The sequence below is a fragment of the Carcharhinus amblyrhynchos genome, chromosome 3, assembly GCF_965287045.1.
Source record: "Carcharhinus amblyrhynchos chromosome 3, sCarAmb.v2.hapA, whole genome shotgun sequence".
NCBI lineage: Eukaryota > Metazoa > Chordata > Chondrichthyes > Carcharhiniformes > Carcharhinidae > Carcharhinus > Carcharhinus amblyrhynchos.
The window spans coordinates 11,912,413-12,200,770 of record NC_137326.1 but is presented as its reverse complement, the minus strand read 5'-3'; the positions used below and the strand labels follow the sequence as shown (position 1 = coordinate 12,200,770).

The 288,358-nt window shown below is 43.7% G+C and overlaps 2 protein-coding genes and 2 long non-coding RNA genes across 8 annotated transcripts; 1 reads left to right on the top strand and 3 right to left on the bottom strand.

The window, feature by feature from the left end:
* Positions 1 to 163,334: 163,334 nt before the first annotated feature.
* Positions 163,335 to 206,557, bottom strand: LOC145335636 (RNA-binding protein 5-like). Of its 3 annotated transcripts, none has more exons than XM_080181441.1 (25): positions 206,328 to 206,557; positions 202,917 to 202,990; positions 200,082 to 200,268; positions 196,540 to 196,692; positions 194,915 to 194,987; positions 194,056 to 194,129; positions 189,704 to 189,790; positions 189,178 to 189,238; positions 186,370 to 186,435; positions 183,856 to 184,016; positions 181,247 to 181,344; positions 180,314 to 180,401; positions 179,151 to 179,231; positions 175,975 to 176,065; positions 174,387 to 174,475; positions 173,438 to 173,516; positions 173,214 to 173,305; positions 172,288 to 172,452; positions 170,406 to 170,555; positions 170,220 to 170,306; positions 168,843 to 169,037; positions 168,650 to 168,724; positions 168,461 to 168,558; positions 164,481 to 164,610; positions 163,335 to 163,823 (listed from the first exon to the last, which is right to left on the bottom strand). In XM_080181441.1, exons 2-25 carry the CDS (start codon positions 202,931 to 202,933, stop codon positions 163,698 to 163,700), a joined length of 2,523 nt encoding a protein of 840 aa, XP_080037567.1. In that variant the 5' UTR covers positions 202,934 to 202,990; positions 206,328 to 206,557; the 3' UTR covers positions 163,335 to 163,697. The 3 variants fall into 3 exon arrangements, with proteins under 3 accessions (XP_080037567.1, XP_080037572.1, XP_080037573.1); XM_080181446.1 differs by having other exon boundaries at positions 206,437 to 206,557; XM_080181447.1 differs by lacking the exons at positions 194,056 to 194,129; positions 194,915 to 194,987; positions 196,540 to 196,692; ... (1 more) ...; positions 202,917 to 202,990; positions 206,328 to 206,557 and adding an exon at positions 194,450 to 194,905.
* Positions 206,558 to 218,834: 12,277 nt separating this feature from the next.
* Positions 218,835 to 256,721, bottom strand: LOC145335616 (RNA-binding protein 5-like). Of its 3 annotated transcripts, none has more exons than XM_080181422.1 (25): positions 256,622 to 256,721; positions 252,597 to 252,671; positions 251,190 to 251,403; positions 247,914 to 248,066; positions 246,535 to 246,607; positions 242,501 to 242,574; positions 240,940 to 241,020; positions 239,096 to 239,156; positions 238,476 to 238,538; positions 236,747 to 236,907; positions 235,950 to 236,047; positions 235,162 to 235,249; positions 234,590 to 234,670; positions 233,924 to 234,017; positions 232,765 to 232,838; positions 231,739 to 231,817; positions 231,557 to 231,648; positions 228,951 to 229,118; positions 228,488 to 228,634; positions 227,408 to 227,494; positions 225,973 to 226,164; positions 224,706 to 224,780; positions 222,425 to 222,522; positions 222,155 to 222,284; positions 218,835 to 219,165 (listed from the first exon to the last, which is right to left on the bottom strand). In XM_080181422.1, exons 2-25 carry the CDS (start codon positions 252,620 to 252,622, stop codon positions 219,040 to 219,042), a joined length of 2,535 nt encoding a protein of 844 aa, XP_080037548.1. In that variant the 5' UTR covers positions 252,623 to 252,671; positions 256,622 to 256,721; the 3' UTR covers positions 218,835 to 219,039. The 3 variants fall into 3 exon arrangements, with proteins under 3 accessions (XP_080037548.1, XP_080037560.1, XP_080037554.1); XM_080181434.1 differs by having other exon boundaries at positions 240,940 to 241,017; XM_080181428.1 differs by lacking the exon at positions 256,622 to 256,721 and adding an exon at positions 255,002 to 255,088.
* Positions 256,722 to 264,045: 7,324 nt separating this feature from the next.
* LOC145341336 (uncharacterized) lies at positions 264,046 to 266,614 on the top strand. The gene is made up of 3 exons (XR_013886361.1): positions 264,046 to 265,525; positions 265,786 to 265,855; positions 266,356 to 266,614. It is a non-coding gene; the product is annotated as an uncharacterized LOC145341336 (long non-coding RNA).
* Positions 266,615 to 267,970: 1,356 nt separating this feature from the next.
* On the bottom strand, positions 267,971 to 287,363 carry LOC145341335 (uncharacterized). The gene is made up of 4 exons (XR_013886360.1): positions 287,269 to 287,363; positions 281,000 to 281,328; positions 278,814 to 278,893; positions 267,971 to 268,010 (listed from the first exon to the last, which is right to left on the bottom strand). It is a non-coding gene; the product is annotated as an uncharacterized LOC145341335 (long non-coding RNA).
* Positions 287,364 to 288,358: the final 995 nt, after the last annotated feature.

Genomic DNA, 288,358 nt, shown 5'->3' with positions numbered 1-288,358 from the left:
GGCCTGTTCCTGTGCTGTAATTTTCTTTTGCTCTTTTGCACACCCGTACACATGAGGTTAAAGTTATTTTCCATGTGTATTAGGCTCGCAGTTCACCTTTGTCAGTGTGATTGGTGAAAACACAATCCCTCTTTCCCTCCCCTGTAGCCTCCTCTTATTTTAATTCTGATTCCAGTACCCTTTGCCAAAATGCCAAGTCAGCTGGAAGGAGCTCAAGTATTGTCTTTGAACATTTCACACACTTAAAGGAGAGCCAGATGATAAATGAACTCAGTGAAATCATTGTTAGATTGCAAAAATGATAAGTGGGATGCAGGGAACAAAGAACAACACAGCACAGGAACAGGCCATTCTGCCCTTCAAGCCTGCGCCAATCATGTTGTCCTATCTAGACCAACCACCTGTATCTGTCTATTCCTCGACTGTTCATGCATCTATCCAGATAAGTCTTAAATGTCTGACTCAACCATCTGACTTGGCAATGCATTCCAGGCCCCCACCAGCCTCTGCGTAAAAAATGTCCCCCACCTGAGCTGTGGGACATGCTCTGGCAGAATTTGCATTGGAACTGCAGATAGATTTTTGATAAAATCACACAATTAGGAGGGAGCATTAACTGTCGAGGGATTCTTGGCGTGAAGGAATGGATAAAATAAGAGGGCGGGGTGAAACCTTTCCCGTCAGTAATTTCACCCCCCCCAAAAAAAAGGTCACCATCAGTTCCACAAGAGGCACCAAAGATGGACTTCAATCTCAACGCTTATTAAACCTGAGGACACCACACTGATACAACTCAATGTTCATCTGACACAACTCAATGTCGATTACTTCAACACACTCTTCACTGTTTTAAATGTCCCTCTCGCCTGTTCAATTCCTTTAGCAGTCTATTTTCCAATGGTTAATATTTCCCCCCTAATGTGGGAGAGACTCCAGAAATAACACTTCCAACATGGAGTTAAGTGCCTTTAAATGTCTCTTGTAAAAGTTCTACTCAAGAGAGGAGGTGGGAAGCTTTATGTAAGCCAAAAAGGATTACATTTTTCTATTAAGTACAGTTGAATACTGGTAAACATGTGGTCCATTTGCCAAGGAATTTTTTAGTTGGACAAGAAGCTCTATAAATCCCAGGTTAAGAAAACAGGCCAGTTTCCTGATCTCCGTATGGCTAATTGATCAGACATTCTCATTCAATCCCAAGGAAACGAACCAGAGAAAATTGAGGCTGAGTAAAGACACACTCAACATAAAAGTGATTCAGCTTTTGAAATCTTTTTTATCATAGTGACAGTTAGAAATGGAGGGGACGGGTTTGGCACACTTAGCGTTGAAACGTGATAATTCTGGAATGTTTCTGGAACAATCACTGTGGCTTTTGAATGAATCGTATCAGCTAAAATAAACATGCCCCCCTTCTCACCCCACCATATAAACTCATCGTATTATCTACATCAAACACTTCACCCGACCCTGTGCGTGAACCAAACTTAACAGTCACATAAGATGGCCCTCAGTAAACAACAATAGCTCATAATAAAGTAAAAGCAAAATACTGCAGATGCTGGAATCTGAACCAAAAGCAGAAAATGCTGGAAAATCTCAGCAGGTCTGACAGCCTCTGTGGAGAGAGAATAGAGCCAACATTTCAAGCCTAGATGACCTTTCATCAGAGGTGAAGACAAGGCAATAGGAAGGGATTTGTACTGTAAAGGTCAGAGGAGGACAAAGTTGCCATAGGCAAAAAGACAGAAGAAATATAAATGGTGGTGATCATGGCTAAGAAGGGTGCTAATAGCGACTCAATAAGAAATCAAAAGCTAATATGTATTTATTAGTGTCACAAGCAGGCTTATATTAACACTGCAATGAAGTTACTGTGAAAACCCCCCAGTTGCAACACTACTGTTTGGGTACACTTTGAGAGAACTTAGCCTGGCCAGTGCACCGAGCCAACACGACTTTCGGACTGTGAGGGAAAACCCACGCAGACACAAGGAGAATGTGCAGACTCCGCACCGTCACTCAAGCCAGGAATTGGTCCCTGGCGCTGTGAGGCAGCAATGCTAACCACTGTGCCACCATGCTGCCATCAGAATGTGTATAGAACAAAGGTAAGCAGAGTGTTACAGTACAACCTGAGATATTTAACAGGCGGCCCTGGTTGTTTGTGGAGTGGGGTGGGGGAGTAAGTGGGTGGGGGGGAACAAGATGGAAAGTGAAATTTTTATTTTCTATATACAGAATATTCTATATAGTCTATAGCAGCTTATTACATTATACAGATGCTATAATCCATATCCCTATAATCCGCCAACTATGGCAAGGTCTGGAGGATTTAATAGGCTACAAAATGAAGGTAGGTAAAATCGCCAGTTCCAACGCACCCCTCCCTGATAAGCTCAATGCATTCTATGCCCGTTTTGAGAAAGACGTCAGCGAGAACTTGCCCTCCACCCCAGAAGCCTTGGACGCACCTGTATCTGGGGTCACCACTGCACATGTTAGAGCATCCTTCTCGAATGTTAACCCATGGAAAGCAACCGGTCCAGGTGGGGCGCCCGGACGAGCACTCAGACCCTGTGTGGATCAGCTGGTGGGGGGTATTCACAGACATCTTCAACCTCCCTTTACAACAATCTGCAGTCCCTATCTGCTTCAACAAGACAACCAGCATCCCGGTACCTAAGAAAAGACAGGCAGCGTGCCTTAATGACTATCATATGGTAGCTCTGAAATCCATCATTATGGAGTGCTTCGAATGGTTAATCATGGCACGAATCAGGTCAAGCTGAGCACCAAATTCTCCACTCTCACTGGCTGTGATGGTGGGGCATTAAACGGCCGGAGAATTCCGACCAATGTCTTCAGGATATAATCTTTGCTGAGTCTTCCCTCACAGTGCTGAGGGTGCGCTGCATTGTCAGCAGGTGCCAGCTTTCCAGTGTGACACCAAACTCTCTGTAAGTACAAGATCCCGGGGTATAACTGAAGACCAGTAAGGCAGCCTGGTCAACATTTATCCCCTAATCGTTGTTACCAAATGAAAAAGAACGCTGCAAAAAATAACATTTGATACAAAGCTGCCCAACAGGCCTGGAGGCAAAGTTACAGCTCATCGAACAACAAAATTGGCAAAGTGACAGGGAGCAGCAAGTACTGTTTAATGGATTTTTTTGGGCTGGAGAAAGGTTTATATTGGACCTCCCCAGGGATCAGTGTTGGGACCTTTGCCTTTCCCGACATATACTAATAACCTAGAGTTTGGTGAAGAGGAAACAACTACAAAAGTTACCAATGATACAAAACTGGGGAGAATTGTGAGGAGGATAATGGAGAACGTCAAAAGAACATGAACAAGTGGGTGACATGGGCAGATAGGCGGCAGTTGATGCTCAATGTGGAGAAAGGTGAAGTGATTCATTTTGGTAGGAGGAACACGGAGAGACAATATAAAATAAAGTGGGTGCAGGAGCAGAAACTTCTGGGTGTCTATGTGTCTAAGTCATTGAAGGTGAAAGGGCAGGCTGAGAGAGTGGTTGATAATGCATACGAAGATGTGTGGGTTATGTTGATTGTCCATGGTAAATTGCCCTTTAGTAGGATTACAGAGATAGGGCCCTGGGTGGGATTATTGTCAGTGCAGGCTCGATAGGCTGAATGGCTTTCTTCTGTAGGGATTCTATGATTCTATGAGTATCCTGAGCTTTATTAATAGGGGTGTAGAGTACAAGAGCAAGGAGGTTACACTGAATTTGTATAAGACTCTGATACAGCCTCAGCTGGAATGTTTCTGCCCAGTTCTGGGTGTTAGACATTAGGAAGGATGTGAAAATTGGAGAAAAGATTAACGAGGACGGTTTCAATGTTGAGAAACTTCAGGTGTGAAGTTAGATTGAAGATATTTAAACTGTTTCCCTGGAAGGCAAGGCTGAGAGATTTGGAATGGGTAAGATCAACAGAAGCATGGAGTAAAAACTACTGATTGTGAAAGGTTTGAGAACAAGATGATACACATTTAAAGTAATTGCAAAAGAAGCAAAAGCAGCATCAGATAAAAACTAGAAAGCATTGCCTGAGAATGTGGTGGAGGCAGACTCTGTCGAAGCTTTTAAAAGGGTTACACTGTTATACCAAAGGGATGACAGGGTTACAGAGACAAGGCAGGAGAATGGCATTAGATGTGCATTCAGAAAGCCAGTGTAGACTCAATGGGCCAAACAGCTTCCTTCTACACTGTAACAATGCTGTCAATCTGTGTTTATTTATCTTATTACTATCTGAGGGACCTTCCTGTGCACAACTTGACTATATAACAAACATTCTCTTTAGCAGCAGTCAATTGGCTGTGAAAGTCTATTTTTTATTCATTCATGGGACATGGGCTTTGCCCAACCCTAGTTGCCCTTAGAGGGCAGATGAGAGTCAACTACATTGCGGCGGAACTGGAGTCATACGTAGGCCCCATCGGGTAAAGTCAGCAGATTTCCTTCCCTAAAGGACATTAATGAACCAGACTGGATTTTCCGACAATGGTTTCATGGTCATCAGTAGATTCTTAATTCCAGATATGTTTTATTGAATTCAAATTCCACCAGCTGCGTGGTGGGATTCGAACCCAGGTCCCCAGAACATTAGCTGAGTTTCTGGATTAATAGCCTACTGATAATACCACTAGGGTATTATCAGTAGGGGCAATGAGGACGAGTCTAAAATGACTCTAAGGATGCAAGTTACTTTGTTCTCTGCAGCAGACAGCAATCATTTTAACTGTTCATAACTCTCCCACGATAATTACCAATTATGGTGAAGATACAAAAACAGATCTCCCGAACAGTTGCCAACTCATGGCCATCACTCCAGCTACACCTTAAAATAGCGTGCTTAAGATGAATGTGTTTTGTTTGGTGAGAATGATATATTCTAGTTCTTAGCTTTGGGGATATCTTTAGGTTTCGGTGCACTGAGGTAACACATGGAATGTGGCTGCCCGGTATACTATGGAAAGGGCTTGTCTCCGTGCTTGCAGTTAACCCTGTTTACATCTTTCAGCACAAGACGCTCTACCTGGGCACAAAACCCTGTTTAACATAAACTGCTGAAAGCCAGAGTTCACAAACACTGAGGAAAACGAACTCGGGTTGCTATTTCTAGTTTCCGACGTACTCGTTCGCCAAGAGTAACAAGCAACGTGACATCACTAGCTTCGACATAGGGCTGCTAATGATCTCCCGAGGGCTGGCAATGGTTCGTCTCAGCGAGGGGAAAGAAACATATACTTTCAAACTGGGCTTCCTGCATGGATGAAATGATCAAAAATCAAAGCACCGAGAATTAGACCTCGGGGGAATAATCTTTACATTAAAATAAAAGCAAGGGATAATCTGTAGGTTTCCTTTAAGGATTATGAGAGGATCAAGAACTCTCGATGTGTCCATTGGGTGTGACGGGAAACTGGTCAAATCCATTGGAATTGTGTGAAATGGGAATGGATGGGAAGTGATCCAATTCATTGGAATTCTGGGCTTAGATCTTGTGTTCATTTATCTGGGGTCAGCTATGTTTTAAATGTACGTGTGTTGACCATTGGAGTACCGCCCCACACCCCCCCCAGATGATTAGATGGTAACTATTGATAGCAGTCCGTGCACAATGTTAAAAATGTCAAAGGATAGGAACAGGAGTGAGCAATTCCACTCCTCTAGCTGTACAGCTACATCATAGAATCCCTACAGTGCAGAAAGAGGCCATTCAGCCCATCAAGTTTACACCAGCAACAATCCCACCCAGACCTTATCCCCGTAACCCCACATATTTACTCTGTTATTCTCCCTGACACTAAAGGGCAATTGAACATGGCCAATCCATCTAACCCTCACGTCTTTGGACACTAAGGGCAATTTAGCATGACCAATCCACCTAACCTGCACATTTTTGAAGTGTGGGGGGAAACTGGAGCAGCCAGAGGAAACCCACGCAGACACAGGGAGAACATGCAAACTCCACACAGACCGTGACTCAAAGCCGGAATTGAACCCAGGTCGCTGATGCTGTGAGGCAGCAATGAATATAGAATTGAAGCCATGATCATTTACATGTCAGATCAGATTTGTGATGATACTGTGCTATATATATATGTATATAATATATTTGATATATTTCATATGTAAAGTAAGGCTGCTTTAAGAAGCAGTGTTTGTTACAAGAATTGATTTGTCTTGGAAAGTATGCAGCACAAATGCTGAGAATGCCGGATACTAACTGATTTGAGCTAAGCATGCGTTACTGTGTAGAGTTAATGGACCTTTTGATAATTTAAGTTCTCCTGAGATTTTAAACTAGGTATGTAGAGTCAATGATTAGGTTGACTGACAGGATCAGAGTCAAGTGATTAAAGGAGGAGCTAAGCTTTCCGAACAGACCAGTTTCATTTTCATTTTAAGATACAAGCAGTTGCTGCCTGACCCTGCCAGAAGAAACGAGTGTCTCCTTCTGTCCCTCTCTCTCCACAAGGCCTTTCTGAAAGCTCCAAATCTAAGTCAAAGTAAGAATGCCTATGATTTGCTAACTGATTTTAAAGAGGAGTTTACATCTTTAAGGGAAATTATGCATCATTGGAACTCATTGCCAATGTTGTTCCTTTGTTTAAGGAGGGTAGAAAGAATAACCCAGGTAATTACAGCCCGCTGAGATTTACGTCACTGGTTGGGAAATTATTGGAGAGGATTCTTCAACACAGGGTTAACTCCCACTTGGAAATAAGTGGACGTATTAGTGAGAGGCAACATGGTTTTGTAAAGGGGAAGTCGTGTCTCACTAATGTGATCGAGTTTTTCGAGGAAGTGACGAAGATGATTGATGAGGATAGGGCAGTAGATGGTGTCCACATGGACTTCAATAAGGCCTTTGACAAAGTCCCTCATGGCAGGCTGGTGCAGAAGATAAAGTCGCATGGGATCAGAGATGAGCTGAATATGGAACTGGTTCAGTCATAGAAGACAGAGGGTAGGAGTGGAAAGGTGCGTCGAAGACTGTGACAAGTGGCATTCCTCAGGGATCAGTGCTGGGACCTTTGCGGTTTGCAATATATAAATGACTTGGAGGAAAATGTAACTCATTTGAATAGTAAGTTTGTGGATGACACAAAGATTGGTAGATTTACGAATCGCGATGAGGACCATCAAAGGTTACAGCAGGATATAAAGTGGCCAGTGCATTCTGCTAACGATTGAATAGGTTCAATAGCCTAGATTAGTTTGAAGCACATTTGGTGAATCTATATCCGTTTCTGTTAAACTTTATTTACTTGTGTTGAGGGATAGCGGATGGAGTTTAATCTGGATTATTATGAGGAAATATACAGTAAATGGCAGAACCCTTGAGTATTGATAGGCAGAGGGATCTGGTTGTACAGGTATACAGGTAATGCAGGTGGAGAAGGTAGTCAAGCAGGCATACGGCATGCTTGCCTTCATCGGCCAGGGCATTGAGTTTAAAAATTGGCAAGTCATGTTGCAGCTTCATAGAACCTTAGTTAAGTCGCACTTGGAATGTAGTGCTCAATTCTGGTCGCCACACTACCAGAAGGATGTGGAGGCTTTGGAGAGGGTACAGAAAAAATTTACCAGGATGTTGCTTGGTATGGAGGGCATTAGCTTTGAGGAGAGGTTGGAAAAACTTGATTTGTTCTCACTGGAACGATGGAGGTTGAGGAGTGACCTGATACCAGTCTGCAGGATTATGAGGGTATGGACAGAGTGGATAGTCAGAAGCTTTTTCTGAGGATGGAAGAGTCAATTACTAGGGGGCACAGGTTTAAGGTGCAAGGAGCAAAATTTAAAGGACATGTACGAGGCAAGTTTTTTACACAGAGGGTGGTGGGTGCCTGGAACGCACTGCCAAGGGAGTTAGTGGAAGCAGATTCAATGGTGACTTTTAAGGGATATCTTGACAAATACATGGATAGGATGGGAATAGAGGGATATGGCCCCCAGAAGGGTAGAGGGTTTTAGTTCAGTCAGGCAGCATGGTCGTGCAGGTTTGGAGAGCCAAAGGGCCTGTTCCTGTACTGTAATTTTCTTTGATCTTTGTTCTTTGCTCTTTGTTCTTGTTCTCTTTGTTCTTTATTCATAGTGATAGATTCACAGTTAAGAATTGTGTTATTCAATTGTTAAAAGTTAAGCTAATTCATTTGTTATAGTTAAACAGTGTTATTAAGTAAACTTTGTTTTGATAAAAGCTTCCTGGTTTTTCAGTACATTCATGGCTATACTGAAACATGTTACCCTCATATTGGTGCAAAACAGAAATATTGTTGGAGTCTAGCCTAGCTTCACAATATAATGTGGGGTTTCTGATCTGGTATCCTACAGTCCACATCTACTCCAATTTCTTTATTCCTGTGTTCTTGTGAGTGTGCGTGTGGCAGCACACTGTGGATCTCAGGATGTGGCAAGAGAAGTGATCTGAGAAGCATTGAATATCACACAGATATCCGTGGGTGGATCTGAAACACGATGGATGTATTATCATAAAATCCATGTGGAATAAGTCAGGGCCAGCGTCCAGTTGCTGAGGAACGGTGTCTGTCTGTGACAGCGACTTCCTTTAGTTACTGGACCAAACATGAGAATGCAATCACTGAGAAATGAAGATGAACCAGGTAGAAGAGACAAATGGAAATCAGGGAGTGAAGAAGAACAAATCTTCTCCAAAGTAGGCATTCCTGGAAGCGATGTATTGGTGGGGTAAACATCAATATGAAAGATCAGTAGGGTCATAAATCAGTTACAGTTTAACAAATTTGAGCCAATCACTGAAACACACATAAAGATTATCTTGATCTTGCACTAACTCGCAAGAAGTTTTCATTTACCAACAAAAACAAACATCTAAAAAACAGTTCCAAGTGTTTATCAAAAACAGAAAATGCTGAGAATGCAAGGAAAATCAGCAGAGATTTATACTGTGAGGGTGTCATAGAACATAGAACATAGAACACTACAGCACAAACAGGCCCTTCGGCCCACAAGTTGCGCCGATCACATCATCACCTACCAACCTACAGACCTATCTATAACCCTCAATCTCATTAAACCCCATATACTCATCCAGGAGTCTTTTAAAAGACCCCAGCAAGTTCGCCTCCACCACCACTGATGGCAGCCGATTCCATTCACTCACCACCCTCTGAGTGAAAAACTTACCCCTAACATCACTTCTGAACCTCCCTCCCCGCACCTTAAATCTGTGTCCTCTCGTAGCGACCATTTCAACCCGGGGAAATAGCCTTTGAGAGTCCACCCTATCTATTCCTCTCAACATTTTGTAAACTTCTATCAGGTCGCCTCTCAACCTTCGTCTCTCCAGGGAAAAGAGTCCCAGCTCCCTCAACCTAACTTCATAAGGCATGCCTCCCAGTCCAGGCAACATCCTTGTAAATCTCCTCTGTACCCTTTCAATAGCTTCTACATCTTTCCTATAGTGAGGCGACCAGAACTGCACACAGTACTCTAAATGAGGCCTGACAAGGGTCTTATAAAGTTCCAGCATTACCTCCCGACTCCTAAACTCAATCCCTCGATTAATGAAGGCCAGTACACCATACACCTTCTTGACCACCTCCTCCACCTGCGAGGCCGATTTAAGAGTCCTGTGGACCCGGACCCCAAGATCCTTCTGCTCCTCAACACTACTCAGACTTCTGCCCTTGATAGTGTACTCGTTCATCCCGTTGGTTCTGCCAAAATGGACGACTACACATTTATCCGCGTTGAAGTCCATCTGCCACTTCTCCGCCCAGTCCTGCATCCTATCTATGTCCTGCTGCATGTAAAAGATTTATCACTTCAGCTCTGATAAAGGGTCACCCAGACACAAAACGTTGGCACTATTCTCTCTCCACAGATGCTGTCAGGTCTGTTTTTGTTTCAGATTCCAGCATTATGCACCTATGACGTTTGCAATATGCTTTTATCTTAGGTTCCAAGTCTTTGGTTTCCAATCCAGATTTTCACAGTGACTTCATTGCCGTGTTGATGCAAGCCTGCTCGTGACACTAATAAATAAACTTTGAAACTTCCAACTTTAGCTCGTTGTATCCTATTTGAATTCCTTCTTTTTCTAAGTAACATTTATATAGCACCTTTAAGTTGATAAAATATTCCAAAGTTCTTCACAGGAGTGTCACCAGGTAAAATTCTACCTCCAGTAACATAAAGAGATGTTAGGCCAGGTGACAAAAGACAAAAGTGAAAGATTAAGAAGCATCTTAAAGAAGGAAAAAGAGATGGAGAGGTTTAGGGAGTAAACAGGGCTATGCTTGAAGGCAGAACTGGAAGAGGCCACAGATCATGGTGGGTTGTATGGATGGAGGAGGTAGGCAGAGATAAAGAGAGACAATATTAACCACTGTGCCACCATGTCAGCCATAATGATGACTATTCTCATAAAAACCCATGTGGTTCTTTACTGCCTTGGGGCTGCACGGTGGCACTGCTGCCTCACAGCGTCAAGGACACAGGTTCAATTCTGGCCTCGAGTGACTGTCTGTGTGGAGTTTGGATGGGTACATGTTTATGGAGGGTATATCAACAATCTTTTTTACTTTGCAAAAATGCACTTTAAACACAAAATATCTGAAGGAACACTGATCATGATGGGCTCACTAAATAAAGCTAGTTTCTTTTAGATTAATGCATCCTCTAGCAAGACTGAGATTGGCATAACACATTTCACTAAGAACACATGTAGGTGACAGAGAAAGATAGCTGAGTGGATGGATCTGAAGCCTGTCAGCATGGGTTTCCTCCCGGTGCTCCTGTTTCCACGCATATTCCAATAATGTGCGGGTTAGGTGGATTGGCCATGCTAACTTGCCCCTTAGTGACAGAAGGATGAGCTAGTTTAATTTGTGGGATTATGGGGATAGAGCTTGATCTTAATTTGATTTGATTTATTATTGTCATATAAGTACATAAGAACATAAGAATTGGGAGCAGGAGTAGGCCATCTGGCCCCTCAAGCCTGCTCCACCATTCAATAAGATCATGGCTGATCTTTTTGTGAACTCAGCTCCATTTACCCGCCCGCTTACCATAAACCTTAATTGCTTTACTTTTCAAAAATTTATCTATCCTTGTCTTAAAAACATTCAATGAGGTAGCCTCAACTGCTTCACAGGGCAGGGAATTCCACAGATGCATAACCCTTTGTGTAAAGAAATTCCTCCTCAACTCAGTCCTAAATCTGCTCGCCCTTATTTTGAGGCCATGTCCCCTAGTTCTAGTTTCACCTGCCAGTGGAAACAACTTCCCTGCTTTACCTTACCTATTCCCCTCACGATCTTATATTTTTCTATAAGATCTCCCCTCATTCTTCTGAATTCCAATGAATATAGCCCCAATCTACTCAATGTCTCCCCATAAGCCAATGTTCTCAACTCCGGAATCAACCTAGTGAATGTCCTCTGCACTCCCTCCAGTGCCAGTGTATCCTTTCTTAAGTAAGGAGATCAAAACTGTACACAGTACTCCAGGTGTGTGGCCTCACCCGCACCTTACATAGCTGCAAAATAACCTCGCTGTTTTTAAACTCCATCCCTCTAGCAATAAAGGACAAAATTCCATTTACCTTCTTAATTGCCTGCTGCAAACCAACTCCTTGAGATTCTTGCATGAGGTCCCTTTGCACACATTATATGCGTTAGTATACAGTGAAAAGTATTGTTCCTTATGCGCAAGGATGAGAATTGAAGTAGTATCAGACTGTGGACAGGCGTAGGTCGGTGAGCAGCGAGATGATCAACAAGGGATTTGGTGTAAGTCGGAGCATGCCAGAGTTTGGATGGGTACATGTTTATGGAGGGTAAATCAATAATCTTTTTTACTTTGCGAAAATACACTTTAAACATAAAATATCTGAAGGAACACTGATCATGCTGGGCTCGCTAAATAAAGCTAGTTTCTTTTAGATTAATGCATCCTCTAGCAAGACTCAGATTGGCATAACACATTTCACTAAGAACACATGTAGGTGACAGAGAAAGATAGCTGAGTGGATGGATCTGAAGCCTGTTCTTTTAAGCAACAAGTCAGCATTCTACTCCCATGGGACAGCACAGGTGGCACAGTGGTTAGCACTGCTGCCTCATAGCTCCAGGGACCCGGGTTCAATTCCGCAGAGTGTGCACCTTCTCCCCATGTTGGCGTGGGTTTCCTCCGGATGCTCTAGTTTCCTCTCACAGTCCAAAGATGTGCTGGTTAGGTAGATTGGCCATGGTAGATTGTCCCTTATTGTCAAAAAATATCTGCATGGATTAGTCATGGTAAATGAGTAGCATTATGGGAATGGTGGGGGGGGGGCGGGCCTGGGTAAGTAAGATACTCTTGTCAGAAGGTCAGTGCAGACTCGATGGGACGAATGGCCTCTTCTGCATTGTAGGGGGATCTCTGATTCTACAAGTTGCTCAGTATCGTAGCAGCCAAACAGGATGGAAAGTTGAAGACGTTGAACTGAATGTGTAATGATGAATAAAATGTAAGCAATGCATTTGAACATTTAAAATGAGATTCATTGAACAAGCTTCAGGTTTGTAGCTTATGATATTACGTGGCCCCAATACTGTATCACTAACCTCCACCCCCTGCTTGCAATTTATTTGAACTCTGGCAAGTTTCACAGTCTGTCTCTTATCATAAATATTGACACAATGTTTTCCTAAGACTTGCAATTTAAACCTCAATTTAAGACCACATCACTTGGAATGAGGAGCTTTTTCTCAACCTCTGAACATGGAGAGAAAATAGATCCCTTAAAAACAGTGCCAAAACATATACATTAATCATTCCTTAATCTAATCAGCTCATTGAACTGTCCTTTTGAAACTCCTTTAAGGATGGGATGAACCATTTCGCTTTCAGACAAAAGCAAACATCGTGGGTTGGATTAAAGCAAATTACTCCGGATGCTGGAATCTGAAACCAGATGAGAAAATGCTGGAAAATCTCAGCAGGTCTGGCAACGTCTGCAAGGAGAGAAAAGAGCTGACGTTTCAAGTTCAGATGACCCTTTGTCAAAGGATCAACTTTAACAAAAGATCATCTCGACTCGAAACATCAGCTTTTTACAGATGCTGCCAGACCTGCTGAGATTTTCCAGCAGTTTCTGTTTTGGTATCAGGGCTTGGATTTCTCACTCGATTCAACCAACCACTGTGCAATGGATCAGGAAATTTCAGGTGAAAGCTACATCCAGGGCATTGCCAGTTTCTGCAATGTCTTCTGCTGGTGAAAAAAAAATCCCATTGGAAAATAGCCCCATGTCCAAAAAACTGCCGCACCCCAGATGAAATTTACCACCATGGTGAGTTGAATTCAATTCAATTCAATTCAAATCAATTCAACTCAATTCAAATCAATTTAAATCAATTCAATTCAATTCAAATCAATTCAGTCCAATTCAACTCAAATCAATTCAATTCAAATCAATTCAGTCCAATTCAACTCAAATCAATTCAATTCAATTCAACTTTATTGTCATTGTATAGTGCACAAATACCAATAGAACAAAAAGTGAAATTGCAGGCAATTAAGATACAAAGAAAACAGCAAATGGTACAAGTAGTCATTGTAAAATAGAGCCAACACATGCATATTGCACAATGCCCATCGCCTGGGAATATGTTAAAGGATGAAATTCAGCTGGGTAACAGCTCTGGGGAAGAAGCTGTTCCTAAACCTGGGCGTACGGGCTCAAATGCATCTATAGCACCTCCCAGATGGCAAGGCGGCAAACAGTCTATGAACGAGATCTCTAGTAAAGCGGAGAGATCTCTGCAGACAGGGTTTTGTGTTTTCCCATCCTACACCCGTTTTCGATCGACCACCCACATTCTTTCTGATGTTATTTTGAAAATTAAGCTTTTCCTGAGGCAGAAGGGATCTAAGAGACACCCTTTGATATTGAAAAGTATTTAATTTCCCAAGGAACTGTGCACCAATGCAAATTGCCCCACCAAATTTTTATGGTCATTTTTAGCGATTGAAAATTGAAGTGAAAGTTTTAAAGTTTATTTATTAGTCACAAGTAGGTTTACGTAAACACTGCAATGAGGTTGTTGTGAAAATCCCCTAGTTGCCACACTCCGGCACCTGTTCGGGTGCACTGAGGGAGAATTTAGCATGGCCAATGCACCTAACCAGCGTGTCTTTCGGTCTGTGGGAGAAAACCAGAGAACCCAAGGGTAGCACGATGGCACAGTGGTTAGCACTGCTGTCACATAGCTCCAGAGACCTGGGGTTTGATTCCCGGCTAGGGTCACTGACCGTGTGGAGTTTGCACGTTCTCCCCGTGTCTGTGTGGGTTTCCTCCAGGCGCTCCGGTTCCAAAGAACAAAGAACAAAGAACAACCCAGCACGGGAAACAGGCCCTTCGGCCCAACAAGCCCGCGCCACCGCATCACCCTACACCTATTCTACCCTGCGTATCTACAAATAGAACCCCTGACTTAGCCAGATTCAGGGGAGAATAGTGTCAATTTGGTAAAACCAATCAGCCTAAGAGCACATCTTTGGGGTATGGGAGGAAACCGGAGCGCCCGGAGGAAACCCACGCAACCACAGGGAGAATGCACAAACTCCCACAGACACAGGCCCAAATCCATGTATCTGCACAGCTAGCAGTGCTAGTCACCGAGCTGTTGCAGCGCCCGTCTACCGGTCCAGGATCAAGCACACTCGCCGACACGAAGTACTAGGCCACTCCCGGAACCTCCAGGAGCAGCCCACGCACGACCCACCGTGTGCATGCCCCTCGTTTGACAACGAGGTGGACCTCCACCTGCGGAGTGAAAAGACAAAAACGTTAATCACAAGCCTGCCTTTCCGGTGTCTCCCGAGGTTCTAACCCTTATTCAATAACCCCTACCATAACCCTCCATCCTCGTTTCACTCATGTGCCTATCTAACTGAACCTTAAACGAGTCCAACGTTCCCGCCTCCACCACCCCACTCGGTAGCGCGTTCCATACCCCCACTACTCTCTGCGTAAAGAACCTTCCTCTCATATCCAAATTATACCTCTCCCCCTTCACCCTTAAATCATGTCCTCTTGTATTCGTAACCAATCTAGGGAGCAGTCTCTCACTATTGACCCTGTCTATTCCCTTCAGTATCTTATATACCTCTATCATGTCACCCCTCAATCTCCGTCTTTCCAAAGAGAACAGTCCCAATTTCTCCAACCTTTCCTCGTAACCCAACCCCTCCATGCCAGGCAACATCCTGGTAAACCTCCTCTGCACCCTTTCCAGAGCCTCCACGTCCTTCCGGTAGTAAGGTGACCAGAACTGGACGCAGTACTCCAAATGCGGTCTAACCAACGTTCTATACAACTGAAGCATTAGACGGCAGCTTTTAAACTCTATACCTCTTCCTATAAAGGCTAGCATTCCATAAGCCTTCCTGACAACATTCTCCACTTGTGTCACAACCTTCATGGATTTGTGAACCTGCACTCCCAGGTCCCTCTGTGTTTCTATACTCCTAATTTGTCTACCTTTAATCACATAGCTCCTCTCTACATTATTCCTTCCAAAATGCATCACCTCGCATTTGTCAGGATTAAATTCCATCTGCCACCTATCTGCCCAATGCACCAACCTATCTATATCCTGTTGTATCACCTGACAATCCACTTCAGTACCCGCCAACCCTGCCATCTTGGTGTCATCAGCAAACTTGCTGATCACACCACCTACGCTCTCTTCCAAGTCATTTATGTAGACTACAAAGAGGAGAGGTCCCAGTACCGAGCCCTGTGGCACACCACTGGTCACTGGCCTCCAGCTGGACAAAGTCCCCTCCATAACTACCCTCTGTCTCCTATTGCCCAGCCAGTTCTCAATCCACCTAGCTACCTGACCCCGTATCCCATGCGCCTTAACCTTCTCTACCAGCCTACCATGAGGGACTTTGTCAAACGCCTTACTGAAATCCATATAGATGACATCAACGGCTTGCCCATCGTCAACCGTTTTTGTCACCTCCTCAAAGAATTCCACCAGATTCGTAAGGCAAGACCTCCCTCTAACAAAGCCATGTTGCGTATCCCCAATCAGACCGCAACGCTCCAAATGCTCATACATCCTACCCCTAAGTACTTTTTCCCTCCCATAATCCAAAGATGTGTGGTTAGGTTGACTGGCCATGCTAAATTGACCTTTAGTGTTTTAAGGTCTAGGTTAGAGAGATTAGTGGGGTAAATGTGTGGGTTGGGTGGCTAGGGCCTGGGGTGGGATTGTTGTTGGTGCAGACTTGATGGGCTGAATGGCCTCCTTCTGCCCTGTAGGGTTTCTATGATTCTATGATTCACCTGGAGGAAACCCATGCAGGCATGGGGAGAACATGCAAACTCCGCACAGACAATGACCCATGCTGGGAATCAAACCCAGATGCCTGGTGCTGTGAGGCAGCAGTGCTAACCACTGTGCCATTGTGCCAAATATTGGAATATTCATGGAGATGTGGATGAGGCACTGCGATTTAAAATGCTTATTTTTTGCATTAGATCCATGGCCAGCTGTGTTAGTAAGAACATAAGAACATAAGAAATAGGAGCAGGAGTAGGCCATCTGGCCCTTCGAGCCTGCCCCGCCATTCAATAAGATCATGGCTGATCTGTCGTGGCTCAGTTCCACTTTCCCGCCCTCTCCCCATAACCCTTAATCCCCTCTCTTATCAAAAACCCATCAACCCGCTTCTTAAAAATATTTAGCGAGGCAGCCTCCACCACTTCAACGGGCAGAGAATTCCAGAGATTCACCACCCTTTGAGTGAAGAAGTTCCTCCTCAACTCCGTTCTGAACTGCCCCCCCTTTATCTTGAGGCTGTGCCCCCTAGTCCTACTGTCTTTTTTGAGCGGGAAGAGTCTTTCCACCTCTATCCTATCCATCCCATTCATCATCTTATACGTCTCAATGAGATCTCCCCTCATTCTTCTAAACTCTAACGAGTACAAGCCTAGTTTATTCAGCCTCTCCTCATAGCTCAACCCCCTCAACTCCGGTATCAGCCTAGTAAACCTCCTCTGCACTCCCTCCAAGGCCAAAATATCCTTGCGCAGGTGCGGCGCCCAAAACTGCACACAGTACTCCAGCTGCGGCCTCACCAATGCCCTATACAGCTGCAGCAAGACCTCCCTACTTTTATATTCAATCCCCCTCGCTATGAAGGCCAGCATCCCATTCGCCTTCCTGACCACCTGCTGCACCTGCAGGCTGGGTTTTTGCGACTCATGCACAAGGACCCCGAGGTCCCTCTGCACCGTCGCCTGCTGCAGTTTTTCGCCACGTAAGTAATAGTCCTTCCTACCATTCTTCCTACCAAAGTGGACCACCTCACACTTGCCAACATTAAATTCCATTTGCCATTTCCTGGCCCATTCGCCCAGCCTATCTAGATCCTTCTGCAGACTCTCCACACCCTCCGCACAATTTGCCTTTCCCCCAATCTTGGTGTACACTGGCATCAAGTTATCATACTTTTAATACAAAAAATTTGAAAATTCTGCCCAATTGTACTGGTTCGTGAAAGATTTTATATTTGTAATTGAGTAATAAAAACTTGAATGTTGTTGAAGAGAGAGTGGTGTTGCCAAGGCTTTTCATCAGGACAAATACAAGAATACCAAATTTCAAAGGATCACAACAAGTTATACCACATAGAATCCCTATAGTGTAGTAGGACACCAATCCGTTCATTGAGTCTGCACCGTCAACAACCTGTGCAGCCAAATTCCCTTCCAACTGGATTTTCAAGTTTGCTGATGACACCACTGTATTGGGTCGGATCTCAAACAATGATGAGACGAGTACAAGACAGAGGGAGAGAATGTGGTGAACTGGTGCAATGACAATAATCTCTCCCTCAATGTCAACAAAACAAAGGAGATAGTCATCAACTTCAGAAAGCTTGGAGGACGACATGCCCCCTGTTTACTTCAACAGGGATGTAATGGAAATGATTGTGAGCTTCAAGTTTTTAGGTGTCCAGATCACCAACAACCTGTCCTGGGCCCCCCATGCTGATGTTAAGAAAGCCCTCCAAAACCTCTACTTTCTCAGGAGTATAAGGAAATTTGGCATGTCCACTACAACTTTCACCAACTTTTACAGATGGACCATAGAAAGCATTCTTTCTGGTTGTATCACAGCTTGGTATGACTCCTGCTCTGCTCAAGACAGTCAGAAACTACAAAGAGTCGTGAACGTAGCCCAGTCCATAGTGCAAACCATTCATTGATTCTGGCTACACTTCCCACTGCCTCAGAAAAGCAGCCAGCATAATCAAGGACTTATGCACCCCGGGCATTCTCTCTTCCACCTTCTTCCAACAGGAAAAGGATATGGAAGTCTGAGGGCATGTGCCAAACGACTCAAGAACAGCTGCTGCCATCAGACTTTTGAATGGATCTACCTCGTAGTAAGTTGATCTTTCTCAGCACCCCCAGCTATGACTGGGACCTACATTCTGCACTCTCTCCCTTCCTTCTCTATGCTTTGTCTGTACAGCGCGCAAGAAACAAAACTTTTCACTGTATACTAATACATGTGACAATAATAAATCAAATTGCATCGAGACTGGGCCAAAAATATTGACACTGTAGCCTGATGTTGTGATAGCAATCAGGGAGGGAGGTGACCGAGGTTGCACCCTTCCCTTCCCATCCCCTCCCCTTCCCCTCCTCCTCCCCTCAAAACAGAAACTCGGAATCCTCATCTGAAAGCCATTGCCAGCCTGATGACTCACTTGTTTTCTTTGCACGGGGCTCTTTCACTGGGCAATGTCAAGGGTTGCACAGATAATGAATGACAGAGATTCAACTGATGATATCACCAGGGGACAGAGCTAATGAGACGTGGGGCAGCCACACAAAACCTGGAGAAGCGCTATTTGATGTACATTCAAGATCTGAAACTTTATACATCGTATTCCGCGATCCAGTATTTGTCAGGGTTATATGGAGAGTTCAATGCTGGTGATTTAAATTGGAGGATTAACTTTAAACATATGTTCAGTGCCTGCTCACTGAAGCTGGTCTCTGTTCTTACTTTCACTGTAAGTTCTTAGCAACTTTCCCTCAATCTTCCCCTTTGCCACCCCAAAATCAACAACTGTTCACTAAAGTTGGGAATATATAAAGAGGGTTTTGCACGGGGAGGGATTATTTTCGACTGCCTGCAAGTATTTGGTCTCCAGGATTCCAGTTACCCTGAAACAGCCTTTTGTATTTATGACTCACTGACAGGTTACTCTTGTAAATTGTTCCATAAGGTCTCCATCAAATTAAATTACCGAGCAGGAAGATATTAACTGTTTGCTCCCAGGGCACGGGAGGTGTTCTTCACAATTTCACTTCAATTAAAACCTTCTCTCTATTTTTCTGTTGTGGAAAAGGAAGTGTTGCCACGGTAACATGTTTTGGAAGACATCGTAGCACACTTATTAAGACAGGGAAGGGTTCGGGAATGCACAATACATCCTCCAGAGCTTATTTCAATCATACTTAAAACAGGCAAAGCAGGCTGGATTTCAGTTATTGGGCTCCAGGTTAATTTGAACCCGCTGCAAGTTGAACTTTTCCCACAGAGGCCCTTCGAACTGCGTTCTGAAAGGGGTCCTGATGTAAGTGTGGTACCCAGCTGCTCTGCAAATGTCAATTGTCCTCAAAAGTAGGACACGTACCTGCAGACAAGCATTGGACTTCTGAGGAGAAAGTGGGATTAGGTTATTGAGTTGGACAATCAGCCATGGTCGTGCGGAATGGTGGAACAGGTTCGAAGGGCCAAATGGCCTCCTCCTGCTCTGATCTTCTATGTTTCTATGTTCTCTTGGTACTCAAGGTCTCACACATTCTAAGCCCAGGGTCCCAGGGCATCAAAAAAAACTCACCGAATTATTTTCAGATGCTATTTTGAAAAAAAGGCTGACAGCAGCACACAGCAAACTCCCACATACAAGCAAATAATCTGCATTTGTGACGTCGATTGAGGGACAAATCCTGCCCAGGACACCAGGGAGAGATAACTCTCCTACACTTCTTGAAAATAGTGCCATGGGGATCTTTTCCCAAACAGGGAACCTCAGTTTAAAATTACACCCAAAAGACAGCACCTCTGCCACTGCAGCACTCCCTCAGTGGAGTGTCAGCCTTGACGGTTATGCTCAAACCCTAAGTTGAACCCAGGTCCTGACTCAGGTGCAAGTGCTGTCAACTAAACCACAGTTGAGACATCCATCATTATGAAGTGCTTTGAAAAGTTAGTCATGGCACGAATCAATTCCAGCCTCCTGGGCAATCTGGATCCACTAAAATTTGCGCACCGTCACAATAGGTCCGCAGCAGACGCCATCTCCCTGGCCCTGCACTCAACCCTGGAACACCCAGATAGCAAAGACACATATGTCAGACTCCTAGTTATTGACTACAGCTCAGCCTTCAACACCATTATTCCTACAAATCTCATCTCCAAACTCCGTGGCTCGACTTTGGCTTCTCTCTCTGCATCTGGATCCTGAACTTCCTAACTCACAGACCACAATCAGTAGGGAGAGACAACAACACCTCCCCCATGAACATCCTCATCACTGGTGTCCCACAAGGCTGTGTTCTCAGCCCCCTACTATACTCTTAATGCACCTATGACTGTGTGACCAAATTCCCCTCTAATTCAATTTTCAAGTTTGCTGACGACACCACCGTAATGGGTTGGATCTGAAACGAAGACAAGACAGAGTATAGAGAATGGGATAGAGAATCTGCTGCAGCAACAATAATCTCTCCCTCAATGTCAACAAAACAAAGGAGATTGTCATTGACTTAAGGAAGCGTAAAGTAGAACATGCCCCTGTCTACGTCAATGGAGATGAAGTGGAAAGGATCGAGAGCTTCAAGTTTCCAGGTGTCCAGATCACCAACAACCTATCCTGGTTATTTCCATGCCAACACTATAGTTAAGAAAGCCCATCAATGCCTCTACTTTCTCAGGAGTCTAAGGAAAGTTGGCATGTCGGCTACGACTCTTTTACAGAAGGACCATAGAAAGCATTCTTTCTGGTTGTATCACAGCTCGGTATAGCTCCTGCTCTGCCCTAGACTGCAAGAAACTACAAAAGATTGTGAATGTAGCCCAATCCATCACACAAACCAACCTCCCATCCACTGACTCTGTCTACGCTCCCCGCTGCGTCAGGAAAGTAGTCAGCATAATCAAGAACCCCAGGCACCCCAGACATTCTCTCTAAGTTACTGAAGAACAGGTGCTTAACCTAGATACTGGAGGAAGGTTGATACCCTTGGAATCTTAAGAGGAGGAACAGTGAAAAGTAAAGGACATGGAAAACATATATCTATAATATATAAAAATCTATAAGAACAATAATAGTTGCCCATCTGCAGTATTAGGTATTAAGCCAATAGAATGCTTGAGACACATCCTTCCATATCTCCTGACCTTCATAACACTTCTGTCATTGAATGGCTTCACTCAAAAGCAACAACAAGTTGGGTAAGAGCGGCAATGAATATTTAATGACATGGTGGCGCAGTGGTTAGCACTGCTGCCTCACAGCGCCAGGGACCTGCGTTCGATTCCCGGCTTGGGTCACTGTCTGTGCAGAGTTTGCATTTTATCCCTGTGTCTGTGTGAGTTTCCTCCAGGTGCTCTGGTTCCCTCCCAAAGCCTGAAAACTATGCTGGTTAGGCGGATTGACCCGAACAGGGGGTGGAATGTAGCGACTAGGTGATTTTCATAGTAACTTCATTGCAGTGTTAATGTAAGCCTTAAGACTAATAATAAATGAAGTTAAACTTGAATTGTTACCAAATTGTTCCACGTTATCATCTTCTAACATGCAGTACGTTCCCGTCCAGAGTAACAGAATGTGCTGGCATAGGAACACCTTGGTGTTGCACATTACACGCTGTACAGTGCCATGATGCAAAGTTATTTCAAAGGCATTTGAATTCCCAGAAAAATCCTTGCAGTAATTTGGCATAGTTTATTCCACTTCTCAGGGTCAGTTTAAAAGAGGGAGTTTAAAACTCCCTCCTCAAAGTGGGCCTCAGTGATGATATTTTACTCCTTAGAGAACATAAGAACATAAGAAATAGGAGCAGGAGTAGGCCACCTAGCCCTTCGAGCCTGCCCCGCCATTCAATAAGATCATGGCTGATCTGAAGTGGATCAGTTCCACTTTCCCGCTTTCTCCCCATAACCCTTAATTCCCCTGTCTGTCAAAAACCTATCTACCCGTGACTTAAATATATTTAGCGAGGTAGCCTCCACCACTTCAACGGGGAGAGAATTCCAGAGATTCACCACCCTTTGAGTGAAGAAGTTCCTCCTCAACTCCGTTCTAAACTGCCCCCCCCTTATCTTGATTCTGTGCCCTCTAGTCCTGCTATCCTTTCTAAGCGGGAAGAATCTCTCTACCTCTACCCTATCCATCCCCTTCATTATCTTATACGTCTCTATAAGATCCCCCCTCATCCTTCTAAACTCCAACGAGTACAGACCTAGTCAATTTAGTCTCTCTTCATAGTCCAATCTCCTCATCTCCGGTATCAGCCTAGTGAGCCTCCTCTGCACTCCCTCCAAGGCCAATATATCCTTCTGCAAGTGCGGCGACCAAAACTGCTTCAGAGGAGCTTCAGACCAAGAATTTCTGTTGGAATTTGGGCCAGACTGATGCCTTTTTCTCACTGATTGATGTTAAAATTCAAACAGGATGATTGGAGGCAGATTTTCTTGTTGCCCACTGTCAGTACAAGTTCGCCAATACCTTAGCGCTCAGTGGCAGTGTTATTCAAATAATTAATATGGATGGATGGTTCTAGAATATTGACTGGTTTTGCAGTAAGGTTGGTTATCCCTGATACTAGGTTTAGAGTATTCTTGCACAGTATAGAAAGAACTGTACTCTACATCAAACCTCTATGCTATGGTATAGCTCCTGCTCTGCCCAAGATCGCAAGAAACTACAAGGTCCTGAATGTAGCCCAATCCATCACGCAAACCAGCCTCCCATCCATTGACTCTGCCTACACTTCCCGCTGCCTCAGCAAAACAGCCGGCATAATTAAAGATCCCACACACCTCAAACATTCTCTTTTCTACCCTCTTCCGTCAGGAAAAAGATACAACTGTCTCAGGTCACTGACTCAAGAACAGCTTCTTCCCTGCTGCTGTCAGACTTTTGAATGGACCTATGTCACATTAAGTTGATCTTTCTCTACACCCTAGCTATGACTGCAAACCTATGTTCTGCACCCTCTCGTTTCCTTCTCTATGAATGGTATGATTTGTTTGTATAGCACGCAAGAAACAATACTTTTCACTGTATGCTAATACGTGTGACAATAATAAATCAAATCAAATTATACCACTGTTACCCAAATAGTTAGGTGTTGGTGATGACTAGAAAATGAGTCATTCTTACTTTCCTCACCATGGATACCTCACCTGAACACACGAGATACAAAAATACTATCATTTGTTAAAAGGAGATGTTTCACATGTAAAATTATCATTGAATCCATACAGTGCAGAAGGAGGCCATTCAAGTCCGCACCAACCACAATCCCACCCAGGCCCTATCCCCATAAACCCATACATTTAGCCTGCTAATCCCCCTGACACCAGGATCAATTTAGCATGGCCAATGCACCTAACCCGCATATCTTTACACTGTGGGAGGAAACCAGAGTGCCCAGAAGAAATCCACGCAGACATGGGGAGAATGTGCAAACTCCACACAGACAGCAACCTAAGCTGGGAATTGAACCCAGAGGCAGCAGTGCTAACCATTGTGCCATCATACTGCCCCCATTCTCACTTGTAAAGAACGAAATGTTACCATGAAAGTTGATACTCATCAAGGTAATCCACTGTTTCAACCTTTGCAGAATCATAGAATCCCTACAGTGTAGGAGAAGGCCATTCGGCCCATTAAGTCTACACTGACCACAATTCCATGCAGGCCCTTTCCCCATAGCCCTATGCATTTACGCTAAGTAATCCCTATGGCAGCAAGGGGCAATTTATCATGGCCAATACACATAACCATCACATCTTTCGGACTGTGGGAGGAAACCGGAGCACTCGGAGGAAACACATGCAGGTACGGGGAGAATGTACAAACACCACACAGACAGTGGCCCAAGAAAGACACAACACTTTCAAAGTCTTCTTCATAAGACAGCCTTGTTCTCAAAAGCTATCTCGATAAAGGCTTCCCCATTTTTGTAAAGGAAAGAAGCTCCCTGGCGCTGGGTAATAGTTTTCCACCAGGGACTTTTCACAGGAGCTGCACAGTGAATGCGGTCAAAACGTCCACAGGTTTTCCTGAAATGAGTCCTTAGTGGGTGGCACAGTGGCACAGTGGTTAGCACTGCTGTCTCACAAAGCCAGGGACCTGGGTTTGATTCCTGGCTTGGGTCACTGTCTATGCACAGTCTACACAGTCTCCCTGTGTCTGTGTGGGTTTCCCCTGAGTGCTCCAGTTTCCTCCCACAGTCTGGAAAGATGCATTGGCCTGGCCTGAACAGGTGTGTGGTGACTAGGGATTTTCACCGTAACTTTATTGCAGTGTTAATGTAAGCCTACTTGTGACTAATAAATAAACTTTAAAACTTTTAGAGGGCACAGGGATTGAAGGTTGTTCTAGTCCTTAACTGTCCCTGGGAAAAGGAGTCAGCGAAGGAAGCAGATAGGGGAGTACACAGTTGGTCATGAACTCTTTGGCCTTGCTCGTTCTATGGGTTTAACGTGCTTCTTACAAACTTTTAATTGTCCAGTCGGAATTTCACAGGGGCACATCAATGGGTTTTCCTTCAGCCCTGGAGAGTGTGACAGTCCACGATGTGCCCCACTCATATAAAAGCAAAATACTGCGGATGCTGGAATCTGAAACAAAAACAGAAAATGCTAGAAAATCTCATTAGGTCTGACAGCATCTGTGGGGAGAGAATCAAGTCAACTTTTCCTCAGATGTTGTCAGACCTGCTAAGATTTTCCAGCATTTTCTGCACTTATCCACAGGGGATGCTGTGGCCTAATGGTATTGTCACTGGACTAGTGTCCCAGAGACAAAAACAGAAAATGCTGGAAAATCTCAGCAGGTCTGACAGCATCTGTGGGAAGGGAATAGAATCAACTTTTCCTCAGATATTGTCAGACCAGCTGAGATTTTCCAGCATTTTCTGCACTTATCCACAGAGGAGGCTGTGGCCTATTGGTATTGTCACTGGACTAGTGTCCCAGAGACAAAAACAGAAAATGCTGGAAAATCTCAGCAGGTCTGACAGCATCTGTGGGAAGGGAATAGAATCAACTTTTCCTCAGATATTGTCAGACCAGCTGAGATTTTCCAGCATTTTCTGCACTTATCCACAGGGGAGGCTGTGGCCTATTGGTATTGTCACTGGACTAGTGTCCCAGAGACAAAAACAGAAAATGCTGGAAAATCTCAGCAGGTCTGATAGCATCTTTGGAGAGAGAATAGAGACAACATTTCAAATCTAGATGACCCTTTGACAGAGCAAGACCTCTCTGTCTTTCCAAAGAGTCCAGGTGAAGGCCTTCTCCAGATGGTTGGTGTCATTCCATAGCAGGACCATAGGAAGAATCTCCGGCTTGGTGCAGTTGTAATGGATCAGAGATGCGTACGTATCACTGATAGCACCTGATGTATCCTCCAGCTCACTACCAGGGACTAGGCCAAAGAGGAAGCTGATAGACAGTATAGTTGTCAGCTGGTGTAGTCAAGGCCAGCTCCACCTAGCTGTGGAAAAAAGCACTGCAAGAAGAAGCTGGCCTGGCAACACTTCCATGGTGTGAGATTCCCTGTTACGAAGTTGATGATAAATGGCGTGCAATGAGGAAGAGTTATGTAACACTGCAGCTCGCACAGGAGAACAGATGGCAGGGAGCATGTTACTTAAAATGTACTCCAGGGACTCCCGAGGACATCATAAACCACACCAGCGATGCCTGAACGATTTATGAACTTCAGGTGAACCTATCGAATGTGTCACATCCTCAACAAAATGAAATTTTCAATGCTCCAATGCCCCCCCGCCTGTCCTCATGTTCCCTGCTTTCCCCATGACCAGAGGTTTTGTTGTGTGATGGGGTGGGGGGGGGATTTCTTCAGTTTGAGTTTCTGCTTCCACTAACAGTGATAGTCTCAGATCTCTCGTCAACGCTAAAACTCGCAGATGGGAAAACTATTTCCTTTAGAAATTGGGAAACAAAATGCGTGGCCTTTTTTTGTGGGGCAGGAAGAGAGTGTTTTTACTGAAAAATAATACAATGTCTGACACTGATTTATACAACTCCTGTATATATTACACTGATTCAATGTATACACCGGACTAAATAAATCTGTATAAACACTCATGTGTGGTCTGGCAACTGAAAAGAGAAGTCCAATCTCTGTCACAATGCCATTGTTAAGCATTGGTCCCAATGCGCACCTCTGTGAAGTCTCAGAAGATGCCCTCACCTTTAGGTCCATACGCGCTGCCAAAGCCCTTATCCATTCTTTCCTTACCTCCTGGGTTAACAATCCCAATGCTCTTCTAGTCAGCCTCACCCCCATCACCCCCATAAACTTCAGTTCACCTACAATCCTGCTGCCCCATGTCCTAGCCCACACCAAGTCCCACTCACCCCGCACCCCCTGCTACAGCTCCAGGGGTTGATTTAGCGCAGTTGGATGGCCGGCTGGCTCAGGATGCAGAGTGACACTAACAATGCGGGTTCAATTCCTGTACTGGGTGAGACTGTTCATCAAAGTCCCGCCTTGAGGTGTAGTGATCCTCAGGTTAAATCATTAGTCCACCTCTCCTCTTTGAGGGGGGAGAGTAGCCTATGGTCCTCTGAGACTGTGGTGACATTTGCATTGCATTAGCTCAACCAGAGCATTGAATTTCAAATTCCCATCCTGCTCAAATCCCTCCATGTCCTCACCTCCTCCCCATCTCTATAATCTGCCCTCCAAAAACGTTTCTCTCCTCCAACTCTGACCTGCTACACATCCCCACATTCTCTCATTGGTGGCTATGTTTTCAATTGGCTAGGCCACCAAAGGCAGCAGAAGTTTCAGGCTGTCTTCTGGAAATGTTTGGTTTTTATAGATGCCCCATAGAAAGCATTCTCTCTGGTTGTATCACAGCTTGGTATGGTTCCTGTTCTGCCCAAGACTTCAACGCACTACAAAAGGTCGTGAATGTAGCCCAATCTATCATGCAAACCAGCCTCCCATCCATTAACGCTGTCTACACTTCCTGCTGCTTCAGCAAAGCAGCCAGCATTTTCAAGGACCCCACACACCCCAGACATTCTCTCTTCCACCTTCTTCCATCGGAAGAAAGATACAAAAGTCTGAGGTCACATACCAACTGACTCAAGAGCAGCTTCTTCCCTGCTGCTGTTTTGTATGGACCCACCTCGTATTAAGCTGATCTTTCTCTATACCCTAGGTATGACTGTAGCACTACATTCTGAACCTGCTCCTTACCTTCCCTATGAACAGTATGCTTGGTCTTATAGTGCGCAAGAAACAATAATTTTCACTGTATGCTAATAAATGTTACAATAATAAATCAAATCAAATCAAATCGACTGTTAATTTAAGTCTGAGATTGATAGCGTTTTGCCCATCAAAGATAATAAGGGATATGTGACAAAGGTGAGCTTCGATTTGATTTGATTTATTATTATCACACGTATTGGTCTACATGTATTGTTTCTTGCACATTTTACAGACAAAGCATACCGTTCATAGAGGGAGGAAAGGCGAGAGTGCAGAATATAGTGTTACAGCCATTACTAAAGTGTAGAAAAATATAAAAGATTGAATTAAAGGATCGTTAGAAAGTTTAAAAGAGTTAGAATAAAGTTTATAGAGTTAGGGTCCAGATCAATGGCAGAACAGTTTCGAGTGGGTGAATGGCCTCTTCATGTTGCTATGTTTCCTGACTCTGAAATTTTTTCTCTAAACTTCTCCATCTCTGACTCTCCTTTAAGAATATCAAGGGATATAAGTTCTCACACTCTGGAGGCAATATTACCAGAATTTGGTAATGTGCCATTTTAAGTAAGAACAATGGAGCGAATCCCACTGCTGGCTTTGGTGTAATTTCTGATTGGATCTGGAGCCAGATTAACCAATATTTTTACGGCCACGAGAATCACACCGCGCTCGCTCTGATTCACCTGCCACGGCTCGCCTGAATCGCTCCGGGGCTCCTGTCATAACGTGATGTTTATTTAAACCTATTTCTTTTGACCCCACTGTTGATCTGCTGTCCTAACATCGCCTTCCTGGGCACAGCGTCATTCGTTGTCTGGTTACAGCCCCGTGAAGCAGATAGAAATGCAAGTTGTGTGGTTGAGTCTGCGTCGCCTAGTCTCCCCCTACAGCACCCGGCGATAAATCTGAGAACACAGAGAAAACCTTTTGCTTTAAATGTTAATTAACTGAATGACGTGAGTTAAGAGTCCTCACCAAGTTGATTTACAGGCAAATGCTTGGGTCAGGACGGTCCCTCTGAATTCAGCTCCCTTTTATTGAGATAGATCTGCAGAAAGGTCAAGAGTTAGCTCAGACTGTGACGAGGACTAAGGCTCCCTCTGCGGATATGCCCAGTCTCATGCAAAACATAAATTAATAGTGAGATTATTTCATTGAAGCAACACATCATTGTTGTAAATATGCAGCGAAGTGAGGCGAAATGGGATGTTAATTTTCACTTTATTGAGTTCTAATGCCTCATTCGTGTGAATTAACTGCTATTTCATTACTCCCTCCAGCATTATAATTTTAATGTTCTGCGTGTAAGTAAGTCTGATTTCTGCTGTTTGACTTATGGAGCATTAAGCGCTTAGCATCTGGATTCAGACCCTTTCGAAGTCTGCAATAACAAAGAAATTGCAACATTAACACCAACAAAAGGCCATGACCCTGAAAGAGATTTGGTTTGACGCCTGGATCAAGCCCAGCGCTGGAAAGGGTAGGCCTGAAGCCTGGGACTTGGCTGAAATTAGGCCTCATGCCTCATTTTAGGCTGATTGATTGGGTACTAAATTGTCCCTAAATTGGACCTCCCTGATCCTCGCACGTTAGGCGTAGACTAAAATCATGAATAGGTCACTGAGATAGTAGGACGGCGACGCGGGCTCGTTGGGCCGAAGGGCCTGTTTCCCATGCTGTGTTGTTCTTCTTTGTATTTACGTTGGACCAGCAAGTATAGATCCCTGTTGAATACCTCCTGGCAGCTCACTGGCAAAGGCCATTTGAATTTCGGGAAGTTTCCCTGCTCAGGTTCAAATTAAAATCTTGGCCCGAGCTTATAATAACTCCAGGAGTTGTCTGTAAAGGAATGGTGCTTTATTGCACAATATAAAATAAAGCAGAAACTGCAAGCCTGTGGTGAAAACAAGTCCTAACCAGGACAATACAATAATGAACCCACTCAGGGGCCTGCTTTATACAGGGCTGGGTATATTAGCTCCACCTGGTGAATTAATTACCAATCCTCAGGGAGCTCGTACTCAATGACCCCTACAGAGAGGTCAATCAGTGATTCCCCATGCAAGTCCCGGGGGTTATCACACATGATTACGTCATTGGCGTAATCATGCATGGTTACTGGGGGTCTTGACATGTGCTCTGACAGCTGGGATGCCTTGCTGAAGTTGTACAAGACATTGGTAAGGCCACATTTGGAATACTGTGCGCCATTCTGGTCACCCTATTACAGAAAGGATATTATTAAACTAGAAAGAGTGAAGAAAAAATTTACTAGGATGCCACCAGGACTTGATGGTTTGAGTTATAAGGGGAGGCTGGATAGACTGGGACTTTTTTCCCTGGAGGCTGAGGGGTGATCTTACAGAGGTCTATAAAATAATGAGGGGCATAGATCAGCTAGTCAATATCTTTTCCCAAAAGTAGGGGAGTCTAAAACTAGAGGGCATAGGTTTAAAGTGAGAGGGGAGGGATACAAAAGGGTACAGGGGGGCAGTTTTTTCACTCAGAGGGTGGTGAGTGTGTGGAACAAGCTGCCAGAGGCAGTAGTAGAGGTGGGTACAATTTTGTCTTTTAAAAAGCATTTAGACAATTACATGGGTAAGGTGGGTATCGAGGGATATGGACCAAATGTGGGCAATTGGGACTGGCTTAGGGGTTTAAAAAAATATATAGCATGGACAAGTTGGGCCAAAGGGCCTGTTTCCATGCTGTAAATCTCTATGACTCTATGCCAACAGGTGTCTTTCCCAGCTGCTCAGAGGATTTAACCTGGAAACAGTGGGGTCCAGGCAGGTGAGGTAGCCAAACGATTAGGGTTAACTCTCAGGCACCTCCAGCAGAATTTTACCCACTCCACTGGGATGGGCTTTGGGGCCGGTAAGTGGGAGAAAGTGGACCCCCGACTCGATCCTGCCATGAGCCAAATTTCACTGGAGTGAGGGGAGAGTAGGATCAGGATTGAAGAGGTTGATGGAGGGCGTGCTATTAAACCTTTGAACAGACGAGGAATAGAGGGATACAGACGGTTGGTCTAGATAGGACAACATGATCGGCGCAGGCTTGGAAGGCTGAAGGGCCTGTTCCTGTGTGCTGTACTGTTCTTTGTTCCATGGGTCCCACAAGGCTTCAGTAACACATCTGCTTAAAGGAGTCAGTAACAGATGGCAGCTAAGAGTTGGCCGTAACTAGCAGTGATTGATTTCTGCTGTGTTTACACACCCGTAGGGTCAGGTGAATGACTTGGTGGCTAGGCCCTTCGAGAGGAATAACTGAGCAGAAGACTTATATGGAGGGCTGTTAATGGAAGCTTATCCCCCAGTCAATGAAAGGAGGAGGGTCGAGCCATTGCACTGTGAAGGCTTCAGAGGAAAATGTGTGCTTAATCTTTCAAGTTTATTTATTAGTATCCCAAGTAGGCTTACATTAACACTGCAATGAAATTATTGCAAAAACCTCCTAGTCGCTACACTCTGGCGCCTGTTCGGATGCACTGAGGGAGAATTTAGCACGGCCAAAGCACCTAACCAGTATGTCTTTCAGACTGTGGGAAGAAACCAGAATACCCGGAGGAAACCCACGCAGACAATGTGCAGACTCTGCACAGGTCAGGACCTAAGCCGGGAATCAAACCCAGGTCCCTGACACTGTGAGGCAGCAGTGTTAACCACTGTACCACCATGCTGCTGTGCACTCCAACTTTGGCTCCTACTATTGGGAGAAGAGTGGAGGAGAGAGCGAGACTGTGTCCACTGCAGTGGGGAAGAAGACAGCAGCCTACATAAGAACATAAGAAATAGGAGCAGGAGTAGGCCATCTAGCCCCTTGAGCCTGCCCAGCCATTCAATAAGATCATGGCTGATCTGAAGTGGATCAGTTCCACTTTCCCGCTTTCTCCCCATAACCCTTAATTCCCCTGTCTATCAAAAACCTATCTACCATGACTTAAATAAATTTAGCGAGATAGCCTCCACCACTTCAACGGGCAGAGAATTCCAGAGATTCACCACCCTTTGAGAGAAGAAGTTCCTCCTCAACTCCATTCTAAACTGCCTCCCCTCTTATCTTGAGGCTGTGCCCTCTAGTCCTTTAGCCTGAGGAGGAAAAATAGCAGGAGACTGTTTGAGAGAATCTGTCTTTAAAATTAATCTGCACATTCCTGAGGCAGACCCTAACTAAAACAGAAACTGAATTTAAAGAAAGGAAACAGAAAGAGAAACAGAACAGGTGATCAGGGAAAGATACCTACCCCTGTCAGATTCACACAAGCAAACTGAGGTTTGAAGTTAAAACTTTTGGCATTTAGGACAGAGATGTGGAGATTTTTTTTCTCAGAGGATCATGAGTCTTAGGAATTCTTCTTCAAAATTGGCAAAAATAGACCTTGAATATTCTTGATTAGCCAGGGGGTGAAAGGTTATCAAAGGGGTAGATGGGAATATGGAGCTGAGGTTACAGTCAGGTCAATCATGATCGCAGGGGGCTGAGTGGCCGATTCCTGTTCCTTATTTGTATATTCTTCTGTAAGTTGAACCTATTGAGAAGATACGGAAGGACACAAATCAGTCCAAGCTGTGCAGTAGCAGTTGATGAGCCCAAAGAAGACGAGGACTGAAGGTGTCAACGCAAAGCCAGAAGCTGAGAATAAAGTGCTGCAGCTCCTTCTGTTACTGGGTGATAACTTTGGTGGATCTCTCACAGCCAGACTGAGCTGGGCAGGTTCTGCAGATGTTTGCTATTTATTGTGAAGAACATGCTGGTTGAACTTGTGTTGGTTATGCACTGCAGTCGGCTGAAGATCAGACTAGCTCCTCGAAGGGTAGGAGTTGAAATTCTTAATGGGGTAGTCAAAGTTTGAGGAAATTTGCTATTGGGTGTGATCAGTAAGCCTGAGTGAACCGCTGAGGCAATTTGTAAGACTTATCTTAATTGTATTTGGCATTTAAAATGCAACTTTTCATTTCCATTCAACCACAATTAACCTGTTAAATCATTTATAACTCATATTAATTCCAGATATGAGAATATAGGATAGATGGTATTTAATGTTTGCTTTGTTAACTCTTGCATAGTAAAAGAACCTTTATTTCAATCCGTGGAATCTTGTGGCTTTATCCTTTCAGTTACTAACTTTTTTTGAATTTCATTTACATTTTTTAAAAAAGAGTTATTGGCCTCTACAGAGTTTGAAACAGATGGGACACAGATCTGGAAGACTGTATGCCAGTCAAATGTTCCGACTATGTCATGGGACAGTTGACTGTTCAAAGTAGATGATACCCAACTGAAAGAGTTTACTAACAGGGGCTAAGTTTCATGGAGACTTCAGAACATTGGTTTTTCCGATGACTCCATGAGGTGGTCGCTGGTTCATGTTGAGAAATGCTGAGAAAGGAGTTGGAATCACTGAGATGTGGCGAGCACCCATTGTCTGAACCAGTCAACAAAGAACAGTAGAGCACAGGAACAGGCCTTTTGGCCCTCCAAGCCTGAGCTGATCATGATGCCTACCTAAGCTAAAACCACTTACGGAGTCCGTATCCTTCCGTTCCCATTCTGTTCATATATTCCTCTAGGTGCCCCTTAAATGTTGCTATCATTACCTGCTCCCACCATCTCCCCGGGCAGCGCATTCCACACGTTTACCACCCTTTGTATAAAAACTTGCCTCGTACATCTCCTCTAAACACTTCCCCATGCACTTTAAACCTATGTCCCCTGGTACTTGACTTAAACGTTATCATGGCTCTCAAATGTTTTGCTGCTAAGTCCCACCAGGGATCGCTGGGAAACACGCGGTATCTCTCATTCAGTGGCTCATCGTTCGTTATTACACCAACACCTGGGCCTGGGGTTTCGTCCACAAAGCGGGGAGCAGAAGTCGGGAAGATTCCAGCCTCGAGCCACCTGCCTCGGGAGAAAGTTCCTGCAGGGACGTAGTTTTTATCGGGAAGAGCAGATACAGGTTGCGGCCTGGACAACCCGCTTAGGAAAACAACCAGGAGTCAGTCGCAGGAGATGTCGAGGGCCGAGGTGGGGCTGTTTAACGTCCCCCCGGAAGCTGGCTCCTCCAACAATGCAGCACTCCTTAGAGTGTCGTAGAATCCCTGCAGTGCAGAAGGAGGCCATTAGGCCCATTGAGCCTGCACTGACTCACTGACTCTTTATCCAGGTTCTCCACTATCTCCTATCCCTGCACCCCCTGTATTTACATTGCTAATTATTCTAACCTAGAAACCTAGAACAGTACAGCACAGTGCAGGTCCTTGACGTTATGCCGAGCTATGTCCGAACCCAAGATCAAGCTATCCCACTCCCTTGGGAAACTAAGGGGCAATTTAACAAAAGCAGATTACTGTGGATGCTGGAGTCTGAAACCAAAAGGGAAAATGCTGGAAAACCTCAGCAGGTCTGGCAGCATCTACAAGGAGAGAAAAAAGCTGACATTTCAAGTCCAGATGACCCTTTGTCAAAGCTCTCCAAGGGTCAATTTAGCATTAGTCCAACTAACCGGAGCATCTTTTAGATCCTGGGATGGAACCGGAGCACCCAACTGACACCCTTGCAGACACGGGGAGAACATGCAAATTCCACACCGTCACCCAAGGCCAGAATTGAACCCAGGTCCCTGGCGCTGTGAGGCAGCAATGCTAACCACTATGCCAGCCCCAAGTTCTCTGCTGGAATAGGACTCACCATCTTCCGACTTTGAAGTGAATAGGCCACCAACCAAGTCACAGGCTCCCTGAATGGGCCTGGACCCGTGGGTGCCAGCCAATGATTAAGACCCCCGGGGTGCCCATTCCCCCTCAGCGGGACATGATCCGCAGAAGGATTTTCCAAGCAAGACTCGGGAATGGGAACACTGGCTAAGAATTTTTCCTCCGTTCCCCCCAACCTCCACCCGCTAGTCTGGGGAAGCAAACCATCTGTAACACCCTTAATAAAAAGAAAATGTCTAAGCACAGTTTGATTCAGCACTGCTTAAATTCTCTGAGCTTTTATCGTGTTCTTCACCTTTCAATTAGGCTTTTATTGAAATCCAGATCCAAGTCGTAACAATTCTTGGCAAAGTGAACTTGCGTTTCTCAGCATTCAGCTGTAATAACATCAGTCAGTTTTGAAGAGGAATTTTTTTTTGTGTGTGTTTTGTCCAGAGGAAGCTTTGCGGATTATACAGCTGTGTCCTTTCAGTCTTAGAGCTCGAACTAAGATCATCCTCCCTGCCCTCCGCACACCCCAGACGTGCCGGAGCAGGTACTGTGAAATCCTCCGATTTAACAGGTTCCTGGGGGACTGCATCCTCCAGCGAGCACAGGTTGTAACCTCCTCCTAGCCCTTGGCTCATTATTTAGATTGGAGTCTGCTTCCATCTCTTGTGGGATTAGAATCGAGCCCGAGTGAAAGACCATGTAACAATCCGAGAGGGAGAGAGTACCCTTCACCTAGTCTGCCCCTCTCCCCGCAACTCACCAAAACAGAAACATGCTTCATTTCAACATACAGATTTAATCTTCATTCTTACTGTAGCATGTTTTACGCAGTAAATGGTGAGACGAGCTACAAAGAAATCATACACTGCAGAAGGAGGCCATTCGGCCCATCGAGCATTCACCAACAACAATTCCACTCAGGCCCCATCCCCACATGTTTACCCTGTTAATCCCCCTAGACACTACAGGGCAATTTAGCACGGCCAATCCACCTAACCTGCACCCAGTCCCATGGACTGTGGGAGGAAATCAAAGCACCCGGAGGAAACCCACACAGACATGGGGAGAACGTGCAAACGCCACACAGACCCAAGGCCGGAATTGAACCGGGGTTCCTGGTGCTGTGAGGTAGCAGTGATAACCACTGTGCCACCCTGGCACCAGCCCTACATTTCCACAAATAGTACATGGTCTGCAAGTTAGAGGGTATGAAGACCATAAGATATAGGAGCAGAACTGGGCCATTTGGCCCATTGAGTCTGCTCCACCATTCCATCATGGCTGATAAGTTTCTCAAACTCATTCTCCCGCCTTTTCCCCGTAATCTTTGACCTCCTTACCAATCAACAGCCTATCTATCTCTGTCTTAAATGCACTCAGTGACCTGGCCTTCACAGCCTTCTGTGGCAATGAATTCCATAGATTAACCACCTTCTGGTTGAAGAAATTCCTCCTCATCTTCATTCTCAAGGGTCGTCCCTTTCCTCTTGCCGTTTCCTTCAGGATTTACCATCCAAGATCGTAAGAGGATGAAAAAGCTCTGGAAAGCTCTGACTAAGTTATCCAAGATCGCAAGGGCTGTCCATACATCAAATTCTAATCACCTGTTTGACACAATTATATTCAAAAAGTCACCTCGGCAAGGAGGGCATGCGTTAACCTTGCACCTTTCGCCGCCACTGGATGTCTCAATGTGCCAATGAAGTATTGTGAAGTGTAGTCACTGTTGTAACGCTGGAAATGCCAACCTGTGCACAGCAAGATCCCACAGTGAGAATGACCGAATCACGTGTGATGTTGATCAAGGGATAAAAGCACACCGGGGACAACTCCTCTACCCTTCTTCAAAATGACGGCAGGGGATTGATCACGTCCAGCTGAGATGTTAGAAGGGGCCTCAATCTAACATCCCATCCAAAAGGCACACCTCTAATGATACTTCAGCGTTTCACTGTGTAGTCCTAATAGCCTGTATGAGCGTCTGTCTCATGGTCTGTCTCTGCAAAGAATCCAGCTCCCTCCTTTCTTAAACAGTGGTGCCACACAGGAGGAGGGAGGGTCAGCCAAGATCACCCAACACAGGGGACTGCTGGGGAAGAGTTACCTATGAAATCAGAGCCAAGTAATGAGTCTCTGGAATCAGCCACACGTGTAACACTGGAGATTTGACTTGATTTGATTTATTATTGTCACATGTATTTGCATACAATTGTTTCTTGCGCGCTATACGGACAAAGCATACCATCCATCGAGAAGGAAAGGAGAGAGAGCAGAACGTAGTGTTACATTCATAGCCGGGTGTAGAGAAAGATCAGCTTAGTGAAAGATAAGTCCATTCAAAAGTCTGATGGCAGCAGGGAAGAAGCTGTTCTTCAGCTGGTTAGTACGTGACCTCAGATTTTTGTATCTTTTTCTCAATGGAAGGAGGTGGAAGAGAGAATGTCTAGGGTGCATGGGATCCTTGATTATGCTGGCTGCTTTTTTGAGGCAGCGGGAAGTGTAGACAGAGTCAATGGATTGGAGGCTGGTTTGCGTGATGGATTAGGCTATGTTCATGATCATTTGTAGTTTATTTCGGACAACAAGAGATTCTAGAGAGAGGGAAACTCCTAATAAAGCACCAAGGGCAAAAAGAGACCCTAGAGGGAGGAAGCTAAAAGACCCCAGCATGAGGAAGACAGAAAACCCCAGAATGAGAGAGATCCTATTCAAGTAAACCGCAAGTTGGTTGCTGTCAATGCCAGTGCAATGAAATGCACAAGCTAAACAGTTCTGTGCAGAAGAAAGCAATGTCTGAGAAGTAGCCGAGAGGTTCAAAGATCTTGAAATTTATGATGTGGGACCCGAACTGCAACAGCAAACGGCAGTGCAGATGTGCCGATGGCTGGGAATGGAGGAAAGCTATCTGAGATCACTCAAAAACAACAAAACTTGCAAAAAGCAAATGAAGCTTCTTCCACAGAAAAATGTCCACATCAGAGCTGACCTGGAAAATGTGAAGAACAAGGTTCAAGCTGAGTGAACAGGACAATGCTCTGAAATCCAGAGTGAGTTGGCGAGAAGCCAACAAGAAAACAAACAGCTGAAGGAACAGCTGACTGCCCTTCACGATCCAATGCAAAAGGAATGCGTAACTGTTCAGCAACATGACGAAACGAAGACTGCCTCAAACAGCAACATGGAAGCACAGCAGAAAAAAACTGGAGGGGATTCCTTTGGATCGCAGGAAAACTTAAGATGAAGCGAGCAAGCTTCACAAAGTAAAGGAAAGCCTGTCTCTGTTGCGGGGCCATCAGATGTAAGAGGAATCCCTCCAGTCAAAGTTTTTCTTCTGGAAAATTGTGAAGAGAAACAAAATGAATTTAACGTCACTCCAAACAAACTGAAGAAACAGTTGGCAGGTAAGACTCAGCAATGTTCCAGCAGAAAGCCAAAAGCTACAAGGAACAGATTGAAAAGCAGAGGAATGGAAAAGAGGAGTCATTGATAGGAAAAGCCGTAAACTTTTCCAAGCTGAAACAGGTTAAGGTTTCACCAGTAACAGTCCTGGCCAATGGTACACCCAAAACAAAAGACAAAGGATGGGATTTTCCAGGCCACACTCACCTTAAAATCAGAAAATCTTGCCTGAAGACAACGGACCTTTGTATGGTCTGCCACCCGTCTGCTACGATTTTTGTGGCAGGATCGACAGGAAAGGTTCCCCCGAGGACAAAGTTCTGTTGTAGACAGAGACAGAAGAATCATAGAATCCCTACAATGCAGAAAGAGGCCATTCAGCCCATCGAGCCTGCACCAACAACAATCCCACCCAGGCCCCATCCCCATAACCCCACACATTTACCCTGTTAATCCCCCTGACACTAAGAGGCAATTTAGCAATCAACCTAACTTGGACATCTTTGGACTGTGGGAGGAAGCACCCGGAGAAAACCCACACAGACATGGGGGGGATGTGCAAACTCCACATAGGCTGTGACCGAAGCCGGAAATCAAACCCATGTTCCTGGAGCAGTGAGACAGCAATGCTAACCACTGTGCCACCATGCCACTCCCAGAAGGCCAGAGTTTTAAGCCCCGCCGCTGTATTGCTCCCCCTGGTGGATGCAGCGAGCCATTTAAATCTCTATTCGGGTCGGCAGGACCAGGTTAAGCTATGAATCGAATGTAATACTTACATTCCCCACTTCCACTCCCTGCACCAGTTTAAGCTACTGTGTTTAAAGGGTTAACATTTGAAGACATCACAAAGCAATCAGCCAAGCATTGGACACGTAATAGCTTTTGGACACTGTGTCTTACTTCAGGAGATATTTTGATTTGATTTATTATTGTCACGTGTATTGGGATACAATGAAAAGTATTGTTTCTTGCGAGCTATCCAGACATACCACACTGTCCATAGAATACATGGGGAGAAGGAAAGGCGAGGAAGCAGAATATAGTGTTACAATCATAGCCAGGGTGAGGAGAAACATCTACTTAATATTTGGCAGGGAAGAAGCTGTTCTGAGTTGGTTCGTACGTGAATTTAGACTTTTGTAGCTTTTTCCCGATGAAAGAAGCTGGAAGAGAGAATGTCTGGGGTGCGTGAGGTCCTTGATTATGCTGGTTGCTTTGTCAAGGCAGCGGGAAGTATGGACAGAGTCAATGGATAGGAGGCTGGTTTGCATGATGGACTGGGCTTTGTTCACATCCCTTTGTCATTTTTTTGTGATCTTGGTCAGAGCAGGAGACATACCAAGCTGTGATACAACCAGAAAGAGTGTTTTCTATGGTGCATCTGTAAAAGTTGGTGAAAGTTGTAACAGGCATGCTGAATTTCCTTAGTCTTCTCAGAAAGTAGAGGTGTTGGTGAACTTTCTTAACTATAGTGTCAGCATGGAGAATCCAGGACAGGTTGTTAGTGATCTGGACGCCTCGAAACTTGAAGCTCTCGACCATTTCCGCTTCATCCCTGTTGATGTAGACAGAGACATGTCCTCCACTAAACTACCTGGAATCAATGCCTACCTCCCTCATTTTGTTGACAAGGTGGAAGAGATTATTGCTGTTGCAGCATTTCACCAGATGCTCTAGCTCTTTCCTGTACTATGTCTTGTCATTGTTTGAGATCCGACCCACTACGGTAGGGTCATTCACAAATATGAAAATGGGATTGGAGTCGCAACCATGGCAGTGATGCAAGAAGGCACTCACTGGGATGAGACCAGGAACCAAAGGCTTTAGTTACGGGTGGGCAGATCATGAAGGAAAAACAGAGCACTTGTGTATTCAAAGTTACGAGAGGTTTTAATGAGATAAATTGGGGAAAATTGCATTCAATGAGCTCATAATTAAAGGGCATCAATTTAAAATAATCACTAAAACAATGAGGGAGAGGTTAGAAAAACTGGCTCCAGACCGAGAGGTTGACTTGACAGCCAGTTCCAAACGCAAAGCAACCTGAAGCGGGTACGAGGTAGATTGTCGACACAGAAAGAAACTGCAGACACGTGAAGTGGATGGGTACAGGGGATTTAACACCATTCCAGGCTAGCCAGATTGAAATAGTGGTTCTTCAGCTTCCTTTCCTTCCTCTATTCCGGCATCACGGAATCAGATGGGTCAGTCTGAAATTAAAATTTGATTTTGATTTATTATTGTCACATGTATTAGTGTACAGTGGAAAGTATTGTTTCTTGCACACTATACAGACAAGCATACTGTTCATAGAGCAGGAAACGAGGGAATGCAGAATGTAGTGTTAAATTTGATCTGTCCTCAGACCATAGTCACTCCTCAGATCGTGACCACCTCCAAGTGGGAGAGGCAGACCTGAGCATCAGAACGAGAACCCTCGGAAAGTATATAAAAACCAGCCAGTGTGACAGTTGCCCCCGTGCCCGCCCCCCCCCCCCCCCCCCCCCCCCGCCGACCCCCCAACAGTCTGCTCCTGCTTATTTATACAGTGATTTTAGCACAGATCTGCAAACAGAAATCTCACCCCTACCACCCCCCATCATCCTGGTACAGTGCAGGGCACCGAGGGGCTGACAGAAAGGATCACAGAGAGGAGAATAAATTATCCGACAAAAGAAAACATTTGTGTGAAGCGCTGACATTTGTTTGTTTAATTTGGGTTATTTTAAATTCAGTCTCTCGAGAGGGTTGGTCTTGTTCCAGCCTTCCTTTGTCAGATATGCTGGCCCCAGTAGTTACTGGGCCAGGTGCCATGAACTGAGGGGCTTGGAAAGTAACGGGTGGGTGGCAGTGTAGGGGGTGGGTGGCAGTGTAGGGGGTGGGTGACAGTGTAGGGGGTGGGTGACAGTGCAGGGGGTGGGTGGCAGTGTAGGGGGTGGGTGGCAGTGTAGGGGGTGGGTGGCAGTGTAGGGGGTGGGTAGCAGTGTAGATGGTGAATGGCAGTGTAGGGGGTGGGTAGCAGTGTAGATGGTGAATGGCAGTGTAGGGGGTGGGTGGCAGTGTGGATGGTGAATGGCAGTGTAGGGGGTGGGTGGCAGTGTAGATGGTGAATGGCAGTGTAGGGGGTGGGTGGCAGTGTAGATGGTGAATGGCAGTGTAGGGAGTGGGTGGCAGTGTAGGGGGTGGGTGGCAGTGTAGGGGGTGGGTGGCAGTGTAGGGGGTGGGTGGCAGTGTAGGGGGTGGGTGGCAGTGTAGGGGGTGGGTAGCAGTGTAGATGGTGAATGGCAGTGTAGGGGGTGGGTGGCAGTGTAGGGGGTGGGTGGCAGTGTAGGGGGTGGGTAGCAGTGTAGGGGGTGGGTAGCAGTGTAGATGGTGAGTGTCAGTGTAGGGGGTGGGTGGCAGTGTAGATGGTGAATGGCAGTGTAGGGGGTGGGTGGCAGTGTAGGGGGTGGGCAAAGTTCAGGTCACCCCACAGGCTGGAATTTTAACTCCTGCAGGCTTCTATTTTCTAACAGCTTCTCTGTCATGCAGCCAGTCTGATTGTGAGGATTAATTCCCTGTTGGGCAGGGAACACTCTGGAGGAAGCCACCAGCCCCAGGAACATGCCGGAAGGAAGCTTGCTGATTTGTTAGTGAGAGTATGAGAGGGAATCCGGAACCTGAGGGCACATTCCCTGTGGCAGGACCCGGATCCGATCGCTGAACATGTGGAAGTGTGATTGCCCACCCCGAATCCTGGGCAATGATGGCTGCGTACCTCAGTCTGGGCTGGGTGGGCGTACCCTCGATCCTGGGGGTCCTTGGATGACTTGAGCATCGCAGGGATGTTGCTGAGCTTGATGGAGCTGGAACAAAGCAGTTCTCTGTCTCCTGGCCCACACACAGTTGGCGGATTTCTCCTCCTCTGTTTTTTTTCCTGAAGGTGAGACAGGAAAACATAGCAATCTGTCCAAACCTCCACTGGCCCCTGCCAGATCGGAAAATCCCACAAGCAGGAAGGAGGACCACTAAATTCCACCTGTTCTCTTCCACAAAAAAATCCCAGCTCCCTTCTGATGCTGGATCAAACCTGGAAGACCATTTGATCTGAGGCAAGTTCCTAGAAGTTATGTTCAATTTAATATTTAAATAGCCAGTCTGGCTCTGTTAAATCTGGGTGGGACTGGACTGGATGTCAATTAGGGACAGGTTAGAGATTTTTGAAACTTATATTTATTCCATGGATCCCCGATCCACCTGTTGTTATGTGGTTAAAATTGCCTCTGTCATCCTGGGCCATCTTTACCTGGGGGTGCCTGGCCATTGGAAAGTGGCCAACTGTGAGCTCAAAGCTTCTGCTGTGCGAACAGCAGCTACTCCGAGCTTCCCCTAAACAGCAAAGTGACACCACATCTCCCCATTAAATATGTCCGTACATTTCCCGACTAGCTGGATAATCACCAAGGGTGGGAAAGGAAGTTAAAATAAGCCCCGCCTGAGATTTGCCAAAATCCCAGCAATTTCCAGACTGAGTCACCATCCACAGCAAGGCCCCAGTTAATGTGCCAGAGTTTCGCTTATAGCCTTGTCATCGTTCCCTGTTGTTCATTGTTGCCTTTGTAACTTTGGTTCTGTTATGTTCAAAGCAACACACACGCACATGCACACACACCAGTATACCACTGCACGTTGGCACAGTGGTTAACACTGGTGCCTCACAGTGCCAGGGACTCCAGGATCGATTCCCAGCTTGGATCACTGTCTGTGTGGAGTTTGCACACTCTCCCCATGTCTGCCTGGGTTTTCTCTGGGTGCTCCCGTTTCCTGCCACAGACCAAAAGACATGCTGCTTAGGTGCATTGATCATGCTAAATTCTCCCTCAGCGTACCCAAACAGGCACTGGTGTGTGGTGACTAAGGGATTTTCACTTTAACTTCATTGCAGTGTGAATGTAAGCCTACTTGTGACTAATAAATAAACTTTACTTTTACTTTAGTTCAATACCAAGACTCAAAAGGGCCTGGGTTGCAAGTTTTCATTGCATTCTATACCAATGGCTAATTCAATATGAGTACAGTGACCCTGACACAGCACCAAACCAGTCCAGATCCAGGACTGAGAACCTGCTATTACAGGTATTAACATACAAATAACTTATAATGACCACATTGTGCCCTATAATAAATGACGAAGTCACCAAAGTACTTTCCTGTTACTAATTGTAAAGTTATTTCAGAAGAAACTAAGATAAGATTAATGGCCAATCATTCCATCACAGACCACGTAGCATCTACCTTGTCATAAACTCTACTTTCCACAGTCAGACATTCAAGAGGATACTTCACATGTGTGATATTAGTGTACCTTTAAGAGGCTTTTTTTAAAATCATGATCTCTGCGGCTGTCACAGTCAGTTTGTTTTATGCTCACAGCCTTAAGTGATGTCATTGGTGGGAGGAGAAAATAAAACTGTGGGCAGGTCAGCTGACAAGAGTTTTTAGTTTCAGTTCTGAGCTGCAGTTGAGTTTTAGAAGGGGCAGCAAGCTGAAGTATTTCCTCTCTCTCCTTGTTGTTTTGAAAATTCTGTTGGTTAGCTGAAAACAAGATCTTGTTTTCCGGAAGAGAGAACTCTGCATTTGCTGGGAGCTGGACCAGAGTCTCTCTGATACTTTGGGAAGTTATTTGTCTTCATGCTGTTTGGAGTGAATCCAGAGAACTGCAGTCTTCAACCAGAGGACTCAAATTTCCATTACCACGTGAGCAGTAGCCCGTTTTATGTTAAACCTGTGAAAAGGGTTTTTGTTGTCGATGGGTTTTGGTTTTACTTGGAACACATTAGAGATATTCATTAAGAGTTGTACATTATTGTGGTTGTTTTGTTTCTTGTTTGTAATTGTTAAAAGTTCTTGCTAATTTTCTTACTATACATGTTAAGTATATTCTTAAATAAACTTTGCTCGATAAAAGCTCCCTAGTAGGTCACTTGAATCATAGAATCACAACAGTGTAGAAAGAGACCATTCGGCCCAACGAGTCTGCACCAATTCTCCGAAAGAGCATTCCAGTCAAACCTCCTCTCCACTGTATCCCCATTGCATACCCATTTACCATGTCTAATTCACCTAACCCATATACCTTTGGACACTACGGGGCAACTTAGCAAGGCCAATCCACCTAATGTGCACATCTTTCGGACTCTGGAAGGAAACAGGAGTACCTCTGGAGGAAACTCACACAGACACAAGGAGAACATGCAAACTCCGCACAGACAGTGACCCAAGCTGAGAATCAAGCCTAGGCCCCCGCTGCTGTGATGCAGCAACGCTAACCACCATGCCACACACTCTTCCTTCTGAGAAGCTGCTCCAGTTAAACCGAAACGTGAGACATCCCTGTTCTATTCTTGAGAAGGGTCTCCAGTTCATGCTACCATCAGTGAGTCTGCTTCTTTGAAAGATGCCCAGATGGTGAGATTTTAAAAGCATGAAACTTTAAAGAATGCATTCATCATAAAAGCCCTCTTCTTCTCTCACTGTCTCCAAAATAATAAGCCCGTGGTTAATAAACCCTTGCAGCAACAAGGGTGACAGCTTTCCAAACCTGTCTGTTCTTCCCCTTTCTTCTGTAACTCAATATGAAGTATCATGGATATAATCATCTGGAGCAAGTCCACAGATTACTACACAGTCTCAGTAAAAATACGGGTGGGAGTGGGGAGGGTGGGGGGGGGGGTGGTGCGGGTGGTTGGTGTGGGTGACTCTGAGCCAACACTGCGAGATGTGTGAGGTTAGAAAAGGATTAAAGATCTGCAAGCAGTTGTGAGAAATGTGCAGCTGGGAACAGAAAGGGCCAAGGAGTTCAAACACAAATTCACAGGCTGCGGTTGAACATGAAGCTTTGGCCAAGCCAGACCTGGAAAGAGTCGGGTAGAGTGCCCCAGGGCAATGACTGGCTCCTTCACAGATTTGAATTTGGCATGCCAGTCAAGACGGCAAAGGGGAAAGAAGTAAAAGTGCAAAGAAACATTGAAATATCTTAAAGTTTATTTTTCAGTGTCACAAGCAGGCTTACCTTAACACTGCAACGGAGTTGCTGTGAAAATCCCCTAGTCGCCACATTTCGGCATCTGTTTGGGTACACCGAGGAAGAATTTAATATGGCCAATGCACATAACTAGCACATCTTTCGGACTGTGGGAGGAAACTGGAGCACCCGGAGGAAACCCACGCAGACACGGGGAGAATGTGCACAAATAGTGACCCAAGCCAGGAATCGAACCCAGGTCCCTGGCACTGTGAGGCAGCAGTGCTGACCACTTTGCCACCCAATAAATAAAACTGGGTGTGGTCTATAACAGGTATCTGAGTGTTAAATGTGCAAACTCAGCACTGACCAGGGATCAAGACTAATTCCTTCCTGATCTGAGAGGCTTAGCTCATTACTAATGATCATCCGTGCCCCACTGGGTACAGCACACTGTGCCAGTCAGTATCATACAAGTGGCATATTCACCCACTCACATTGAAGAAAAAAAACAAACACTCTGGAAAATGTTCTCAAGTGCTCTGTAGATACTTAATGCAACAACATTCACTGCGGAACAAAGATGTCCCAGAACTGAGTCTATTGAAGGCGAACACCATCCCCCCCCCTTGCATCAATGAGGGGCACAGGCCCCTTTGGTAACGCCCAGTCACAGTGTGTCTTTCATCCCAGATTCACAATGCACAGTTCAAGGGGCTGTAGCACTGGGGACCTCCTGGCAAACACCACAAAACACATCATATTTTCATAACAATGAGATTGATCGGCTTTGTACAGTCTATCTGCAGCTGCTCCATCAATAAAGATGTCACGGGGCAAGTTCATTGACTTCGGGCCAAGATCCTTGGCAACAGCAGAGGACAAGCACATCGCGCCAGCCAAGGCAGTTTTAAATAATTGCTGTCATACCGTCGAAACTCAGGCCCTCCAGCGATAGAACGTCTTTATAAACCCGGGAGTGCTAATAAAGGGAGAGTGTGTGCTGTAACCTGTTGATGAACTATTCTGGGAGTAGATTATCAGACGGATCAATAATCAGTCTGTGAGAGGAGTCGACAGCGTGTCTGGAACAGGAAAGCATCAATCCAAATGCTTTGTCTTTTGTTTCATGACCCTGCTCTCTCAAGGTTTTGCTGTCCTTTCCCATTCTCTGTCCCACTTCCCCTCTCATTTTAATGGTTCAAACTCCCATGTTGTCACTATGCTTTCAGGACACAGACACATGATTCCTCTGAACTACCCTACACTCTGCCACATACTATGTACCCCAAGACAGGCACGGTGGCATAAGGCCAGCACGGTGGTATAGTGGTTAGCACTGCTGCCTCACAGCATCAGGGACCCGGTTCGATTCCCGGCTCGGGTTACCACCTGTGCGGAGCTTGCATGTTCTCCCCGTGTCTGCGTGGGTTTCCTCTGGGTGCACCAGTTTCCTCCCACAGTCCAAAGATGTGCAGGCTCGGTGGATTGGCCATGGTAAATTGCCCCTTAGAGTCACAGGAGCTAGCTAAGTTAAATAGGGCCTGGGTGGGATTGCAGTTGGTGCAGACGCGATGGGCCGAATGGACTCCTTCTGCATTGTAGGGATTCTATGATTAACATTCCTGGCAGAAGCAGATGCTGCAGTTCGCCCAGCTGCCCGCGCCCACCCACCCTGCGAGCTGGCTCTCTCTGGCGCCCAAACAAGGTTAAACCAGGTTGTCGGTTTTCGAAAGCAGCCACTGTATCTCAACCCCATTCCCACGCCCACATCAGACCTAAGATGGTGCCGGAGTGTGGCAACTTCTTGTGAGCTGTCCCCAGCGTACCCTTCAATACCATCTTTCACTCTCATTCCACGCTTTTAAAACTATACTCGGGGGCAATTCTCAAAAAAGGGCTGAATTGACGAGAAAACTGGTCTAAATCCCGACTGTTTTCTCAGTGCAGCTTCAGACTTGAATCTTCCCACTCTATGCACTGCAGAGGTCACAATCGTGAATCTCATTAAAAACCTGTAGGAGTGCAGGGTCTATTCATGCTGGAGTTTAACAGCTCGAAACACTGCGCATGCGCAATGGCTCTCATCTGTTAGACTCCCCTTTTCTGGCCAGCTCGATTACTGGCCAGCCCGGGATCCCTGCACTGCTACCCCTCCAATGCCCCCCCGCTTCCTCACGGCCTGATTCCTGGCTGCAAGCATTCCCAGCCTCGACCAACCCCCACCTCAGAGCTCCCCGATGTCCCGCCCATGCCCACCCAGCAGTGGCAATCTCCCCACCACCCCTCCTCACCACAGCAGACACCATCTGGGAGATGGATCCCTGATGGGAGGCAACTCCCCCCTCACCGCCCACTCCGATCCCTCTAACCCAGAATGGTCCCCATGATAGTGGCAGCGGGACCCCCCCCCCACCAATCATCGCCTAGGCCCCACCCCGAAGCCCAGTGGACAGTGCCAAGGTGCCCCCTGCGCATGGGCACTTTGCCCCTGGGGCACTGCCAAGGGGCACAGGCTAGCACTGCCAGGGTGCCCACACCCAGGGGGCACAACTCCCTCAGCCACCCAACCCCCCGAGGGTTCCTGATTGCCCCCTCTTCACTTTGGTGGGATCTCCCATAGTTCCCCGAACAAGGGAGATTACTCTAAACCTCACCGGAATTAAATACTCCTGGCAGGGTGGGAGATGTTATCAGGCCTGGTAAATTCCGTGCCAAGCCCAATAATGACATTTAAACTCCATTTGAAATAAATTTTTAAAAGGTTTAAATCACTTACCCCCTCCCCCCAATTTCCTGCCAGTTTCCAGTGCGATCCCAACTGTGCCTGTTCTGTGGCTGTAGGAGACGCGCATACATCGGGGACACATGCACGAATCCCAAGAAATGGCCGACACGCAATTCTCCCTTCCCGATGCGCAAAAAAACATGCACGTCGGGATGGGAAAATCACTCCTGTACTTACTTTTAAAATCTAATGATATCCTATTTCAGTATTAAGTTGATCTTTCTCTGCACCCCAGCTATGACAGTGACACTACATTCTGCACCTTCTCCTTTCCTTCTCCCCTGTGTGTTCTATGAATGGTATGCTTTGTCTGTATAGTGCACAAGAAACAATACCTTTCGCCATAGACTAATACATGTGGCAATAATAAAATCAAAAATCTGTCTTTGCTCCACTGCTCCTTGGATAACCTAAATCTAATCAATCTCATTTTTGAGAACTCCAGTTATCCCATGGGTTCCATTGAGGCAGGATACAACTGGATGTCAAAGACAAATTGCATTGCTCAACACAAGCACAAAATTGCCAAGACCAAGTTGAAGTGGGAATGATAAGGACCACCTACAATAAAAGTCATCCCACTCTAATGTCAGTGCCACCTACAGCAGGTTGAAGCCTTTTAACACAACCTTTTCAGCCATTGCCTGTCTAATGTTGAGCCTTAACAAATATTAGCAAACGGCTGTGTGAAGATCAACATCAGGCTCCTGACTCATAAGCTACAGCTCAGCCTTCAACACCATTACTCCTATGAGGCTCATCTCCAAACTTCATGGCTTGGGGCTCAGCTCCTCCCTCTGTAACTGGATCCTAGACTTCCTAACCCACAGATCGCAGTCAGCAAGGCAACAGCACTTCCTCCAAGATCATCCTCAACACCGGTGCTCCACAAGGCTGTGCCTTCAGCCCTTTGCTATATTCCTTGTACACCTATGACTGTGTGGCCAAATTCCCCTTCAACTCGATTTTCAAGTTTGCTGATGGTGCCACTGTCATGCGTTGAATATCAAAAAATGATGTGACAGAGTGCAGGAAAGAGATAGAGAATCTGGTGAACTGGTGCAGCAATAATAATCTCTTCTTCAATGTCAACAACACGAAAGAGATAGTCATTAACTTCAGGAAACATAGCGGAGAACATACCCCTGTCTACATCAATGGGGGCAAAGTAGAAATGATTGAGAACTTCAGGTTTTTGATTGTTCAGATCACCAACAACCTATCCTGGTCCCTCCATGCCAACACTATAGTTAAGATAGTCCACCAAAGCCTCTATTTTCTCAGGAGACTAAGGAAATTTGGCCTGTCTGCTACAACCCTCACTAACTTCTGCAGACACACCATAGAAAGCATTCTTTCAAACTGTATCACAGTTTGGTATGGCTCCTGCTCTGTTCAAGACCGCAAGAAACTACAAAGGTTTGTGAATGAAGGCCAGTCCATCACTCAAACTAGCCTCCCATCCACTGACACTGTCTACACTTCCTGCCGCCTTGAAAAAGCAGCCAGCGTACTCAAGGACCCCACGTAGCCCGGACATTCTCTCTTCCACCTTTTGCTGTTGGAAAAAGATACAAAAATCTAAGGTCACATACCAACCGTCTCAAGAACAGCTTCTTCCCTCCTGCCATCAGACCTTTGAATGGACCTACCTTGCATTAAGTTGATTTTGCTCTACACCTTAGCTATGACTGTAACACTACATTCTGCACTCTCTCATTTCCTTCTCTATGTATGGTATGCATAGTCTGTGTAGTGCGCAAGGAACAGTACTTTTCACTGTACATTAATACATCACAATAATAAATCAAATCAAATCAAAATATTCACTGGGACTTTATGGAATGGGGCTTGAACCCTTTGACATCTGAGTCAGGGGCCGGAATGCGATCCAAGGACCCACTCCCAACCCATAAGAGATGAGAAGGCTTCCCACCAGAGTTCCAACCACAACCAGATAATAAAGACAAGAAGCTGGAATTTAAAACAAAAAAACAGAAAGGGCTGGAAAATCTCAGCACGTCTGACAGCATCTTTGGAGAGAGAATAACTCCATCAGAACTCATTTGGTTGGAGGGGTTTTTATTAAGAGGAGGCAGACACTGGCCTTGGTTTGATCATCGTGGCTGCTTTTGTGTGAGAAACATTAGAATAAAGAAATGTATTTTAACTCATTGGCAATAATACTGAGGATAGTATACAGCAGCCCCATTCATTGCTATAAAAACCAAAGCTCCTACACAAGGTAGTTCAACTGGTGAAAGCAACTCCTCTTAATGACTGTTTTATTCTCTCCTTTCAATGCTTTAAATCTAATCTTTCTCTCCCTCACTTTCACTCTTTGAAAACTGGATTTGATAAATGAATGCTCAGGGCCTCAGAGACCATGGATCAACACAGAGAAGGCAAGATAGATGAACACAAGGGGAAATTACATGGATCACACTTGCCCTGAAACACAATGGCAACAGCACAGACACAGGGGAAGGAGGAAATTGCTCGATTTCCTTTTGAATGAGATTGTGTAGAATGGGAAATAAAGGAGAATGAAATGAGCAGGCTTTGAAGTGCAACATCTTTGAAAAATATGTTTTTTGACCGAAAGAGGTGATACAGTCCAATATTGACTGGCCCTTTTCTGCAAGGCAGCTAGTGACATAATGGTTAGCACTGCTGCCTCACAGCGCCAAGGACCTGGGTCCGATTCCTGGCTTCGGCCACTGTCTGTGCGAAGTCTGCATGTTCTCCTCGTGTCTGCGTGGGTTTCCTCAGGGTTCTCCAGTTTCCTCCCACACTCCAAAAGACGTGCTGGTTCGGTGCATTGGCCATGATAAATTCTCCCTCAGTGTACCCTGAACAGGCGCCGGAGTGTGGCAACTAGGGGATTTTCACAGTAACTTCACCGCAGTATTAATGTAAGCCTACTTGTGAGTAATAAATAAACTTTAACATTAACTTCGCAGTGGGAGCCTCATGGTGGGAGGGGGAGGATTTGTTTGTATGTGGTAGTGGATAGGAGTGGCTGTGGGAGATAAAGGCGCTGACATCTTGTGGCATGGGGGGTGCAGGGGGATGCTGCCGCCTGGAGGGGGAGAAGGTACCCTATGTACGGGAGGGCAAGTGGGTGGAGGTGGGGTGCTGGCACTGACTGCTATTGGGGGGTAGGGTGGAGGTGCGGGGAGAAATGCCAGCTCCAATTATGGGGGTGCGTGAATGCTGCCTCTGATCAGGGGGGCGGGGGGGCAGTAGTGAAAGCTAGCTCTGATCGGGGAAAGAGTTGGGAGGTCAATGCTGTCTTTGATCGGGGCATGGGGGGCAGGGTGAATGTCAGCTCCAATCAGTGGAGGAGGGATTGGGAGTGAGGTTAATGCCAGCTCTGATGAGGGGTGGAAAGAACGAACACTTTGCCATTTTATGGTAAGATTTTGCCCATTGCCCAGTTCTTACTGACATGAAGATGTTGGTATAAATTTATATTGACATAAAGACTTTGATTCTGTGTAATTACCACCAACTTCAGAAAAGTTAAAGAATTAAACACAAGAATAAATTAATTTAACAAAAGCATCAAGTTGTTCCATTAAGAGAATATCCGTAACTTTGCACAGTAGATTGTTAACCAACCCTCCTGCTGTTATTGGGTCCATGATGTGGAGATGCCAGCGTTGGACTGGGGTAAACACCTTAAGGAGTCTCTCAACACCAGGTTAAAGTCCAACAGGTTTATTTGAGAGTTCTCCACTCACCTGACGAAGGGGCAAACCCCAAAAGCTTGTGGGTTTACCATCAAATAAACCTGTTGGACTTTAACCTGGTGTGGTGAGACTTCTTGCTGTTATTGGGTCCTCCATGGCTTGCTCGCTGAATACTTAGCCAAGCCTCACTAAAGCATCATAATCAAATGTTGCCTCCTGCTTTGCTGAGTGCTCAGGTCACTGGTGCCATTAATGTCTACGCCATCAACACTCGAAGATCCCAGGGGAGCGTTTTTGTAGCCAGTAACTTGTAATCCTTGAGAAGTTACCAAGGGGAATATAGTTTTATAACTCAGGGAACATTTGTGCAGTTGGGCATGTGTGATGTACACAGTGGAGAAATCAAAACCTTGCCCAGGATCATTCTTCCATGCCATTACAGAGAGCTTGGATCTCACAAGCTGCTAAACAGGCCCTGTGTTTGATTAAGCTGCTTCGTCTCAAGAGTTCCATTCACACAAGGCCCCCCAGTGCTTGATGTTATCTTTGAAATACAAAAGTGATGATGCCCCAGACAGAGAATTGTTGCAATGTTCATTGAAACATTGGAAGATTATTTCTGGGAGCCTACACTGATGGTGTCTATATTGCCTCTAACTATTCGGTCTTCCTGCAGACAACTCAATGAAGACGCCGCTAATGCAGTTTCCATCCAGTTCAGGGTGAGTTCCCGAAGCGGGACGAACTATCAGAGTGAGGACCCAAGGATGCAGGGCAGGATTTCCATCCTGACATGGGGTAGATGAACACAAACACTGCCTGTGGATGGCTGGGAAGAGGTCGGTGCTGCTGAGGCAGGTAGCTGACGTGTCAGAGCATCTCAAAGTGGACGTGTTCTCTGAAGAGGTCTGAGAATTTTCAAATGATGAATGGCCACAATGGTCATGATGGAAGGGGAGAGGGTCCCTCCACAGAATTTCTATTGGCCATGCAGATATAGAGGAGGTGTGGATGGCCTCCTCCAGGGACCCGCTGGGCTTTCACCTCAGAGACAGGATAGGGAGGGGAGTGGGGAGTCCCATCTGACACTGGGGCAATGCTGGTGGCGGTAAAACTTTACCCTGCGGCATGGTGGCACAGTGGTTTGTCCTCTTACCACCCCCCCTCCCTCATTTTCTCTGTATTTGATGTTGTGTGTCCGTTTACTATTGGCGCTCACTGTGTTTGATTTCTCAAGGTGCAGACTCAGGAGAATAAACAGAGCTGTACAAGGAGCTGAAGGCCGTGCTGACGCATGGAGCAGACATTCTGAAGCACTGTAAAAATAACAGATGGAATTTTCTGACTGTTCCCACCAGCAGGGTTTTCCCATCCCGCTGCAACGAATGGAAACTTGGCTTGTTGCCAAATTCTGTAGCACAGACGGGTGGCACAATCGCGCCCACCTTGTTGCACGCATAGAAACCAGTATCATCCCCGCATTGACATGAGAGATAAAACATATGACATTATTTGGCAGATGCCAATCCCTTGGCCTACCTCCCATCTTGGCCAACCAGAACAAATATCAATGCAACCCTGTGAAATGAATTCATTCTAATTGTGTGTTAAATTTCTCTTGACTTTATTTCCAGCCCATTTCTTACTTTTATTGAATAAGAAACCATTTGCACAAGAGGTTCCTTTCTGATCAGAAAGCAGCAGCATTGCTGTAATGGGAGGTTTAGTGTTAGCCAGTGAGTGAGAAACCCATTATAATAGGAGCTGTAGTGTTACTGACCAAAAGTTAATTTAACAAGTAGGTTTACATTTACGCTGCAATGAAGTTTCTGTGAAAATCCCCTAGTTGTCACATTCCGATGCCTGTTCAGTTACACTGAGGGAGAATTTAGCATGGTCATTGCACCTAAACAAAGAACAGCACAGCACAGGAAACAGACCATTCGGCCCTACAAGCCCATTTTAACACTCAGTGAGTGCCTTATTCAAGTCTTACGTCGATCATCGACGTTTTGTCTACCTCTAGACAGTAAAGGGGGTGCAAATTTAGGGAATTATATGTGCGCCAGATTAAGGGAGATCCAAATCAGGGACAGCTAACCAGCATGTCTTTCGGATTGTGAGAGGAAACCGGAGCACCCGGAGAAAACTCGTGCAGACGTGGGAAGAATGTGCAGACTTTGCACAGACAGCGACCCAAGCCGGGAATCAAGCCCAGTGCCCCAGGCACTGCCCCCTGGCACATGTTGGCACAGTCAACACGGTGCCAACCTGGCAGTGCCAACCTGTGACAGGGGGGTATTGCCCAGACTATTGCCTCACCATGTCCCTTTCCCCAGGTGCTGTACTTACCTTTCTGTCTCCGTGACAGGTACACGTCTGGGTGAACCTGTTGTAAACTGCATCAAGGTGCCAAGTTTGAATATATGGTGGGGCTCAATATCTGGCTGAGGGGAAGTGGGGGGGGGGGTCTTTAATCTTATGTAAATGCAGTGTAACATATTTAAATTAGGCTCCTGCCTGCCCTTGGTGTGAGTCTGATGACATTGTCGGCGAGATTTGTGACTTCTGGGGTTCACTGGGTCTTGAGTCTGACTGCTGATTCTGCGGATAGAGAAAGCGGGCTCGAGATTACACACCCCCACCCCACCCCATAATCTTTAAATCAATAAAAATAGATATTAATAAAAACTGATATCAATATCTTCTTTCTATAGAAATTGAAATCATTGGGCGGAATTTTCTGGCCACGCTCACCCCAAAACCAGAAAGGCTCACCCAAGTTCAACAAACCTTTGCATGGTTCGCTTCCCCACCCACTACGATTCCCAGGGCGGGCGGGACAGAGAAAATCCCCCCAATGCCTTCTTTCAATGTAAATTTTTATCAGTATCTTTAGATCGATACAATTGATATCAATATCTTTACATTAATATAAATTAATATAATTTAGTTCTAGATTGAATTCGCCCAGGGCCGGCACGGTAGCACAGTGGTTAGCACTGCTGCTTCACAACTCCAGGGTCCTGGGTTCGAATCCTGGCTCAGGTCACTGTCTGTGTGGAGTTTGCACATTCTCCTCGTGTCTGCGTGGGTTTCCTCTGGGTACTCTGGTTTCCTCCCACAGTCCAAAGATGTGCGGGTTAGGTTGATTGACCATGCTAAGAAATTGCCCCTTAGTGTCTAGAGATGCATAGGTTGGAGGGATTAGTGGGTATAATATGTAGGGATATGGGGGTAGGGCCTGGGTGGGATTGTGTTCGGTGCAGACTCGATGGGCTGAAGGGCCTCTTACTGCACTGTAGGGTTCGATGATAAATTGATATCAGTATCTTTACATCAATATAAATTATGTAATTTGAATTTTAGAATCCCACAGTGCAGAAGGGGGCCATTTGTCCCATCAAGCCTGCACCTATCACAATCCTAACCAGGCCCTATCCCCAAAACCCCATGCATTTACCCTAGCTAGTCCCCCTGCCACTGAGGGACAATTTAGCATGGCCAATCCACCTAACCCACACATCTTTGAACTGTGTGAGGATACCAGAGAACCCAGAGGAAACCCACGTGGAGAACGTGCAAACAGACAGTGACCCAAAGCCGGGAATCGAACCTGGGTTCCTGGCGCTGTGAGGCAACGGTGCTAACCACTGTGCCACCGTGCCACCAGATTAATACCGATATCTTAAATTAATATAAAGTGCTTTGGGATCCTGAGGTTGTGCTATACAAATGTGAATCTTTCCATCTGTGGGAAAGGCTGGTAAATGCCACTGATTTAGTTTGTCGCGCCTGAGCAGAGGCATGGTAAAAAAGCAAGGGATGAGAAAGTCTGCCGTTGTTTTCTATCAGTCCTGTTCACCTGTTCACTCACAGGCTTGATCAGTTCATTCAATGCAAAAACTCTTTGAAAGTCCTAGCCAAAGTTTGCAAATCACACCCATAATTGCGTTCCTTCCTCCCCCCTAGAAAATTAATGCGAGCTGAATGACCACAGAAGTTGATAGGTGCCAACAGATCCCCAATTACAATGACTTGGCAAGAATTACGAGCGAGGTAACTGAATCCGCAGAACAAAGCAAAATGTCAAACGTTGACGTATGAAGGCCAGAGATGTTGTTTGGTCCAAATCAGGAATTTCACTTACCTCATTCCGCCTGGCATCGTGTGTGAAACGTATTTCACAAGACTTCCCCCAGCTCCAGGTTCAAGCTGAACTCCAGGACCTCAGCGTCAGGAATCAAGGCTGACGCTCCAGTACAATACTGAAAGGATGCAGCGCGTCAAAGGTGTTGTCTTTCCGACCCAACATTAAACATCTTTCTGCCGACCCCAGTGGAAGTGAGCTGTCGGAGAGTGCTGTATTTCAAAGAGAAGCTAGTGAGGCAGTCCAGAGGTTCAGGCCAAAAAATAAGACCACAGTTAACGTCACAAAAGCAGACTACTGGCAGAATCTGACAAGAAAATGGCAAACTGTCAGGGTCTGACTGAAAACCAGCATGTGGGCCAGGTTCCTCTCCAGATCTTCTAACGCTTTGTCAAAAAAAACTCAGCTCATCGTGCTTCATGCTATCATACTGAAGGACGGGGCCTAACCACACAGGCAAAACCCGGCTGTACCGAGATCGGGGCACCCTTTCAATAAGGCGCCCCAATCGGAGGGAAAGGTAACCTCCTCCCGCCGTGCCAGAGAGATCTCAGGGCTCCCTCTGCCCCCACTGCGATCAGAGCTGGCATCCCCACCCAAACACTCAATGCTGGCACCACACCCCCTCCCCCCTCACCCCTCGTCAGATATTGATTCCGCCCTCGCGATTTACAGCAGGCTCACACAGGTGTCGGCCCGTCATGAGGGTCTCCCGGGTGGGGAGAGGAGGGGTGGAGATGAGTGGCAGCTCTATTCGGGGAGGGGGGGCGCGATTGTGGGTGGGGAGAGGGCTGATGATTGGGGGCAGGAAGGGGCCAATGATTGGAGAGGTGGGGAAGAGAAGTGCTGACTTCAATTGAGGGTGAGGTGGGGGGCCCCGAGACCTCTGTGTGGGCTGGGGGGAGGGAAGGTTTACTCAGGTTATGATGGGGGTGCCCTTTACAGGTGATGTCTCGGTCTCCATGCGGCTGATTTTTGATGGCACTTTGAGGCCCCTCCCCACTCCCCCAGCATGACAGTATAAAACACGCCCCTTTGATTATTTTTTGGCAGAATGTGGTAAGATCTGGAGAGAAACATGTTGGTTTACTTGCTGGAAACAACACCCTGCCATTTTTGGTAAGATCTGGCCCAGTACATGTGTGTGGTTGTGCGAATGTGTGCGTTGTGGTATTTTTAGAAGATAGGCTTGCAGGCCATAAGGGTACAAACAAATGAGAGCTTTATTGGAAAGGTGTTTACTCTACGGGCTGTTAGGATAGACTGCCCTTTTGCCCATACAAACAGCCGAATACATCATGTGATCAGACTCTTAAAACCGATCTTGTTCCAACTCAGAGCAAAGATGGCCACAGAACACTTTTCTCCCTTTTTATGTTAGAGATTCCTGCAGTTAAATGCAATATAACATTAACAATCAAAATTTACAATATGAACAATCAATAAACAGACCAGTCAATACATGAGACGTTTTGGGGGACATTGATACCTGTGTTGTTGTCAGCAATCCCCATGCATCTACTTTCTCGTGTTGACTGCAATCTCTGGTGTTTTTGGTTGACATTATCTGCAATCTCAACACAAGTTGATCTACAATTTGGAGATTTACTCAGTGCTGAAGTCTCCTCAGCTGAGGTACTGTCTCCCACAGTTGTTTCTGGCATTGTCAGATCCTCAGCAATGTCTAGGATTTCACTTGGCACAGTTTGTTGCAGATTCTCAATTGATTCTGTCTCTGGCAAACTAGTCCTAGTTGCTAAAAGTTGATCTGCCTGTCTTCTGTACACTGTATCTTCCTGAGTTTGAATGGTGTAGGAGACCACTCCTGTCTGCGCTAATATGATAGCAGGTATCCACTCCCACTTGTGGTACAGTTCCTTGCCAATAATTCCAAACCTTTCTGAAAAACATGACATTTAGCCCTGTTCTCATGTCAAAGACCTTTGCTGTTTTCTCTTAACAACACCTCTTGTCTTAGGCAGCATCAGTTAATCAAGTTTTGTGCGTAGCTGACATGGGCAGTGCTGGAGAACTTTGGGTTGTTGAATGTGTTGTGTGTCGTCAGGAATTGGCTTAGTCATTTAGACGATGATTCTGGCTCTCGAGTTACCTGCAATGAATGCTTCATTGTCTGAACAAAGCTTTCTGCCAGCCCATCTGTGGCAGGAGCTAAGGAACGGATTGGATGTGTTAGATTCCATGCTCCATTAGATAATTGGTGAATTTGTGCAAACTGAACTGTGGCCCATTGTGGCTAACCAGTTCCTCAGGGTAACCTGATCTTGTGAAAATCTCAGCCAGTCTTTCTATTGCTCTCTCCGAGGATGTGATCTCCATGATGGAGGCTTCAGACCATATCAAGTGTGTGTCTACGACAGTGAATGATAGTCACCCTTCGAACAGTCCGGCATAATCCATATGGATTCTCTGCCATGGCCCTTCTGAACATTCTCGTTGTGTTAACAGTGCTATTGTCAGCAGATTTCCAATTTTTGCACAAGTCAAACACATACCCATCTTCCCCTCCATTTCTCCATTGGGCTTTATTTCGAGTGGTACTCGAAATAAAAATAGCCACTTTATTTCACAAGACAGTTAAAATATAGCTAAAACAATTAGCATAATTTTTATCAGTTCAGTTACTTCAACATAGAGGTGTGCATTGTCTCCAAGGCGGCCTTCACTACACACAACAGCGCAGAGTCGGTGAGCAGAGACTGATAGCCAAGTTCCGCACCCATGAGGACGGCCTCAACCGGGACCTTGGGTTCATGTCACACTATCAGTAACCCCCATGACTTGCCTGGACTTGCAACATCTCACTTACTGTCCTGTCTGGAGACAATACACATCTCTTTAACCTGTGCTTAATGCTCCTTCCACTCACATTGTCTGCACCTTTAAGACTTGAATACCAGATTAGCCGTAAGGACTCGTGTTCTAATCAGAATTCTGTAAACTGTGTGCCTTTATATGCCCTGTTTGTGAGCAGAACTCTCCACTCACCTGACGAAGGAACAGCGTTCCGAAAGCTTGTGGCATTTACTATCAAATAAACTTGTTGGACTTTAACCTGGTGTTGTGAGACTTCTTACTGCAGTAACAACAGGCATCACCTGTTGTTACTGCAACAGCATAATTGATTCTGACTGCTACAATGTTTGTTTTAACCCCTGGCATTTTTCAGAGTAGGGCTTGATTAGGCAGATTGACAGGAAAAATCATGTGGTTGGGTGCTACCTCTTTTGCATACCCAACAAGTAAACAAACTCAAATTAACTTAGGGTCAAATTAAAAGGGGCAGCCCCCCAAAAGGAAGGGGGGGACGGCCCGAACAGAAGCCAAAGTCCAAAGGAAACTTAAAACATTAAATCAAAATGTGATTATCAGGGTCTATAACACACCCCAGCCCCTGCGGTGCCCAGCGGGCGTGGAAGGCGTCAACTGCGCCCGTGGACACCCCATGCTCCCTTTCCAGGGACACCTGGCCGCAAACGTAGCCATGGTAGAGGGGCAGGCAGTCGGGATGTGGTTGGGTGGTAACTAGGTTACACAGAGATATAAGCTCAGTTTCTGCTTGTGATCCTTAGAGAGCGGTCACTGTCTATGTGTCTCCTTCTCTCTCTGGGTTTGGGGACCAGAGTCTGCCAGGAAATCAGTCTCTTTCTCTGGAGGCTGCTGTACAGGAGTCAGAATATAGATGTCCTTCTGCATCTGTCCAGAGGGGCTAAAAGAAGTGGAGCTCAGGGTTCAGACATGAGATTCACTTTGACCCAGTTTAGCTTGATTCTCTCCAGCCAGATTTTTCCCATTAGGTTTGGATAGTTAATGACGTGCAGAGGAAAGTCTGTACTCTGTCTATTAAGCTGCATACTTGCATCAATACTGCACCTTAATGGAACTGTGCTTCCCCAGAATATGTTTTTAACAATGTCTTTGAGAGTTTTAGGGGATTTGTCATTGTTTTTCTTGATAAACAGTTTCCGGTATCCATGAAACTGCTGTTCCAGATCCACTTTATTTTCACCGATTCATTAGGAGTGACCCAGTAACAGTCTGTTGCATTAGCCATGGCCAAAATGTTCAATAATAGTTCACCATTTGACTGTGAGTCTGGTCCTTTTTGCCTTCTATTCGATTTTCCATTTGATACACTCACTGCTTTCTTTTTATAATTCTTGTTTGGAACCTGTTGTTTCTTTCTCAAACACACAATTTTGATGTGCCCGTTTTACCACAATTTTTGTACTTTGCAACTTTGCACCAGCAGTCAGTTACTATGTGCCCAGTTTTTGCACGTTGGTGGCAATTTCAAATCTGCGCCTGCGTTCAGGTTTCAGCCGATAACTTACAGATTCAGTGCTCAAGCTTAATGTGGAGTTTACTTAGCTGCTAATTCCATAGAGATTGCAACTTCTAAAGCCTTCTTTAGCTTCAGGTTGCTTTCTGTTAACAGCCTTTGCTGGATAGCTTTGCTTCTTAACCCACTCATCAGTCTGAATCTAATTTAAGACATCTGCAAATTCACAGAATTGAGCTAATTTCTTTAAAGCAGCTACAAACTACATGATTGATTGTCCTTCTTGTTGGTTATATTTATAGAACCTGAACCTTTAGCCAATGACCCAAGGTTTAGGTGAGAATTGGCCTTGCAATATCTCCATTAAGTCACCATAGATTTTTGAGCCTAGGTTTTCTGGCAGATTTTACAGAAGGTTGCATGTTTTTGCTCCATTGTACTCAGGAAAGTTGAGGCCACAATCTTTGCTGCAATTTTGTTCACTTTCATCTATAAGACCATAAGACATAGGAGCAGAATTAGGCCACTCGGCCCATCGAGTCTGTTCTGCCATTCATTCATGGCTGATATTTTTCCCCATAACCCCTGATCCCCTTATTAATCAAGAACCGATCCATCTCTGTTTTAAAGACACTCAGTGACCTGGCCTCCACAGCCTTCTGCGGCAAAGAGGTCCACAGATTCACCTCTCTCTGGCTGAAAAAACTCCTCCTCATCTCTGTTTTAAAGAATTGCCCCTTTAGCCCGAGATTGGGCCCTCTGGTTCTGGTTTTTCCTACTAATGACAACATCCTCTCCGCACCCACTCCAGGCCTCACAGTTTCTTGTAAGTTGCAACAAGATCCCCCTCATCCTTCTAAACTCCAACGGGTACAGACCCAGAGTCCTCAACCGTTCCTCATACAACAAGCTCTTCATTCCAGGGATCATTTTTGTGAACCTCCCCTGAACCCTTTCCAGTACATCCTTCCTCAGGTATGGGGCCCAGAACTGCTCACAATACTCCAAATGGGGTCTGGCCAGAGTCGCTCAGAGCATGAGCTCCACCACTCGGTGTTGCTATCATATTGTCCCACAGCACCAAAATCTCCTGCCAGTTTTACAATGAGAAGGGTTTTTGTAAGCACATTGTTCCGTGAAAGTTTTTTTTAGCATTATCTCGCTTCTTTTTTTCAAACTAGGTAACTCTGCGTTCAGCCCATTTTCTTCCAAGCTTTGAAACACCTCCAGCTCTAAAGTGCAGGGTATTTTTTTTCCCACAATGCTTCCTGTACTGTTCCGGATCTTTCTGGACAGAGCATGTGGTGAGCTTCTCTTCGATGTTGTTTTCCCCAAAATCTTCCTCCAATGGTTGTGACTGATTTTTGGCACCCATCTGTCACCAGCTTTGGTGTAACAAGATTTTTATCTTCTTAATCGTTTTGTTTGCCTGCAGCACAGATTGACGGTTTTTCTATTTTCTCTATCTTTCCAGGAATCTGCCAGTGTGGTTCCGACTTCCTTGTCGCCAGTTTTCTTTGTGATATTTTTAAAGGATAGGCTTACAGGACACAAAGATATAAATAAACAAGAGCTTTATTAGAAAGGTATTTACTCCACGGGGGCTGGTAGGATAGGCTGCCCATTTACCCACAAAAATGGCCATTCATAGTATCAATATGTCATGTGACTGAACTCTTAACATGACCCCGTTCCAACCAGGAACAACCTTGAATATACAACATGCGTTCATGTGTGTGTTTGTGTGATGATATGTGTGGTATTTATGTGTTTTTGTGTCTGTATGTGTGTGTGTGTCTGTATGTGTGTGTGCATGAGTGTGTATGTATGTGAGTGTGTGCATATGTGTATTTGTGTGTGCATTTGCATGTCTTTGTGTATGTGTGTGTGTGTTTTTATGTGTGTGTTTATATGTGTGTGTGAATATGTATGTGTTTGTAAATGTGTGAGAGAGTGTGTGAGAGTGTGTGTGAGAGAGAGAGTGTGTGTGTATGTGAGAGTGTGTGTGTGTGTGTGTGTGTCTGTGTGTCTGTGTGTGTGTGTAAGAGAGTGTGTGAGTTTGTGTGTGTGAGAGTGTGTGTGTGTATGTGAGAGTGTGTGTGTGTACGTGAGAGTGTGCGTGTGTGTGTGTGAGAGAGAGTGTGTGTGTATATGAGAGTGTGTGTGTGAGAGAGAGTGTGTGTGTGTGTATGTGAGAGTGTGTGTGTGTGAGAGAGAGTGTGTGTGTGTGTATGTGGGAGTGTGTGTGTGTGAGAGAGAGTGTGTATGTGTGTGAGAGAGAGTGTGTGTGTGTGTGAGAGAGAGTGTGTGTGTGTGTATGTGAGAGTGTGTGTGTGTGTGAGAGAGAGTGTGTGTGTGTGTATGTGAGAGTGTGTGTGTGTGTGAGAGAGAGTGTGTGTGAGAGAGTGTGTGTGTGTGTGTGAGAGAGAGTGTGTGTGAGAGAGAGTGTGTGGAAAGGTATGTTTTCTCTCAGTTATTACCAGTGTAATTGAATAATCAATTAGACAGATTGTTAACCAATAGTTCTTGCAAAGCTTGCTACCCCCAATTAGGGTGTGTCAATCTTCATTAAATCCAATACCCTGCTCATTAACTACACAAGACACTGCTAATCAAGCAAGATACTTCCTATTGATTTCCAATCCCAGCTCTGTTGTCACAGTGAATGAGGAAGGAAGGAAGGAAAAACTTTTCCTCACAAGCTATTCGCCTTCGAACATGGATAAGCAAGTTCAAATCCAGGTAGGCTTGAGAAATGGAACTCTCTGCAAATCAAAGATCCTGTACGGCATGGGTTTGTATATTCGGCGGGGGGTTGGGGGGAGGGGAGCACTGCACTTGGTGAAAGTGTTGGCTTTCAGGTGACATTAAAGAAAGACTTCACGCATGTAAAAGATCCAATGCATTATTTTGAAAAGGGGAGGGTTTTGCCTGATGTCTTGTTCAGTATTTATCTCTCAACCAACACCTAAATACAAATGATCTAGAACATAAGAACATAAGAAATAGGAGCAGGAGTAGGCCATCTAGCCCTTCGAGCCTGCCCCGCCATTCAATAAGATCATGGCTGATCTGTCGTGGCTCAGTTCCGCATTCCCGCCCTCTCCCCATAACCCTTAATCCCCTCACTTATCAAAAACCCATCAACCCGCGTCTTAAAAATATTTAGCGAGGCAGCCTCCACCACTTCAATCGGCAGAGAATTCCAGAGATTCACCACCCTTTGAGTGAAGAAGTTCCTCCTCAACTCCATTCTAAACCGCCCCCCCTTTATCTTGAGGCTATGCCTCCTAGTCCTACTGCCCTTTATGAGCAGGAAGAGCCTCTCCAACTCTATCCTATCCATCCCATTCATCATCTTATATGTCTCAATGAGGTCTCCCCTCATTCTTCTAAACTCTAACGAGTACAAGCCTAGTTTATTCAGCCTCTCCTTATAGCTCAACCCCTTCAACTCCGGTATCAGCCTAGTAAACCTCCTCTGCACTCCCTCCAAGGCCAAAATATCCTTGCGTAAGTCATCATCTTCTGTTGGCTAGACCAAATTGGTTGCCCAGATATCTTTCTTTATAACAATGACTCAAAAATGTACATCACTGGCTGTAAAGTGAGAGAGCCAGAGGTTGCAGAAGGCACTACAGAAACGAAAGTCTTTCTTTTTCTTTCCCTCGGCTAACAACATTAAACACTTTTCAGCCTGGAGCCTCCTGGCCTGTAGCCAAGCTTCAGGAGCTGGACCCTCAACCCAGTGATCAGTGATGGATTTTTTTTATTATTATACGTTGGTAAGAAGTGGGTGCCACTGGCTAGGCCAGCATTCATTGCCCGTCTCTTACTGTCCTTACTGTTCTTTCAGGCCTGTACTCTCTGGAATTTAGAATGAGGGAAGATCAAATCGAGGTGACAAAAGGTATGGATAAAGTATACGTGGAGCGGATGCTTCCTCTTGTGGAGTATTCTAGAATGAGAGATCATAGTCTTAGGATAAGGGGTAGCAAATTTAAAACAAAGTTGAGGCGAACTCGCTGGGGCCTTTTAAAAGACTTCTGGATGAGTATATGGGATCTAATGGCATTGGAAGTTACAGATAGTTCTACGGCTTGGTAGGTATAGGTGTGATCGGCGCAACTTGTGGGCCGAAGGGCCTGTTTGTGCTGTAGTGTTCTATGTTCTATGTTCTAGAAACTACTTCTCCCAAAGGGTTGTGAATCTGTGGAATTCACTACCCCAAAGTGCGGTGGATGCTGGGACAGTGAGTAAATTTAAGGAGGAGTTAGACAGATTTTTAATTGGCAATGCATTGAAAGGTTATGGGGAGAGGGCAGGAAAATGGGGATGAGGAGCATATCAGCCATGATAGAATGGCAGAGCGGACTTGATGGGCCGAACGGCCTAATTGTACTTCTAAAACTTATGAGATGCGCCGCATTCTTGAACTGCTGCAGTCTACATGGTGTAGGTACACCCACAGTGCTGTCAGGGAGAGATTCTCATCCAGCAATGGTGAAGATCTTTTTATTCATTCATGGGATGTGGACGTCACTGGCTGGACCAGCATTTAATGCCCAATTTAAGAATCGACCACATTGCTGTGGATCTGGAGTCACATTTAGGCCAGAGCAGATAAGGATGGCAGATTTCCTTCCCTGAAGGACCTTAATGAACCAAATGGGTTTTTACAGCAATTGACAATTAGACTTATAATTCCAGATTTCTTTTGTTAAACTTCAAATTTCACCATCTGCTATGGTCGGATTCGAACCCAGGTCCTGAGAGCATTATACTGGGTCTCTGAATTACTTGTCCATTGTCAGTACCACTGCACCACTGTCTCCCCAGATGTAGGCTAGAATTCTCCAATCCCAACTGTGGACGAGATTCTCCAGTCCCGCTGCTCTGAATGGAGATTTGGCTGAGTGACAAATTCTCCATTCTCGCTGGCAGCAGTGGCGGGGCTTGCAAGACTGGAGAATTCTGACCATAGTTACAGCTCAGGAAGGTGTGGGGCATGGAGGCGAACTTGCAGATCCTAGAAGAAAAATATTGGATGCCTATATGCAGAAAGTGGCCTTTTGGTTCATCGAGACTGCATTGACAGCTAATCAGACCCTATCCCCACTACCCCACATACTTACCCTGTTAATCCCCTGACACTAAGGGTCAATGTATCATGGCCAGTCAACCTAACCCGCACATCTTTGGACTGTGGGAGAAAACCAGAGGATCCTGAGGAAACCCACACAGACATGGGGAGAATGTGCAAACTCCATGCAGACAGTGACATAAATCTGGAATTGAACTCGAGTCCCTGGTGCTGTGAGCAGCAGTGCTAACCACTGTGACACTGTGATGTCTTTGTTCCAATGTATTTATTGCCCTTGGCGTTAAGTTGTGGAGCTCACAGATTTGGAAGGTGCTGTCGAAGGAGCCGTGGTGAGCTGCTGCTGTGCCGCTTAACCTGAAATGTATTAAAAATGCAGAAGGCTTTTGCTTTGAGCACGAAACAAGTTCAAAGTCTTTGAAAATCTGTCAGTACTAACTCTGTAAATGTCGTATTTATATTGAAGTTGCCAGGGGCAGTTCAGCTCATATAAGTTTACCTTATTTGGCATCCCTCACTTTAATTTCCTGTCCAGGTTACAAGCTGAGGCACAGAGAACAAGCCCCATTCAATACTAACAAGAAGATGATTTGGTTACAGCAATGAGGAATGCCGGCTATACCAGCATCTGGACCCCAAATCCATTCATGCTGTGACTTATAATCTCATGCACGGGTTGTAGTCGTAAAACAATAAGACGCAGGTTGTTTGGGCTAACAAGTCTGTTCTTAATGCCAGCCATGGCAATGATTTTGTTTTGTAAATCTTGAGGCCATTCAGCCTCATCCTTGCCTCCAAAACCCACTGTGTAATTTAGGTCATGATGTGGAGATACCGGTGTTGGACTGGGGTAAACACAGTAAGAATATATGAATAATGTTATATGCTCTGCCTGAGGCCAGAACTCTCCATTCACCTGATGAAGGGGCAAACCCCGAAAGCTTGTGAGTTTACCATCAAATAAATTAGTTGGACTTTAACCTGGTGTTGTCAGACTTCTTACCGTAATTTAGGTCAGCCTTAGAAGATAGCCAGATCATTTCCAACCACTCCCTGTCCCAGTGTTAACTCTGCATTCCCCCGCTCCCTCTCTGCAAGGGGAACATAGTACTCAGGAGTAGGCCAGTAGGCCCCTCAAGCCTGCTCCACCATTCAGTAAGATCATGGCAGTTCAGCTGGTGTCTCAATTCCTCTTTGCCATCTGCTTCCCATAACCGTTAACTTCCTTGTCTATCAATAATCACAGCGCCAGGGGTTCAGTTCTGATCTCGGGCCACTGCCTATGTGGAGTTTGCACGTTCTCCCCCGTGTCTGTATGGGTTTCTTTTGGATGCTCCGGTTTCCTCCCACAGTCCAAAAGATGTGTAAATTAGGTTGATTGGCCACGCTAGATTGCCCCTTAGTGTCAGGGGGATTAAGAGGGTAAATATGTGGAGTTATAGGGCCTGAGTGAGAATGTGGTTGGTGTTGACTCGATGGGCTGAATGGCCACCTCCTGCACTGTAGGGATTCTATAATTTGATGAATAATCTGTCTGACTCTGCTTTGAATAAATTCAATGACCCAGCCTTTACTGCTTTCCGAAAAAGAGAATTTCACAGACTAACAACCCTTTGAGATGAACATTTCTCCTCATCTCCATCTTAAATTGTAGACCTCTTAATCTTAAACTTGTCCCTGGTTCTGGTTCTCCCACAAGTGGAAGCATCCTTTCAGCCTCCACCCTATCTAATCCCCTCAGGATCTTAAGTGTTTCAATAAGATGACCTCTCATTTTATTAAACTCCAATGTGTTGTGATGAAGATCACAACTGAAAAACTTCCATGTTTAAGGGGACAGTCTTAAAGATCAGTCTTTTTCCACAAGTATATCTGGGAGGAGTACTGCCCAGATACAGGGGAAAGCAGGCTAATTACCTGTTTTAGCCATATGGTATTTATTTAGGAGAGAGCTAATAGATTTTAGTTTATAGTTGAAAATGTCCCCTGGGGTATTTTGATTAACAAAATTGGAAGGTGGGTTTCGGTATGCAGAGTCATGTGATAATGTGGGTGCACTAGGAAAGGAACAAGGATTTGCACTGGTTTATTTTCAGTTTGGAATTCAGTTTCTTTTGATTTGATTTGATTTATTACGATCACGCATTAATATACAGTGAAAAGTATTGTTTCTTGTGCACCATACAGACAAAGCATACTGCTCATAGAGAAGGAAAGGAGAGAGTGCAGAATGTAGTGTTACAGTCGTAGCTAGGGGTGTAGAGAAAGATCAACTTAATGTGAGGTAGGTCCATTCAAAAGTCTGATTTCTGGCTGGAGTTGGTTTAAAGGCAGAGGTCTGCCAGCTGCTCTGAAAATCAAAACGTCTCTGAAGGCCTCAAGATTGTTAACACATAAGAACATAAGAAATAGGAGCAGGAGTAGGCCATCTAGCCCTTCGAGCCTGCCCCGCCATTCAATAAGATCTTGGCTGATCTGAAAGTGGATCAGTTCCACTTACCAGCCTGCTCCCTATAATCCTTAATTCCCTTATTGATCAGAAATCTATCCACCTGTGACTTAAACATATTCAACGAGGCAGCCTCCACCACTTCAATGGGCAGAGAATTCCAGAGATTCACTACCCTCTGAGAGAAGAAGTTCTCCTCAACTCTGTTCTAAACTGACCTCTCCTTATTGTGAGGCTGTGTCCTTTGGTTCCTGTTTCCTTTCTAAATGGAAAGACTCTCTCTGCCTCTACCCTATCTAGCCCCTTCATTACCTATGTCTCTATAAGATCACCTCTCAGCTTTCTAAACTCCAACGAGTACAGGCCCAATCCACTCAATCTCTCCTCATAAGCTAACCCCCTCATCTCCAGTATCAACCTGGTGAACCTTCTCTGTACTCCCTCCAAGGCCAACATATCCTTTTGCACATAACAGGACCAAAATTGCACACAGTACTCTAGTTACAACTTATAGCAACACAACTTAAAGCAAGTATGCCTGGGTTTGCTAACTGTATTTAAAGTGGCATTTGAGTTGAAGGGGTTTGTTGTTTATTTGGAACTGAAATAGAAATAAGTTAGAAATTAGAGTTGTTTCCTTTCACATTTGCAACTATTGTTCAAATATTAAAAGTTAACCTGCTTCATTTTGTTAGAGTTATATCTGAAATGCGTTATGAATAAAGCTTGCTTTGATAAAAACTCCCTAATTTGTCAGCGAAATTACTCCTGGAGTGAATCATCCTTTCCTCACATTTATGCCAAAATTGTTGGGGTCTAGTCTAGCTTCATAATACACCTTGGGGTTCAGGTCCAGGACCCTAACAGGGTATGGACTCAACCTGTTCAAGCTTTCTTTACAAAGTAAGCCACGCATTCCAGGAATGAGTCAAGTGAAGTTTCTCTGAACAACCTTTCACGCAATTACATCCTCTTCAAATAAGGAGACCAAAAATGCACAATATCCAAGATGTGGTCTCAGCAAGGCCCTTAGAACTGTACAGTTTCAGAAAAAAAAGGGTAGAATGGCTGAGAGATCTTGTGAGGAGAGAGCATTCAAACTTTAAGGGAAGAGTTTTTCCCGTGGATATGATCTCTGCCATCAGACACAGTCACCCAAGGACAGAATTGAACCTGTGTCCCTGGCGCCATGAGGCAGCAGTGTTAAGCACTGTGCCACCCATATCGACACAGCAATTGCAAGCAAGAGAGAGGTGACCTAAGCCCTCATGCAAATATTACATATTTTAAAGGCAGCACATACATGTATACAGGTTCCAGCCACAGTATTTCTCAGATACGGTTTTAGTTTGTTTATTAGTGTCACAAGTAGGCCTACATTAACACTGTAAAAATTCTCTAGTCACCACACTCCAGCGCCTGTTCAGGTACACCGAGAGAGAATTTGGCACGGCCAATGCACCTAACCAGCACGTCTTTGGACTGTGAGAGGAAACCCATGCAGACACGGGGAGAACATGTAAGCTCCGCACAGACATTGACCCAAGACGGGAATCGAACCTGCGTCCATTGTACTACGAGGCAGCAATGCTAACCACTGCACCACCGTCTCAATATCCCCTCTCAAGACATATGTTCAATGCGAAAGGATGTCAGGTTAGTAATAAGTCCACCGAGTAAGATTGTAGTTTTTCTCTATTTCAGTATGTCCTGTTCTGAATAAGGACAGCCTGTAATTGCTGGTGGGGGTTATTTGTTGAGTGAGTGGAGCTGGCTGCAACAGAGAGGAACAGGCTGCATGATTGATCTTAGCCAGTGTCAACTGTTTCCCGGTCCTGCAGTAAGGGAATGGGACTGTAATGATCCCACTGATCTGTGGAGGTCACACCGCAACCTGGAAGGCAGCACAGGATTTATTCTGCAATAAATACAGCACTCGCACTGCCTCACTCCAAAACAAAAACAAATTACAGGGACTGGACACTGAAAAAACTTGGCTTGCACAAGAACTAAATGGGTGGGCTGCTGGAGAAAGGAACAGCTTGGAGTTCTGCTCGTTCTTCAGAGTCCTCTTGCTGGATGTGCCTGAATACTGGGGGAGGATAGCACTGCTCTGAGGCTCTTGCGATGTTGCTCAAAAGACCCTGTCAAAGCTCAGATACAGAGAGAGGGTAAAAACTTTAGCATGGATTGGGACGGTGACCAGCACCGATACAAAAACAACAGTCAGCGGTGTACGGGGGTACATTGTTCTAATATCCATTGGATCAGTATTGTGGCCAAATGGTGGTTGGTATCTTTAAAAAGCTTTAAAAGTTTTTTTTAATAGTCACAAGTAAGGCTTACAATAACAGTGCAACGAAGTTACTGCGAAAATCCCCTAGTCGTCACACTCCTGCGCCTGTTCGGGTACACTGAGGGAGAATTTAGCACAGCCAATAGAGGAGGACATTCTGCCCATCGATACTGCACCAACCACAATCCCACCCAGGCCCTATCCCCGTAACCTGATGCATTTATCCTAGCTAGGGATCTTATTGAATGGCGGGACAGGCTCGAAGGGCTAGATGGCCTACTCCTGCTCCTATTTCCTATTTCCTATTTCCTGTAACAGTAAGGGGCAATTTAGCACGGCCAATGCGCCTAATCTGCACATTTTTGCACTGTGGGAGGAAACTGGAGAACCTGGAGGAAACCCACGCAAGACACAGGGAGAATGTACAGACTCCACACAGGCAGTGACCCAGTACATGAGCTTTTTCAAACCAGTAAGGGAGCTAAAACGTTATTCATATACAGAAAACAGGGAGGTTCCATCTGAACATTAGGAATGAAGATGTCACCTTCAAATCACTTCAGAGAACGTTCAGCAAATTGAATTAAACATTAGGTGGCATGAGTTCTGTGCTCTGTGTTCTTGAGAAAGTGGCACGATGCAAGTTATGAACAATTTATTGGGCATCTTCCTCCTTACGCGCAATGAGGTTTAATTGATGATCAGGGAGTTCCCCATTCACACTGACTTTTTGCAGTGTTGCTGACGTCTAGGCAATAAATCATTACACTGAATCCACAACATTAATCTGGGGTGTTTGCTGCACATTGCGTCTAACGCACTACACCTATCGGTGCGCATCTCATTTCATTCCTTCTATCGAAATAACTGATTTTTAAAATTTCATGTCTTCTGCTGAAGAAGAATAGAGTGGCCTGAGGTTCTGAGACTATAATGATTTCATACATTTCTGAGGGAAATACAAACTTAATCTGATAAACCTATGCCAGAGATTTTATATAGTTCAATCTCGTCGTTGCAATAACATCAGCGACACTTCTGGCCCTATTAAAATTACAACTGCAGTTTGTTGAAAAAATACATTTATATATATATAAAAGGCTGTGAGTGTGTACAGAATCAGAATAGTGCAGCTCCATATTTCTCCCTCAGAATCATTCACTCATATCACAGCTCCATCTCAGTTATTAAACCAAATCACTCTGAAATGATAGTTTTTTTACAGCTACACCTTTGCCAAGCAAATCAAATATTGCTCACAGATAACCTTCAGAGGAAACTTGTGCACTATTATGTTAGAATCGAGTCATAGAATCCCCACGGTGCAGAAGGAGGCCATTCAATCCATCAACTCTGCACCGACTCTCGGACAGAGTATTGCACCCAGGCCTATCCTCTTCCCTTTCCTCGTAACCCCACATTGTTACCCTGCTAATCCACCTAACCCGCACATCTTTGGACTGTGGGAGGAAACCGGAGCACCCAGCGGAAACCCATAGAATCCCCACTGTGCCGAAAGAGGCCATCCAGCCCATCGAATCTGCACCGACCATAATCCCACCCTATTTCCATAACCCCACACATTTCACTGCCAATCCTCCCAAAACCTGAGGCAATTTAGCACGGCCAACCCACCGAACCAGCACATCTTTGGACTGTGGGAGGAAACCGGAGCACCCAGAGGAAACCCACGCAGACACAGGGACAATGTGCAAGCTCCACGCAGACAGCTAGCCAAGAATAGAATTGAACCCCAGTACCTGAAGCTGTTCAGATCAGTTGGCTGGACGACTGGTTCATGATGCAAAATGACACCAACAGTGTGGGTTCAATCCCCGTACCAGCTGAAGTTATTCATGAATAAGGCCTTCTCAACCTTATCCCTCACCTGAGCTGTGGTGATCCTCAGGTTACATAACCACAAGTCAGCTCTCCCCGCTCAAAGGGGAGAGCAGCCTACGGTCATCTGGGACTGTGGCAACTTCATCATTTACTCCCTCAGTATGAGAGGGTCAGCCTGGCATTTGTTCACACACAAGCCCTGGAGTGGGACTCAAACCCAGAATCTTTGAGCTCATAGATGAAAGTGCTCTCAACTGAGCCACAGTGAGGAATGGGAAAACTGTGGACATTATTACTGACTCAGGTTTATATCTGCAATGTATGAGGGGCTGGTCTCCGTTAAGTGTTCTGAAGGTAGTTTGTTTTCCCAATTTTTTTTCTCCATAGACTTGGTGGAAAATGGAACAAAAAGATTTGAACTCAAAGGCCGGAATTTTACTGGCACGCCTGCCACAATTCCAGGAGTGGGTGAGGCTTGGAGAACGGCATTCTCCATTGGCCTTGAGTGGGATCATATGAACCTCAGATAAAATTCCACCCAGAACACAGGATTTATTTCACTGTAAGTTCCTACCCATCACCAGAGAGGCAGGCACTATACTCCTGCACATCGTACACAGCAGTTTACCAGGGCCTGATATTGGCACTCTCAAATCAGCAGGTCGCACCTAATCCCAGTCTCAGAAGTTGTGCTTGAAATAGTGAAGAAGGCATTTGCAATGCTTGGTTTCATTGGTCAGAACATTGAATACAGGAATTGGGACGCCTTGTTGAAGTTGTACAAGACATTGGTAAGGCTACACTTGGAATACTATGTACAGTTCTGGTCACGCTATTATAGAAAGGATATTATTAAACTAGAAAGACTATAGAAAAGATTTACTAGGATGCTACCGGGACTTGATGGTTTGAGTTGTAAGGGGAGGGTGGATAGACTAGGACTTTTTTCTCTGGAGTGTAGGAGGCTGAGGGTTGATCTTATAGAGGTCTATAAAATAATGAGGGGCATAGACAGCTAAATAGTCAATATCTTTTCCCAAACATAGGGGAGTCTAAAACTAGAGGGCATAGGTTTAAGGTAAGAGAAGAGAGATACAAAAAGGTCCAGAGAAGAATTTTTTCACTCAGACGGTGTCTGGAACAAGCTACCAGAGTTAGTAGTAGAGAAGGGTACAATTTTGTCTTTTAAAAAGCATTTGGATAGTTACATGGGTAATATGAGTACTTGATTTGATTTGATTTATTATTGTCACATGTATTAATATACAGTGAAAAGTATTGTTTCTTGCGTGCTGTACAGACAAAACATACCATTCATAGAGAAGGAAAGGAGAGAGTACAGAATGTAATGTCACAGTCATAGTAGGATGTAGAGAAAGATCAACTTAATGCAAGGTAAGTCCATTCAAAGTCTGACAGCAGCAGGGAACAAGCTGTTCTTGCATCAGTTAGTACGTGACCTCAGACTTCTGTATCTTTTTCCTGACAGATGAAGGGGAAAGAGAGAATGTCCTGGATAGAAGGATATGGGCACACGCGGGCAATTGGGACTAGCTTAATGGTAAAAACAGGGCAGCATGGAGAAGTTGGGCTGAAGGGCCTGTTTCCATGCTGTAAACCTCTATGGCTCTCGGTGCCGAGCTGCCAGCATTGCTGGAGTGTATTGGAGCTCGTGTATCATTCCATTAGGGAGCAGTTACTTTAATGACAATCAGAGTCAAATTACTGCTGTTGCAATAATCGTGTCCAATTGCGAGATAAATCTGCTGCAAATCTCCACTGCAGTGCTGTCTGGGGAATGTTCCACCCCTGAGTGCAGTGACAAATGGACATCATCTCTGATATACGATGTTCGTGTGACCCATTGACCGTACGGAGATTTTATGGGAAAGGAATAGCACAATTTAATAAAAGAGGAATATTGTTCTGTTCTCTGAAGACTGGGCTAATGTGGTCCTGATTAGACAGGATTCTATGAATGGAGGCTGCCTTTCGCTCTCCCAGGCTTATAAATGGGTTGTGAAAATTACTGGCAATAGTCATGAATCTTTGCCATCCGATATTAAAGGTTATTTATTAGTCGCAAGTAGGCTTACATTCACACTGCAATGTGGCACTGTAAAAATCCCCTAGCTGCCACACTCCAGTGCCTGTTCGGGTACACTGAGAATTTAGCACGGTCAATGCACCTAACCAGCCACCTTTCTGACTGTGGGAGGAAATCGGAGCACCCGGAGGAAACTCACACAGATACACGGAGAACATGCAAACTCCACACCAACACTGATCTGAACGCAAGGATATTTACGCAAGGATATTTTGGCCTTGGAGGGAGTGCAGAGGAGGTTTACTAGGCTGATACCGGAGTTGAGGGGGTTGAGCTATGAGGAGAGGCTGAATAAACTAGGCTTGTACTCGTTAAGAGTTTAGAAGAATGAGGGGAGATCTCATTGAGACGTATAAGATGACGAATGGGATGGATAGGATAGAGGTGGAGAGACTCATCCCGCTCAGAAAGGACAGTAGGACTAGAGGGCACAGCCTCAAGATAAAGGGGGGGGGGGGGCGCAGTTTAGAACGGAGTTGAGGAAGAACTTCTTCACTCAAAGGGTGGTGAATCTCTGGAATTCTCTGCCCGTTGAAGTGGTGGAGGCTGCCTCACTAAATATATTTAAGACGCGGGTAGATAGATTTTTGATAGGCAAGGGGATTAAGGGTTATGGGGAGAAGGCGGGAAAGTGGAACCGAGCCACGACAGATCAGCCATGATCTTACTGAATGGCGGGGCAGGCTCGAGGGGCTAGATGGCCTACTCCTGCTCCTATTTCTTATGTTCTTATGTTCTTATGAACCTGGGTCCCTGGCACTGTGAGGCAGCAGTGCTAACCACTGTGCCACCGTGCTGCCCCCAAACTCACTGCAACCAAACTTACCAGGGTGGCAGGGCAGAAATGCCACTCGTGGGTAGTGAGACTTTTTATTGAAGCCTGTCGATAAATTGCTAAAATATAACCTTGACGTCTAATTTTCAAAATCTAACTATCCCGGCGTGGCCGATGAATTCAAATAAAAATATCCGGAATTAAGAATCTGCTGATGACCATTAAACTGCTGTCGAATGTCAAAAAAAGACCCTACAGGGGAGGAAATCTGCTGCCCTTACCCGGTCTGGCCTACATGTGACTCCAAAGCCTCAGCAATGTGGTTGACTCTCAACTGCCCTCGGGCAACTAGGGATGGGCAATAAATGCTGGCCAGCCAGCGATGCCCATGGCCCACGAATGAATTAAGATAACTATTTGTTAGATAACAGAATCTTACAACACAGAAGGAGACCATTCAGCCCATCATGCCTACACCAGCTATCCAATTATTCCCACTCCCTGCTCTTTCCTCATGGTCCAGTGATTTTGTTCCCCCTTATTTTCAAGTATTTATCCAATTCCTTCTTGGAAGTTATTCAGTTGCCTCCATGCCTCTGGTGCTTTCCGGATTATAACAACTCACTCTACGAAATATTTCTCCTCAGTTCTCTCCCATTTCCATCTATTTTGTTCAGTGTCGATTGCAAAATATTTATTGCACAAAAACAGGCCATTCAGCACAAGAGTTCAACGTTCGCGCTTCTGCTGCACACAAGCTTCCTCTATCTAGCCCCATCTTTCTATCCCTTCCTCCCTCATATGTTTGCCCAGATTCCTCCTGAATCATAGGATCCCTACCAATGCAGAAGGAGGCCATTTGGCCCATCGAGTCTGCACCAACCACAATCCCACCCCGGTCCTATTCCCGTAACCCTATTTACCCCGCCCTGAAACTAAGGGGCAATTTAGTATGGCCAATAAACCTAACCTTTGGACGGTAAGAAGAAACCAGAGAAAACCCACACAGACATGGGGAGAATGTGCGGACTCCACACAGGCAGTGACCAGGAATTGAACCCTGGTCTCTGACGCTGTGAGAGAGCAGTGCTAACCATTGTGCCACCGTGCCGTGCTGAATGCCTCGTGCTGCGATTTATATTTTAAACACTCTGCTGAAGAATTTTACGCTGAAGTCTCTAATGGATTTATTAGTGACTATCTTATATTTATGCCCTCAGTTTTGGTCTCCCACGTGAGTGGGAATATCTTCTCCAAGCCAATTTCTGAATCTTCAAGGAAAGAGCTCCAGGCTGTCTAACCTTTTCAGTGCGGAATAACCTCCCGTTCATTGTTTATTCACTGCTTCAGTCGGTCCCAGGACAGAGAAACATCAGAACTGCAAATCTCGTCCAATCCTAACCACCAGCGTTGGCCCTGGCCTGCTCTGTATTCACAAGACATGCACACTCTCGATCATCAACTGGAAAGTTTAATATTAATTTATTTTATTTATTCATAGAGACATAGAAGACAGGAGCAGGAGGAGGCCATTTGGCCCTTCGAGCCTGCTCCCCCATTCATCACGATCATGGCTAATCATCCAGCTCAATAGCCTAATCCTGCTTTCTCCCCATAACCTTTGATCCCCTTCACCCTAAGTGCTATAACTAGCTGCCCCTTGAATACAGTCGATATTAGTAACACAAGCAGGCTTACATTAACACTGCAATGAAGTTATCGTGAAAATCACCTAATCGCCATATTCTGGCGCCTGTTCGGGTACACTGAGGGAGAATTTAGTGCGGCCTTTCCCCCCTAACCAGCACGTCTTTCCGACTGTGGGAGGAAACCAGAGCACTCGGAGGAAACCCACGCAGACACAGGGTGAACTTGCAGACTCCCTGCACAGACAGTGACCCAAGCCGGGGATCGAACCTGGGCCCGTGGTACTGTGAGGCAGTAGTGCGAACAGCTGTGTCACCGCCATTCTTTTACAAATGACTGCTGAGTTATTAATTACACTCAACTTGCACCCAAACCCTCCACGAACTCCCTATACTCGTCACATCCCAGGTTTCTGTGGGTTGTGATAGGGTGGGATTGGAGGGGGGGGTGGTGAGTTAGGGGAGGGAGCGCCGCTGCAGTGGGGAACTTTAACCGTGACCCCGCACTGTGAGACCATCCGGGGAGGCTTGGTGAGAACTCCTGCTTCGGTGACATTTTCGAACTGTCGACACGCAGTTTAAATCGTTACTTTGCCCATTTTTCACCACCACTGACTTTCATGCCTCACAGGGGCACAATAATAAGCACTAACGCAAAGTTATTGGCGCACACTCAACGTTTATGAGCCCCGAATGGAAATGTATTATTACCGTGGAAAGTTCAGCAGGTGCTGCTTCACATCACATTCGCACGGAGAAGGCAGTCTTTACTCCATTCACGGAGTCGGTTTGGAAGGGAGGGGGTCCTCATGGAGGTGGGGAGGGGGGGAGACGCTTTACAGGGGCCATTCATAACTGTCATCTCCTTTTACATAAGCGGCTTTTTTACTTTCCTCCTGCCTTCTCCCTAATGTGTACAGAGAAAACAGAACAAAGAAAAACACACACATGACGAAAATTGATGGATTTTGTACACTTGAAGAAAATTCGCCGCTCGCTCCCCTCCCCAGTGATTTTTTTTTATATATATATAGTCCTGTGAAAATGATGGATGGCCCCCTTGAGATCGGGCGCTTTACCTGGTTTCTCGATTACACACGGAGCTACGTTTAAAAAAGCAACTTAAGATTTGGCTCAGTTCTGCATTCGTTGATTTATTTTATTGTATCTTTGTTGTTTAGCTATTTACTGCGGTTCCTGTGTAAGTGGCCATTCACTCACCACACTCCTGGGAACAGGTGACGGGCAAAATGAACCTTCATCAAGATAGGCAACAAAAAACACTTCCTATCCCAATCATCTGCCCACACCCAAAAGCTAGCCTTGAATTCATATAGCGCTCAAAATAAATAGTTAATTTATTAGTCACAAGTAAGGCTTACATTAACACTGCAATGAAGTTACTGTGAAATTCCCCTAAGTCCGGCACCTGTTCGGGTACTCCGAGGGAGAATTTAGCATGGTCAATGCCCCTAATCCGCACATCTTTGGGCTGTGGGAGGAAACTGGAGGAAACCCACGCAGACACGGGGAGGACGTGCATATTCCACGCAGACAGTGACCCAAGCCGGGAATCGAACCCAGGTCCCTGGCACTGTGACTAACCACTGGGCCACGGTGCCACCCCTTTATGCATCCAAAGGACTCTGGGTGAGATTTTACAGGCGAGACTGTAAAATCTCGCCCAAGGCCAACAGAGATTTCCATTCTGGGAATCGATGCGGGCGAGGGGGTAGGGTTTCAGTTTCCTTGTTTTTTTGTGCTATTCATCCATGTGAGTCACTGACTGCCCAGCATTTATTGTCCATCCCTAGTTGCCCTTGAACTGAGTGAGTTACAAAGCAATTCAGAGGGCATTTGCGAGTTAACCACATTGCTGTAGCTCTGGACTCATATGTAGGCCAGACAGGTAAGGACGACAGATTTCTATCCCTAAAGGACATTAGTGAACCAGGCTTTTCCGACATTAGTTTCATGGTCATCAGTAGATTCTTCATTCCATTTTTTCTTTATTGAATTCAAATTCCACCACCTGCCATGGCAGGATTTGAACCCTGGTTCCCAGAGTATTAGCTGAGTTTCTGGGTTAATAGTCAAGCGAGGAGACATTTCTCCACCCAAAGAGTGGTGAGCCTGTGGAATTCATTAATACAGGAAGTAGTTGATGCCAAAACATTGAATGTATTCAAAAGGCAGCTAGATGTAGCACATGGGGGCAAATGGGATCAAAGTTTATAGAGAAAAAGCATGATTAGACTATTGAGTTGGACAATCAGCCATGATGAATGGCAGAGCAGGCTCGAAGGGCCGAATGGTCTCCTCCTCTCCTGTTTTCTCTGTTTCTATGTTTCTTTACATGTTTCTAGGCCATTGCCTCCCTCCTCTTTAAAGTCAATGAAATACATTTTGGAGTGAAGTTACTGGTCAAAATTTTCCAGCTGATCGTGGCAGCGGGATCTTCCAGTCCCACTGATGGTTCTTCCTGGCGGAGGAGTGTGCCAGCTTACAGCAGCGGGACTGGAAAATCCCACAAGCAGCCAATGGTGGGCTGCCGCAAAACACACTGCGAGTTGCGAGCGGGGTGGGGGAGGGGGAAGAAACCCTGCCCACTGTCTTAATTTGGGAAATGCCCATTTGTGCACGGTGGCTCAGTGGAAAAGCTCTCGGAAAGCTAGTGGGTTTTGCTACTAAATAAACCTGTTGGACTTTAACCTGGTGTTGTGAGACTTCTTACTGTGTTTACCCAAGTCCAACGCCGGCATCTCTACATCAGTGACCTTGGCCAGGATTCTCTGACCTGTATGCCCCGTCAGCAAGAACTGAGAACTTGGCGCTCAGCCAAAACTTCATTCGCTGCAGAGGGACTGGAGAATCCCGTCCAGGACCAAGGGCAGAGAATTGTGTTCTAAATTTGTCAGCCCAAGGACTACAGTGTAGATTCAGCAGAATTATACCCGTGTTTAGACGTTAAATTATGGAGACTGGTTCCCATTCTTTTGACCTGTTGAAGGTTTTAAAATGTTAAATAGATTTGGGAGGGCAGTATCGGTGGGAAGGATTTACCACCACCCCCCCCCCCCACTCCCACAACCCCATGGCAAGTTTCGCGGCGCTGTGGACAGTCTGCCATTGGCCAGCAGCGGAATCTACAGATGAGACTCCCTGATTGGGTAGGCAATCATTACCTCAATCAGGGAGCTCATACTCCAAGATGTCCACCTCATGGGCCTCACTGAGGTCATTGTAGAGGTATAGATGAGCCGCGAGTTAACTGAATGGCAGAGCAGGCCGAGGGGCTGAATGGGCTTCTCCTGTTCCTCAAACAGCGGAGGAATTTCACATAAATTCAGTAGCTTTTATCAACTTTCCTCCCAGACCCTTCAGCCCCAATAATAAGAAGAGTCGAGGCTTCCCCTTGAGTTGGACAAGCTGCCTCCCTCCCGACTGCGAAGCTCTCCCAAAGCCGCTATAGCCCATTTTTTGTCCCTGGTAGTGACCTCTTGCCATCCTTCATCGTACTCACACTCGCCAGCCGTCAGCTGCTTCAGGCCCAGTGAGCAGGCCTCTGTGGGGCTCAGTGGGTCTCGCTCCTGAGGACAGGGCAACCATCCCTCCTGCCTGGGCCCCTGCCTGAGTGTCTCCCACTCCCAGTTAATGCATTCCTCATTTCTTAACGATGAAGCCAACATAATGGCGTTTCGGCCATCATAGGGTGGCACGGTGGCACAGTGGTTAGCACTGCTGCCTCACAGTGCCAGGGACCCGGGTTCGATTCCCAGCTTGGGTCACTGTCTGTGTGGAGTTTGCACATTCTCCCCATGTCCGCGTGGGTTTCCTTCGGGTGCTCCAGTTTCCCTCCACAGTCCAAAGATATGCGGGTTAGGTTGGTCGACCATGCTAAATTGTCACTTAGAGTCAGGGGGACTAGAAGGGCAAATAGGCAGGGTTACGAGAATAGGGGCTGGGTGGGATTGTAGTTGGTGCAGATGTGACGGACTGAATGGCCTCCTTCTGCACTGTAGTGATTTTGTGATTCTGGAACGCAAAAAACTTCCCATGTTCAGTAAAGCTGAAGTAAGGAGTTAAATTCAAAACCAAAATGTCTGACAGAATCATTTATCATTTCTCTGGGAAAAGGTTATGGCACCTCAGGAAAACAACAATTAAATGGTATCTGCCCTACAACCTGCTTTGCCTCAATCAGAAGGCAATTGAATTGGTCAATTTTCAGAACCCAGTCAGTTTAAACAAAGTGCAGAAATGTCAGGATTTTCATTTACACTGAGTCCCAGCTGAGAAGCTTGGAATTAGACCCCTTTTCACATACATCACTCTGATTTTTGGCAGAAGGAAACAAAATCACTGGCAGCTTTACTGTGCACGGACGCATGTTAGATATAAACTCAGATTTTCTAATGTCCAAACTGTTCTACAATCATTCCATTAATAGTGGCAGCTTGATGCTGGTCGCTAACACTCACACCTTCCAGGAGTGTGAGCCCCACCCTGCCGTTTGAGAGAGTTGGTAAAAACGGGGGCCCTGTCTGCCTATTCACACTGACGTTAAAAATCCTGATAACATTGCGGCTGTTAGAATCGGAAACAAAAGATGCTGGAAAATCTCAGCAGGTCTGACAGCCACGGTGGAACTTTCAGAACTTTCCACACATCTGACGAAGGAACACTGTTTCCGAAAGCTTGTGAGATTACTGTCAAATAAACTGGTTGAACTCTAACCTGGTGTTGTGAGACTTCTTACTGAGCCACGGTGGAAGCCATGAGGTGGAGATGCCAGCATTGGATTGGTCTGGGTACAGTAAGAAGTCAACCAACCCAAACCAGAGGAACAGCATCTTCCAGCGAGGCACTTTACAGCCTTCCAATCTCAACATCGAATTCAACAACTTCAGATGATTTGCTCTACCCCAACTTGATCCCTTTGTTTTAATTTAATTTTATTTCTCTGCCTTTTCTCTTCCACCCCCACTCTTTCCCGTTACTTCATTCCCCCCTTCCCTTACCTTTTCTTCCCCCCACTTCCCCTTTTCTACATTCTACCTGTGTCCCATTTCCCCCCCCTCCCCCAACACCTCCATCTGTCACGCCTTACCTACCTGATTGGTCATTCATAGAAACCTCACAGTACAGAAAGAGGCCCTTTGGCCCATCGAGTCTGCACCGACCACAATCCCACCCAGGCCCAACCCCCATATCCCTATACATTTACCCGCTAATCCCTCTAACCTACGCATCTCAGGACACTAAAGGGCAATTTTAGCATGGCCAATCAACCTAACCCGCACATCTTTGGACTGTGGGAGGAACCTGGAGCACCCGGAGAAAACCCATGCAGACACGAGGAGAATGTGCAAACTCCACACAGACAGTGACCCAAACCAGGAATTGAACCCAGGTCCCTGGAGCTGTGAAGCAGCAGTGCTAAGCACTGTGCCACCATGCCACCCATTCACACCCTTTATTCTTTGTGGAAAGCTATTTGCAGTCTTTTCCCCTGGTTTCTGTGACTATGACTCATCTTTCATTCCCTCCCCTTGTAGTATAAATATTTCCCATTTTCTATGCCTTTTAGCTTTGACAAAAGGGTCAGCTGGACTCGAAACGTCAGCTCTTTTCTCTCCTTAGAGAAGCTGCCAGACCTGCTAAGATTTTCCAACATTTTCTCTTTTGGTTTCAGATTCCAGCATCAGCAGTAATTTGCTTTTATTAAGAACTCTCATAACATCAGGTTAAAGTCTAACAGGTTTATTTGGAAGCACAAAGTTTGGAGCGCTGCTCCTTCATCAGATGACTCATATTCTGTGATAAAAATTAACGGAGATGGATTTTTTTTGTCTGTCTACTAATAAGATGTAGTAAACATCCAGGCAGTATGATGGCACAGTGGTTAGCACTGCTGCCTCTCAGCTCCAGGGACCAAGGTTCGATTCCCAGCTCGGGTCACTGTCTGTGCAGAGACTGTATGTTCTCCCCATGTCTGCACGGGTTTCCTCCGGGTGCTCAAGTTTCGTTCCACATTCCAAAGGTGTACAGGTTAGGTGGGTTGTTTGTGCTAAATCACTCCTTAGTGACCTAAGATGTGTAGGTTAGGGGGATTTAGCCAAGCTAAATGGGGATAGGATGGTGGAAGTGGTCTGGGTAAGATACTGGGGGGAATTTTCCTGTAATACTCACCATGGGAATGGGAATAATAGCAGGTGGAGGGAAGCGGGGGTGCAGACCATGGAAATGTCCATTGACCTTGGGCAGAATTTTCCGGTTTTGGACAAATGTGGCCAGGAAATTCTACCCACGATGTCAGAGAGGGATGGCACAGATGGGCTGAATGGCCTCCACTGTACCGTTGGGATGCCGGGATTCCCAATTGTCCTCACTAACCCAGGAGATTAATGCCACCTTTTGCATTTTCCATACATTTCTTCCTTGTATCTTTGTTTGCAGCGAGCCTTGATATCTCCCTAGGCGTGAAATTCCATGTCCTCCCAGGAAGGCCTGTCAGTATAATCCACGTCAGAATTTTCCAGAAAGTGGTCATTTTGCAGTGTCCGCCATCATTGCCTTTATTTATTTCTTTCAAAAAAAAACCAGGTTTTCCTTAAAAAAATCCAAGCTGCCCGCAGTTCGTTGGGGAAGCTTTGGCCCACTTTCATGACACAATTCTCCAGAGATATTTCACAATGAGGACTGAAGCCTGGTTAACCTCCACAGCAAGTTCCTGCTACTCAGTAAAAGCGCGTATCCTGTTTGTTCTAGATACAGCATTACCAGGAGACTCCCAGAATCTGCAATGCTCCACGTGCGTCTGTGCAAGGACACCATCTGCTTCCCATCCCGTTGCCATTTTTATCAGCCGCTGGTGAGGTTTAGAATTCCGATCAGCCAAGAGATTGGAAAAAGAACGGCATCGACGTCAAACAAGAGAATGATCAGAAAAAAAGAAATTTGTTCCTTTAAGGCAATGTAGAGAAAGAGCAGTGAATTAGAAACTGGAGGACTGCCTCTGTGCTGTGCCCATTCCGTGACTCTAGGGTATCCGAGGCAATGGTGGTATTATCGCTAGACTTTTAAGTTTTTTCTTAAAGTTTATTTATTAGCGTCACAGGTAGGCTTACATTAACACTGCAATGAAGTTACTGTGAAATTCCCCTAGTCGTCACACTCCGGTGCCTGTTCGGGTCAATGCACCTAACCAGCACGTCTTTTGGACTGTGTGGAGGAAACCGGAGCACCCAGAGGAAACCCACACAGACATGGGGAGAATGTGCAAACTCCACCCAGGCAGTGACCCGACGCTGGAATTGAACCTGGGTCCCTGGCGCTGTGAAGCAGCAGTGCTAAACATTGTGCCACCGCGCCACTCCTTAGTCCAGACACTCAGCTCATGTTCTGGGGACCCAGGTTCGAATCCCGCCGCGGTAGGTGGTGCAATTTAAATATCTGGAATTAAAAATCTACTGACGAAACCATTATGGATTGTTGGAAAAACTCATCTGGTTCACTCATGTCCTTTAGGGAAGGAAATCTGCCACCCTTACCTGGTCTGGCCTACATGTGACTCCAGAGACACAGCAATGCTGTTGACTCTCAACTGCCCTCCAAGGGTAACTGGGATGGACAATAAATGTTGGCCAGCCAGTGACACCCATGTCCTGTCAATGAATAAAGATCTGTTTTGCAATTGAATAGGCAGAACTTTGCACTGAGGGTAGGAGAGGTTTGACTGAAAGGATACCTTGCCAAGCTTGATTCAAATGCCCCTCCTGATACTGAAATATCAGACGCCCGCTACATGCCCTGTCTCCTCACACTGTAGCCAAGATTGAGGCCTTGGGGGTGCGGCTTATGAGGCTTTATGAGAATATCAGTAATGCACTGTGTAGCTTCATTTAGACTTCCCAATGCAACCAGACCAAAAAAACTCTGCTTTTGAAGTGAAGTATCACTTCAGGTTTTCACCCTGTTGTGTATCGCACAGGAAGGACATCATTTGTGTGTTGGTGAAGGATTCAGAGTGGAATCTGGCCAGGGTCATTCTGACTCTCTCAGGAAAACAAGCCTGCAGAGTCGAGCTTGGGAGATGAAAAGATATGTGGGGTTACGGGAATCGGATGGGGAAGAGGGCCAGCGAAGATACCCTGTCAGAGACTCAGTGCAGACTTGATGGGCTGAATGGCCTCCTTCCACACTGTAGGGATTCTATGATGATTCAATGGAAAACACTCTCGGGGGCAGCTAAGTCATGATTGTGCTGAAGTTAGGGGAAGGAATTACAAGGATCACAATCAGCCCCATTCCTCACTGCTGCCTCATAGCGCCAGGTTCGATTCCCGGCGGGGGTAACTGTCTGTGTGGAGTCTGCATGTTCTCCCCGTGTCTGTGTGGGTTTCCTCTGGGTGCGGCAGTTTCCTCCCACAGTCTCAAAGACGTGCTGGTTAGGTGCATTGACCATGCTAAATTCTCCCTCAGTGTCCCCCAACAGGTGCTGGAGTGTGGCGACTGGGGGATTTTCACAGTAATTTCATTGCTGCATTAATGTAAACCTACTTGCGACACTGGTAAATAAACTTTAAACTTTAAAAATTCCTATTTTGTGCTGATGGAGAAATAGAATTCGTACAAACCACAATCTGCAAAGGGTTTGTGGCAGCAGCATCATCAATCCACAGCAGAGGACAAGAATGTAACAGTGAATGGATTAGAGTGGGTCGGTGTAACACAAGGCATGGAGAGGGGACAGAGGATGGGGCCAGATACGAAGAATGAATTTGTGTGTGCCAGTTCCTTAAGTTGAGATTGAAAAGGTTAATCTAAATTGTGTTTAGCCCCAGGCTGCGTTCTTCCATAATTACATCCCCAGGGATCTCAATCCGGCTCTCAGTTTCACAGACGTGCCACTAGTTGAGAGATCAGTTCCAAACCAAGTGCAAATTCTGACACCCCCACTGTGCTTAATCACAGCATAAGACATCTCATAGTATCCTTGCAGCAGCAGGCCTGCCATGTCCAGTGTCATTATGTTAGTTTCCAGCAAGCAGCAGATTGAATAGGGGTGACACAGTGGCACAGTGGTTAGCACTGCTGTCTCACAGCGCCAGGGACCCGGGTTCGATTCCCGGCTTGGGAAGTTTGGAATTTGCACATTCTCCCCATGTCTGCGTGGGTTTGCTCCGGTTTCCTCCCACATTCTGAAAGCCATGCTGGTTAGGTGCATTGACCCAAACAGGTGCCAGGGTGTGGCAACTAGGGGAATTTCACAGTACCTTTATGCCAGTGTTAATGTAACGATGTGGAGATGCCAGCGTTGGACTGGGGTAAACACAGTAAGAAGTCTGACAACACCAGATTTAAGTCCAACTGATTTCTTCATTCACCTGAAGAAGACGGGAACATCGAAAGCTTGTGAGTTTACTATCAATTAAATCGGTTGGACTTAAATCTGGTGTTGTCAGACTTCTTACACTGTTAATGTAAGCCTTACTTGTGACACAAGTAAATAAATAAAACTTTATAAAAATACAACATAAATATGAGGATATAAAGATAGGTTGAGAGAGCTCGGTCTTTTCTCCTTAGAGAGACGAAGGATGAGAGGGAACCTGATAGAGGTGTATAAGATGATGACAGGTATTGATCGGGTGGATTCTCAGAGGCTTTTTCCCAGGGCTGAAATGGCTGTCACAAGAGGACACAGGTTTAAGGTGCTGGGGAGTAGGTACAGAGGAGACATCAGGGGTAAGTTTTTCACTTAGAGGGTGGTGAGTGAGTGGAATCGGCTGCCGTCGGTGGTGGTGGAGGCAAATTCATTAGGGTCTTTTAAGAGACTTCTGGATGAGTACATGGGACTTCATAGGATTGAGGGTTATAGGCAAGCCTAGTAGGTAGAGGTATGATTGGCGCAACTTGTGGGCCAAGGGACCTGTTTATGCTATTTTTTTTTCTATGATTCTATAAACTGCCATTTCCAGAGGGTGGTATGGGCAATTTCCTTATCGTTCACAATTTACAAGTGTAGGGAAGAGGAATGCTCAAACTGGTGAGGAAATACGAGACGTCTTCGGGAAATGAATCCGGCAAAATAACATCTGTGTGGATCCAGAGGTGTTGCCTCTATTCACTAGGGGGAAGATCAGACTCTTAAACACCCCTCTTAGCTACTGCACCACTCGACATGAAACAATGGGAGTCCTGCCAGGAGAATTGTGAAGGAACCGGTGTCTCGGAGTGAGATTCAGCCTCTTGTTTCCAAATTTGCCGGAGAGGGTAGAAGCCAGCCAAAGCAGCCAGAAGGCAAGTCATGATTCAGGGCAGTCAACATGGGCATGTATGGTAGATGACACCTTGTGTGTAAGGGATTTTGCTAGTGGGTCAAGGTGGGTCCTAGAATCATTGGGTGGGTTTTTACGGCCTTGCTCTTTCCAAATTGTAAAATCTTGCCCCAGGTCCACCTCTCGCCCACTCCGATTCCCTCGGTGGGTGGGACAGTAAAACTCTAGCCATTGTCTCTAAAACTGGACCCTGTCCTACATAGAACACACAGACCATGTGAGACAAAGAGAGATGTCCCAGCAGACAGTTCTGCCATTGGGAAGTGTTGCCAATGGCTTCAGCACTGAAGTACCTGGTCATTCTGTGGCAGGCACAACCGATATCTCCATGGAAACAGGACCAAACTGCCTTTGCTTGACGAGGCGCCTGTTATTGTTGTTTCGGCTGACAGCAATCTTAAGGAAGGGCTCCTGGCGGAGGAGATACACCGCTCCCCAAGGATTCAGAAAGCCCCCTGACAGATTTAATTTATAATTTTAATCCTCAAGTTACTCAATGTTTAATTGCTTTGGACTGAGTAACTTGAGGATTGACATTTGTAGAAAAGGGCTTCAAGGGGGATGGATGTGGTGATTGTCCCTTAACGGACAGCCTCCAGAGTAAGGGTCACATGACCAGGGGGAACCAATCGGGGAGCACGCTGTGGGGATCGTCCAGGTAGGCGCCGGTTTCTGCACTCAGAGTCATCTCAGGAGTTGGTTGCAGCCATGAGGTTGCAAGCCTCTGTATAGTTTTAACCTGTAAATAAACGAGTTCTTTTTTCCCTAAGCTGGTGAATGAACATTTTTGAACTCAGGGAGAAAGTTCCTGACTTCAGGCAGCTGAAGGCACAGCCGCCACTGGGGGCCAGGAAAATTAAAACTGCAGCAAGAGGCCAGATTTGGGGGAACTCAGAGGAGTTGTAGGATGGAAAAGGTTAGCGATGGAGTTGAGGTGAGCCCTGGCGTAATTTGGATAAGAATTGAGCGGAGGTGATAGCTTAGTGATATCATCACTAGAGTATTGACCCAGAAAGTCAGCCAACCTTCTGGGGAGCTGCCACAGCAGATGGTGGAATTTGACTTGAATATAAATAAAAATCTGGAATTATGAATCTACTGGTGACCATAAAAGCATTGCAGATTGTCAACAAAACCCATCTGGTTCACTAATGTCCTTTCGAGAAGGAAATTTGCTGTCCTTACCTGGTCTAGCCTACATGTAACAGAAATATGGTTGATTCTTAACTGCCCTCCCAGGGGAGCTAAGCTTGGGCAATAAATGCTGGCCAGCCAGCGACGCCCATGTCCCATGGATGAATAAAAAAAAGTTTGGACAGGCTAAGAGTTAGGATGGCACTGCGGCACAATGGTTAGCACTGCTGCCTCACAGCTCCAGGGAGCTGGGATCGATTCCCGGCTTGGGTCACTGTCTGTGCAGAGTCTGCACGTTCTCCCCGTGTCTGCTCCTCCGGGTGCTCCAATTTCCTCCCACAGTCCGAAAGACGCGCTGGTTAGGTGCGTTGACCATGCTAAATTCTACCTCAGTGTACCCGAACAGGTGCCTGAGTGTAGTGACTAGGGGATTTTCACAGTAACTTCATTGCAGTGTTAATGTAACCCGACTTGTGACTCATAAAAAAAGTTGAAAATTTGAGGCAAGAGGAGTCATTGTGGATCAATGGATGTATTGGATGATGGGAGAGTTGGAGATAGTGGGCACATGCCCATTAGGATAGATTATAGGTTTCCTGTCCATGTAGTGATGGTAAGAAATCTCACAACACCAGGTTAAAGTCCAACAGGTCTATTTGATAGCAAACGCCACTAGCTTTTGGAGCACTGCTCCTTCGTCAGGTGAGTGGGAGATCTGTTCACAAACAGGGCATATAAAGACATAAACTCAATTTACAGGATAATGATTGGAATGTGAGTCTTTACAGCTAATCAAGTCTTAAAGATTCAGACAACGTGAGTGGCGAGAGAGTTAAGCACAGGTTCAAGAGATGTGTATTGTCTCCAGACAGGACAGTTAGTGAGATCTTGCAAACCCAGGCAAGTCGTGGGGATTACAGATAGTGTGACGTGAACCCAAGATCCCAGTTGAGGCCGTCCTTATGTGTGCGGAACTTGGTTATCAGTCTCTGCTCAGCGACTCTGCGCTGTCGTGTGTCGTGAAGGCCGTCTTGGAGAACGCTTACCCGAAGATCGGAGGTCGAATGCCCGTGACTGCTGAAGTGTTCGCCAACAGGAAGAGAACAGTTTTGCCCGGTGATGTAGTGATGGGGCACAGGGATCAGTGCCGTGACCACTTGGCAAGACAGGATGAACATTCACCTGAGTTGAAGTAATGATATGCACTGACTGGTCTTGCCAATGGTACAATAGTCACATAGCCTGCTGTGTATCCGAGAGGTTTGAGGGCGTGAACCATCTCTCTTAACAGACATTTGACCCTGCAGCACCAAGCTGGGCACTAGGTACTGAGTATAGATTCTAATCAGCTCTGATATCCATCCTCTAACTTTGAACTGAGTTTGAAGAACGGCTGCATTAAAACTACACGGGCAGGTGCTTAGCGATTAAATGACTGGATAAAATGGGCTGCATACACACGGAGGACAAAGCCCTCAGCTGGTTTCTGGATCAAATAACTGACACTCGAGAGCAGGCAATGAGCTGTAATCCAATCAAGCAGTTCAAACGGCTTGCATTCAGCGTAATGGAGATCTGCGAGTGAATTAATCTCATCAAGGAGTCCAGATAATGTCAAAGACTGGATTAATCTTTCAAATTAGCCTTGATTAGATACTGCCTCAAAATCACAGTGTTTACTGTGAGTGGTGTAAGTCCAAAGTGGGACTTGCATTGAGTTTTGACAGCAGCATTGTGCCACACCACTCATGGTGATTGTTGCAGAACAGAATATCAGCAAATGTAATTACGAATTAATCAAGTGATATTGCAGCCTATTACAAAGTCCCAGCTTCTCCTGGGCTGTCCTCACTGAGAGATTACGGACAGGATTTTCCAGCCTCACTCATCCTGAGACAGTAAAATCGCGCCCGAGGTCAACGGACTTTTTCATCGTCCGCCCGCCCATTCCAATTCCCGTGGCAAATGGACCGGTAAACTTCCGATACATTCGTCCTGTAAAACGACCTATTCACATCTCACGCATTATGAGAACGGAAGAGAACAGGCGCCTTTGGAAGACCAATTCAGAAGATGTTCACATGCAATCATAGAATCCCTACAGTGCAGTAGGAGGCCATTCGGCCCATTGAGTCTTCACCAACTCTCCAACAGAGCATCCCACCCAGACCCTAACTCTGTAACCCCATCTATTTACCCTGCTAATCCCCCTTACCTCCACACCTTGAGACACAAAGGGACAATCTAGCAGGCCAATCCACCTAACCTGTACATTTTTGGACTGTGGGAGGAAACCGGAGCACCCGAGGAAACCCTCGCAGACACGAGGAGAATGTGCAAGCTCCACACAGGCAGTGACCCAAGCCAGGAATCGAACCGGGGTCTCTGGTGCCGTGAGGCAACATTGCTAATTGCCGTGCCACCGTCACCTTTACATCAGGGCCTGAATTTTACCCTCGGGGCATGATCGGAGTTGGCGTGGGTGACAGCAGCTGTGAAATCTGCTCCCGCCCGAGACCGTGTGGTTGACAGGATATTACACTGGCCAATGAACTGCCATCCAGGGTGAAACATGCTCTGTGAAAGGCTGAGTGTCGTCGGGGAGGTGGGAAGAGGGCATCAGGAAAAGGGAGGATGTGGGCTGGCATTATTAATGTGCTTCCACAGGGGGCAGCCACGGTGGAGTGTCTCAGGGAGCGATAGACCCCTAAAAAAACATAAATATCAGCTGAAAAAAACAATGCCACGTGTGTCTAGCAACCCATTCAAACCCCAGTCCCCAGACACCTTTGTTCATTTCAACTGAGCTCTAACCTGCCTTGGATTGATTTGATTTGATTTAATTTATTATTGCCATATGTATTAACATACAGTGAAAAGTATAGTTTCTTGCGTGCTATAGAGACAAAGCATACCATTCATAGAGAAGGGAACGAGAGGGTGCAGAATGTAGTGTTACAATCATAGCTAGGGTATAGAGAAAGATCAACTTAATGCGAGATAGGTCCATTCAGAAGTCTGACAGCAGAAGGGAAGAAGCTGTTCTTGGGTCGGTTGGTACGTGACCTCAGACTTTTGTATCTTTTTCCCCAAGGAAGAAGGTGGAAGAGAGAATGTCCAGGGTGCATAGGGTCCTTATTTATGCTGGCTGCTTTGCCAAGACAGCGGGAAGTGTAGACAGAGTCAATGGATGGTTTGTGTGATGGACTGGGCTTCATTCACAACCCTTTGTAGTTTCTTGCAGTCTTGGGCAGAGCAGGAGCCATACCAAGCTGTGATACAACCAGAAAGAATGCTTTCTGTGGTGCATCTGTAAAAGTTGGTGAGAGTCATAGCTGACATGCCAAATTTCCTTAGTCTTCTGAAAGTAGAGGCATTGGTTGACTTTCTTAACTATAGTATTGGCATGGAGGGGACCAGGACAGGTTGTTGGTGATCTGGACACCTAAAAACTTGAAGCTGTTGACCATTTCTACTTCATTCCCGTTGGCTACTTCTTCTGTTGGATTGCAGCTTAAACATAAAGGCTGTTTGGCCTATTATTGTGCCCAGCAAACCTAAAGACAGACAGGCAATGTAAAATACCAGTCAATTGCTGTTTAATTCATTAGAATTGACTTCTTGATTGTCTGGGTATGAGCTTCCAATTCACCTCCCCACCCATCAACTGAAATATCCACACCTGATATTACAGATGCACCATAGAAAGCATTCTTTCTGGTTGTATCACAGCTTGGTCTGGCTCCTACTCCATCCAAGATGCAATAAACAAAGAGTTGTGAATGAAACCCAATCCATCACGCAAACCAGCCTCCCATCCATTGACTCCATCTATACTTCCTGTTGTCTCAGAAAATCAGCCAGCATAATTAAGGACCTCACGCACCCCAGACATTCTCTCTTCCACTTTCTTCTGTCAGGAAAAAGACGCAAAAGTCTGAGGTCACATACCAACTGACTGAAGAACAATTTCTTCCCTGCTGCTGTCAGACTTTTGAATTGACTTACCTTGCATTAAGCTGATCTTTCTCTAGCTATGACTGTAACGCTACATTCTGCACTTTTTTGTTTCCTTCTCTATGAACGGTATAGTTTGTTTGTTTTCAGGTTGGCCGTGATCCTGCCCGAGCAACGTAAAATTCTGACTGAGGAGCTGGAGGATGCAGAGGTCCTGAGGAACATGACTCGAAAGGCAAGGTAAATATTTGGTGAGCAGTATTGGTTGCCAATACATTATCGAATGATTGAAGATTTTTAGAATATCAAACTTCATCACTTCCATCAAGTTTGGATTTCAACAGCCAGGTTAGTGTAGCAGAGGGGTTCTGTTATTGGACAAGTACTCAGCAGGGCTGGACAAATAATCCAGGCAGCCTGAATTCAAATCCTAGTTTGATAATTTAAACCCAGTTTGAAAGATCTGGGCATGGAGGCTGGCATCAGTAAGAAACTGCTGACTTGTCATAACCACCCAACTGGTTAACCAATGTCATTCAGGGAAGGAAAGCTGCCTTACCTCAGTCTGGCCTATTACATCCCACACATTTGTGGTCTGATATAAAGACTAATAATGGACCACAAGTGCAATAAGGTCTCAGAGGCAGAAGTCCCTTCACCAAAATCGCTTTACTTACAAAGTCTAACAACAGCACACAGAGTGCTTTCAGTTAGCAGCCTACACACGGAGTCCCAGAGGAACTGACACGCCTAGTTAACTCCAAAACAAGAGGCTGCCTTATTGGTCCATCAATTTGGCCCTTAATCGGGCAGTTCATATTCTAACAGGCCCACCTCAACTGCCTGATTGAAGTCATTGCAATGAGGTAAGTGGATGCAAACTAACTGGAACAGTTTATTAACACGTCTTTATCCAAGCACAGTCGGCACGGGACTGGCAAGGCAAACTCTACCCATCCAACTGAAAAGCAGCAAAATAGGGAAAAACCTCTCTACTCAAAGCATCAGTGAACAAAACTTTCCAGCTCGTTTCTACTGGGGAGATCTATCAGCCCCGCCAGCGACTTCACCTCCTCCCCTCTCCCCCATCCCCACTCCCCCACCACCTCACCATGGGTTCCCCAGCAGTGAAGGGCGCAAGAAACAGGAGACCCCAATGACATTGGCAGGGTCAAAAGATCTCATTGTTGGCCAGGCTGGTGCAAAACACATCACGGGAGGGGGCAGCACTAGTGGAAAATCCCACCTGGTGTTCGTAACAATGGTAATAAAGGCACAGAACATGCAGGGTGCCACAGCGGTTAGCACTGCTGCCTCAAAGCACCAGAGATTTGAGTTCAATTCTGGCCTTGGTCACTGCCTGCTTGGAGTTTGCACGTTCTCTCAGTGTCTGCGTGGGATTCCTCTGGGTGCTCCGGTTTCCTCCCACAGTCCAAAGATGTACAGGTTAGGTTGATTGGTCATGCTAAATTGACCATGGTGCCAGGGGAACTAGCAAGATAAATATGTAAGTTAACAGGGATAGGGCTTGGATAGGATTGTGATAGGTGCAGAAGCGATGGGCTGAATGGCCTCCTTCTGCAGTGTTGGGATTCTATAATTCTATGTGCGGGTTAGATGGATTGGCCATACTAAATTACCCCTTAGTGTCCCAAGATGTGTAGATTAGGGGGATTAGCAGAGTAACTACACGGGGTTACAGGGTTAAGGCCTGGGTGCGATGCACTATTGGAGAATCAGTGTAATCGCAATGGGCCGAATGGTCTTGTTCTACGCTGCAAGGATTCTACGATTCTATGCTACAGAAAACAGAATTGGAAATGTGCGAGAGCTAGCGATTGGTTGGGTGACCTTTTCTTAACCCTGAATGTTTGCATGCGAGTCCCCGCAGGTTAGACTCTTGAACCGTGTATTTTGGTTGGACTATTGCAGGGAGGTGGTGGGGGGAGGTGGGGGAGCTTATTCTCTGCTAATTATACAGAGTACTGACAGTGAAATATGCCTCTCTCCAGCGCTCGGCTTCTCCGAATATATGGAGAAAATTGTTTGATAAAGCACTTTGGGGATTGGGGTCAGTTTGGAGGGAATACAGTTATAGAAAAAATCTGTGCTCAATAAGTATAGCTCACCAGGTAGGATATTGAGTGACAGAATAAATAGGACTACACTAAACCCTGACATCTGAGCTAGCACTAAAATCTTATTAAATACAGCATGATTTGTTCGAGGTAGTAGGCTTTTTGTTTCATTAACGTGGAGACAAAAGATTTAATTTCAGATGAGTTAGCCTGACACAATATTTATATAAAATCCTAATCTGCCATAAAATTACTTTCAACAGAAACCCAATGTTAATCTAAAATAATTAGATATGCAGCCGAATATATTTTTCATTGCCTGAACTGTTCATGTCAAATCTGAAGGCATTTTCTTCTTGCAGCTAACGAATATCCCCAGGGAACGGAAAGGAGATTCAGCGTATCAGAAGAGAGAGGCAATTAAATGGAAGAGTTCTACTTGAAGGCAGGTTTTGAGAGTTAAGAGTACACTACACTAACCCATTGCTTTCCCCTCCCTCGTCAGGCCCTCAGGATCATGGAATCATAGAATCCTACAGTGCAGATGGAGACCATTCAGCCCATTGAGTCTTGCACTGAACACAATCCTACCCAGATCCTATCCCAATAACCCCACGCATTTACCCTAGCTAGTCCCCCTGACACTAAGGGGCAATTTAGTGTGGCCAATCCCACCCTTGGGGTGTGGGAGGAAACCTGAGCACCCGGAGGAAACCCATGCAGACACGAGGAGAATGTGCAGACTCCACACAGACAGTGACCCAAGCCGGGAATCAAACCCGAGTCCCTGGCACTGGTGAGGCAGCAGTGCTAACCACTGTGGCACCGTGCCACCCTTGAAGGCAAAAGAACTTTGTGAATGGATTTGGACTTGATCCCAGTTCTGTGGAGCTGAAGGGTCATTTCTAATATCTCTCCCCTTTCCCTTGCCTGCAGTGAGATAGAGAAATCATACAAACCCTTTCCCTCAGCTCCCAGAAGCTTGGGAACTTACAACCAAACCCAAAGCAACTCGCCCATCGCTTGTAACTCCCTTTCTGAGCAAATCAAACTGATACAAGTCTCATCTTTAATCCGCATGCAATTATTTTTTATCACGAAACAAGATGAGGCAATTGAATCCAGTTAATTGCCATCTACACAGAAGCTTCCCCAAGGAGATAAGATATTGCTGATAAGGGGAGGATCTACACGAAACACGCCACGGAGATTTCTCAATCTTCTCTCTTCTTGTTACTTAACGGGAAGCTGGAGACATTGTTCGCTGACATTTGGATTTATCAGCAGCATTATCTCTGAAAACCTCCTCCACCTTGTTACATTAAAAGAGACAGTGTCCCTTCAGTATAGTCTGCACAGAACGAGTTTCAAAGGTTTTAGGGATCAGATTAAAGTAGAACATCATTACACTATGCACATCAGTCGCCATCGAGCATATTAGTGATGGCATGACATGCTGATCTATTGATACCTTGCCTTTTCACAGGGCACCTAAAGTTCTAAGTTGGAAATTGAGACCTTTGTTTCAGTGTAACATGGCCCTCACTAGATCCAGCCTTGTCTCAGTCATGGCACTCTGGCCCGTGAATCAGGAGAATGCAGCATCAAGTTCTCATTCAGAGATTTCAGCACCACATTTAGTCTAATACCATGGGCAGCACTGTGGCACGGAGGTTAGCACTGCTGCCTCACAGTGCCAGGGACCCGGGTTTGATTCCCGGTTTGGGTCACTGTCTGTGCAGAGCCTGCACATTCTCCCCATGTCTGCGTGTGTTTCCTCCGGGTGCTCCAGTTTCCTCCCGCAGCCCAAAGATGAGTGGGTTAGGTCATGCTAAATTGCCCCTTTGTGTCAGGGGGACTAGCTAGGGTAAATGCATGGGGTTATGGGGATAGGGCCTGAGTGTGAGTGTTGTCTCGATGGGCTGAATGGCCTCCTTCAGTGCTGTAGGACCCTATTATTCTATGAAATCACCATCCAGAGATTTGAGCAGAAGATTTAGTCTGACATTCCGCTGCAGCACTGAGGGAGTGTCACTGCCAGAGGCGCCATTTTTTCCCTTGTGATGTCAAATCAAGTCGGCCCCCCCCAGCTGGACAAAAAAGCTCCAGGCAAAATACTGTGGATGCTGAAATGTGAAACAACAGCAGAAAATGCTGGATAAATCTCCACAGGTCTGTGGAGAGAGAATAGAGCCAAAGTTTTGAGCCTTTATCATCACCATTTCCATTCCTTGGGCACAGTGGTTTGCACTGCTGACTCACAGCAGCAGGGATCCGGGTTTGATTCACAGCTTAGATTCACCATCCGTGCGGAGTCTGCACCTTCTCCCCATGTCTGCGTGGGTTCCCTCCCACAGTCCGAAAGACATGCTGGTTAGGAGCATTGGCCATGCTAAATTCTCCCTCAGTGTACCCGAACAGGCGCCCGAGTGTGGCGGCTAGGGGATTTTCACGGTAACTTCATTGCAGTGTGAGTGTTAGCCTACTTGCGACACCAGTAAATAAGCTTAAACTTTGGGTGGGATTTTACGGCCTCGCTCGTCCTGAAACCATAAAATCCCGCCTGAGGTCAACAGACCTTTCCATTGTCTTTTCCGATTCCCATGGCGAGTTTGGCGGTAAAATTCTGGCTTATGTTTCTTTCTCTGTGCCATCCTTGTCACTATCTGTGCAGAGTTTGCACATTCTCCCTGTGTCTGTGTGGGTTTCCTCCAGGTTCTCCGGTTTCCTCCCTCAGTCCGAAAGATGTGCGGGTCAGGTTGAATAGCCACACTAAATTGACCCTCGTGTCAGGGGGATTAGCCGGGTAAACAAGTGGGGTTACGGAAGTAGGGCCTGGGTGGGATTATGCCATTGCAGACTCAATGAGCTGAAGGGCATCCTTCTGCACTGTGGAGATTGTATGATTCTATCAATTACAACACTTGCGATTGTTGGGTGGCACGGTAGCACAGTGGTTAGCACTGCTGCTTCACAGCTCCAGGGGCCTGGGTTCGATTCCCGGCTCGGGTCACTGTCTGTGTGGAGTTTGCACATTCTCCTCGTGTCTGCGTGGGTTTTCTCTGGGTACTCCAGTTTCCTCCCACAATCCAAAGATGTGCGGGTTAGGTTGTTTGGCCATGCTAAAAAAATTGCCCCTTAGAGTCCAGGGATGCATAGATTAGTGGGTAAAATATATGGGGATAGGGCCTGGGTGGGATTGTGTTCAGTGCAGACTTGATGGGCTGAAGGGCCTCTTTCTGCACTGTGGGATTCTATGATAACACTTCATGCTCCCCTCACCCTCACAGTATAAATCATGTCCCATTTTCTTGCAGCTTTGATGAAGGTTTATCCTGACTCAAAAAGTTGGCTCTATTCTCTCTCCTCAGATAATTTCGTACTTGGCTCTATTTCTCCAAACAAGAGGGATGTTCTCCCCGGTACCCTGACTGATGCTTATCCCTCAGCTCACAGCAGCAAGAACAGATTTTCTGGTAAAAGGAAATTGCTGGAATCTGAAACAAAAACAGAAAATGCTGGAAAATCTCAGCGGGTCTGACAGCTTCTGTGGAGAGAGAACAGAGCCAACGAGACTGAATGACATAGAGCTTTAGCTCTGTTCTCTCTCTCTCCACAGATTTTCTGGTCATTATCTCGATGTTGTTTGTGGGACATTGGTGTGCACAAGTTCCGATCCCAGTCAAACAACCACATTAATCCAACTCAAGTAAAATATTCCAACTAGAAACAAAAACAGAACAAAAATGGTAATTATAAATCAGCACTCACATCCTCAGGCTATTCCAAAATGCTTTGCAGGTCAATGAATTCCTTTACAAGAACCACCACTGTTCCAATGTATTATAGTTCACTCGGGGAGTCCTGGTTGCTATGGCAACATGTACTTTTTACATATGCATGTTGTAGTCTTCAGTTGCGGCAGAGGCTCCCGTTTCCTTTCCGACAAATGGCTGATCAGGAATCAGGGAATTCCTACAGGAGGCCATTTGGCCCATTGAGTATCCACTGGCTCCCCAACAGAGCATCCCACCCATAGCCCCATGTATTTAACCCACCCATTCCCCTAACCTACACATCTTTGGACACTGAGAACGGGATTTTACGGCATCACTCACCCCAAAACCATAAAGTCCCACCTGAAGTCAATGGATCAAGGGGCAATGGATCAATGCCCCTTACCTACTCCAATTCCTGTGGTGGGCAGGGAAATTTAGCGCAGCCAATCAACCTAAACTGCACATCTTTGGAATGTGGGAGGAAACTGGAGCACTAGAGGAAACCCACGCAGACACGGGGAGAATGTGCAGACTCCATGCAGTCATCCAAGGCTGGAATTGAATCCAGGTCCCCAGCGTTGTGAGGCAGCAGTGCTAACCACTGTGCCACCCCAATCAAAGTGAAGGATGGAGGCAGCTCTCACCAGCTGCCATGTGCGGGAAATATTTTCAGATGGGTTCTCAGTCTATCTGGGTGCATTACAAACCTTCCTTGGCTATCAAATCCTGGGGTGGGATTCAAACCTGGAGCTCGGATTTCAGGACGGGATATAGAGCAGAGACAACATCCATTGCACCACAGGCTAAATTACTTAAGCACAAAGGAGAAGGGGCAAACAGAAACCCCTTTCTAAACTTACACTGTGAGATATTAATGTACGGATAGCGCATGCATTTATCTGAAGTTCCTTCTACCTATTTTTATGGAGGCAAGAAGCCTTTTTAAGTAAAATGGATGAATGATCCCACAATGAGAGCAGAGGCATGAATGAGACAGATTTCCCTCTCCCTACAAGCGTGATCATTCCAGACTGAACAAAACCCAGAGGCTGAAGGACTGTCCAACTGTACTCTATCCATCAAGGGTTTATTTATTTCTGAAAAGTGAACTTCCTCCATAACCAAAGACCGAATTCACGGAATTCTTTACAATTAATCACTGGGAGCAAAACAGAAAACAGTACAATGAAAGAGAAAAATAAATCCAAAAAACAGGCATGATTGGGAAACTTGCAGATGACACCAAAAATTGCCCGTGTATTTGCTAGTGAAGAACGCGTCAGAGTGATTGTGTGCAGTACAAAGGTGATACAATATGTTCAGAATACAGATGCAGGAAAATTATTCAATATTCAGATGAAACAAAGAGGAACTTCCATTTATATAGCACCGTCCGCACCGCAGAATATCTGAAATTGTTTTTACATCTAGTGAAATACTTCCGTCACTGTTGCAATGGAGAGAACCATAGAATGCCTACAGGGCAGAAGGAGGCCATTCAGCCCATCAAGTCTTCACCGACCACAATCCCACCCAGGCCCTATCCCTGTAACCGCATGCATTTACCCTAGCTAGTCCCCTTGACACTAAGGGGCAATTTAGATTGAATGGTAGTGTATTTTTAGAGTTTGTTTTCTATGTATGGGTTCACTTGCACCCTTTCAGGTTGAGTTCCTCACTGAATTATTAAACTGGCCAAGGTAGAGAGATCTGTAAGTGAGTCATTTTAACAGAAATATTACAGCGTGCAGAAGACATTCTGGTTTGAAGTTTATCCAGAAAGAGTTGGAACAGGAAGGTTCACCAATTAAATACATTTTAACAAAGAGCTCCCAAAGGTGCTCAATCTTTTCTGTGAAAGAAGGCATCAAATGAAACTGGTGGCATATTTCACTGCCTTGATCACTGACAAAAGGGAAAAAAACATTTCTGATCTACAGAGTTCTAGCGTTTATGTAATTCTTCCAAGGTGTCTCAAAGTTTATGTATCATTAATTACTTTGGAAGTTTAAGTTTATTTATTAGTGTCACAAGTAAGCCTACATTAACACTGCAATGAAGTTACTGTGAAAATCCTCTAGTCGCCACACTGCAGAAGTGCAGTAACTGTTAATATTGTGATGTTACTGTATTATTTTGCTATATTTTATGTTTAACCTGGGCTGCTTTAAGAGGCAGTATTTTATTACAAAAGTCGATTTTCCTGGTAAACATACAGCACATGCTAAGAATGCAGGGTAATAACAGATTTTAGCTAGGGTTTGTAGAGTTAATGGACTTTTTGTTTATTTAGGTTCTCCTGGGATTTTAGACTAAGCATGTATGTGGAGTCAAATGAGTTTTGATTAGGCTGGTTGACAGGACAGTCATATGGTTAATGGGGGGAGCCAATCTTGCAGAGAAAAAAACAGTTTCATTTTCATTTTAAACCAAGAGCTGTTACTGCCTGGGCTGGGAGAAGAAAGAAATATCTCTCTATGGCCTTCATAGTGAGGGGGATTGAATATAAAAGTAGGGAGGTCTTGCTGCGGCTGTATAGGGCATTGGTGAGGCCACAGCTGGAGTACTGTGTGCAGTTTTGGTCGCCGTACTTACGCAAGGATATTTTGGCCTTGGAGGGAGTGCAGAGGAGGATTACTAGGCTGATACCGGAGTTGAGGGGGTTGGGCTATGAGGAGAGGCTGAATAATCTACGCTTGTACTCGTTAGAGTTTAGAAGAATGAGGGGAGATCTCATTGAGACGTATAAGATGATGAATGGGATGGATAGGATAGAGGTGGAGAGGCTCTTCCCACTCAGGAAGGACAGTAGGACTAGGGGGCACAGCCTCAAGATAAAGGGGGGGCGGTTTAGAACGGAGTTGAGGAGGAACTTCTCCACTCAAAGGGTGGTGAATCTCTGGAATTCTCTGCCCGTTGAGGTGGTGGAGGCTGCCTCGCTAAATATTTTTAAGACGCGGGTGATACGCTTTTGATAAATGAGGGGATTAAGGGTTATGGGGAGAGGGCGGGAATGTGGAACTGAGACACGACAGATCAGCCATGATCTTATTGAATGGCGGGGCAGGCTCGAAGGGCTGGATGGCCTACTCCTTCTCCTATTTCTTATGTTCTTATGTTCTTATATCTCTCCAGAGGTTTTCTGAAAGCTCCAAGACTGTTAACCTAAGTCAAAGCAAGGATGTCTGTGTTTTGCTAATTAATTTTAAGAAGGGTTTAAGTCAAAAGGAGAAATGTTGCTTGATTGGAGGTAATAGTGACAGGTTAGCAATTAAGAATTGTATCTTACCATGTATAAATATTGTTTAATTGTTAAAAGTTAAGCTAATTCATTTGTTGTCATTTAACTGTGGGTGGGATTTTACAGCCTCGCTTGAGCAAGACTGGAAATTCCCACCCGAGGTCAATAGACATTTCTGTTGTCACCTTTTCACTATACTTTTCACTGCATACTAATACATGTGACAATAATAAATCAAATCAAATCACATTGAAATTTACCTCACTCAGCCAAGGTTCGTAAAACCCTGCCCGAGGCCAATGGAAAATTCCGTTCTGCGAGTCTCGCCCACCCCAGTTTCAGGGCGGGTGAGGCAGTAAAATTCAGGCCAAGATGTTTCACTCCAGCTGCGATTCGACTGACAAACTGGGAAGCTTTTATCAAAACAAATTTTATTTAACAACATGCACACCAAAATTCTATCACGCCACCCATCATGTTAATGAAACGCAATGCAGCAACTCACCAACACACGTTCAATGTCATCTTCCAAACTGGCAACTTCTTCCACCTAGGAGGACAAGGGCAGCGGGTGCAACAGAACACCATCAGCACAATAACCAAGAGTCATAGGTTTAAGGTAAGGGTCAAGAGATTTAGAGGGGATGTGAGGAAAAGCTTTTTCACCCAGAGGATTTGCATGGATTTATTATTGTCACATGTATTAGTATACAGTGAAAAGTATTGTTTCTTGCGCGCTACACAAACAAAGCATACCGTCTATAGAGAAGGAAAGGAGAGAGTGCAGAGTGTGGTGTTACAGTCATAGCTAGGATGTAGAGAAAGTGCAAGATAGGCCCACTTGAAAGTCTGATGGTAACAGGGAAGAAGCTGTTCTTGATTCAGTTGGTATGTGACCTCAGACTTTGACAGAAGGAGATAAAACATACATAGAAACATAGAAAATTGAAGCAGGAATCGGCCATTTGGCTCTTCAAGCCTGCTCCACCTGGTGATGAATGATGCTACCACAGGATGTACTTGATTCCAAAACTTTGTGTGATTTTAAGAAGAAATTAGATCTAGCTCTTAATGCTAAACGGATCAAGGTATATGGGGGGAAGGGAGATCAGGATATTGAATTCGATGATCAGTAATCAGTAGGACTAGGGGGCACAGCCTCAAGATAAAGGGGGCGCGGTTTAGAACGGAGTTGAGGAGGAACTTCTTCACTCAAAGGGTGGTGAATCTCTGGAATTCTCTGCCCGTTGAGGTGATGGAGGCTGCCTCGCTAAATATTTTTAAGATGCGGGTTGATTGGTTTTTGATAAGAGAGGGGATTAAGGGTTATGGGGAGAGGGCAGGAATGTGGAACTGAACCATGATAGATCAGCCATGATCTTATTGAATGGCGGGGCAGGCTCGAAGGGCTAGATGGCCTACTCCTGCTCCTATTTCTTATGTTCTTATGTTCTAATGATCAAAATAAATGGTGGAGAAGGATGGAAGGGGCGAATGGTCTACTCCTGCTTCTAGCTTCCATGTTTCTATTTTGAGGACACTCTGAAGGCCTCATTGAAAAGGCAACAAATTAACAGCAGTGGGTGGGAGGAACTTGTCATAAAACATATCACATGGCAAGGCCTCAGCCAACCAGTTGACACAATGAGAACCGACCACTTATACTCTGCTGCTGAGAAGTAGCAATAGCAGATGGAGAGAGAGAGCACAATCCTGGCCTGGGAGCCTTCCACCCCTCCATCCCTCCACTTTCTCTGGACCTTAAGGCATAGAAGCAGAAGTAGGCCATTCGGCCCATCAAATCTGCTCCACCATTCAATGAGGTCATGACTCATTTGGTGAGAGAATCATCAACACACATGACTCATCAAAACTTGAAACGTTGGCTCTATTCTCTCTCCATTGATGCTGTCAGACATGCTGAGACTTTCCAGCATTTTCTGTTTTTGTTTCGGATTCCAGTATCCACAGTAATTTGCTTTTATCTATTATGATAATCCTTAACTCCACTTTCCCATCTTACACCCATAACATTTTATTCCCTTTCCAGTTAAAAATCTGTCCCATCTGAACATTCCTGATGATCCAGCCTCTACAACCCTCTGCGGTAAAGAATTTCACAGATTCACTCCCTGCTGAGAGAAGAAATTCCTTCTTATCTATGTCTTAAGGTTGACCATGTTAAATTGCCCCTTAGCATCATGGGGATAGGGGTCGGTGCAGGCTCGAAGGGCCGAATGGCCTTCTTCTGCTCTGTAAAATTCTAAATTCCTAAATTTCTGAATGTGCGTTCCTTACTCTGAGATTATTCCCATTGAGCCTCAACCCTCCCCCAAGGGGGAAACAGCCTCTCAGCAGCTACCCTTTCCAAGCCCCACGCAAACCCCATGTGTCTTAATTAGATCATTTCTCATTCCTGTAAACTCCACTGAGTAAAGGCTCAATTCCTCAACCTCTTCTCATAAGAAAGTCCCTCCATACCTGTGAACCTTCTCTGCACTGCCTCCAATGCCAGTATATCTTGCCTTAGATAAGGGGGCCAAAACTGTTTGCAGCCCTGCCCTCTCTGCCCAAAGACCTGGAGCTTCAGGATTGTCAATGGAGTCACCTGTGGACACACATACATGCTCAATCTCACATGCATACACTTTCAAACACACACACACACACACACTTGAAATACTTCACCCATTGTGTATTCCCAAGAGGTTTTGGATGTGTCTCTTAGTGGAAGCCATTGTTCCAATTTTTTTTTATTCATCCCTAAAACATGGGCATTGCTGGCTGGCCAGCATTTATTGCCTGGTTGTCCTTGAGAAGGTGGTGGTGAGCTGCCTTCGTGAATCGCTGCAGTCCCTGTGCTGTGGGTTGACCTACAACGCCATTAGGGTGGGAATTTCAGGATGGGAGGGATTCCAGGGAGGGAATTCCAAGGTGAATTTCACACGAAATTCATTGCAGTGTTAATGTAACCCTTATTTGTGTCTACTAAATAAACTTTCACTTTATTTCGACGCAACAACTGTGAAGGAACAGTGATATATTTCCAAGTCAATATCCAATACTGATCATTTTAATGTCTCTTCCTTAGATGGGTATGAATATGATGGGGGTCTGGATGTCTCTCTTAAGGGAATAAGCCAGGCAGATATCACCCACTTTTCCAGGGAATGGGACAGCTACCTGATTTATCTGACCTTCTTTCTTATTCATTTTCACGAAGGTGCTGTCCTCTAACCCAAGAGAGACAATGATGACTGTTGCAGGATGACTGGGTAGGAAATCAGACCTCCTTTCAGGACTTGCACGTAGCAAGTAATTGCACAATTGCCTCTGTGTTTTCAGAAAGGCTAACAAGTGACAAATGGTGCTCACACTGAGTCACAATACCCAATAATTAATGCCTGCCACAAACAAAATAATTTAGCAACTAGTTTTCTTTAGTGTGTTTAACAATGTGCGAGAGAAAGGAGCGTTCACATTAAGTGACTGGAATTCAGGATTTGTCAACTCACTTGCTGATCCCGCTGACTAAATGGTGATTAAATAACCCCCTGCAACTGCATTGTGTAATTCAAAGGATTAATCATTAAAACAACAAAGGCCAGCTCGATACCTTAACAGCAAATGTGTCTACATGATGATTCTGTGTGAATAGAGCCATTGTGTCAGTGGATTCTGGGGATGGGCAGGCTGTTCAAGTGACTGCTTTTCATTACCTGCCCAGGCACCGAACAGCCAGCTCCCAAATCATTTCCCCTTTGATTGATTTGTTAACGTGCATTGAAAAGGGCTGGGAGTTGTGTTGTCAGCCCTGAGATGCTACTTCAGGTTGACGGTGAAGTGTTGAAGCTCTCGTGAACATAGTTAAAAGTGTCACTCAGTGCAGCACAGTAAAACTCAAGATCCCAAATGCTTCTGCCCACTGTCTGGCTGATCAGCGCAGTAGCACGGTGGTTAGCACTGTTGCTTCACAGCTCCACGGTCCTGGGTTTGATTCCCGGCTCGGGTCACTGCCTGTGTGGAGTTTGCACATTCTCCTCGTGTCTGCGTGGGTTTCCTCCGGGTACTCCAGTTTCCTCCCACAGTCCAAAGATGTGCGGGTTAGGTTGATTGGCCATGCTAAGAAATTGCCCCTTAGTGTCCAGGGATGTGTAGGTTAGAGGGATTAGTGGGTATAATATGTAGGGATATGGGGATAGGGCCTGGGTGGGATTGTGTTCAGTGCAGACCCGATGGGCCAAAGGGCCTCTTTCTTCACTGTAGGGTTCTATTGTACTATGATTCTAAACCATGCGACCACCATCATCAATCGACCAGCAATTCAAATTAGAATCAGAGTATCGCTGCAGTGCAGAAGAGGCCATTCAGCCCATCGAGTCAATGCCAGCTCTCCAACGGAGTATCTCACCCAGGCTCTTTCCCCCACTCTATCCCTATAATCCCACATATTTACCATGGCTAATCCACCTAACCTTAAAGTAAAGTTTATTTATTAGTCACAAGTAGGCTTACGTTCACACTGCAATGAAGTTACTGTGAAAATCCCCTAGTCGCCACACTCTGGTGCTGTGTGGGTACACCAAGGGAGAACTTAGCATGGCCAATACACCTAACCTGCACATCTTTGGACTGTGGAAGGAAACCAAGAGCCCAGAGGAAATCCACGCAGACACGGGGAGAGTGTGCAGACTCCAGACAGACAGTGACCCAAGAATTGAACTCGGCTCTCTGGCACTGTGAGGCAGCAGTGCTAACCACTGTGCCACCGTGCCACCCTACACATCTTGGGACAATAAGGGGTAATTTGGCACCTTACAAACACATGGCAGCATGGTGGCACAGTGGTTAGCCCTGCTGCCTCACAGTGCCAGGGACCTGGGTTCAATTCCGGTCTCAAGTCACTGTCTGTGTGGAGTTTGTACATTCTCTCCATGTCTGCATGGGTTTCCTCCAGGTTCTTTGGTTTCCTCCTACACTCCAAAAATGTGCGGGATTGGCCATGCTTAATTGCCCTGAGTGTCAGGGGATTAGCAGGGTAAATATGTGGGGTTATGGGAATAGGGTCTGGGTGGGATTGTGGTCAGTGCAGACTCGATCGGCTGGATGGCCTCCTTTTGTGCTGTATGGATTCTATGATTCTATGAGCTTGGGACAATGAGGGATATTTTAGCATGGACAATCCACCTAACCTACACATTTTGGGCTGTGAGAGGAAGTTATGGAAAAGTTACAGTACAGATGGAGGCCATTCAGATAATCCTCTCCATGCTAGCCCCTCTGCAACGGTTCAAAATGGCAGCTCACCAGCATCTTCTCGAGGGCAATTAGGGGTGGGCAATAAATGATGGCCTAGTCAGTGAGACTCATGCCTCATGAACGAATAAATTTAAAAAATGTAACCCAGTAAACGTTTCACACCAGTATCAAAAACAGCATTTATGTAGTGCCCTACTTGTAAAAGACACCAAACTGCTTCACAGAATGCTATCAAACAAAATAAACCACTGAATCACAGAAGGAGCTATTAAGTTAAAGTTTAAGTTTGTTTATATGTGTCACAAGTAGGCTTGCATTAACAGTGCAATCAAATTACTGTGAAAATCCCCTCGTCACCACATCCGGTGACTGTTCGGGTACACCAAGGGAGAATTTAGCATGGCCAATGAATCTAACCAGCACATCTTTCGGACTGTGGGAGGAAACCGGAGCACCCAGAGGAAAGCACGCAGACACGGGGAGAACGTGCAGACTCTGCACAGACAGTGATCCAAGCCGGGAATCGAACCCAAGTCCCTGTGAGGCAGCAGTGCTGACCACTGTGCCACCGTGGTTAGGTGACAGGTCAAAGTGGTAGATTTTAGTGGTCATTTTAAAGGTGAGAAGTGCGATAGAAAAGTGGAGATTTTTTAGGAGAGAATTTCAGAATCTAGGATCGCGGCAGCTGAAGACATGGTTGAACAATTAAAATCAGCAGTGCCCAGGAGGACAAAGTTGGAAGTACCTGGGTACAGTGGAGCATTATCGGGTTACAGAGATGGTGGGGGTGGGGAGCACTGGCAAGCAAGGCCATGAAGGGATTAGAAAACAATGATGAGAGGTTTAAAAATCGGGCCGGAGTAGGTGACAAGGAAAGCAGCAATGGGCGAACAGGGACTGGCATCAGCAAGGGCATAGGGAACTGAGATTCGGACAGCCCCATGATTACAGAAGGTAGAAGTTGGCTAGGACAGCATTGGGGTAATACTGACATGTAAAGGGTAGCAAGGGCGTGAGTGAGAGTTTCAGCAGCAGATAAAATGAGAGGGGGGCAAAGCCATAGAGGTTTATAGAGTCATAGAGGTTTACAGCATGGGAACAGGCCCTTCAGCCCAGCTTGTCCCATGTTGCCCTTTTTTTTAAACTCCTAAACTAGTCCCAATTGCCCGTATTTGGTCCATATCCCTCTATTTTACCCATGTAACTGAAAATCCATTTACCAGGAATGGGATTCGAACCCACACAGACATATGCCCATTGGATCTTAAGTCCAACATCTTAACAACTCGGCTGTCCTGGCATGAGAGCTAAAAGTGGGGCTTGAAACCAGGATCTTTCACACCCAAAGCTAGAATCATACCCCTAGACCAACAAGCCACTGGGAGGCAATCTTGGGAAAGCAGGATTAGACAGTCTCAGGCCATCCCCAGAAGGGATACTGAATGCTGTATCATCTACAATATATAGAAATATAACTAACTTGCACATCCACAAAACTCTTTACTATTATTACAAACTGAGTTGTGCGACACTGCTCCAGTCAAGATTTCATCTTTTAATTCATTTGTGGCATATGGGCGTCACTGAGTGGGCCAACATTTATTGCCCGAGGGTAGTTAAGAGTCAATCACATTGCTGTGGGACTGGAGTCACATGTAGACCAGACCAGGTAAGGATGGCAGATTTCCTTCCCTAAAGGACATTAGTGAATCAGATGGGTTTTTAATGACAATGGTCATCTGTAAAAATTTCATTCCAGATGTTTTTTATTGAATTTAAATTCCATCATCTGCCATGGGGGAATTCAAACCTGGATCCCCAGAATATCAACTGAGTTTCTGGATTAATAATCTAAAGTTAATACCACTCGCCTATTGCTTCCCCAACACAATGGCAGCTCCCAAATCCAAAAGCTGGTCTCAGAATCGAACACCCATTCGACTCCGTGAAGTCCCTTTTAGAAGTGTCACGATGTATGAATTCACTCACTTCTACTTTTCTTTGACAATATGTGTAAAGATTTGCTTCGCCTTAAAGAGCAACATCTCGTGCAAGACACAGCACCTTGTTTATCCATAAAGATGAGATGATACCTAATCAGCGACATAATGTGATTTAGGAGGGAGATTCCTCTCACCTATTTATAGAAAGCTCAAAGGCAATCTTTTTCCACACTTCTTACCTCACCCACATGCCTGTCTCAAATGGATGGCAGAGGGGTGGGGGGACTGTCACTCATTAAAGTCACACTTTGCCCGGAAAGTGAGGCCCCCTAACACACTGTAGGGTGAACCCACTGCCCCATGCATTAGTAAGTAAAAGTATCATGTTATATGACTCAAATCACAGCCTGATGGGTGCTGATTCAGCGTGGGATTAAAATCATAGAATCCTACCGTGCTGAAGGAGGCCATTTGGCCCATCAAGTCTGCACCGGCCAAAATCTCACCCAGCTCCTATCCCCATAACCCCATGAGTTTACCCTAACTAGTACCCCTGACGCTAAGGGGAAACTTAGCATAGCCAATCCACCTAACCCACACACCTTTGGACTCGGGTTGGGGTTGGGTGTGGGGTGGAGGGATTGGGGGGACGGGTGTGGTCCTCAGTGTCACTAAGATATGGAGCAACATTAACAGCCACTTTACTCCCCTCACAAAAGATAATTGGAGGTGCCCATGCCCTGGGCAGGGTCAAAACCAGCATTCATGATGTACCCTGGCACTCAGGTCAGTAGATTGCCAGCATCTCTGACAGGAATGGGCACTTCACTCAATCCTCGTTGGCATCAATGGAACTGTATCTCAAGGAGAGTCATTCAACAATGTCCTGCATTTGATAGCATCCTTAACAGCACAAAACATCCCAAAGCATCTCACAGGACCAATTCTTAAATTACATTTGACACGGAGCCACGTGAGGAGGTATTAGCACAGGTGACCAAAGCTTGGTCAAAGAGGAAGCTATTACGTAGTGTCTTCAAAAGAGTAAGTTGAAGAGTTTTAGGGAGGACATTCCAGAACTTGCAACATAGGCAGCTAAAGGTAGGGCCACCAATGGCGAGGAGCGGTTAAAATCAGCAATGCACAAGAGGCCAGAATTGGAATTCAGTCAAGTGGTAGCAACATTGGAACTGGTTGCCCAAGCCAGTCCAAAATGTTTGGGTAATGAACATTCAACACAGAATTCAGGGCACAATGTTGTTCTCATAGAATCACAGAATGCCTATAGTGCAGAAGAGGCCATTTGGCCCATTGAGTCTGCACCGACTCTCTGACAGAATGTCTTACCCTGAGTATCTTAGGCCACCTCCCCCCATCCCGTCCCCGTAACCCCATGCACTTACCATGGCTAATCCATCTAACTAGGCATCTAGGGTCACTAAGGGCAATTTAGCATGGCCAATCAACCTAACCCACATATCTTTGGACTGTGGGAGGAAACTGGAGCACTCGGGAGAAACCCATGCAGACACAGGGAGAATGTGCAATCTCCACATGGTACCCTAGGCTGGAATCAAACCCAGATCCCTGGTGCTGTGAGGCGGCGGGGCTAACCACTGAACCTTTGGAAAAATGGATAACTTGTTGATTTTTTTAAAACATTGTCAGTTTGCAACATTCTTTCATTGAATTTGAGAATCAGTTTGCATCATCCTTATCTCAGTTCTTATTAAACTGATGTCCAAATGATTTACAGCAGCAGGAATGAGAAGAAATATGGTATAGTTAAGGCTTCACCAAAAACTTCACCAACTGCAACATGGCTCCTTGATGGAGTGAGGAGTTCTCTATTCTCTGGCCAAGAGATGAGATATCAAAATCGTAATCCAAAATCTGTGCCTCCTCTCTAACTTACCCCAGCAGCACGTTACAGGCAAGCCCTCTGCTCTCCCCACATAGCTTTCTGCAGGACTCACTATTGGATTATACTGGCCAGTCATCATATCCTTGCAATTTGAACGACCCATCAAACTTTCACCCATGTCTTCAGCCATCCCATCTTCCCTTTCCTACTTGTATTTTGGTCCCCAGTTGATAGATGTTTCACCACATTCGGAAGTTCAGAAGTTCAAAGTGCTTTCCTTCCAAAGGGCAAAAGGTTTCGTAGCACTGAATTAAGCGCTCCAAGCATTTTGCACAGTGCTGTAGCCAATAATGTAAATATAGCATTTCTCAGTTACTCAGTGACAACAACGAATGTGTTCTTACACGCACCGTACACTGGCACGAAGACTAGCTGGAACCCAGCCACTTTTGGTTTGCAGTGTTCAAATATCAGGTGTTTTCTCTACCTTTGCCTGCTGCCCTTTAACTGAGGTGGGTACGGTTACTGGCTTGTGCCATTGTTAAGAGCCAATTGACTCCACATCAGCGAGCTGCCAAGGTTCCAGATGGTCACAGCCAGCTTCAGGCCCACTGGCCACTTGCCAGTTTAGGTTGTAGGTTTAACACATTGAAAATGCATTCCCACAAACACTGATTGAAAGTGGCATGGACCTTGCACATTCCTGGCCCTCAACCATTTTGCAATCTCACACGGGCTGAAGAAAGGCTGCAAGGGCATCTTCTCAAGGGCAATTAGAGATGGGCAATAAATGCTGGCTTCACCAGTGACACCTACATCCGGTGAACAAATTTTTAAAAAATAGGGAAGACATTAACTCAGAGGGATTTGATTTGATTTGATTTGATTTGATTTATTATTGTCACATGTATTAACATACAATGAAAAGTATTGTTTCTTGAGCGCTACACAGACAAAGCATACTGTTCACAGAGAAGGAAAGGAGAGAGTGCAGAATGTAGTGTTACAGTCATAGCTAGTGGGTAGAGAAAGACTAACTTAATGCAAGGTAGGTCCATTCAAAAGTCTGACGGCAGCAGGGAAGAAGCTGTTCTTGAGGCGGTTGGAGTGAGGGAGCGACAGAAACTGCCCGTGTTTCCTCTGGGTGCTCTGGTTTCCTCCCACAATCTGAAAGACCTGCTGGTTAGGTGCAATGGCTATGCTAAATTCTCCCTCAGTGTATCCCAACAGGCACCGGACTGTGGCGAGTAGGGGATTTTCACAGTAACTTCATTGCAGTGTTAATGTAAGTGTACTTGTGACCAATAAGTAAACTTTAAAAACTTTAATATTGGATGGAAACATCACTGTGAAATGTTCCAATAGTGAACAGCAGGGTGTGGAGGTTGTCTATGCACCATTCCAAGCAAGCTCTCTGCTGCAGTGAGCATTTGTGCTCCAATTCTGCTTCTTTCCTTTTTTTTGGTCTTCGTTGCATCTCCCCCAAGGTCCTCATAGCTTGGCAAGAAGGTGTGTGACAATCGGCTCCAACACAACATCACTCTGAAACAGGCAACTGTAGGAATGGAGCAGAAGGCAACCTGTGAATGCCTCTGTTCCTACCCAGGCCCTGCACTTGATGTGGGGATGCCGGCATTGGACTGGTGTAAACACACTAAGAAGTCTCACAACACCAGGTTAAAGTCCAACAGGTTTATTGGCAGCAAAAGCCACTAGCTTTCAGGGCTTTGTCCCTTCGTCAGGTGAGTGGGGAGTTCTGCTCACAAACAGGGCATACAAAGGCACACACTCAGTTTACAGAATACAGAATGCAAATCTTTACAGCTAATCAAGTCTTAAAGGTGCAGACAATGTGAGTGGAGATAGCACTAAGCATAGGTTAAAGGGATATGTATTGTCTCCAGACAGGACAGTAAGTGAGATGTTGAAAGCCCAGGCAAGTCGTGGGGGTTACAAATAGTGTGACATGAACCCAAGCTCCCGGTTGAGGCCGTCTTCATGTGCGTGGAACTTGGCTATCAGCACCTGCTACCTACCTGCATTTGAAACCAGGAGCTCACTACAAACATGTAGAAGAAGTGCAGCAATTTAGGACCCATCATTACCAGCCCTTCAATTCTCAACGAACAATAATTACCAGCAGGGATTATTAACACAGCACCATTGTGACTTTGTTAGTTGGGTAAACACAGACAAACGGGCATTTATACAGCACCCACCCTCATCTCATAATAATCCAGAGCCCTTTACAAGCTGTGGGAGAGCTGTGTTGCAATAACTGATGACTAAGGACTAACAATAATAACTGTTTACTGATGATACTGAGCAGTTCTTACATGTTGTGTGTCTGTCTGTGCCCAAGGGAGGACTCCCACACTCCCGACATGTCATTCCATTTGTATCCACATTATCCCAGCACCCAGCTGATGTCCCAGTCTACACATTAAATAAACTGTTTATTGAACTGTTATGATGAGAAAAACAGGACAATCAGCTTGCACTAACCAAGCACCCACAAACATAATCTGTTCACGAGATTTAGTGGAGATAGAATAGAATACCTACAGTGCAGAAAGGGGGCTATTTGGCCCATTGAGTCTGCTCCGACAACACTCCCACCCAGACTCTATTCTCATAACCCCACGTATTTATCCTGCCAACTCCACGGATCAATTCAGCACGGCCAATCAACCTAACCCGCAATCTTTAGACTGTGGGAGAAAACTGGAGCACCCAGAGGAAACCCACACAGACATGGGGAAAATGTGCAAACTCCACACAGTCACCCGAGCTGGGAATCGAACCCGGGTCCCTGGCGCTGTGAGGCAGCAGTGTTAACCATTGTGCCACCGTGCCACGCCCTCAAAGACGATTGAGTGATAAATATTGGTCAGGGTTCCCCAGTCATTCTGGCAGTCTCACACTGTGTGAGATCATGGTTTGTGTCCTGATGGTCATCTCTTTGTACGGTATCATGTGAAGTTCTTCGGGCACCCCACTCTGGCATTGCCTCGTAATGTTCTCCCCAGGTTGTGTCAACACTGTGACAACACTGGAGCCTCATCTTGCTGTCTCCCATGTTGTGTCCACTTCTCGAGTCCAGAGAAATATAAGGCAAAAGGTTTCTCACCAGCACAGCCATAAGAGTTATTACCGGAAAGGAGGCCTGTCGATCACTCCAGATTTCTTGTCAGGTTCAGCTTTCATCTCTCTTATGGTGTCTACGGAGCAGTTGGGTTATTCTCCCTTGGCAGGATATTTGTTTCGTGAATGTCAGGATGTGCCCACATGCCAATGGGTCAGCACATCGCATGTCTGGGAGACAAACATCCTTCCAGTTTCTCTGAAGCTTTAGCCCAGGGCCTTGAGGGAGCCAGTAAGGGGAAATATTTGAGGGGGAGGGAGTTTTCCCATCTTCCCTGCTATGGGACTCATAGCGGGTGAGGGCGGGGGGTGGCGGGTAGTGGAGGGGTGGACCATGCAAATATCCACCCCCAACCCCCGTTGACCTCTGGTGGGATTTTCCAGGTTTTTGGTGAGCACAGCTGGAAAATCTCATCCCTTGGTCTTCATTTCCTTTATCAATCCCTTTTAAAATTTTATATACCTCGATCAGGTCCCCTTCTCATCCTTCTGAACTCCAGCGAGTACAACCCAAACTGTCCTCATACGTCAACCCTTTCACCCCCAGAGTCAGTCTGGTGAACCTCCTCTGAACTGTCACTGCACCATTCCTCAAACGAGAAGGTCAAAACTGGATGCAATACTCCAGATGTGGTCTCTCCAACACCCTGTACAATTGCAACAACACTTCTGGGGCTGCAAATGAGAAGTTAACAGAACGAGAGGGCACAGCCTCAAAATAAGGGGGGGTGCAGTTTAGAACGGAGTTGAGGAGGCACTTCTTCATTCAAAGGGTGGTGAATCTCTGGAATTCTCTGCCCATTGAAGTGGTGGAGGCTACCTCGTTGAATATATTTAAGTCACGGGTAGATTGATCTCTGATCGATAAGGGAATTAAGGGTTATGGGGAGAAAGCGGGAAAGTGGAACTGATCCACTACAGATCAGCTATGATCTTATTGAATGGCGGGGCAGGCTCGAAGGGCTAGATGGCCTACTCCTGCTCCTATTTCTTATGTTCTTATACGTTAAGTTAACTGGCACCCAAAAGCCGAGTCTTCACCCTCACACTTGAGGCCTCTCAACAACTCTGTTGACGAGTGGCTCCAGACAGCGCCATGGGGTCTATTACACCTACCTACGGGAGACGGACTGTCATAATGCGTCTTCTGAAAGACAGCACCTCTGACAGCACCGCTCACCCTCAGGTCTACACCAGAGTACAGCTCAGATTTTGTGCTGGAGTCTCTGCAGTGGGAGTTGGCGGGGGGATGGGAGATTACAAACCAAGCAGCTCCACGCTGAGATCCTTTCATCAGACAGACATCAAGCATCGTCGCAACTCCGATGAATGCAGAGCAGCACACTGGAAATATTCACAGCCAGCACAGCCGGTGTTGTGAATCGAAACAGTTCCTCATTAACTGTGGGAGACAAACACAAAATTAAATAAACAGGACTTGACAGTGCTGTCTAGAGAAATGACGGGTCCTCCCAGGAGATGTCCACCGACCATCTTCCAGCTCAACTAAAAATCAATTGGTTACAGTAAGCACAGAGGCTGCAAATCACAAAAAGGAAAGTAGTTTTTAAAAAAGCGCAGTAATTAACAAGGATTCACTCAAAGCAAAGTCCCGATAGGAGCGTTTCCCCCCACTGAAAGCCCCCCTTACAATCGCTCTTTTATGCTCAACTTTTGCTGCTCCTGCGCCATGGAGCCTTTCTAACTGGATAGATAATTGGGCCTCCGAAGGAGTCAGAAGTGGCTCCATCAAAAGGCACATCCCCTGATGTGCTCTGAAGTTAAAGCAGCCACATCGAGTTGTTTGCTCCAGTGAGGGTTGAGTTGTGCTTTTCTGTTTAAAAAGAGCCCCGAGCAACTTCGCAAGATATGATTAAACACACACACACACACACACACACACACACTCGCACACATAGACACACACACATAGACACAGGCACACACAACACTCAGAACCACAAATACAGAACCACACACACACACACACAGACACAGACCACCTCTACCCACCCCCCCCCCCCCCCCCAACCATCCATCCACCCACCCACACACACTTAGAACCACCCACCCGGTGGGAATATCTCTGGAAGCATAACGTGGGAAATTGACAAAAAGTTTTTTTTTGCAATTCATATGAAAGTATAATAGGATAGTCACACACACCACGTTAAGCCAGGAGTGAAGAACTGGACTCTCCTCCAGAGATAAGTTGAAACAATTTCACGATTGGGAAGATGCTGCTTTGTCAGGCAAACAAATCTTCAACAGTACAGCATTGATGGAAAATCGTGCAAACAGTGAGTGGGCTGGAACATCTAGTTTCATGGCTTAGTCATAACCTGGACCGATTCAGTTACTTAAAGTAGGGGATTGATATACAATTAAAACATACACATATACACATACAACCAAGCATTCATTCACGCACACATTCTCTTATACATGCAGACATGCAGTCACACACACACACAGACATATTCGCAGAGACAGAGATACACACACACCTACACACAGACATACACAGACAGAGATACACACACAGTCACACACACACACACACACACACACACACACTCACTCACATACATCACAGGATACACACACACATACACACAGACAGAGATGTACACACACAGATACACACGTACACAGACACTCACTCATGCACACACCATACATACAAACCCTCACACAGAGATGCACACACACGTACACACAGACACACACATAGATACGCACTCACATACTCTCACACACACACACACATAAGAACATAACATAAGAACATAAGAAATAGGAGCAGGAGTAGGCCATCCAGCCCTTCAAGCCTGCCCCGCCATTCAATAAGATCATGGCTGATCTGTCGTGGCTCAGTTCCACATTCCCGCCCTCTCCCCATAACCCTTAATCCCCTCGCTTATCAAAAACCCATCAACCCGCGTCTTAAAAATATTTAGCGAGGCAGCCTCCACCACCTCAACGGGCAGAGAATTCCAGAGATTCACCGCCCTTTGAGTGAAGAAGTTCCTCCTCAACTCCGTTCTAAACCGCTCCTCCTTTATCTTGAGGCTATGCCCCCTAGTCCTACTGCCCTTTCTGAGCGGGAAGAGTCTCTCCACCTCTATCCTATCCATCTTATTTCATCATCTTATACGTCTCAATGAGATCTCCCCTCATTCTTCTAAACTCTAACAAGTACAAGCCTAGTTTATTCAGCCTCTCCTCATAGCTCAACCCCCTCAACTCCGGTATCAGCCTAGTAAACCTCCTCTGCACTCCCTCCAAGGCCAAAATATCCTTGCGTAAGTACGGCGACCAAAACTGCACGCAGTACTCCAGCTGCGGCCTCACCAATGCCCTATACAGCTGCAGCAAGACCTCCCTACTTTTATATTCAATCCCCCTCGCTATGAAGGCCAGCATCCCATTCGCCTTCCTGACCACCTGCTGCACCTGCAGGCTGGGTTTTTGCGACTCATGCACAAGGACCCCGAGGTCCCTCTGCACCGTCGCCTGCTGCAGTTTTTCGCCACGCAAGTAATAGTCCTTCCTACCATTATTCCTACCAAAGTGGACCACCTCGCACTTGCCAACATTAAATTCCATTTGCCATTTCCTGACCCATTCGCCCAGCCTATCTAGATCCTTCTGCAGACTCTCCACACCCTCCGCGCAATTTGCCGTTCCACCAATCTTGGTGTCATCAGCAAATTTCGACACCATACACTCGGTTCCCTCCTCCAGATCATCTATATAAATGGTAAATAGCTGAGGCACAGTAAAAAGTCTGACAACTCCAGGTTTTAGTCTAACCGATTTATTTGATAATAGACTCACAAGCTTTCGAGGTTTCCCTCTTTGTCAGGTGACGAAGAGGGAAACCTCGAAAGCTTGTGAGTCTATTATCAAATAAATCGGTTGGACTAAAACCTGGTGTTGTCAGACTTTTTACTGTGTTTACGCCAGTCCAACGCCGGCATACCCACATCAAAATAGCTGAGGCCCCAGCACCGACCCCTGGGGCACCCCACTAGTCACCAACCGCCAATCCGAATAGCACCCATTAACCCCCACTCTCTGCCTCCTATTTGACAACCAATCCTCTATCCACGCTAACACCCTACCTCCAACTCCATGCCCCCTTACCTTCTGCAATAACCTCTTGTGAGGTACCTTGTCAACGCCTCCTGAAAATCAAGAAAGACCACATCCACCGGCTCTCCTCTATCCACTGCCCTAGACACATCCTCATAGAACTCCAATAAATTTGTCAGACACGACTTCCCCTTAATGAAACCGTGCTGCGTCTGCTCTATCAAGCAATTCCCCTCAAGATGCCTCGTTATTTCTTCCTTGATGACGGATTCTAACATTTTACCTACAACAGACGTTAAACACACACACACACACACACACACACACACACACACACACACACACACACACACACACACACACACACACACACACACACACTACAAATGCCAGCACCATCTATCTTGCTGAGAGACAGATTGATGGAGGAGTGACTCTTTATTAACAAAGGCTGACTTCCTTCTGTGTCAATGCCAAATATTAATTTCTGGGGTTTTTCATTCAAGGGGCTTGCTGTGAGCGCTGGAACAATGCACTCAGTGAAATGTCCTTTTCTAACTCTCAGGCACTTCAGAATCCTGTAAATAATCCATTCATGATCCCCCCAAGTCTCACGTCCTCAAAACAACATCTGAAAGGGGCACGCAGCCGTGCTATTGTACACTGAAAGGATTTGTCTAACAAAGATGTTAAAAGGGGGGAGCATCCTTGCCCGGATATCCACCCCCAAACTGCCTTACTATCGGCTTCCAGTATCGGAGAGATCCAGCAATTGTAACTGGTGGAATGAGCGTAGGAAACTTTCAAATGAAATTTGATCTTTACCACACACAGTGACCCATTCAAATTAAACTAGCTGACTGAAGAACAAAGAACAGTACAGCACAGGAACAGGCCCTTCAGCCCTCCAAACCTGTGCTAATTGTGATGTCTGCCTAAACTAAAACTATATGCACATACTGGGTCCATATCCTTCCATGTCCAACCTATTTTTGCATTCTTCTAATTGCCTCTTAAATGCTGCTATTGTACATGCTCCCACCATCTCCCCGGGCAGCACGTTTTGGACATTCACCACCCTCTGTGTAAAAAACTTGCCTCACACATCTCATAGAACATAGAACATAGAACACTACAGCACAAGCAGGCCCTTCGGCCCACAAGTTACACCGATCATATCCCTACCGACCAGGTCTATCTATAACCCTCAATCCCATTAAATCCCATGTACTCATCCAGAAGCCTCTTAAAAGACCCCAGCGAGTTTGCCTCTACCACCACCGATGGCAGCCGATTCCACTCACTCACCACCCTCTGAGTGAAAAACTTACCCCTAACATCTCCTCTGTACCTGCTCCCCAGCACCTTAAACCTGTGTCCTCTCGTAGCAACCATTTCAGCCCTGGGAAATAGCCTCCGAGAATCCACCCTATCTATACCTCTCAACATCTTATAAACCTCTATCAGGTCGCCTCTCGTCCTTTGTCTCTCCAGGGAGAAAAGACTGAGCTCCCTCAACCTATCCTCATAAGGCATGCCACCCAATCCAGGCAACATCCTTGTAAATCTCCTCTGCACCCTCTCAATAGCTTCCACATCCTTCTTGTAGTGAGGCGACAAGAACTGCGCACAGTTCTCCTCTAAACTTTTCCCCACACACCTTAAACCTATGTCCCCTCGTACTTGACTTTTCTACCGTAGGAAAGAGCATCTGATTATCCACTCTGTCGCTGCCACTCATAATCTTGTAGACTTCTATCAGGCTATCCCTCAACCTCCGTCACTCCAGTGACAACAAACCGAGTTTCTAGAGCCTTTCCTCATAGCTAATGCCCTCCACACCAGGCAACATCCTGGTAAACCTCTTCTGTACCCTCGCCAAAGCAGCCACATCCTTCTGATAGTGTGGCAACCAGAATTGTACACAATATTCCAAATGAGGTCTACCTAAGGTTCTGCACAGTTGCAGTTTATATTCAATGCCCCGACTGATGAAAGCAAGCATGCCGGATGCCTTCTTCACACTTTCATTTGACACATTAGCAGGATTATTACTAATATCTGTCAGCCGCTAAAACTCCCTCTGATTTGTGATTATTTTCCGTTGCGCTGTGAGGATCTTCCACTGAAAGCATACAAGTTCTCCTCATCCACCTCACCCCTTAAAGTGCGCTTGGCCCTGAAGGTTTATGGGACTGCGAAAAGTCACTGCCCACGATCGTGGTGGCTGAATGAGGGGGAATCAGCTCTGGGAAGGTGACTGTATGTGGAGGCTGCCACTCCATTAGCAGCTGATTGAGGACAGTGTCAATGTGTTTGTACATTGAACAGTGTGCAGTCATCAGCCCCTGCAAACACTTCCTGCGCTCAGTCACCTCCCCTGCTCAACATCAAGTTAAATGTTCTCACCCATGACCTGGGCCATATCAATCCCTCAGTAAAAAAGGACATGAAAGCCAGTAACCATATGGTATTTTGGCCTGGAACACCACCCCCGCCTCCCTCTTCTCCTGCAGAGGGGCAACAAATGCTACTGAGATAAGCCTCTACGCTGAAGCTATAGTTAAGAAAGCCCATGAACACCTTAACTTTCTCAAGAGGCTAAGGAAATTCAGGATGTCCACTAAGACTCTCACCAATTTTAGACATGCACCTTGGAAAGTATTCTTTCTGGATGTACCACAGCTTGTAATGGCTCCTGCTCCGTCCAAGATCTACAAAGGGTTGTGAGTGAAGCCCAATCCATCAAGTAAAGCAGCCTCCCATCCATTGATTCCATCTACACTTCCCGCTGCCTCGGCAAAGCAGCCAGCATAATTAAGGACCCCACTCACCCCGGAAGTTCTCTCTTCTACTTTCTTCTGTTGGGAGAAAGGTACAAAAGTCTGAGGACACATCAAACTGACTCAAGAACAGCTTCTTCCCTGCTACCATCAGACTTTTGAATGGATCTTATGTGATCTTAAGGTGACAAGGCGGCACGGTAGCACAGTGGTTAGCACTGCTGCTTCACAGCTCCAGGGTCCTGGGTTCGATTCCCAGCTCGGGTCACTGTCTGTGTGGGTTTCCTCTGACGCTTCTGGTTTCCTCCCACAGTCCAAAGTTGTGCGGCTTAGGTTGATTGGCCATGCTAAGAAATTGCCCCTTAGTATCCAGGAATGTGTAGGTTAGAGGGATTAGTGAGTATGATATGGAGGGATATGGGGGTAGGGCCTGGGTGGGATTGTGTTCAGTGCAGACTCGATGGGCCGAAGGGCCTCTCTCTGCACTGTAGGGTTCTATGATCTTTCTCCACACCCTAGCTGTGATTGTAACACTATGTCCTGCACACTCTTCTTTCCTTCTCTATGAATGGTATGCTTTGCCTGTATAGCATTCAAGAAACAACACTTTTGACTGTGTACTAATACATGTGACAATAATAAATCAAATCAAATACAGCGGCAGATGTCAAGTGACCTCTGGTACTCACCCTGCAAGTCTGAGCCCAGATGGCAAGTATTAGCATGCTATTCAACTTTAGGAGGCATCATAGTCTAACTTAAACCCGTTCTCACCCATACAATCGTAGAAAAGTTACAGCACAGAAGGAGGCCATTCGGCCCATACACAGACATCCCTCATTGGGGAAAGCCATGTGGCTGGAGCCAATTGTTTCACCTCTTCTCCAACCCCATCTGATATCCAATAACTTAGCCCCGCACCCGAGAGTGTAGCCAGCAGTTGCTGAAGTAGTGAGTGAACCTTGACATGTTAGTTTTTAAAGAGCTTTTCTATAAAACAATCAATCGTGAGGCTCTGCAGCTGGTGTAGAATCTTACTCTGAAGGATGAAAGGGAGAGATATTAGAGCAGAAGGTTTTAAAAAAAACACACAGAAAAAGGCCTTCAAGTGTGAAGACTGTAGCCTATCCTGATGGATCTGAACCCTGAGGGACCACTGCCAGAAACCTTTCTGATCTCCCCCTGACTCTATCAAGCCCGTTTCTCAAATCTGTGGTGCTGTGAAATGGTTCTTAGTGCAAAGCAGATTAGTAAGAGCCTGATTCTTATAAAGATGGAGGATGCCCCCTCTCTGTCACCATCTTCACCCGCACACACTGAAACAACTACATTGTTAACAAAACTACACTTCATGAGGATCTACTATCCTTTGGGTCAATCTGATTTGATTTGGTTTGATTTGATTTGATTTATTATAGTCATATGCATTAGTATACAGTGAGAAGTATTGATACTTGATACTGACAAAGCATACCGTTCAAACAGAAGGAAAGGAGAGAGTGCAGAATGTAGTGTTACAGTCATAGCTAGGATACAGAGAAAGATCAACTTAATGCAAGGTAGGCTCATTGAAAAATCTGACAGCAGCAGGGAAGAAGCTGTTCTTGAGTCGGTTGATACATGATCTCAGGCTCTTGAAATTTTTTCCCGGTGGAAGAGAGAATGTCTGGGGTGCATGGGGTCCTTAATTATGCTGGCTGCTTTGTCGAGGCAGCAGGAAGTGTAGACAGAGTCAATGGATGGGAGGCTGGTTTGTGTGATGGACTGGGCTACGTTCACAACCTTTTGTAGTTCCTTGTGGTCTTGGACAGAGCAGGATCTATACCAAGCTGTGATACAACCAGAAAGAATGCTTTCTATGGTGTCTCTGTAAACACCGGTGAGAGTTTTAGCTGACATGCCAAATTTTTTTAGTCTTCTGAGAAAGTAGAGGTGTTGGTGGACTTCTATAACTATAGCATTGTTGTGGAGATTATTGGTGATTTGGACACCTAAAAATTTGAAGTTTTTGATTTCTTCCTCTTTGTTGATGTAGACGGGACATGTCTTCCACTACGCCTCCTGTCTATTTAATTGTGTTGACACTGAGGGTGAGATTATTGTCAAACCTCTTTACGACTAATTCATCTCCTATGTTTCTCTATTTTTCACCATGGTGATGGAAGTAAAGCAGTTGAAAGAATCCTAATGTTGGAAGAAGTCCTCCTTTCCCATGTCACCCTTCCCCTTTCTTGGCATTCTGATGAGCGATCATTCCAGGTTTCCTGCGGGGAAAGTACTTAGCAGGCTGTGGCTACAGGTTCTGTCAGTGAATGCTCGAACGATTAGATAGATAAGCCTAAAAATGACACTCGGCAATGTTACCCTTCAAACACTGAATGTTATTGCTTCCCTTCACCGAGAGATGCCACAAAATGCTTCATCAACCAATGAATTACTTCTGAAGCAACTGCAGCCACCAGCAACAGGAAAGGTGAACTTGGTTTATATGGTGTTGTGTGAGGGAGGCCAAGACTGGCAGAGATCTGGGTTGACAGGGCAATGATTCAGGTCAGCCATAATCAAGATGGATGCAGTACAGCTTCGAGGAGCTGAATGGTCCACTCCTGTTCCTACGTTTTCTTCAAATATTGTCATGGGATCTTTCATGTCAAACATCAGGACCCTCAGTGAAAAGGCCTTCGGTTTAGTGCTTTATCCAAAAGTCACCATCAGTGACAATGCAGCTTTTTCTCAGCAGTGACCAGTGCACCAGCCTAGATTACATAGACGTTATAGACAGGACTTTCCTGTCGTGCCTGACAACTTTATTGGAGTTCTATGAGGATGTGTCCAGGGCGGTGGATAGAGGAGAGCCGGTGGATGTGGTGTTTCTTGATTTTCAGAAGGCGTTTGACAAGGTACCTCACAAGAGGTTATTACAGAAGGTCAGGGGGCATGGAGTTGGGGGTAGGGTGTTAGCGTGGATAGAGGACTGGTTGTCAAATAGGAAGCAGAGAGTGGGGGTTAATGGGTGCTATTCGGATTGGCGGTTGGTGACTAGTGGAGTGCCCCAGGGGTCGGTGCTGGGCCCTCAGCTATTTACCATTTATATAGATGATCTGGAGGAGGGAACCGAGTGTAGGGTGTTGAAATTTGCTGATGACACCAAGATTGGTGGAACGGCAAATTGTGCGGAGGGTGTGGAGAGTCTGCAGAAGGATCTAGATAGGCTGGGCGAATGGGCCAGGAACTGGCAAATGGAATTTAATGTTGGCAAGTGCGAGGTGGTCCACTTTGGTAGGAATAATGGTAGGAAGGACTATTACTTACGTGGCGAAAAACTGCAGCAGGCAACAGTGTAGAGGGACCTCGGGGTCCTTGTGCATGAGTCGCAAAAACCCAGCCTGCAGGTGCAGCAGGTGGTCAGGAAGGCTAATGGGATGCTGGCCTTCATAGTGAGGGGGCTTGAATATAAAAGTAGGGAGGTCTTGCTGCGGCTGTATAGGGCACTGGTGAGGCCGCAGCTGGAGTACTGTGTGCAGTTTTGGTCGCCGCACTTACGCAAGGATATTTTGGCCTTGGAGGGAGTGCAGAGGAGGTTTACTAGGCTGATACCGGAGTTGAGGGGGTTGAGCTATGAGGAGAGGCTGAATAAACTAGGCTTGTACTCGTTAGAGTTTAGAAGAATGAGGGGAGATCTCATTGAGACGTATAAGATGATGAATGGGATGGATAGGATAGAGGTGGAGAGACTCTTCCCGCTCAGAAAGGACAGTAGGACTAGGGGGCACAGCCTCAAGATAAAGGGGGGGCGGTTTAGAACGGAGTTGAGGAGGAACTTCTTCACTCAAAGGGTGGTGAATCTCTGGAATTCTCTGCCCGTTGAAGTGGTGGAGGCTACCTCGCTAAATATTTTTAAGAAGCGGGTCGATGGGTTTTTGATAAGCGAGGGGATTAAGGGTTATGGGGAGAGGGCGGGAATGTGGAACTGAGCCACGACAGATCAGCCATGATCTTATTGAATGGCGGGGCAGGCTCGAGGGGCTAGATGGCCTACTCCTGCTCCTATTTCTTATGTTCTTATGTTCTTACGTTTCCAGTTCTTCCCATCCAACAAATGGAAATTCCCACCTGAGGCCAACGGATCGTTAAATGGCCAACCAAATTTTCCACCCAGACTGGAAATTTTACCCCTCTGGGGTTGACTTTGAACATCCCATCAGACAGGAACAGCAACTGGGAGGTGATAAAGTTGGACAAATTACTGATCCAAGACAGGCACCAATGTGAAATGTAAAAAAGAAGCAAAAAACTGTTCAAAATGTACAAAATAAAATCACTGACAGTGACACCAATAACACTAGATTTCCATTCTTAGTTATACAACACCACAAGGCCTCACCTTCTTCAAGAAATATTTTTTGTTTCAATAGAACTGCAATTCCTGAATGGATCCGGGATCCAGTGGATCAGGGATCTGAGTGGATCGGGCATCTGAATTGACCCGGGATCCGAGTGGATCGGAGATCTGAATGGATCCGGGATCTGAGTGGATCAGGGATCTGAATGGATCTGGGATCCGAGTGGATTGGGGATCTGAATTGACCCGGGATCCAAGTGGATTGGAGATCTGAATGGATCCGGGATCTGAGTGGATTGGGGATCCGAGTGGATCGGGGATCTGAGTGGATCGGGGTTCGAGTGGATCTGGGATCCGAGTGGATCGGGGATCTGAGGGAATCGGGGATCTGAGGGAATCGGGGATCTGAATGGCTGCTGATAAGGATAATTCACAGGCCTCATCCATTGGAGTTCACAATGCAGCCATTTCCAACAGAGAAAGTGATTGGTTAACATTCAAATCCACCTGGAAAATTGTGTTTCCACTGCACGGGAGACCTGCCAGATATCTGACATGGGCAGTGAGTTCTGTAGAAAGTGTAGTAGCAAACATTGTTAAACACCCACCCCATACATTGCAATGCCTGTCACTCTTACCAAGGGTCACCCAAAGTAACCCATCAGCAGTGAAGCATTTTGCTACTTCCCAGCAAGGGACTAGATGATGCAGGCTCCTTTCGGGAGCTACAGAGGAAACAAGGAAGGGTCCAGCTCAAATATCTTTCGATATTTCCCAAACCCTCACCCTGATTTCCAGACACCATCAATGTCACCCCATGGTTGATGCAGTCATTCCCTCCTCCCTGACCCCGAATTCCAGCAATGCCTTTCCCTCTTCTCTCCTCCTCTCCCTGATGGTGACAACTCTCATCTGAGTTCAACCGTGCTCCTCCGAAAGACTTTTAATGATGTTTTCTTCTTTAATGCAGCACAGCCCAGTCATCTGGCTTACCTTGCTCCCAGATGAAGATAATTGAAAACTGTTATCTGTTCTGTTGAAGAGTTGGGGCAGTGTAATTTGGTCAGAGAATGCACTCTGTGGGTCAGTGTTGTTCATAGAAGGCAATAGAACATAGAACATAGAACAGTACAGGCCCTTTGGCCCTCGATGTTGTGCCGAGCTATGTCCAAACCCAAGATCAAGCTATCCCACTCCCTATCATTCTGGCAATCTGACAGTCCCAGCCTTGGAACAACCCCATGAACTAGTTTCACACTGGGCCACACAGACTTGGACAACATGCACGCCACTAATGCAAACACATCAAATCCACAAAAATCTGCTCAGTAAAATAGCCTTCATTTCGTTGCACTGGGAGCGGTTGGGTTTTACATAACAGAAGGTGGCAGAGAAAGAGGAGTGTGGGGGATTGGAGTGAGGGAGGGGTGGATGGGATCCATTAAACTCACCAACATTTCACAACAACAACCCTGTTAGTTGTAATATTGTTGCAAGAGAAAAGTAACATTAATAAAGCTGCCTTCTCAATGGAACTCCATACCTTTCCACTTATAGAGGTTTATCTCAGAACTTCAACCATTAGGAGATAATGAACAAAGAAACGTACAGCACAGGAACAGACCCTTCAGCCCTCCAAGCCCGTGCTGATCATGATGCCCTCATTAAACTGTAAAAAAAAACCTTCCATCCTTACTCGGTCCATATCCCTCTATTCCTTTCCTATTCATGTACCCATCCATATTCCTCTTAAATGTTGCTAATGTGCCTGCTTCCCACATTTGGCAGCATGTTCCAGGCATCCACCGCTCTTTGCATGAAAAACTTCCCCAGGACTTCTCCCTTAAACTTTCTCCCTCTCACCTTAAACTTATGCCCCCTTGTAATTGACACTTCTACCCTGGAGAAAAAGCCTCTGACTATCCACCCTGTCTATGCCTCTCATAATTTTGTAGACCTCTATCAGGTCTCCCCTCAGCCTTCATCTTTCCAGTGAAAGTCGCCAAACAACGTTTTAGACAAAGAATTTAAAGTTTGCATATTAATGCAATGTACCTAACAATTACATTTCAGTCTTGGGGAAGGGAAAGGGGAGAGTTCTTTCCTCCATGCCTACAACCACCACTTAATTACCAAACGTAAGTCTGGTTCTTATCTAATTAATTAGATGTGCAGGACTTTTGGATATCCAGTAGGTATAACTTATTAAAAAAAAATTTTTTAATTCGTTTGTGGGACATGAGCATCGCTGGCTGGCCAGCATTTATTGCCTGTCCCTAGTTGCCCTTGGAGGGCAATTGAGAGTCAACCACATTGCTGTGGCTCTGGAGTCACACGTAGGCCAGACCAGGTAAGAATGGCAGATTTCCTTCCCTAAAAGACATTAGTGAACCAGATGGGTTTTTCCTACAATTGACAATGGTTTCATGGTCATCAGTAGATTCTTAATTCCAGATAATTTTCACTGAATTCAAATTCTGCCATGGCAGAATTCGAACGCAGGTTTTCAGGACATAAGCTGAGTTTCTGGATTAATAATCTAGCCATAATACCGTAGGCCATTGCCTCCCCAACAATTTGATTCCCAAGTTTCTAATGAGAAGTCTATACTTGTTGCTGCTACCTATCGGAAGTGTTGACTTCAAAATGTTAAGCTGCGACCTTATTTTCCCTCTTGAGCAGTTAGAAAGGATGCTGTGGTCCCATCTGAAGGAGATTGGGGAACTTCTCCAAATGGAAAATGCTGCAAATACTCAACAGGTCAGGCAGCATCTGCGGAGAGGGAAAACAGAATTCCCGTGTCAGGCCTCTGACCTTTCACCATCAGTTCAGATCATTTCTGTCTTCAGTTCAGACTTCCGTCCAGCGTATCACTCCATCAGCATCACTAAAGCCAGTCATTATCCCGCGGCTGTTTGTGGGATCTTGCTGTGCACAAATTGGCTGCCAAGTTTCTTACATCGCAGCACTTCAAAAACACCTGATTGGCTGCAAGTTATCCTCAGGCTGTGCAAAGACGATAAATTCTTTCTTTCTGCGTATCCCATCTTGTTTTCAAACTGATCGGAGTGATGGTGGTGTCGTAGTTATGTCACTGCGGTGAATCTCAAGACCCAGTCTAGGGTCATGGAAATTTTCTTTTTCATTCAGGGGATGTGGGCCTCACCGGCTAGGCTAGCATTTATTACCCATCCCCAAGTTGCCTTTGAGAAGGTGGTGGTGAACTGCTTTCTTGAACTGTTGCAGTCCCTGAAGTGTAGGTACACACAAAGTGCTGTTAGGAAGAGAGCTCCAGGACTTTGAATGTAACACTATATTCTGCACTCTCTCGTTTCCCTCTCTATGAACAGTATGTTTTATCTGTATAGCGTGCACAAATCAGTACTTTTCACTGAATACCAATACATGTGACAATAATAAATCAAACCAAACCAAATCGAAAGAATAAAGAGGAAAAATAAAACCTTCTTAAAGTTTATTTATTAGTGTCACAGGTAGGCTTACATTAACACTGCAATGAAATTGTTGTGAAAATCCCCTAGTCGCCACACTCCGGGGCCTGTTCGGATACACTGAGGGAGAGTTTAGCATGGCCAATGCACCTAACCAGCATGTCCTATAGTTTGTGGGAAGAAACCAGAGCATACAGCGGAAACCCACACAGAGAAGGGGACAACGCTACCTCAAAGTGTGGTGATGCTGGGATAGTGAGTAAATTTAAGGAGTTAGACATTTTTAATTGGTAATGCATTGAAGGGTTGCGGGGAGAAGGCAGGAAAATGGGGATGTGGAGCATATCAGCCATGATCGAATGGCAGAATGGACTCGATGGGCCGAATGGCCTAATTCTGCTGCTATATCTTGTGAACGAGCAGACTCTGCTCAGATAGTGACTCAAGCTGGGAATTGAACCTGGTTCCCTGGTGCTGTGAGGCAGCACTGCTAACCACTGTGCCACTGTGCTGCCCATTGTGCCACTGTGCTGCCCAGCTGCCAAAGTAATGTACCCAGATGCCTAGAAGGCTCTTATCCTGACTTACTTCACTGTGCTATCAAATCCGTGTGGCCCAATTTGACTAAATCTGCTCCTGATAGTGGTTCCAGTAGAGAAGTTATTCTTTGACGATGATGTTCTGGGGCACATTTTTTTCGAGGAGTTACCAGTCGCTGTATTTAGTCCTTAATGAGTCATTTGGTTTAAATAGAGAAATTCTGAATTCACCCAGATATGGTGTCTCACCTACAGGAACAAGAATTCCAACAGAAAAGGCCGCAACCTTATCATCAGGTTTAGAAGCTGTCAGAAGTGTAAGTACAGGGTACGCACAATAAGGCCGAGAGCCTTATTGCTAACAAAACGGTGTCGCAATCTTCCCTTTCTGAACAATCCATTTCTTTGTCCCCGAAGGACGTGGTTTAAATTTCTCCTTCACGTTCACTCTCCTTGTCCCTCAAACTTGTGCACAGCCCCGAGCAGGTGTCATGGTAACACTGGCAGAGGAAGATTCCGGAATATATGCGCTGAATGCCTCGTGAACGTCAGCTCCTGACCCTTTCAATGACCTAGAACCAATACTGCCTATTCTCATGTATTCCTTTTATCATGTCAGCTTGGTTTAGTTGGTGAGATGTGACCTCTGATTCAGAAGGTTGTTGGTTGACGAATCATCCTAAGATTTAAGAGCACAATCTAGCTTCACACTCCAGTGCAGCAGAGCTTTGAAAGGTTAGAGGTTGCACTCTTTTGACAAGGCCCTGTCAACTTGTTTGGATGTTTTGCATGCAAAATTATGAACATGATGGGCAGTGAAAGACCTATTAGTTAATCAAACCTTTGCTCAGTGGTTTCAGGGCAAGATTCTTGCTCTGGATGTGAAAGGTGAGGGCTCCATGTCCTGGATGTTCCCAACTTGGGATTCTAGGCTTCTATTAAAAACAAACAACAAAGTACAAAAGCAAGGAATGATGCTGAACTTTTATAAAATACTGACCAGGCCTCAGTTGGAGTATATTCAGTTCTAGACATCAGATATTAGGAAGTCTATCATGGCCATACAGGGTGGCACGAACGCACAGTGGTTAACACTGCTGTCTCACAGCAGCAGGGACTCGGGTTTAATTCCAGTCTCAGGTGACTGTGTGTGAAGTTTGCACATTCTCTGCGTGGGTTTCCTCTGGGGACTCCAGTTTCCTCCCACACTCCAAGGTTGTGCAGCTTAGGGGGATTAGTGGGGTAAACATGTAGGGTTATGGGATAGGGCCTGGATAAGATGCTCTGTCAGAGAGCCGGTGCTCTCTGCTAGACTATTAAGCGATGGGCAAAGTGGCCTTCTTCTGCACTGTAGGGATTCTATGAACTGGATTCTATAGAGGGCTCAGGTTCAACATAATTGACAAAAAGAGTAAAAATGAGGTGAGGAAATGCTTTTTGACCCAGAGAGTGGTTGGAGTCTGGAACAAACTTCATGAGGGAATGGGATGCAGGTTCGATCGAGGTACTCAGAAAGGGGAATAGGATTGCTATCTGAAAAGACAGAAAAAATAACAAAGTACAGCACAGGAACAAGACCTTCCACCTTCCAAGCCTGGGCCAATCATGATGCCAGCCTAAATTAAAACCATTTGCACTTATGGAGTCCATATCCTTCCATTCCCATCCTATTCATGTATTTGTCCAGATGCCCCCTAAATGCTGCTATTGTACCTGCTCCCACCACCTCCCCGGGCAGAACATTCCAGACACTCACCACCCTCTGTGTAAAAAACTTGCCTCGCACATCTCCTCTAAACTTTTCCCCCTACACCTTAAACCTATGCCCCCTAGTACTTGACTTTTCTACTCTAGGAAAGAGCATCTGACTATCCACTCTGTCCATGCCACTCATAAACTTGTAAACCTCCATCAGGTCATGCCTCAACCTCTGTCATTCCAGTGAGAAGAAACTCTCCTCATAGTTAATACCCTCCAGACCAGGCAACATCCTGGTAAACCTCTTCTGCACCCTCTCCAAATGTGTACGGTTATGGGGGTAAGGCAAGGGAGCGGAGTTAGGGTAGAATGCTCATTCAGAAATGCAGACTCGGTGAGCTGAACTGCCTCCTCCTGCACCGTAAAGATTCTGCAAATCTGTAAAAAGCTACAGCGCGCTGAAGGTTATCAATAAACTCGCTGCCAACCACAAGAACTAAGCTGCAGTTTAGGTGGTAGGACATGGGTTGGCACAGCATTTGGAAGCAGACTCTGCAATTGGGCAGAGAGCAGAGAAGGAAAAGTGGTGACAGTTTTAAAAAAAGCTCGCAACTCAGGACATTATTGGCCCATCCTCCATCAATTCATCAACATTATTGACTTGCAGGTCTTTTAAAATTGATTCCTGGGACATGGGCATCGCTGGCTGGCCAGCATTTATTGCCCATCCCTAGTTGCCCTTGGAGGGCAGTTAAGAATCAACCATGTTGCTGTGGCTCTGGAGTCAATCGTAGGCCAGACCGGGTCAGGGCAACAGATTTCCTTCCCTAAAGGATACTAATGAATCAGATGGGTTTGTCGGACAATAGTTTCACAGTCATCGGCAAATTCTTAATTTCAAGATATTTTTATTGAATTCAAATTCTACTATCTGCCGTGGTGGGATTCGAACCCAGATCCCCGAAACGTCAGCTGAGTCTCTGGATTAATAGTCTAGCAATAATGCCACTGGGCCGTCATACCAACCCCATCAGGGTGTGGTGAATGACAAGTGTCTTTCGCGGTGTTAATGAACCACCTCCAGCTGGGTACCCTCGCCAGCTCATTTTGCTGCGCCGTTGCATCGTTTTTGAAAACTAATAAATCGACGGCAGTTGAAAATGTTTAAAACTTGCTGTGGAAGGTGGTGATCGGTTTGTGTGTGCGAGTGCGTGTGTGTCGACAGAGAGGAATGTGGAAGTTCTCCTCGGAGTTGTGCCTCTCTTTTTCTCTCTCTCTCGCTTCCTGCAAGAGCGTTGGACATTTCTCGATGCGGGAATTTAATCTCTGGCAGATAGCCCATCAGGTATTTTAACGCACCCATGTATTAATAAAGTGCCATCAGAAAACCATCTATTAGAGAGGAAGGTGTGATGTAAATCACTGGGGTGCTTGTTCCTGGAATCCGGGTAGCTCTCAGCTATCCAGTCTATTTCAGGCTATGTAAATATTGACATCCAATTCTGGGCCCAGAATGTACTTGTTCAGCAAAGGGGAATGGTGGTGACGGATGGTTTATGTAATTATAAACCCAGCATCAGGCAGTATTTGTTATCCATCTTAGAGGAATGCATTAAAATAAAAAGTAAAGCCAACTCTGCTGCTTTGCAGACGTCAGTAAAATTCTTTATTTTTAAATAAAAAGGAAATTCGTTCTAATTTGGGAGCTTTCACACGTTCCCCATTTGCAGTCTGCTCCCGCAGGGGAGAGAATAATGTCAAAAACTCCATGGGCAGCGCAATGGTTGGCACTGCTGCCTCACGGGATCTGAGTTCGATTCCTGGCTTGGGTCGCTGTCTGTGCAGAGTGTGCACGTTCTCCCAGTGTCTGCGCGGGTTTCCTGCGGGCATTCTGGTTTCCTCCCACAGTCCAAAGATGTGCAGGTTAGGTGCATCGACCATGCTAAATTGCCCCGCAGTCCCAGGATGCGTAGGTTTGCAGGGATTAGTGGGGTAAATATGTGAGGTTATGGGGATAGAGCCCAGGTGAGATTGTGGTCGGTGTAGATTCGATGGGCGAATGGCCTCTTTCTGCTCTGTAGGGATTTAGAACATAGAACACTACAGCATAAACAGGCCCTTCGGCCCACAAGTTGTGCCGATCACATCCATACCTACCAGGCCTATCTATAACTCTCAATCCCATTGAATCCCATGTACTTGTCCAGAAGTCTCTTAAAAGACCCCAACGAGTTCGCCTCTACTACCACCAAAGGCAGCCAATTCCACTCACTCACCACCCTCTGAGTGAAAAACTTACCCCTAACATCTCCTCTGTACTTGCTGCCCAGCACCTTAAACCCGTGTCCTCTCGTAGCAACCATTTCAGCCCTGGGAAATAGCCTCCGAGAATCCACCCTATCCATACCTCTCAACATCTTAAAATCCTTGCAATCTTTGACGTTTCTCCGATAATAAGATCCTTTGGCTGGAATTCTCCGGTCTCGCACACTCCACTGCCAGCGGGAACGGAGAATTTGGAGCTCAGCCACATCTCTGTTCGCCGCGGCGGGACTGGAGAATCCCGGCCATCGGCGAGGTTGGAGGAGACGAGAACAGGAAAGAACACAAGGGGAAGTTAAACAAGGGTGCGCACAGAGAGCTGGTCACATGTTTCAGCGGGGTGAGGGAGAGGGAATGTAAAGTGGATGGTCTGCTCTCTCCCAATCCCTCCGTCGGGACACAGAGAATCAAGTGGCAAGTGGCTAATTATTGGGTGGGGGGGTGAGGAGGCTCCAAGCCCATTCAGGAGTCCAGAGTGTCTTCAGTCGAGGGATTAGGCCCTGAATGGGGAGTTGGCCACGATCTCTAATTTACAGCATCCCCCCCCCTCCCCAACTTCAACTCCTCCAACTCCGCTTATTTCTTACACCTGACTCATTACAGTGAATGAGGGAAGCCTGTAAACACACAAATGCTGCCATCTGCAGCAGTAGACGGTGCTGTGACATGCGAAATATTTTATACCCTTCTGTCACCTCGTCATACCTGACCCAGGGCGCTCCACAACATTTTCCCACCCACTGCCCAAAGTTGAAATGGAAAATAGCCCACAATCAAGTCTCAATATGTAAAGATGTGCTATTAGGCTGATTGGGGGTAATAAATTGTCCCTAAATTAGTTTTCCCTCAATGTGGAATGCCATAGGCATAGATAGGGGTCATGGGTGGAGGGGGCTCGGGTAATGTTAAAATGGCGGCGCAGGCTCGTTGGGCCAAAGGGCCCGTTTCCCGGGCTGTTTTTTGTTCTTTGTTCTAATATCTCATTAATTCATGACTTCAAAATGGCGGCTGAGCATCTCCGGGAATATCGGAGACTGGCGCTTGGCCACTGGGATGGGAGGAGTGTGCGGTTTATCCAGTCCCACTGCTCCATACCTCACTCCATTCATTTAAAAGTTTCATCCACTCGCCCAAAAGGACAATTATTTATCTTCGCTGTTTTTAGACCCAGAGTAAAAGAGACTTTAGCCTCGTTTCCCTCAATAATCTCAGAATGATGGATTTATTATAAAACAAAACTTTTTTTGCAAGAACTGATATATTCTGTAAATATACCCACCCAACCCATGTTAAAAATTAGCCCAGCATATACACACACACACACACGAACATACATGCATACATGCGCATACACACACACATATACACACACAAACACACATGCATAAATGTGTGTACACACACGTATACACACACAAACACACATGCATAAATGTGTGTACACACATGTATACACAGACAAACACACACACATACATGCACACACACACACACATGTATACACACACGCACATATACATACACACACACGCACACACATACACACGTATGCATAAGACCTAGGTGGGATTGTTGTGGGTGCAAGCTTAAAGGGCTGAATGGACCCCCTTCTGCACTGTAGGGATTCTATAATTCTATGATTCACAAATGCACACACGCATACACACACATGAATACACATACACATGCGTACATGCACATACGAACATATACACACACACGCACATACGCATACACATACACACACACAGATATGCATAGAGCCTGGGTGGGATTGTTATTGGTGCAGCTTGAAAGGCTGAGTGCCCTCCGTCTGCACTGTAGGGATTCAATGATTTTATATACATACACTCGTAAACATACAAACACAGGTGAAACAGAGTCTCTGCAGAGATTGGTTTTGGAGGACAGGATTCACACAGAAAGGACAAAGATCACAGGGTTTGCATGCTATCGATCTGCTGCTCCCTCGTGTGAAGAAATATCCATTGACCTCAGGCAGGATTTTCCGGTCTTGTTCAAGCAAGGCCATAAAATGCCATTCCTGGTTTTTCCAACAGACTTGATGGTGTTGGATTGCCGTGTCTAACATATGGGAGGTGGGGTGTCTGAACAGAGCTGTGAAATCTAGCCCAAAATCTAGACCGAGAAAGAAAGGAAGAGTTTGTGTTGCAGTAAAATGTCACCCTGTATTATGTCCTCCAGTCACAGGGTGGAGAAGGGATGACCAACCCACTATCCTACCCTTGTGACCCCTGCTCTATCATGACTAACCCATTCTTCAGGTCCTTCGATCCCAGAGGTTAGCATACTGTCAACTGCTTCAACTGCTTTGGGCAGAATGCTGCCTCACAGTGCTGGGGACCCATGTTCGATTCCTGGCTTGGGTGTCTGTCTGTGTGGAGTCTGCATGTTCTCCCCGTGTCTGCGAGGGTTTCCTCCGGGTGCTCTCATTTCCTCCAACATTCTAAAGATGTGCAGGTTAGATGGATTGTCCAAGCTAAATTGCCCCTTAGTGTCAGGGGGACGAGCTAGGTTAAATGCATGGGGTTATGGGAAAGGGCTTGGATGGGATTGTGGTTGGTGCAGACTCGATGGGCAGAATGGCCTCCTTCTGCACTGTAGGATTCTAAGATTCAGACTGACAGCTTAATGAGAGAGAAAAGGCCATCTAGCCCATTCCATTTAGCAAGAACAGGCCGATGAGAGCTGATTACAAAAGAAAGAGAATGCAAGTCACAGCAAGGGAGAGAAATCTTTTCCTCCTTAACTACTTAGCTTCCCCTCTTGGGCATAACCACAGCCAACAAACTGAATAACTACGTCCACCTACAGAGCACCATTAACAAAAAGACAATCTATAGGTGTTTCACAGGAGTATAATCATAGAATCAGAGGATCATAGAATCCATACACTGCAGGAGGCCATTTGGCCCATCGAGCACAATCGGTCCTATCCCCATAACCCCATCTTTTCCCATGTTAATCCCTCCTCAAGAATCTGATTTCCCAGTTGTCTGAGTGGATGCAGGATGCCTATTTGTTCTGCTTAGAATGGATGTTGCAGATTATTTAACACACAAGATTTATGGAACATACATTCTACATACTGGAGTGACCGATCCCCATTTTCCTAGTTCATGTAGGAATCATAGAAACTCTACAGTACAGAAAGAGGCCATTCGGCTCATCGAGTCTGCACCGATCTTAACCCCTCCCAGGCCCTATCTCCATATCTCTACATGTTTTACCCACTAATCCTTCTAACCTACGCATCCCTGGACACTAAGGGACAATTTTAGCATGGCCAATCAACCTAACCTGCACATCTTTGGACGGTGGGAGGAAACCGGAGCACCCGGAGGAAACCCATGCAGACACGAGGAGGATGTGCAAACTCCACACAGACAGTGACCCGAGCCGGGAATCGAACCCAGGTCCATGGAGCTGTGAAGCAGCAGTGCTAATTACTGTGCTACTGTGCCACTCATATGTACGTATGTAAGTATGAGTCATGGCCAGATTGCTGCCCCCGTCCTGTCCTCTGGCCAGGAATGTTTGGGTTCAATTAAACTCCACCCTCGGGACTTGAGCGCCTGATCGAGGCTGGCAACCCAGCGCAGTACTGTAGGAATGCTACACATTCAGAGATGCTACAGTAAACCTCCATCTTCATATCTGTCTGGGATGTTATGAAAGGTCAACTGTTGTACCATTCAACAATGTCTGTAGGGTAAATCAATTTTTTAAAAAAGGCTACTGAGAAGCAGGTGCAGAAAGTAGACAAGAAGGCTAATGAAATGCTGGCCCTTGTATCTGGAGGACTGGAGTATAACGCCCTAGATGATATGCTACAATTTTGCAAAACCCTAGTTAGACCACATTGGAGTCACTGTGAGCAGATCTACACACCGCACTACAGGAAGGATATATTGACATTGGAAGGAGCACAATATTGGTTGCCAAGATTGATTCATAGAGTCATAAATTCATAAAGGTTTACAGCATGGAAACAGGCCCTTCGGCCCAACTTGTCCATGCTGCCCCTTTTTTAAAATCCTTAGGCTAATCCCAACTGACAACATTTGGCCCATATCCCTCTATACCCATTGTACCCATGTAACTGCATAGAGTCATAGAGGTTCCTGGACTTCAGGGTGGCACAGTGGCGCAGTAGTTAGCACAGCTACCTCACAGCGCCAGGGACCCAGGTTCGATTCCCAGCTTGGGGTCACTGTCTGTGCAGAGTCTGCACATTGTCTGTGTGGGTATCCTCCGGGTGCTCCGGTTTTCTCCCACTGTCTGAAAGACGTGCTGGTTAGGGTGTATTGGCCGTGCTAAATTCTCACTCAGTGTACCCAAACAGGCAGCCGAGTGTGGCCACTAGGGGATTTTCACAGTAACTTCATTGTATGTTAATGTTAGCTGACTTGTGACACTATATAAATAAACTTTATACAAATTAGGCCTGTTTTCTCTAGAATTCAGCAGGTAAGGGGTGACCCGATCTAAATCTTCAATATATTAACAGGAAAAGACAGGATAGATAAAGATAAACTGTTTCCACTGGTTGGGGATTCCAGAACTCCTAGAATAGTCTAAACTTGGTGCCAGGCCGTTCAGGAGAGATGTTAGGAAGCACTTCTGTACACAAAGGGTGATAGAGGTTTGGAACACTCTTCCACAACAAAGTAAGTTAAAGCTTAGTCGTCACAAGTAGGCTTACATTAACAGTCCAATGAAATTAGAGTGAAAATCCCCTAGTTGCCACACTCCGGCACCTGTTTGGGTACAGTGAGGGAGAATTTAGCATGGCCAATGCCCCTAACCAGCATGTCTTTCAGACTGTGGGAGGAAACCGGAACACCCGGAGGAAACCCACGCAGACACGAGGAGAGTGTGCAAACTCCGCACAGACAGTCACCCAAACTGGGAATCAAACCTGGGTCCCTGGCGCTATGAGGGAGCAGTGCTAACCATTGGGCCACTGTGCCACCAGATCATTTGGTAATCTTACATTTGAGATAGATACATTTTTGTTAAGTGAATATGAGCCATGAAGAGATATGGACCAAAGGCCGGCACATGGAGTTAGGCCGCAGATCAGCCATGATCTCATTGGGTGGAATGGTCTTGAGGGTCTGAATGGCCTAATCCTGTTCCTATGGGCATGGTTCTGTAAACTGTTAGTGTTCCAGTTGGGCAGATTTCTGGCATCTCTTGAGCTAAGAAGCAAAGCAGGCATCAGGAATTCCAAATACGGGAACTTATGCAATCGAACCCGTGGTTCCACTGTGCTCGTAGGAATGTCGTCATTCCCTGGGTCAGGATCAACCTGATTATCACATTAATTCCAATGTATTATTGCCGTTTGCTGTATTCCATTGGGTTTCTCCCCCACCCCTAGCCTCCTCCTCAGTCTCTACCCTCTTCCCTTCACCACCCTGCTTTCCATTGCTTCATTTCCTGCTGCTTTGGGGTATTTTTCTTTCTCTTGTGAATCAGTTGCGTGATTTTTACGTCCTGTTTCCTGTTTTCCTAAATCGTAGCCAGCAGTGGAGTGGGGAATTCCAATAGGGAGAGAGACCTCCAAATGCCCTTTGGGTCTTGGGTCTGGAACTCTCAAACCAGTCGAGAGATGATACTCTGGGTGCTGTGGGTTTTAAGCACATGGTTTAAAACTAGATTCCTTCAAAATGATTTTTGGAATCGTGAAAATGATATTAGAGCAATGAGCGTTCCTTGTGTTCTTTGATTGGGGCAGCACGGTGGCACAGGACTGCTACCTCACAGCTCCAGGGAATCTGGTTCGATTCCCAACTGGGGTCACATTCTCCCCGTGTCTGCATGGGTTTCCTCCGGGTGCTCCGGTTTCCTCCCACACTCCAAAGATGTGCAGGTGAAGTGGATTGGCCATGCTAAATTGCCCCTTAGTGTCCCGGGATGTGTAGGTTATCCGTGGGTAATCTGTACAAGGATCGGGCAGTGGGTGGGCCTGTGTAAGTTAACCTGGGGTTAGAGCCCTCACAGCCATAGCAACACACACGCACTCACACATACACTCGCTCACGTTCACACACATAGACATGTATGCACACACACACACACATTCACACACACGTGTACACACATACACGCACACGTACACACACATACACATGCACACACACACACATGTACTCACACACATACGCATTCACACACACATGCATGCACGCACACACACATACGCATTCACACATACACATGCACACACACACATATACACACACGCACGCATACACACACATGCACACACACACACACGCATTCACACATACACATATACACACACACGCATTCACACATACACATGCACACACACACATATACACACACGCATACACACACACATACGCATTCACACACACACATATACACACACATACGCATGCACACACACACACACACACACACACATGTTAAAGGATATCTTGGAGGATTGTGGGGCTGGAAGAGTTAAAGAGGGGACCAAAGCCATGGAGGGATTTGAAACGAGGACAATGAATTTTGAAATCGAGTTGGTGCCCGGACTGGGAGCCGGCAGGTCAGTGAGAACAGGAGGCGATCGGGGAATGGTATCTGGGGTCTGTTGAGACACGGGCAGCAGAGCTTTGGATGGCCTTGGAGGGCAGAATGTGGGAGAGAAAGCAGGAGTGTGTCGGAATAGTCCAAAGAAACAAAGGGACGTCTGAGGCTATAAAATAAACAAAAGGTGCTTTTTTAACCCGGAGCCTTCAGTGGTTCGAAAAATATTTTTGTAACTTTTGACAGGATGATTAAAACCATATCAAGAGTAACGTTAAAGGATTGAGAAAATATCCCTTCAAATGGAACAGAATCGTCAGTCTCTGCACTCCCCAGTAATAAACTTGTTAAAAAAGAAACTCACAATATATTTGAATATATTATCCAAATAGAAACATAGAAACTAGAAGCAGGAGGCCATTCAGCCCTTCAAGATTGCTCTGCCATTCATTCTGGTTTATCATTGAATTCAATATCCTGAACCCACAATCTTATTAAATGTTTCTTTCAGTGTTTTCCCCTCCCACTGCCTCACGCTGTGATGTTGGCCCAAGATAGTGCATTCTCATAAAATATAATAAAAACATAGAATGCCTACACTGCTGAAAGAGTCCACTCTGCCCATCGAGCCTGCGCCAACCACAATCCCACCCAGAACCTATCCCTGTAACCCCGCCTATCTGCACCACTAATCCCCCTGACATTAAGGGGCAATTTAGCATGGCCAATCAACCTAACCCGCACACCTTTGGACTGTGGGAGGAAACCGGAGCACCCGGAGGAAACCCACGCAGACACGGGGAGAATGTGCAAACTCCACGCAGACAGTGACCCGAGGCCAGAATCGAAGCCGGCTCCCTGGCGCTGTGAGGCAGCAGGGCTAACCACTGTGCTGCCATGCCCACCACCACCCCCCGCCTCTCCGTCACCCCCACAGGAAGACTAGCTGATTTTCAAGATTTTATTGATCCTACAGGTTAAATGCTTGTTTAACCTAAAAGAGAAAAATGGTGCCAGGGACCCAGGTTCGAGTCCCAGCTTTGGTCACTGTCTGTGTGGATTCTGCACATTCTCCCCATGTCTGCATGGGTTTCCTCCGGGTGCTCCAGTTTCCTCCCACAGTTCAAAGATGTATAGATTAGATGGATTGGCCATGCTAAATTGCCCCTCAGTGCCGGGGGGGGGGGGCTAGCTAGGGTAAATGCATGAGATTATGGGGTTACGGATCCTGGTTGGGATTGTGGCTGGTGCAGACTCGATGGGCTGAATGGCCTCCTTCAGCACTGTAGGATTCTGTGATAGTTCTATGAAACGTCCATATACACCCTGCCCCCCAACCAACCCACCCAGAACCTGGCCGAGGCTTCCTCAACAACAAGCTCACACCCTAATGGGGAAAGGACAATAAGGCAGGGGTACAGCAGTACCGCTGAGATGTCCACCACGTCGCACACTATCCTGACTTAGACAGGTATCCCCTGCTCCTTCACCGTGGCTGGCTCTGAATCCTGGAACTGCCTAGCTAACGGCACTGCTGGAGCCCAAAGATCCTAGTTCTTTTCAAAGGAGACTCACCACAATCTTCTCAGGAGTGTATGGAGATTTAGTTTTCTACTCATTCACGGGATGCAGACATCATTGGCTGGGCCAACATTTGTTACCCATTTCTGTGGACATTTCAAGAGTCATTGCTGTGGGCCTGGAGTCACGTGTAGGCCAGACCAGGTAAGGGTGGCGGATTTCTTTCCCTAAGGGGACATTTGTGAACCGGGCAGGTTTTTAAGAACAATGGTTTCACAGTCATCATTGGACTTCTAATTCCAGATTTTTATTGAATTTAAATTTAACCATCTGCCATGGTGGGATTCGGGTCCCCAGAGAATTACCCTGGGTCTCTGGACTTGCTAGGCCTGCGACAATATCACCACTGCCTCACAGCAAAAGAAAGCTGAACTTACTCATGGGTGGCACAGTGCTTAGCACTGCTGTCTCACAGCGCCAGGGAGCTGGGTTCGATTCCTGGCTTTTGCACATACTCCCCGTGTCTACGTGGGTTTCCTCCGGGTGCTCCGGTTCCCTCCCACACTCCTAAAAACATGCGGGTTAGATTGTTGGCCGTGCTGAATTGCCCTTTAGTGTCAAGGGGGCCAGCAGGGTAAATATGTGGGGTTACAGGGACGGAGATCGGATGGGACTGCTGTGGGCGCAGTCGCGATGGGCCAAATGGCCTCCTTCTGCACTGTCGGCATTCTAGCGACACTGACATCCCATGAATCACGCAAGCACTGGAGATAGAGGCCGCTCAGCCCGTTGTACCCGTGCTGGTCCCCATTCCTGCGCTCTTTATCAACGTCGTTCGAGCTTTTCCGTCACTGCCTAGCAATCAGGTGGGATGAATTCAAACCCCATCCCCCCACCTCCACCTCCCCCCCCCCCCCCCCCCAACAACCCAACGCAAATTAATTCAACTTCAAAACCATTTACAGAGAACAATTTCATTCTTATGTAACATAGGCAGCTGCAGCTCCTTCCTGGGTTAATGGGGGAGGGGGAGGTTTGTCTCTCTCTGTCTCTCTGAAATGGAATTATTCAATTCTCAACGCGTTTATTGTAATCGGCACTCACTGCACAGAAAGCCGCATTTTTTATGACTACGTGACAATTAAAAGGCTTTAATTATGCATTCACCTTTAATAACCACAGCTGGTGATGGAGGTCATTTGAACCGCTAACTGAGATAATATTCCTACGATCTGCGAGGCTGCCCCACCTTTCCTGCAACCTACCCCCTCACTGAAAACCTCTCCAATTACATTTTCTCACCAACCCCACCGGTAATTTGCAAATTGACTTTTAAACCGTCCCTGCTCAACTCCGGCCTCGCGGTTCTCCCAGGTTCCACAGATGTAATGATATTTCTCACAATTCCAGCTGCCCACACCAGGTTATTACTGAATTGCCGAGATGCGGCATCCTCAGGCAAGCAAGCACGCCGCTCCGAGAATTTAACCCACATTCGAGCTGGGGGAGAGGCAGCTGGACGTAGATTAAATAATCTGAGATGCACAGAAATATTAGCGCAAGCAGGTTTTTACCCACGTCTTGGGGGCACAGTGTCCTATTGTGGGCACCGCTCTTTGGGAAGAATCTGGAGCTAGGCGGGAGGTCACTGATATCATAGAATTCCTACAGTGCAGAAGCGGGGCCATTCAGCCCATCGAATCTACACCAACCAATCCCAGCGCTCCGAAAGCTAGTGGCTTTTGCTACCAAATAAACCTGTTGGACTTTAACCTGGTGTTCTGAGACTTCTTGCTGTGTTTAACCAATCCCACCCAGGCTCTATCCGCTCTACCCCACATATTTATCCCACTAATCTACGCACCTCAGGACACTAAAGGACAATTTTCCAATTGCCAATGCACATTTGTGGGAGGAAACCGGGGCACCTGGAGGAAACCCGCACAGACACGGGGAGAATGTGCAAACTCAATACAAAGAGTGACCCAAGCCGGGAATCGAACCTAGGTCCCCAGCCTGGTGAGAAAGTAGTGCTAACCACTGTGCCGCCCATATGATTGACATCAATTGTTGCAGGGTTTGGTTAAGGGACTGGAGAAAGAGGATTAAGTGAACATTAAGTGGAGGGCAGCACAGTGGCACAGTGGTTAGCACTGCTGCCTCACAGTGACGGGGACCCAGGTTCGATCCCTGGCTTGGGTCACTATCTGTGTGGAGTCTGCATGTTCTCCCCGTGTCTGCGTAGGTTTCCTCCGGGTGCTCCAGTTTTTCCTCCCGCAGTCCGAATGACGTGCTGGGTAGGTGGATTGGACATGCTAAATTAACCCTTTCTGATTTGATTTATTATTGTCACATGTATTAGTACGCAGTGAAAAGTATTGATACTTGCACGCTGTACAGACAAAGCATACTGTCCATAGAGAAGGAAACAAGAGAGTGCAGAATGTAGTGTTACAGTCATAGCTAGGGTGCAGAGAAAGATCAAGTATCAGCAGGGTAAATACATGGGGGTTATGGGGATAGGGCCTGGGTGGAATTGTTGTCAGTGCAGGCTTGATGGGCCAAATGGCCTCATTCTGCACTGTAGGGATTCTATGATTTGATTGAGGTGTCCAAAATTATGAGGGGAGATAAATTATTGTCCTCATTAACACAAGGGTGAAGAACGAAGAGATATTGAGGTTCTTGGCAAAAAAAGAAGGGAATGTTTTTTAGCGCTGTGAGTGTTAGGATCTGGAATGCACTCACTCATGGAGGCAAATTCAATCGTGGCAATCGAAGGAGAACCTGAGAGAGAAATTAAAAGCGCAGGGTTACGGGGAAAGGACACGGGAGTGGGATGGGTGAGTAGCAGAGAGCCAGCACAAAGTGGGGGCCCGAATGGCCTCATTTGTTTTTGTAACCAATCCAGAACTCTGCACCGTAGGGATTCAATGACAAATTAATTAGTGTTTTATCTGGAAAGAGCATTTGGAGCCTCGGGGAGGGATTGTCTCCTCCTGCCCGCCACAGGGATACTGGCGAATGGAAGGGACAAACCATGGTCTGCTGACCTCAGGTGGGGCTTTCTGGTTTGGTGGTGGGCAGGGGTGCGGTGAGCGTGGCCAGAGAATCCCACCTTTAGAGGTTCCCCAAGTCCACATGTTCCATCCAACCTGCTGATTAAGCAGATGACCCAGGTTCCTTTGTTCCAGTCGATGCCACCACCAATCTGACCCCCCCTCCACCCCCCCCCGCCCCCACCATTCCCTCTCCAATTCCACTCCATACTCCCTCTCCCTTTCCTACAGCAGCCTTCCGTGCTACCACCGGAGAGGCCAACAACTGCCTCTCCTCTTCCTTTCGCACTGTCCCTTTCTCTAAAACTCCTACATTTCACTGTGGGCACACCACTCAGTGAGCGCTGAAACCACTGCCCACAGTGAAATCCCCAGACCATGCCACTGTGATCAGCAGTGTACTACTGCCCCTCGGTGGATGCAGCAATTATTGCAGCAAGTTAAACAATAGCAAGAAGCGACATGGGTCTGGCAGAACTGCTGTGGCTACAAATGGCAGCAATCTTCACCTCGAGTGATGGAGTCAAACAGAAGATTTTCCATTTGACTGTCCGTTGTACACGATTCCCCCAAGCACTGGCTTCAGATTCGAGCGTCAATTCAATAATGTCTCTCCTGTATTTCCCAATATTAAAATGATCCCAAATGCCTCTTATATTTTCGAACATTCTTACAGACTGGTTCCCCGGCAATGAATGTTCGTGCATAGATTATAAATACCATTGAGGAGCTTGTAGATGTTATTTTGTAAGGTGTCTTTTCGTTGATGCAATTACGCAGGGCCTTGGTGAGGCTACACCGGGAACGCTGTGAGCAGTTTTAGTCTCCTTATCCCAGAGGGAGCGCAGCGAAGGTTTACCAGACTGATTCCTGGGACGGTGGGACTGATGTATGAGGAGAGATTGAGTCGGTTAGGATTATTCTTCTAAACTCTAACGAGTACAAGCCTAGTTTATTCAGCCTCTCCTCATAGCTCAACCCCTTCAACTCCGGCATCAGCCTAGTAAACCTCCTCTGCACTCCCTCCAGGGCCAAAATATCCTTGCGTAAGTACGGCGCCCAAAACTGCACACAGTACTCCAGCTGCGGCCTCACCAATGCCCTATACAGCTGCAGCAAGACCTCCCTACTTTTATATTCAATCCCCCTCGCTATGAAGGCCAGCATCCCATTCGCCTTCCTGACCACCTGCTGCACCTGCAAGCTGGGTTTTTGCGACTCATGCACAAGGACCCCGAGGTCCCTCTGCACCGTCGCCTGCTGCAGTTTTTCGCCACGTAAGTAATAGTCCTTCTTACCATTATTCCTACCAAAGTGGACCACCTCACACTTGCCAACATTAAATTCCATTTGCCATTTCCTGGCCCATTCGCCCAGCCTATCTAGATCCTTCTGCAGACTCTCCACACCCTCCGCACAATTTGCCTTTCCCCCAATCTTGGTGTCATCAGCAAATTTCGACACCATACACTCGGTTCCCTCCTCCAGATCATCTATATAAATGGTAAATAGCTGAGGCCCCAGCACCGACCCCTGGGGCACCCCACTAGTCACCAACCGCCAATCCGAATAGCACCCATTGACCCCCACTCTCTGCCTCCTATTTGACAACCAATCCTCTATCCACGCTAACACCCTACCCCCAACTCCATGTCCTCTGACCTTCTGCAGTAACCTCTTGTGAGGTACCTTATCAAACGCCTTCTGAAAATCCAGAAAGACCACATCCACCGGCTCTCCTCTATCCACCGCCCTAGACACATCCTCATAGAACTCCAGTAAATTTGTCAGACACGACTTCCCTTTAATGAAACCGTGTTGCGTCTGCCCTATCAAGCAATTCCCTTCAAGATGCCTCGCAATTTCCTCAAGTGGTGGAGGCTGCTTCGCTAAATATTTTTAAGAAGCGGGTTGATGGGTTTTTGATAAGAGAGGGGATTAAGGGTTATGGGGAGAGGGCGGGAAAGTGGAACTGAGCCACGACAGATCAGCCATGATCTTATTGAATGGCGGGGCAGGCTCGAAGGGCCAGATGGCCTACTCCTGCTCCTATTTCTTATGTTCTTATGTTCTTATATTCGCTGGCGTTCGGAAGAATGAGGGGGGGAGCACCTGGAGGAAACCCACGCAGACATGGGGAGAACATGCAGGCTCCGCACAGATAGTGACCCAAGCCGGGAATCGAACCTGAGTCCCTGACGCTGTGAGGCAGCAGTGCTTAACCACTGTGCCACCGTGCCATCCCTGTCTAATTGTGAAGAGTGGCCATGAACAATGGTGAGAGAGTGTAGGTGGAAGAATCTTTAACTCAGTAATAACAGTTTTAGAACCAGACCTTTTGAGGACAGAAACAAAATGCACTTTTATACATTTTCCAAAAGGAAGCTGGAAGTTTGGGGGCACTCATTCACAAACAACAACTGAGGCTAAATTAATTGGATAACAAAAATCCGATTTAAAATTGAATAAGGTATTGAGGGATACTAAGTAAATGAGCTTAACTGGCGATAGACCACAGGTCAGCCATGATCTCATTGAATGTGGGACAGGCTCGAGGGGCTGAATGGTCCACTTTTGTTCCCATGTCCCCACTACATTCCATGTGAGAAGTCATTTAGCTCAGCAATATAGAGGGATAAGGGCCAAAGTGAGCAATGGGGACTAACTTAGTGATTAAAAAAGGGGGCAGCATGGACAAGTTGGGCCAAAGGGCCTGTCTCCATGCTGTAATCCTCTATGACTGGAAAAATTTAAACCATTTCAATGTTAGGCAGGCTTTCTTACACAAAGGTGAAGTGGTTCATTTTGATCAGAGGCCACTGATTTCCTGGAAGAGAATATTGTCATACACAGTAAACGGTGGAGCCCTTAGAAATATTAGCATGCAGAGGGATCTAGGTGTGCAGACCCACAGTTCCCTGAAGGCAACTCAGGTGGACAAAGTGGTCAGGAAGGCCTATGTCTTGCTGGCCTTCATCGGTCAGGGTGTTGAGTATAGGAATTGGGAAATCATGTTGCAACTGTATAAGACTTTAGTTAGACCGCATTTGGAGTATCGTGTACAATTCTGGTCGCCACACTAACGGAAGGATGTTGATGCATTGGAAAGGGTGCAGAAGAGATTTATCAGGATGTCGCCTGGTTTGGAGGATATGGACTGTGAAGAAAGGTTAAACAAACTTGGATTGTGTTCATTGGAGCGTCGGAGGATGAGGGGGGACCTGATACCTGGCTTGGATAGAATGGATAGCCAGTCTTCTTCCCAGAGTCGAAGGGTGAGTTACTCGGGGGCATAAGTTGAAAGCGAGAGAGAGATAGTTTAAAAGAGATGCAGCAAGTTTTTCACACTGTGGGTGGTGACTGCCTGGAACGCGTTGCCGGAGGAGGTGGTGGGAGGAGAGTCTATCTCAACATTCAAGAGGCGTCAGGATGGATATGTGAATAGGCAGGGAATAGAGGAATATGGACCATGTAGAGGCAAGAAAATATTCGATTAGAGAGCCATCTGTGTCGGCACAGACTTTGTGGGCCGAATGACCTTTTCCTGTGCTGTACTGTTCTTTGTTCACTCCGAAGTAAGCGTTCTCCAAGACGGCCTTCACGTCACATGACAATACAGAATCACTGAGCAGAAACTGAAGACGGCCTCAACCGGGATCTTGGGTTCATGTCACACTATCTGTAACCCCCACAACTTGCCTGGGCTTGCACTAACTGCCCTGGTTGGAGACAATACACATCTCTTTAACCTGTGCTTAACCATCTCTCCACTCACATTGTCTGTACCTTTAAGACTTCATTACCTGTTAAGATTCGCATTCAACCATTATCTTGTTGTTGAGTTTGTGTCTATATATGCCCTGTTTGTGAAACAAACAAACAAAGGCAACTTAATAGAGGTTTATAAGATGATGAGGGGGATAGATAGAGCAGACATGCAGAGACTATTTCCTCGGGTGGGTGTAGCTGTTACTAGGGGACATAACTATAAAGTTCATGGTGGGAGATATAGGAGGGATGTCCAAGGTAGGTTCTTCACTCAGAGAGTGGTTGGGGTGTGGAATGCACTGCCTGCTGTGATAGTGGAGTCAGACACTTTAGGAACTTTCAAGCGGTTTTTGGATAGGCACATGGAGCACACCAGAATGATAGGGAGTGGGATAGCTTGATCTTGGGTTCGGATTCAGCTCGGTACAACATCGAGAGCTGAAGGGCCTGTACTGTGCTGTACTGTTCTATAAATCCTGCACTCATTTGATGAAGGGGCAATGCTCCAAAAGCTCGTGCTACCAGATAAATCTATTGGACTTTAACCTGGTGTTGTGAGACTACTTACTGTGCCCACCCCAGTCCAACATTGGCAATCCACATCTTCACTCAGTAGAGTAGAGGGAAAAAGAGATCTCAGGATATCAATGCACAAATCACAAAATAACACAAATTGCAAAAGCCATAGTTGGGCGTAAAAGAAAAACTGAATTTCACTTCCAGAATTGAGTACAAAAGCAGGAAAGTAATGTTATTATTATACAGAACATGGGTTGCAACATACCTCAAGTATTGTCGGATAGTTTTATTATAGAGAAGTACATTGAAGCATTGGAGGAAGTACAGGGAAGGTTTATCAGTAATATTGCAGCAGCAGCATTGAGGGGATATGTAACTAAATAGGAAAGAATGGACAGGCTGGAACAACTTCACTGGAAGTAACTTGTCTGAGAGTAGATCTGATAATGGTCTTTAAAATTCTACACAGAGTAATTGATGGATTTGGACTGTTTTCACTTGTGGACAAGTTCAGGACAAGGAAGGAAAGGATTATAAAGTTTATTTATTTGTGTCACAACTAGGCTTACAGTCATTGCAATGAAGTTACTGTGAAAATCCCTAAAAAAGGTACTGCCAGGTTAAATGAAGAATTTGTGAGGGATTCTTTTACACAGGGAGCGACGAGAATGTGGGACTCTTTGCAACATAGAGTCAGAGGGGTATACAACACAGTAAAAGGCCCTTCAGCCCATCGCATCTGCGCCAGTCAAAGACAAACCACCCGACTATTCAAATCCCATTTTCCAGCGCTTGGTTATGTATGCCCGGGCATCGCAAGTGCACATCTACATAGAAACATAGAAGATAGGAGCAGGAGGAGGCCAGTTCACCCTTCGAGCCTGCTCCACCATTCAATCACAATGGTATCTGATCATCCAACTCAATAACCTAATCCTGCTTTCTCCCCATAACAAAGAACAAAGAAAATTACAGCACAGGAACAGGCCCTTTGGCCCTTTACCCCTGTACCGACCTTGCTCCCCAACTGAACTAAAACCCCCAATCTTCCCAGGGACCATATCCCTCTGTTCCCATCCTATTCATGTATTTGTCAAGATGCCCCTTAAAAGTCACTACCGTATCCGCCTCCACTATCTCCCCGGCAATGAGTTCCAGGCACTCACTACTCTCTGTGTGAAACATCTGCCTCGTACATCTCCTTTAAACCTTGCCCCTCGCACCTTAAACCTGTCTCCCCTAGTAATTGACTCTTCCATCCTGGGAAAAAGCTTCTGACTATTCACTCTGTCCATGTCTCTCATAATCTCATAGACTTTTATCAGGTCGCCCCTCAATCTCTGTCGTTCCAGTGAGAACAAACCAAGTTTCTCCAACCTCCATACCAGGCAACATCCTAGTAAATCTTTTCTGTACCCTCTCCAAAGCCTCCACATTCTTCTGGTCGTGTGGCAACCAGAATCGAACACTATATTCCAAGTGCGGACTAAGGTTCTATAAAGCTGCAATATAACTTATCAATTTTTAAACTCAGTGCCCCAGCTGATGAAGGCAAGCATGTTGTGTACCTTCTTGACTACCTTCTCCACCTGCATTGCCACTTTCAGTGACCTGTGTACCTGTACACCCAGATGCCTTTGCCTATCAATACTCTTAAGGATTCTGCCATTTACTGTGTATTTCCCACCTGTATTAGTGTCACAAATAGGCTTACATTAACATAAGAACATAAGAACATAAGAAATAGGAGCAGGAGTAGGCCATCTAGCCCTTCGAGCCTGCCCCGCCATTCAATAAGATCATGGTTGATCTGTCGTGGCTCAGTTCCACTTTCCCGCCCTCTCCCCATAACCCTTAATCCTCTCCCGTATCAAAAACCCATCAACCCGCGTCTTAAAAATATTTAGCGAGGCAGCCTCCACCACTTCAACGGGCAGAGAATTCCAGAGATTCACCACCCTTTGAGTGAAGAAGTTCCTCCTCAACTCCGTTCTAAACCGCCCCCCCTTTATCTTGAGGCTGTGCCCCCTAGTCCTACTGTCTTTTTTGAGCGGGAAGAGTCTCTCCACCTCTATCCTATCCATCCCATTCATCATCTTATACGTCTCAATGAGATCTCCCCTCATTCTTCTAAACTCTAACGAGTACAAGCCTAGTTTATTCAGCCTCTCCTCATAGCTCAACCCCCTCAACTCCGGTATCAGCCTAGTAAACCTCCTCTGCACTCCCTCCAAGGCCAAAATATCTTTGTGCAGGTGCGGCGCCCAAAACTGCACACAGTACTATGAAGTTACTGTGAAAATCCCCTAGTCGCCAGTGCCTGTTCGGGTACACTGAGGGAGAATTTAGCGTGGCCAATGCACCGAACCAGCCCGTCTTTCAGACTGTGGGAGGAAACTGGAGGACCTGGAGGAAACCCATGCAGACACGGGAAGAATGTACAGACTCCATACAGACAGTGACCCAAGCCAAGAAGTGAACCCAGGTCCCTGGCACTGAGAGGCGGCAGTGTTAACCACTGTGCCATCGTACCGCCCACTGGGAGCAGCAGTGAAGATTGTATGGAGTTTGTTAAAAATAGTCTGCATTGTAATTTCTCATTTGACCTTTGAGTCCTGAGGTACACATAACAGCTTATCATAGGATTTCAGAAATTTTACACAGACTGCCCAGTCTGGTGGTTTTACTTCTCACTGACCCCATCTTACTCTAATAAGCTGTTCCTACATGGCTCCTTAGCCCCTTATCACCATCTCCCTCATGTACCCTCATGGAAATGGTACAGAAAAGATTTTCCAGGATGTTGCCTGGAATGGAGGGCATCAGCTACGAGGAGAGGTTGGAGAAACTTGGTTTATTCTCACTGGAGCTACGGAGGTTGAGGGGTGACCTGATAGAAGTCTACAAGATTATGAGAGGTATGGACAGAGTGGATAGTCAAGAGCCTTTTCCCAGGGTGGAAGAGTCAAGTACTAGGGGGCATCGACTTAAGGTGCAAGAGGCAAGGTTAAAAGGAGATGGACCGAGGCGAGTTTTTTACACAGAGGGTGGTGGGTGGAATTCACTGCCGGGTGAGGTAGTGGAAGGCAGATATGATAGTAACTATTAAGGGATGTCTGCACAAGTACATGAATAGGATAGGAATAGAGGGATATGGTCCCCGGAAAGGTAGGGGATATTAATTCAGACCGGCAGCATGGTTGGTGCAGGCTTGGAGGGCCGAAGGGCCTGTTTCTGTGCTGTAATTTTCTTTGTGCTAATTAAAAAACTTAATCTTAACTGAGGAAGTTTTCCCAGAACCTTGGAGACAGTTATGGCGGCTGGGCCTGGGAAAATGAGCAAAAATGATGTTGGACAGGAATGCCAATGTGTTCCCATCTCTTCCCACTTTTCCAGGAGGTGGGCAGTGTCGGGAAGGTAATCGAGCTTTGCTATTGAAGCAATTAGCACCTATTCTGCCAGGAAGATGGTATTTTAACCAATGGTCCACAGTATTCCCTGCAATCCCTCATCAACTCACCTACAGAAAGGGAGCTGGGAATGGCACAAAAGTAACCGTTAACTGCGAACCAGCAATCCCGAGGAAATCCCCAGGCAGAATTTCACCATTGGAGGGTTAGCTGCTGGAGGCAGTTCCCACAGACAGTTCCTGGGGGGACTGAGGTGGTGGAAGTCCCATCTCACCTCCTTCGCTCTCACAGTGCAGCCAGTCTCACTTTGTGTGATTCCTGCCAATCTTCTTCATTGACCTTTGTATTCTGTGATGTGCCCAAGGTTAACTGGGGCCTAATTAAGATCTTGCCTGATGTCTCCTTGTATCCTGTACTTCCAGATATAAAATCAAGCATTTTGCCTGAGGCAACAATCATTTAATTACATTTTTTGATGTCCTTTTTTTTTCACATTTCTGTCATTCACTCCTCCATAGCAATCTCTGTTGGGGGAGGGGGAAGATGGTGGATAATGCAACTGGACCAGCAATCCAGACAGTCAAACCAATACTCTGGGACACAGGTTCAAATCCCACCAGGAATTTAAGTTCAATTAATAAAAATCTGGATTTTTTTTTTAAAAAACTAGTCTCAGTGATAGTGACCACGAGACTGTTCTTAAAAACTCATCTGATCTACTAAGGCTCTTTAGGGAAGGAAATCTGCTGTCTTTACCTTACGCGGTCTGGCCTACCTGTGGCTGCAGGACTCTCAACTGCTCTCTAAAATGGTGCAGAAGGCACTCAATTCAAGGATAATTAGTAATGGACAACAAATGCTGGCCCAGCCAGCAACACCTACATCCTATGAAGAAATTCAATAAATTCTGACCTATTGCAGAATCCCAATGAACTATTGTCCATTGTTGACAGAAACTAATCAGAGAAGATTTCTGTCAGAGTCATGGAATCATAGAACCCCTACAGTGCAGAAGGCCACTTGGCCCAGCGAGTCTGCACCGAACACAATCCCTATCCCCGTAACCTCACACATTTACCCTGATAATCTCCCTGACGCTAAGGGGCAATTTAGCATGGCCAATCAACCTAACCCGCACACCTTCGCAATGTGGAGGAAACCAGAGTACTCAGAGGGAACCCACGCAGATATGGGGAGAATGTGCAAACTCTGCATTCCTGAGGCTGGAATTGAACCCTGGTCCCTGGCGCTGCGAGGCAGCAGTGCTAACCACTGTGTCACTGGGTTTGTAGAGGATAACCATCTCACAAGCAAACTGAAAAAGACCGCAAAACCCAATGCAAAACAAATATATAGATAATTACAGAAAGCACCAGTGCACTTACCTCCAGGCAAAACTTTACAGGGTCTGGAGAAAGATTTGAGACAGATGCACACCTAAAGTACTAATGAAAACCAGCTCTGTGAAGCTATGCTGCTTAAGATGCAAACTAACTTTTAAAAATCAATAATAGATTCCAGGTGATGAAGATTTCACCCAAAACCCTTTAGTTTCCCCGAAGAGTAAAAAGGCAGAAAAGGGACAAAACAAAGATAAGACTTGTATTTGCATAGCGCTTTTCATTGCCTCAGGGCATTCCAAAGCACTTTAAAATTTCCTCCAGGTGCTCTAGTTTCCTCCCACAGTCCAAAGCTGCTCACCTTAGATGGACGGGCCATGAGAAATGTGTGGGGTTATGGAGATAGGGTATGAGGGAGAAGGATTGGGTAAGATACTCTTTCAGGGGAGTTGGTGCAGAATCAATGGGCCTGTCGGGATTCTGTGATATATCTACAACCAAAGATTGGGGAATTTATTCTGCTCTGAAGCTCAACTAAGTAGATACCGAGTGTGGAAAAGGTTCCATCCCCTAACCCTTGCACTCCTTACCATCCACTTTTCTTTGTAAGCAACTCATCATTGTTTCATTGTTAGCCCAGGGATTTCAACCATTCCAAGTAGGTTTGTGCTTTTGTTCTCTGTGTCAAAACTCTGCACAATTTGCCAGCTCAGCAAATCATTTCTTCAATCTTATCCCCATCTTTCAATCATCAGTACAGGATAATGACCGGATTAATCTCATTATCACTGCCGACTTCAATCTACCAGTGAGTCAGATCCATGTCATGGATATTAATCATAGAATTCCCTACAGTGCAGAAAGAGGCCATTTGGCCCATTGAGTCTACACCGACCATAATCCCAGGTCCTATCCCCATAACCCCATTTACCCTGCTAGTCCCCCTGACAGTAAGGGACAATTTAAAATGGCCGTTCAACCTAACCCACACATTTTCAACCTCTATAATATAGACCAATGGGCAATAATCAAACTTGGATCTATTAGCACATTGAACCTACTTATGGAATCACAAACAAGCTTTCACAGCGACACCATTCCTCATGGGTATCTGGAGGAATGGATTCAATGAATCCATTTTAGTCATAGAGATATACAGCCCAGAAACAGGCTCTTCGGTCAACTGTCCATGCCGATCAGGTTTCCTGAACTGAATTAGTCCCATTTCTCTGCGTTTATCCCTCTAAACCTTTCCCAGCATATTATACCCGCTCACCTCTACCACCTCCTCTGGCAGCTCATTCCATATGCGCACCACTCTCTGTGTGAAAACTGAGAAAGTAGACGATAAATAAAGAGCTAACTCAGGAAGTATGGGTTAGCATGGCTTGTCAGGTATTACCAAGAATAGCATCACTTGAAAAAAATGAAGGCAGATAAAGAATGGAATGCAAAAAAAGTTACAACCACATGAGTAATTTTATTATGGGTATAATTGATTTCTGGTAAAGACCAGAACAAGGTAAACAAGGTAGGAAATCCATTGTATTGAGGAATGTGATTAGATCTGTACAGAATTGAATATACTCATCTGATTAGATCCGTATAAAAGATGGCTATAACAGAACAACTTTGACCAGATCCATCTGGTCACTCCCAATCGCCATTGTCAGTGCAAAATAAAGTAATATTGTGTGGATTTGCTGTGATGTAGGTTGAAAATTTCTTTAAAATTCTTTAAAATTAAAAATTTCTTTAACAAAATGTTGCTGCTCAGGTCCCTTTTAAATCGTTCCCCTCTCACCTTAAACCTACACCCTCTAGTTTGAGACTCCCCTACCTTGGCTATACTTGTGAGTATTCAGCACAGGGATTACGACAATATTATTCCACCAAATTGTGATGACAATGAACTTTGTGCTTATTATCATGTTCTTCCTCTTTATGTTCTTACTTCCAACTCAATTTTATCCTCCAGGGAGCAGGGTGGGACAGACGCAGCTGTGTGTTTTTGAAATGTTCTCTTTATTCCCTTATTCTCCGACAAGCGGTGACTTGTGTTAGAGCGCAGAATATTAATTCCACCAGCATTGCTCACGGTTCAGTATTTTATCCATTCCTCATGGGTGGGTGCAAGTTATTAGAGCAGATGGAACAGTACACAGCTGACTCCAGCACCTCCCCACCTACATCCTCACTCTACCACCCACTCTCACAAAATATTCATCACACGCACCCTTCCAATGGAGGTCAGGAGCATGGAACTATTTTCTTATCCTCTTACTTCCCAACAGACTCTGAGTGCTGCTGTTGCCACCTAGGCTAAGAGAATCTGAAGCAGCATAAGGCCAAAACTCAAGCTGGAAGGTTTCTAGATTTCTGTAACTTAATATCACAGCAGATAACCCATTTTAAGCCATCAGAGACCCAGATGATAGGTTTCATAGCTGATTTTTATTCAAAGCTACTTTTTTTTTCAACGTGGGCATCACTAGCAAGTCCACCACATGTTCCCTACCTCTCATTGCCCTGAAGGAGACCTGATAGAAGTCATGGAGTCATAGAGGTTTACAGCATGGAAACAGGCCCTTCAGGCCAACTTGTCCATGCCGCCCTTTTTTATATTTAACCACTAAGCTAGTCCCAATTGCCCGCATTTAGCCCATATCCTTCTATGTCCACTTTACCCACATAACTGTCTAGATGTAAAAGTCTATAAAATTATGAGAAGCATAGATAGAGTTGACAGTCAGAATCTTTTTCCCAGAGTTGAAATGTCTAAAACTCAGTGGGGGGTTGAAGGCGGGGGGAATGTGGTGTCATGCATTTAAAGTGAGGCGGGGGAGTTCAGAGGAGGGACAAGTTTTTTTACACAGGGACTGATGGGTGTCTGGAACGCACTGCCAGGGGTGGTTGTGCAGACAGATACGATAGGGGCATTTATGGGGCTTTTAGATAAACACATGAATATGCAAGGATTAGAGGGATAAGGACGCAAGGCAGGCAGAAGGGATTAGATTAATTGGCGTCTTGTTCAGTCCAACATTTGGGCCAAAGGGCCTGTTCCTGTGCTGTACGGCTCATGTTCAACATTCTAACCAAGTGGCTTAGATCATTTCAGCAGGTAGTTACGTATCAGATGTAGGCCAGACCAGGTAAGAATGGCAGATTTCTTTCCTCCATAGGGAAAATAGTGAAACAAAAGGGTTTTTAACAGCAGTCAGTGATAGTCCCATAGTCATCATTACTGAGACTAGCTTTAAATTCCAGATTTTATTAGTTGAGTTTTAATGCCACTAGTTGTTGAACTGATATACCCAAATCCTTTGGATTACTTCGCTAGTGACAATACTATTACAGTTTTGTTCTCCCCAGCAACTGAACAAATATATATATCTCAACCAACAGAGTTAAGTGATGTCAAAGTTCATGTTTAGTGGGATAGCAAGTTCAATGATCAACCTTGCTCAAATTCTTAATGCAACATTACACCCTTTCCTTAACTGCCTTTGTAAAGGTTCACGATGCCAATGCTGCTATAGAACCTCATTTGTGAACACATAATCCGTATCATACTGTTACATCTGCACTACACTCAAATTAAGGCTTTTGTACTTCCCATAATCTAACTCGTGGGATGGGACTTTATGGCATCACTTGACTCAAGACTGGAAAATCCCGCCTGAGGTCAATGGATATTTCCAGCGATCGTTTCAGTATTTCAAAATATTTGGAATTCCTTACCTGCCACCGAAATTAAATTGCATTTATACAGAACCTTTCACAACCTTCCAAACTCACAGACACTACAACCTAGAAGGACAAGGGCTGCAGATAATCATAGAAAACTACAGTGCAGAAAGAGGCCATTCAGACCATCGAGTCTACACCAACCACAGTCCCATCCAGGCCCTATTCCTATGCCCAATGCATTTATCCTAGCTAGACCCCGTGACTCTAAGGAGAAATTTAGCATGGCCAATCCACCTAACCCTCACATTTTTGGACTGTGAGAGGAAACGAGAGAACCCGGAGAATACGTAAACTCCACAGAGATAGTGACCCAAGCCAGGTACTGAACCCAGTGCTAAACACTGTGTCACCATGCCACTCATACTCCTTGTATACTCTTTATACTATACTCCTTATACACATATGACTGTGTGGACAAATTCCCCTCCAATTCAATTTTCAAATTTGCTGATGACACTACCATAGTGGGTCGGATCTCAAACAATGATGAGACAGAGTGCAGGAATGAGATAGAGAATCTGGTGAACTGGTGCAGCAACAATAATCTGTCCCGCAACGTCAACCAAATGAAGGAGATTGTCATCGACTTCAGGAAACGTAAAGGAGAACATGCCCCTGTCTACATCAATGGGGACGGAGTAGAAAGAGTCGAGGGCTTCAAGGTTTTAGGTGCCGAGGTCACCAACAACCTGTCCTGGTTCTCTCATGCCAACACTATAGTTAAGAAAGCCCACAAACGCCTCTACTTTCTCAGAAGACAAAGGAAATTTGGCATGTCAGCTACGACTCTCACCAACTTTTACAGATGCACCATAGAAAGCATTCTTTCTGGTTGTATCACAGCTTGGTATGGCTCCTGCTCTGCCCAAGTCTGCAAGGAACTACAAACCAGCCTCCCATCCATTGACTCTGTCTACACTTCCCGCTGCTTCGGCAAAGCAGCCAGCATAATTAAGGGCACCGTGCACCCTGGACATTCTCTCTTCCATCTCTTCCTTTGGGAAAAAGATACAAAAGTCTGAGGTCACGTACCAATTGACTCAAGAACAGTTTCTTCCCTGCTGCTGTCAGACTTTTGAATGGACTTACCTTGATTAAGTTGATCTTTCTTTACACCCTAGTCATGACTGTAGCACTACATTCTGCACTCTCTCGTTTCCTTCTCTATGAACGGTATGTTTTGTCTGTATAGCATGCAAGAAACAATACTTTTCATATATGTTAATACATGTGACAATGATAAATCAAATCAAATCAAAATCAAACCACCACCTGGAGGTTCTTCTCCAAGACACTCACCATCCTGACTTGGAAATATATTGTCACTGGCTCAGAACTCTAGAACTCCCTCCCTAACAGCACCATGGGGATGCCTACACCTCAGGGACTGCAAGCGGTTCAAGGAGGCAGCTCAACACCACCTTCTCAAGGGCAACTAGGGATAGGCGGTGAATGCTTATTTATTCTGTGAATGATTTTGTACAAAAACCTTAGGGCTTCCCAACCCACTTGGAAACAAGAAGTGTAACGAAGGTAAAATATGTAAATAGATAAGAGATGCAGTGTGTTGAGAGGAAAGCTTGTTGGAATAACTCAGCAATGCCATTTTCCTCTGCTTATTTTTTGGATGCTGGTGTACATATATTGTTCTTGTCTGTCACAGGAGGATTGTGACTAGAAGGAGAACACTGTCACTATGGTTTCCTTTAATAGCAGATGGCACTGCAGCTGCACTCAGATCCTTGTGAAAATAACTGGAAGCTCTTACCAAACTGAAGCCCTCAAACCCTTGAAATCTACCCAACACTGAATTTAAATTACTGCACTGAGGATAGTTTCTTGTCAGCACCACAGCTGATATCCACCCACTTGCCAAATGGAGTTCCAGTCTGCTACCACAAGGTGCAATGACCCTGCTGACCTTCCATTTTCATTCGCTTGTGGGACACGGGCGTAGATGGCTGGCCAGTATTTATTGCCCAGTCCTAGCTGCCCTTGTTCAGAGGGCAGTGGTGAGGCAACCACATTGCTGTGCCTCTGGAGTCACATGTAGGCCAGACTAGGTAAGGTCAGCAGATTTCCTTCCCTAAAGGATATTAGGGATCCAGATGGGATTTTCCAGCAGTCGATGTGGGGCAGCACAGTGGTTAGCACGGCTGCCTCACAGTGCTATGTGCCTGGGTTCAATTCCCGGCATGGGTCACTGTGCAGATTCTGCATGTTCTCCGTGTCTGAGTGGGTTTCCTCCGAATGCTCTGGTTTCCTCCCACAGTCCGAAAGATGTGCTGGTTAAGTGCATTGGCCACACTAAATTCTCCCCCAGTGTACCTGACCAGGTGGCAGAGTGTGGCAACTAGGGTGTCTTCACAGTAACTTCATTGCAATGTTAATGTAAGCCTCCTTGTAACTAATAAATAAGCCTTACAATGGTTCTGTGGTCATCAGTAAATTCTTAATTCCAGATTTTTTTATTAAATTCAAATTCCACCATCTGCCATGGCAGGATTTGAACTTGGGTCCCCCGATAATTAGCTGAGTTTCTGGATTAATAGAATAGCGATAATATCACTAGACCACCACCTTACCTGCTATCACATATTTATGTGGTTGATCCAGATACATTTCTGGTTACTGCTGACCCCAGGATGTCAATTGCAGGGGAATGACCATGGTAATGCCATAACATTAAGGGGAAGCATTGAGAGTCTTAGCTTTTTGGAGGTGGTAAATACCTGGCACTTGTGTGACACAAATGTTTATCTGCAGTTACTTAGAATTAGGTCACTCCTACCTTTAACATGGACAGAATTTGCTGCGACAAATTGCCATATTGTTGACACAGCCAACTATCTTCTAAAAGGCCTTGCATCAGAATGAACTGCAACTTGAGCTAAAATTACCATCATTGCTGCATTTGTAGATGAGTATGAGAAATGAAGACTTCATTTTTAAAAATTTGATCATGGGTTATCTGCATCACTGGCTAAGCAAATATTTATTGCCCTTGAGAAAGTGGTGCTTTACCTTGTTGAACCAGTGTGCTGTAGGTACACCAACAGTGCTGTTGAAAGGAGTTCCAGGATTTTGATCCAGTGACAGTGAAGGAACAGTGATATAATTCCAAGTCAGTCTACAGATGTGCAGATTAGATTGATTGGCCACTCAAAATTGCCCCTTAAAGTCCCAAGATGTGCAAGTTAGAGGGATTAGCGAGTAAATACGTGGGGTTACAGGGATATGGCTTGGATAAGATGCTCTGACAAAAGTAGCTGCAGGCTCAAGAGGCCAAATGCCCTCCCTTCTGTATTGAAGGGAAGCTATGATGGTGTGTGGCTTGAAGGAGAATTTGCAGGTGAAAGTGTTCCTATGCATCTGCTGCTCTCGTTCAGTTAGGTGGTAGAGGTCAAAGGTTTGGAATCTGTTGTCAAACGGGTGAATTACTTCAGTGCATATTGTAGATGATACACACTGCTGCCACTCTGCCAGGAGCAAGGGAATGAATGTTTAAGAGGCTGAATGGGGTACCAATTAAGATTTGTCCTGATGTTTAGCTTGTTGGGCTGTGTGAACCTTATGGACAGTGCACGGATTCTGGAGATTCAGGAGCCCAGTTACTCACTGCAGAATTTCCAACCTCTTAACTCTTGAAGGGTTAAGCGCCTGTCATCAGTAATTCCCAGGCATGGGGATTTCAGCAATGGGAATGCTGTTTAATGGGGAGGTATTTAGACTCTCTCATGTTGGGACGTGGTGTCTGCCTGGCACACATACAGCATGAATGTTACTGGCCACTTACCACCCCAACCTAAATCTTGTGCAGACCTGGCTGCATGCTAGCATCACGTGAGGTTATGAATGAAATTGAATATTGTGCATTCATCAGCAAACATCCTGTCTTATGATGGTGGGTCGATTACAATGATAAGAGTTTTTACGTTATCTATGCTTCCGGGAGGCAATTGATCAGATTCCACATACTAGCTAAAATGGGAAAATATGGAATTGGAAGTGGCCATTTAACTTGGGGTGTAAGTTGGTCAGAAAATAGCAAAGGCTGGAGATAAGATTACATCAATGAGTTGTGACATGTGGTGTTCCCCAGGGATCTGCTTTGGGAGCCTCACCTTTCCAATGATTTTTATTTCTACTTAAATAAGAGAGCTATATATTTTAAATTGACTGATCACGCTGTTCGAAGGGATGGTAAACAAAGAAGATGGGAGCAGGAAGTTGAAAGGGAACAGGAGTGGACAGAACTATGACAGATGGCATTCAATCTGGGCAAATGGCAGGTCAACCAAGAAGCAATGAATCAATTGCATCCTCCAAGCTGTAACAATGCACTCCCACAGTGGTGTAGTCTTGCATTTTTTGGGTCATAGATCTCATGTCTTCCACTGTCTTTTAGTTCCAAGTAACTCCCTATGCTGTAAGCTAGATTGCACCTGAGAACAGGAGTCATCCAAAGTCATTCTATGACCTGACACGTTGGAGTAGCTAAAGTTCTAATTTCACCTCCTGGTACATAGTATCTGGTTTCTTTGCAGTACTCGGGTATAGCTGAGATCAATACTAAGCTTTTGGAGGACTACACTAATAAAGGTAGATAAGGGAGTTTCTACATTATCTACACATGTTTCCACAAGGTATGTGATCAGATTCCACACATTAGCAAAGATGGAAAGGTATAGAATTGGAACTGGCCTTTTAACTTGAGGTGGAAATTGGTTGGGAGGTAGGAAAGAATGGAGATAAGATTACACTGATGGGTTGTGACAAGTGGTTTTCTCTAAAGATCTGTTTTGGGACCTCACCTTTCCAATCATTTTCATTATTATTTACAAGAGTTGTATATCTAAGTTTGCATCAACTTAGAACTGTAAAAATTCCTTATAATACAAGTTAGTGGCATTAACAATTTGAATGCAACTGAATACAAATTGATTCAATGACTTTGCAAATCTTTTAATGTACTCTACAGATGGTATTCCAGCAGATTTTCATCTGATCCGATTGCTTTTCCCCATTAAACATTTTGCAGTACTCAATAAATGAATTTTTCTCCCTTAAAAGTTACTGCTATTTTAAGGTCCACATCATGCATTTTCCTGGCCAAGAGCAGTCAGATAATCTGCTCATTCTCTAAACAATCACTGACAGGTACGCAAGCCTAGTCTGGAGATAAAACTAGTTATCTTTAAAAGCAGTAAAAATAAGTCCCATTTTTACAGCATCCTTTGTGAACTCACAATCTCCCACAGCACTTACAGAAAGTAGTTACTGCTAGTGTAGGAAATGCAGAGACAATTTTTGCACAGCAAGTTCCTGCAGACAGCAATGGCCAACTCATCTGCTATCTTAGGGCAAAAGCGACATACTGATGCTGGAAATCTGAAACAAAAATACTACAACAAATGTTATTAACTTTAAACAGTGTTTGTTTCAGGTGTTGTTGAGGTTTAACTAACGGCCAGAATGCCCAGTCCCCTTCAAATAATGCTATGGGATCACACATATATGAGACCAGACGTTTCATTTGAAAGACAGTATGTCATGGGTAATCTTAATGAAGACATTAGGTAAAGGCACTTTTTCCACCTTAAATTATTTGTTTTTGCTTCCATGTCATCTATGTGCCCATTCTCATCTCTGAAGTCTTATCACTGAAACTTCAAACTATCAGTTTTGCTTTATTTTTAAACCTGAGTTGTTATTCTAATCAGTTTATTTTGGTCATTTTCCAAATCTAACTATTTGATACTGTTTGGATACCTTTTATCCTTTCACAAGATCAGCTTGCCATGAAGATTCTCCAGTCTTGATGAATTGCATGCTTCTTCTTTGGACTGGTTCCAGAGCTAGAAAGTCTCCCATGTGTTTCAGTAACTGAACAGTACAATACTGTGATAGGAACATTATAGTTCCAGTATGAATCTGCTGCCCTTTTAACTATGGCATTTTCCACGTCAGTTCTTCCAACGCCTTTCAATATTGTTTGCACCGAGTGTTATATAAGAAATAGGAACAGGAGTAGGCCATCTAGCCCTTCGAGCCTGCCCCGCCATTCAATAAGATCATGGCTGATCTGACAAGAACATTAAACTGTGTCCATTCCATTTCCCACTATTTAACCCCCCACCCCACCCCCCAGGAGAGCCCCTTTGTCATCAATTTTCACATCCAATGTTCGTCATGCATTTTCAGGGAAATGCCACCAAGCATACCTTCTTATTCCCTTGCTGTATTCAGAAAGGACCATTCTCTCTCCAGCACCGTGGTCCACTGTCATCACTCAATACATTTCCACTTCAACTCTAAACGAAAGTCCACCCCACCCACCTTCTTTGCCACTGTGCAGCATCCCAAATACTTAAAAGTGACTTACTTATACTCCTTTTAACTTAGACCTTCTGCACCACCAATGCCAAATTATCTATTATTTTGTTGAACAGCTTTGTTCCATCAACGAGCATGTCCCTGTGAATTCTGGATGCTTACCATTTTAATTCCCATTCCACACTATTTTGCACATTCAGAGGCCTGTCCACCTTTTGCTCTTTCCTCCCTCCAATTTTATCACACCTTTGCATATAAACAGTTCGTTCTCCAACTCTGTCCAGTTCTGATCAAAGGTGTACCAGAAACACAAATTGCTTCTAACCCAACAGATGCTGCCTGCCTCTTGGGTGTTTCCAGCATTGTTATAATTCTGATTTGCATCACTGCAGTGCTATTTTATTCCTCTGAATTGTAATCTCCTGCTTCAGCTATTTAACTGGCAAGCTATTAATGTTATCGCTGTTTGAAGCAGCTGGATTCATTAAAAACTAGGTTTGCCAAAATTCCTATATTTGCAACTTCCGTTCTTATGCTGCAATGTACAGAACACTTGCATCATCCATTTAAAAAAAAATTACAGCACTTTATCTGCCACTGCTTCTCCATTAAGGCAACCCGGGAGCTATGTAATCAATTGCCACTGATGCCCATTTGGTAGCATGTGCAAACTTTACTGATTTGAATCATCTTTCTGAATTCAAGTTGATGTAAACTGGAAGCACATTTTTGAAAATGGAATAGGTCAGCTTGGTACCAAATGTGTAACTTCCCTCAATCTTCAATCCCCCTTATTTCCTTGTCTCGTATCTTAGAGCTGTGAGAAATCATACTATTGTCTTTATGTGGACAGATTTATTTTGAACCCCTTTAGCTCATGATTTCCAAATTCTTTGTATAGAAGTTACAATTTTATTTAGATTACTGCTAAAGTTGCTCATGTTTTCCTGACATCTTGAAGGAAGCTATCATTCAGCACATTATCTTGTGTTCATCTTCAGTTTGAATCCAGCTCACCATTTTTGGTATTCTGATGTCTTCTGATTGTATCTTTCTACAATACAGGAAGATTTTACATTTCAGATCTGCAACTTTTTGTTATCTTTTTACTCCTTTAACCAAACATTGATACGGTTACTTGAGTCAATTAAATAAGATTCAAGCCAAGATATCAATCTCCTTGTAGTTTTCTATTGCTCTCATATCCATAAGCTCCAAATACTCTACATTTATTAGCACCGAGGAGTTTGTTTATTGAGAGAAGGGGAGAAAAGAACAATGGGTTCAAAATAATTTGGTTTGCAACTCCTACCCCAGAACCTGTACAAAGGGTGGCAACTATAATACAGAATGTACACATTGCTGGTTTGTAGCAAAATCCACACATAAATCTTTTGTTTGTATTACATGTCGGCCATAACCTCCAGTTTTACAAGGTCATAATTTAAAAGACTAAAATGTAGTTATTGTTAAACTTACAAATTTAACCAAAGCCGGAAAAGTGAAAAAAAGTTGACGCACAAACATTCTTTCTTGGCACAACAAAACAATCATAGTAACATTATTTACAATATTTACAACACAGAAAGTATTATTCCATTTCCGAGAATCTGGCAAACATAGCTTTTCGAACAGCATCTTTATAGGTATCTGCAGTGTTGACTCCATAAGAGCTTCCACGTGTTCCAAGTCCAGCTCCTTTCATTCTCAATTGTGCCTGTATAAGGATCAAGATCACTCCTTTAGTACTGAGCTCAAGATAAATGCAAGATTACATTACATTACATGTAGATAATGAGAGAACAGTTTATTGTATTAAGTACAGAACAGCTACATTTTTAACATTTAATTAGGGGATTTTCAGTGACTTCTTTGCAGTGTCAATGTATGCCTACTTGTGGCCCTAATAAACATAATTAACTTCATGTCACTTAACAGCTTTCCCCACCACTGACTATTCCCAATGGAGGAGCAGCTGATCTATTAACCTTTGCCCACACGGCAACCTCACTAGAAGGCATGGCAGAGCAGCCGTTCACTTGTGGTGAGAAATGGCCTTGCAAAATGTGAGCAACAAATGTCCTTTTACTGTTTCTTCCTCCAATTGCATTCATGATTGGCAGTTAGCTGTATGATAGCAGTTTCCCGACACATTCACTCCTGAATCCAAGAAGCTTTACCACCTCGAGTGCCACTTTGAATGACTGGGATTCTATCAACCAAACTCTGACCCCTACTGCTCCCCCACCAGTGCTATGTGGAAAATGGTTTGTGTCAAATAAATACAGCAGGACTCCCCTGTACCCCAGTAGTAAATTCTGTTGGAAGTTCAAATCCTCACTGCAGAATCTCCATTAACAGCTGAAAGACATACCTCAATTGGAGCAGTAATGCCTTGTTGATTTCGACCAAGTCCTGAACCTTCTTTCCAACCCATGGCTTGTAACATTCGGCTTCCAATATTGTCACTTCCAATGCCATCCTTAGTTGGCTGCTCAAAATCACTGCAAAAAAGATGGAAACATTTTTAGGGGAAGACAACTTCATTCATGTTAATAGAAATGCAGAAACATAGAAAAACTACAGCACTAACAGGCCCTTCGGCCCAGAAGTTGCGCCGAACATGTCCCTACCTACTAAGCTTACCTATAACCCTCTATCTTACTAAGTTCCATGTACTTATCCAAGTCTCTTAAAAGACCCAATCGAATCCACCTCCACCACCACCGCTGGCAGCCGATTCCACGCACCCACCACCATCTGAATGAAAAACTTACCCCTGACGTCTCCTCTGTACCTACTCCCAGCACCTTAAATCTGTGTCCTCTTGTGGCAATCATTTCAGCCCTGGGAAAAGCCTCTGAGAATCCACTCGATCAATACCTCTCATACACCTCTATCAGTTCATCCCTCATCTCTCCAAGGAGAAAAGACCGAGCTCTCTCAACTTATCCTCATAAGGCATGCCATCCAATCCAGGCAACATCGTTGTATATCTTCTCTGTACCCTTTCTATGGCTTCCACATCCTTTCTGTAATGAGGCGACCAGAACGGAGCACAGTACTCCAAGTGGGGTCTGACCAGGGTCTTATACAGCTGCAGCATTATCTCCCGACTCCTAAACTCAACTCCTCGACTGATGAATGCCAGTACACCATACGCCTTCTTAACCACAGCCTCTACCTGTGAAGCTGCTTCGAGCATCTTATGAACCCGGACCCCAAGATCCTTCTGATCTTCCACACTGCCAACAGTCATACCCTTAATATTATATTCTGTCATCCTATTTGACCTGCCAAAATGAATCACCACACACTTATCTGGGTTGAAGTCCATCTGCCACTTCTCCACCCAGTCTTGCATTCTATCAATGTCTCGTTGCAACTTCTCACATCCCTCCACACTATCCACAACACCTCCAACCTTTGTGTCATCAGCAAACTTACCAACCCATCCCTCCACTTCCTCATCCAGGTCATTTATGAAAATCACAAAGAGCAAGGGTCCCAGAACAGACCCCTGGGGCACTCCACTGGTGACCAACCTCCATTCAGAAAAAGACCCATCTACAACCACTCTTTGTCTTCTGTGGGCAAGCCAGTTCTGAATCTGCAATATCCCCTGGGACCCCACGCCCCCTCACTTTCTCAATAAGCCTTTTCAAACGCCTTGCTGAAGTCCTTCGTCAATGTGTTTAGACACATTCTCAAATAAAAATTATTTATTTTGAGAAAGCTATTAAAATATCAATGATCCTACTTCTTATGTTCTTAATATTGCCTGTCTAAATTTGGCATGAGCGCAGTGAAGGAATCAGCAAGTTGCAGATACCAGTCTGGGAGTAGCACAGTTGGTTCCCACAATGAAGGAAGGAGAAAAAACAGAAAAGGGCAGCAATTCGGCTATGCAGCACATCAGCGTATCAAGCGCATTATTGCAGGTTTCTTTCAACCATGGAACAGCGCAGACTGCAAAAGTTCATGGGGATTGTCTAGCAAAGCCTTTTATTCTGGCAGATGTGAAGAGAAAAAAATATTTTCACTCAAAAGACCAAATTCAGAGGAAACAGCAGGTGGGAAAACCTAGTCCCTCAAAATTGAACGTGGAGTGGTACCTCCTGAAATATATGCAGAGGGGGGGGGGGTGCAGAGAGAGAGAGAGAAGGGGGTGCAGAGAGAGAGAGAGAGAGGGGGGTGCAGAGAGAGAGAGAGAGAGGGGGGTGCAGAGAGAGAGAGAGAGAGGGGGGTGCAGAGAGAGAGAGAGAGAGGGGGGTGCAGAGAGAGAGAGAGAGAGGGGGGTGCAGAGAGAGAGAGAGAGAGGGGGGTGCAGAGAGAGAGAGAGAGAGGGGGGTGCAGAGAGAGAGAGAGAGAGGGGGGTGCAGAGAGAGAGAGAGAGAGAGGGGGGTGCAGAGAGAGAGAGAGAGAGAGGGGGGTGCAGAGAGAGAGAGAGAGAGAGGGGGGTGCAGAGAGAGAGAGAGAGAGGGGGGTGCAGAGAGAGAGAGAGAGAGGGGGGTGCAGAGAGAGAGAGAGAGAGGGGGGTGCAGAGAGAGAGAGAGAGAGAGGGGGTGCAGAGAGAGAGAGAGAGAGAGGGGGTGCAGAGAGAGAGAGAGAGAGGGGGTGCAGAGAGAGAGAGAGAGAGAGGGGGTGCAGAGAGAGAGAGAGAGAGAGGGGGGTGCAGAGAGAGAGAGAGAGAGGGGGGTGCAGAGAGAGAGAGAGAGAGAGGGGGGTGCAGAGAGAGAGAGAGAGAGAGAGGGGGGTGCAGAGAGAGAGAGAGAGAGGGGGGTGCAGAGAGAGAGAGAGAGAGGGGGGTGCAGAGAGAGAGAGAGAGAGGGGTGCAGAGAGAGAGAGAGAGAGGGGGTGCAGAGAGAGAGAGAGAGGGGGGTGCAGAGAGAGAGAGAGAGGGGGTGCAGAGAGAGAGAGAGAGGGGGGTGCAGAGAGAGAGAGAGGGGGGTGCAGAGAGAGAGAGAGGGGGGTGCAGAGAGAGAGAGAGGGGGGTGCAGAGAGAGAGAGAGGGGGGTGCAGAGAGAGAGAGAGGGGGGTGCAGAGAGAGAGAGAGGGGGGTGCAGAGAGAGAGAGAGGGGGGTGCAGAGAGAGAGAGAGGGGGGTGCAGAGAGAGAGAGAGGGGGGTGCAGAGAGAGAGAGAGGGGGGTGCAGAGAGAGAGAGAGGGGGGTGCAGAGAGAGAGAGAGGGGGGTGCAGAGAGAGAGAGAGGGGGGTGCAGAGAGAGAGAGAGGGGGGTGCAGAGAGAGAGAGAGGGGGGTGCAGAGAGAGAGAGAGGGGGGTGCAGAGAGAGAGAGAGGGGGGTGCAGAGAGAGAGAGAGGGGGGTGCAGAGAGAGAGAGAGGGGGGTGCAGAGAGAGAGAGAGGGGGGTGCAGAGAGAGAGAGAGGGGGGTGCAGAGAGAGAGAGAGGGGGGTGCAGAGAGAGAGAGAGGGGGGTGCAGAGAGAGAGAGAGGGGGGTGCAGAGAGAGAGAGAGGGGGGTGCAGAGAGAGAGAGAGGGGGGTGCAGAGAGAGAGAGAGGGGGGTGCAGAGAGAGAGAGAGGGGGGTGCAGAGAGAGAGAGAGGGGGGTGCAGAGAGAGAGAGAGGGGGGTGCAGAGAGAGAGAGAGGGGGGTGCAGAGAGAGAGAGAGGGGGTGCAGAGAGAGAGAGAGGGGGGTGCAGAGAGAGAGAGAGGGGGGTGCAGAGAGAGAGAGAGGGGGGTGCAGAGAGAGAGAGAGGGGGGTGCAGAGAGAGAGAGAGGGGGGTGCAGAGAGAGAGAGAGGGGGGTGCAGAGAGAGAGAGAGGGGGGTGCAGAGAGAGAGAGAGGGGGGTGCAGAGAGAGAGAGAGGGGGGTGCAGAGAGAGAGAGAGGGGGGTGCAGAGAGAGAGAGGGGGGTGCAGAGAGAGAGAGAGGGGGGTGCAGAGAGAGAGAGAGGGGGGTGCAGAGAGAGAGAGAGGGGGGTGCAGAGAGAGAGAGGGGGGTGCAGAGAGAGAGAGAGGGGGGTGCAGAGAGAGAGAGAGGGGGGTGCAGAGAGAGAGAGAGGGGGGTGCAGAGAGAGAGAGAGGGGGGTGCAGAGAGAGAGAGAGGGGGGTGCAGAGAGAGAGAGAGGGGGGTGCAGAGAGAGAGAGAGGGGGGTGCAGAGAGAGAGAGAGGGGGGTGCAGAGACAGGGGGGGGTGGGTGCAGAGAGGGTGGGGTGGGGTGGGTGCAGAGTGAGAGAGGGGGGGAGGAGTCAATTGAAGCCTCTAGAAGATATCCTCTTCAACCAGTTTTTGTAGAAAAGCAGTATTTGGCAAAGTACTAAAGCAAGGCACCATCATGTCATTCTGGAAAGGAAACAACATCGTACAATATAGAAAAAGGCCAACATATTTCTTACACAACTTGAGGTGCAAAGAACTTCTTCCTCTTTGGTTCTGGAGGCTCTGGGATACCATATTTCTCTCTCCTTTCTGCTGCCCTGTCTCTGTACTTCATCTGTGGAAAAAGTTAAGTTTCAGCAATATTAAACTACTTTCAGAATACTATGAGCTTGTGCTTTTCAAGACTGCAACACAGATGATTGTACCTCTCTTTCAGTCTTCTCTAAAGCTTCAAGTTCTGTATCTGTCATCCTTGCCCTTCTGTGAATCTCTAGATTTTGCTTTTTTGGTAGGAGGGATAAGAGAAAAAAAATTAAAAAGCCACTGCTTAATTTCAGATGATACTTTTGAAACATTTAATGCATGCAGTCAATTTTTTTTTTGAAAAACCTATTATACCTTGTGCAGTTCAGAAAGCTGCTGGTGTCTAATGAGTGTCTCTTTACTGGGAAACTGTCTCCTACACAAAAGGCAGGCCATTTTCTTCCAATCTGTCAGCTTCTCCTCTCCATCCTCAGTCTTTTCCTGTTCTTCTTCAGTATCACTCTCTCCACTGTAAGCTGCCACCAGACCTTGCTGTGGGCTTGCTTTTCTCTGAATTAAATGATAAGCAATAGTTTGTTCATGCACCAAACACAAGAGGAAATATTGCACAAGATCCTTGTAAATGTAGTTTCACAGGCAAACATGATAAAACAATTTACTGCAGCTTAACATCCTCAGTTACGTTATTTTAAATGATTTACTCCAACCTTACAAAGCCAGTGCTGAGAATGGATTAGGCAAACCCAAAACTATGCCTTGCTTGCTCCAAAAACCAAATTCAAAATCCAACTGAATCCAATTCAAGGTCCCCACAAGGGAGACAAGATGATCGAAGCTGACGAGATGAGGCATTGCACCCACCTTGGGCTTGATCAGATGCTTGATCTAAGCCAAAAGGCTGATAGCACACAAATATCTTGTAATAATCAACATCCAATTATCACTCAAATCACTTGCAATTTTATCAGAGTAGACATCACTACTGATCTGTGGTGGTTGGTGTCTAACATACCAATCACCACAAAGGTGCAAAAAGAAATCCTCCAATTAATTCAATGAGCATGAAAGGGATCAAGACAATTTACTCCACTAAGTACCCTACCTGGACCGACAATTTCAGTCCTGGATGTATCTGATTCCACTTTAGAAACCTTGGCTTTCATCACTGTGCTGGAATCCAATCACAAGTGGCTAACTTCAACTGCTCAACTCTAAGATCGTGTGTACTTGATTGTATAAAACATTTACCAGTGAAAAGAAATGCATTTGTCTTAACAGAGGTTTCAGAATTATAGTGTACCTAATGAAATTCCTAAGCCCCTTAGTAAAAATGAGCTTAAGACAGTTAGCAATGCTACACTTCAAAATTGAATACTTGTTCTGCCACCCTACTGGAAAGAACTTTTCTTCTATAACCTCACAATGATCTGATTCAACCAATTTCCAATCAAGACTATATCTGAAGTTTCACACGAAAACAAAGTGTTCACTAAAAACTGTTGCTGCAAAAGCAAGAAGTCACTTGGAGCCTAATCCCAACACTACAAATCTAAGGTCGGCATGGTTAGCACTGCTGCCTCACAGCACCAGGGACCCGGGTTCAATTCTGATCTAGGGTGACTGTGGTAGGCATGTCAGGGGCTTTCAGTGCGTCAGTGTGGACTCAATGGGCCAAAAGGCCTCTTCTGCACTGTAGTATTCTGTGATTCTGATTCTTCTACACAGTCTAACCTTCAGCATATAGTCCTCTTCATCAGGGGCAGCAGACCTCCTCAGTACTTCGATTGTTGTTGGTGACCTCTCTGCTGAAGTACCCTGCTGTAAATAGGACAACAAAACATTTATTGCAGCATGTGGCATATATTTCTGTGCAAGTTCTATTAAACAATAAGTACATTGGTTCAATAAAATTCACACCTTTTTCTCAAACAATGCAAAGCCAGCATCTGCCGCTGCAGACTCCTTCCGCTCATCCTCTCGAAGCCCCCCAATAGGCTGGAAGCTGGTTTTGAAATTTTCTTTCTGCTTGTTCAAACTCTTAGCCCATCGTTCCATATCTTTGGCAATCTGAAAAGGCAACATCATATTAGCATCTCTTTTCAAGGCAAACAGTGAACAGAAACATGCATGAACAAGAGAGCAATAGGCAAAAGAATTAAGCAATGAACTCAACAGTGCAGTGAACTAATTCATTAAGAGTGCTGGACAAGAGGCTTACAGAACTTCAATTTACTTTTGTTCTTGTGCCGCCTCTATATAACGAACTCTCCATTTCAGCAAAAGACAATGGGGCAATGAAAGAAAAATATTGAAATACATGACAGAAGTAAATTGAATTTCTGTAAGCATCTTGTTAGAATCTTGTTATGAATCAGTTCACTGCACGCCGAGTTCATGCGCTAATTCTTTTGCCTATTTGGCGTATTCATCTGCTGCATAAAATGGAGGTGAAGTGACTGGCTCTTGCCAATTTTGGAGAGGAATGAGATCCAGAGCTGAAACTCGTCACAATTTGGGGTCACTGGCCAGTTGAAAATATCATTTTAGGAGCATGGATGAAAATGCGAAGGCCAAGTTTAAACCTAGCTGGAACTGACAATTTTCATGCAACCAGACCTTGGGCAACCAAATTCCCACTGAAGCCAGACATGCCTGGAACTGCCTGGCCAGGTTCTAATGGATATACTGTTTCAGAACAAACCGCTGTTTACACCTCCAGTGAACCTGCTGTCAGAAGAATGCTATGCAGGCTTGGCAGCACTCAGCTCAGTACGGGGTCAAAGAGCCTGGCGAGGACAGCACTTGACAGTTGAAGGTTCAAAACCATGTTCTGTGACTTCCAAATACAGAAAGTAGTCACCTCATTGGATTGTCCTGTCCCTGCTCGAAGATAGTATTACATACAGGCCACAAAATCTTTGAGAAGGACGTGAAGAGGGGAATAAAAGGAGCAGCATGAAGCCCCCAGCTCTCTGTGCGTGAATCTTCTTCAACAGCACCTTCAGAGAACACCTTTGACTGGCAGCAGAACAGCTTCTCCAGCTGCTTGTACCTCATGGCGGGAATCATCGGATTGACCAGACCCAGAAGCCCACCCTGGTGAAATGACCTGAACACCAGAAGCAGCCCTGGACGAGGGGAGAAGCCCAAATTGACGACTGCAGATCCTGAAACATCAGCCAACACTCAAAGAACGAGGAACAGTCTATCCCAGCCTTACTGAAGGTGTTAACAGTTTTCAGTCAAAGGGTTCAAATACAGTGATAGGGACCTGTGGATAGGGTGTAGCAAACCCTTGGGAGAGCATGTCAGAAATAGCATTGTGAAAGAGGCAATTGAGCCCAAAGCATTTTAACTTTTAAAACAAATCGAATTGACCAAGTCTTGGTCTGATTTGGTGCCAAAAGTAAAAGTATTCATCTAGCTCAACCAAGACAGAATGACATGGCTCATTTTATTTATTTTTATTTGTAAGATGGGGACAAAGGCTAAATTAGAATGCAATCATTAGAACTGCTCTCTCGGTACTAAAATAGAATATCTAAACGTTATTCAGTTTCTCAATCTGAAGATTAGAGACTTGCACACGCAAGGATCAAAACACCCTGTTCTTGTAACAAAGGTTCCCATTGCAAATTAAGATAATAGGTATGAAAAGAACACTTGCTATTGTAGGAAGCAACATGGGATCACTTATACGAGACAAGTGACACTGCTCAGAATATATTCAAAGGTGGATCTGAAACACTTTAAATAGCGGCCTACACATTAGAGACATCTGCTGTGCAATTTTTTTTACCTGCTGTGCAGTTTTGCTCTTTGGTTTTTCTTTCTTCTCTTTACCATCTTTATTAGCTGCACTAGCAGCAGCGTTTTGCTGTGCAGTATATTCTGATGCAGGCAGATATTTTTGCTTTGCTCCATCCCAGTACAAATATTGTTGAGTTTGTGAATTATAATAGTACTGAAAAAAGACAAAAAGAGAAGTTATTATAACTGCATGATCAATCAGCATCTGCTGTTGCTTTCAAACACCATAGTGATTGCTTTTGACCATTAATAAGCACAAGATTCATGATGGGGAAGGAGTGATTTCTTTCCTGAAACAATCAAGTAGTAACATTGTAAAAAGATTTGAGTTTCCTGGATCTTTGAGAATAAGCAACACCCAATAAATCGGTGATCACAGAAAGGGCTTTTTAATATGCTTTTCCGTCATAGAAGGAATCATTAAGGCATTGAAAAGGTGACAGTGCATTACCACTAAGCGAGGGAAGATTATTTCAACCACACTGTCACACAACGTATGTGATACCTTGTATTTGGAAAGGCCAGCCATGGCTCAACTCCCACTCCAGAGACTTGAGTACATGCTCCTGGCTGAGCTTCAGCACAGTATTGAAGCAGTGCTGCATTACTGGAGATGCTATCATTGGGATGGACGTAAAAGATCCTACAACAACATGCAAAGAGGAGTAGCCATCCTGGAAAAGGAACTATTCCTCAATCAACATCACTAAAGCAGATTATTTGGTTACGTAGCTCTGATACTTGTGGGATCTTACTATGTGAAAATTGGCTGGTGCAACGACTGTAAACAAATGCAATGGCTACACTCGGAAAGTAGCTGCGCAAAGTGCTTTGGGACAACTTAAAGTATTGTTAAAATGAAAATCCTCTTTTTTTTGTATGGTACAAACTAATTTCAATGAAGAAAGCTTTTACCTGAGAGCTGGGATCATAGTAAAGTCCAGTCTGTTGATCATAGTAAAACCCAGATGAATCATCGTACTGGTAACTGGAAAAATCAGGCGCCGCTGTTAAAAAGGCACAAATAAATTTAGAGATTAGGTGTCAACTAATTGGCAATATCCAAAAGCACATCCAGAATTGGAAGCTGTGTGTGGATATTTTAGTTACAAATAAAACATTTTCAATCGTTTACTTACAGAATTTGGATTCTGAAGCAGTGGTACCTGGATCTGTAGCTTGCTGACCGGTAGGTGTCGTTGGTTGTCCAGCATCAGGCTGCACAGTACAAAATAATTCCATATCATTGCTCTGTAACTTCAGTAAACTTCACATTTCAAGTATTCCTTTAATAGGCATCCAGTTCAAAAGATTAAAATGTATTCACAAAATATTTCAAAAGTTCAGAATGCAAAGGAATATTTCTGGGCATTAGGGATCAGAGAATATAATGAGGCACCAGGGACCAGTTCCAATTCAGTCCTTCAACCTATACAATAAGCACAAGCTTACAGAAGGGGGAGAGAGTGTTTTTCCAAAATAATGAGCATCAAAATACAAAAACGCTGATCCCCTCACTCTCCCCATTGAAGAGATTCAATAAAGAGATGGAGAATCTCTGATTCATGAGTATTTGGGCAATGCACAAAATAAAAAATGCTGGAACTGGAGATTATCTTCAAAAGTCTGTTTTGTTTCAAATCACAGCTGTCTTTCCACTTCAACAATCTTTATTTTCTGAAAGGGGATGCAAGGAAAAAGGAGAAACAATTATATTTTGAGAAATGTTTATATGTTTGTTTAGTGTACGTCATGGGAGAGCGATGTCTGCGCACTACACTGAGCAAATTCCTATATCTTAATAGCAAATCACTGACCCAAACATCTAAAGCCTTGTAATCAGGATGAGATAAGATAGTGGTCAACATTAGAACCAATGTAGGAATATGGCTTTCCCATTACCCAAGCAAGAGAAACGCCGGATACCTTTGATACTAGAGCCTCTGAAAAGTCCTTTGAAGTTCTTAACATAATGCTAATGGCATTTTTACTAATGAAGGCATTTTTACCAATGAAGATGGGACAGCAGGGGCAAGGGCGAAGCAACTTTTGAAGAAAAACTTCAGTTCTCTGCTCAAATGATCTTACCTGAGCACTTTGCTGGTAGCTTTGGGCTCCTCTTGAATATACCTGAACCTGTGATACAGGCGTATTTGTAGAAGTACTAACAGCAGGACCTGCACAAAGAACAAGTTTTTTTTCTTAATAGCAATCTATTTACATTGCACAATGCAGATTTAAACAGATAAAAGCATTGGCTCTACATAAAATATTTGAGCTCCTTGAATTCAAGCAGCATATTTTTGATACTACAAACAGGCCATGATTACATACGCAGTAAACCATTTTTGAATTTCATTCTATATTCTATCCAACATTCTTCCAATTCCTTATCTTTGATTCACAAGAAACATGATTATTGCTGCTGCAGCAAAAAAAACTATCAAACTCGCAACTATCACTAACCAAATCCTATTAATAAACATTCAGAATGTTTCAAATAGGAAATCAGCTACAGAATACATAAATGCCTAAAATTATTCAGGATTCTACAGTACACTGTGCAGAAATTAGTCACTAAATCGAAACAATTTTGATTTGTTGGAAAAGCAGTACAAAGCGGAAAAAAAAACGTCAAATCTAACTTAATCTACCATATATTTCTGCAAACAACTTCAACTACACAAACTAACTACACAATCTACTGCTCCTGTTCCTCCTGTTCTAAATGTATAATTCTGAAATTAGAAAGCCCTTACCACTATATTCAAATCGTGCACATTTAACCAGTTTAGAGGAACTGAATTCCAAACATTTGCAGCTAATTGCATTCCAATAATTCAAAACAGTTCTCAACATGCAGCACTGTAACATACACACCTTTTGAAAGTACATGGACCAAATCCTGTTCTTTGTACATAACCTCTACGAATAAAACAATTAGCACAACCAACACAATCCTAAATTTGATTTAGGTGCTGATTATAAAAGGATGGCTCAAAACTGACCAGGGTATTATGTTTATGTATCCTATGGTGTTCTTGAGTTACCAGGCTTTAACGTTGTTAAAAAATACTTTTCATACAAAATGCCCTCTTGCATATCCAGTGTTACATGGACCGCAATACTCTACTACAAATGTACGATGCGCACTATATAACACATCCCAAGTGCACACTCTCCAAGGGTGTTTTTCTACAGTACATGTAGACAATACAACAATTACAAAATCGCCATATTTCCAAACCTCCTTGTGACCTTTCTGCAATCAGCAACATAACAGAAAATAAATTATATCCACATGCATGTTTATTCAAGGCAGCTTCTAAATTATGTAAACACAAATAGGGTTGTGTAGGGAGCAGATAATGGTAATGGAATGTATTCACTGCTCCATTACCAAACACACCAATACAGTAACCTAAAGTAAACATTGTTAAATAGATTCTAGATACATTTGAAATGGATGTAGGTAGACAGAGCCCAAGTTAGCTATTTGTAACTTGCAGTTTACAAAAAACCCAAATTAATTATGCATTTCTCAGGACTCAAAACGACCAACACTTGTGTCATTTCTTCTTTGGCAAAACCGGATTGAATGGTTTAGTAAAGGAATAACATTGTACCAACCTCTCAATTCAGTCTTTCATTCTGAAAGGGAACGCTGACACCCTACCTGTGAGAGTAGCTGCTGCCTGGTATGTGACAGGTGGTTGTTGACTGGGGTCCACAGAGCCTTGTTGAAAGTACTGGTATTCCTGCGAGTACTGTGCCGATTGCACACATTTCATAGTTAGTGTGGTGCACATAGAAGAACTCTAATTAAGACTGCACTTTAGAATATTCGAATATAAAATACATTCAAGGCACTGTGCTGTGATTCCCAGTGAAATAAAACTCAAAACTATTATGGTACACAGCAGAATTCATGGGTTTGTTTCTTCCCCCCCCCCCCTTCCCTTTCCCTTTACAGCGACACCTTTGCCAGCAACATTGCTTGGATGAGAAGATAGGACAAAACCTGTTCCCAGGTTTTTGTTAGTGTTGCTCTTGAACTGGTAACAAGCCCACGAGATGAGCCCTGATGTGACTTCTTTTTGACAAGCAAGTCCTAATTTCTCCTTGTATAGCTCCATCACCCATGCCCACTGTTGACAAAACTTATTCTGATTTGGTTTTAACCATTGAGACTTCTTGTAAAGACTGACATCCAGTAACACTATACTGTACGCATCATAAAGAACACATACACAGCAATTTAAGATAATAGCATGGCCCAGGACAGAGATTTATCATAAACTATTCAAACTTTTCTTTTGCAGTTCAAAACATTAGCATCCCCAGGACAATTCAATTTGTCTGACACATTTTAATTTTCATCAACATTGAGGAACAGGCAATGCTGACTGCACATTGAGCAGCATATCCATGCATATCACGTTAGTGACAAATGCTGCCATTTTAATGAAAATAGGCTTACTGGAGATGAATTATAATGATCATGCTAAGGTATGGAGAATGTTACATATTATGAATTTTTAAGTGAAGGGCACTGAGCTCTGTGGCAGGTTGAAACAAGTTGTTGAAATTGAAGTTCACTGCACCACAGGGTGAAGTGAAAACATCTCTCTGGTGGCTGTAAAAATAAGGCAAGTCTGGGCAGTATAATTCCCTTCTAAAGAGTCGCAAGCACAAAATAACCAAGAAACTGGTAATCAGTGGAAAGTTCACTCAAACTCAGCAGCTGGTCCAACCAAATATGATTTGGCAGGGTAATTAGTAACAGCAAATTCCCAAAGTGGAAAAATCCCTCAGACTCTGAACACAAAGGGAATGTCTTTATAAATTTTTTAGAAGAAATTCCCTAGGTCAGACGTAGGATATCATCGGCTGCACAGAGCTCACAACTGACAAGGCCCCAACTCAAGAGTGCCTCTAACGGTGTCAGCATAGTGTGCATTTTTACAAATTATGCTGATATCATGAAGATGGAAATGGGCAATCTGGATAAAAGCTGAGGAGGACAGGAACACAATTATCATAGAACTCTGGAGCGTAGGAGGCTTAGGCGTGATTTTATAGAGGTCTATAAAATAATGGGGGGCATGGATCAGCTAGTCAATATCTTTTCCCAAAGGTAAGGGAGTCTAAAACTAGACAGCACAGGTTTAAGGTAAAGGGGAGAGATACAAAAGGGTCCAGAAGGGCAATTCTTTTCACACAGAGGGTGGTGAGTGTCTGGAACAAACTGCCAGAGATGGTAGTAGCGGCAGGTACAATTTTGTCTTTTAAAAGCATTTAGACAGTTGCATGGGTATAGAGGGATATGGGCCAAACGTGGGCAATTGTGACTAGCTTAGGGGTTAAAGAAAGGTGTGGCATGGACAGGTTGGGCTGAAGGGCCTGTTTCCATGCTGTAAAACTCTATGACTCTATAACTAGCTGGATTTCACATATCACTGCTAAAAACCTTCATCTAGTGGAAAGAAAACTAAACTTGGAAATTTTTTGCTAACTTAATTAAAGAGATGTTTATTGGAGTGATTTTCTTGTCAGATCCTTATGGAATGGAAGAACACGGAATGGAAGCACAACCATGTCCCCCACCCGGCAAAGAATTTCTGACTTGGCCATGTGATTATGAGAAAGGGAGTGCATATTTTGGCAATGATAGGAAAGGAAAAACTTTAGTACCACCAGAACAGATTGTATGAACGCCTTAGCAGGCGGTTATAGAAGACTGGTTGCTTTAAGGCCCTGTCAGTCGGCAAACACAAGAAACAAACACTAAAGCAAATTCAGAAAAGCTTTGAAAATGACAAAATCCATAGTGTACTTTAGTATACAAGAACAAATCCTTATACAAAAAAACTGATTCCAAAGAAAAGCTAAATAAAAAGCTGAAGAATTATTGGGCACCATTCTGACGGTGTTACCACAGCAGCAGTTAACATTTATATTAATAACTGCTACGACAATTTAGTTATCTTTCCATTCAATTATCTCTCGCCACAAAAGGCTCCGTGTACAACACCACTGTCAAAAAGGTGCGCAAACAACCTGCTCTCAAGTTTACTAATGCACTCTGTAACTAACCACTTGAGTGAGTGACCTTTGGAAGCAACTTATGATTGATTCCATTAATGTAGTATTTCGCCACTCAATCCCTCCCTTATTCAGATAAGGCAAAAAAAATCAAAGGGTGGGGGTGCTCACATACTGAACAAGTGACAGGAAGAGAACAACCAAATCAAAATCTTGCAACTCTTCAGTCATACGGAAAATCTACTGCTAATCAAGATTGCATGATTTTGTTTTTGAGTAAAAAAGGGCAAAGATCTTTTGGTGGGCAACTGAAGTACCGCGTTATTTCCCGATCCAGCGTTCATCAGAAATAACCACTGGAAATTCATACAACAGTTAACAAAATGGTTTAGAAGGAATAAATGGATAATTTACATTATAATTTTAAACACAAGCTTTGAATGTGAAAGCAACTTAAGCAGAGGGCAGCCAATTATCAAATTTTAAATGGCTTCATTCCCTCAGAGTTAATAATGTAAAATCACTAAACCCAAAAGGGTTTTGATCTCAATTGTTAACGTATTAGTGATAAATCGAAATATCAACTGTGTTCTTGAATGTGTGCTTAAGACACAATTTTAAACAGTCACACTAATGCAATATGCAATAGGTGGTTTATGTTCCCTCTGTGATGAGACTTTACTGAGCAAAACTTAGCACCTTACACTAACTACCTTGAAGTAACTGAAGTCTCTCTTTCCCTCATTTCCATGGTTAGCACAAAGTTTTATACTGGATTGTACTTATTGCCCTGGATCCATTACCAACCTGTGTATAATGTTGACCATAGCTATCCAGTCCAGATGGCGGGGGGTAATTGTAATCCACTGGATCTGAACCTTGCTGAGCCTTAAGGAAATGTTATAAAATTGAACAAGTCAAAATTAGGAAGTATTTCAAAAGCATTGAAAAAAAAACTTAAAACTATCAACCATATTACCATGTATGCCCCGATTTACTCAACTTTAAAGAATATTACATTTCCTGATGCTCTCTTCTACCAAGCTTTTATGTTGTAACACAATCTTGAAACAGATATTTTGTAAAGCATGTTCTGTCACGCACCACCCTGGAAACACTTAGAACATTTAGGATTGCTCAAGAGACTTTATATACACAATATTCACAAATAACCAATCTGTCAGCTTTAGAACATCAGCCCTGGCCCAATACTGGAGCCATGATGTGGGTATGCCGGCGTTGGACTGGCGTAAACACAGTAAAAAGTCTGACAACACCAGGTTTTAGTCCAACCGATTTATTTGATAATAGACACTCAAGCTTTCGGGGTTAGCCCCTTCGTCAGTTGAAGGGGCTAACCCCAAAAGCTTCAACTGACGAAGGGGCTAACCCCGAAAGCTTCAACTGATGAAGGGGCTAACCCCGAAAGCTTGTGAGTCTATTATCAAATAAATCGGTTGGACTAAAACCTGGTGTTGTCAGACTTTTTACTGCCATTACTGGAGCACCAGATTATCAACTATATATACTAGACAATCTACCATGCAGCAGTTTTAGGTACTTTGCTTGTAGCATGATGCTCTAAATTAAGCCAACAGAATGTGCAAAAACGACATGAGATGATTTACTCTCCCATTTCACTTTAACGTGGGATGGAAAATCTGCTGAAGGGTGTTAATGTACTCAACGTACCATAGTGACTCAGAGAATTTAAATATTTAAAGATTCTATTTGTAGGTGCTTGGTCACAGATACTGGGTTGCTGTGGTGCAATCTACTGAAGGGGAGCCCTGTCTTTCATTACACAGTACCACCAACATCAGTCAGTACTTGGTTCCAAAATTCAACATAATATCCCCATTTCACAATATAATTAGTGAATTATATTACTTGCAGTTTCCACTATTTTCTTAATACCTGAAGAAAATCCTTTAAAAATGTATTGAAAAATGTATACTCTTTAGTTTTACCTGGCTTGATGACCACTGTGCTGCAGCAATGGCTGTACTTGCGACAGTCATGGCACTGATCCGATTTCCATCACCAAGGAAGAGGTCCCTGAACAGGAAAACAAGCTGAACATGAATCAAATGGTCAAACTACAACGTCATTTTTGATTTTGATCAAAGCTGATACTCAACAAATCCAGCTTCCATAACTGATTCAACACGGACAACCCAAATGTCTATTTAAAATTGTGAGACGTCTTGGAAGCCATGCGAATTCTGACAGCAAGACCAAGTGACTGTGCATATATAACTTACTGCTACTTCTGAGTAGCACAGAAGTGTGTAATATCAGATTGCTAGGAGGACCTACACTTTTTCACATGCAGGATATTCAGTGCTGAATAAAGTACTGAACAAGCTTACTACAAAAAGAACAAAAAAGACAGGAGAAACAATAAACTCAATTTATGCCCTTATTCAACCTGCATTTGAACAGAAGGGCTTTCTTTAAAAAGCACACATAAGTTATCTGTACGAATTACGTGCAGCCCCAAACTGATACATGAAGTAGTGTTAGATCTAGAATTTTCCAGTGAAATCTCTAAAAGCAACTCACTGGAAAGTGTGAAGCAGAGATCAAGAAAGAGGAGGGAGGAGGTAGAGAAGATCAACATCCATCATTCAGTTCATGGATGTTTTTGCGTACCTCCAGTACCTGGAAATGCAGCTGCAATGTGGTCTATGGTTCAAGTTTGTGGCACAGATGTGGTTTCAAACCCTTCTTACTTACTCAGTCTCCTGGATTCTCAAACTGATGCTAGTCCAGAGCAACACTGACAGTTTGAGGACAGGTTTCCAGCTAAACATAAATTTTGGGGTGAAGTAAAGACCTGTGGTGTAATGGTATCAGTGCCAACCTTAAAACTAAGACCAGTTTAGCAGTTAGTTACTTACTTCCTTGCACTCTTTGCAAAATCAACACCAATAGTTTTGCCATCAATGCTCAGTGGTGGCTGCAAGGACTGCAGTATCTGAAGAAGCTGAGACGCCTCCTGTAAATTGCAGAAGGGGAGTAAGACAGCGAGTGGTCAATTTAATTGCACTAAAGATGCGTTTGACTGAGAGGGTCATCAGATGCAATATCCATGGTTTGAGGGTGTGGTTCGACAGGCAAGTTTCCATTTCACCCACATTTCCTTCTGGCAGATTTACTGGATTTTAACATTGGCATTCTTTTAAGATTTTTAAATTGTTTACTCCTATTTCAGTATTATTAATAATTAGCCTCACACTATCAGGGATCCGAGCTTGCTTCCTGGCTTAGGTCAGTGTGCTGAGTCAGCACATTCTCCCCATGTCTGCATGGGTTTCCTTTGGGTGCTCTGGTTTCCTCCCACAAATCCAAAAGACGTTCTGGTTAGGTGCACTGGCCATGCTAAATTCCCCTCAGTGTACCCAAACAGGTGCTGGAGTGTGGCAACTAGGGAATTTTCAGAGTGACTTCATTGCACTGTTAATTTAAGCCTACTTGTGACACTAGTAATGAAGAAACTTCATTTAGTTTTAGTGAGCAGCAGTGTTCATCATGAAGCAGGAGTTAAAATAATTTGTTGTCCCTCCAGTTTTCTATTTGGCTAATCCTGGAAAGCCAAAGCAATTGGAAACTAACAACAGTTCTTATTTGTTCAAAGACAACATGTGCACATGGAAAGATGGGGATTATAGTGAAAATTTACATTCCCTTCCACACACCACAGAAGCCAGACATGCACTTGAATCAATGGCTCTAAATAATTCACATAAATTAAATGGCAACCATCATTAATTGGAAACATGAAATTACTTAATGTATCCCAAAAAGGATTAAATGAATGAACTGCACACCCAAGTCCACTTAGGCCTTTTTTAGGGAGGGCAAGCAAGACATAATATGAAAACGGAACTCCAAAAATAGCAAAGCTGTACTCTCAGCAAGAGATTACTTTGGGACAAAGCAAGCACAAGCAGCTGCCACATTACTCACAAATCTGCTTTTTGCATTTTACAACAGAGAAACTTTTATAAATGGTACAAACTGCAGCTTCTAGGATGCAGTGATTTGACAGTAGTCAGGCAAAAGAATTGCTTGCCTAAACAGAAGACAGTAAAATTAATTCATATCCTTGTCTGATTCTGCATTTTTTGAAAACTCAACACTTTAAAAAAAATACGCAAAACATGCAAGCAGTTAATATGCATGCTTTCATTCCAAGTATCAATATCCCAGGTTTTAAAGTTTATTTATTAGGATTACAAATAGGTTTATATTAACATGCAATGAAGTTGTTGTGAAAATCCTCTCATCGCCACACTCTGACAGCTATTCAGGTATACTGAAGGGGAGAATTTAGCATGGCCAATGCACCGAACCAGCACATCCTTCAGACTGTGGGAGGAAACCGGATCACCTGGAGGGAACCAACGCAGACATGGGGCGAATATGCAGACTTCACAGTCAGTGACCCAAGGCGGGGATCGAACCTGAATCTCTGGTGATACAAGATTAACCACTGTGCCGCCCCAATAGACTTTGTTAGCTCTTTCTAAGGCCTGTTCATGTTACCTAGACTTTTGAGCATTAGCAGAATATTTTCTGGAGTGGAGGAGGCTGGTGAGAGGACAAACTTCATCACACCAAACCCTGACTCAAACACACATCTATTCCCATTGGGGTGTAACCAGCAAAATAATCTTGCTTCTGTTTTAGTTGCGTTAGCATCACAGACTAATATCCAGATTACATCGCGATTTATATGGGTAGTGCTAGCAAAAGCAGGCATGACCTGCTGATTTTGGGAGCTTGTCTCCCACACAGATATGGGGAGAATGTGCAGACTGCACACAGTGACCCAAGCCGGGAATTGAACTTGGGTCCCTGGCTCTATGAGGCTGCAGTGCTAACCACAGTGCCACCATGGAAAACCAGTGCTGTAAAAGGTACACTTGGATCATTAGGAAATGTAACATAAGCACATTTTTCATCTTTTGAGATCCAGAAGTTAAATCGGTTTTCTTGTAATGAAAAGTAAACCTCACATTTAGACTGAAAAATTATGCTCAGTTCCTAGTGTGCATGGGCACGGAATAAAACTGTCAATTGGTATTAATTTTTTGCAATTTTATTCAGAAAAACATGGGACAGCTGATACGGGAAGTGAAGAATGTCACAAGTAGCAGGGTGCTCTGGATATGTGTTTACATTGCTCATTGCGTTAATCTGGGGGTACTCAGTTGTTCTTTTGGGTATTCCTCAATACGGCAGCATAAAATTCAGCAAAACCAAAATATAGTTAACAGAAGATACAACTCATATCACCCACAGATTGAGATCATTGTGGTATTTTGTCTGAAGTATAATTTGCTACATTTCAGCATTTGCAGATTTGTCTGAGCAGATGCCTACTACCCTCTCAGCTCGTGGAGGTGTATGGTGACCAATGCAAGATGATGAAGAAATCAGATAACTCAATAACAAATGGTTTATCACTAACATATCAATTAAATGAAGAACAATAAAAACTCACCACAATAGATGCAAGCTGCACAAAAGCAAATCCCCTGTTCAGTTGGGTCTGCTTGTCCTTAATCAGCCGAATATTGGAGAGAGACAATGCAGCATACGGAGAAAGAGCACTTAAGATGGACTCCACCGAAGTGTGGGAGCTAATGTTTCTTAAAATGACAGCTGTTTAAAGAGAAATAAAGATTTATACAAATTAGCAAGAGATTAACAGAGCAAACACTACATTTACAGAATATCTATACAGCTTTTTATGGTTAATCTTAAATATCTGTATGTCAATATTGAATGCAATCCATGTCTGTGTACAGTTCTGGTCACCCTAATATAGAAAGAATATTATTAGACTAGATAGTGTGCAGAAAAGATTTACTAGGATGCTACCAGGACTTGGTAGTTTGTGATATACGGAGAGGCTGGATAGCTGGGTGGCACAGTAGCACAGTCGTGAGCACTGCTACTTCACAGCTCCAGGGACCTGGGTTCGATTCCTAGCTTGGGTCACTGTCTGTGTGGAGTTTGAACAGTCTCATGTCTGCGTGTTTCCTCCAAGTGCTCTGGTTTCCTCCCACAGTCCAAAGATGTGCAGGTTAGGTTGATTGGCCATGTTAAAATTGCCCCTTAGTGTCTTGAGATGTGCAGATCAGAGGGATTAGTGAGTAAATATGGAGGGATATGGGGATAGGTTGGATTGTGGTCGGTGCAGACTCAATGGGCCAAATGGCCTCTTTCTGCACTGTGGGATATCTATCAATAATCTATGACTGGGGCTTTTTTCTCTGGAGCATAGGGGGCTTATGACTTATCTTATAGAGGTCTATAAAATAATGAGGGGCATAGATCAGCTAAATAGTCAATATCTTTTCCCAAAGATAGGGGAGTCTAAAACTAGATGATACAGGTTTTAGGTGAGAGGGAAGAGATACAAAAGGGTCCAGAAGGGCAATTTCTTCACACAGGATGGCAGTAGTAGAGGCAGTCTTTTAAGAAGTGTTTAGACGGTAAGATGGCTATCGAGGGATATGGGCCAAACGCCGTCAATTGGGGCTAGCTTAGAGGTTAGAAAAGGGGACAGCATGGACAAGTTGGGCTGAAGGGCCTGTATCCACGCTGTAAACCTCTGACTCACTATCTTCTAACGACAGTTTATCCAATGCATAGCTGATAGCAGAGGGAAAAGTGCACGTTAAATGTAGGTAGGTTAGAATCATCATGCCAAAGTTATCTGCTGTAAGATTAACAGCTAACAGCTGTTTGGAATTTGTACTTGACAAACTCACTGTCGGAGAACCCAAGGAATGAAACACATTCAAGAGTTAAGAGCTATGGAGAAAATGGCCAAGATATATTACCCTATTTGCCCCTACCCAATCCAATTAAATACGTGGCCACTTGATTAAATGAAATCATATTTCAATTGTACCAACAAAATTCACAACGAGGATACTCAATTCCAACCAAAACAGAAGAAAAACCGATGTCACAAGAGGACAATATATACTAAGGTAACAAAATGTTCCCTTTTAGAGTTAAGGGACTTGGCCGGACTTTTGCTGCAATACAGAGCCACAAAGTACTTGATGTTGTGTTGCAGTGGGAGACTATCCCATTGCCATATCCATTACAGAAAACACTCAATTCCTAACAAATCCAAAAACATGAAATAAAGCATTTGTTCACTGATTTTTTTTAAATTTTGCAACGCTTGCATAGATCTGTATCACCATTTTGCAATCCCCTTGTGATACATGGCAAATACAACATTTAATGTGAAATATACACCTTCTCCCATTTATGAACTGCAAATTCAACTCAGCATTTTCTTGATCTCAAGTCAATGCTTAAGCAGGATGTGAATATGCAGCGAAAGCAAATTCCATCATTCACCCTGCCTCAAAAACAGTATCGGTTATAATTAGGTGTGCTGTGGACCAATGTTTCCTCAAGCAGTACAGCAAACTGAAAGTTCCCATACAGGCCATTCACAAGGGGCTCCATTACATGCGGCTGCACAAGATTATTTAAAAGGATTATGCCCAAACAAGTCGGTGATGCATTCCAAAGAAAGTATATTTAATATTTTATAATTTTAAAAGCCAGGCTACAAAGCTTTGCTTAAGCCATGAAAATGAATGGGCCCATGGCTGCTGACTGCCTGCAAAAGCTGAACAAACAACGCTTCTCAATAATTAGGGATGGACAATGAATGTTAGCCTAGCCAGCAACACCCACATTCCATAAATGAATTTTTAAAAGATGGATGAATAATTAAATAAATATAGACTATAATTATGGAAGAGAAAGGAACAGAAGAAAGATTAATAAGTTTTGAAATATCTTTCTATGGTTTAATATAAATCAAAGTCGTCCTACCGATATTAATGTAGTGTATGATTTATTAGTGGAAAGTTACTGAAAACCTAAATCACAACAATTACCAAGAAATTCTGCAACTAATACACACCATAAATTTTCACAGGACTGTGTTTGAAAAGATCAGAAAACCACTTGAACTTACTATCACTGTAGTAATCAAGCGACTGCTGAACTTCGACTGATGCAGGGTGCTGATCCTGTTCAGACTCTGAGTAAAAGAAAAACAGATACTAAGTTCCACCATAAAATGAGAGATTTTTAAATAAACTGGAAGTTGTGCAACAGTGCAAAAGGTATCATCTGTTTCATGGAACAATCCTGTAAATAAAACAACTCTCCTCTCAGTCCTAAATGGCTGACACTTTATCTTGAGACTATGCTCCATAGTTCTAGACTCTCCAGCCAAATGAACAGCCTCTCAGCTTCTACTCTATTAAGCCCTCATTTAAATTGTTTGTTTCAATGATATTTCAGATTTCTAAATCTCAGAATATATATTCTACTCAATCTCTTCTCATAGGGCGTTCCTCTCAAACCAGAAATTAAATGTCAATCTTCACTGCTTCCTTGCCAAGTCCTTTAAATTTCTAGTCAGCCTACCATTAGTTTTTTGCTATCTGAAAGAACATTTCAAAGTGGCCATCACACAAAGTGGTGATAAATATTCAGGTTTTCTGCACAATCACATTGCACTGAGATGCTTCAATACAGTTGAAGAAACATAAGACATTTCAAAAACAATAATCAATGAGCAACTGTACAGCATCAAATGTAATCCTGTTAAATTTTAGTAATAATTTTAAGTTACTTATCCAACAGAAGACACTTCACAGTGAATCTGCCACTGATTATTATTGGGTAAATTCTCTAAACTAAATCTCCTCCTGCAAAACCAACTGGAGTGAGGCTCCCTTACTTATAAACTTCAGGGAAAATAAGATCAGCACTTAAGTGACAGACATCCCAATTCAATCAACCTGTTTACATTCAGCAAGTGTACAATAATTAGTTTGTTTTGGCAAAAAGAAGCCATAGAGTGATGCTAAAATTAGAATTTGCATGCAAATTAATTGAAGCATAGAGGAGGGGGGGCAAGGGTCGATGTGGACTGCGTTAATTCTAAACTAAAGACAACGCTGAATTTTAAAATAAAGAAAACGCAGCGACACAGCAGCAGCGATGGTAATGTGCAGGCAAAAGCATTCCACGTTTCAAAAACTAAAAAGTCAATGGATCCGATGTAGAAATTATCCATACTTCCAGAAGCAGTCCAAGGGAAACGCAGGGTGGTGGAAAATGTCAGTCAGAAACATGTAGGTTCTGGGAGGAATCATAAGGAATGGTTTTGGTTTTTAAATTAAGAGAAAGGAAATGCAATTCATCCAGAAATTAGTTGGTGTTATCATATGTGGAAAGCTGGTGCATTTTACCAAGATATTATGCAGAATTACATGCAGCATAGAAGTAAGCCATTTAGCCCAAACAGCATCTATGCTTCACTTGAGCATCCTCAAACCATTCCTCATCTATCCACATATCCTCATTTCTTTTTTGCTGCATATGCATCTCCAGTACCACCTCAAATGTATCTCATCTCAACTATATCCTGCATTTCCAAATTCACACCACTCTCCAGCTAGAAGTTTTTTCTCAATTCTCTATTGTGTATCTTGATGACTATCTTAGATTGATGGCCTTTGGTTTTGTTCTTCCCCACAAATAGAAACACACTGACACCTGACTATCAAAGTACTTCGAAATTTTAAGACACCGCTAATGGGTCACCAGCTTCTGAAAAAAAGAGACACAGCCTGCTCATCCTTTCCTGATATAGTTGTAACCATCTCTCAGTTCTGGTTTAACTTTTGTGAAAAAATTTTGCACCCTGTCCAATGCCTCTGTATTAGATTTCTAGCTTGGTGACCAGAAGTGTAGAAAGTACTTCAATTGTACTCTGACTATAGTTTAATACAGGTGAAGGACAACTTCTCTACTTTTCAATTCTATCCCTCTAGTATATTGCTTGTTTGCTTTAGTCATGGCCCTATTGAACTGTCACAACTTCCAAGTGCATTTGTACTCTCAGGCCTGTTTGATTATCTACCTTTTTTAGATTCTAATTTCTAACATGTGATTTTGTTAAAAACCAAAATGTAAGATTTCACAATTATGTGCACTGAAACTTTTTTTTTGCCAATTATGTGTCTATTCTACAAGGCAATTTCAAATTCTTGTTTGCTGCAGTCCCCCTCAGAATTGACTATCCCTCTCAATTTAATACAATTCAAATTTAGAGCTATGTTCATTCTCTAGTATAATCACTTGCGTAAATTGTAAACAGTTGTCCCAACAATAACCCACTCTAAATAACTACCCTTTACCATATCTCAGCTTTGTTATCCAGTCCAGTCTACTCAACCATTTGTTCCCCAACTTTACAAGCCCTAGCCTTATCCATCCGTGTATTATGTGGTAGTTTATCAAAGACCTTTTGGTAATCTAGAAACATCTACATTTCCCTTCTCTATTAGCCCTGTTACTGCTTCACAGAATTCAGTCAAACAACTTCCCTTTTAGAAATCCATGTTAGCTATTCATTACTATATTTGGTTTCTAGATGTTTTTCTATTTCGTCCTTTAGTTGGGATTTCATTCCTTTTCCTACAACAGATGCTAAGCCAACCGCTCCACAGCTTCTTGGAAATGTGATCTCTCTCTCTCTTAAATACTGGTACAATGTCGGAATGGTATGTAAATAACGAAGAGGTAATCAAGGAGACACTCCTGTATCACAACGAAGGTGATGTAGACAAATCCAGCTAGCTTCAGCTTCTTTAAATGGAATTTAAATTAGAACATGGCAGTGAACCACAAAGGTGACACAATGCAATTCAGTGCACTGCCAGTTCTGGATAAGCACTGAAACCGACATCAGCTCATATTTACTCACCAGATTTCGAAGCCCCACATTTGAAACATTTTTCTCGCCTCTTGAAGTTATATATGCCGCACTGTATTTGCAAGTTTATAAAATTTACAAAGATCAGAAACTGATTTAGACATGAAGTTTAAGTTTAATTAGTAACCAAAACAGAAAGTATAAAAGTACACCCCAATATGGCAGATGAAACACGTAGTGAATATTTTACAACAATTTATATTTTTAAGGGGTCATGAATTAACAACTATTTCATATTATCTCTTTCCAAATAACTGAAATTTACTGAGATTAGATACTGGGGAAGTATTTTGGTTCTAATGCAGTAGAACGACCGCATTCAACATATGGAAATTTAATTCATTAAAAATTACTTTTATATAACTAATTGTTCAAAAAGTTATCTTGTAAACATAATATTACCTCGCCCTTCAAATAATCGTGGCATGTTGTAATATATTAATACTTTTAAAAACCATTAAAATAGATCCCCACAACACCAAATCTATATAATACTATTGGTGTATAATTAAAATACCTTGCCACAAAGCCAATCTTCATAAGCCTTTGGTCGTGGATTGCTGTAGTGCATGGTGACATACTTCCCTTGTATGGTCAGATATTTCTGTAAAAAATGAATGATCATTTAGTACTGTTTCAAGACAAAAGTATCAATATTCCCATGGCAGTGCACGTGTAGAAAGGGAGTTACTTCTCCCAAATTAGTGCGTGAATGCACAAATATGCATTTATGGATTGGGAAAGGGAGCTCAGGGAATTAGGTTACCTACACTTAACCCATCCTTATTAGTCTTCAATAAGATGGAAGCAGGCCAAGTCACAAGGTCCAGTAAAAATAAGCGATCTGGAGTGAGACACGCTCTACTGTGTTAATGCTTGCAGAAAAAAATTTAAATTATGCTTTAAAATTATACAGATTTATTTTAAGTCATGCTTTGCTTTAATGTGAAAACTATTTTCCTTTTTTAGCATTACTGCTAAACTTAGCAGAATTTGTTGCCTCATCTAATATCACTAATAGAGTTTCTGACCTACTGCACGAGTTGAACAAAGTTCAAGTAGCGTGAAGGTGCTGCTTAATCTCGTGATGAATCTGTCGCAACCTTGATCTGGTCACATACTTTGTCCTATATGCTATCAAGCTCTATTGCATCTTCTTCGAAATCAACATGCACTCCTTTATTTTTGGAAAGCCACCTGTACTTTCAAGCTTATGAATTCAAGGTGGACATAATATAATTTGATTTGCATGTTTTGCTTTTGGCAGTACAAGAGGGAAAACAAGCCCTACATTTAATAAAAGTTTGCTGACACTACTGAAAGCCGATTTACTGGATAGAAACACCACAAGCGCAGAATTATTACAAATTAAAGGCACAAAGAGTTTACAAAGTTTATATTAAAACACAACTTGTGAACTGGGGGCTTAGTTTACAATGCACTTTCAGGGTATGCCCTAAGTCATTTAGGAACAGCAAGTACTCATCAGCTGCTTCTGCTGAGCCAGCCCTAGTAGATAACCCAGTGTAATCCAGGAACCTTGGGGATAAGATACTTATCCACAAGTCAGCTCACCACTGCAACCCAAAAGTGGAAAATACGCTATTGCTGATTGAATTTCACGCTGTTCCTCCAATTTCAATTCAAACTCGCATGCCTATATATTTTCAACTCAATGCTATTTTCTGTTGGCCAAACAATGGATCCAACGATATAAAGCTACAAAAAGACAAGTCGGAATATCTGTATCAAATCAATAATAATTTCATAAAGAATCCAACTAATAAACTTAAGCATAAGATTGTTGGCTATGTTTTGAAGTTAAAATTCAATTGTTTGATAGGTTACAGCATAATATACAATATTCCCGTCATAGTATAAATCGTACAGAGCTTTATTGAACAGCTTGAGTAAAGGGTAATCGGATGACTGGTTTTCAAGGTAAATATTTTACTTTGCAGAGTTAAAACAGGTTGCACAGGTAAACTGTGTTCTTTCTAAACCCTGTGGACTTTTAAAAAAAAACTATTTTCTAAGATTAGACATGAGAATTTACTGTGCATACCAAATTTCTGAAGCGATCTCTAACATTCCTACCTTTTCAAACTTTAAGGGAAGGTCTGATAATTCTTATTAAAAAGTAGGAAATGTGGGAAAAAAAACTTGAATTAAAATGGAATAACACACTGACTTTTCACTGGAGACTGTAATAAAGATTAATCTTAATGAAGTGTGCAAGTCATAGCAAGCCAGTTCCATACACAAAGCTGGCATTTCCAAACTTTGGGCAATGATCAATTCTCCACTACTGTGCATTACACTACCTCCAACTTAAAAAAAAGGAGCGAGTTTGTTGTCAAACCTCTTTCAGTGATGTTCTCCTGCACACCATGTCACATAAATGGATGCAAAATGAGTGGACGTGACTAGCATCAATTTGTAGATGAGGTAAAAGAACAGTAGTGTTACAAAAAGTTAAAGTTTTATTTATTAATCACAAGTAGGCTTACATTCATGCTGCAATGAAATTACTTGAAAATCTCCTAGTCGCCACACTGGCGCCTGTTCGGGTGCACGGCGGGAGAATTTAGCATTGCCAATGCACCTAACCAGCACACCTTTGGAAGGAAACCTGAGTACCCGGAAGAAACGCATGCAGACATGGAGAGAACATGCAAACTCCACAATGACCCAAGCTGAGAATCAAATCCAGGTCCATGGCACTGTACTGCAGCAGTGCTAACCACTGTGCCATCATGCCACCTTAAATTGTGTATGTATGTTGTGGAGGCACAACCCGACTGACAAAAATATGCTGCAAACATCAAAAATATCCAGCATCCTATTGAATCAGAACTAGGATGCCTTCCTATATCACTTAATAGGACTTCAGACTGGGTTTCCTCAAAGCTGCAACTCAGCATTATAATGCATTAAATTGACACTTTGTACTTGTACCAAGAGAAACTGATCCCTTTTCTTAGCTAAATGCCGGCAGCCAGTTTAGCAACATCACCCCACCTGAATGAAGCAGCTGACAAAAGTCTGGTGATACAAAGCAAACCCACCAGGCATGTATACAGAACACAAACAGCAGTATGCTACTAACACATTTGGTACCCTCTGGGTTCAGCCTTCAGACTAGCCATAGCCCAGGCTGTTCAATAAAGCTTATTGTTGCAAGATACAATTTATATTGTGCTGGAATATTGTATATTATGGCATAACATATCAAATAATTGCATTTTAATAACTGAACTCCTCATCAATACAAAAATTATTTTCCACTCCCATCTGTCACAGAGTCACAGACATTATCTTTAAACCTAATCCCCTTAATGTGCCTTAATCCTAAATTAATATCTCCTACTGTGCTGCACTGTTTACCACATCCATCCCTGCATCATCTCAACCACTCGTAAGTTATGGGAAATTTGGTGTGTGAACTCACGACCATTTAGTAAAAGATCCATACTGCCAAAAAACACTCACATCAAGATTCTTACAGGTGTTAGAAGAGTCTTTCACCAAAAAACATGGGGCCAAATTTAAACCCAAGCCACAGATTTAAAAGGACAGCTTTTGCTATCCCACCTCATTAGGCTACTTGTCAAAATACAACTCAGTTGCAATTAAAAATTTTCAAGTCATTCCAAAACTGATTTCGTACACATCATAGTGGCAGATTTCAAGGCAGGTAACTGAGGTCTGGGAGCAGATCCCTCAGCTGCCTCCAACCATGGTACAACGTGCATTTTGAAAGGAGCAGAAACTGGTGAAGGGTCTAAAATAACTCATTTTTCATCAATTACTACTAAAGCTTGTTCCTGACCTTTTGAAGCTCAGCAGCAACTTGCTTCATATTTATGTTTTTTAGACTGCTCATGACCTTGAGTGTATCGTAAAATTTAACGTGTACTTTAATAAAAATGCCTTTGACTCAATGTCATTGTTCTGTATAAAGCACAAATACATAGATCTGATAACAAGCACAAAATGTAGTAAGCAATTTAGAAGCAGCATAGTTCACTTCAGAGGAAAATTCAGCTTTTGCTTTCCTTTACCAGGAAGGCCCTTGGATAATTTTGAATATGAGGCATTGCACCACATTAGTGTACTAACACCTTACAATAGGATATGGGTTTGTGCTTGCTGGTTATCAGAAGTGTGCATACACAATCAAGCATCACAACAACCAGGGTAAACCTTTTGAGACTGAAAGGCAAATCAAGTCAATCTTGCTGCAGCATATTTCCTATCAAATACGTCTAGAGACCAGATACCTATGACCAGTTGGCTTTCTGATCTCTTGAATGGGAAACAATATTGAAAGTAAAGGGCAATATACAATGGTTGCTGCTACTCTCACATGCATCCCACTGCCTTTGTATTATTTGACCTAGTCACCTATGTACTAAGAGAAGCTTTATAATCTGACATTTGTGCCATTGCTCCCATCATCTGGAAAAATTGGCCCAATCTCAGCTATTAGACTACCTTAGTGCTACGCTGGATTTTGTGTCATTGCAAAAAGGTCATACTGAACCTAACATCTTAAGTGTGAAGAAAACAGCAATGTATGCAGCCACAAAAGGCCAAATTTAGGATTAGTTAATGGCCTTATTTTCACCACTATCTGTGCCACTGCATGTAAAGTGAATCAACGCTCTAGCTGTGGTTTTTACTTATTTATAAAAGTGCTGTACTTGAAATCAGTCCTATGGAGCTTGCGATTTATACAGAAAAACAAAATCTAACTTTCTTCTTTTGGAAAAAAGCCCCTGTGTCTCATTACATCAGTTTTCAATACAGACAATTTGATCCTTTTTATTTTTTTCTCCAAGAAATCTAGACTTGTGATGAAGCAACCTGATTGGCTTCCATCCATCTTGTTGCGTCCTGCAAGTGATTAAACTCCACGAAGGCGAAACCACGGCTTTGACCTAGAGACAGCATTCAGATATAGACGGGATTGTGTTAGTCAATGGGTTTTAAAGCAGCCATTCTCAGATGAATCTCTCAAGTCACCTTCCTGCTTCAAAGCGCCTCCATTTACAATTTTGTGAAGCAGTGTTTCTGTGATCTCATTTTTTTTTTCCTTTTCTTTGCCATGGCAAGGAATTGAACAGTGCAAAAGGTCAATGTCTGGGAGTAACAATATTTCTACAAAAAGAACAGAAAACGTTGCAAGGAAAATGACATCCTTCATGCAGACCATGACAAACTGACCTTAGAAACAACAAATTCCGTATGCGGTACCCACCTGCAACCCAGTTTTCATTGGCATTACATTTTCTGCAAGTCACTTCAGCTGTTACCACCACCACTCTCGTGTATAACATGAGGCGAGTGCAGTGGAGACAAATGCACAATATTGAAGTAAAAGAAAGAAAAAAGCAGAAAAATGAAAATACAAGAAATGGGAACTGATACTTTGGGAAAGGCAATGCAACTTTTCTGGCCCTAGCCCTTCAGTGACGGGACCACTTTTTAATCTTGGGTTTATAAGCCTTTGCAATTTACAAAATGAGAAAGACAGTGACTACTACCATCACTGCATAAATAAAATGGAAGCTACAACTTGCTATTAATTTTACTTTTCACGTTCCTCAGCCATGGCAAATTCTTGTGTTCTAATTCTGAATTCTCAGCCACTGGGTAAACCAAATGTTTTTTTTTGCTTTGGGGAAGGGAGGGGAGAAACCTGGAGTGGGAACAGAAATCTCACCTGACATTTTGCTCCTCATTAGTCGCACATCTCTTGGCTGAACTCCATCATAAGGCTCTAAAACAGTTCGAATCTACAAAGGAAGTGGGATTTAGTAAGCTAACTCAAATGTACGAACTGCGCTGCTCACAAACACTAAACATGGATCAACAGTTCTATCTGAACTTAACAGAGGACATAAGGGCTGTCACAGTGCTCCAACACAAACTATGCTGAGGAATAGTGGGATACAGCCTTTGCTCCAACTGTTCCATAGACATCATAATTATCAGTCACATGATAAACATAAATAGGGCACCTCTTGGAGAAAGTAAATTGTGGGACTAGAATTCACTTCAAAAAATAACAAAGATTTATGATCTTGTTTGAGGGAAAAAATTCAATACAGGCAGATGTTACCATCTTGGCTTAGCTGAATTTTTTTTGCACCACATTTATTTACAGCAAACTTCAATGAAACAAGGTGGCAATTTGAGGTGTTCCTGACTGCAGCAGTACACACTGCAGCTCTTCATCTTCTGACCATGCTAGATTGCGTTAACTGATACTCTGATAGCCTTTTGCAGCTCTACGTTTCAATTTTGATTTTTAAACTAGCCACAATCAAACCACTCCCATCTAATACCCCAAATATTACTCCACTCCTCTCCAACTTGTTCTCGAAAGCATAATTGTACGCAACATTTTTGCACACCCAAAAAAAATTCTTCCATTCCCAATCTTCTGAGCTCAAATCTAGTGTTACTATGCAAGTGCTGAGTAGATAACTGGATAACAGGGCAAACTTTTGTGTTGCAACATGCTATTATTTGCAAACAGCTGCAGTACCATTAAAAAACATTTGCACCTATATTGCTCTTTAACAGCTGTAACACACACTAAAATACTTCACTGGCAACGAAGCACTTCCCACATACTTCAATGAATGTAGTGGGTGATATTGGTTGCAGGATAAATGTTGGCTGAGACATGTGGTTAGCATGTGTTAACTTATAAAATAGTCTCAAGTTTAAATTATTTCACTTGATCAACTGTCATCTTTTATCTGTGGTTGGAAAACAGAAACGCCAGTTGCCCAGGTTCTCCATTTTCGAGAAATCAACATGGACTCCCAAAAAGTTAGTTGCCAAGGACTTGCATTAGAAAGTTCACAGCTTATAACTCATGGAGAAAATAAACAATATTACTCTTCTGCTTACTTTAAGCAGCTCACAATGTTGCAGTAAGTACATCACTTTCTTTAGTATCAGGGTAGCAGGCAGTTGGGAAACACAAGTTTAACAAAAGTAATAAAACTGCAAGAGGTAAAAGGAAGCGAGCCTAGGCTCACTTTACTGCTGAAAAATGTTTGTGTTTGGTCTGTGAATCAAAGCACTACTGGCATCACTCGCTTTTAAGCACCTGGAGCAGAGAACACGCCCACCTTCACAGTATACATTCTAATCACCACAAAATACGACAGCAAGCCATGCAACATCTTTTATTAAACTAAAAGAGAAGGCAGCACAAGCTTTTTCCCAGCTTTCTTCTACTTCTTTTGAGCTACCGCCCAACTATAATTTCTAGTTTTTCTGCCGACTTTTGTTTCTAATAGGAATTAAAGTTCATAGAGAAAAAACACCTACATCATCCTCAGTCGTAGATGAGGGAAGTCCTCGTAACATAATCGTTTTGCTTTCTTTTTCATTGTTCAGGTCATTCCGATCTGGATCCCTATAGTCGCCATCTGAGTGGTAACCGCCATCTGACCTATCACTGCTTCTCCTCTCTTGATGTCTCTAAAAGCAAAGAAAATTTGAACCAAGAATATGAGCATAACAGAGCTACAGAAAACTTCTCAGCAAAGGTTTCAATTGGCGTGTGAGAAAATGACAAGGCATTCAAAAGCAGATATAGTGCTTGCTGGGAATATTTTAGAAAGGTCAGCTATCTGAAACATTAACCATTACTCTTGCCACAGATGCTGTCTGACATGCAGAGTACTTCCAGCATTTTCTCTTTTAATCTGACTGACAAGACAGTGAGAATACAAGTACACACTGCCAAGTAAGTAAGTGCTGATTTGATCAGCCCTATCCAACCACTGCTGAGAAGCCATGCACCTTCTTGCTAAGAAAAATAAATCAGGCGAGGCTGTGATTACTGGATTATCACCCCTCACCTCCCAGAGGCCAGCCAAAAAAGAGGACTTTCCAAGGTGGTAAACTTTTCATCCCTTTATCAACAAAGGCCTTAGAGGCGAATGATAATTCGAGCATAGATATATTTTTAAGTTAAACTAAGTAACCTACACATTCAAAGTTTGTCATAAAAGATGTGTATTTCACTATCTGACTGACCCACTGAATAAGTGAATTCAGTCATCCAGAAAACAGGTCAGGTTCAACCATACTGAGTTTTAAGTTTAGCTCTTTTCAGACTTTTATACTAAAGCCATTTGTTAATGCTGTTGTAAAACAAATGAGAAGGGAATAAAACCAGATCTTGTGGGTTCTCCTCTCCTATCTGTGGAGATGCACTCAACTGATGCTGATGAGGTTATTAATTCATTGGAATGAATTCAACTTTGGATATTTGAACAGATACCAGGATAGATGAATGACAAGGGAAAATTAGGTCAGGCACAGTGTGCAGCACAGTAATCAACAGATTACATGACTGACTTTAATTAATCTTTCATTGCTATCTTTAAATGAATCTTGCCTTCAGCACATTCTTGTACACAAGGTGAGAATATCTCTTCTGCCTTGCACCATTATCCTTTTTGTCATTTAATTACTTCTGACCTCCAATCAACAGCCAATATGGTTCCCTTGGTTAAGGAAGGAAGCAGAGATAATCCAGGAAATTATAGGCTGGTAAACCTGACATCAATGGTGGGAAAGCTTTTGGAGAAGATACTGAGGGACAGGATATGCACACATTTGGAAGAAAATTGACTAGTTAGTGACAGGCAGCATGGCTTTGTACAGTAAAGTTCATGTCTCACCAACTGTATTTTGAGGAGGTGACAAAGATGATTATTGAGGGAAGGGCTGTAGAAGCAGTTTGTATGGATATTGTAAGGCATTTGACAAGGTTCCACATGGCAGAGTGATACAAAAACTAGAACTGCATGGGATTGGGGGGGGTGTGCGTGTGTGTGTGTGTGTGTGTGTGTGCATGTGTGGAGGGTGCTGGCTGGCTTGATGGATACAAAACTGGCTTGGTTATAGGCAACAGAGTAGCAGTGGAAAGTGTTTTTCAGAATGGAGGTCTGCAGCTAGTCGTGTTCAGCAGGGATCAGTGTTGGGACCTCTGTTGTTTACAATATACATATAAATGATCTGAAGGAAAATGTGGGATGTCTGATTAATAAGTTTGCGGATGACACGAATATAGATAGATTGGAGACGGGCCCAGAAACGGCAGATGTGGTTTCATCTGAGAAATGCAGGGTGATGCATTTTGGAGGATCAGGTTTAGGTGTGAATTATATGGTAGGTGGCAGAACCCTTAGAAACATTACATACAGAGGAATCTAGACGTGCAGGTTCACAGTTCAGGCATATGGCATGCTTGCCTTCTTCAGCCAGGACTCTTGAGTACAAGAGTTGGGAAATCAAGTTGCAGCTACACAAAACCTTGGTTAGGCCACATTTGGAGTACTGAGTGTTCTGGTCACCTCAATACCAGAAGGATGCAGAAGCTTTGGAAAGAGTGCAAAGAAGGCTCACCAGAACATTAGCTGGTGTTGAGGATGCTGGCTATGAGGAGAGGTTGAATAAACTAGGATTGTTTTCACTGGAAAGACAGAGACTGAGGGGAGACCTGATAGAGGTCCACAAAATTATGGGAGGCAGAGACAAGATGGACAGTCAGAGGCGTTTTCCAAGTGTCAATTACAGGAGGGCACAGATTCAAGATGAGAAGGGGAAAGTTTAAGGGAGATGTACAGGGGACTTTTTTTTAAAAAACAGAGCGGTGGGTGCCTGGAACACACTGCCAGGGGTGGTGGTGGAAGCAGGCACATTAGCAACATTTAAGAGGCATCTGGATGGCTAGATGAATAGGGAGGGAATAGAGGGATACCGACCGAGTAAGGGCAAGAGGTTTTATTTTAAATTTAGTTAGGGCATCATGATCGACACAGGCTTAGAGGACTGGGAAGCCTGTTCCTATGCTGCACTTTTCTTTCTTCTTGTAAGAGCCTTCTGTTCTTGCCCTGAATCACTTTCCATTAATTCTGTGATAGGTAAAAACTGGAATCTTTCCAGCACCCAGGAAACTTTGGGATTTCTATGCAGATTGATTCTAAATCTCAATCTCCAGTGCCTACGTCATTTCTCACTATATCACTGACCTTTTCCTGTACTAACAAAGCAACACAACCTCCTTTTACTTTCTGTCTAACCTTCTGAAACACTGCGTACCCTTGCATATACAATCCCCAAACCTGATCTCCTTGTAACCACGTCTCAGCAATCGTCACCAAATCACATCTATTTTTCTTGGCTTTCACTGTTAACACAATTTTATTCCAACTGCTTCGTGCACTCATAAACAAAGCCTTTAAACTTGTTCTGGTATCAAATGTGAGATTCCATGCTCTGTCCCCTCTTTTTGTTACCAGAAAATAATCAGCCTCATCACTCACCTACATTCCTACCTTCTCCTTTAACTTTGATTTTCCATCAGTTACACTGTCCTCATCTACTATTTAGTTTAAAGCCCTACTTGGGAGCTGTATAGATTTCTGGAATGCATTGATTTGATAAAGTTCTACACAAAATTGATGGCAAAAATGAAAGTGCAGACAGCCGAAGGTTTCCCTGTAATGTGTTTTGGTAACTGGTTAGAAAGTAGGAAACAGTTCAGGAATAAATGGAATAACTAATTGGGTGGATCTAGCAGTGTTCCCCAAGAATGAGTACTGGAGCCTCAACATGTCACCATTTATATTAATGACTTAGATGAACACTTTTATGTTCAAGCTGGCAGAAAAAAATAGGAGGTGCAGAAAGTTGTCTAGATGGGAACAGAAAGTTACAAAGAATACAAGTTAAATGGGTGGGCAAAACAATGGCTGATGAGCTTCAATAATTGTTTCTGTCCACAGAGGCTCCACAACAACCTCACTATAAGTTACTCAGAACAGACTGTCAAATTCCAATAAATTTTCACTTACACCAACTTCAGAACTCTCAGAGTTCCGAAAATCTTGATTTCGCCGATTACGACGATCATCATTAGAACTTCTGTGATCGTAGTCCCGATCAGTGCCCCTCGAGCTCCGGTCCCTCCGGTCTCTCAGTTCAACTCGGTCCTTGATCTGATCAGATCCATACCTGCCATTCCGTTCAGTTCTACTTATTCTGCAGAGACAGAGAAAGCTATGAGATAAAAGCACTGGACACACAAGAAAAAAAAGACAAAGATGAAGTTTCAATGGCATATTTAAAATATATAATCACATAGCCCAATTGAACTGCTAACACAATTTGCAATGTTTATACCTGCAATTTGTAAAGTTTATAGGCAATTGAGTCATATACACCAGATGTCCAAACTCATTTCAATGCTCCCAGTTAGGAGTGCTAAAAATAGCCTGTAGACTCTTTGCACTGGGGGTTGGAGAGGGAGATTAAAAAGAGATAGAACCAGAACTCTACTTCTGCTCACTATCTAATTAATTTTAGTGATTATCATCTGGTTATCCATCACATGGGCAATTTCTATTTGGTTAGAAATTGCACAAAAGACAAATACTAGGTTGGACTGTAATGCTCCACAAGGAAAAAAAAACTAACTGCTTTATTGGCAACATTTGCAGAATCACTACCCTGAGGATAATACCAGAGACCACCTTTAAATGCAACCTAATCAAAAATTAATACTTTTGCAACAGAATGTGAATAATCCTTTTAAACTAATAAAAGGATGTATCAGATTTAATGTACACTATGGTGCCAGGCACACTAAGTCAGCACATACAATGCACAATTGCATTATTCTACTGTTAAAGTAGTTATATGTTCAAGCCTGCATGATACAATATATTGCTTTTTCGAAACCAATGTATTTTCTTCTTATGCAAGATCCATATAAACAAACTATTATTTGTGCGGTGTGACACCCAGACTCGAAGACTCATTGATCTTGTATAGTTATATACAAGAACCAATGAAAAACGGCCATTAGCTATCACAATAAATGAAGATTTAAGTCCAATATATTGAGGAGATTGTCAACATTTGTCTATCTTAAATGTCTGATAGCACCAGGTTTTAGTCCAACCTATTTATTTGATAATATACTCGCAAGCTCTGCGAGTATATTATCAAATAAATAGGTTGGACTAAAACCTGGTGTTGTCAGACTTTTTACTGTGTTTACGCCAGTCCAACGCCGGCATACCCACATCATATCTTAAATGTACCAGTGCTTCACAAGAACTCAGCACTCTGTAGAATTCAGAATGACTGACACATGATCCAAAGCAATACAACTTGGAGAAAGTCTAGATGGAACACTTACAAAGGCTGCCAAACTTATTCTGAAGGTCAAGAGCTGACATGGCCTTCTAAAAATGACTGCAGCCTGAACCTGGAAAGCTAGCCATGTTAATCAGTTGGAAATATAGCTATGTGTTGCTAAGCTTTCCTCCACAAAACCAGATGTACAATTAAATTAAACCATGAGAGCAACGGGGCTAAAACATCAAATGACCACCTCTGCTCTCAAATAGGAGACCTAACATTAGATGTCATATTGCAAAAAAGAACCTCAAGGAAAATGGGAGGGGGGGGGGTGCTACAGTTGCCACTTTTCAATGATATTCTTAAGCCCTCATCAAAGGTTTGCTGCACAACTATGCCATGAACCAATACCACATTGCATATTACCTCATGATAGCAAACAGAGTAGAAACACAGCTCATTGGGAAACACAATCAGTTTTACCAGTTAATGAGACTATACATTGTACAGTCTCTTTGCAATGCCTGACCACCGCTTGTGTGAACTCAACTGTTTTACATGTCAAGTTATTTGCTCTAAAGCATAATACACCACATCTAGACACTCAGGAACACCCCTGCGTTTACAGCTGTGGTGCCACACATCAGACTTCCTACTCATTTCATTCTGAGTTATCAGGACGCAAGTTCCACAATATCGACTCTAAGGCTGCTGAATAACTAGAATACCTATGATGTGTCTAAGTCCACCGACAGATTGAAAACATCCCTCCCTGCTTTGTTTTTACTTTGAACTTTTTCCGGTTTTTATTTCACCGCTTACACATTCACAAATAGATTTATTGCAACTTGGGAAACAAAATTGCTGTGAGTTTAAGGTTTCACAGCACCATACTACCACCATTTGTGTAGGTGTGTGTAAATGCATTCATATGGGAAACATCCATCATAAGTGTGCTTTATAAGAATTTATAATAAGGAAAAATGACCAAAGATCTTGCACTCAAGAACTGCAAATGTAATATTATATGCAGAACAGCAAATTACCTGTTGGCTACAATCATCAGGGCCATGCACTATGATTGTAGCCAACAGGTAATTTGCTGTTCTGCATACAATATTACATTTGCTTGAAAAAACTACTTAAATTTGCAACTGTATTCATTACTTTTTTTTGCTTCACTCTTCCAAGGTGACAAAATAAGATCGTGCACTGCTGGATTTCCAATCTTCAGTTTCACTTATTGAATTGTAAGATTTCAATATTACGACGAGGAACTCAAAGCCTGAAGACTTTGATACAACTGACAAAAAAAAGCAGCACCTTCTTTTTAACTCAAATTCAAACACTTCAAGGTGCAGAATTTGTGCTAGGAATTGGAATATATCTCCAAGTGAAACCCCGTGTCAAGGTTAAATGCTTCCGTGTCTCATTTCCACCAACCATACAACGTTTTTTAACCCAAACTCCCAAGAACAACTTCTACCACACTACTACAATGCTCCATTTTGCCTCAAACTAACAAGTCAATTCAGAATACTCACCTCTTATTGGAACCCATCTTTCAAAAGGACTCGCACGTGAGAACAGCTTCAAAACGATGACCAATGCTTATAACCTGGTTTAAGGAAAGATAAAGCAAATCAGCACTAACACACAAAGTTAAATTAAGTTCAACGTATATATCACTAGTATTTTGCATCATAGCCACAAGCTCCTGTTACTATGGAAAGCCACTGTATTTTATTTCATTCTTCAGTGATTCTGTTCAGCTACTATGTTATAGACTTCCATGCATTAAAGTATATTTGAAAGTAATTGAAGTTAGACAGAAAAATTTAGGTCTGCCTAAATGATCAAGTAAATGTGCCACGTGGGGCAATGAGCCAGAAACTAGACTGCATAGGTATGATTTCTGACCCTTTGTGTATTAACTTTAAAAGATCCATAGATGGACATGTCGTTTTTAGGCAAGCCCTCACATACTGGGCTGAACAGGGCAAAGTAGTCACGTTTACAATTCTTTTCAGGGAAGTTTTTCTTCAGAGTAGAGTATCCATAATTGCAGACAGATGCTAAGCAGTTTCGGGATCATATTTATAGACTTTTACTGCAAATCAGCAAGCCGTCAAATCAAAATTACGTTGAGTTTTGGCACTAATATACTGCCCAACCCCTCACCTTATTATCATCTATTTTTGAACCATTCAGCTCCCTGATTAGGATAGCTGTGGCAGTACCAGTAAAAGCGCATTAATTCCAAGAAAATAATATTCTTAATCCTTCAGAAGCTCCTTTGATCCTGCCGTCCAGGAGATAACGATCTTCTTTGTGTTTACCACAGACTAAACAAGGGCTCCAATCTCAATACCTAACATATGCAACATCTCTGCTTTTGTGTGCCTAGTATCCATACTCAGCTTGCTCTTTGGGTTCTACTAAACTTTTCCTTTGCAGAAATACCTAATGCTAACTTTCCTAGTAGTATAACTTGTGCATCTCAACTGTTCTAATAGAGGAGCAAATCTTTACAACATACAGAAAGAAGTGTCAAAGCAATTAAAGATGTGTTCTTTGTTCTGCTAATACGAAACATCAAGAGTGCGTGACAGCCTGACGTGGTGACAAAAAGAAGAAACAATTTGTACCCTACTTCCCTGTATCCCACTAATACACATTGAGCTAAGACTTAATCAAACCATAATCAGAACATTCAACACTCGTACATTCTGAATAGCTAACGGCTACTTCAGAAGAACTATATGTACTTCAGCACAATTTCTATCAGATTGGTACAGTCAGTACATTTGAGCCAGAAGTGTCTTGGGTTAAGCCCCACTTTCACAGCAGTAATACCACCCACAGGACAAAAGTGGTATTGGGGCCACTTTTCTTGATCTAGATTAATGGTGGGGTGTGGAAGATACAATTTTAAACTTTGCACATTACATAAAACCTGGAAATATTGAGAGCACTAAATGGCAAGGGAATGGAATTAGCTGAATTGAACTAGCAGAGTGGGCAAAATGGCGTCTTTCTCTGCTGTAACCATCCTATAACCCCACGCACCCGAGGCAAACTCTCCTCCACTTTCTTCTGTCAGGAAAAACATACAAAAGTCTGAGAGCACGTACCAACCGACTCAAGAGCAGCTTCTTCCCTGCCGCCATCAAACTTTTGAATGAACCTACCATATATTAAGTTGATCTTTCTTTAAACACTAGATATAACTGTAACACTATATTCTGCACCCTCTCCTTTCCTTCTTCCCTTTGTATTCTATGAACAATGTCTGTATATCACGCAAGAAACAATACTTTTCACTATACCCCAATACATGACAATAATAAACCAAAATGATATGTCATTGTCAAGAGGTGTCACTGACACGTCAAGCAATTCTACTTCAGGTAAATGTATATGGTTCTATGATACGCTCAAAGCGGCATTGCTCATTATCCAACCATCTTTCCTCTGGGACCAACATCCACAAGAAAAATCAACTGCATTGAATTCCATTTGTTATTCATTACTTTACAGAAATGTTTATTACATTTATCCACGTAAAAAAATGCTTTAAAAGTATTCCATTGATAATAAAGCACATTAGCACTTCATGGGGGAAGCACAGTAAGTGTCACAACACCAGGTTAAAGTCCAACAGGTTTATGGGAGTGGGGGGGTCGGTCAGATAAATTTACCATTTTTCTTTATAGAATGAGGTTCCAAGAATGTTAACTCATTAGATCAAAGATCTGCTCACCAATCATCCTTATGATCAGAGACATCTATTGGCTCCTGGTCCAATGGCTGTATTTTAAAATCTCATCCTTTTTAAAATCCTCCATGGTCTCAAACATTTCTACCTCTGCAACTTGCTCGAGTCTTACAACCCACCAAAAACTCTGCCCTCTTTACTATATTACAACAGTAACTACAAAATATTTTAAACTGGCTGTAGAGCACTTTGGAGCATCCTAAAGCTGTGGAAGATGTTACATAAATCTGAGTCTTTTTGTACATTTCCCACTTTTCTCGCCTTCAGTCAAAATTCAGGTGCTTTTAACCTTCAAAAACAAATTAAGTGTCTTCAATCTAGTCAAACATCCCAAGTAGCTTCCCAGGCACGTGAACAAAACTAAACCCAAGACTGAGCCCACTCAGATATATATATATTAGGGTGGACCAAAAGTTGATCAACAGATTTTGAGAAAAAAGGCAAGGCAAAGCATTCCAGACCTTAAAGAAAGGTCATCGACCTGATATATTAAGTGTTTCTCTCTCTACAGATACTGCTGGACTGGCGTATTCCCAGCCTTTTCTAGTTTTAAGCCTTGGTGGCTGAAGGCACAGCCACCACGAATGGCAGAGCAACTAAAATCCAGAAACTCAAGGGGCACAAGCTGGAGGAGTCTAGACTCTGAGAGTTTTGGGGCTGGAGCTTACACAGGTAGGGAGGAGTGACAGCATGAAGACGTTTGAAAACAAAAGTGTACTGAGCAACTGGAGTAAACAGCAAAACTAAAATCCCTTTCATTCGAAGGTGCGCTGCTAAACCTACCTCTTTGATCACCCAATGTCTCTTTCTCTCTTTGACAATACCAACGTTTTCACTATTTTTTTGAAAAAATTGGAACCAAGTCAGTGGTTTAGAAAGAAAACAGCAAGTTAGGCAGCTCAAGTGAACAGACGGGAAATTTTTGGAACATGTTAAGTTGAATCGATAAAAGTTTAAGAACGAAAACAAAATGGCAGAAAATAGACAAGTGGAAATCTAAAAGGTGTTAATCTGAAATTGGAATAAGTAACACAGCAAAATCCTATGCCGAATAAACGAGTGTGGAAGCTCCCCGCTGCAAATTTGAAGAAATGTTTAACTCATTTAGCATAAAAAACGACACAAATGGAAGATAAAGCTTACAGAAGGATCTCATCCCGCTCCCTGTAGGCCTTACCCGGTTAAAGCTGCTGAAACTTGGCGATCCTCAGCCGCCCGATTTTCCCTACCGAGCTCCCCGATACTTTGCAAAGTCCTTACCGCCGGCTGGAAAATTGAACACTCACTTCCCTCCCGTCGCTAGTCCCGCAGTAATCTCGCCACCCAAACGCGCTTGGCCTGGCTTCACCGCCTGTCAACAGCCCCAACCGCCATTACGCTCACTCTCTCTCACACACCCCCGCACAAACTGACAAGATGGCGACTGGTAGCAGCCTAACCCGGCATGCACCCTGCTACAACGCGCTGTCCTGATTGGCTCAAACCACAATTCCCCCTTTGCATTCTGGGAATTGTAGTCCCATCACCTCAAAACTAGACGGCGCCAGGCAGCCAGAGTTTGCACTAATATCGCGCCTTTCGACATAGTCAGGTTTATTCATTTTTGTCACAAGTAGGTTTACATTAACACTGCAGTGAAAATCAAACCCAATTATTCATTGCACTGTCCGAAATTTCACTTTTTTTAAAGCTGTGCTGGGATGGCATGATGGTAAAAAGTCTGACAACACCAGGTTTTAGTCCAACCGATTTATTTGATAGTAAACGCACAAGCTTTCGAGGTTTCCCTCTTCGTCAGGTGAAAACCTGGTGTTGTCAGACATTTTACTGTGTTTACCCCAGTCCAACGCCGGCACATCCACATCATGGCATGATGGCACAGTGGTCATTGCTACCTCACAGCGGTAGGGTCCCAGGTTCAATTCTGGCCTCAGGTCACTGCTCACTATATGGAATTTGCACATTCTCTCCATGTCTGCATGGGTACCCACTAGGTCCTCTGGTTTCCTCCCACAGTCCAAAGATGTGCGGGTTAGGTTGATCAGTTATGATAAATCGACCCTTAGTGTTAGGGGGATTAGCAGGGTAAATACATGGGGCTACAGGGATTGTGGTGGTACAGACTCAATGGGCCAAATGGCCTCCCCTGTACTACAGGGACTATTTTATTTTTGGATGTACTACTTTAATGTGATATTTGATCAATGAAAATCGTAAAGGGGCAATAAAAGCCAACAAAAAAGCCGTGGATGCTGGAAAACTGAAATAAAACAAAAAATGCTGGAATAACTCTTGGCTTTCTGCCCACAGTCCAAAGAATTGCAGGTTAGGTTGATTGACCAAGCAAAATTGCCCCTTAATGTCAGGGGCTTTGGCAGGGTAAATACATGCAGTTATAGGGCTCGAGCCTGGGTGGGATTGTCAGTGCAGGCTCAATGGGCTAAATGACCTTTTCTGCACTGTAGGGATTCTATGATTCTATGAACTCAGCAGACCTGGCCACTTTAGTGGGGAGAAGCAGAGTTAACGTTTTGGATATATAAAAGTAATATAAGGTCTCATCTGTACTTGTGTCTTGGTAGCACGTTCAATATTCCTAGATGTGCAACCTTTCAAATGCTATGTAAATCCAAGGCTCCATTTACCCACTGAGGTGGTTAGGTAGAAGATCCCATATACAGTATTTCAAGGAAGAGCAGGGGAGTTTTTCTGCCCAATATTGAACCCTCAATCAGCATTTTAATTAAACATATTATTTGGCCATTGTGATATTGCAGTTAATAGGACTTTGTTGTGGACGTATTGGCTATCGTGTTTCCACATTACAGTAGAGACTATACTTCAGAAAAGTAGTTAATTGGCTGTAAAGTGATTTGAGGTGAGACAGTTGTGAAAAGCACAATATAAATACAAATCTTTTTTTCGTTATACATATAGGAAGGTGCTACATCATTTCAGTTATCTTGTGCTCCGCTATCACATCAGTTTTCCAGTCTTTCCAGTCACAATTTGTTCATTTCCTTTTGGCTAGAGGCCACATTCCCTTCTGTTTCAGTCTGACCAAATTCTCACTACCCACACCACAAAACCAGATGTGCAGCTCCAAATGGAACCTTCCCATAATCGGTGGGATACATCAAGCATGAGCAGGAAGACAATCTTGGTTGATTCCTCCTCCAGTAAATCAGACATCTCCAAGAAAGATAAAAGAAACAATTCAAAAATGGAGGAAGGAAAAGCAGCAGATAAAGCCAGTCTTACTGGAATCAAAGCTTCATTGGGGGAATAGTGTAGGGATTTCTGTAGAGGAACTGTTGTGAGAGGGACAGGTTTAAAAAATTGAAAACTTGTATGAAATCTCACTTTTACATTTGCTCTGCTACCAATTGTAATAAAGTGGCACAGTGGTTAGCACTGCTGCCTCACAGCATTAAGAACCTGGGTTCGATTCCCAGCTTGGGTCAGTGTGTGTGGAGTCTGCACTTTCTCCCCATGTCTGCGTGAGTTTCCTCCGGGTGCTCCAGTTTCTTTCCACAGTCTGAAAGATATGCTGATTAGATGCATTAGCCACGCTAAATTCTCCTTCTGTGTACCTGAACAGATGCCAGGGTGTGACAACTAGGGAATTTTCACAATAACTTCATTGCAGTGTTAATGTAAGCCTACTTGTGACACTAATAAATAAACTTTAAACAATCAGTGTTTTAAACACTTGCGGCCCACTTCTCCCAGCATCTTGAAACAGTGTGTACATCTGTAGCATAAATATTTTAAGCATTAGGCCTGAACAGTTCAGACTTACTGGTACTGAATTTGTGGGAACTGTGGTAAAAACAGAAGAATCTGTACTCATAAAGAGAGCTCGCATTTAGTGCCTGTCCCAACATCCAAAAATAATCTACAGTTAATGAATTATTTTAGAAGTGACTGTTGTAGACAAATATTGCATTCCTTCAATATTACAATGAAATATGAACTGGTGGTGTTTATAGCCATAAATTCAGAGCCAAGAGCTTTGCAGCAAACTGACATTTACAAATAATATCACGTCTCTTTCAGTGATACCTGTTTGGGGGTGCATGGGGAGACAGATGCTGCAAGCAACTGCCCCACTTCTCAAGGAATTCAGGAGACACACACAAAAAGGAGATGTATATCCAACATAACAATTGGTTTCACTCCCCTTAATCTCTAATAACAGTGATTACCCTCAGAGGAAATTCACCAGAAGACATCATAATGCAAAATGACATCATAAAGCGATCTCAAGTGATTTCCTTATAGAAACTAAACATTTGACAATAATTACATCTAGAATACTGTGTAGCTTCTTTTGAATCCTTGCCAATAATGAGGTACATTGAGTGTTGCAAACATGAATCATAAAATTGTAGTGCACTTCAGGACCTGTGCACTTAAAAAAGGCTGTAAACTTCAACATAATAAAGGGAATGCTACATTGGCTGAAGTGCTATATTTCAGATGAAACATTAACTGGAAAGTCATTTACCTGCTCAGACAAACATGAAAGATTCCATAATGGCACTACAAGGGAAAGGATTCTCTTGATCTCTGGGCCAAAGTTTATCCCTCAGCTAACAACAGCCAAAAAACAAATTAACTGCTCAATTATTTCACGTTGTTTGTGGGGTCATGCTATATGCAAATTGATTGCCAAATCTGCCGACACAACAATGACTTCACATTGTTGGCTGTGAAGTACTTTAGGTGTCCTCTCTGAATGTCACCATATAAATACATGCTCTTTCTTTACTAAAAACTTATTCATCAACTATCTGGTCATCAGATGTGCGTGTGTCCATTTTCCATCCTCAATAATGCTATTTATTCATTTGGATACTCTGTTGCAGTTACCAGCAATACATTTAATGGACCATGAGTCTATATGACCTGGTGTCCCTGATGATCTAGTTCACATAAAAATAGTAATGTCGTCCAAAAAACATATCAATTTTCACGACACTCATTTTTACCTCACCTGTCTTTAAATTTGTCAGACTACTTATTGGACAATCAGTATTGGAGGAGCAGAAATCGCCCCACAGTAACCATTGAGAATCTACCACCAATGCCATTTACTAACTCCCTCCCTTTCTTTGGCAGCTGTCTGAGGCTGACCAGACTGTTTGCAACCTTGATGTCACATGGCCCAGAGATGAGTTTCTGAGCACTTTTCCAAGTCGCCATCACACAGCCTATTTCCACCTCTGTAACACTGCCTGACTGTGCCCCAGCTCAGCTCATTTGTTGCTGAAACCCTTATTCATGCCTTCATTACTTCTAAAATTGACTCTTCCAATGGACTCCTGGCTGGACTCTCATGTTCGACTCTGTTTTTTCAAGCTCATCTATGGCCTTTTGCTCCTTATCTCTAGAATCCCCTCCAGTACCTCAATCTTCTGAGATATCTGTGCTCTCTAGTTCTGAACTCAAAGTATCCTTGAGTTAAATATTCCACTACTGCTGTCCATGCCTTCAGCTTCCACCCCAAAGCTCTGGAATTCACTTGCTAGAATTCTCTGTATCTCTAACACACTTTCCTCCTATAAGACACAACTTAAAACCTACCCCTTTAACTAAAATTTTGCTCAAAGCTGACCTAATATCTCCTTATGCCCCCTGCTGATTTATAATACTCCTGGGGACACAGGTATTAGCTGTACTACTCTATTGACAACTTTATACTATATTAAGTTGTTGTTTCCCCTCACATTAGTATTCCTGTGATTGTCCTGGTGAGTGCAGGACAAAAAGCTTTGACAAAATGTCTTTTTTCAGCAACACTCAAGCCAGTCACAGTTGAAGAGCACCATTAGGTCATCTTAATTCATCAATCCACAAAAATCCAAGATGTTCTCCCAATGTTACATCTAGTGGTTTCCTAAATTAGTGAGGGTATCTATAACAGGATGTTTATTCCACATAATTATTACTCTTTGTATGAAGAACAATTCCTAGATAAGTCTTAAAACTATCTTTTACTAATTTGTACCTGTGTCTCATGTTCTACCGCTACAGATTAATTCAAAATATTCTGAATTTGCTGTTTCTGTACCCTTAAAAATCCAACATATCGGTCACATTTCAGATGCTTCCTTTTCAAGCTGAGAAGCTCTAGGCTATCCAGTCACACTTTCTTCATGACTCAGACTCCTGACTCTTTGCTGGCTCTTTTGGCTCTACTCTGTACTGCCTCCAAGGGTTGATTGTCTTCACCCTATGTCTTCTCACCAGGACAATCACAGGAATACTAATGTGAGGGGAAACAACAACTTAATATAGTATAAAGTTGTCAATAGAGTAGTACAGCTAATACCTGTGTCCCCAGGAGTATTATAAATTCTTTTATTCTCTGCCCGTTGAAGTGGTGGAGGCTGCCTCGCTAAATATTTTTAAGACGCGGGTTGATGGGTTTTTGATAGGAGAGGGGATTAAGGGTTATGGGGAGAGGGCGGGAAAGTGGAACTGAGCAGCGACAGATCAGCCATGATCTTATTGAATGGCGGGGCAGGCTCGAAGGGCTGGATGGCCTACTCCTGCTCCTATCTCTTATGTTCTTTGTTCCTTTGGTAATTAGAACTGGGATCAACATTCAAGGTGCATCTCGCCACAGCACCACAGTTTGTTGTTACATTTTCTAAGTTATACTCTACAGTTTTGACAATATAGTTCAACATCCTAATAGTCCAGTAGCTTTGCTGATTGTTGTCCTGCATTGGTTGGACATATTTAGCATTCAGGTTTACCGAGGTTCTCCATACCACTAACTTTATTTTTATCTAATTTTCACAACCATGTGTAGCACTGTATACTCAGCATTAAACTTTACCTGACCAGACATGTTTTGTCAGGCTCATTAAATACTTTATGATCTGCTTCAACTGCAACCCCTGGTTAGATAAGGTCTCCAAAGGTAATCATTTTCAGTTAAATTCTGAAATCAAGGCGACTTATGTAAAGAATTAGTAGTGGTCCCAGCGCCAAACCCTGAGGTATCCCACTCAATTCTTCACCAACTCTTATTGTTTTCATCCTTTTCTTACCTATTCCAAGAGTTTACTCTAAATCTCTATAACGCACAATTTTACTAATAATATTTCACATGGAATTTTATCAAAAGCCTTCTGGAAGCTGTGCATAATATTGTGAGGCTTTCCCAGTCCACTTGTGCTGTTACTTCCTCAGAGAAGTTTAAGAGATTGATCTGGCTGCTGTTATTGTTGTGGAGTAAACAGTCAAGCTTACTTCCAATTGATTGTATTATTTGCAGGGAATGGAATAATTTGCCATCTACTTTGAATATGGGCATCATATTTGCCCATTCTACTATAAAGTTTATTTTATTTATTACTGTCACAAGTAAGCTTACGTTAACACTACTATGAAATTACTGTGAAAATGCCCTAGTCGCCACACTCCGCCATCTGTTCATGTACACTGAGGGAGATTTTAGCATGGCCAATGCACCTAACCAGCACGTCTTTCAGAATGTGGGAGGAAACTGCAGCACCCGGGGGAAACCCACGCAGCCATGGGGAGAACGTGCAGTCTCTGCACAGACATTGACCCAAGCCAGGAATCGAACTAGCGCTGTGAGGCAGCAGTGAACAGAATAGAATAGAATCCCTACAGTACAGTATGAGGCCATTCAGCCCATCAAGTCTACTGAACACAAGCCCACCCAGACCCTATTCCTGTAACCCCACACATTTACCCTGCTAATCCCCTTAACACTAGGGTTAATTTAACATGGCCAATTGACTTAACCCAAACATCTTTGGGTGGGAGGAAACCAGAGCACCCCAAGGAAACCCATGCAGACATGGGGCAAACTCCACACAGTGACCAAGACTAGAATTGAACCCAGGTCCCTGGTGATCCCAGTGAGGCAGCAGTGCTAACCACTGTGTTACCATGTCCCTGAATCTGTCCAGAATCTCTCCAGTGTTGATTGGTTTTCTTCTAAAAAAAATTCTCTTTATATCTCACTCTGAGATAAATGCGATATATATCCCTGAGCATTTTTTTGTTTTAAGCATTTAGTCTTCCAAGAATCTCCATAGTGAAGCCACTGAAAACACTTATGATATGTTTTACAGCTATTTAACACATTAACCACCATTCCTCTGTGAATATATCAACAGTCTTTAAAAATGCAGCATTAAAAATACCACTACCAATAAAAATACTATTGAGTCAAATGTTAACTTTATTTCTTCCTCCACAGATGCTGCCAGACCTGCTGAGCTTTTCCAGGATTTTCTGTTCTTATTTCAAATTTCTAGCATCCACAAGATTTTGTTTTTATTAATACACTTATAGAATCATACAATCATAGAATCTCTACAGTGCAGGAGACCATTTGGCCCATCGAGTCTGCACCGACCACAATCCCACCCAGGCCCTATTCGCATAATCCCACTTATTCACCCTGCTAATCCCTGACACTGGAGTCAATTTAGGATGGCCAATCAATCAACCCACATATCTTTAGACTGTTCTTCAAATCCTTTCAAAAAAGTCCATAACACTCCATAAAATTATAATTGTTACAATGAAAAAGTCCATTTGGCCCATCACTTCTGCATCAGCCCTCCAATTAGAGCAAAGGAAATTAATGCAGCTGACGAGGATCAATGATTAAGTGTGCAAATGCATTCCAGCATTTTGATAAGGAGTTTTCAATCCTATTTTGTTAACAATGGACACAGGTATACCTAAATATTTTAACCAAATTTCCCACGTCTCCACCTTCACCTTCATTTCCATGGGTCCATATTTTGCTTTCAGTTCTGTAACTAATCAGGGATTTTTTTTCCCCCTAGCATTAAAGATAAAATAAAACATGCAAAAACAAAATATAGCAGATCCTGGAAAGCTGGCAATCACTCCATGGGTCAGACAGTCAATATGGAGATAAGCAGCGTTAGCAGTCTTCAGGGCAATAACCCCTTGGTCAGAAATACATAAACACGAGTTGGAAGCAAACTCTATATACCCCAGATCAACCAATATTTGAGGAGCAAAATAAGAGACACTTGAGTATGGGGAACTGGGGGTGCCTGTCTGGATTGTGGGGCGGGTGGGGGTAAGGAAGGGTAGTTCTGCCCAGATGCCAGCCACCAGGAAAATGCCATGCATGGATCCAAACTGCACATGCTTCAAGTTTTTAGGTGTTCAGATCACCAACAACCTGTCCTGGTCCCCCTATGCCAACACTATAGTTAAGAAAGCCCACCAATGCTTCTACTTTCTCAGAAGATTAAGGAAATTTGGCATGTCAGCTACGACTCTCACCAATCTTTACAGATGCACCAAAGAAAACATTCTTTCTAGTTGTATCATAGGTTGGTATGGCTCCTGCTCTGCCCAAGACCACAAGAAACTACAAAAGGTCGTGAATGTAGCCCAATCTATCACTCAAACCAGCCTCCAACCCATTAACTCTGTCCACACTTCCTGCTGCCTTGGAAAAGCAGACAGCGTAAGTAAGGGCCCCACATTCTCTCTTCCACCTTCTTCCGCTGGGAAAAAGATACAAAAGTCTGATGTCACGTACCAAACGACTCAAGGACAGCTTCTTCCCTGCTCCATCAGATTTTTGAATGGACCTACCTCGCATTAAGTTGATCTTTCGCTACACCCTAGCTATGACTGTAACACTACATTCTGCATTCTCTCGTTTCCTTCTCTACGAATGGTATACTTTTTCTGTGCACTCCACAAGAAACAATCCTTTTCACTGCATACTAATATACATGACAATAATAAACTGAGTAAATCAAATAAAATGCACATAAATAAAAGCATTCCGGAAAACAGAATGCAGAATCAGATGTGGTCTCCAAAGCTAAGATTCAAAAATACAAATAGAATGCACTACGTACAAAATGTGTCCCAAAATTAAATAACCTGGAAGCAGGACAATGACCTCAATTCTGAGAGTGTCCCGTAAAATCCAGAACAGTTGGCCTCTGTGAAATTTCCTGAAACTTAAAGGAATTTGCCAGGAATGGAGAACATTGGTGATGAGAAAAAATTGCATAGCCTGGGTTCACTTTCATCAGAATAGAGTAGGTCATACAAGAGCTGTACAAAAGTATTGACTGGCCTGGCTAGAACAAGGATTTATTTCTGTTAGAAGAGAAGTCAATAACTGGATGAGGTCAGAGATTGAAAATACTCGGTGGAAGGATTCGAGAAAAGTTGGGGAGTAACTTTTTAAACTCAGCAGGTAGCAGGAGTCTTGAATTCACTGCAGAACAGTGTGGCAGGAACTTTTTTTGCATTAAAAAAACACTTGAATGGGCGTTTGACCTTAATCAGCAGGGCTACGAATCGGATTTGAGTGAATGGCTCTCTTCCAGCTGGCAAGGACACAATGGGCTGAATGACCTTCCTGTGTGTAGTAAATGGTATTTCTTACAAACATATAAAACAGCAGCAGAAGTACAAAAGCAAAATACTGCGAATGCTGGAATCTGAAACAAAGACAGAAAGTGCCGGAAAACCTCAGCTGCCCTAGGCAGAAACTGTGCTTAAGGTTTCAAGTCCATTTACATCAACGGAGCCCAGAATTGATGGTCGTATGCAGGTACAGGCTAAGGATCTCCAACACCACCTCGGGAGTCTCTCATAATCCCTCCACTGCTAAGACTGTTTATCCAAGATCTCTGGATAAATCTCAGCAGTTCTGGCAGCAGCTGTGTGTGTCAGAGAGAGAGACACACACAGAGCTGACGTTTTGAGTCTGAATGACTCTTCATAGAATCCCTACAGTGCAGAAGGAGGACATTTGGCCCATCAGGTCTGCACTGACTCTCCAACACAGCATTTTAACCAGGCCCTATCCTTGTAACCCCACATATTCACCCCACCAACCTACACATCTTGGGACCCCAAGAGGCAATTTAGCATGGCCAGTCTACCTAACCTGTACATCTTTGGATACCATTGTCAGAGCACTATTCGGATGCGGAAGTTTAAAGTTCATTTATTAGTGACATGTGTAGGCTTACATTAACACCGCAATGAAGTTACTGTGAAAGCCCCCCAGTCGTCACACTCATATTCAGGTACACTGAGGGAGAATTTAACATGGCCAATCACCTAACCTGCACATCTTTGGACTGTGGGAGGAAACCCACACAGACACAGGGAGAATGTGCAGACTCTACACAGACAGTGACCCAACCTAGGAATCGAACCCAGGTTCCTGGTACTGTGAACAGCAGTGCTAACCACTGTGCCGCCCCCATTCAGTAGGCAATTGAGTCTGCTCCACCATTGAAATAAGGTCTTGGTTGGGCTTGTGTAAATGGACTTGAAACCTCAAGCACAGTTTCTGCCTAGGCTGGCTGAGGTTTTCCAGCACATTCTGTCTTTGTTTCAGATGCCAGCATCCACAGTATTTTGCTTTTGTACTTCTGCTGTTGTTTTATATGTTTGTAAGAAATACCATTTACAACACACAGGGAGGTCATTCAGCCCTTTGTGTCCTTGCCAGCTGGAAGAGAGCCATTCACTCAAATCCGATTCATAGTCCTGAGGATCTCCAACACCACCTCGGGAGTCTCTCATAATCCCTCCACTGCGAAGACTGTTTATCCAAGATCCCTGGATAAATCTCAGCAGTTCTGGCAGCAGCTGTGTGTGTGTGTGACAGAGAGAGAGAGAGACAGCTGACATTTTGAGTCTGGATGACTCTTCATGCATTTCCAAGTCCACATCCCATCCCCCCAATAAACTTTAATTCCATTGCCTCCCAAAATCTATCTACCTCAGCCTGGCTGAATAATCTCTCTCTGCGCTGTCAATGTCCCCACGGTGAGCTCTGGTAAGTTTCTTCCACCTTCAGTGTAACTCTCCCAAAGTACAGACGGTTATTCACCTCCCGACTGTTAAACGGGAGTAACCGTTGGCCACAGCAACAACCTCGACGCCAGCTTCGCACCTGCGCAATTCCCGCGCGGCGTAATGGGACCGGCTTCGCACCTGCGCACTTTCCGCGCGGCGTATGGGGAGCCGGCTTCGCACCTGCGCACTTTCCGCGCGGTAAATTGGGCCGGCTTTGCACCTGCGCACTACCCGCGATGCGTGTAGAACCGGCTTTGCATCTGCGCAGTTTCCGCGCGGCGTGTAGAACTGGCTTCGCACCTGCGCACTTCCGGCGGTGTGTGTGGAACCGGCGCAAGCGCATTTCTGCCTCCAAGTCCCGTCATGATGTGGGTATGTCGGCGTTGGACTGGCGTAAACACAGTAAAAAGTCTGACAACACCAGGTTTTAGTCCAACCTATTTATTTGATAATATACTCGCAAGCTTTCGGGTTAGCCCCTTCGTCAGACTTTTTACTGTGTCCAACTCCCGTATCAGACTTTGAGAAAATGGCCGCTTCTTTCAGACTGGTGGAGGGACAATAGCCTTTTTCAAACCGCAACAGAGCTTCGTAACTGACGGGGGGGCTGGATTTGTGCACAGAATTCTATACACAGCTACATAAATATATTATTCATAATTGTCTGTGTGGTGTGGTAACTTGACCTATCAGCATAAGTCTTTTAGACGTCCAGCACATCAAATATTAAGACCTGCATATCTGGTGCAATAACAGCTTAGCATCAGTTTCCTGTGCCATTTTGTGACTCCAAAATTGACGTGTAGTTTTTTGTTGCATCTCCAGCCCAAGTTCACTTTCCACAGTACCGTTAAATTATTGCATGATACAGATGTTCATGGAGCAACAGGCTCTCCATTTATTGATAAAATGCCTTGGCATTACTTTTGTACGATGATAAGCCCACATGACTTGAAAGTTTAAAGATTTTGTTCCTAAGCAAATTAGGAACTTCTAATAAAATTTATTATCGTCACAAGGGTGTAGGCCTATATTAACACTGCAGTGAAGTTATTGTGAAAATACCCCAGTAGCCACACTCCAGCACCTGTTTGGGTATACAGAGGAGATTTTAGCACAGCCAATGCATGTAACCAGCATGGCTTTCAGACTGTGGGAAGAAACCAGAGCACCCAGAGAAAACCCACACAAACACAGGGAGAATATGCAGCGTCTGCATTGTCACCCAAGCCAGAGATTGAACCCAGGTCCCTGGTGCTATGAAACAACAGTGCTAACCACTCCATATAGCATCTTTCACAAACACAGGATGTCACATTAAGTTTTACTTTTCTCAAACAGCAATGAATTACAAGACCAGGTCATGTTTTAAGTGTTGGTTTAAGGACAAATACTGACCAGCGCAGAGAGAGATTAGGAGAACTAAATACATTTTATATTAGAAATGTTATGGTCACAACCAGTAAAGTTTGTCTCATCTGAGCTCCTACCAGAACTTTTCATAACTACCAATTAACCACCTCGCATTGGGGCAGGATGCCAAAAAATAAATTTAGTCAAAATTCAGATTCAAAGTAATAGTACAGTACACCAGCTCCTGAAACACTGTACTGTGGATTAACTACACAGACTGGCAAGTCCTAATTATACAAAATACATTGCGTTCTATGTTCACCTTAAAATTTGAAATATAGTTTACACAATAAAATGTTCCTGTCTCAGCTGCTCAGTTGATCTCAAGTTCTAAAAATTCTGTCTTTGTAAAGAGCAAGCTGAAGACAAAGAAAAATACTTGGATTCTTTTCAAAATTTATTTTGCAAAAGAAAACAGTAGATACATTATTATACACTTGATGGACAATACAAAATGTACATTGTACATTTAACATAAATAAGATTTAATCAAAGCATCAAAAATTACATTTCCTACAGACAAATTGCACTGTTTACTCAAGTACATACCCAGTAGCAAAAATTAGGAAAAATATTTACATATTTACAATCACTGTTAATTACTCCAATTCATTAAATCTCGTAAACATAGCTTTTTTAACAGCATCTTTGTAGGAATCTGAAGTAGTAACACCATATGAACTTCCTCGTGCTCCCAAACCAGCACCCTTCATCCTTGTTTGAGCCTGAAATTAAAAATAAATTGTTATGTTGAACTGTGAGGAAATAATGCTTAAACCCACCAATAAAATGAGGATGCAAGCTCCAAGAACCCAGATTATTATGGAACTAATGAGCAGTGCAGCTCCTCAGTTAAGACCATAAGAAATAGTGGTGACTAGAGGATTTTCACAGTCACTTCATTACAATGTAACGTAAATAGATGTTTGACAATGTAAACCTACTTGTAACACTAATAAATAAATTTAGCTGGGGTAACCCAATACGTTCTAAATATACTTTGTAAAGACAACTTCAAGATTGGATCAGCAGGTGGGAGAATGGGGAAAAAAAACTAAAAATTTAAAAAAATATTCTTCTGTTCTTGAATTCCTACTCTTAATGTTGCATGGAGTAGGCCATTCATTCCCCCAACAGCCTACTCCAATCAATAGACTGATCCAACATTACTCCCATCCATTTTCCTGCCCTTTTCCCATAACACTTGACTCCCTTACTGATCAAAAATCTAATCATTTCAGTCTTAAATATAAACAATGACTTTGCCTCCACTGCTCTCTATGGCAAGAGTTCCATAATGTGGGTATGCTGGCGTTGGACTGGCGTAAACACAGTAAAAAGTCTGACAACACCAGGTTTTAGTCCAACCGATTTATTTGATAATAGACTCACAAGCTTTCGGGGTTAGTCCCTTCGTCAGCTGGTGTTGTCAGACTTTTTAAGAGCTCCATAGCCACGCAAAGCTCAGAGGAAATTCCTCATCTCAGTCTTAAATTGGCACCCCTTTATTCTGAGACTCTGCACTTCGGTCCTAGATTATCCCATATGGAGATCACCTTCTCAGCATTTACCTTGACAAGCCCCTTAAGGGTCCTTATACGTTTCAGCGAGAATGCCTAAATTCCAAGGAATACAGTCCCAACCTGTTCGGCCTTTCCTCATAAGACAATCCCCACATAACAGGGATCATCCTAGTGATCTCAGTATTCCAGATGTGGTCTCAACAGTACTTTGTATAGTTGCAAACTTCCCTAATCTTATACTCCAATGCCCTTGAAATAAGGCCACCATTCCATTAGCCTTCCTGATTACCTGTTGCACCTGTGTGCTAGCTTTCTGTGTTTCATGCACAAGTTGCCTACTTTCAGCTTTTACCAGGCCATATCTTGCAGTTTTATGCCTGTTTAAACTCGTTTGCATGGTGCAAACATCCACCCAAGTTACCAGTAGAATCCTTTTTCTGAACCAAACTAAATTAGTCAAGGTTCGCCAGTTCCCCAATTACATTCAATAACACATGAATTAAATAGTTATGAAAAAGGAACTCCAGATGTTTGACAAAATTCAGGATGTTATGAGAAAAGTAACTTCCTCTTGTGAAATTGCACAATTACTGCCATTTATTTCACAACATTAAGAGTAGGAATTCAAGAACAGATGGACATTGTTTATTTTTAAATCTTCAGTTTTTGCCCCTCATTCTCCTCCCAACTGCTGCCCCAATCTTGAAGTTTTTTTTGCAAAATATATTTAGAACATATTGGGTTACCCCAGTTAAACTTTGTTACAAGTAGGTTTACATTAACATTATAATGAAGATACTGTGAAACTGCCCTAGTCACCACCTTCCACCACCTGCTCAGGGACAGAGGGAGAGTTTAGCATGGCCAATGCCCCTAACCTGCAAGTCTTTCGGACTGTGGGAGGAAGCCAGAGCACCAGGAGGAACCCCAGGCAGACACGGGGAGAATGTGTAGACTCCACACAAAGACCCAAGCCAGGAACTGAACCCGGGTCCTTGGCACTGAAGTAGTAGTGCTAACCACTGACGGCATCCAGATTACTAATCTCTTTAAATTCAATAATGAGGGTATCACAATTACTTCTATTCTACCCTCTTCAGAATAGGTTCAAAGCATGTGCCATCCCAAAATGATACCCTTACAAAAATGCCAAGTGCAAAATGTAAATCTTTATCTGGGTAGATTCTTGAACTTTATTGACTTCTATTGATTAAAATGGTGAATCCATTCATTGAAGGAGCAACAGAACATTTTACCAAAATCAATACTGAGTCTAACAATCCCACAAAATCTGAACTGCATTGAGGGTGTGGAGAGTCTGCAGAAGGATCTAGATAGGCTGGGCAAATGGAATTTAATGTTGGCAAGTGTGAGGTGGTCCACTTTGGTAGGAATAATGGTAGGAAGCACTATTACTCACGTGGCGAAAAACTGCAGCAGGCAACGGTGCAGAGGGACCTCGGGGTCCTTGTGCATGAGTCACAAAAACCCAGCTTGCAGGTGCAGCAGGTGGTCAGGAAGGCGAATGGGATGCTGGCCTTCATAGCGAGGGGGATTGAATATAAAAGTAGGGGGGTCTTGCTGCGGCCACAGCTGGAGTACTGTGTGCAGTTTTGGGCGCCGTACTTGCGCAAGGATATTTTGGCCTTGGAGGGAGTGCAGAGGAGGTTTACTAGGATGATGCCGGAGTTGAGGGGGTTGAGCTATGAGGAGAGGCTGAATAAATTAGGCTTGTACTCGTTAAGAGTTTAGAAGAATGAGGGGAGATCTCATTGAGACATATAAGATGATGAATGGGATGGATAGGATAGAGGTGGAGAGACTCTTCCCGCTCAGAAAGGATAGTAGGACTAGGGGGCACAGCCTCAAGATAAAGGGGGGGTGGTTTAGAACTGAGTTGAGGAGGAACTTTCTTCACTCAAAGGGTGGTGAATCTCTGGAATTCTCTGCCTGTTGAAGTGGTGGAGGCTACCTCGCTAAATATTTTTAAGACGCGGGTTGATGGGTTTTTGATAAGAGAGGGGATTAATGGTTATGGGGAGAGGGCGGGAATGTGGAACTGAGCCACGACAGATCAGCCATGATCTTATTGAATGGCGGGGCGGGCTCGAAGGGCTAGATGGCCTACTCCTGCTCCTATTTCTTATGTTCTTATAAATGACAACAGTTGAGAATAGAACATAAAACATACCTGTATAGGAGCTGTAATACCTTGCTGATTTCGACCCAACCCAGAGCCTTCTTTCCAACCCATAGCCTGTAGCATCCTGCTTCCAATGTTGTCACTGTTAATGCCATTTTTTGTTGGCTGCTCAAAGTCACTGTAGGAACAAAAACAACTAGTTTTTCCTGACTTTCATAAACATTCGGAGATCTGAATAACAGCACTGTCAGAAAGTGGGTTCAATTTACCAATGAGAAAATGATGCTCATCATATAGCAAGATAACAACAAAACTTACATTACAGCAGCATTATTAAACCTCTTCCTCTTGGGCTCTGGAGGCTCTGGGATACCATACTTCTCCCTTCTTTCTGCTGCCCTGTCTCTGTATTTCATCTATGAGGCACAGAGGGAGGGGAAACGATACAGTGATTAAAGACATTTTAAGGTACAAGTCATTTAATGCTATTTTAAAGGTTAAGTAACAATGCAAAACAATATGGTTAAATCTCCATGCATTAATCTGCAGTATTTTCACAAAACTGATGCTAATCTCTTCAGCTCTGAGATGTTTCAAATAACAAACAGCCTCTATCCAGTTACTGAAAATGACAACTTGCATTTATATAGCACAGTTTCACAGAAGCATTATCAAATGAATAACAGAGCCATAAGTATTGTGACCAGTTGGTCAGCGAGACAGGTTTTAAGTAGCACCTGTAAGGGGGGGGGAGGGGGCAATGCTTCTCACTATGAGGAGGAAGTGGAAGCATTGGAGAGAGTCCAGAGGAGTTTTACCAGGATGCTGCCTGGTTCAGAGTGTAGGTCTTACGAGGAAAGGTTGAGGGAGCTGGGGCTTTGCTCTTTACAGCAGTGGAGGATGAGAGACGACTTAGTGGTTTATAAGGTAATGAGGGGGATAGATAGAGTGGACATGCAGAGACTATTTCCTCGGGTGGATGTAGCTATTACTAGGGAGCATAACTATAAGGTTCATGGTAGGAGATATAAGAGGGATGCCCGAGGTAGATTCTTCGCTCAGTGGTTGGGGTGTGGAATACACTGCCTGCTCTGATAGTGGAGTTGGACACTTTAGGAACTTTCAAGCAGTTATTGGATAGGCACATGGAGCACACCAGAATAATAGGGAGTGGGATAGCTTGATCCTGGGTTTGGACATAGCTCAGCAGAACATTGAGGGCTGAAGGGCCTGTACTGTGCTGTAATGTTCTATGTTTCAATGGCTTGAGGCAGGGGCTGAGGCAGCCACATTGCAAAAATGCAAGTGATCTTGGTAATTGAAGCTCAGTTCAGATGTGATAGAGGGTACAAATATCTTTGGCTCAGCTTCACAAAGTCATCCTGGAGGGTCTGTATCCAGGGAATGAAGCATGTGGCAGGAGCAAAGGACCAAATGATTTTGAATCTTCCATATATTTAATCAGACGGAATTTCTTTCACACTATTTTTAAGAAAACAAAAATCCTAACTGCAAGGATATCTATCCTTGGATATTTCTAAAATTTTAAAAAAGAACCTTAAAATGGTTGAATCAATGTCGGTCTGTGACTCTAATCAAAAGAAGCTATCTGGCACTTGAGAAACTTGTATGAGGTTATCTCTGCAGTCCATTAACAACCGCTCTGTGGGCTGCGCAGACCAAATCCAACGACAGCTATACAAAGGCCAACTACCCAGGATGACCTATAGCAATCTGCACATCTACTAAGACAAAGGGCCTTACAAACTTCTTTTCAATTCTTAATTTCTAAAGGTTGAATCATTCCAGGATTCTGTCAAGGATATAGTCATTTATATTTACTTAGGTCTCAGAATAATTTTAATGCATCTTCTCAAATATATCAGCGTGGTGCATGTTTTTTCATCATAGACCAAAGTGTCACACAGATTGAGATCAATACTGATATGATTTCAAGACCCTGGGGAAGTGCTACATACCCTTTGTCAAAGACAGTATGGAAATGTGAGAGTCAAGCCCCTGGCTTGTGGAACTAGTGATATTTCCTTGCTGGACTACCAAGCTCAGTCTGCTGTTTACTATCTAACTGGTAGCCTCACAAACCCAAGTTGGACACCTCTAACACATCGATATTGCTTCTGCTGGAAATTCTATACCAACACCTATAAAGTCAATTCATCTCTGCGTGTCTAACTCTGCAAAGTCAACATCAGCAGAAAAATAATTTAAAAAGCATCGGTTTTCAGCTGACTTCCACAAAAGAATACTTCAGCCTGGCCTCTGGGACCCACATGAAACAATAATTATTTTCTCTATGGTCTCTGCACTATAAATCTTTGTCCTCTGTTGCTGTGTCTTTACTAAAAGAGGGAAATAGATTAAAACACTTTGCTGATCATGGACAGGTGGTAAGAGGAGAATTAGTGCTGTTAAGTTGAACACCACCCCCACTATCCATAATAGCTGGGTACTAGCAGCATACACATCTAACAATGTCTTATTGAATGCTGTCACTGAAGGGGACCTTGTCGATGAGAAAAAGGAAGCAGCTACCTTACTTATCACAAGCTCTTGCTGCTTTGATTATAGATGAACTTACTTCATTTTCCGTCTTTTCCAATGCCTCGAGTTCTCGGTCAGACATTCTTGATCTTCTACGGATCTCTAAATTTTGCTGTAAACATAAAAAGTGCAAATTAATAATTGGCTGCAGCATGAAGACCACTGTTCTACCTCCAAGACATTACACACCATTCTCAGTCAAAATTAAATATTTGATGGAACTGGCAGCAAAAGTACTGTCCTTCCAGAAGCGTGAACAGAATTTGATTTTGAAAACACTGTGCATTTACCAAGCTTCCTAATGGTTGCAGGGTATATAGGTCAAGTAATTTCATCAGTGGGGAACAGCGTGTAAAGTCTGTTTTCTACCACTGCAAAGTTAAAAATTAAAGGCAAACCAGAATTCTCAAAGAAACAAAGAACAATACAGCACAGGAACAGGTCCTTCGGCCTTCAAGTCTGTGCCGCTCATGAGCCTAACTAGACCATTCATTTGTATCCCTCTATTCCCAGTCTGTTCACGTAGCAATCTAGGTAAGTCTTAAATGATCCCAGCATGTCCGTCTCAACCACCTTGCTTGGAGATTTCTTTTATCCTTTGGTCTCAGATTGATTTTAGTGCATCTTTTCAAATATGTCAGAGTGGTGCATGGTTTCTCATCATAGACCAAAGGACCATTCAAGTAAAATTATCAACAATAATTTTTATTCTTTTTATTCTGCAGGTGGAGGTCCACCTCGTGTCAAACGAGGGGCATGCACACGGTGGTCGTGCGTGGGCTGCTCCTGGAAGTTCCGGGAGTGGCCTAGTACTTCGTGTCGGTGTGTGTGCTTGATCCTGGACTGGTAGACGGGCGCCGCAACAGCTCAGTGACTAGCACTGCTAGCTGTGCAGATACATGGATTTGGGCCTGTGTCTGTGGGAGTTTGCGCATTCTCCCTGTGGTTGCGTGGGTTTCCTCCGGGCGCTCCGGTTTCCTCCCACACCCCAAAGATGTGCTCTTAGGCTGATTGGTTTTACCAAATTGACACTATTCTTCCCTGAATCTGGCTAAGTTAGGGGTTCCATTCATAGACACGCAGGGTAGAATAGGTGTAGGGTGATGCGGCGGCGCGGGCTCGTTGGGCCGAAGGGCCTGTTTCCCATGCTGGGTTGTTCTTTGTTCTTTTAATATCGAGTGGCACAGCATAGCCTGTGACCAAACTGAGAATTCAGATCACTGAATTAATACTGCTTTATCCACATGGACCTATGTTTAGTTTACACACGATTCTACAAAGAGAATTAGTTTTGCTCTCAATACCCTGTGCAGATCAGAGAGTTGCTGATGCCGAGTAAGTGCCTCTTTGTTGGGAAACTGCCTTCTGCACAGCAGACAAGCTATTTTGTTCCAATCTGTCAGCCTTTCTTCCAGGTCTTGAACTGTCTCTTGCTCTTCTTCATCACTCTCTCCACTGTATGACGCTACAAGTCCCTGTAGTGGGCTTGACTTTCTCTACAAAACAGATACCAAGATTCAGTTGTTGAAAAAGAAAATATATATTTCAGACAGTGAAACCTTAACCTGGGTAGTGAAAACTGACAAGATAATCAAGCACCCCCAAATGACAATGTTGCGTATTAGCACAAAGTACAGTAGAAATGGAAAAGATGACGTGAACAAAGTAGCGTGAATTTTTGAGATGAGATGCGAACAATGCAAGAAATATTGTACAATTTCTCACTTAAAGCTCCAGCAAATATCTGTTGAATAATTGAAGTGATGGAGAGATGCCAGCATTGGACTGGGATAAACACAGTAAGAAGTCTCACAACACCAGGTTAGAGTACAACCAGTTTATTTGATAGTAATCCCACAAGTTTTCGGAAACGGTGTTCCTTCATCAGGTGTGTGAAAACTGGTTTCACTCTAACCTGGTTTTGTGAGACTTCTTACTGAATAATTGAAGTGTCAGCTTCAACTCATGTGTCCTAAATCTGATACAACACAAGCCACTCCAAAGTTCCTTTGGTCTCAGATTGATTTCAGTGCATCTTTTCAAATATGTCAGAGTGGTGCATGGTTTCTCATCATAGACCAAAGGACCATCCAAGTAAAATTATCGTCAATATCAAGTGGCACAGCATAGCCTGTGACCAAACTGAGAATTCAGATCACTGAATTAATACTGCTTTGTCCACATAGACCTACGTTTAATTTACACATGATTCTACAAAGATGATTTGCTCTCATTACCCTGTGCAGATCAGAGTTGCTGATGCCGAGAACTTCCAATTGCACAAACCAGAGTGATTGTACTGCCATCTGCACTTAAAAAAGCTATTAATTTATCTAATTTCATTTAAGGTTTTGTATATTCTCAAACGTGAGAAAAGGACTCAGATGGAGTTTACAGGTTAGGGGAAATCGCAACATCAGCAAAACGCTATGATCTTTCAAACTGTTTCATACAATTTCACTTCCATTTCTACCTTCCTGTGGGAGATTTTAAATTTCAGCTGGCTTCAAATGCTTCAGAGTGGTACATGGTTGTCCTCCAATAATATTTCTGGTACCTTTCTGTGACCACCATCACAGAAAGGATAAAAATCAAGGAGGATCACACTACTCCAAAGATATTCATCACTTCACAGAATTTGCAATAGTGAACAGTGAAATAGTCTTCAGCCAGTTACCTCAAGCAGCTGAATGGAAAAAGGAGAAAAACAACAAAACTGTGACTCGAAGGCATTCATACCTTTAATGGACTTTCATCATCATCTCGTAGGTGCTCCACTAAACCACTGAAAGGTTCTAGTACCATCGGCTGCCGTTCCATCATCCCCTGTAACAGATGAGTTTAATGCCCATTAAAATATTACAGCTTTAGAGAGTGAGATTGAAGGCAGGAACAATGGATATTCTAGAACAGAGTCTGGCTGTGCAACAAGGTTTCAGAGGGGTTGGCAGCAAGTTCTATAGCAATGGAATACTTAGCATTTGCCACTAGGGACCCTCAGTAGGCAACAAAGAATTATATAGTAATTACAACACAAATAGGTTGTTTCAGTCCTAAATCTCCCTCATTTATGCCCTCTCAGCCATTGATATGGCTGGATTTTTTTTGTCACACATCATCATAATTTCGAAACATCAAATTATTTCAGATCCTCTTGTAGCAAAGACAGCCCAATGCAAATTTTTATTTGCGCAGAGTAGACAGCATATTCGTGAATCTGCATTGCTTCCTCTCATTGTCTCAACATTCTTTCTATAGTGTTGAGTCCAAGAGCATACAGTATTCTATGTGTTTAGCAACACTTATTAATCATTTAACTTTCACACACATGGATAGTGAGTTAACAGGTATAGTTGGGAAATGTTGTAGTCTGTAAGTTAACTGACCTGCATATTACTCATGGTAGCAGAGTGTCTTTAAAAATGGGTATTACAATAGAACCTTAGAATACATTTTCCTTCCAGATCTTCATATAATCCCATTAGATTCCAGCAATGCCTCTTTAATTTCATATTGTCTCTTTATTATGACATTTCTCAGTTTAAAATTTTAACAAATTCAGGATTTAATCTCCTCCATTAGCCTTTTGTAAATACAGACGTAAAGTATTTCAGGCTTCAATCTATCCTTTGACTAATTGTTCTCTCATAAAAGTCCCACATCACAATTTTATTTTTGCATTTGTAGAAAACGTGTTCTTTTACTTTGAGGTTCTGTCTTCATTCACCCTCTTTCTTTTAGCACCTCCCCAAGTTATCCAATCTCTCTCATGCCATACCTGCAGCAAAAACTTACAACTTTTAAATTCCACTAACATACTCTTTTCTCAAACAAAGCAAATCCTGCATCAGCTGCTGCAGACTCTCTCCTCTCTTCTTCTTTAGATGCAATCATCTGCAAGGCGGTTTTGACATTATCTTTCTGTTTGTTCAGACTCTTAGCCCATCGCTCCATGTCTTTGGCAATCTACAAGTGAAAGGGGAAAAAAGTATTCACTGATGTGATATCTTTAGCTTTCACATACTCATCAACTACAAGGAAAGCACACTATCAATCCCCAAAGGGCAGGCTTTTAAATGTTGAACTAGCATGCAGAGAATTTCAGAGTTTTAGAACTAAGCAGAAACTAGGAACAGGCAACCAAAGCAAATTCTGGTATTAACTCATTCATCTTCCTGGACATTTCTGTTGGTCCAAGAGCAATTAATGTGCAATGTTGAATAGTCGAGGAAGAGGGAAACAAATCCATTAAGTGTTCATAAGCTGCTCACAAAGTTCTCACCTGTTGTGCTGTCCTGCTCTTTGGCTTTTCCTTCTTCTCTTTTCCCTCTTTGCTTTTAGTTCCTGTGGATGATTTGTTCTGCTGTGCAGTTTGATCTGGAGCAGGCAAGTAGGTTTGTTTCTCTCCATCCCAATACATGTACTGCTGAGTCTGTGGATTGTAATAGTACTGGAACAGAAAGATTTGACAAATACGTCAATCACAGTTTGAGGTGAATCATTACCAATTCAGAGGGTAGTATCACTTGATATAAATTCTACATGGGGGAAAAATCTACACCAGCTAACTGATCCCAGCGATCAACTTATTATGAACTGGCGGACCCTTAGATCCCTTAGCGGACAGTCTCAGTTTTGTTCCAATCTATCCATCAGATGTACACCCGAGTGGTGCATGGCTTATCAAAGAGGCTAAGCTTTTGACAATGGCATTTATTTTAAGTTGAAGCCTAAATTGTTTCCCTCCACACAAAAAAAACCTATGTGGAACAGCAAGAACGAACAAATTTGGAGACCTTAGAAACAACACAGGAATGTACTCAAGAGCAACAGTTCCTTGGTTTCACCCTCTTTTCCTGGAGAAAGCCTAAGTCGCGTTTGGATGGCATTTCCATTGGAACAGGCAAATTATAATTGCATAGCACGGTGGTTAGCACTGCTGCTTCACAGCTCCAGGGACCTGGGTTCCATTCCCAGCTTGGGTCACTGTCTGTGTGGAGTTTGCACATTCTCCCTGTGTCTGCGTGCGTTTCCTCCGGGTAATCCAGTTTCCTCCCACAGTCCAAAGATGTACGGTGTAGGTTGATTGGCCATGCTAAATTGACCATAGATGCATAGGTTAGAGGATTAGTGGGTTAGAAAATACGTACGGATATGGGGATAGGGTCTGGGCGGGTTTGCAGTCAATGCAGACTCAATGGGCCGAATGGCCTCTCTGTACTGTAGGGTTTCTATGATTTCTATTTCTACGATTTCTATAATATACATTATCATAATGTGCTACAGTACCATGGATCTCTCACTTTCTCAGAGAGCAGCAGGAGCTCAATCATTGAGTATACTTAAGGTAGAGATTGATAGATTTCAGATTAATAATATAAGGCATTATGGGGATATAAGGGTAAAAGGCACCTAATTAGCCATGATCATGTTGAATGGTGGAGTGGATTTGACTGGCTGGATGGCCTACTCCTGATCCCATGTTGCTAAATATTTTTAAAATCCTTGTACCTGTCAACTGTGTTCAGGTGCATCAAGAACTGAACAGCCTTCAGATTTAGGCTAATAAAGTAAGAAGTAACATTGCCACCATAAAAGTGCCAGACTATGACCATCTCCAACCGAGAGAATTTAACCTATCCCTGCTGCTCAATAGCACTGCAAAATACCCCACCATCAAGACCCTGGGAGTTACGACTGACCAGAAACTGAAGAGAACCAGCCAGAATTCCAGAGACTGGGAATTCTGTAGTGAGTAACTCACCCCCAAAAGGTGCAAGTCAAGAATATGACTGAATAATCACCAATTGCCTGGTTTGAGTGCAGCTCCAACAACACTCACGAAGTTCGATATCATACACAACAAAGCAACCCACTAATTGGCACCTATCCACCATAGATGCACTGAGGCAATGTGGACCATCTACAAGATGCATTTCAGCAACTTATCATTCCTGACAGAACCCTCTGAGGACAAGAGCAGCAGACACATGGGAACACCACTGCAAGTTCCCTTCCTCCTCACATGCCATTCTCACTTGGAGCTATAATCACTGCCTTGGAACTCCTTCCCTGATAGCACTGTGGGTGCACCTTACACCACATGGACTGCAGCAATTCAAGGACAACAAATGCTGACCTTGTCAGCAACAGTCATTCCATGAATGAATTAAAAAAAAATGTCAGATGACAAAATTAACCATAGACTAAAATCTCAAAATATTTTAGAATTTGGCTATTGAACTTATTGTTTAACATATTAAGTCCATATTTCAGATGTCAAAATGCTCATTAAGTCATGTTCCAAACAAGCTAGTCGTATTCACACTTAAAATAATGCTGTAACTTGCTTCTGTAACTTGAGTATTAATTAGCTCAAACAAGAAAATAGCCTTTAAACTTAACCGGTGGTCATTTATTTTGAGGGCTTCACCTGAAAAATGCATCTCTGGGCCCCCACGAATTTTAAAATAATGCTTGTGGGGACAAGTTACATAAGCTAGAATAACAAATGTCAGAAGCTTAAAAAATTAGGAAGGATGTCCAGATAAGCAGCATTTTACAGTATGACACTGCTGACAGTGCATATTGTCACGAAAACATGTTTTGTTATAGCTTTGAGCTGAAACCTGATAATGAAACCCTGAAATTATTAGATGCCACCGAATCAGAAACATTTTCATCTTAATGAAACAGGCACATTTATTGAAAGATAAAGATTTTTAAAAAAAGATCTCAACTACACCACTGCCAATTTAGTTTAAGTGGTTGATTTAACCTATTAAAACATTCAGCAGGCGCATCTAAGCTTCAGAAGTTGTCTCAATGCTTTAATGAATCAGAACGATTCAAGTATTGTTTGCTGCTATGCTAAACATGCGTACGTACCTGGGAATTTGGGTCGTAGTAGAACCCAGTCTGTGCATCGTAGTAAAATCCTGATGATTCATCATATTGATAAGTGGAGACATCTGGTACAGCTGGAACAGATAAAAAGTATGACTCAGCAGTTAAATAAAAAGTACTTCAATAAACCTTGGCAAAAGGCATCAATCTGGGCAGGTACTTACGATAACTCGAATCCTTAGAATCTGAAGAACCATTTGACGGAGTAGTATCTGCATTCTGAGATTGGCCTGCTTGCAGTGCCTGAAAAAAATACCTGGCTTTAAAGAATGAAGAAAACTACAGAATGAATGTTAAAACTATCCATGATACGAACAGATAGAATGCCAGTCAAATTCCCATAATGGCATCCATATCAGCATTGAAAATTGAGAGCATAAACACTAAAAATAGGGATTTTACTTGATGGTTCAAATGAGATCAGTAAATTACTTCTGGGATTGACAGTGTGACCTGAGTATTTTTGTATTGTCTGATAGAACATAGAACATTACAGCGCAGAACAGGCCCTTCGGCCCACGATGTTGCGCCGACCAGTTAAAAAAAAAACAATGACCCACTAATTTAAACCAATCCCTTTTCGTCCATAAACCTATCCACGGATCTCTTAAACGCCCCCAAACTAGGCGCATTTACAACCGCAGCAGGCAGGGCATTCCAATCCCTCACCACCCTCTGGGTAAAGAACCTACCCCTGACATCCGTCCTATAACTACCACCCCTTAATTTAGAGCCATGCCCCCTCGTGCTAGCTTTCTCCATCCGAGGAAAAAGGCTATCACTATCCACCCTATCTAAACCTCTAATCATCTTATATGTTTCAATAAGATCCCCTCTTAGCCGCCTTCTTTCTAACGAAAACAACCCCAAATCCCTCAGCCTCTCCTCATAGGACCTCCCCTCCATACCAGGCAACATCCTGGTAAACCTCCTCTGCACCCTCTCCAAAGCCTCCACATCCTTCCTGTAATGTGGGGACCAGAACTGCACACAATACTCCCAAGTGCGGCCGCACCAGAGTTGTGTACAGTTGCAACATGACGCTGCGACTCCTAAATTCAATCCCCCTACCAATAAACGCCAAGACACCGTATGCCTTCTTAACAACCTTATCTACTTGATTCCCACTAATTTCACTAATGTACACTAATTTCAAAAACCCAAGAAACAAAAAAAAACTTCCAACGTACCTCAGATTGTGTCTGTGACTGGTAGGACTGGCCATCCTGAGAAATTGTTGCAGATTTAGCAACTGTAGGAGGGGCTGTCAAGAAGAAAAACTGAACTTAGAAACATGCTGAGGAACAGGGCGAGATGTAGGTTTAAGTTTTTAAATTGTTTATTCATTAGTGTCACAAGTAGGATTACATTGACATGTTTACTGTGAAAACCTCATTCACCACAGACCAGCATCTGCTCAGATACAGAGGGTGAATTTAGCCTGGCCAGTGCACCTAACCAACATGTCTTTGACTGCAAGGTGAAACCAGAGCGCCCGGAGGAAACCCACACAGACTCAGGGAGAATGTGCAGAGGCTGCACAGTCACCCCAGCTGGTAATCAAATGCTATACTGAGAGGCAGCGGTGCTAATCACTGCACCACTATGTATTGCCCAAATGCATCAACAGGGGGAATCAAAAGTTGATTAATATCAAATCAGAAGTGCTGCAGTCAACATCTCACATGACCAAATATATTTTAGTAGCACAAGTACACCATGAAAGTCTCTTCTTTAACCAAGGTAAGGGTCAACTTCATTCTAATGGAGATAAGAGTTTAGCCAATGTTCAGTGAGCAGCAATAAGCTTCATAAACTTGAGAGCAACACTCAGTCCACAATCTGAGTCACAGTTAGTGAGAGGAGATAACAACGCAACTGAATAGTAATCCAACAATCAAAAAGCAAAGTCAGCAAGAAAGACTGCATGGATACAGGTGGGAGAAAAAAAATGATAATGCATTGAAAGAAGAATGAATTGCAAGATGGTCTTATGAGAAAAAGAGCAAGAAGAATAATAAACGTAAAATAAACTGCTCCAAAGGCTGGATGGCGATGTTTATTCCACTCTGCAACACTAACTATTTTTGTGGGTGGGGTACAGTGGATCAATCTTCTTCCTTCAAGGTGCTAAGCCTCAAGTACATAGCCAATTATTCCCCAACTTCAGTGTGGAGAAACATTAAGTGGAAGGCAAGCAATTTCTCAAGGAGCAAGGGAAATTAAAAACAAGAACTGCTCCTTACTAATCTGAAACACTTAAAGGCTGCTAGTCAGCATTATTGCAGAGAGTATAGATAAGTAGAAACCTAGTAATAAAATATCCTACAAATAAAGAAAAGGTTCTACCTGAGATTACTGCGGGAGCCTGGTAAACTGCCAATCCTTGTTGGGTAGAATCTACAGAGCCACTTTGCTGTCCATAATCTTGTGCATACGACATCTAAAACAGACAAAAGTAAAACCATCATGACTTCTGCTTTGACTGGACATTAGTGATCTCACCTAGTAGTGCATCAACTTGCACTCAGAGCATCTTTTTTTGCAGAGAAACATCCAGTGGCAGGGTTTCAGTGACACTCCAACTTGTGACATTTTCCAATCTGCCCCATTCAATAAAACTATGCTTAGAACTGTCAAACCATTCACGTGTGCTGCAAAAATATTCAGTTATGTTTACAAATTTTATGTAGAACGAAGAAATCTAGACAAACAACTGTTCATTTTCATTGCGATACTCAAGCAGGACTGCAGTCGTCTGTATCAGTGTGGCCAGACCGAGGGAAAATGAAAATCGTGCCACCCCAAAATATTTCACTTGAAGCATTTTGAAACATGTAGAATGCTGTTTCGCATGGAACCCGAATCAAAATAATGATCTTTTACAGTCAAAAGGGACAGACTTATTACATCTTGTTTGATGGTGTTTCACTACTGAAGCCATACACAAATTTCACATTAGTCACAAAAAACCTAGAATTAAGCACTTCAATATCTCCCCTTTCTTGTACATACTTGATCATACTGATTGTAGCCATCCTGTCCAGGCTGGAAGTAGCTGTAGTCAATGCTTCCATCTTCTGATCCTTGCTGTACCTGCAACAATTAAAAATAATTGGGTGAAAAAAAAATCAATATTTCACTCCCATTCACTGTCCTGTCACTTATAGATTAAGATATGATGTGGATCAGGTGAGCTGAAATAAACCTCGATAGATGAATAGCCTGATGGCATCCTGTGGTGGTGATCACACATGGAGAACCATGCGGCTGAGAAACAAAAGGGTACCATGCCCTTGGAACAACAACCCCAGCTTGGGTCAGAGCTCAGCAGAAAAGTAGATGAAACTGGAAAAGATGCAGTGATCCGAGCAGTATATAGTTCTTAACACCAGTCCGCATTTCTGAGAAACATAGTAAAATTCTATCCACATAGTGTGAGGCATGTTATTATCAGACCAAAGGCACAGACTTAACTGAGCTAGTGCCGATCACACTAAACATACATGAGCTGCAGTCGTCACATTAAATTACTAAACAAGCAGTGCAGATTCACACAGGGAAACCACATAAAAAGGAGTTGTTACCTGGCTTGACGACCACTGGGCTGCAGCTATTGCTGTGATCGCAACAGTTGACGAACTGATCTTATTACCATCAGAAAGGATATGGTCCCTAAGATAAACAGTTAATTGTGGATTGTTGAGGGCTTCAGAATGAATACAGGAGCAATGCGTTTATATTTAACTTAGAAAGATGGAAAAGCCTGTGCAACAATGCCCACAGCTAATTTCTCAAGATGCAACAATGGGACTTGCGCCATTTTACATTCTAAAACCCATTATCCTGGAAATTTCTTTGTGGCTATTTCATGGTTTGAAAAGCAGACAGAATCACAATGAGGGAGGAAATAACAGTGAATACTAGGATTGTAGGTGGCTGTAATCAAAGCAAGGAAGCACAGCACACTGCAACAGTATGTGGCATCACTAATTGGAGCTGTAACATCTGCCAGTCTGTTGAGGTCTCTGTTGTAGCCACAGTGTTTTGGGCTAGTGCCAGAGTGCACTTTTTAAATTTATAAATCTTGCACTTGCTGTGTACAGCCTACATAAAGCCACCACATTATGAAGAACAGGGGAAAAAGAAAAACAATATTATAGTTAACCTTGGATCGCTTTAATGGTCAATCAGTTCAAAGTGACATTGTTGGAAGGGTTTGGGTAGCCCACCACATACCAGTCAACTCTGGGATGATGCCCAGGGACTGCATGGTATAAGAACTATTAAATGCGAGATGTTCTAAAGCTCTACAAACACATAGATCACAATATCCCAGCCAAACGTAACGTGGAGACATTTGGAGACAACCTACTTCTTTAAAGATTTAGCAAAATCAACATTAATGGTCCGACCATCAATGTTTAACGGAGGCTGTAACGCAAGCAGTATCTGAATAAGATGAGAAGCTTCCTGCAGAGAGAAAAAAAAGTTTAAAGAATGTATACTGTGGCAGTCTTTTAAAACATTTCCAGCCTCATTGGAGTGAATGACACACAATTCATCCACCCAACGATTCGCTCACTCCGCCCATGAACATAGTGGAGCACGTCAACCCACTAAATATGCCACAGTATCGTTTTGATTCACTGTGGTAGTAAGAACAATAGTTTGTGTCAATGCTGAGGCAAGACCCAAAAAGATGGGATTACAAAGTATTTTATTTCACCTTTAATCAGATATCATGTCTGTTACACACAAACTCTAATAGGAGTTTGAAGTTCCATGGAAAGCATCTTACTACATTCTCAGTGATTATGTTCCCAAAGCCTTTGAGAAGCCTTGTGCTCTCCAAGCTACCTCACCCAACTAGTTACAGCATACCTTCTGTGATTTATTGGTCAAAGTTGCAAACAAACATGATTGCCTCAGCTCTTGCTAGTTTTAAATACATTAAGAACAACTTGCATCGTGCCTTTAATGTCCCAAGAAGCTTCACAGGATTATAAAATAAGACCAAAAGCTTGGTCGGAGGTATAAAACATTCATAAAGCAAAAATTTGATTATAGTGCTTCTAAGAACATTAATTGCTGCAATCTCTTAAAATTATCCCATGGGAACAGAATCATACATTATATTAATGCCCACATAAAAGTTAAAACAAAACTTACAAAAGATGAATCCAGCTGAACAAAGGCAAATCCTCTGTTTAATTGGGTCTGTTTGTCCTTGATCAACCTGACATTTGCAGCGGACAGCACGGCATACGGAGCCAATGCACTCAGGATAGATTCCATTGGCGTATGTGGACCTATGTTTCTTAAAATAATGGCTGTTGACAATTAAAATGATTTTAATTAGAATACATGGCAACTTTCAAATGCAAAGTCAATTAACACTGTTTCACAGTTGCATAATTTCCATTTAAAATTGCTTAATGGCAGAATATTGGTGAACCAAAAGCTCCCGACATTATGAAAACAGGGTGGCAGGCAATTAACAATAACCTCAGAACTCAAAACTGCCCACTACCAGACACTGATATTGAGGGCCGGATCCTCCAACCTCACCCGGAGCTGGCATTATCCAGTCCTGCTGCAGTCAATGAGATATTGAAATTTCCATAATGGTGATTTGGTTAAGCACTAAATTCTCCATTCGCTCAGGCAGGGTGTGTACAGCTGGAGAACTCCAGCCTGAGACTCAGAAATGGCCAGTGGATAAATGAATCAAGCTTGTGCAGCAAAATATACTCTGCTAAGAATAAACTGAAGTTACAAGAACACTACAGTGAAGCAAGAACTTTGCTGAATTGAATTGATTTATTGTGTCACATGTATTGGGATACAGTGGAAAGTATTGTCTCTAACCTGTAAATCACCCAACTGGGATTGTTTGATAAAGACAGCAGATGGTTACAGGGAAAAACATTACAACTTGTTGCTGCAACACACCTGTACCAAGCTTGAGCAAACAAAACTAAAGGATGGACACGGTTAATAGAATCAGAAAGCAGAAATAGGCCATTTGGCCCTTCGAGTCTAACCTGCCATGGCTGATCATCAAATTCAATATCCTAATCCCCCTTCCTCCCACATCCCTTTAGCCCATAGAGCTGTATCTAATTTCTTCTTGAAATCAGTCAACGTTTTGACTTCAACTACATTCTGTGGTAGTGAATTCCACACCTTCACCATCCTCTCGGTGAAGAAATTTCTTCTCACCTCAGTTCTAAAAGGTATACCCTCATCCTCAAACTATGACTCCTAGTTCTGGATTCCCCTACTATTGGAAACATTCTTTCTGAATCTACTCTTACAATTTGTAAGTTTCCATGAGATAGCCGTCATTTTAAAAATCAAAGACTCAATCGTACATGGTTGTTGTATCTATTGCTTTCAATTTGTTCTGTATCATAACTTTTGATTCCCAACTGCAACCCATAGTTAATGCATAATTCATGCTGAGATGCAGTGAATACCAAATACATTTAAATCTTGGTTTCAACAGCAACAGCCTGCATTTATGAGAAATGTCCCTAGGCCAATTCACAAAAACAAGAGCTTCATTCTCAGTTCTAACCGACTTTAATAATTCAAAATCTCATTTCTGAGCAAAGTCCTGCTGAGAAACCAAGTATAACAAAGAACATACCCTGAAGACTAGAGTTTGAAATCTTGTATAGCTCAACATGCACACACAGAAAATAATGATTTTGGAGTTTAAAAGCCTTTTCTAGACTAGCAAATTGAGACTGGACCAGACACTAATCAGATCAATGAGATGCATCAATAGACACATCTCGGGGGGGGGAGAGAGAGAGAGAGATAGTGAAACAAAAGACCACTGCAGAGTACTAACATAAAAATCAATGGGTTTTCAGAATTCAGAGAAACTTACTGTCATTTGCATAATCAGACATAAATGGTTCACCCTGCACACGAACTTGCTCTTCTTCAGTTTCTGGAAGGAACAATGAAAATACTGAGAAGTGGTGGGAGAATGCAAGGTCCAGTAACAAAAACGGACAAAGTTAATCTTTTTGTTCACTTGCAAATGTATTTAAGACAGAGAAAGGTCACAGGGGAAGAGGCGGGAGAATAGGGTTGAGAAACATATCAGCCGTGACTGAATGGCAGAGCGGACTCGATGGACTAAATGACCTGATTCTGTACCTGTATCTTATGGTCTTTGGATTTAGAACTCTAATCATTTTAACTGAAATCACATTGAATATGCAAGAATTTCAAGAGAATCACACAGCATTCATCAATTTGAGAAAACTAGATTCTAGTCATTTGTTTTCTTCATTTTTGCTGACCAAAATGATGACCTGGACACTTAATTCCCAGCACTCATGAATATCTGCCCTCTGATCTTCCCACCCCAAGAGTTTCTCTACAACAATGAAGTGTAACAAAAAAAAAGCACAAGACCTTCAGCTAGCACCAGGAGACACAGCAAACCTCCAAACTAAACCCTCTCACTGTACAGTGTAGAGAACCTTCTACATGACTTACCAGGCTTCTGAGCATCACATTTAAAGCATCTCTCTCGTCGCTTGAAGTTAGTCACTCCACACTACAGGAAAAAAAGGGCAAGGTTTATAGCACTAGAATATACAATGCAAAGAATATTCATTATCTCGCACACAAATGATTATGTATGCAATCTGTCTTTGCAGGGAGCACAATGTTGGAGTGAACGGCATTGAGATTTGAAACTTGTGAACTGGAAGATTGATTGATAGGTGAAAATATAGCACATTTTAATCTGCTATCTGGATTTACATAAAGCCCAAATCAGAAGTTATAAATCTAACTTCTGGCTATAAAGGACAGGCTGTTCAATTCACATTCTGATTGTATAGATTGTGAAATCATTTAAGGCATAGTCTGCTGTATTGTACTAATGCAAGAACAAAAAATATTTTAATAAGAATTAATGCTTGTTATCAAGACACTGAATATGATGCTATGGCCTATATTCAATTTTGGATTGAGTATTTAAACCAGGTCCTGGGTATAAAATGTGTAAAATGATATATTCCCAATATTGTAGCAGTAGCGTGGCAATGGTTAGCACTGCTGTCTCAACAGAGCCAGGGATCCAGGTTCAATTTCAGCTTCGGGTGACTTGGAGTTTGTGCATTCTCCCTGTGTCTGCGTGGATTTCCTCCAGGTGCTCCAGTTCCCTTCCACAATCCAAAGACATGCCGGTTAGGTGCACTGGCCATGCTAAATTCTTCCTCAGTATGCCTGAACAGGCGATAGTGTGGTACTAGGTGATTTTCACAGTAACTTCATTCCAGTGTTAATGTAAGCCTACTCATGACACTAATAAATCGTAAAACTTTGATATCATGTGTCATGCAACGGCAATCAACTTTTGAGTTCCAGACAACAGCATTTGTCTTCTGCAAAATCATAGAACAGGCAATTTCTTGCAACTCTCCCTAATTAACACTCTGGTCCTCTAGAGTAAACAGCAACTCAACTGCATACCTCTCACTAATCTCCCCACAGGGAAATCATGGGCAGGCATAAATATAGCCAAGGTTAATCATTAAGACGCTCCTTACTGGATTTTTTTTTAAACTAGTCGCTTTCCAGTCTAAACTGGGCCCTTTGATGAAGCACATTCCAATCCCAAAGGAACTAATCTGTACAAACTCAATTTATACATCAATATCCTATCAAAAATTCAAGTCTTAAAAAAGTTCCAGCAGTCCCAGCACCCACCGCCTTCATGATAAAAAATCCAGCCCTTTACTACCTCTTATGCAAGAAAGGTGTTTCCTGATTTTTCTCCTAAAATGAGCTAGCTCTAATTTTAAGATTACATTCCTTTATTCTCCACTTCCACACTAAAGGAAATAGATTTATGATTGGACCCTTTTACAAAATGGGAAGGTGGCTAAAAATAGACTTCCCTAGGAAAAACAAACCTCAATATAATCAACCAATACTTTTCCCCACCAACCCAATTCTTCTCCACATATCATGCATCATCTGAAGACCTAGGGGACAGGCAAGAGGAAAAATAAGCAACATTTCTCATCCAAAGAAGCTCACTGGTTGCCACAACACTGCTCAAAAATAATATGAGAGACAATATTCTCCAGCTAATAAAACAGTTTTGTCAAATTGTCAGGAGCCTATTGGGGTGTCTTCCAAGGTAGTAATGCTGAAATCAGGATTTCAAACTTGTGTCCCCTTCAACAATGGTCCAGAGTATTATAACCAGTTTTAAATGTTTAGAACTTGGCTCCAAAAAAATAATTTCCACATATTAACCAAGGAGAATATTTTTTTAAAACGGCAAGCATAAAAGATGGCTGCAATGAGAAATACATTCTTACTACCTTGTTGCAACTCCAGTCCTCAAAAGGCTTAGTGCTGTAATGCATCGAGACGGACTTTCCAAGAATGGTAAGACAACGCTGCTGGAAACAAAAGGCAAGTCAGAATCTACACAATGAAGCACAAAGTTTGTCAACACAGATCACACTGGCTCCAAGCAAGAGATGAAAGCTACTCTCAAATATATTTTAAAAAGTATCCTGGATGTAGACGATCTAGTCACCTAGGTAATCAAGTCATGATTTAACTTCAAAAATGAAAGTGGGTCTCAACTCTTGGAAGATGAAGGATACAGATGATATTTGTTCTACCTAGATGCAGATCTAAGCAAGTCTGGTTTAACTGATAAACAGTTGATTCTTCTCTGCTATATGAAATGTTATATGGTGACTTTTTGCTTGCCTCCTATATTTTCTTCCCACTTAATCTGCAAAGATAAAATTTATCCCGAGATCACCTCAGAAAATATAAAGTTTGAGTTAACAGTGTCACAATATTGGACATATTCACGCACTGCACTGTTTTATAGTCTTCCTTCCAAAGGGACAGGTTTTTAAATATACATTGGTTTACCACTTGAGAAAATCAAGGATGTCCACATTTCCACAGAAAGCTTCAACTTCTCATTTAAAAGTACGAAACTTAAGACACTTCACCTGACAAAGATACTGTATTGGCAAATAAGTTGCCAATTACAGTGCATCTTTCAAGTCAAGCAATAAGCCACAATATTTGCAGCCTAATCCCAATTCCTTAGCGCATACATGAAGCTCCATTTCAGTAGCAGCCAACAAATTTTCACCACATCCACTCAAATGATGATGGGTAAACTAATTAAACAACCTGGCTAATGGAATTAAGCTGAGGCTCTTTAAGACACCTTAGATGACAATAAACAATGCATGTATGGCATTTGTGCAGTCCCCACAGCTCTAATGGAATTTGTAAGTAAGTTTTACATGCTACACTAGTAACGTCTAGCAATAGTTAAATCAGTATTTGCAATTAAACACAACCGTCTTGAGCCATGGGACTATCACGATTCTGAGGTTCCTCCTTCTGCTCGAGATAGAAATCTGAGAAACTAGAAGTCACGTGCCTGAAAATGAGGCCAGCTAAATCAGCACAGACTGCCAATTACCAGACATTTCATTGGAAACGATGCAGATGGAAAAGGGAAAGGCCCAAAAAACAGGCATTTGATGTCCATCAACAACTTTTTCCATGTTAAAAGTCTCTCCACAACAAATTAAATGGTGCAGTGTTGCATTTCACAGGTAGTTGGGGGGGGTAGGTGCCATGTGACACCGGCCATTAAGATGAGCACCAAGTAACCACTATTAGTTTTTTTTACTGCAAGCAGTTATCAGGTTCATGGCCACAAGAGCACAAAATTACAAACATCCAAATAATAACTTGTGTCTGTTTTACAAATGTAATCAAGTAGTACTGGTATTTGAGGGAAAGGGTGGAATAATATTTGGTCCCTCTGGGTCTTTTTCCGCAGCGGAAAACACTTGATCCTTCCCCCCTTCAATAAATCTAGACTTGTGATGAAGCAACCTGGTTGGCTTCCATCCATCTTGTTGCGTCCTGCAAGTGATTAAACTCCACGAAGGCGAAACCACGGCTTTGACCTAGAGACAGCATTCAGATATAGACGGGATTGTGTTAGTCAGCGTGTTTAAAGCAGCCATTCATTCTGTCGCCACGTGTTATGTACAAATGTCTACTTGTGTGGCATGATAGAGGCCTTATTGTCTTTTTTAAACCATGGGAGGGAACAGAAAAATTTGAACTCAGTTTTCAAAAATGCACTTAAACGTTTACACATTCTTTGTAGCATTTGTCACACAGGTATCAGTATCACCTATCATCTTCCAAGTTTATGACAGAAATCATTGCAATGATCAATTTAACAAGAACTGCCAATTTTTTGCATCATTTGTAACCTACCTGTATTGAAATAGTCATACCCTTCAAAGATTTTAGGTGGTTTGCAATACTACTTTGTTCCCAATTATTCTAACAACACTGCTCCCTATGGATAATTATGATACATAATACCTAAAGTTGTGGCCCTCTCAATAGTATATCAGGAGCTCCCCAGTATCATTGAGTCCATGTTGCAACATCACATAACAGATCGAGTACCAGAACCGTTAGACAATCTGATGCAGAACCTTTGCACGAATGGAGGCAGAATCCTAACAATGTATTTTTACAAGTGTGATAGCCTACTTTTATTAGTAAAGAACATGCACATTTGTTCTACATAACTTACTTTTAAATCACAATTACAATGTAAAGAACTTTCTTTCACCAAACTGTCTCAGAAGCTCAAATATTTGGGGGGGGGGGGGGGGGGGGGGGTGGAGAAGTGTACTAGTAGACTTAAAAGTAACTAATGGCATATTATGTTTTAAATAGGTTAAACTCATCATTATTCCAGATGACCTTAGGATACTCCGCCCTTGAGAAGCTGCCTGGTAGTGATTTAACCTGAGGATCACGACAACTCAGGCGAGGGGAAAGGTTGATAAGATGGGCCTTCATGAATAACGCCCATCGGTACGTACTGTTGGCATCACTCTGCATCACGAAACAACTATCCATCTAACTAACCTAATACTCCTCCATTAGCTAGATCACGTAGGTTCAATCTGGGCACAAACAAGAACGACTTCTCATTTCTCATCTCTCCTATTTACAAAACCATAATGATAATCCTATGCCAGCTTCCTCAGTCAGTTTTAGAATGTAAAAAATAAAAAGACAGAATATGATACTACTGCTCTGTAGCTGTTAAAAGGGATGGTTTACTTCCAAAAGTCTAGAGCTGTGCAGCATTGAGGAATAAAATCCTCACCACTTTAATGTAACAGCTGCTGCCAAATGAAATGTTCAAACCTTCATGTAAATGTAGTGCTTAAATGAGGCAAATTGCCCCTTGGCTCAAATGGCGACAAATTCTGGGACTCTGGCAGAATTGAGGCTGCTCTGCAAATGACAAAATCCCTTTAACAAAAGCATTTCCACAAGCATATCTCATTGTAACTACACAAGACTTGATTGTCTTTTCTTAAATTCCAAAACTTTGCAAGACAGTGGTTCTGGCATTTAAACAACAAAACATACAAGATTGATTGTGGGAAATTGAAATGTCTAATGCAATTATGCAATAATTTCAAGTATCAGTACAGCTATCCCCAAGTATCCATCTGAAGCCAAGTGAGATTCTTCCTTGTGTTAATATCCATATGCCCAAGATATCTGCACAACGGTTCTGCATTATTTCATCTGCAATTTCAAGCATACAGATTCCAACTGAAAAAGTGAGACAATAAATTGCAGCTTTTTAATTAGCCTATCGGTCCATAATTTTAGTTACTGATACACTCCGAAGGTTTTATTGAAATAATTTAGGAAGGTTATACCCATTATACTAAGTTATTTGCTTTTCATTCTGAATGAGAATCTTCTTTAGTAATTAAAAAAATTCTGCTGGTGCAAAAATTCTGCCCTTTCCATGATTCGTGCCTACTGATATTGAATATGGTGTATGAAGCACAAAATATAATTTGTATACCTATATTTAAAGCCTATTCCATTCAAATAAAAAACTTAAAAATAATTTGTAGACTCGCCAGCTAAGCTGTTTTTCAATATTCTGATCAGACATTGAGTGAAACAACAGCAAACCAGCTTAAAACAATGCAGCTCTATCCAACTACTGAATGTTCCAAAGGTGGAAGATACTTCAATCCTTATCTCAGGAGAAATTGACCTTTGCAATTATGGGTAATCTCAGTCCCAAGCAACTGTATCGCTTCCATTGAAAAGGAAAATTTTTGACTATAACACAAAATTTAGCATTTCCCCATACCTAGGTCCCATAAAGAAATTACACATATACATAAAAACAAGTTTCAAAGAGAATGGTGTCCTCTACATAAATCAAGGCAAATAACTGTTTTAATAGCACCAGCCCTTTGTCCCTTTCTTGGCCAGTGTATAGGACACAAATTATCACAAACAGCTTAAATTGGTTTCTCACAAATTATAAACATAAAAGTTTCCAAGCCCAATATTCCCAATTATTTTCCTCCTGTATGCAAGTTGCACGAGCATTAACACGGCATAAATGACTGCATTATCACTCCCGCTATATCCTAAATTTAATTAAGATTCACCAGTAAATGGAAAAACTGGCTTCAAAATTTATGTTGAATTTAATTCCACATTGTGTGTGTTTGGGTAGCGTACAAGTACCTCTTCTAAAAAATCTATAACCAATGGAGATCATTAGGATCTTGGCTGAATGCCTGTCCTAGGAACTGGTGAAGACTACAGGCCTGCACCATCACCAAGACTATTACCACTTTGTTGATATATTCTGAGCGCACCCCTGCCTCAATTCATCTTCTGCTGAAAAGCTCACCCAGACCTTACTGGACTATTCCAGCAAACTCCTTACCAGCCTGACAGCAGTAACTTGAGGTCATTTTAAAAGGCTCCTGCCTCACCTGTCACTCCTGCACTCAATGAACTATGTTGGCTTCTGGTTAAACAACACACATAATTGAAATTTTTCATCATCGCTTCAAAGCTATTCCGTGGCTTTGCCCTTGCCCACCTGACATACCATCGGTGGCTGTGCCTTCAACTGCCTTAGTCCTAAGCTGAATTTGTCTTTCCTCCTCAAAGATTCTTTAAAATCTACTTTATTACAAGCTTTTGGTTATCTGCCTGACAAACACCTTGTGTTCAGTATGTCATAGCACTCCAGTGAAAGGTCTTGAAATGTTTTATGTTAAAGGGTGCTACATAAACACAAGCAGTTACTGTTGGAATAAAAACAATCCTGATGCTAACCGAAAAAAAGCATGCAGAGAAATAACAAACACCCTGCCTCAGAGCCTATTACTAGACTCATGGGAATATAGAACACAAACTAATAATAAAGCTTTGTTTATTTTGGAGGAGGTTGCACTCTTTACAGAAACATAATATGAAACAATGTTTTTGAAGTGAATTGCTGTGGTCAACAGGTTCAAGTTGACAATACTTCCATGAAATGGAAGCTCAATTTTTAATAATTGACAAGACATAAAATTACATTAAAAGGGCTCAAATCACATAAGAAACAGAAAGATTGAATAAGTTCTGAAGGAAAAAAATAGTGGCAACCAAGAGCTACCAAGTCTCAGCATTCAAGAAGCAAATAAAAACTTCCCTAAAATTCTCCAAAAGGACTGCCTCATCCACTGTAATCCCATCAGTGCTAGCAAAGAGGTGGTTTTGGCAATCTGAGTGCTTCCAGGGTCAGCATGTGGTGCATGGAATAATTTAACAAATTTGCTTTAGGAATACTAATGTAACTTTTCAAAGTTTTTGTTCAAGAGTTCTCTTGTTGGGCAAGCTACTAATCTGCAATGGATAAATTGCAGAGATTTGCACGTTCATTTTTAACTGGTTAATACAATCACACGTACCTCAGGCATAGCAAAGGTCAGTGAATTGTCTTTCCGGAATTTGAAACAGGAAATGAGATTCTTTTTCTCCAAAAACACCTGCAAGAGCAGCCAAAATCTCACCTGATACTTTACACTTCATCACTCGGACGTCTTTGGGCTGAAATTCATCACTGTCCTGAAATATTTCAAGAATCTGAAAGGAAATTTTAAAATACGTTGCATTATTCTCCTTGGGACTTTACACAGAGACATATAATTGAAAATATTTGTATTATTACCAGTCATTGGAAAGTAGCTCTGACATACAAATATAGGAAAGTGCAAGGTTCAATTGCTGCACTGTTTTAGGGTAGTTGGGTGACATGATTGAACATCAGAAAACGGGATCAACTATGACACCTTCCAAGGCTAAATAATGAACTGGCATTTATCACAGTTTTTATATGACTTTGAGCAGACACTCTAATGCAACTAGTGAACTCAACAAGAAATTACCTCAGAATAAAATTTGAGGAGAAACAGTGCTTTGGACTGTAAACAGCAAGTAAGCTGCAACGCAGTCAGAAGCTGGCCCCACTCCAAACATGCCAATCCACTGTACAAAACAATGTATGGTTCACTAGTTGCATTAGAATGTCTGTTCAGTCATAAAAACTGTGATAAATGGCAACGACAAAGACGCCAAGGATGGCTGCTCTTAGTGGGTGCAGCAAAAAGCAGTTTGCTGTTTTAGATAAGATTAAGCTTTCTTCACCTACATCATACACAATCAGAAATGCTCGATATTTGAAAGTTCCATTTCCCCAGATTCTAGTAAGAAAGTCTATGCGCAGAAAACTAGGAAGAAATTGTGCTTAAAACTTCCAACTTCTTTTGTACATTTACAAATAGAAAGCATAACCATTGGTGAATGCATTCTATTCTTTGTAAATGTTCCATCCTACAACTATACACACTATATCACTGCATTTGTATCAGTAATAGTAGGATGTTAGTAATAATAGAAAAACAAAAAGACAGAATGGAAGAATACAGGTTAAGAGTCAAGATCATCTGTTCAGAATGAGTAAGCTGGATCTTTGTTGGTTCCTGCAAAAGTAGTTACTTTAAAAGACTGCAGTTTGTTAATACAAAAAATGTTAACTTAGGACAAGCAACAGGCTACCACAATCTGCAGGCATGAACTGCAGAGATTTTCCACAAAAGTCCTGTAAAATGCCACATTTTGCATTACAAGGCTATAATTTGCCATGCGTTGGAAAATATTCTATTTTGTTATGCTCTCTTTCCCCCATAGTTTGCAACAGGACACTGCCTCCTGCCACGTACTCAAACAAAGCAAATATACAAATGAATAGTTTGTGCAGTGTGGATACCTGTGGCAACTCACTATCAAAGCAAATTAAATTGCTTGCTGTATGACCATTTTGCATAAAATTAATTCCTGGAATTCCAATAAACACGAATGTATACAAAAATGTCATTAAACATATACACACATCCTCTCTGGTTGTTGACGGCAGAAGACCTCTCAACATGATCGTTTTGTTTTCCCTCTCTTCGGTTCCATCATTTCTATAATCGTGGTCCTTGTAGTCACCATCATAGTACTGGCTTCCCTCAGATCTTTCATATCTGTCATCTTCACAATTCTGGAGGCAGAGACATTTTTGCTCATTGCATAAAAGTTCCATTCCCATTTCAAATAAGTACATCTTACTCTATCAACATTTAGAATTCTAGTAAAATCAATGGTGAGTATGTGAAATTTTAACACGATGCCCATTTGGATGGAGGAGAACATTCAGCATACTTGCCAATGTTTTCCTCCTAAACTTGGTTTGTAGCTAGTAAAATACTGTCAATATATAACACTCAGATGAAGCATGGCTGATGGTGCGTTAAAAAAATGAGGTAAGCAGGTCAATATTATCTTAGGTATATTGAAATTTGAAAAAACTTAGTGTATATCAGTACCAATATAGTAAGTCTACCTATATCAACTGATTAAAACTGGAGTTAAATAGGTGACACACGCAGGAGTGATTAAGAGAGGTATCTCAGGAGTTTAGCAGATGCTGTAAACGATTGCACGAAAACACAATCTATTGGTAATTGCCACCTGAACCCAATTAGATCATTGCCTTAAAATCTCTGGGATTTCAGGGCCAGACATATTTCATTTGCCAAGCTGTCAGGACAGGTACTTACACTTGTTGCCACCACAATCCATAAATGAGGCAGTATCAATTAAAATGAGGCATTAAAATAAGAACATAAGAACATAAGAAATAGGAGCAGGAGTAGGCCATCTAGCCCCTCGAGCCTGCCCCGCCATTCAATAAGATCATGGCTGATCTGTCGCTGCTCAGTTCCACTTTCCCGCCCTTTCCCCATAACCCTTAATCCCCTCTCTTATCAAAAACCTATCAACCCGCGTCTTAAAAGTATTTAGCGAGGCAGCCTCCACCACTTCAACGGGCAGAGAATTCCAGAGATTCACCACCCTTTGAGTGAAGAAGTTCCTCCTCAACTCCGTTCTAAGCCACCCCCCCTTTATCTTGAGGCTGTGCCCCCTAGTCCTACTGTCTTTTTTGAGCAGGAAGAGTCTCTCCACCTCTATCCTATCCATCCCATTCATCATCTTATACGTCTCAATGAGATCTCCCCTCATTCTTCTAAACTCTAACGAGTACAAGCCCAGTTTATTCAGCCTCTCCTCATAGCTCAACCCCCTCAACTCCGGTATCAGCCTAGTACACCTCCTCTGCACTCCCTCCAAGGCCAAAATATCTTTGCGCAGGTGCGGCGCCCAAAACTGCACACAGTACTCCAGCTGCAGCCTCACCAATGCCCTATACAGCTGCAGCAAGACCTCCCTACTTTTATATTCAATCCCCCTCGCTATGAAGGCCAGCATCCCATTCGCCTTCCTGACCACCTGCTGCACCTGCAAGCTGGGTTTTTGCGACTCATGCACAAGGACCCCGAGGTCCCTCTGCACCGTCGCCTGCTGCAGTTTTTCGCCCCGTAGTCACACTAATCTGATTATCATCAAGCATCAGTTTTTAAACTCCTGAATCAAAGAACTAAATATAACTTGATTAAAAAATCTTTAAAATGAGTGACGTTAGATTGAACCGCATATCTCTGGATCCAGTGTGCTGGAGGCCAACCAAGAATCAACTACAAAACGAAGGAATAAAATAACAAACCAACCAATAAATAGATGGCACAGTGGTGAGCACTGCTGCCTTACAACACCAGGGACCCAGTTTCAATTCCCAGCTTGGGTCACTGTCTGTGCAGAGTCTACACACTCTCCTCGTGTCTGTGTGGGTTTCCTCCGGGTGCTCCGGTTTCCTCCCACAGTACGAAAGACATGCAGGTTGGTGCATTGGCCATGCTAAAGTCTCTCTCTGTGGCAGCACTGGAGTGAGGCAACTAGGGAATTTTCACAGTAACTTCAGTGCAGTGTTAATATAATCTGCTTGTGACATTAGTAGATAAACTTTTAAATTTCAAGGAGGAGGGGACTAACTACGTCAACCCCCCATGTTCCCTCTTATCCATGACTGAAAAAAAAACAAGGCTGATTTCTACACAAAAGCTCAATATTTTAAAACACCAGATACCACGGAGGCACTGGGTTAAATTCAAACTGCTACATACGGAAATAGCTGGTCAAAAAAAGCTGAACATATTAAGGCTGTTGCCAATTAAGAAGCAGCACCCTCTGAATCAAATCAAAGGAATCATCAATAGAATCCAACAAAATCTATTTACCAATAACTGCTCACAGGTACTCAACGTATGTTCAATCAGAAACACAGGGGTACAGACGCAAGAGGTGATTGCAGCTGATCCTGGGTCAAAGGCAGCATTCAGCACAGCAGCAAAAACTGCCAGCAAAACAGGTATCAACATTGGTCAAATCTTCCAGTGGCCCGCGTAAGGAACATTGATAGATGGCTGGCTGCCAGACATCATCAGTGCAGTTACAGATTGCCACTGGAGTTCCCCCCAGGTATTGAAACACTTCACCAATAACCTCTCCAGTTGTTACAAGACCAGGAGTGCCTGGGAGATGATGGCATAGTGATAATGTCCCTGGACTGTTAATCCAGAAACCTAGGCAAATGCTTTGAATCATAGAATGTTCCAGGGACACAGTTTCAGAACTTTAAAGTAATAAATAAACCTAGATTACATATTTAAACTCTGTAATTGTGACCATGAAACCATCATCGATTGTGATAAAAACCCACCTAGTCTTTATGAAATCTGTCATCCTTACTTACGATGCACATGATTGAAAATACAGCAATGTGATTTGACTCTTAGCTGCCCTCTGAAATGGCATATCAAACCACTGTTCAAGGGCAATTGGGGAAGGGCAACAAATGCTGCCCTTGCCAGGTTACACACTCATTCCATGTAAAAATTGCTGATGATTCCAGTGTTCAGTTTCACTCAACTCCTCTTACAATAGCTGTTCAATATAAGATTGCAGCAGGACTCGGGCAATAGAGATATGCTGATATTCTAAGTCAGGGGCTAAAATTCAGATATTGACTCCTCAGTCAAGAGAAGGCTTCCTCAACCGCTGGTATGAACACTGAAGACTAAATTCTTACCCCAAAGTGATATTAACTGCTGCACTGACATGAACATGGGGATAGGCTTTCTACATTCACTTTGTAGGCTACACAGTTGAAAACAGAAGCATCTGGAACAACTCCAATTACTATTCCAGGAGATGCAGGATTGTCTACCTCAGAATTCTCATAGTTCCTGTAGTCTTGATAGCGGTCGTTATTCCGATAATCACTGCGGCGTCTATCACGTTCGTAGTCCCTACTGTGATTCGGTGGAGCACGGTAATCAACATCCTTATAGTCATAGTCACGTCTGTTTCTCGACTCTCTATGCTCATCTCTGTTCCATTCAGAGCCATAACGGCCGCTCCGCTCACTTCGACTAGTTTCACTACAAGAATTAGCATTAAAATCATTAGTTTGGCAGAAAATTATTCAAGCAAAAGTGCTTAGGTAGAACGGTGATGGAATTCTAGGCCCCACATAGCCTTCATTATTCCCCATAAACATCCAATCAACTCTCTAAAGTACTGCAAAAATAGTTCAAGGTAAACACAGCTGTACGTTACTGAGAGATCAGGGGCTTCCCCGGTGGCACAGCTAGTTTAATGAGAGAGAGATTGAACCAAATTGCCAAGAAAAGCCCCAGGTTCAAACTCCGCCCTGTGCTGTTAGCCGACTTGAGTAGTAGTGGAGGTGAAATAAAGTCAACTGATCTTGTCACTCTGCGGTCTGCCAGGAACCAGAGCTGAGGAGAGTTCTGTATTGCAACAAATGGCCTGTTACCAGAAACAGTGTGGGACACTTGTGTCCTGGTCACCAAACTTAGTACTATGAGTTGATGCACTATATGAGCCACCTAAAAACATTTTTTTTAAATACAGGATTTGCATGTTGATTGCTTCAAGCAAACGTGAACCCCTCTAGGGGTAATTTAATTGAGAAAAACAAACTTATCTTGCAATTACATTACTTCTAGTACTTATTCTGGCACCATACTGATTTAAAAAACTGAAATAAATAATCAGCCAACAAAAACTAAAAATTGTTTAAAATTTAAATTGTGCAATCATCCTTTATGGGATTTAATCTCTTTAAAAGGGGATTGTTCACTTAAACGCCTGCCATTTTTGACTGCAATTGCTGGGATTAAATTAATAAAGTAATTGAGCACTAAGCAGCAAAATAACCAGAAAAGGATAATTATGCACTATACCAAAACTCTAGATGTATTACTAATGAAGCCTGTGAGGGGAAGCATCGTAGTAACAACCCCCATCCCCAAATTCAGGATGGAATAGCAAGCATAATGGCACAATAACCATAGAACTGTAAAACAAACTGTATATTTTCTCCTCCAGTCCACAATAATTCTAAGTATTTTCCAAGTGGACAGCTAAACGTTTTAAAGATGGGTTATTTGATGTTTTAACAGCTTTGTTACATGGGTAAGCAAGTTCTTTTTCTCAAAATTATGCAACATCCATCTTCAAAACTGCCATCACCCATTCAGGACTAGGGGTCTGGGATGGGCAGAAGAAAACATGATATGGAAATAATTCAATAGAATGAAAAAATTCTTACCGTTTATCATATTTATCATAGCCCATTGTTATTGATGGATGCGAACTCAACTCTTCCAAAGTTAAGAGGGGCAATCTAAAGCGAGGGAAAAAAAATCCAAACTCATGAGCATAGAAATAAATTAAGCAGAAAAACTCCATTTCCTTGCAACGTACAGTTATTCCCTCCTATTCTCCAAAAATCAATTGGAACACCTTTCACAACACCATATGTCGCTAATTGGCAAAACCCTTTGTTTATTGTTGCAAAATAAATTCAGCAAACCTCAGGCACAAAAAGAACTGCATGCCCCATAAGGTAGAGAGATACATCATCAGTCACAAACATCCAAAAGGAAACCTCAAATTCTGTTCCTGGGCTAATTATCTCTCAAGTACAATGCCAGTAGAATCTTAATTTGATTATTGCCTAAAAAGTGAATGACTATTAGTCGCCATTAGCTATGCACTTTATCAAATGTTTGCGGCCCATAATCGTCAATTTAGCAGTATCTAACACCCTGGTCCACCTTTTAACAGCTACAAATTCAGGATTGCTATGTAAAAAAACCTAGAGTTTATCTAAGTATTATCATTTAAAAATGATTTGTGCAACCTAATGGGATTCTGCAGCACAATGAAGAATACCTGCTAGAGGTCTTTACTTCATAATTTGAACCAGACATTATTTTCAAAAAAAAATTCCCTAACTCATTAGGACATTGAGATTAATCGAATGAAATGATGCAGGTTTAGCCTCGTCACCTGCCTCTTTCACTCCACACAGTAAGTGTCAAATATTTGCTACTGTATAGAAGCATCAAATAAAGATGTCAGCCAGGATAGACATTGTCCATTCCCATGTAACCATTAAGAACCATTGAATTTCTGCAACGCAGGAGGCCATACTCCCATCAAGTCTGCAGACTCCCCAAAAGACATTCTTTCCCAGGCCTCAGTTCTTTCAGTTGAAGCTACGATAGCCACATGACATCATCCAGTTGATTCAAAATAAACCCCAGTATATTCAAATTAAAATTATTTTACAGCACATCCAGTAGTGAGCAATGCATATTTGCAAAAGTTTTGTTCTTTAATCACCATTATTTAATATCAAAAACTACAGTTTTAAGTACTAGTCAGACTCCCTTGGCTTTGCACTCAGACTTAAAAGCATGTGCCTTCAGGTGAAACAAGGTAAGAAGCCAAGGAACAACTGGACAAGATCACAGAGGCATAATTCAGACACCAGTTAGTCATTTTACACTTTCATTACAATCCCAACATCTATACCCAATGGAAACTTCCTGGACTGTAAGTACAGCTCCCCAACAGGAGCGTCACTGCACTGCTTCAAACATGGACAGGTGTTATCACTATACAGCAATCTTTTGCAATCAGTTTCCATTATCAATATGAGCACAAGAATTTACATTGCAGGAAGTACACGCAGACATAAGACAAACTCCTCAGTCATATTTCCTTCAGCCCTGATTTCCTCTTGATTCCAGGCACAATACAAATTAACTAAAATTCCTTGCACATGATTTACTTCCCAAACTTTGCTTCCAGGCCATTCACAGCATTACCAAGGTATTTACTGCTAACATCGTGCTTGTTTACCATGCTTTTGGATATAACAGAAATTGAATCAGACTATATCCTAGCTTGGTGTTAACTAATATGTTCATTAAGAACCCTGAGTGCTTAAACATTCTCAGAGCAAAAATAATCTGTGCCCATATTGTAGGTATTGTTCTAAGTTGTCTGCAGAGTTCAACAATAGCCAGTTGTGTGAATTTAGTACTAAAAGTGTGGCGCATTTGTGATGGAAAATTTTACATTTCAGACATCAGACACCAAGACTGATGTCTTGTTAAGGTGTAAAGGTGTTAAGGGATTGGGACATCCAGGGTGAAAATGAGTCAGTCAGGGCCAGCAAGGTGGAAACAGGAAGTGATTCAGGGAATTGAGTCATGGACAACAATAAGGAAAGACTGAGAAGAAACAGAATTGAGTTATGAGAAAACACATTTAGTGGGACAGAAACTGGCCAAAACAATGGGTCAACCAGCAGTTTTGTTTATGGATTTTGAGCAAAAAGTAGAAGCAGGCTGTTTGGGTCCATGAGGTTGGGGGTCATGGAAGGAAAATCTCCAGAAGGGGATGTAGTGATGTTGATTGTGGGGAACTTCTTCACTCAAAGGGTGGCGACTCTGGAATTCTCTGCCCGTTGAAGTGGTGGAGGCTGCTTCGCTAAATATATTTAAGACGCGGGTTGATAAGTTTTTGATAGGCAAGGGGATTAAGGGTTATGGGGAGAGGGCGGGAATGTGGAACTGAGACACGACAGATCAGCTATGATCTTATTGAATGGCGGGGCAGGCTCGAGGGGCTAGATGGCCTACTCCTGCTCCTATTTCTTACCTTATGTCAAGATCCACAGAGGTAGCCTCAGAGAGATGGCTTCTGTTAAGTAGAACTCAATACACCAGGCAGGAGGAACAGCACTATCTTTGTCAGCAGATTTAATGGTGTTAGGGTTGGATTGAGAGAACAGAATCAGGCAAATACAGAGAGAGACAGGTTAGAGTGAGGGAGCAAAGAAATCATGATGTCCAATATCATTTCAGCAGTTCCCAATAATACACAAAAAGGATAACAGGCCAATGGAAAGGGTCTCAGTGGAATGAGAATTTTGAAGATGGGGAAAAAGTTTCATTACATCCCAAGGTATGGTGAACTAACGGCTAAAGAAGTGGGCACAAAGGTAGAGGAAACAGAAAGTGACCTATAAACCTGAGTTTTCAAAAGGTATTTGATAAAGAAGCTACAGAAGAGATTTGTGATAAGGACACATGTAATCAGGGTCAGACAGCAGACTGAACGGAAGATGCCTAAAAAGAGAAGCCTCCGAAATCTGGTGAAACAATATGAAGATGATTCTAATTTTAATAGATAGGCAGATACAGGACTGCATAAAAATGCAGCAAGATAAAAGTCTGAGTGGATGGCAAATGAAATTCAATATAGTTAGTTGAAATAAGGAACTACACTCCTGGGAAAGTAAGAACATAGAAGGCACATGAACAGAAAACTAGGATTATAAACAGCTATTAAACGGCTAAAAGTAGTTGCTATGGCCAATGAGTGCAAAATTGGAGGAAACAACTATTAGGGAGGTCTAGAAAAGCTGGACATCCTCCTCTTGGAAAAAGAAACTAAAAGAAAACCAGGTGGAACTGGTCAAAATTATGAAGGGCTTCATCAGGGTGGATGTAAAGCCAGTTGCCATTTGTGAGTAAATCAAAATTAAGGGACCATAAATCTATGATGTGCACTGAGGGAAAAAAAAATTGAAGAATTCAGAAAGTTGAAGGAACATTAAACTTGGTGCCACGGAGTGACACTGATGCATAAATGGAAACCAAACCAAGAAAGACAGAAGACAAAATTTGCCAGAGGTCATTAGAGTGGGTGGAGGCGCGTGGAGTATAAATTCCGGTATCGACCAGTTCGCCCGATTCTGTGCTACAGAATTGCAGGAACCCAGGACCGAAAAACTGAAGGAAGAGACCTCTTGATCATATCTAGACGCAATAAAATTTAACAAGGCATAACACTTGAAGATATGGAAGCAAAAATAAACGGACGCAAGAGACATTTTTTTAAATGGAAAATGCGTTTCAGATAGAAACACAAAAGCTGCCAGCCATCCCAAAACACACAAGGCAGAATCTGAAAAATAACAGACTATAAAATAATAAATTTGATGCACAACACAAAAGTATACTTTTAAACAATCTCCTTCTAGTGAATAAGAGTAGATTGTGATCTGAGCTATCGGGCTAAGATACCTCTACACTATTGTATGCTGCAAGATGGCAGTGTCCAGTCGCTGAGGCTTTATGTCTTGGCCAAGATTTTAATTGGCCCAACATCCCATCAAACGCTCGCTTTTTCTGCTGAACTCTGTCCCACAGAAGCTCGGGGACACGATCAGCGGCTGCCTATCTTCAAAAGATCGCCACGATAGCTGAAACTTACCCAATTATTCGGAAGGCTTTGCTGCCTCCTGCTTCGCCTCCCTTCGCAGCTAACAGCGACAAAATGGCGCCGAGCTCCTCGTCCGATCGGAATCAAAGCCACCGCGCTGCATGCCGGGAGAGGGAAGGTCCGCCCATTCTCTTCAATGGGAGGTGGACAGTGAGGGCGCCGCGCTGCACGCCGGGAGAGGGAAGGTCCGCCCATTCTCTTCAATGGGAGGTGGACAGTGAGGGCGCCGCGCTGCACGCCGGGAGAGGGTAAGCCTGCCTGTCTGAGGGTCATGAAGAAAATGGCTTCCTGTGGCAATTGTTTTGTGCGTGAGGGAGAGAATTCTGCTCTTTTACAACTGACAGTCTCATTTCATGCATTGAAAAGATCTTCCACTGCGGCAGCAGATCTCTTCCTCAAAAGGGATTTTGCCTCCATCACCATCTTCAAGCCCTTTTCCCATACTTTAAGATCATTAGAATAGGATAAACACTGTAGAATTATTTTACACTTTGTGGCACTCCTGCTTGGGCATTCCCTCGGAACCAAAGATAATTTGTTTCTACTCCGGTTGGATGAGTCTGACATAGCTGAGAAGTTAAATGCAATGCATGAATTACAGACTCTACCAAATGCAGTACAGTTCTGATGCTTTAAGGGTGGCACAGTGCATAGCACTGCTTTTCACAGCACCAGAGATCCAGGTTCAATTACTGCTTTGAGTGACTGTTGGAGTTTGCACATTCTCCTGGTTGGCTTGCCTCTGGATGCTGTGGTTTCTTCCCACATTTCAAAGATGTGCTGGTTAGGTAGATTAGCTATGGTAAATGTGCAGGGTTGTGGGGCTAGGGCAGAGATGGGCCTGGTTAAGATGCTCTTCAAAGAGTTGGTGCTAACTTGATTCGCTCTCCTACTGCTAGGTCACTCTTATCAGAGTTCGGTGATACCTGTTAAGGGTGATCAAATCCTTCTGCACTACCACTTACACTATTAAGCCGGCTTCTCCCTCCTGCAATCACTCAGTTTCCGTCTCATTCACGTCTGAACATCACAGTCTAGGCATCTCTTTCTTAAGTCTCTACACCCACTTCATGTTCCTGACCTTCGCGTGGGAGGGCTACCCCTGTTAACAACCAGTCTAAGACTGGGTGTTAGAGACGGATACCTCCTTGTTCAAATATGTTCAGTTCAGACGTCTTCCACTTCCACATTCTCTCATCACAGATGATTGTCCACTGTAGTTTGACCCACTCCGTTAGGCTCGGTGTTCTATTCTGGTGCCCTGGCTGTAGCCATTCAACCGGGTCCGCAAACAGCATCCTGTTTGTGAAACCAATTTGTTGTAGGTAAAATAATACATCTGAGACTGTGAATGAGTCAAAGTATAGTGGCTTTATTACAAAAGCTTTTGGGAGAAGCTGGTTCCTAAAGTGGTCTGCCAGACTTCTCTCTGAATATAAGTAAGCGTGGATATTTATACATTATGGTTCCCAGTCCCAGTCATGACTGCAGTTCTTCTGACTCCAGTCACGATTGCAGTTCCCAGGTTCAGTCATACTGCCAGACATAATCCAATATATGTATTTCTCACAAAGTGATCAATAAAAAGCATCATGGGCATGTTTTACCTTCCCTAGCCCAACATCACTATACAACAGGCGGCACAGCAGTACAGTGGTTAGCATTGCTGTTTCACAGCACTAGGAACCAGGTTCGATTCCTGACTTGGGTCACTGTCTGTGTGGAGTTTGCATATTCTCCTTGTGTCTGTGTGGGTTTCTTCTGGGTGCTCCAGTTTCCTCCCACATTCTGAAAACCATGCTGGTGAGGTGCATTGACCCAAACAGGTACCGGACTGTGGCAACGAGGGTAATTTCACAATAATGTCATTGCAGTGTTAATATAAGTCTACTTGTAATTAATAAATAAATTTTACTTTTACTTTCCTTTTAAAATGACTCCACTAAAATGCTAATTTTTTTTAACGTTTATCTTTTTTTCTCCTATTCAAACTCTATCAACATTCTCTGATGTGGATGTCTAACTGTCCTAGCTTGAGAACACACTATCTGTGTTGACTTAATATAGAACATTACAGTGCAGTACAGGCCCTTTGGCCCTCGATGTTGCGCCGACCAGTGTAACTGCGCACAGTACTCCAAGTGGGGTCTGACTAGGGTCTTATAAATATTGATCAAGATCCCGCTGCAATTGGAGATAACTTTCTTCACTGTCCACTATGCCACCAATCTTGGTGTCATCTGTAAACTTACGAACCATGCCCCCTATATTCACATCCAAATCATTAATATAAATGACAACAGTGGGCCCAGCACTGATCCCTGAGGCACAACACTGGTCATGTTGTGGGTATGCTGGCGTTGGACTGGCGTAAACACAGTAAAAAGTCTGACAACACCAGGTTTTAGTCCAACCTATTTATTTGATAATATACTCACAAGCTTTCGGGGTTAGCCCCTTCGTCAGGTGAATGGAGAGTTCTGGCCTCAGACAGAGCATATAAAGCACAGACAGTTTAGAGATTACTGATTAGAATGCGAATCCTTACACCTAACCTGCTGTTCAAGACCTGAAGTGGCTGATAATGTGAGTGGAAGGAGCACTGATCACAGTTTAAAGAGATGTGTATTGTCTCCAGACAGTACAGTAAGTGAGGTTTTGCAAACCCAGGCAAGTCACGGGGGTTACAGATAGTGCGACATGAACCCAAGATCCCTGTTGAGACCGTCCTCATGTGTGCGGAACTTGGCTATCAGTCTCTGGTCAGCGACTCTGCGCTGTCGTGTGTCGTGAAGGCCGCCTTGGAGAATGCTTACCCGAAGGTCAGAGGCTGAATGCCCGTGACCACTGAAGTGTTCGCCAACAGGAAGGGAACAGTCTTGCCTGGTGACTGTCGAGCGATGTTCATTCATCCGTTGTCGTAGCGTCTGCATGGTCTCCCCAATGTACCATGCTTCGGGACATCCTTTCTTGCAACGTATCAGGTAGACAATGTTGGCCGAGTTGCAAGAGTAATTACCATGTACCTGGTGGATGGTATTCTCACGTGTGATGATGGTATCCATGTCGATGATCCGGCATGTCTTGCAGAGGTTGCTGTGGCAGGGTTGTGTGGTATTGTGGTCACTGTTCTCCTGAAGGCTGGGTAGTTTGCTGCGAACAATGGTCTGTTTGAGGTTGTGTGGTTGTCTGAAAGCAAGAAGTGGGGATGTGGGGATAGCCCTGGCGAGATGTTCGTCTTCATCAATGATATGTTGAAGACTCCGGAGAAGATGTCGTAGCTTCTCCGCTCCGGGGAAGTATTGGACGACGAAGGGTACTCTGTCCACTGTGTCCTGTGTTTGCCTTCTGAGGAGATCGGTGCGGTTTTTCGCTGTGGCGCATCGGAACTGCCGATCTATGAGTCGAGCACCATATCCTGTTCTTATGAGGGCATCTTTCAGGGTCTGGAGGTGTCTGTCACAATTCATCTGTCTCCATTCACCTGACGAAGGGGCTAACCCCGAAAGCTTGTGAGTATATTATCAAATAAATAGGTTGGACTAAAACCTGGTGCACAACGCTGGTCACAGGCCTCCAATTTGAAAAACAACTTTCTACAACCACGCTTTGTCTTTTGTCAAGAAACCAATTTTGTATCTGGGGGGTAGGGAGGTGTCAGGGAAGGAGGATGTTGACTGGGTTTGCAAAATCTCACTAACTGTCCTGGCTTGAGACGATTCACACCACTTTAACCTGTGCTTAATCCTCTCTTCACTTGCATCGTCAGCACCTGTAAAGACTTGATGACCCATTAAGACTCGCACTCCAACCATTATCTTGTAATTGAGTTTGTGTCTGTTTATGCGCTGTTTGTGAACCCAACTCTTCACTCACCTGATGAAGGGGCAGCGCTCCGAAAGCTTGTGCTACCAAATACGCCTGTTGGACTTTAACCTGGTGTTGTGAGACTTCTTACTGAACATTCACTGATTCAGCCTTTATGGAGCACCTTGCAACATTACCATACTATATACATAATATACTTGTTTTTGGACTCTTGGATCTTTACAAAAGACATCTCCTTAATTTCCTCTCACACTATACCACTATTTTGACTATGAACTCACATACTCCACTCCGTGTTAAAATGATTCAAAGCACCAATTAGTATTTGCAAATTCAAGAAACATCAGAGGCAGGGTGAATCAGACATGTTGACTCTTGTGAATCTTTCACAAAGAATGCAATTACGAAGGGAAGTTCAGAATATGCATCCTTCTGAGCATTCCTGAATTTTGAAACTGTCTGGAACCTGTGCCCTAGCCCTCAGCTCTGACGAAGGACCATCTAAACCCAAACTGTTGGCTCTACTCTCTCTCCACAGATGCTGTCAGACATGCTGAGATTTTTCAACATTCTTCTGTTTTTGTTTCAGATTCCAGCATCCGCAGTATTTTGCGTTTACCTTAGCTATGCTTGACTTCTACCCTCCCTACAAACCTAGCCAGGCTCCAGCACATTGGGGGTGAGTGTCTCAGCATTGGGACAATACCCACCAAGCACAGGAATAATTCCGGTCAATGATTAGGTCTCCTAGGTCTAGGCTTCTTCCCTTATGTCATCAAGACATTTGAATGGTCCTATCATATTAAACTACTCTTTGTCTTCAACTTACCTGTAACTGCAACACAATATTCTGCATCTGATCCTTTTCCCCTTATGTACTGTATGAATGATATGTTTTGCCTGAACAAGACTTTTCATTGCATCCCAGTACACGTGACAATAAAACTAAATCAGTCTTTCTTAATCCAACTCCAAACACTGTTACCCAGTTCTGATGAAGAGTCGTCCTGACTTGAATCATTGACTCTATTGTCTCTCCACAGATGCTGTCAGACCCGCTAGATTTTCCAGCATTTTCTGTTTTTGTTTCAGATTCCAGCATCCACAGTACTTTGCCTTCACCTTCCTGCTTTTGCTGCTGCAAAAGGTCACTGTCTTTATGAAGTTTCATACTAAGAAGTCTCACAACACCAAGTTAGAGTCCAACCAGTTTGTTTGATAGTAATCCCACAAGCTTTCGGAAACAGTGTTCCTTTGTCAGGTGTGTGGATGACATTATGAAGTTTCCACATTCTCCCCGTATCCAGGTGCTTTGCTTTCCTCCCACAGTCCAAAGGACATGTTGGTTAGGCGCATTCACCATGCTAAATTCTCCCTCAGTGTACCCGATCAGGCACCAGAGTGTCGCGACTATGAGATTTTCACAGTAACTTCATTGCAGTGTTAATGTAAGCCTACTTGTGACAATAGTAATAAATTAAAGTTTAGTAATGGCTGAGGGCATAGAAAAATGTGTTCTGTTTATGGCTGGTAAAGGTTTTTCTTAGGAACCCTGATATAGTTGAAGCATAACAAATATCTCTAAGAGATAAGATTGGAACGTTGTACGTATATCTTGATAACTGACCCCCAAAGCATCTGTTCTAATCAGTCACAGCAGGAAACTCATAGAAGAGCAGAAATGCTTTTGGGATGTCCTCAAAACTTCTCTGTTAACTCATGGGAGTTTTTGGCTGACTGTGACTGACCATTAAAATGGAGGCTTAATCAAGAAGAAACAAAGTGCACTGAGGGACAATTGGAAGAAGGCAAAGGTGTAATTCAGACAGAGAGCATATAAACATCCAAATTCTTCATCTACCCAACCCTTCAAGCACAGCCTACATGTGGCAGGGTATATATCATGCATTGGACTGCTCCGCTATATCCAATAGTCCAGGAGTTGGACTGTTCAGTCATCTCTGCATCCATCAAACCTGAGGGGCTGCTTAAGGACTGCCTCACAAGGTGTAAAATAATTCAGAAATGCTGGAAAACCTCAGCAGGTCTGACAGCATCTCTGGAGGGAGAATCAAGCCAATGTTTCGAGTCAAGATGACCCTTCGTCAAAGCTGAGCACAAAGAGAATCAGACAAAATTTCTACTATGAGGGTGCCCTAAATGGGCAACTGCTACATTCCTCAGGTAGTCTACTAATAATCAGTGCCTCTCTTCTGCCATTCACACATTTGATCATTTAATGGGCATTTTTAGCATCTTTCTCAGCCTTCTTCCTCATCATTGACATTTTCTTTGTCGAATTACAGCCCTTGCCACCTCCTCATACATCCTCATAATATAAACCTCATCTGATTTGCTTTGCTCTTAGCTTCAACAAAGAGTCATCCAGGCTTGAAACATTGACTCTATTTTTCCACAGATGCTACCAGACCTGAGTTTATCCAGCATTTTCTGTTCTTGCGTCAGATTCCAGTATCCGGTGTTTTGCCATTACGCAAAATAATTTAGAGTTTATTTATCCCCATCCAATGCACTGACATTCTAGGATCTCTGGGAGTTGTTCAGAAAAAGATTTATTGTCTAAATGGAAAAGGGGTGCAGAGAGTAGTGGCGGCAAAAGCCCTACAATTATTTGAGGAAGGAATTTTCTGCAGCCAATGGAGGACTTTTTCAATGCATGAAATGAGTCTATGAGCTGTCGAAAAACAGAATTATGTCCCTCACAAACAGAACAGCCCCCACCAACTTGACCCACGACGCTGCCAGGAAGCCATTTTCTTTGTAATCCTCCGGCAGACTTCCCCTCTTCCCGGCGTGCAGCGCGGCGCCTTCACCGTCCACCTCCCATTGAAGGGAATGGGTGGACCTTCCCTCTCCCGGCGTGCAGTGCAGCACCCTCGCCGTCCACCTCCCATTGAAGGGAATGGGCGGACCTTCCTTCTCCCGGCGTGCAGCGCAGCACCCTCAAGTGCACCTCCCATTGAAGGGAACGGGCGGACCTTCTCTCATCCGGCGTGCATCGCGGCGCCCTCACTGTCCACCGCCCATTGAAGGGAATGGAAAAAAAACCTTCAATCTCCCGGCGTGCAGCGCGGCGGCTTTGGTTCCGATTGGTCGAGGAGCTCGGCGCCATTTTGTCGCTGTGAGCTGCGAAAGGAGGCGAAGCTGGAGGGAGCAAAGCTTTCCAAGAAAGTGGGGAAGTTTCAGCTGTTGTGGCGATCCTTTGAAGACAGGCAGCTGCTGATCGTGTCCCTGAGCTTCTGTGGGGCAGAGTTTGGCAGAAAAAGCGAGTGTTTGATGGGATGTTGGGCCAATTAAAATCTCGGCCAAGCCATAAAGCCTCAGCGACTGGACACTGCCATCTTGCAGCATACAATAGTGTAGAGGCATCTCAGCCCGATAGCTCGGATCACAATCTACTCTTATTCAGTGGCAGGGGATTGTTTAAAATTACACTTTTATATTGTGCATCTTCCGAAACAGTCAAATTTATTATTCTGCATCTGAAACACAATACTTGAAAATCTCAGTAGATTTGAGCATCTGTTGGGAGAAAAACACTTATTTATTAGTGGCACAAGTAGGCTTGCATTAACACTGCAAATAAGTTACTGTGAAAATTCCCTAGTGTTCTTGGTAGTTGTGGCTCTGGTCTGAAATTACGAGTTTTAAGTTTGAGTGTTAGAAGTATAGCTTATGTTAACACTGCAATGAAGTTACTGTGAAAATCCCCTAGTTGCCACACTCTGACACCTGTGCGGGTACACTGAGGGAGAATTTAGCACAGCCTAACCAGCAAGTTTTTCGGACTGTGGGAGGAAACTGGAGCACCTCAAACAATGATGAGGCAGAGTATGGGAATGAGATAGAGAATCTCATGAACTGGTGTGGCAATAATAATCTCTCCCTCAATGTCAACAAAATGAAAGAGATTGTCATCAACTTCAGGAAGCGTGAAGGAGAACATGCCCCTGTCAATATCAATGGGGATGAAGTAGAAAGGGACGAGAGCTTCAAGTTTTTAGGTGTCTAGATCATCGACAACTTGGTCCCCCTATGCTGACACTATAGTTAAGAATGCCCACAAACACCTCTACTTTCTCGGAAGACTGAGGAAATGTCAGCTGTGACTCTCACCAACTTTTACAGATGCACTATAGAAAGCATTCTTTCTGGTTGTATCACAGCTTGTATCACAGTTCCTGCTCTGCCCAAGACCACAAGAAACTATGAACGATTGTGAACGTAGCCCAATCCATCATGCAAGTCAGCCTGCCATCCTTTGACTCTGTCTACACTTCCCCCAGCCAGCATAATTAAGGACCTATGTACCTGGACATTCTTTCTTCCACCTTCTTCCTTTGGGGGAAAGATACAAAAGTCTGAGGTCACATACCAACTGACTCAAGAACAGCTTCTTCCCTGCTGCTGTCAGACTTTTGAATGGACTTGCCTTGTTCTTTCTCTACACCTTAGCTATGTGTAACACATTCTGCACTCTTGTTTCCTTCTCTATGAACAGTATGCTTTGTATAGCGTGCAAGAAACAACTTTTCATTGTATGTTAATACATATGAAAAATCAAATCACTCAGAGGAAACCCACACAGATACGGGAAGAACATACAGAAATCCAAGCTAGGAATTGAACCCAGGTCCTTCACGTTGTGATGCTAACCGCTGTGCCACCCCAGAATAGAGTTAACATTTCAAGAATTGCAGAACCTTAAAGAAAGATCCAGCTCGAAACATTGCCTCTACTTTCTCTCTCCACAGATGCTGACAGACCTGCTGAGATTTCTCAGCATTTTCTATTTTGTTTCAGAATCTAGTATCTGCAGTAATTTGCTTCTGTTCTGCAATCTGTTCTTTGTACCTGAACCCACTCCACTTTTCCCTAGATCCAGACATGCCAAGGGTTAATAATAGTGCCCTGTCAGATGGGTGTGGTGAAATGTACTCAGCCCTTAGAGCTCAGGGCAAAGTAGAAAGGCCCAGCCTGGAGGATGACGGGACTATTTGAACTGTGCGACCAAGCAAGAACCATGTTTGTCAGATAACAAACCAGGTAAGGAATTTTCTGTGCCACCTGTGCTCCACAAATCATGGCCTGTGATTGCTATATTCCTGCACATGAAGATGTGTTATATGGGATGCTTTAAAAAGCATGTAGTGTAACTTTTAATTAGCTAGTCCTAACTTAAGGCAGAAAACTGAAGTAAGCAGCATTAGAACTATGCGGAAAGCCTGCACCTTCTGAATTTCTAAGCTTGACCTACCACGAAACAGTCAAAGAAAGTAACGTATAATTTTCTCTTCCCATTTTAGTTACTGCAGTGCTGTATATGCTGCATCTTGTTGCTTTCTTGGAGAACAATAGAGCAGGAGTGAAGGCAAGGTAAGTACATGTAAAGTAACCTCTTTGGTGGGTCATGTTGGGATGGGTCTCACTGATGCTACAGCATAAAGGTTGTTCAAGCTGTTAATACCTCATTAACAGTAATCAAGTGTACGTAAGCAGACACGTGTATTGCATGTAGCGTATTCTCAGGGTGTACTTAAAGCTAGGTGGTGAAATAAATATGTTCGGTTCTGGGACTGAGCAGTTAAGGTATCAGTAAAAATTTAACCTTTGCTGAGATTACAACGCCTTGGTACCAAGAAAGGACATCCAACACACATGATGGACCCTGTAAGAACATGACTTTCAGCATGATAGAGCTTGTAAGAACATGAGTTTCAGCATTCTATGATTTTCCTCAGGACTGCATTCACCATAAAACATAGCCAAGTGTTAGTGAGCTTGCTTTAAAACCTTTCAGCCCAGTTTATTATGCTTCCTCGAAGATGAATCATCTTTTGTAATTTTACCAAGTAAAATGCATGCTATTTTTCCAGGGTTCATGAGACAGCACCACAGGAAGAATGGAGTGCTATTCGAGGGTATATCTATGCTGAGCCGTCCCACACCTGATGCACAAATACAAGGTGGTCGCCCAAGAAACAGGACAAAAAGGGACACTATAATTCATACATGTGGATGTAATGCAAGTTGACCAAGAACTAAGAACTGTTGGGGATCAGGATTTTTATAGTTTTAATTTGGTATGGTGAAAAAAATGAATTGGACAAAATGAAATAAAGTTCAACAACTGAAGTAATTGTTTTCTTGCTGTGTTTTAGTACATTGGGTTTCTGACTGAAAAATGTTTTAAAGTTTTTGGTCCATTTAGTGACCAGTAACCACCTTTTGTTAAAGCAGATGAGTTTTGAAGTGCTCGTCACTTAAAGCCACAAAGCTATGTTTTGAAACAAACAGAATTTTTAGTATACAAGAGGCCAGCTTGGGCCACAGAAGCTGTTGAAGATTTTCGTCTTGCACTCATCAGGACAGCTTTGCAGTTAACTGTTCCGTAGTGAATTCTCCATGACAAAAGCCTCATGCCAATCAATCAGCACTCTGCTATAGTATACATTTTCCCTTCACGATTGGTAGTCATACAAATCTGTTGTGATCAGTACAAGACTAAAAGTTTGATAGCATGTCTCATTTTTTGGCAATACCCAGAATAGTTCATAAGGATTCCTGCTGCTGAGTTTGCGGGTTTGCCCATGCTGCTGGTGGACTTTCTAGGTCTTTGACACACTGATCAGTTTGCAGGTTTGCCCCACGCTGCTGGTGGAGGACGTGGGCCTTTTGGCTTTGGAACACGATGATTAAACTCTGCAAAACAAAAATCTTTCACTTTATCCTGTGCTATAGATAGACAGATATTCTTCAAACATCCAAAAGCATTAGCCCCCTAAGCCATTAAAAAAAATCATGGGATATGGGCATCCCTGGCTAGGCCAGCATTTATTGCCCATCCTTAACTGCCCTTCAGAAGGTGGTGAGCAGCCATGTTGAACCACTGCAGTCCACATGGTGTAGGTACACCCAGAGTGCTGTCAGGGGGTGAGTTCCAGGATTCTGACCAAGCCGCAGTGAAAGAATGATGATATTTTAAAGTCAGCAGAGTGAATGGTTGGGTGATCTTTTTCCCATTCACCTGCTGCCATTGTTCTAAATGATAGTGTATTTAGAAGGAGCTATTGAAGGAGCTTTGGTGAGTTGTAGTGCATTTTGGTACACTCTGCTATGATTGTGTACCAATGGCATGACCAGTGTGCCCAAGTTTCCTCATGAAATGGTCTACCATGTTCTTCAGTTGTATTCAAGATGATGGCTTACTCCCACTCTCTCAAGCGCAGCTAGGAATGAGCAATAAATGCTGGTCTTGCCCGCAGTCCCTGATACTACGCTTAGTTTTTAAAAAGTGAGCAGGATCCTGCTAGGCTGGGATACCTCACAATGTATTAATCTTACTGTGTTTAACATTGTCTTCCACATGAAGAGTCTCAACTTAGGCAAGGTCTTGGGTACCTAACGTCTGTGGAATACCTCTCTCCACATGAACCCGTGGTCTCAGCAAAGAAGGGTACTTTTTAAGAAAAGAATTGTCTCAGTACTTGCCTGCAGATTTCCTTTTGGCCAGTAGCAATTGATTGAGTATCTAGAAAAGAAGTAGTGGAGAAAAAAAAATGAATAGCATTTGTTTCTGAAACAGACATGAACTATGATCCAATTGCCTCTGAATTGCTGGGATAAGTTAGATTGTTACGGCCACTGGTAATGAAGAAGATTTCCAAGTATTAAATGACATCCTCGGCATGTATATGCATCCGAGTTGCCTGTCTGCACAAGCATAATTGTGCTATTTGATCAGGTTGATTATACAGGAGAATGCCTGACTTGTCTCATGGGCTACAATCTATCTTGATGTGCCTGTGTACCTGCTGGATTCTCCCACATAAAGTCCCTAACCTTGTTTCTGCTGTCACAGAATGAGGAAGGAGGGAATCCTCTCCTTGTCTGCTAATGTGGCCCTAAAAATAGAATCAGTGCTAATGGAGACTTTTGAACACATTGCCACATTTGGGAAAGGGGCAGGGTATATGAAGTGAAAAATTATTTTTTTTAAATAAAACTATTGCATGGTGTAGTGTCCAAACCAATCTCTGCTTAGCTAATGATTGACGCACTGTTCTTAAGAGGTTTTGGACTGGGGAAATATGCAGAAGAACTTACATTAAAGATGTTATTTAAGTAATAAACTATCCTTCAGTGCCACACAGAGGCATTGTAAAACAGAATGTGATCAAGCCACATAAGGAGATGTTAGGTGATGACTAAAAGCTTCGTTAAAGAAGCAGAACTTAAAGGGATTCTTAAAGGAGGATGTCTCTGAATGGACAGAAAGCATTCTGAAGGGAGAGGGTGAACAGCCAAGGGTCATGGTACATTTGGTACTAACGACATATGTAGGAGGAGTGATGAGATCCTTCAGCAGCAGTTTAGGGAGTTGGGTAGAAATTTAAAAAGCAGGCCCTCTAGGGCTGTAATCTCAGTATTACTCCCTGTGCCACGTGCTAGTGAGGCTAGGAATAGAAAAATAGTGCAGCTCAAAGCGTGGCTAAACAGCTGGTGTAGGAGGGAAGATTTCAGAAATCTGGAGCATTGGAGTCTCTTCCGGGGCAGATGGGACCTGTACCAGAAGGACAGGTTTCATCTAAACTGAAGGGGCATAAATATTCTGGCTGGGAATAGTGTCACATGGGAGGATTTAAGCTGGTTTGGCAGGATGGTGGGAACCAAAGCAAAGGTGAATTAGCTGAAAGGGAGCCAGAGGGTAGGGCCAGTAGGACCCAGGGAAATAGCAGGCAGGGTGGGGTTGCTAACCAAAGAGGATCTGGTGGTCTGAAGTGCGTCATTTCAATGCGAGAAATGTAACAGGTAAGGCAGGTGAACTTAGAGCTTGGATAAGTACTAGAAGCTACGTTGTTGCCATTAAAGAACAACACAGCATGGGAAACAGGCCTTTCGGCCCAACGAGCCCGCGCCGCCATTTCAACATTGTGAGTGCCCTCTTCCACCCATGACCCTTGTCTACGCTTATGGCACTCCACATTGGAAACCAGATTGAGGGGAGACTAATTTAGGGACAATTTGTTACACCAATCAGCACATCTTTGGGGTGTGGGAGAAAACTGGAGCACCTGGAGAAAACACACGCAAGCACGGGAAGAAGGCGCAAACTCCCACAGACACTGGCCCAAATCTATGTATCTGCACAGCAAACGGTGATAGTCACTGAGCTGTCGTGTTGCCCATCAGCTGGTCCAGTTTAAGCGCACTCTAACGACGTGAAGCACTAGGCTACTCTCGAAAGAGACTTGGTTAAGGGAAGGATAGGATTGGCAGCTTAATTCCAGGATGCAGATGTTGCAGGCGGGATAGAGGAGGATATAAAGGGGTGGGGGAGTTGCACTACTGGTTAAGGAGAATATCACAGCTGTACTCCAGGAGGATACCTCGGCGGGCTCACACAGCAAGGCAATATGGGTAAAGCTCAGGAATAAGAAAAGCGTAGTCTCAATGTTGGGGGTTTACTATAGGCCACCCAATTGCCAGCGGGAGATGAAGGAACAGAAATGTAGGCGAATTTTAGCAAAGTGTAGAAGTAACAGGGTTGTTGTGGTGGGAGACTTTAACTTCCCCTATATTGATTGCTACTCAGTGCTAGGGGTGTGGATGGGGCAGAGTTTGTAAGGAGCATCCGGAGGGGGCTTCTTGAAACAATATGTAGATAGTCCAATTAGGGAATGGACCATACTGGACCTGGTATTGGGGAATGAGGCCATCCAGGTGGGCGATGTTTCAGTAGGGGAACAGTCTCCACAATTCACGAAGCTTTAAGTTACTGATGGATAAAGATAAGTGTAGTCCTCAAGATGCTAAATTGAGGGAAGGCTAATTACAACAATATTAGACAGGAACTGAAGAATATAGATTGGGGACAGATGTTTAAAGGCAAATCAACATCTGGCATGTGGGAGGCTTTCAAGTGTAAGTTGATAGGGATTCAGGACTGGCACACTGGAGGAAGGATAAGTATGGCAAGTTTTGGGAGTCTTGTATAACGAGAGATATTGTGAGCCTAGCCAAAGAGAAAAGGGCAGCATTTGTCAAAGCTAGGAGGCTGGGAACACAAAAGCAAGTGTAAAATACAAGGAAAGTATTTAGCCCTCCTTAAACAAGGAGTGAGGGCAGATAAAAGGGGTCACAAGAAAGCATCGGCCAGCAGAATTAAGGAAAATCCCAAGGCTTTTTATACACATGTAAAGAAGAGGAGGGTTGCCAGGGAGAGGGTTGACCCACTCAAGGACAAGGGAGGGAATCTATGCATGGAGCCAGAGGAAATGGGCAAGGTATTAATGAGTACTTTGTGTCAGTGTTCACCAAAGAGAAGGACTTGGTGGATGATGAGTCTGGGAAAGGATGTGTAGATAGTTTGAGCCATGTTGAGACCAATAAGGAGGTATTGGGGTTCTTGAGAAACATTAAGGTAGACAAATCCATAGGGCCTGATGGGATATGCCCCAGCATACTGAGAGAGGCAAGGGAGGAAATTGTTGAGGCCTTGGGAGAAATCTTTGTATCCTCACTGGCTACAGGGGAGGTTCCAGAGGATTAGAGAATAGCCAATATTGTTCCTTTGTTTAAGAAGGGTAGCAAAAATAATCCAGGTCGGTGAGCCTTACATCACTGTTAGGGAAATTATTAGAGAGGATTCTTCGAGACAAGATTTATTCCCACTTGGAAATAAGTGGACATATTAGTGAGAGGCAACATTGTTTTGTGAAGGGGAGGTCGTGGCTCACGAGCTTGATTGAGTTTTTCGAGGAAGTGACTAAGATGATTGATGAGAGGAGGGCAGTGGATGTTGTCCACATGGACTTCAGTAAGGCCTTTGCCAAGGTCCCTCATGGCAAACTGGTGCAGAAAGTGAAGTCATATGGGATCAAAGGTGAGCTGGCAAGGTGGATACAAAACTGGCTCGGTCAAAGAAGACAGAGGGTAGCAGTGGCAGGGTGGTTTCTGAATGGAGAGCTGTGACAAGTGGCATTCCTCAGGGATCAGTGCTGGGACCTCTGCTGTTTGTAATATATATAAATAATTCGGAGGAAAATGTAACTTTGCGGACAAAACGAAGGTTGGTGGATTTCCGAATAGCAAAGAGGACCATCAGAGGATACAGCAGGATATAGATCAGTTGGAGACTTGGGCGGAGAGATGGCAGATGGAGTTTAATCCAGACAGATGTGAGATAATGCATTTTGGAAGTCTAATACAGATAGGAAATATACAGTAAATGGCAGAACTCTTAAGAGTATTGATAGGTAAAGGGATCTGGGTGTACAGGTACACAGGCCATGGAAAGTGGCAATGCAGGTGGAGAAGGTAGTCAAGAAGGCATACGGCATGCTTACCTTCATTGGCCAGGGCATTGAGCTTAAAAATTGGCAAGTCATGTTGCAGCTTTATAGAACCTTAGTTAGGCTGCACTTGGTATGTAGTGTTCAATTCTGGTCGCCACATTACCAGAAAAATGTGGAGGCTTTGGAGAGGGTACAGAAAAAATGTACCAGGATGCTGCCTAGTATGGAGGGCATTAGCTATGAGGAGAGGTTGGAGAAATTTGGTTTGTTCTCACTGGAACTACAGAGGTTGAGGGGCAATCTAATAGATGTCTACAAGATTATGTGGGGCATGGACAGAGTGGATAGTCAGAAGCTTTTTCCCAGGGTGGAAGAGTCAATTACTAGTGGGCACAAGTTTAAGGTGCGAGGGGCAAAGTTTAAAGGAGATGTACGAGGCAAGTTTTTTACACAGAGAGTAGTGGGTGCCTGGAACTCATTGCCAGGGGAGGTAGTGGAAACGGATTCGGTAGTGACTTTTAAGGGGCGTCTTGACAAATACATGAATAAGATGGGAATAGAGGGATATGGTCCCCGGAAGGATAGAGGGTTTTAGTTCAGTCAGGCAGCATGGTCGGTGCAGGCTTGGAGGGCCAAAGGGCCTGTGCTGTAATTTTCTTTGTTCTTTATTTGTTCTTTGTTCTTTGAGGCATGGAAAGGAATTTAAGTGCTTAGGGCCTAGGTGACCATGCTCAAAAGACCAGAATTAGAGGAGCACAGTTATGTTGGAGAATTGTGAGTCTGGATGAGGCTATAGAGATAAGGAGGATTAATATGGAGCACTTAAGAGGGATTTGAAAATAGGGTAGAGAATTTTAAAATCAAGTCTGTTGCTTGACTAAAAACCAATGTGAACGTGGGACTCAATGCAATTTAAGATCTGGAAGTCCTTGTTATATATTTAAGTGGTTGTAGGTTTCTTTAAGAACTGATCTTGATTTGATGGTGATGCGTAGGTTGCTGTTTTATTTCAGTTTGTATTCTGCCATGCAGAGAACTGCTCTCCGATAAATCCATTGTTGTTAATTTGAATCTACACTCGCAAACCACATTCTTTGTCAAACCTACAGCCCTGAATATTTGATTTGATTTGATTTATTATTGTCAGATGTATTAGTATACAGTGAAGAGTATTGTTTCTTGCGTGCTAAACACACAAAGCATACCATACATAGGGAAGGAAGAGAGAGTGCAGAATGTAGTGTTACAGTCATAGCTAGGGTATAGAGAAAGGTCCATCCAAAAGTCTGTTGGCAGCAGGGAAGGTGTTCTTGAGTCGGTTGGTACACGACTTCAGACTTTTGTATCTTTTTACTGACGGAAGAAGGTGGAAGAGAGAATGTCCGGGATGCGTGGGGTCCTTAATTATGCTGGCTGCTTTTCCCGAGGCAGCGGGAAGTGTAGGTGGAATCAATGGATGGGGAGTTGGTTTGAGTGATGGCCTGGGCTTCATTCATGACTTTCTGTCATTTTTTGCTATCTTGGTCAGAGCGGAAGCCACACCAAACTGTGATACAACTAGAAAGAATACTTTCTGTGGTGCATCTCTATTTAGGACATCTATGGTGCAAACAGAAATCTGATATTGGGATTTTGTTTAATTGGGAACATTGACAAAAGATCCTCAGTGGAGAAAAGAAAAAAATGTGGGTCTTTATTATCAGGCTGGGGAGATTAAAGTTTGAAGTGCCAGTGAAGGAAGACTTGAGTAAGAAAAAGCTGTGTGTGGTTTTGTGTGAAAGATGAGATTCCAGGCAATATCTGTCATATTTGACAAGAGGGACGCATCGCTGTAAAGTTAAGATAAAAGTCCCAGATTACCATAGGCTGCTCTTCCCTTTGAGATAGAGAGCTGACTGGAAATGATTTAACCTGAGGATCACCACACCTCAAGCACGTGTTAAAATTGGTGTGTCGGAGCCAGTTAATATGGGTTACTGGGCTACCTCCATCATACATATTACAAAAACTGTTATATTTGTGGTTAAAGCAACTATAAATCCAGTGTTGTGTGGTGATCAATATCCGCTTCCTTTAATTGAGGCTTGTTTTCTGGGCTATCAGACGGGCAGAAATTCAATAAGATTGGTCTTTCACAAGCATATTTACAGATGAACGTAGCTGCTAAATCACATCCATTGCGTTCCATTGTTACTCATAAAGATTACTTTCAATATACAAGATTGCTTTTTGGAATTACATCTGCACCAGCCATATTCCAAAGATCGTTGAATCAGATTTTAAGTGGTCTCTCTGGTTTACAATGTTACATGGATGATTTTTTAAAAAAAAAATTACTATTGTCACTAGTAGGCTTACATCAACACTGTGATGAAATTACTGTGAAAATCCCCTAGTTGCCTACGTCGAGGGAGAATTTAGCATGGCCAATGCATCTAATCAACACGTCTTTTGGACTGTGGGAAGAAACCCGGAGCACCTGGAGGAAACCCACACAGACAAGAGGGGGAATGTGCAGACTCCACACAGAGAGTGACCCAAGCCATAAATCAAACCTGGGTCCCTGGTACTGTGAAGCAACAGTGCTAACCACTGTGCCACCGTGCCATCCCTAATTAGCAGGTCCAGTGAACAAGCGCACTTGAATAATTTAGAAGCAACACTGCAACATCTTCAAGCACATGGTCTGCTCACCAGGAAAGAAGAAGTGTGACTTTTTCTCAATGCCAGGCCGGTATTTGGGTCACATTATTGATAGTAAAGGCCTATATAATGCAGCTAGAAAGGTGGAAGCTTGTTCAGAAGCACCATGGCTGATGATTGTGATGCAATTGAGATCCTTTCCAGGATTAGTAAATTATTATGATAAATTTGTTCTTAGCTATATCATTGAAACCATTGCATAATTTACTTTGTGTAAAACAGTCATGGGACAAATGAATGTGAGAAAGCATACAAGGATGTGTAAGGTGGTTTGCAGAAGTCTGAAACATTCGTTCTTTTTAAGCTGAGGCTGTGGGGCCGATGACCAATGACCAGAATCATAGGCTCAACGGACAATTGGACACTCTAAATTAAACTGTTGCAGCAAACAGCTCCTACAACAAGGAATGCTGGAAACCCGGACAGGCCAACGCCAAACACAATGCAGGTCAGGAACAAGCAGAGCAAGCCAGGGAATGCCCCAGGAGCAGACATTGTAAGGACTTGACCCTGACCATATTTGCAGATAGTGTATTCCCTGGTTATAGCCAGGCTCTCTCGCACCTGGGATTGCCACCATGATCTTGTTTGGAAGGGGTGGGGACGGGTATGTGGGATATGTGTACCCGGTGACAGACATCTAGGGTGCATTCAGCATCCTCCAAATGAGGGATTTGCAACTTCATGGGATGCTGCAACCACCCTGGTAACCTCATTGGCTGGAAGCCAGAGAACCTTAGAGAAGGGTGTAAAGAGGGGGATAAGAAGAGACACCTGAAGGCCCCCAGCAAAGGCTCTACACCACCTGCAGCGAAGAAGAATACAGACAAGACTCGGGGCCAACTCAGAGAGGGACAGAAGAGGACATATGTGAAACACCTCAGCAGACAAAGACCCTGAGATGGCAGAGGCTCAGAGAATTGGACCCGTGGCTCTGCCGAGTTCATCAGTACAAGTAGTACTAGAATTGTAGGTAAATAGAGTTAAGATAATTTGGGTAAAATAAGTGTTAATATTTATTGAACTTGTTAATAAAATTGGGTTGATCTGCAAATTAAGTCTTTTCCTTTTGTTCACCTCAAAAATAAGGGCACCTGGGTAAACAAGTTTTAGTGCAAACAGGTCCAGCTGTCTAATTTTCCAGACAACAATTACTGCTTGGAGTAATGGCAATAGTTTCACATATTATGCCTTGGGAGAATGACCAATAGCTTTTGTTTTGGGTACTTTGACTAGTGCTGAATCTCACTTTGCTCAGCTAGAAAAAGAGCATCGAGTATAATTTTTGAAGTACAAATAAGAACATAAGGACATAAGAAATAGGAGCAGGAGTAGGCCATCTAGCCCTTCGAGCCTGCCCCGCCATTCAATAAGATCATGGCTGATCTGTCGTGGCTCAGTTCCACATTCCCGCCCTCTCCCCAAAACCCTTAATCCCCCCGCTTATCAAAAACCCATCAACCCGCGTCTTAAAAATATTTAGCGAGGCAGCCTCCACCACTTCAACGGGCAGAGAATTCCAGAGATTCACCACCCTTTGAGTGAAGAAGTTCCTCCTCAACTCCGTTCTAAGCCACCCCCCCTTTATCTTGAAGCTGTGCCCCCTAGTCCTACTATCCTTTCTGAGTGGGAAGAGTCTCTCCACCTCTATCCTATCCATGCCATTCATCATCTTATACGTCTTATCTTAAATGTCATCTAAATCATCTTATCTTAAGTGTTTCATCATTATTTATATGGTCATCATTTCATGTTATTGACTGATCACCAACACTTAACTACTATTTTTGGGCCATATAAATGTGAAATACACCACTGTTATTTTCCTTACACTTTTGAGAGTGGCCTAAAATGCCATGGGAAATGATCACATGCAGATTTTGCTGGTCCATTTGAGGGTTACATGTTCTTAGCTATAATTGATGCACACTCAAAGTGGCCAGAGGTTATCGTGAGATCTACTAAAATGGAACCGACGATTGAAAATTTGACAACATTTTTGCAAAATTTGGTAAATCTCACCATCCATCAGCCAACTGATTCGCTGAAAGATTCATACAACCCTTGAAACATTCTTTAAAAGTTTCAAGGGAGCAATGTTCATTATCACGTTGTGTAAATAGCTTTTTGGCACCATAGACAAACACTACTCTTGCGACTACCCAAAATTCACCTGCATTACTACTCTGAAAGAGGAAATTGGGAACTACGTTTGATTTGTTATTACTTCCAGAAATTTCAGGGATAGTAGAGTGTCAACAACAACCTCAAGTTGCTAGACAAGAAGTGAGGACAAAACAGCGCTCATTTCAGCAGGGAGATAAAGTGCATTATTATCAACAAGTGAGAAATGGATACCAGCCAAAAGACAGGTCCAATTTCTAATATTGTGAATATTACTATAGAAGACATGGCTGAAGCCGATTTGCCTGATGATTGTGCTCTGTTACTATACAGAGTAAGAAGTGTTTAGTCAAGTTCCAAATCATACTTCTAGGGTCAAGGACAGCCAAATTCCAGAATGTTGTATATATTCAAACAGGAATAGGCACCGCCTGATTGACTTTCTTACTGACTATGTATAATGATTAGTGATGCACAGCATGGTGTTTACAGTATTACTGATCTTTTGTGTAACAGCGCAGAAATTTATTGTCATGACAACAGAAATAAAGGGGGGGAGGAATGCTATATATTTAAATGGTTGCAGGTTGCTTTAATAGCGGATCACATGATTGATAGTGATGTCATTAGGGAGTTAGCACAGATCGTTGTTTTACTTTCAGTTTGTACACTGTGTGGTGCAGAGATCAGCTCCTCAATAAATCTGTCATTGTTAGTTTGAATCTAAGTGTGCAAACATTTTTTTTGTTAAAACCCACAACCCATAACATAGTTAGGACATTACAGTCCTTAGGTTTGCAAAGGGTAGAATGTGGGAGACCAGTCAGAAGTGTGTTGGAATAGTTAATTCTTGAGCTCACAAAGACAAAGGGGGATTCATCTACCAGTTGAACTGAGGCAGGAATGAAGACCAGATATGTTGAGGAGGCGGGTAAAGATGATTAGTAATGGTGCTATTTTGCGTCAAATATGACCCCAAACTTGTGAATAGATTGGTTTAGCCGCAGGCAATTGCTAAGGAGAGGGATCGGAGTTGGTAGCTAGGGAATGGAGTTTAGAACAGGGGTTGAAAACAATGGCTTCAGGTCTTCCCAATATTTACCTGGAAGTAGTTTGACAAGTTAGTGACAGTTGAAGAGTTGAGAGAGATGGTGTTGAGGGAGAGCTGGGTGTCATCAGCGTACAAGTGAAAACAGTGTACATGTCAAGTGAAGTCAAAATTGAGCTTAATCAGATGTGATGGTTGCAGAGCTACTGGTGCCAACTATCCTGATAAACATGTAAGGAAAACTTAGCTGAAAAGCTATAAGGAAAAGAAAAACATTTATATCACACTTTCATGACCTTAGGAATGCCCAAAAGAGCTTTACAAATGTGGTACTTTTGAAGTGCTGCAATGCAGGAAACATGGTTGATTTCTGCACAGAAAGGATTCACAAACAACAACAATGTGACAGTGATCAGAAAATCCATGGAATCATAGTGCCATTCAGCCCATCGAGCCTGCACCGACAACAATCCCATCCGTATCTCTGTAACCCCCTGTAATTATCCTATTAATCTCCCTGATATACTAAGGGGCAATTTAGCACAGCCAATCCACCTAACCTGCACACCTTTGGAGTTTGGGAGGAAACGGGAGCACCCGGAGGAAATCTGCGCAAACATGGGGAGAAAGTGCAAACTCCACACACACAGTCACCTGAGGCCGGAAATTAGTCACCTGGGTCCCTTTCGCTGTGAGGCAGCAGTGCAAACCACTGTGCCACCATGCAGCTCTTAAATCCACTTTTGGTTGAAGAACAATTGTGGAAAACTCCCTTGTTCTTCAGGTAGTGGGATGTTCTAGGTCCGCTTGAGAGGGCAGATGGGGCTAACGTCATAACAAAAGATAGCACCTATGACAGTATAGCACACCTCCATCACCGCACTGATACTTCAGCTAAGGTTATGTGCTAAAGTCTCTGAATTGGATCGACAACCAACTGATTCGGAATTAAGAAAGTTACCAAGGATACCTGAGTAATTAACATCTGAGGCACCCATTGAAGATGCCATAGAAAATGCAAGAAAGGGGAGAAAAGTTGGTGAATGGCAGAGAATACAGTCCCACAAATAAAAAAACGTTTGTACTTATTTTAGGAGCCTGGAAGCAAAGGACAAACAGGACACTCTTGTTGTGAAATTGGAGGAAGATAACAGATACTCACAAGTCTAAAATTGTGCATGGAGGTGCTTCTCATTCTCTCTCCATTGATTGAATTTGAAGTGCGCCTTGGTCCTGGGAGATCTGGAAGCAAGAGGATTCACAGACACCAGTAAATGAGGACGTTTCTTGGTTCAAGGACAAGGGAGAATAGAATGGTAGATTTGAGGCTATTTTAAGAAGAAGAATGGATTGCATCGTGCAGTAATTGGAGCTTGATTTGAGGTTGAGAAGCAATCATTCCACCTGATATTTTACATTATTAAACTACTGAACAATATCAATCCATTTTCTTTCGCGTGCGATGAATAAGGAGAAAATACACCATTCAGTAATAGACAATGAGACAGTCCAATCCTCTACTTTATAAAACTCATAAATACATCTTGGTATGTAAATGATTGAGAATTTAATGAACTCAACCTGACAGCATATAATCTATGGACTTTAATGCAAAAGGCAGATTTATTTCTATTCTGTAAATTACAGAAACTTACATTTTGCAACATACTGTAATTATTTGCATGCTGAAATGATTATAGAATCATGGAATCCCTATAATGCTGAAGCAAGCCATTCGGCCCACCAATGGAGCATCTCACCCAGAAACTATCGATGTAACCTCACATATTGTCCCTCTAATCTCTATGGCAGCGCAAAGCTTTTTGGAAAGGGAAAAGAAGTAATTTGTAATTATCTCAATTGCTGAGCAGCCTTCTCTACGGATGGGTTTTATATGTGTGCAGAACCGAATATGTAAATTTCCATATTCATAACTTCAGAACCTCAGGTGATGTACATGGACTAAATCCCTGCTGCTTAGGATGGCAGCAATCTGTCAGATAAGATGAAAAATGGTTAGAAAAGCAGTAGACAATAGCAAAATATCATCTTCGGGGGCAAATGGAATTTTTTTCTGGGGCTTTGGAGGATGGGAGGGGGAGTCAGAAATATAATTCTATCCCTGGCCCCATATCGTGGATGTTGAACGCTGCCTCTCCATGAGGACTTGATGCTAAGTTTTGCTGTCACAGGCTGCTATGGTTTTGGCATAACGTCACGAGTGAGCAAAATGAGAACCTGGTACAAAATAAGAACCCGGTACCAGCCACTCCCCTCTGTGACTTCACGACAACGTTACATTAAATTGATAGAATCCCTACACTGCAGAAGGAGATCATTCGGCCCATTGGGCCTGCATCGACAACAATCCCATCCAGGCCCTAACCCGTGTTTACCCTGCTGCTAAAGGGCCAATCAACATAACTTGCATATTTTTGGACTCCATATTAAGTATGGAGGCTGGGATTGCTTACTAACTTCTTAAGGCATGACATAAATAATCATTTTATTTATATAACTCTCTACCTGTGGTGTAAAATTAAAAGAAAGCGAATGCAATATTTATCAAGTGGTTTCTTGCGATGGATCCAGCATGACTACATGCGTAAGGGGAGGCTCTGGGGAATCATTCAGCCTATACCAGGCGATAGTGTGGCAGCACTGGCAGTAACGGTTTACTTAGATAGACACATGAGCGAAACAGGGATGGAGGGTTATAGTAGACGGTATTGAAAAGGGTCAGATCCTCGGACGACACTGGAAATGTAGTATTACATGTGAATGTTTTTGTCTCTTTTAATCCACAGGTGTCAGTCCACCTTGTTGTCAAACGAGGAGCACACACACGGTGGGTCGTGCGTGGGCTGCTCTTGGAGGTTTTGAGAGTGGCCTAGTACTTCGTGCCGCTGTGTGTGCTTAATCCTGGACCAGCAGACGGGCACCACAACAGCTCAGTGACTATCACTGCTAGCTGTGCAGACACATGGATTTGGGCCTGTGTCTGTGGGAGTTTGCGCATTCTCCCTGTGTGTTTCCTCCGGGTGCTCCGGTTTCCTCCCACACCCCAAAGATGTGCTCTTAGGCTAATTGGTGTACCAAATTGACCCTACACTATTCTCCCCTGAATCTGGCTACATTAGGGGTACCATTCACATACACACAGGGCAGGTGTAGGAAAATGCTTTGTTGAAATGGCGGCACGGGCTCGTTGGGCCGAAGGACCTGTTTCCCGTGCTGAGTTGTTCTTTGTTCTTTGTTCTTTAACCTAGGTGCAAACATTGGTGTAGAGCACAGAGCAGGAGTATTTAAAATGAAAGAAGAATAATAATAATTGGCGCAAACAATTACCCAATTTGTCTATTTTCTGCAGGAACTGTGATCCTCCAGGTGTAGCGACAGCATCAGAAGTAAGTTTCTCCTTTATTAAGCTGATGTCCGTCCGGCATCTGTACGGCAGAGGGGGTGCAACAGGATTTTCTTTCCGATCTTTGTACTCTACCCCTTTGCTGCCTCTCTGTTTGTTGGAGTAAACTGGTTCTCCTTTATCTGCGCTCACAGTGGCAACATTGCCCCTTGTCTCTGGATGTGGTATATTTCCAAGAGCAGGATTGTTAGACATGGTTTGAATGTCAGAATTTTGAACCTCTAAGGTTTCCATCACTTGGCTTTGATAAAATCTGTGACAAATGGACATTAATAAGTTATAAAAGCAAATTACTGTGGTTGCTGGAATCTTGAAACCAAATGTCTGGCAGCCTTTGTTAAAAGGTCATCTGGACTCGAAACGTCAGCTCTTTTCTCTCCTTACAGATGCTGCCAAACCTGCTGAGATTTTCCAGCGTTTTCTCTTTTGGATTAATAAATTATATTCTGCTTTTCTCTCTGCTAATCCCCACAATGTCCTCACAAAACATAACGCATTAAAACTGGCTCCTGTCAATTTTACTTTAACTAAGCGATAAGAGGTGTTTAATTTTTTTAAATTCATTCATGGGATGTAGGCATCCCGTCCCTGAGGGCATTTAAGAGTCAATCACATTGCTGTGGAACTGGAGTCACATGTAGGCCAGACCAGGTCCAGACAACAGATTTCCTTCCCAAAAGGGTATTAATGAGGCAGACAATTTTTATTGAATTCAAATTTCACCATTTATCATGGTGGGATTTGAACCTGTGTATTCAGAGCATTACCTGGATTACCTGTCCAGTGATAATATCATTACGCCACCACCTCCCCAATCTATGAGATAGAGATGCTTAAATATATTTCCTGATAGTGTGCATCAAACTCCTCCATATTAAGTAAGGAAAACTTGAATTCTTTATTATCTTCTTAAGGCATTTAGACGACCAAAACAACGTTGACGAAAATCTAATCCTTCATCAACAGATGCCTCACCAGAATCCTTAGGATGATGTGGAGTTGCCGGCATTGGATGAGGGTAGGCACAGTAAGTAGTCTCACAACACCAGGTTAAAGTCCAACAGGTTTATTTGGTAGCACAAGCTTTTGGAGCGCTGCTCCTTCATCAGGTGATTGAAAAGTTTGGTTCACAAACAGGACATATATAGACACAAACTCAATTACAAGATAATGGTTGGAATGTGAATGAGGTAGAGAGATTCTTCCCGCTTAGAAGGGACAACAGGACTAGAGGGCACAGCCTCAAGATAAAGGGGGGGGAGGTTTAGAACAGAGTTGAGGAGGAACTTCTTCACTCAAAGGGTGGTGAATCTCTGGAATTCTCTGCCTGTTGAAGTGGTGGAGGCAGCCTCGCTAAATATATTTAAGACGCGGGCAAATAGGTTTTTGGCAGACAAGGGAAATAAGGGTTATGGGGAAAAAGCGGGAAAGTGGAACTGATCCACTTCAGATCAGCCAAGATCTTATTGAATGGCGGGGCAGGCTCGAAGGGCTAGATGGCCTACTCCTGCTCCTATTTCTTATGTTCTTATGTTCTTAACAGGTAATCAAATCTTTACAGGTACAGACAATGTGAGTGGAGAGAGGGTTAAGCACAGGTTAAAGAGGTGTGAATTGTCTCCAGATAGGACAGTTAGTAAGATTTTGCAAGTCCAGGCAAGTCGTGGGGATTACAGATAGTGTGACATGAACCCAAGATCCCGGTTGAGGCCGTCCTCATGTGTGTGGAACTTGGCTATCAGTTTCTGCTCAGTGAGTCTGCGTTGTCGTGTGTCATGAAGGCCATCTTGGAGAATGCTTACCTGAAGTTCAGAGGCTGAATGCCCTTGGCTGCTGAAGTGTTCCCCCACTAAGAAGTCTCACAACACCAGGTTAAAATCCAACAGGTTTATTTGGTAGCAAAAGCCACTAGCTTTCAGAGCGCTGCCCCTTCATCAGGTGAGTGCGAGTTCTATACACAAACAGGACATATAAAGACACAAACTCAATTTACAAAAAATGATTGGAATGCGAGTCTTAACAGATAATCAAGTCTTAAAGGTACAGACAATGTGAGTGGAGAGAGGGTTAAAGACAGGTAAAAGAGATGTGGATTGTCTCCAGCCAGGACAGTTAGTGAGATTTTGCAAGTCCAGGCAAGTCGTGGGGGTTACAGATAGTGTGACATGAACCCAAGGTCCCGGTTGAGGCCGTCCTCATGTGTGCAGAACTTGGCTATCAGCCTCTGCTCAGCGACTCTGCGCTGATGTGTGTTGTGAAGGCCACCTTGGAGAATGCTTACCCAAAGATGAGAGGCTGAATGCCCGTGACCGCTGAAGTGTTCGCCAACAGGAAGAGAACACTCTTGCCTGATGATTGTTGAGCAGTGTTCATTCATCCGTTGTCGTAGCATCTGCATGGTCTCGCCAATGAACCACGTCTTGAGACATCCTTTCCTGCAGCGTATCAGGTAGACAATGTTGGCCGAGTCACAAGAGTATGTACCCTGGTGGATGGTCTTCTCACATGAAATGCTGGTATCCATGTCGATGATCCGGCACGTCTTACAGAGGTTGCTGTGGTAGGGTTGTGTGGTATTGTGGTCACTGTTCTCCTGAAGGCTGGGTAGTTTGTTGCATACAATGGTCTGTTTGAGGTTGTGTGGTTGTTTGAAAGCAAATAGTGGAGATGTGGAGATGGCCCTGTCGTAGCTTCTCCATTCCAGGGAAGTACTGGAAGACGAAGGGTATTCTGTCCGCCATGTCCCGTGTTTGTCTTCTGAGGAGGTCTGCGTGATTTTTCACTGTGAGCGTCGGAACTGTCGATCAATGAGTTGAGTGCCATATCCTGTTCTTACGAGGGCATTTTTCAGCAGCTGTTGCGATCCTCCTCATCTGAGCAGATCCTGTATATACAGAGGGCTTGTCCATGGGGGATAGCTTCTCTAACAAGTTTAGGGTGGAAGCTGGAGAAGTGGAGCATCGCGAGGTTACCCGTGGGCTTGCAGTACAGTGAAGTGCTGAAGTGACCATCCTTAATGGAGATGCATGTGTCCAAGAATGGGACCGATTCTGGTGAGTAGTCCATGATGAGTCTGATGGTGGGACGGAACTTGTTGATGTCATCATTTAGTTGTTTCAATGACTGTTCGCTATGAGTCCAAAGGAAGAAAATGTCATCAATGTATCTAGTGTATAGTGTCGGTTGAAGGTCCTGTGCGGTGAAGAAGTCTTGTTTGAATCTGTGAATGAAAATGTTGGCAAATTGAGGTGGGAATTTGGTCCCTATGGCTGTTCCATGTGTCTGGATGAAGAATTGGTTGTTGAAGGTGAAGACATTGTGCTCCAGGATTGCGAATGAGTTGTAGAATTGCGTCTGGAGATTGGTAGTTGTCAGTGTTGAGTACTGAGGCAGTTGCAACAATGTCGTTGTTGTGGGGATGCTGATGTAAAGTGCCGAGACATCCATTGTGACAAGGAGTGTTCCTGGTTCAACTGCTGCATGGGTGTTGAGTTTCTGTAAGGAGTTCGTAGTGTCATCGATGTCATCTTAATGTTAACATGTCATTGATGAAGACGAACATCTCACCAAGACCATCCCCCCACCTCCACTACTTTCCTTCAAACAACTGCGCAACCTCAAATAGACCATTGTACACAACAAACTACCCAGCCTTTAGGAGAACAGCGCCCACGACATCACACAACCCTGCCACAGCAACCTCTGCAAGACGTGCCAGATCATCGACACGGATGCCATCATCTCACATGAGAACAACGTCCACCAGTAACACGATACATACTCTTGTGACTTGGCCAACATTGTCTACCTGATACACTTTAGGTAAGGATGTCCCGAGGTATGGTACACTGGCGAGATCATGCAGACGCCATGACAACGGATGAATGGACACCACTCAATAATCACCAGGCAGGAGCGTTCCCTTTCTGCCAGGGAACATTTCAGCAGTCAAGGGTATTCAGCCTCTGATCTTCGGGTAAGCATTCTCCAAGGCGGCCTTCACAACACACAACAAGGCAGAATCTCTGAGCAAAAACTAATAACCAAGTTCCGTGCACTGAGCCTCAACCGGGATCTTGGGTTCATGTCACACCATCTGAAACGACTTGCCTGGGCTTGCAAAATCTCTCTAACTGTCCTGGCTGGAGACAATTCACACCTCTTTCACCTGTGCTCAACCCTCTCTTCACTCACGTTGTCTGTACCTTTAAGACTTGATTACTTGTTAAGACTCGCATTCCAACCATTATCTTGTAATTGAGTTTGTGCCTATATATGCCCTGTTTGTGAACTAAACTCTTCACTCACCTAATGAAGGGACAGTGCTCCGAAAGCTTGTTCTACCAAATAAACCTGTTGGACTTTAACCTGGTGTTGTGAGATTACTTACAGAATCCTAAGGATACACTGGCCAAATACCATCAATAATGTTAGGCTAAGGGAGGCGACGAAACAAGACACAATGGACCTCCAAATCAAAAGGTGAAAGTGGAATTGGAGAGGTCAGACTTTGAGGAACCTGCTAGACAACATTACAGGGCAAACTGTCACATGGAACCCCAAGGAAAGAGAAAGTATGGCAGACCATGAAACAAATGGAAGTGGGATATAGAAAAGGAGATTACAGCCATGGGCTGTACATGGTAACAATTAGAGAGTTTGGCCCAAAACAGGATTAGATAGAGAGAATGGCCGGTACTTTATAACCTCGCTTGGGCAAAGCTTGTGAAATCCTCCCTGAGGCCAAAGGAGAGTTCCATTCTGTGAGCCTTGCCTGCCCCAGAATCAGGGGTAAAATTCCAGCAAATGTGTCTGCGATCTATTCTCCATCAAGGAGTGAAAATGCCAAGAAGAAGAAGGTAGCATACAACAACAATTTGCGTTTATATGTACCTGCACTTCACAAGAGTGTTATCAAACAAAACTTCACATCCAGAACTCTAAGGAGATATGAAGACATTCAACAAAAGCTTGAAGACAGAAATATGCAGAGTCTCAGGGGAGGAAAAGGACGTATAGATCTTCAGGGATGAAAAAAAGCAGCCCACTTGATTGGAACTCCTTCCACAAACATTCACTCCCTCTACTACTAAACATCCGGAAGGACAGCAGACACCTGGGAGCACCAGCACTTGGAAGTACCCTCCATGTCACTCATTATCCTGACTTGAAAAGTCAAGCTGTTCCTTCATTGTCGCTGGGTCAACATCCTGGAACTCTCTCCCTGACTGCACTGTGGGTGTACCTACATCACAAAGATTCTGAGTTTCAAGAAGGCAGCTCACTCCCACCTTCTCAAGGTTAATTAGGGATGGACAATAAATGGTGGCCTCCATCCTGTAAACTAATAAACGAGAAATCTGGATCTCAGAGTCTTGGCAGCTGGAAGCATGGCTGCCGATGGTAGAGTGATTAAAATTGGGGATGCTGAAGAAGCCAGAATTGGAGGACTATTTGTGGGGTTGTTAGGTTGGAACAGATTACAGGGCTAGGAAAAGACAAAGTGATGGAGGAATTTGAATAAGTGGGGAGAACAATATGGTTCTATGTGACAGGATAAGCCACATCAATGTACGGAACACAATATTTAAACTTTTTTTATTATTCAGTCATGGGATAATGGTTGGAATGCAAGTCTTAATAAGTAATCAAGGGTGTCGCTGGCTGGGCCTGTATTTACTGACCATCCCTACTTGCCCCTGGAGGGCAGCTGAGAGACAACCACATTACTGTGGCTCCGGAGTCATGTATACCAGGCCAGGTAAGGATGGCAGACTTTCTTCTCTAAAGGACATCAGTGAACCAGATGGGTTTTTCTGACAATGGTTTCATGGTCATCAGTAGATTCTTAATTCCAGATTTTTTTTATTGAATTCAAATTCCACCAGCTGCCGCGGGAGGATTCGAACCCAGGTCCCCAGAACATCAGCTGAGTTTCTGGATTAATAGTCTAGCAATAATGCCACGAGGCCATTGCAGTAAAACTGCTGATTAAACAGTATAAGCAGGGACCTAGGTGCGACCTGCCTGCCATCTTTGCCAGAGCTGTAACATCACAAAGGGAAAGCTTAAAATAATAAGGGAATGAATTTAGGAATGTTAATAAATAATGTAAAATCCACTTCAGCTTCCTTCACATTGGCTCAATGCGAATTTCTACATCAATGTCAATACTTATATACACAGTACTTACCAAAGCGTTCTCTCTTCAAATATTGACAGTAACCTAAAACTTCTTTATGTGCATTATGAAACATCAGTTTGACGATTTCTCATCGCAGTCTTCTGAACATTTCTCTCTGGCTGCTCTTTTGATCCATTTCTCTGCCTTATTGTAAATATCAGTGACGTTCTATGACAAATGCAAATAAACCTTTTGGTTGTAACAATCGTACCATTGTTTAGAACAGCAGTAAACACCCAGCCCAACAAAGGATATTCATAAAAAACAATGTACTATAATTATACATGGAACAATGGATCTTGCGGGTTAGTTACAACCACCGTTTAATGGAAGAGTTGGGAAGGTTTGCACATTAAACAGGCGTCATCAGGAATGATTTATTCCGTTTGAACGGTTCAAGTGATTCAGAGCTGGAAAGTCTTCACTATCATCATCTCTTCTGTCTTCTAAAACAGTGACTGTGCACTTAATTCATACCTGTAGTGTGAAATGAGGCTTTATAAGGGCATTATTGTCCAATTACAACTTGTGCACGTCTACCTAATTATAATATCGCTAAGTATTTCTTTCTGCACAGCTATGAAGAGGAAGATTTCCTTCCTCAAGAAATGGTTTGATGCAGAATATATAACTAATCATCACAGAAAGATCGGCAAAGTGCAAAGAGGGTAGTAGTTGAGCTTAGGCAGCAGATATAGGGGGAGGCAATAGTCTAGTGGTACTGTCACTGGACTAGTGATCCTGAGACCTAGCATCGTGCTCCAGGGATCTACGTTTGAATCCCACCATGGCAGATGGTGGGTTCTGAATTCAATTAAAAATATCTGGAATTAAGAATCTACTAGTGACCATGAAACCATTGTCGATTGTCAGAAAAAGCCATCTGCGGCGGTGTGGTAGCACAGTGGTTAGCACTGCTGCTTCACAGCACCAGGGACCCGGGTTCGATTCCTGGCTTGGGTCACTGTCTGTGTGGAGTTTGCATGTTCTCCTCTTGTCTGCGTGGGTTTCCTGCAGGATCTCTGGTTTCTTCCCACATTCTGAAAGACGTGCTGGTTAGGTGCGTTGACCCGAACAGGCACTGGACTGTGGTGACTAG

Coding starts and splice junctions, on each gene's coding strand:
- LOC145335636 (XM_080181441.1), bottom strand. Junction 173,517..174,386: donor GCTACCAGCAAAGTGCTCAG/GTAAGATCATTT, acceptor TGTACTGTGCAG/CCTGATGCTGGACAACCAAC. Junction 168,725..168,842: donor AGCTTTCTGAACTGCACAAG/GTATAATAGGTT, acceptor CTACCAAAAAAG/CAAAATCTAGAGATTCACAG.
- LOC145335616 (XM_080181422.1), bottom strand. CDS start 252,622: ATGGGCTATGATAAATATGATAAACG. Junction 248,067..251,189: donor GGAACTATGAGAATTCTGAG/GTAGACAATCCT, acceptor CTCTGCCTCCAG/AATTGTGAAGATGACAGATA. Junction 236,048..236,746: donor TTCAGCTGGATTCATCTTTT/GTAAGTTTTGTT, acceptor TTCTCTCTGCAG/GAAGCTTCTCATCTTATTCA.